Below are 205581 nucleotides of genomic sequence, written 5' to 3'. Positions count from 1 at the left end.
ACACTGGAACAGGGGCAGTTTGAATTGTGGAAAATTAAATTAAATTTAATAAAAAATTTGGAACAGCCAGACCACGAAAACGGCACATTTATTTTGTCCTACAGAACAGACTTAAACTCTCTGAACAGAGATTAAACTCTCATGCAAAAATCAGACTGCTATTTATCACCTGTCATAATTCCTGTCATTTGACATATTCTACATGTTCCACTCATTAAAACGCCCGTTTGGTGATAAATAGCAGTCTGATTTTTGCATGAGAGTTTAATCTCTGTTCGGAGAGTTTAAGTCTGTTCTGTCAGACAAAATACATGTGCCGTTTTCGTGGTCTGGCCGTTCCAAATTTTTAACCTGTTCCACAATTAAAACTTCCCCTGTTCCAGTGTTCCCATATATCAAAGTTTGTCCGACTAGACACCCTTAAGCTATTAACAAATTTTCAGCTTGCTATTAATCAACTTTTTTTTCATACGCGGGATCCACACCTAATAGTTACAAAACTCATACAGAAGTAAAAAACTTCGATTTGTATACTGGTATAAAATAACAAAATAATTAATCTTAAGAAGACTAATCCCTGTCAGTTATCTGTATATATGATACATTATCAAAGAACAAAATGATTACCCGTGTTGAGCTGGCCCCCCCCACTTGCAAAAATTAAAAAACAAATAGCCCTGATTTATGAGCTATTTATGAGCTCTCATATTCAGCAAACTAAAAATTTTGAGCTCGTTCTACTGAGCAGGAATTTAATACCCTAGTGGGGGGGGCTGAGTCAGCCCCCCCCACTACTTAAAAATAGGAATATTGAATCGGTTTTTGCGGCAGAATTACGAGCTATTTATGAGCTCTTGAAATTATATAGTTTCGATTTTTGAGCTCATCCCCTTCACCCCCAAACAACCCTTTAATTGATTTAACTTAAGAGAAAGATGCTGAGAAAACTTAAAATATATCGTATTGCGAATATAATTCCTATAGCTTATATACTCTAAGAATAAACTATTAAATCAAGAGCATTTCGATTATTGAGCTTCAACCCCTTCGCTAGAAAACCACCCTATCTTCCCGGCTTAAGAGAAAGTTGTACTTAAAATGCAGTAAACTAATTATTTGGCGACTACATATCATTTAATAATTTATAAGCTTCCAAATTACGCGCATTTAGATCAGTAAATTGCAATTTATTTTGTATAGTGCAGTCACTGAAGGTAAAAATCAACGATTACCTTCAATTTCGGTGAACCTTCATCGATTTTCACGAAAATTGGTCAGTGGTTAGAGGATACGTCAAGAAATAAAGGTGACATGGTACCACCTTGCGCCTTTACCCTGAGGGTGGATACCGCCCCTTCTCGGGGGTGAAAATTATTTTATAAAAAATAAATGCACAAATCAATAAAAGAACAAATTAAAAGCAAAATTTATTATATAAAGTTAATAAAATAAGTCAATACTTTTTAAGTTATTAAAGATCAAAGATTTTAATTATTTGTGAAAAAATGCATGTTTTGAAAAGGTTTTTTGTAAATCACTGAAAAACTTTAAGTTTTTACAAAAAAGTTAATAGTAGTTTAATTCGTATAGCTTATATTCTAAGAATAAACTCTTAAATCACGTGTCTTTCGATTATAGAGCTACAACCCCTTCGCAAGAAAACGACCCCATATTCCCGGCTTAAGAGAGAGTTGTTCTTAAAATAATTTAAATTATTTATTTGGCGACTACATATCGTTTAATAATTTATGAGCTTGCAAAATATACGCATCTCAATTATTGAATTGCCATTTTCTTTCTATAGTGCAGTCACTGAAGGTAAAAATCAACTAGTACCTTCGATTTCGGTAAATCTCCATTCATTTTCACGAAAATTGGTGAGCGGATTTTGATACAATCAACTTTTTCTGCATCTTATTTTTCATAGGTATTTCTAAGTACTTTGACAAGTATTTAGTACCTAAGTGTTATAAAATGCATCTCTTTCCCGTTATTTAAGCTTGAACCCTTAGATTTTAACAGTCGCGGAAAAAAATATACATTTAATTACCAATAACTTACTTTAAATTAACATTAAAGGGTTTTTCAAGTAAGCAATTTATTATATTTTTTATTAGCTTCAATTTTAGTGATGAAAACTTTTTTGTAAAAACTTACAGTTTTTGAGTCATTTATGAAAAATCGCTCTAAAGCATGCATTTTCTTTCCAAAAATTAAAATATTTGATCTTTAATAACTCAAAAAGTATTGATTTATTTTAATCACATTATATAACAAATTTTGCTTACAATTTGTCCCTCTCTCGATTTGTGGGGTTATTTTTAATAAAGTAATTTTCACTCCCGGGAAGGGGTGACATATACCCCAGGCTAAAACCCCAAGTTGTTATTGTCAATTCGTGAAAATAAATGGAGATTTACCGAAATCGAAGGTACTAGTTGATTTTTACCTTCAATGACTGCACTATAGAAAGAAAATGGCAATTCAATAATTGAGATGCGTATATTTTGCAAGCTCATAAATTATTAAACGATATGTAGTCGCCAAATAATTAATTTAAATTATTTTAAGAACAACTCTCTCTTAAGCCGGGAATATGGGGTCGTTTTCTTGCGAAGGGGTTGTAGCTCTATAATCGAAAGACGCGTGATTTAAGAGTTTATTCTTAGAATATAAGCTATACGAATTAAACTACTATTAACTTTTTTGTAAAAACTTAAAGTTTTTCAGTGATTTACAAAAAACCTTTTCAAAACATGCATTTTTTTCACAAATAATTAAAATCTTTGATCTTTAATAACTTAAAAAGTATTGACTTATTTTATTAACTTTATATAATAAATTTTGCTTTTAATTTGTTCTTTTATTGATTTGTGCATTTATTTATTATAAAATAATTTTCACCCCCGAGAAGGGGCGGTATCCACCCTAAGGGTAAAGGCGCAAGGTGGTACCATGTCACCTTTGTTTCTTGACGTATCCTCTAACTACTGACCAATTTTCGTGAAAATCGATGAAGGTTCACCGAAATTGAAGGTAATCGTTGATTTTTACCTTCAGTGACTGCACTATACAAAATAAATTGCAATCTACTGATCTAAATGCGCGTAATTTGGAAGCTTATAAATTATTAAATGATATGTAGTCGCCAAATAATTAGTTTAATGCATTTTAAGTACAACTTTCTCTTAAGCCGGGAAGATAGGGTGGTTTTCTTGCGAAGGGGTTGTAGCTCAATAATCGAAATGCTCTTGATTTAATAGTTTATTCTTAGAGTATATAAGCTATATGAATTATATCCGCAATACGATATATTTTAAGTTTTCTCAGCATCTTTCTCTTAAGTTAAATCAATTAAAGGGTTGTTTGGGGGTGAAGGGGATGAGCTCAAAAATCGAAACTATATAATTTCAAGAGCTCATAAATAGCTCGTAATTCTGTCGCAAAAACCGATTCAATATTCCTATTTTTAAGTAGTGGGGGGGGGCTGACTCAGCCCCCCCCACTAGGGTATTAAATTCCTGCTCAGTGGAACGAGCTCAAAATTTTTAGTTTGCGGAATATGAGAGCTCATAAATAGCTCATAAATCAGGGCTATTTGTTTTTTAATTTTGGCAAGTGGGGGGGGGGGGCCAGCTCAACACGGGTAAAATGATTAGGATTATGAAAACAAGAAATAATGTAAATTGTGACATATATAATAAATTAAGGTATTATTGACTTAATCCATTAACGGCCGAGGCTATAAACAAAGGGAAATTTGACAATTTATTTATTAGAATGGATTAGAAACACATAAATTAAGACTAATTTACAACCAAAAAAATTTTTTTTTCTCAAGAAAAGAAAAACAGATGGGTGTGTATACGCACCTTTGGCCGAATATGTGTGCAATTTTTAATAAAGGAACACATTGTATCTTAAATGTAAATTAAATTTTAAGATGAAGCATTCAGGGTGTAGATGCACTCTACACTTTTTACGTAAATAAATAGTATTACTTTTATACAGGGTGTCCCGAAAAGATTGGTCATAAATTATACCACACATTCTGGGGTCAAAAATAGTTCGATTGAACCTAACTTACCTTAGTACAAATGTGCTCATAAAAAAAGTTACAGTCCTTTGAAGTTACAAAATGAAAATCGATTTTTTTTTTCAATATATCGAAAACTATTAGAGATTTTTTATTGAAAATGGACATGTATCATTCTTATGGCAGGAACATCTTAAAACAAAATTACAGTGAAATTTGTCCAACCCATAACAATTCTATGGCGGTTTTGTTCCCTTAAACTCCTCAAAACTTTTGTGTACGTTCCAATTAATTCATTATTGTGGTACCATTAGTTAATCACAACGTTTTTAAAACTTTTTTGCCTCTTAGCATTTTTTCGATAAGCCAGTTTTTATCGAGATACGGCTTATTTTTTAATATATTTACATAAAAATTGTATGGGGGTTTTGTTCCTTTAAACCCCCAAATGTTTGTGTACGTTCCAATTAAACTATTATTTTGGTACCATTAGTTAAACACAGTGTTTTTAAAACTTTTTTGCCTCTTAGTCTTTTTTTGATAAGTTACCTCTTATCGAGATGTGGCTTCTTTTTCAAAATATACCTAAAAATGTAAATTATAAATAAATTTTCAGATTATTAACAGGTCTCTATAATCGTACTTACAGTTGAGTCCGCGAGTCTTTACCCGTGCGTCATTAATACCTGGCGAGATAAAACACATACTTTTTATCTAGCATCATTCTCTTCCACGCATGAAACTCATGACAAACCAGCTGCCGTTTGTTATTAAGTAAGAACACATGTTATTTTTATTAATCATCTAGACTCACTGCATTGAAAAGAGATAGGTACAAAAAAAGACGATTCGGTATGTTTTCATATTTTAAGCACAATTTGTTTGACGTTTCTGCTTTTTTACTTTTGTGGCTGTCAGTCAGTTGAATTTTTTGCGGTTTTTGTCGAATTTTTGCGTTTTGAAGTTTCTTTATATTACACAAACAGTCGTTTTTTAATTTTATATTGGGCTTTGAAATTTTAAGGTAAATAATTATATTTTGGCAATTAATATTTAAAACATACAAAGCTAACGTCATTCACACAGTAAAGAAATGATTTTGTTTAGATTTCCGTCAAAGTGAATAAAATAACAAAAATAAAATATGTTATTGAATTTTTTTATAAATTGTTTATTTATTTATTAATCAATAATAATAAAAGAATTTATTAAGCTACTTTAAATGTAGCTGTAATTCTGAACAAAAATTTTGAAGCAAAACTTACATTTGACATTCTATATATTTAATAACGTCAAATTTTATAATAAAACCCGTAATCGGAACAGAAGCCACTTTCTGTCAGTTGTTGTTGAAATAGATTTCTGACTTATTTCGTATGCTTTAAATGATGACGCACGGGTAAAGACTCGCGGACTCAACTGTAACCATATACAAGTGTGTGGTGGATTCGAAAAATATTCAAAATATCTCGATAAACAGTGGCTTATCGAGAAAGTACTAGGAGGCAAAAAAGTTTTAAAAACATTGTGTTTCACTAATGGTGCCACAATAATAATTTAATTGGAACGTACACAAAAGTTTGGGTGGGTTTAAGGGAACAAAACCCCCATAAAATTTTTATGGGGTGGACAAATTTCACTTTAATTTTTATTTAAGGTGTTGCTGCCATAAGAATACCACATGTCCATTTTCATTAAAAAATCTCTAAGAGTTTTTGATATATGAAAAAAAATCGATTTTCATTTTGTAAATTCAAAGGGCTGTAACTTTTTTTGTGTGCACTAGTGTATATAGGTAAGTGAGGTTCAATCAACCTATTTTTGACCCCAGAATCTGTGGTATAATTTATGACCAATCTTTTCGGGACACCCTGTATATCCTACATTTTTTTCTTGCGCTATTATCGTCTTTTTTTATAATATGGCCAATATTTTCGAATCTAGTTTAACTGGTAAAGCAAATTTAGATGGCCGTCCATTTACTGAGTTCAACACTGATGTAGCGGTTTCTTCACTATTCTCTGCATGTTCACTATATTTTAGTTATTTATATTTAAGTTAAGAACCAATCTCGAAAGAAACTCCAGTTGGGAAATTTTAGAATCATTCTCAACTTTAAAAATTTTCCATCTATGTCGGCTCATGCTTTCTCTTATAATGCTCATGTTTCTTTATCCTCATCCTTCGACCAATACATATCAACTTGAAGCAGAGTGTGATAACCAGATAATATACATATGCCAATAAATTTTTTTAAATATATGTTATTCATTTTAAAATCCTGACGGTTATTCTGCAATGCATAAATATTTTTTGTAAATATTGAATGCTCTCAACTACTTCTCTATAAAAAAAGAGTGAAAAAACTTCAATGGGTGACTTGCCTCCATGTTTAGCTTTTATATTTTCTAAATATCGATCAGACTGATGTTTAATTACTGCTGAGTATGAAGCAGTATCTGGTTTTACCCAACTTTGGACAAATTTGGATTTATTATTTTTGCCTGGTTCTTTCTTTGGACGTTTTGATCTGTGGTTCAGAGGAATATTATAATCAGAATCGTCAGAATTCCCATTTACTTGCATTTCATATGTACCTGCAATATTCGTTTTTATTCATTCTTCACCAACAATATTATCATCAATGTCTTCTACATTGGGAATTTCATCTGTTTTTGATGGCACATAAACCACATCAACTGAGTGAGCATTTTTACAATCTGAGTCATCTTCTAACAAAGCCATTAACCCTTTATAGTCGTTAGTGCCCTCTTCATTTCATATTTCGCGAATTTATTAAAAGAAACAAAACAATGCACTACTATACCTCATTTTAATTTATATGGAATGTAAAACAAATAAACACAAGAAAACTGTCAAACTGATTCAAGTTAAAAAGAAAACAAATATAACGTTTACAGCACACAGAAATTCTATAAATAGTGAATGAAGCGTAATGATTTCTAATGAAAAAAATATAGTATGGTTTCCGCCAAAGGTGCGTATACGCACCCATCGTATAAACATGCAATTATAGGCCTTATTTTTAAGAATAAGTGAATAAGTTTTAGAATAATAAAAATTTCAACATATATTTATAACTATAGCATACAAAATGAATTATGTTTATAATTATTTTCAGAAAAAAATTGTGTATGAAGACGTGCATAAATCATTAAATTATGTAAAATTATCATAATCATAAAATATTTAAAAAGTAATATTTTTGTTAAAAGAAAATGATACTATATACCTCAATAAATTGAGATGTTATTTAAACAAAAAGAAAACTTTAAAAAAATTATCGTCAGGCAAAAAAGAATAACAACAAAGGTAGCGTTTATGTTCCTTTGGCCATAAATTGGTTAAATAATAATCTAATAATTTTTCTTGCGATAAGTACATGTAAAGTACAGAGTAATGTAAAGATATGAATTTTGTTTGAATGAATTATACAAAGTTAAAAGATACCATCACTGTTCTTATTTTGATCCCCCAGAGGACAGGTGATGCCTCTCCCACATGAAAGTACAACATAAAGTTGGTAATTGTTTGTTTATAAAATTAAAACCCTATATACCTTTTCTATGAATAAAAATATAATTTCCCTGCAAATTTTGCACACAATCACCCGACTGAGCATGTAATTTTTTTTTAAATAACTTTATACTCTACCTGTTTACAGTTGATAAAAAATTAGCTCTTTGGTTCCCCTATATTTATTACAGTATGTTTACATTTAGCATTTAGTTTCACATACTCAGGCCCGGCCCCAGAGGTGTGCGAACTGGGCAGAAGATGACTCCCAATTTTTGTGTATCGAGATTCTACCAAGTAAGGAAGGGGCGGCGGTCACCGATCTTGCCCAGGGCGGCAAAATCCCAAGGGCCGAACCTGCACACACTAGTGTTTTTAAAAAAACCGATTTTTTTTTAATCAATGGAAAAAGCCAAGTTTTTTTGACCCAGTTTAAAAAAAACTGGGCTTACTGAGACACAACTGTCTACATTACAATCACAATAAAAATGCACTATATAGAAATAAACAAACCAAAAAATGTTGAGCACTCCCAAATCATGATTTGGGAGTGCTCCTTGTGCTTGTTTATTTCTAGTGCATCTTTATTATGATTGTAGTGTAGACAGTTGTGTCTCAGATTAGCGAATTGACTATAACTAGTTTTCCAAAAACCAAGAAAGATACCAGCATGATGAATTAAATAAGTAGTGGATAGGTTTTACAAGAGTAAAAATGCATTAAGAACATAAGCTGGCAAAAGTTATCAATTATGTCAAAGAGCTTAATATTATAATTGAACTCTGTTAGTTAAAAATTGGGATCTGATTAGTTTTGGAATTAGAATATTATGTATATAGTTGAGAAAAAATTACTACATGTCTTGTTAGGGTCAAATAAAAATAATAATTTTAATTTCAAAATTTGTTGGATTTTTACCTAGATGAATTAACAAGTTATAGAATGCATATTTTATAGAAAGGACAGCGTATATGAAGACTTAAAACAAAGTAATATTGTAAACTGGAAAGACTATAATGTTAAGTGTAGTATTAAGTGTTTTATACAAACAAATGTAATATTGTATATATTATAGTAGTATAGGATATAGCATTATATATAAATATGTAATAGTAATTGTAAGGAAAAATTAAATCTTTCAGCCCTAGGCCTTCACGGCCTGTTGAGCTTAATAAATAAATAAATAGAATGCATATTTTATAATCTTCATGTTTATCCATTTATCGTCTGTATGCCTTGTAAATTATAGAGGGTTCCTAGTAAAGTGAAACCAGAATTTTTTTTCCAGTGTAAGAAATCTTCAGTTCTTCGGTTCTTTAGATCCCCTTTGTTTTTAAAGACAATAAGTTTGTCAACAATGTTAGACTCTTCTCTCCGAAAACTCTCACTATTATTTTGGATTAGTATTAATTTTGAACAAGGTATTTCAAGCAACTAATATTGCTATGTCATTTTAAATATATTTCCTTCATTTCCTAGCATTGTAAGAGTATATCCACCTATAGATTTCTTTCATCTATATACAGTAGACTAGATTTATAACATAAATTTATTTTTTTTTTCAGTAATTGTCACAGAAAAGACTAGTATTTTATTGAAATATATGCAACAACATTGGGACAAAAAATATGTAAGTAGTTATGTTTTTTTTATCTAATAATGAGGCGCAGGGGAGGGGCATGTGAAATGATTTACAAGATATATATACAGGGTAGAGATCCATGATTTCAAGAGTTTATTCCGCTAATTTCTATCTGATCCAATCTTACTTTTCGAAATTTTGTCATCTTATACCGATTTTCAGTCACCTTGACTTTCAATATTTTACTAGACATTCTCCCTTCTAGCTAAGAGCATGTAGACATACTAGATACATACGCAAGCCATCTTAATCTTTGAACTTTTGTAAGGGTTGTTATTTTTGGTTGCCCATATAATTGCCTTATTTCATAATTTGTTTTCCTACAATCATTGCATTTCATCTCCTGGTGCTACAAGCCTTTGTCAGTGTTGTCCTCCGTTGTATATAGGTTACTTTCCTTCTCCACTATTTGATGTTCATGGCTTTCTTCCACTAGTCACTAGATCATCTACCATCTTTTATGGGACCTTCCTTTTTCTTTGAGTTTCCATCGCTGGATTACTTTTACAGCTCAATTATCCGGCATATATTCTAAATGACCGAGCCAGTTCATTATTTGTGATTTCCAGAATGGAAATCGAAATCCTAAACCAAATATAAAATGCAATGCTCATTAGAATCAACTAATAACAAAAACATTTATTTTTTTTTAATTCTTACTTTTGGTGTTATAGAACTCTAAGAAAAGGGATATCAGTCCGCCATCACACGAGCCCAGCAGGAAAAAAACAAGAACAGACACGACTAGGGATAATTCAAGGGAATATGCGATGACCCTTAATGACTTTTGAATCTGTATTTATTATAATGTGTACATATAAACGTATTTCAAATGTAATTCCACATATTATATCATTTCATATTTGAATTTGATCGTGAACATCTTTTTATATAGCAAACGCAGTGATGTGATCCAATTGGATCAATGGTTGCTAATTGAGGCTGTATCATAATACTAAAGTAATAAACAATAATGGAAAACTGTCAATCATTCAAGACCAACTCAAACTGTTATAAGTTTTAATACCTACTTACATACTTAATACTTCATCGGTATAGGGAATGCAGCTTGAAATGGAAGTATGTTAACAGTCTTTTAGATAGTGATACAGGGTGATCCATTTAAAATATCCAAGAAAATAATGTACTTGCATTTTGACTTACACTATTCGATTTAATGAATGTTATCAAAATTAAATATTCTTGTAATTTCTTACTATTAATATACCATTATGGCTACAATAGGTTATTGCTTTTGTAACCCTTTTCAATTATACAGGGTGTTGAGCTAGCTAAAATTTTCGTTGAAAGGTTATAACTTTTTAAATACTCTTTTTTAAAACAACTTTATAGTATTGTAACAAGAAAATGAAGCAGATGTTAAATTTAAAATAAAAAACAGTGCTGTATGACCCTGTATAAAAGAGATATAACGGACTTTGTCACGTTGATCACCCTGTATACTTGTATACAAGAGAATCCAATAAGAAAATTGTACTAACTACACTTCGCGCCAAAATTAACGCATAATTTTAAAATTATAATTTCAGTCGTATACATTTTTTTTGGTAGTTCTTTTATTCTTTAACGTGCCTTTTATAACATCTGAAATGACTTTTCTTTTTTACGCAAAATGTATTGCAATAAAACTACCTAACATCATAAATAAATGACGGAATTGAAAATTTTTTACAGTTCAAGAAAATTGAACTAATAACAAACTAACAGTAGCGAGTATTATCTGCCTGGCATTTATTACTGCTAGACAACGATCTCTCTTATTGAGAATTACCGTTCTTATATCTTGATCCCAAATTTCAACTAATCGCAAAATCAGTTGATCTAATGTGTTTGGTGTATTAGATAGTTGTCGTAGTCATCAGCCTACGATGTTCCAAACATGTTCTATTGGGTTGAGGTCGAGACTTCTCGCAGGCCAAACCATGGCAGGAATCCCAAACTCCTGACGATACTGCTGCACAATTCTTGCAATGTGTGGCCGGGCATTATCTTGCATAAGCATGCAATTATCCCATATATATTATGCAAATGGCACGACATGCTCTTTTAAAATGTCTGTAATGTACCTGTATGATGTAAGCCACCCGTGATTTATTCTAACTAACTTCGTACGAGCCTCCAAATCAATCTCATCCCACGCTATTACCGAGACGCCACCATACTGTGGAGCCCTACAGTGTTACGCTATGCATAGAGTTCCCTAGACCTTCTGTATACTCTGTTCAGCCTATCATCAGAAAAAAGACAGTACCTGGATTCATCGATGAACAGTATTCTTCCCTAACTGTCATTATTCCAAACATGTTCACCAGCAAAATGCAATATTTGCCTTCTATGACCTCTGGTCTATATTGGGCCAGTGGATGTCCTTCCAGGGCTTAGTCCTTTTGCAGCAAGTCTTCTCTTTATCGTATTTTGGCCGATTCTAAAGTTCTAACTATCCAAAATTTCATTTTAAGGAGAAGTATTGGTAACAAACCTTTATCTCAGTGTACGAAGTTTTAAAAATCGGTCTTGATTAAGAGTTGTAACCCCTCTACGGCATTGACTAGGTCTTCTCGAGTTACTTCCAGTAACAATTAATAAAACGTGTTAATAATCTTCAAATGGTTGATTGAGTGAGATTTAACCATTAAGCGAATTGAACTTGATGGTATCCTTTACAGTCACTTTCTGACAAATTTCGGTTTTCTGGCTCCTGGTGGTTCATTTCAAAGGAAAAAAACACTTAGAAAACTTGAAAAACACCTAATGATTCATCACAACGTATTACAACCCAACTAAATTCAAATTAAAATGAAGCACAACTAGCATATTTTAAAATTTGTTTGCAAAAAATGATAAAAACAGCGTTTTTTGCCGTTCTTTCGATAATTTTTACAATATCCCTTAGGTAACAGTATTATAGTATAACAAAAATTGAAACATTAAAATTATTTGATTTACCAGGATTTATAAAATTATGCGTTAATTTTGGCGTGCAGTGTATTATGTTGTACCACTTTTTCGCATTTACCCTTCCAGTAGTCTTGGTAGAGAGGTCCACGAGACTAACTAACATACAGTGTTCCTTTGAGATAGTTGGGAAGGTACTATGACGTCGCCAAAATCAGAAATTGAACTTTGACCCGCACTGCGAGACCATGTGCGACTACTGGAAGGTTAAAGTTGGATTTATAGTTTGACGTAACTGGAAAAGTTCAACACCGAATTTTGTGTACTCTTGTTTATAAATGGACGTAAGCGCATGACTGGACGTAAGAGAAACGTAACGGAACGGAAGAGATGCCCAACTTTCATCTTTTACAGTGCGTTTCTTCCGTCTGGCCAATCATAAGAAAGAATTTTGTTGTGTCACTCAAAGTGGACCAGCCCCCTCATTCCCTTTGTAAAGATGTTTGTCAACATATTCGAATTTTGTTAATTATTTGTAACAATGGATGTTGAGTTATTAATTTAATAAAAATATATCATAGTGTAGTTTCAATATTTCAGATAAATATGAGTTTTTTATTAGCCTGTTAATTCGGGGTTATCCACACATTCTTCTTCTTATGGTGCGTATCCGTTACGGATGTTGGACACTAACATGGCTATTCTGACTTTGTTGACTGCTGCCCTGAAAAGTCCGGTAGTGGTTAAGTTAAACCATTTTCGCAGGTTATGCAGCCAGGATATTCTTCTTCGTCCTGGAACTCTTTTCCCATGCACTTTACCTTAAAGTATGGTCCGAAGTAGGTCATATCGTTGTTCATTGCGCATTACATGGCCCAGGTATTCCAGTTTGCGACGTTTTATGGTTACGACTAGTTCGCGCTCTTTACCCATTCTATGTAGAACTTCTTCGTTGGTAACTCTGTCTATCCAGGAAATCCTCAAAATGCGTCTATAGCACCACATCTCAAATGCTTTGAGTCTCTTCAGTGATGCTTCAGTTAAGGTCCATGACTCCACGCCATATAAAAGAACGGAGAATACGTAGCACTTTAGTAAACGAATTTTTATTTCCAATTTTATATCGTGGCTGTTAAAGATTTTTTTCATTTTGACGAAGGCTGATCTTGCCTTCTCGATCCTTATCTTAATTTCCGTCGATTGGTCCCACTGTTCATTTAAGTTTGCATCGTTTAAGTCCACACATAATATACGATAATTAAATCCAATGAACATTTTAAAGACCAGGAAATGAAAAAACATAGTTGGAAATTCCACGGCACCAAGGAGCATACCTTCGTTTATTTCCTAATCCATTGTAACACACAAAACGGATAAATATTATAATAAATAAACACAAAATCTTGTTTACGGTTCGTATAATTTTTAGGCTATGTTGTTGAATTAAGTCACTGTTCACTGTTTCTACTCATGCGCAAAAATTCCGCTGCGTTAATTTACAAATTAACAAGATATTTTCTTACGTCTACGCTACGTCAAACTATAAATCCAGCTTAAGTCCCATCCTGATTATCCTGAACTTTCACTTCAAATTTTGTCTTTGAATGTTAGCACTTGCTCATAAACAATTATAATAAAGTTTGTGTAATTAAGAGATGGAGCATTACACTTAGTGTGGCAAAACTTTCTGCGTTTGCTATAATAATGTATTTAGACGTTTGAAACATCTAATATTTTCGCACTACCTGATATTTTCAGTGGCGGATAGACGGGGAGGGAAAATGGGGAAATTCCTCCTCCCCCACAAGATCCAAAATTAAAGAAAAAATTGTTGAAACATAAAAATATATTTCTGGACCTCGGAGATATACACTATGTCATTTCGAGCAACTGTGTTTACAACAAAGTTTAGAGCACTTACGATGTTAATAAAAATCTTATATATCCCATAATTGGTTGAAAAACAATAATATGACCATATTTTAATGATAATACATATAACCAATATATATAATGTATATAATATATATAATGTATATAACAATATATATAATGTATATAACCAATTTGTATAATCCACCTAATAAAATAAGTGGATTAAAGGAACTTGTTCAAAATAACACCATGTCGACATAGTGTAGTTTACCTCCGCGGTCCAGATTTGTTGACATGAAACTTAAACCACAGAAAGATAAATTAAACCAATAGACTTGCTAATTAGGAAAATTAAGGTAACTTAATGCGTATAAGTTATTTTTTAATGTTTTTTATGTAGTTTGGGTTTAACTTTTTTAAGTCTTTTTGTTGGTGTTTCATTGGAAGTCCCAAGGCAAATGTCTAGAACCGCCACTGGATATTTTATTTATAACCTGAGATCTGATAAATAGCACAAGTATCATTCATTTTTGTAAATATACCGTAACATTTTTTTACTTGTACATTTAAAATCGAACTGATTAATACCATTCCAAATGATTAACAAAAAAAGATGTTCTCTTTCAAGTTCATGTACAGGGTTTCTCATTATATTTTGACCCCCACTTATTTTCCTTAATTTCGGGAATACAAAAAAAAGTTTCAAATAAAAGTTGTATTATTTTATCTGTACCGACCAACAGTGTAGCAACAGACCAAATTTTGTATACAGGGAGTGCCCAATAAAATGCATCTTCAATATTTCAAATGTTTTGAGTAGCCCTGCATTTCCTGATTACAAATATATAACATAGTGTAGCATTAGTTTTGTTCTATAATGGCGTATGGTACTATATACTATACTAAGATAAGAAAAAAATATATTTAGAAAGTGAACAAAATTAATGACTTACAATACTACATTTAAGATATAATACAATACTACATTTAAGATTACAGTAGATGCTCAAATTGCCCTCTATTGTTATCAATGCACAAGTAATATCTTCGTCTCAAATTTTCTAATGCGTCAGATATTGTGTTATTATGACCATTTAAATTTTCAATTTCCGCGCGAACTTTTGCCGTGATAGTGTTAATATTTGTATTTGAATCAAAATACACTTTTTCTTTTAAAAACCCCCATAAAAAGCTATCACATGGTGTTAAGTCGGGACTATTTGCCATGCAATGGTACCCTTATTGCCGATCCACACATTAAATTATTTAAATGTTCTTGAACGGCTATGACATTATGTGACGGTGCTCCATCTTGTTGCCATATCATACTATTGAATTGATTTTGTGTATAATTTTGATTTAATAACTCATCCACTTCTGTAATGACTGTGTCCAAATATGATTCCCCAGTTAATTTATAATCATAAAACAATGGTCCAACTATTTTGTTTTGAAATATTCCGCACCACCCATTTATTGATTTTCTTCCTGACTTTTTTATTTGCTTAATTTTTCTTTTTCTATTATTTTTCTGTTCCCACGAATACCTATTTCTTCTGTTAAAAATGCCTAAAGTTGAAAAATTTGATTCATCTGTCCATAAAATGTTAAGAACTGTAAACGCTTTCTCTTATGAACATCGGTAAGTTCTTGTACCGGTAATATTTTGTACGGCTTATAGTTGTGCTTTTTTAAAACTCTATATATCGTCGCACGGCTTTTCTCTAATGCATTAGTAGCATTGTTTAGACTAGTTTCGGAATTTTCTAAAATAAAAATGTTATTATGGATTTAATCTATTATTTAAGTATTTAATTTTTATCTTCAAAGTAAAGCAAAGTATTAAGATCTTCATCATCATTTCCTACGAGAGTACGTTTCTTCCGTTCAAACATTTTTTCATTTATGACATGACGATAAATATATAAAAATGTATTTGCAGAAGGAGTCTGTCGATCTGGATAAATCAGCCTATATTCTCTTCTTGCCGCTTGCTTGTTTTTATTATTTTTTACATAAATTGAGAATATATCTACTTTTTCATCTGCAGTATACGCTCTGAGCTTCGCTGGTGGCGCTCCTAGCGGATTACTAATTCAACTTTCACCGGTAATTTTTAAATTTATTATTTAATTGTTATCGCTTAATATTTACAACGCAAAAAAGTAATTAAATTGTAATCGATTTTTTTTTAATTTTGCTAATCATTTTGACGTTCTATTGATAAAATATGAATTTCTTACTTCGGATACTTTCACAATTATCGTGTAGATGGCGCTAATATTATTATATTAATTTATAATTACATATTACGGAACATTAAAAAAACTTAAATTCAGTATTTAAAACGTAAGTATATTTAAGGTAAAAATATATACCACAGCTTTGACCAACTAATATTTTTTATAATTAATGTTTTTAATTATAATTTTAAATTAATCACTTTGACATTTATGTCAAATTTCCGGTAAACGTTTAGAGACTTGCCACTACTGGCGCTCACGAATTTGTAAATATCCCCTCTACGTACGAGCTCACAGCGTATAACCCAGGTATTTTTATATCAATGGTATAACCCATTTCGGTATGAGGACTGACAGTTTATAATAAATTAATAATTGTTTCATTTTGAAATGTCAGTTGCATAGCCTATGGTTACCCTTTTGTAGTACCATACGCCATTATAGAATAAAACTAATGCTACACTATGTTATATATTTGTAATCAGGAAATGCAGGGCTACTCAAAACTACAAAAAAAATACAGGGTGTCCCATTTGAAATATTTGGGATGCATTTTATTGGGCACTCCCTGTATACAAAATTTGGTCTGTTGCTACACTGTTGGTCGATACAGACAAAATAATACAACTTTTATTTGAAACTTTTTTTGTATTCCCGAAATTAAGGAAAATAAGTGGAGGTCAAAATATAATGAGAAACCCTGTACAGTTTCATAAGAGAAGGTAAGCAAACAGTTCATCAAAGATATCCGCAGTTATATAAGAGACACATTCATTATTTTAGTATTTGCTCGGGGCTACGTCCATTGATAATGGGCTTCCAAAAAACACGTGGGAGTGGTACACAAACAATATATTTGTCGCGTATTGTGCCCGAAATACTGCAGATTTTGATATTTGATGGTGGTCTGTACGTCTCGGTTCTTCTTCATTCTTCCGAGGATTTCCTCACTTGTGACTCAGTAAATCCATGTGATTGATGTGATCTTCAGTAATCTCCGATAGAGCCACGCACATCTTAAATACTTCTAAACTTCTACATATATCTTTGTTCAACGTTCACACCATAAAAATACCGAGAGAGAGAGAATTGTGGCTCTTGAAGAAACTCCTCATCCGGTTGAAGGTGGAAGCTGTTTCGATGCGTCTCTTATCTCCTGGTTGTTGTCATTTATTATGGTGCCAGGGTAGTTTTAGTGCTTCATTGTTTCTGCTGGGGTATGGTTGACCTCCTGTTATCGTTTTCTTGCTAATTATCAAGAGCTTTGTGTTCTTTACATCCATATTGAGTCCATATTGACTGTAGTACGTGATTTTGTTCATAAAAATGTTCCCGTGAATCTCTTTCCTCTGATTGTTTCAGTTCAGATGATCCTGATATGCTATACAGTCGAGCCCGCTTATTAGAATACCTGTTACAGGAATATCCCGCTTTAAGGAATAGAAATTTGAGGTCCCGAAACGTTTCTACTAGCCACCAATGATCGGTTATTAGAATATCCCGGTTATAGGAATACTCTTGCTTGGTAGGAAGGCTATTCCATTAAGCGGGTTTGACTGTATACTACTGTATCTCCTCTAATACTAACAAAATTTTTAAACTTGACCACTTTGGATGTATCCTTAAAATAAAGTATTTCCAGCCAATAACCATCTTTATTAATAATCGTTTGTCCTTTTTGTTACTGTTTAATTTGTTATATTTAATGAGTCATCTTTGGTGTACATGTTTTTGTGATAAGACATTTGTGTTTATTCTTATTAGTTTATAAATACTTTGTGACAACTAACGGTATGATAAGAATAAATCTATAAAATATTTTAATTTTGGTTTTATTCCTCCATTAGTGCTTGTGAGAGTCCATGACTCAACTCCGTACAGCAGTATTGGGAAGATATAACATCGTAGAACCTGATCTTTATCGGTATTGATAAATCATGACATTTGAATAGCTTAGCCATTTTTTTTAAATATAAATCTTGCTTCCTCTACATCTGATTTCTAGGGAATGGTAATAGTTCCAATTTTCATTAACTTTCAATTAAAGGTAGGTGTAGGTTCAAGTGTGCTCGATATTTGAACGAGCACTAAAGACGACAAGTACTATAATAAAGGAATAAATATTAAAGAAAATAAGGACAATGTTTTCAAAATAATATTTATTGACAAAACTATCATTATACATTTTAAAACAGCAGAAGTTTGTAAGTATGTGACTGCAGCAGAAATAAACATCATTCAATGACACTAAATACTTAAATCTTAACTAAGAGTCTCACAGGTTCAGACCGTATCATTTGAGCGTATGACTTAACATGTGATCTTGTTCAGTTTTTTAATAAATTATTAACGGTTTTAAATGAAAGACGAAAATTCTAAAAATCAGCCATTTACACTTAAATTGTTAATGATTAAAAGTATGCGAAAAAAATTTAGATGAATTTGCACAACTTTTGTTATTTTACCCAGATAGAACCTATAAGTGTTAAAACAAAGTATAGCGACTGTCAATAAAGTAGCAGGCAGTAAGACTTAATGGAGTATCTGTGTATTTTTGAAAGGGTCTAAAAGAGGAAAGGTTGATGTGTTATGGTAAATAATGAGTAGGATATATGGGGAAGAAAGGATGTGAAGTGAAAAGCTGACGAAAAAAAGACGAAAAAGAAGCGATTGCCAACAAACACCCGTTAAGTCAAACTATCAAACGTAAAATCCTACTTACAACAAATTATTTAATTTTCACGGATATTAACTAATGTTAGAAAGAATTTACGTATAATACACACACCCCTTACCGCTTCTCATTATTTTTACTAGCTAAGTATTTGACGGCGTATCTGGAGATCCGACAACGTCGATGATTTCGCTGGTGCTAATTTTAGCTTCGACTTCACTATTTGACGACAACTGCGGAGGAATGGCCAACGTCTACAAAAAAAAAACAGTTTAGTCTTGTTACCTTTACTGTAAGGTCATAGAGAGTACGAAATGTTAAAACAATGACACGTTATTCCTTTTTTATCTTCAAATAATTATCTTATACCTAATCCGTCAGCTAGGCAAAAACCGTTAAAAAGTGAGCCCAGCGTTCTTTATATAAAATTGGCGCCCAACGTGGGGCTTCAAGTTAACAAATATACGTTAAGGGTCATTTAGACGGGCCACTAAAATTGCATATTTTCGGCAATATTTAGTGGAAATATTGCTCAGCGATATTTGTAAAAACAGAAATATTTACGTATGCCCTGTCAACAATAATAAAAAATATTTACTGCAATATTTCCAGCCATGCTTGTTGCATTATATATCCGTTTTAGACGAAAAATACCCTTGAAGTATTCTCGAGACGAATGATTACACTATCAATACCCGTTTCTGGTATATCCCGAGATGAAATAAATTGAATTGCTTCATACGCAAACCAATTTACAATTTTGCCACATTGACTTCCACTTTTCTTTTGAATTACCTTTTTGTGTTCATTTTTCGCATATGTCCTTAAACTTCTGAATTTTTATAAGTTTCGTCCGGTGTTACATTGAATTCTTGCATAGGCGTAACCAGGGGGGTTTTGGGGGTTATAACCCCCCCCCCATTGGGATGTACTTTGAGCTCTATACGCTTAACACCATGGTCTTCCAGTAGTTGTAACCCCCCCCCCCTTTCAGGTAGTTGTAACCCCCCCCTTAGGATCATCCTGGTTACGCCTGGAATTCTTGTGAAATGGCCGTCCAACTATTTTTCTTTGCATTTCTGTCTTTGTATGATGTATTTTCTACATCCCACAACTCTAGACTTAAATGTACTGCATTAATAAAACTCATTCTGTTTTCATTTGACCACGTATTCATTTTTTCTTTGTATGTTTTGACAAAACCAAATTAAATTTCTACAGAATAGCCGAGCAACATGCAAGATTTTCCACAGTAGTCGGAACTTATCGGCAACGCATCAGCCACTAACTGCAATAGTGTTCAAATACCAGCAATATTTCGGCCACATGGCTCGGCCCTACGCCGATATTTTCATTAGATGCTGCAATGTTGCCAGCAACATACCGAATATATATTGCCGGCAACATATTGCTTTAAAAACTAGCCCGTTTAAACGCCCCTTAACTTAAAGAAATTACGAATTAAATAACTATTTGAAGACAATAAATAAAAAATTACTGTTTATAACGTTACAAAACATTCAAATGTACTTAAAACTGTTTTTTTGTTATTTAGATTGAAAAACTTAATCTTTACATGATTTGCCTGAAAATTTCACCCTAAGTACTATACTTTACCTTTCCTGGATTTAGGGCCTCGTATTGGTGTCTTAGAGACTGTAATTCGTATTCACACGTTGCTAAAGCTCCTTTGATTTCCATTAATAGAACCATGTCGCTCCGGAGTTCATTGAAATGCTGACATATCTCCTCTGATGGGGTAGGATTTAATTCTAAAACGTATAATACATCAAGCTAAAGTTTTACTTTAATAAAATTAAAATAAGATTAAAAATAAAACTTTTTGGGACCAAGTTTTCCGGTAACACCTTCGTGGTTTCTAAAATTTGCAAAGCAACGAATGCTGGAGCGAAAAAATATACTAATTATAATATTTTTGCTAACCCATATCTTGAAACGGTAGATAAGACTGTAGCTGAAAAGCTTCATGTTACATGGAATGTTGGGTATTGTGGAGCTTAAAATATGCTCAAAATTTCAAAGCGATGGGTAGTTTTTTTTTATTTGTTGATCCCAAATTAATTTTTTTGCAATAATATTAAGTCAAAAAATGATGAAGTTAGAGTAATTCTACGGATAGCTACGGATGAAAGAAGGATTAATCTCTCAATATTGTCAAAAATAAATAGTGATAACAGTAGAAGACTTCTACAGACAACTCTATGAAACAAGTGAATCTGATGAAAGACGCCCTTTACCAAAAATAGAGAATCAAGGCTCAGAATTAATGCCGAACGTAACTATTGGCGAAATTACAAATGTGCTTCAAATGATGAAGAACAATAAATCGCCAGAATAGGTGAAGATAAAATAATAATGACTGAAAGCCTAAAATTAGGAGGAAATAAACTTAATGGCGTTTGCTAAATTGTTCAGTAAATGTCTGTGCGAAGCGATAACACCGACGCAGTGGAACAACGCGGAAATCATCTTACTTCATAAGAAGGGAGATATCAGCGACCTTAGAAACTACCGCCCCATTAGCTTGTTGTCACAAGTATATAAGTTATTCACAAGAGTTATTACCAACAGGCGAGGAAGTAAGTTGGATTTCTATCAGCCAAGAGAGCAAGCAGGTTTTAGAGCAGGATATGACACGAATGATCATTTACAAGTAATTAAGAACTTAATAGAAAAGAGTGTTGAATATAACAAGCCATTAGTCCTGATATTTATTGACTACGAAAAGGCTTTAGATACAAGAAGTGGTCAAAAAATGTTAAAAGCTTTTAACAGTGCCGTATCGACCATCACTATATAAACATGATCAAATACATCTATCAAAATGCGACAGCAAGCGTCAAACTGGCAGATAAAAAGACCAACACATTTAAAATAAAACGGGGAGTGCGACAGGGAGGCACAATTTCGCCAAAATTGTTTACATTTATAGAGCATATGCTTAGAAACGAAAATCGAAGTGAAAGAGGAATTATTAATGTCAACGGAGAAATACTTAGGTCATTTGAGGTTCGCTGACGATATTGTTTTTTTTTTGCCGACAGCATCGATGATGCAGTATCGCAATTGGAGGAACTATACCTAGCCTCCCTACAAGTCGGATTAAAAATCAACCACACAAAAACACGAATCATGACAAATCTTGTTTTAAGCGAAAAGATTTCAGTAAATGGCACGCATATTGAAAAAACCACCTTTTATAAGTACTTAGGGCATGAACAGATAATCAAACGTGCGAACTAAGCCGCCGCATAATACTCATTCACGGTGGCATTCGGCAAGCTGAGCTATATCCTTAAGTCAGAACTGAATATGGGTCTCAAAACAAAGTCTTTGATCAGTGCGTGTTGCCAGTACTTACATACGGTGTAGAAACCTAACGGTAACCAAGAAAATAAGAAATAAAATTTGTGTTACCCAAAGAGCTATGGAACCCTCGATGTTAGGCATTTCTAGTAGGGATCGGATTACGAACGAGGAAATAAGACGGAGTACAGGAGTGACAGATGCCATAGAAAGAATTATGACCCTTACGTGGAACTGTACGTGGCACGTACCTAGAATGTCGGATAACAGATGGACACAGCGAATAATACATTGGAGACCAAGACAAGAAGCATATAGGAGTAGAGGTAGTCCGCCAACAAGATGGTCTGATGACATAAAACGAAAAAGACCAACGCATTTAAAATAAAACGGGGAATGCGACAGGGAGACACAATTTCGCCAAAATTGTTTACAACATTTATAGAGCATAATATGCTTAAAAACGCAAATCTGAGTGAAAGAGGAATTGAGACGCTCAGAGCAACAGTGGCCTAACCCCAAAAACTAAGTTTTGAGATAAATGCAATCTTTGCATTTGTGTTTACACCATGCTTATGGGATGGCGCTACAAATTATGCAGAGCCATTTATTAAAATATAGAGGTAGGTTGTGTAGACCCTTGTTAATCGGAAGATTTAATGTTGCTGCTTTTATTGATATATTAATCTAAAAATGATCAATCTGTGGGTTAGGCCACTGTTGCTCTGAGCGCTTCAATTAATGTCAACGGAGAAATACTTAGGTCATTTGAGGTTCGCTGACGATATTGGTTTTTCTTGCCGACAGCATCGATGATGCAGTATAGCAACTGGAGAAACTATACCTAGCCTCCCTACAAGTCGGATTAAAAATCAACCACACAAAAACACGAATCATGACAAATCTTGTTTTAAGCGAAAATATTTCAGTAAATGGCACGCATATTGAAAAAACCACCTTTTATAAGTACTTAGGGCATGAACAGATAATCAAACGTGCGAACTAAGCCGCCGCATAATACTCATTCACGGTGGCATTCGGCAAGCTGAGCTATATCCTTAAGTCAGAACTGCCTATGTGTCTCAAAAAAAAAAGTCTTTGATCAGTGCGTGTTGCCAGTACTTACATACGGTGTAGAAACCTAACAGTAACCAAGAAAATAAGAAATAAAATTTGTGTTACCCAAAGAGCTATGGAACCCTCGATGTTAGGCATTTCTAGTAGGGATCGGATTACGAACGAGGAAATAAGATGGAGAACAGGAGTGACAGATGCCATAGAAAGAATTATGATCCTTAAGTGGAAATGGGCTGGACACATAGCTAGAATGTCGGATAACCGATGGACACAGCTAATAATACACTGGAGACCAAGACAAGAAGCATATCGGAGTAGAGGTCGTCCGCCAACAAGATGGTCTGATGACATAAAACGGATCGACAAAAATACATGGAAAAGACTGAGGGAGACCTATACCCAGCAGTGGATAAATCCCGGTTGAATAGAATAGAAATATGCTTTATTGTCACTGAAAATTTTTACAATTTTATGGACAAAATATATACATATATACAGTCAACAGAAAAATAATATCAATAACAAATAACAACTACAATTTACTAAAATTAGATAAATCGTCAATATACAGTACGAGGTCTGGCTATTAAATATCGAGACTGCTTATGAAAAAGAGTTTTATTTTAAAAATTATTCTACAATCGAATGCTCTCCTTCAATATATTCCCCTTCCCTCGCCACACACCGTTCCGTTCGTTTTTTCCATTGGTCAAAGCAATGCTGGAAGTCTTCTTTTGTTAGAGCTTTTAGGAGCTCCGCCGTTTTTCGCTTCACCTCTTCCATCGACTCGAACCGGATTCCTTTTAAGGCAGACTTGATCTTCGGAAACAGGAAAAAGTCACAGGGTGCTACATCAGGCAAGTACGGCGGGTGTTCGAGCACTGGAATGCCTCTAGCGGCTAAATAACGCTTCACAAGACAGAGCGTTATGGGCAGGTGCGTTGTCCTGGTGCAAGATCCACGACTTGTTTTTCCACAACTCCGGCCGTTTCTTACGAATTCGCTCTCGCAGCGTTGCCAAAACTTTCAAATAGTAAGTTTGGTTTACAGTTTGACCCTCTGGAACCCATTCAGTCATTACGATGCCGTTAATGTCGAAAAAAAAAACGATTAGCATTGTTTTAAATTTTGATTTCGACATCCTTGCTTTTTTCATTCTTGGCGATGCAGAAGTTTTCCAGTGCATGGATTGTCGCTTAGTTTCAACATCGTATTTGAATATCCAGGGTTCATCGCAAGTGATGATGTTTTCCATTAATTCAGGCTCTTCATGTAACCAAGAAAATCTGAGCAGATCTGTTGACGGACGAGCTTTTGGTCAGGGGTCAAATTTTTTGGGACCAACTTCGCACAGACTTTCTTTATGTTCAATTCGTCATGTAAAATTTTTCCGACAGTTTCTTTATCGGCGTTTACAGTCTCAGCAATCATTCGAATGCTCATACGACGATCTCCGCGCACAATTTCATTTATTTTGGTCACTGTTTGCGGAGTTGAAACAGAGACAGGTCGACCTGAACGTTGGTCATCTTCGGCGCTCTCTCGGCCTTCAGAAAATCGTTAATACCATTCGAAAACACGCGCACGAGATAGAGAATTTTCACCATACGCCTCTTTCAACAAATTATAGCACTCAGTCGGAGTTTTTTTTAATTTAACGAGAAATTTCACATTAATCCGTTGCTCATGTTTTTCGTCACACATTGTTATCGGCACGAGAAAAAAACACGTTCTTTTCTAACCTCTACAGAAAAAATACTACTGCAGCGACAAAAACGTGTTTTCGTACTGGAAGAGTAGACACTTCCAGCTATCCAATGCTGCATTCGTTTCCCATTCTTCCCCTCTAGGACGCCCTCTGCGCGCGCAGTCTCGTTATTTAACAGCCAGACCTCGTATATAAGCTATGAAAGCAAAGACAAAAACAATTTATTGCAAAATTTATATAAATTGCAAATCTGTACAGTGGAGGTAAACAGTCGTATATCCGCAATGTATACATTTGCAAGAAAGCGCAAAACATACAGACTAGTCAATAAACTATAAAAAAAATTTATATCCATTACATCGAATTCAACATTATTGGTATATTATAATATGTAAATGCAAATCTATTACTGGGTATTAGTATTGTTAAGAAATTATTTACCTGATGTATAACAATGGGAGTTACGACTTTTTACCTCTATGTCTTTAAATAGATAATATGCAAAATAAAAATCGTAAGTGATTACAAAAATAGTATATTCCGTATTTAACAATGCAAAAACCAAATCACAATGTTTGGAACAAAAAAGAACTCCTGTTTTTCATTATCCCGTTTTAACACCCTCAAAATACCATTTAATATAAAAATGAAGCTACGATTGTTTACCACTACCGCATACGAAAGCATACTATCTAATATACGCACGTATTTATGGAGTTGCTATGGATATACTACTGTTTACCTCAACTGACTAATGGAGTTGCTATTGTTTCTAAACGCCTTATGTAGGCAACTAATAACGTGGATGTACGATTTTTTGCCACAATATGCTATGAAAATCTGACAACAAGAGCGTGGTATTAACTCCATTTCGGCAAAAAGTGGAGTTACGACTGTTTACCTCCACGGTACAGAAATGGAACATACTTACAACAAATAAAATACAACATTAGGAACTGACAAGTTTAAGCTACTGCGCATGAAACCCAATTTTCTTAGTTATTCATTAAGAAATTCTTCTATTGAATAATATGGTCTTTTAGATAGATAGGTTTTGTCCTTTTACGGAACTTTGGGAAAGATGTTGCAGATTTAAGTTGTAACGGGAGATGGTTGTAAAGTTTTTTTGCGTAATATAATATATGTAACAAACTAAGTTATCAATCGAAGTAGCGCAGAAAACGACAATAAATATCGCCTCCGTACCACAAGATTGACAACAAGTGGAATACTTTGGAATACAATCTGGTGGTACGGAGGCGATATTTATTGTCGTTTTTCTGCGCTACTTCGATTGATAACTTAGTTTGTTTTTCGGTAGATGGCCCTAGTTCATCCGTGACATTTCTTTCTTTGCAATTCGGGAAGGCCTAAGCTATGGTAAATGGTTAAAGCGGAGAGAAGAGGATATGGGTTTACTGATGAGGGGAAAAATACCTCCGAAACCGGTATAGACTCTTCCTGCACTCTCCGCTTTAACCAGAGTATTATGCAGCTGCTGCATTTTCGTTTTGCAAAGAAATTGAGAATGTTTATACATTTATAATATATGTAGATTTCTTTACTAACTCAGTGGATGGGATCCGTAAATAAATATCAAAGATTGAATTTCTGGTGGAGTAAAGAATAATGATGATGATATTATAGTTAGCGATTAGTGTAGATATTATACTTACCTAATCCCATATCTTGAAGAATTTGTTCAACCCCTTTGGATTTTTTCTGCCCGACGTTCGCGGGCAATTTCATCCGCTGAGATCTCAACGAGACGCCGCTGTTCTTATAATCTGGAAATTTGATGCCCGCGCTTTCTATAGCCTGCAAAATATGCTATTGAGGCAAGTTGATTACATTAGAAAGGTTTTCACATCGAGTCTATTAGATGTTAAAAAAAATTAAAATATTAAATTACAATGTCCAAACGTTAGGTGTATGTATCAAACAAAAAGCAATGTGTACAAGATAATATCGAAATCTTCTTCAAGCGCTATCTCCTCGACGGAAGTCGACAATCATCATAGCTATTCTGACTACAAAGACGGCTGCTCTGAAAAGTTCATTTGATGTACGTCAGTACCATTCTCTCAGGTTGCGCAGCCATGATATTCTACGTCTCCCTATAATTCTTTTCCCTTGGATATTTCCCTGCATAATCATTTGGAGTAAGTCGAGTCTTTTTCCATGTGCAATATGTCCGAGATGAGGAAAGCAGCAGGACCAGACGACATTATAAATGAGTTCTTCAAGAAAGGGGGAGAGGAACTAGCCCACAGAATCCACAAGCTGATAGAACGAATGTGGGAAGAAGAACGCATGCCGAACGACTGGAATTGCGGTCTGATAACACCAATCCCTAAAAAAGGCGACAAGACGAAATGCACTAACTACAGGGGAATCACGCTATTAAATACAATGTACAAAATATTAACTAATTTGATCAGACAAAGAATAGAAAAAGAAACGAGAACAAAAATAGGTGAATACCAACAAGGATTCAGAGAAGATAAGTCAACAATAGATGCAATACACATTGTAACGCAAATCGTCGAAAAAAGTTGAGCACAGAATAGATCTACATATACTGTTTATTGACTACAAGCAAGCCTTTGACAGTGTAATAAGGGAGGAGCTAATTAATGATATGAATCAACTAGGCATTCAAGAAAAACTAGTAAGTCTCACGAAAATGACGATGAAGGAATTCAAGGCACGAATCTTAACAAGGGAAGGCCCGTCAGATGCCTAACATTATTTAACATTGCCATAGAGGGGGCAGTAAGAGCAGCCAAAATTATGGGAACTATTATCAAATCTTCAGCCCAACTGATGGCGTATGCAGACGATATTGCACTGGTTACTAGAGATTTAAAAACATGCATGCAGAATATAATATTAATACTAGATAAAGAAGAGAGGGCTATTAATAAACCAAACGAAATACCTCAAGTGCTCAAGAGAGAATACGAACATCGAGAAAGAAATTAAGCTTGTTGCATATACATTTGAAAGAGTACACCTTTTCAAATACTTGGGAGTGATGGTGAATGGCAGAAATGATAGAACGGATGAAATAAATGAACGCATCCTACTGAGTAATAAAACCTACTGGAACTACCAAAAATTCTTGAAAGAAAAGCACATTAGTAAGACAACCAAATTAAAAATTTACAAGACTGCAATCAGGCCAGTGATCACCTATGGTGCAGAGACGATGTGCCTAACACAAAAAGATGAAATGAGGTTAGAAATCTTAGAGAGAAAGATAATTCGACGAATAATGGGAACGGTGAGGATAAGGGTACGCGAATTTAGAAGATTAACCAATGAAGAAATTAAAGAAGTCATCCAGGGTGAAGACATAATTAAGTTCGTGAAAGCGCAAAGGCTCAGGTGGCTGGAGACCAACAACAAAGAGACCAAAGGGAAGACCCAAAACAAGATGGAGAGATCAAGTCTTAGGAGACATAAAGAAGCTGAGAATCTACAATTGGAAGGAGCGTTGTAAGGACCGGAAAGAATGGAGGAAAGTTGTAGACAAAGCCAAGACACACACGCTGCTATAATAATAAAAGACAACAGCGGACTGATTCTCCGCAATAAATGAATCAGAGAGCCTAAAAGGGCGGCAAACACTCCGCCAGGAGTGAATAAGCCATGATGATGATGATGAATATATCTGAGATATTCCAATTTTCTTGTTTTAATTGTATTTAAGATTTCAATTCCTTAATTCATCCTTCTTAGAACCTCTTTGTTTGTGACATGTTCTGTCCACGATATTTTCAGAATTCTTCTATACAGTCACAATTCGAATGATTCCAGTTTTTTCATCGATGTCGCATTCAAGGTCCAAGCTTGCATTCCATAAAACAAAGTCGAGAAAACGTAGCACCTACCCAACGTAACTCTTAGCTCCAACTTCAAATCTCTTGTGCGGAGCACTTTTCACATTTTGTTAAAATTTGCTCTAGCCTCTTCTATTCTGATTTCCTGGAAGTAATCACCTGTGGAGTTGATCATTGTTCCAAGATATGCATATTGGTCTACTCGTTCAACAATTGGTTCTGTTTATGAAGAAATTCTCGTTATTTCTTTGAGTTTTCGGTATTCTCATAAATTGTGTCTCCTTGACGTTCACCATTAGACTGTATTCTTGTCTAAACTCCGCTATTCTGGTCACCAGCCTCTGAAGATCCCCAATATTTTCGGCTACGATGACAGAGTCATCCGCATATCTAATGTTGTTAATGGGAATTCCATTCACCATTATTCCAGCTGCTTCACCCTCGAGATCTTTTTTAGGATCTCTTCTGAGTAGGTATTAAAAAGGATTGGCGACAGAGGCACCCCTGTCTCACCCCACGTCTAATTTCTATTTTCTCTAACAACTCTTCGTTAAGACATACTTCTGTTCACTGCTTATAGTATCTAATATCTATGTCCAGTTTATTATATATTCGGTTGAGGATGACTTTTAACTTTAATACATGGGACATCAAGCTAAATGTATGGTACTCTCTGCATTCTCTTGCGTTTTTCTTTTTGAGGAGACAAATAAAGATCGAGAACAGTCTTTGGGTAATATGCCTGAGCTATTTTGGTTCAAGAGTGTAACTAAAATATCAATGTGCTGCTCAACCACAACTTTTATTATTTTGATTGGAAGCATGTCAGGTCCAGCGCTTTTCCCGCTCTTCATTGTTTTTAATGTGTGTAAAATTTCTTCTTTTGTAATATCTGGACCTATTTCTTCTGAAGTAAGTTATATGTGTTCCAGATCTCTTCTTTCATCGTCAAACAGTTTGTCGATGTATTCTGGCCTGAAATGGCAATACATACATGGATTTAACTGATACCGAAAGATGACCCCATTCTGTAAATAATTTTTAAAAGAAATTTACCAGTAGTATTATTTTAAGAAAAATAAAATGAGAAATCTCATTTCTTATTGGATGACTAATCTTATTGAACAACTTTATAGTAAGCATTATTTTATAAGTTCAATAAAAATATAAAAAAGTTCAATAAAAAGTTGAAGGATATACAACAATATCTTTGCCAAAAGTCAGAAGAGAAGTCAATAAAACCACTAAATACATCATTAAGGATCAAAATAGTGTTAAGTTTTAACACATGAAAAATTGATTATTTCTATAAAGCAAACATTGAAGAATGTTTAAGCCACAAGGTCATCATCTCAAGAAATTGATAAAGCTTGGAGAACATTTTAAAAGTTGGTTTGAAAGCAGTCTTTGTTCCTCTTGTGTGATAACTTCAATAGTTTTAGTGTATTAAAAATGTTAATAGAAAAATATAATGAATCAAAAAAATAGCGAAGAGGTACAAGTGATGCAAAAAACAAATAAGTAAGTATGTATAAAAAAACTTACATTTGTATCGACTCTGGAAGGTCTCGCCGGATTGGCAATTTTCTTCTTGGGCAGTTTCTTGTCATTCCTCCTGGGAGTATCATTCTGACTGTCAGCCTGGCTAATGAGTTTCTGTAAGTCCTGAGTCTTCCTTTCCCTCTCCTTCTTGCGCGCTTCTATCTTTTTCAGTTCTCCCAGTAGAAACTGTTCTTCTTCTATCTGCTCGGGTTTCCTTTCATACAATTTCTTCAATTGTTCTTTTCTTCTTCGTTCGTGGTCTGCATCGTATGTGTAAATTTTCTTTTCTCCATTCAGTTTGGATAAAATTCCACAAATTTTGTAGTATCTTTGTTTTAAATCTTCTACAGATCTTTTTGGGTATTTTTCAGTATCATATCTGTCAGCCATGACAATAAATCTTAGATCGAATCTCTTGGCAAGGTCTATTAAGTGATCAGTTTCTTCTTTTGTCCAGTTATCACATTTTAAATGAGTGTTGTATTCTTGTTCGGTATACTTAACTACCTCGATCACCTAGAAAATGGCACAAAGAATAAAAAAATAAGTGATACAGTTGCTAGAAAGCATTAAATGCTATTGGTCAAGTCAATGAAGAGTGCAAACATATTCACCTTATTAAACTTAGCAAATGGATATTCCTTTGGTTCATCCGATGGCCTTCTCCAGTGGTAAAAAGTTGCATTATCTGATCGACCTGGATTAGTAAAAGGCATCCATTTCCACTTTCTGGGCTTCCTCATTCCCAATTTGATTTTCGTCTGTTTATAACCATTGTTACCAACTAAAAATTAGCTACAAATTAACCTACATATATGAGCAGATGGAACATTTTACACAAGAAATTACTGCGATAAAAATTACAAAATTAGATTTAAAGTAAGAATGATTCTATTATGCTGATTATACCTGGTTTATAGCAGGTAGCATTAGAGTGGACATAGATAAATTGATTTATGGCAATACTCCACAGAATGTTCAATATATTTTAGGCACTCCACTGGCCCGTGATGCACAACAACAATATCAACAAAAGGAAGAGTAACAAAAGTTACTAATGGAGTGACTTATATTATCCATTCTGTGAATCTCCAAAACCAGGGGAATGTGCCTTTATATCTCCATATACTATCCATAAAACAAAGGTCAACATAAGGATTTTACATGCAAATGTGCAATCATTACGGAATAATAAGTAGATGAACTGGACGCTTTTTCAGCCAAATTGGATTCAGTTGGAGAAGGAACATGTATGTTTGTTAGGGATAATTTTAATTGTAATGTGTTAGAGTGTAACGTGAATTTTAACTTAGAAAAATGTATTGAATACTGTATGATTATTATAACACCTTGGCTGCATTTACAGATATTTATAAACTTACGTTGAGTGCATTACGAGACATATTATTATGTCCCGTATACCCCATTTGCCACCATGCTTTACACAGCCAACTGTTAATGTTAACGAGGTCTATTTGTCCTGTAATTCAGCCAAGGTGTTAAAGAAGTTAAATGTAGGTATCATATGTTTAACAGTGGCGACTCGTGGTAATTTAAGGAGGGTGTTCAATTAAAGAATGTAATTATACAAACGGTGAATAAGTGCCGCGGCGAAAAATTTTTGGGGCCTCGTCATAAGATGTTCTGTAAAATGAAACCTATCTTTGACCCGATTAGCCAGGATGTCACACACTTTTTTTGTTTTGTGCAGAATATGATACCTACTGAATGATGGCGCTTCTTCGGTAGTGAAGGTGGAGGCAGAAGTTACGAATATTGAAATGGCTTTGTCAAAACTGTTTAAAAATCCGTTTATTTTAACGGCATCCAAAGACCAAGATTGAAATTATAGTTTTATTCTTTGAAAATACTAAACATGGAAAACAAAATAAAGAATGTAGTTTATCACACCCACATAATCACGAAGTTTTTCTATATTGTTCAACTTTAAAACAATGTTTAAACTTTTTGTTTCTTATTGCACATTCTTGTACCAAGTTTATCTCCGGCCAAGTTAGTCCATTCTTTTTATAAGAAGTCGATTTTCAAAACTATTTGCATTTTCTTTTATAAACTTCACTGAATAAGGCTTCATCCTAAAAAAACTACCTACCAATATTGTATTTAATAAAATCCCACAACAGAAAATGCCAAACTGTGAATCGAAACGCTCCGCCCCTGTCTCTGGCGGACAGTGCAGTGCACAAATCGTCAATGTTTTAAGATAGGAGAATCACTGGTTCACGGATTTAAGAGCTCTCGTTCTTCTATAGGGTTACTGTATAGTCGCTGGGTTCAATTTGAATTCTGCACTTATCACGTGCATCTAGCATAGCGGTGTTGTGCAAATAAATTATGAGATTAATAAATACAGTTATATTTTAATGATACTATGATATTTATGAGATTTAAGAAAAAATATTTTAATGATATGTATGAGATTTTTAAAAATATGTATTTTAATGAAATTTTATTGGGTGTTCACTGCACAAGTGAACCAATGGAGAAACTGCCCCTGTGTTTATATTTTCCTTGAAATTATTATCGGAGTATAAGTTACAACATGTATTATCCAATCTATTCTAATCTTCAAAAAAGGGGACTCGAACCTACCAGAAAATTATCAGCCAGTTTCACTGCTGCCAATTATTAAGAAAATTGTGGAAAAGTACATGGAACTACAAATACTAGATTTTTTGAGGTCAATGGTATGTTTTCTGAATATCAATTGAGTTTTAGCAAAATTAAAGATACAGTTTTAGGTATTTTAAATCTCATATTGTATATTACAGGGTAATTTTAACTCAATCCTTTTGGGGGACTTAGTAAGGTTTTCAACTGGATCAGCCACGAAATCCTCCAGCAAAAATTACAAAAATACAACTTTTATTCCGAGAGTACTAATCTCAAAAAATCATGTCTGAAAGAAAAGGTGCAGGTTGTGAGTGTTGAAGGGGTATTGTCGGGAGAGAGTGAAGCCTAACAAATAGTTCTAAACCACACAAGGGCTAAAACCAAAATTGTGCACTGAGAGCAGCACCAAAAAAGCATTCCTTTTTATTACTGGATTGGCCCCAATGATTATACAAGAAAACCATTGTGGACATTCTGAAATCCTGTGACTTGGGTGATAATTGCAAGTGTGAGAGAATAAACACTAGAAGAGACATATTGCAGCTCATTCAAATTAGCAGACCCAATGGAAGACCAACCTAGGTATTTATGTTCTAAAATATCAACTGACTATTAACCATTTTATGAATCTGAAGAAGCAGGGGAAGGTGCTAGGTTCTGGCAGGAAAGCTCTAGGACCGGGTGCACTACACTAATCTACTACAAAGTCACCTACTTACTTGTATCAGAAGAAAATAACGGAGGGGCATCTTTATTATCATTATACAATAATGCAAACACTTCCCTGTGCATTCCTTCTGGTCGTTTTGACACCTTGGGGCCCGTAGAAGCCCTTTTCTTCAGTTTATCATTCCCCAAAAAGGTTTCTCTTGTCACTTCTGGAGTGGAGGGTCTCTCCAACTCCATGATATCTCTAACGTCTGCCATTCCTGCGTATTTATTCACTTATGTTTCTGTTAAATCCTCAAAATGCTTTTTAAGAAAATAGTTCTACACGTTTTTATTTTTTTATTTTACTGGCTAACAAAACAAACTTGTAAGCCATAATTTTTAGTTTGACATTGACAGAACTGACAGTGACAGAAGTCAATGCTTTCGCCATCTTTGGGGGACTTCATATGTTCAGTAACTAGATCACAGATGGCGGAACTAATTTGCAAATAATTTATTTGAATCTTTTAATTTTATGTAATATAAAAACATAAAACATTAATTCACTAATCAAATAAATAATTTTTAACGGCTTAAAACCTTTCGCTTTACCCCTTTTCCTATTAGATCAAAAGCTGAACAAAATTTTATCAAAGGGTATTACAGAAAACCTTGCATGATTTAGTCGCTTTGAAAATTATACCATAGATGGCGGAACAGATATTTTTAATTCTTAAACGATAGGCCAGGTCCGTATTATGCATTTTGATATAAAAAAATATATTTACTAATAAATTATCAGTAAATATCTCTGTCAGCGTCATATATATAATTGAATTAACAAAAACACCAATATATTTTTTACACTGTTTATTTGTACTGAAATGTAACTTGCAATATTTAGTAACTAACTTCATACTGTCTATGTGCGCGTAGTTCATATTTTCGTTTTTATATAAATTCTTATATTCTCTGTGATATCGCTTTTGTAGTAAAAATACTATATGGGCCATTCCACGAACATACGCCTGTTTTGGATTACTTCGACAACGAATATTTTACTGTGCAACATAAGAAGTACGAAAGTAAATGGCGCTAATAATTATTCCAATAAACAACAATGTAATTTGCAATTTACTTTCGTTCTTCTTATTTTGCACAGTAAAATATTCGTTGTCGAAGTAATCCAAAACAGGCGTATGTTCGTGGAATGTCCCATAGATACTTATTTAGGTATTCTACTCTGGGGTTAAGTAAAAAGAGAATTGAGCATCAATTGTCATTTATTGAAAATAAACCAGTAAATTGGCGTAATACACAGTAATATTTCACAAATTGAATTATAATATTATTCTAAATAAATATGGCATACATTCCATTGAACTGAAAAGAAAAATATTCTCACAAGTTTAACCATTACACTTATATATGTATATATTTCTTATAGGTAATATGAGATTAAAATCTACAAATAACTCACTCCAATTGCTTTTTGAATTGCTAAACGCTTGATACACAATCTCATCCATTGATGAGTCGTATCGTATCAAAAAAATTACACTTTTAAGACACAGCGTGAACGTGTAAAAAATCCTTACAATATAAAACGGTGCACCAGAAAATAAAATACTCGTGTAAATGTTTTAAGGCCTGGATCCAGCGTACCAAAAAAAGGTTTATTAATAGCAAGCTGAAAATTTGTTCATAGCCTAACGGTGTCTAGTCGGACAAACTTTGATGTATGGGAACACTGGAACAGGGGAAGTTTTAATTGTGGAACAGGTTACAGGTTTCGAACGTCAGACTACGAAAACGTCCCATGTATAATTCCTGCCATTTGACATGTTCTACACGTATCGGACTTATTAAAATGCATAACATATTTGTCGGACGACCATTTTTTCGTATATTAAGTATATAAAGTTTGCTATTGAATAAATTTAAAAACAACCTGCTAGTTTACACAATCATTAACTTGTCAGGATGACACGCTCCACAACAGTGGCGTACTGATAGATCAGTAACTGGTTCCAGTTGGGATGGAAACACTTCTCGGGGGTGAAAAACATACGTTCAAGATAAGTCCGGAATTGGATAAACTGACTAATTCTAAGCAACTTTAGTTTTATAGAGTTTTCTCACTAAGTCAATACTTTTCGAGTTATTTGTGAGTGAATATGTTCATTTTTCAACAAAAAAAGCACACGTTTCGAGACGGTTTTTCGCAAATAACTCAAAAGTTAGTACTTTATCGAAAAAAATATTCTTAGTAAAAATATAGCTTATAAAAAAGTGAAAAAAATATGGTGTATATACTAAGTCTGTAGACCCATGAGGAGCAGAGTTGTAGGTAATGAAAAATAGGTTCGTATTCTTCAAATTCCAAATCGAATATTTCAACGTGAAATAAAACTAATTGGATTCTAAGCGCCCAGGACAGAAGACAGTGGAGGGAAAGAGGGGAGGCCTATATCCAGCATCGGAATGCACAGGGCTGATTGATGATGATGATCAGTTTCCGAATTTTTGCAACTCTGTAGTTTACCTGCAACAACTTATTCATGGATCGTGCTAATATAAAAAAATACAAGTGTTTGAGTTAGCACGTGTAGGCAGGCACTGGCGCCGGATGTTAGTCTTTAAACAAGTGTTGAAACAAGGTCTTCGGTAAGCAGGTAAAACGAGTAAGGAACCTTACAACAGCGTTCCCTGTGTTTCTTAATAAATTTAAATTTTGTTTTCAAATTTTTTGATGAATAGGTATTCTTCGTTTTTATTTATTTTAAGTACCTACAAAAACATTAAAATTTATTAAGCAGTTACATTTTCTACTGTGTTCTTGTGTAGTTCAAAATTTCCCCATCAAATTAAAAACAAAAGAAGCAAAAAGTGCGTTAGAGCGGGCACCTGCGGGGCCCGAGCCCTGGTTCCACGGAACCCGCGGAACCATGCTCAGTACGCCACTGCTCCACAATTAAAATCACGTTCCACAATTAAAACTTCCCCTGTTCCAATGTTCCCATACATCAAAGTTTGTCCAACTAGACACCGTTAAGCTATTAACAAATTTTCAGCTTGCTAATTATTAATGAACTTTTTTTGGTACGCGGGATCGAGGCCTATTTCTCTTAAACTAACATTGATATAAATCTCACAGCAACAACGGGAGTGTAGCGTCGATTACAACAAGCTTTACTTTTATCCCAATTTTGATTTTTGGTTTCCTCACTATGACTAATATATCGAGAAAAGATCATTTCAGCAAGAACTGTTCTATTTTATATCATTTTACTTTTTTATCGCAATTTTTAAAACTTTCTTAGGTTAGTTACACAGTAAAAACTCATTTTGAGGTTATAAAACTCGACAAACTTATTTTATAGACATATAATGCCTAAACCGCGCGCTACAGAGTAAAAATGTGCAATCAGTGCGAAAGAGAAAAATGACTGTATTAGATATAGGCATCTCTTTCTATTCTATTTTATTAGATAGAGGCATTCAATCAAATAGAACGAGCTGCACAAAATAGTGGCCTGAAAATCAACCAGAACAAAACAAAATATATGCAGGTAAGTAAAAACACAGAAATAAGGCAGCCACAAAATATAACAATAGGAGAATACAACATTGAGAGGGTAAAAAACTTTACATACTTACTTGGGATCCCTAGTCACATCTGATAATAACGTAGCAGAGGAAGTGAAGAGGCGAATATTTATTGCCAATAAAAGTTATCATGGCTTAATTCGGCAACTAAGATCAGACAACGTCGCAAGGAAAACAAAATGCCAAATATACAAAACCCTAATAAGACCGGTACTCACATACGGCTCAGAAACCTGGACACTCACTAAAAGAGAGGAAACATTGCTAGCCACCTTTGAAAGAAAAATCTTGCGACACATATATAAGGGCACAAAAGAAAATTGAATTTGGCGAAGAAGGTACAACTTTGAACTATACGAAATATACCAGGATCCAGATATCATAACATTCATTAAAATAGGACGGCTGCGTTGGATGGGACATGTAGAAAGAATGGAAGAAGGCGAAATACCAAACAAAATATTCAAACAGATGCCAGTAGGAAAAAGAACAAGAGGAAGACCGGAGCTGAGATATTTAGAACAAATAGAAAATGATATAAAAACCTTAAAAATAAAAAAACTGGAGAAAAAAAGCACGAAACAGATCAGAGTGGAGAAGAATCCTGGAACAGGCCAAGACCCAGAAAGGGCTGTCGAGCCAATGATGATGATGATGATGATGATGATGTCTTTCTAATCGGCGTTGTTTAGCAAATCGGCGACAGTGAGAAAATCACGTGGTCGATAAACCCAACGTCATTGGATAAACTCCTTCGACTAGAAAGAGATGCCTATACCTAATACGGTTTTTTTTCTCTGTCGCACTGGTCGAATAATTTTAGATTGAAGCGCGCAGTCTATTAGGTATTATATTAGGTCTACGATTTTATATTATTTCATTATTTTCTCACAATTTTAATAACATTTCAATATTTTAGGTTAATTACATATATTTTGAGGTTATATAACTAGACAAACTTATTTATGCTATCAAGAGATGGCGTCAACTGTAGGTTAATCAATATACACCAGGCAATTAACACCAGAAATGAGCACAGAAGACCTTGTGACTGTGACAAAATCTAGCTATCTGAATGGTTTTTTAAGTTATACTTCTTTATGGGCGTAATGACGGTGAAATTTTATATGGGAAAACCTAGCGACCGGGCGCATGCGCATTATAACTTTGTTCTGATTGGATGTTCAAATGACATGACAAAAATTATCCAATATGGCAGCTGTGGCACAGCTGTGGGACTGTGTTTGGTTATAATGTATGCTTGTTGCGTTTTAAAATTTGTAGGAAGAGAAACAACAAACAAAAACTTAGTTAATGGTTATACTGCCTTTTTAAATAGTTTTCATATTATATTTTTGGACTTATTTACATAGAAGAGATGATTGTTGCATGCCAATGTGAAAGCTCATCAAACTGTGCCTAGTATGAGTGCCGCAGATCTCGCTTATTCAAAGCTAAAGAATCTTTCACTGGTAAGTGTTTTATAAATAGTTGATCAAATTTTGTTATGATATTTGAACATAGCCACTTTGCACGACGCAAGTGATTGCGAAATTTATTAGTCGTTATACGGGCTCCGATACCTACCTTGAACCTACCAAAATACATAAGTAGTATGTAATACTTTTTTTTACATAATTTGATTACCATCAAAATTTCTATCAATATTCACCTAATATATTGTCTTCTTACCCTATGTTTTGTTGTATTTTTTCAATTCTAAATCATTTCAATTCAAAATCAAAATAATTTGATTTACATAAGTTAAAAATGTCAAAAGGTTAATCTGTTTAGTTAGACGATCTTCGCACATAATGACAAGCTGTCTCTGTGGCGCAGTTTTAATGCGAGTGAATCCCAATACAACGCAAATACCAGCCACGTGGTAAGTTGGTTCGAATCCCAATAGAAACTTTTATTTTTTTATTTTTTTTATATATTTTATGATTGTAAGTATATTTATTATATAATTTTATTTTCAGAAAATACGTATTTAGTTAAAAATTTTTCCGACCATTAATGTTCAGAAATCATTTGTGGCATTTTTAATGTGTTTGTGTGTGTTTTATTTTTTTATTATTTTAATTTTTGGCACTGTTTTAATAAAAATGTTTGAGAAGTATTAAGTATAAATTAATTTAATATTTAAATAAAATATAAATAAAAAGTATATTAATTTCGTTTATAATCATATAATAGAAGTATAACTTCTTACGTGCGTACAAAGTACACACACATTCTTTTTTTATAAAAAATCAACCTAGATATTTATTATTTTTCCCAAAGTTGCGCACTCGCACTTTTACAGTTCTCAATAGTAAACAAACTGTCAAACTCATAAACTACTTAATTTGTTTGCGTTACAAAATTAATAAATCTGAATATATATTTTTTGTTGTAAATGATCATACTTAGAAAAAATCGTGTATACAACTTGCATTTAATTATCATTATGAAGCTCGTACTCTATACGAAACTCGCCGCATACGGCTCGTTTCTTATCTCATACTCGCTTCATAATGACCTTCATTAAATGCACGTTGCATAATATAATATTAAATCAAAAGTAGGTACCTAACCTTAATTTACAGAATGGTTTTGCGTTGTAATTTTTTTTTATTTTTTTTTGATTCTACTTGTTTAACTCTTATGCTGGGGCCACAGTAACGTCTAATGTAAATTAGACGTAATTTAATGTAATTAAGTAATGACAATTTAATGTAATGACAAAATTAATGTAATTAAGTCATTATTTGCCATCTCTGTGATGCAAATAATGCGTTAATTAACGGCATTAGACATTACTGTGGTCCCAGCATTAGACTTTCATTTGTTATGCGTAGAATTACCATATCTTCATTATTTTCTGAATAATGTTATTGCAAAAAAGGCCACTGAAATAAACAAATAGATTAACTTTTAAACTAATTGATAAATCTATTTGAAATTTTGAAAATTTGTTAAAAACCACAGTACACAACTTTGGACGCAATAAAAAATATGTAGGTTAATTATTACAATTTTTATAAACAATTAAATATTTTGCCTTATTTTTCAGTTTTTGAAGCAACAAATTAATTTTACAGCTTTTTTTACACTAAATTGTTAATTATTAAAAAAAGACGCCGAAATCGATGCTGAAAACGTATAGGTTTTCTTCATATAGTAAAAATCAGATAGCTGAATTTGTCACAGTCCTGAGAAAAATCTTTTTTCCCTGAGCTAATATTTATTGAAGACGATTCAAACTCTAATTGAACCACTGTTTTCGATTTTTTTTTTAATTTCTCACGTATTTTACAATGCGAAGCTCAAAGTTATAACACTAAAAACTAAAGCAGCTTTGTCTTACTGCTTATTTTTATATTCTTTTGAGCTCTTTAAAAATGAAACTGCTGAACAGTCATTAGATATTTCTGCCAGTTTTTTGCAAGTCCTTTAAGGCGAATACATAGAGGGTTTTCTGAAATTTCTGAATACATAATTTGTAGGTACTATGGTTTATTTTTAAACCAAGAGGAGTGATTCAAGTTTACCGCTCTGTAATGCTTGTTTGTAATTGGTCCAACCGCAGGCAAGTTTACTCCACTGTTATAAAATTTTGACACTAATGGCATTTATCAAATTTTGACACAATTGGTATTTCATAGGTTAATTAAGTTATATCAGCGATTTTTTGTATTTTCTGCGTTATTCCTTTAATCTTTAGATTTTTAGTCTGCTTTTATATAAAAAGCAGTTGTTTTTAGAACTTTTTAGCGACATATTAATATAATATATTATTTATGGATTAGCGCTGAGGGCCGACATGATCAACCAAAAAAGAAGATGTATTTGGTGATTATTCTAGTGACGTTCTTGGGTGTGAATCTGTCTTTTTAGTTTACTCCTCCTGGTTAAAAAATAAACCATAGGTACTTTGAATAGAAGAATCTGAAGCGAGTTAATGATAAAAGATTCGTGCAAAGAAGGAAAAGATAATTGTATAAAACATAGTCTATTTAATCAATGAGAAAAATGGCAAGAGTAGATGTACAATAATTTATTCCTTTGTAAACAATTTTGATTTGTTGAGATACACTTTGGTCGATCTGATAGTTTGGGACTCTGTTCCAATATTTGCTCCAATATAGCAACATTAATTTTGTAAAATAATGTTGCAAAATTGCAGAATATTATTTTTAAGTACAAATGAAAATTTACAAACTATTTACAATTTTAACAAACAAATCTATTTTGTGACTAGATAAAACACAAGCCTATGCTAATTTACACTTGTAAAAAAGCAAAAATTAGTATTCTATTCAATAATGTTTAACTTTTTCAGTATGTTCTACAGAGTCCCTAATTGTTTTTCTGTCTGTTGTTTTAAATTGGCAAACCTCAATGCTTCAACATTATCCTTGAACCAATTAACAAAAAGAAAAAATACATAAAATACAAGCGTACCTACTGTACAGATAGACAGATTGAGACGGCGACGCCTGGTGGCGAATTTGAAAAGCATCAACTCTAGGAAAACATTTGACTTTGTCATTAATTTGTGTAATTTCGACTTAAAAAAACTATTGCAGTGTTCCTCAGTATTCATTCCTATTGGACTCTAAATAATGATGTAAACTAACCAATGCCAAATTACACATTTTGTTAATTTAACATTTGTATTAAACGTAGTATTTTTTAATGTTTAAGCGACTGCAAATTTAAATAAATAAATAAAATGTAGTATATATTCTGTATATAGAATATACAATGTTATGCAAAATATTCCGACCACCTCATAATTTCCAGAACAGAATTATTATAAAATAAATTCACCTACTTAATTTGCAGTTTTTATTTAATTAAAAATTGTTATCTGTTGGTGTAAAATAAATTGTAGTGTAGCTATTAACTCAAATAAAAACAAAATTAGAAATTCTAAGATAGATTAATAATTTTTAAAACGCTGTGTGATTATCGGGGGGCCAGATTTTTTTATGAAAAAAAAGGTAAAAACAAATCAGTAGTTAGCATCAAATTTTAATGAATGCATACAGATGAAACATAATTTTGAGTCGTCTTTAACCTATAAGATGTCTTAGAGGCAAAACTTAGTGGTTACTTTGACAAAACACTCGTGTAAATGATTTTAATTTAACGTTTTAGAACTGTGAGGTCAAATGACAAAATGAATTGTTTTCCTAGAGTTATCGTCCATCTTTGAAATTTTGAGCGCCCTCTGTCGGAATTTAATTTTGCGGATGACAAATGATTCGCGATGTTAAGTCACAACGACGACCTCTCGTGGATTTCGGCTGAACTAGAATCGAGGGTGTTTTTACTGTAAAACGCGGAGCGCACATGCACTTGAAACAAGTAGGTAATATTCATTATTTATTTTTACATGTTTTTTTTTTACAAATTTTATATACAATATCGACACCGACTTTTATTGAAACGTGAAGATTCCATGTTAATCATTTTAAATAACCCAATAATCAATTTAAAATAATATATAAAAATAAATAATGAATATCTATTACCTACTTGTTTCAAATGAATGTGCGCTCAGCGTTTGCCATTGAAAAAACACTCGATTCTAGTTTCGCCGAAATCCACGAGAGGTCTTCGTTGTGACTTATCATCGCGAATTACTGAGCATTTATTGAGGATAATAAATGTGACACATGACAGATATATGCTAAGACATGGCTGAGACAGCATGATAAATGACATATGTCAAATGACATATGCCAATTAACCACTGTAATCAAAATAAACGATGATTATTAGCGTTTAGATATATCAAAAATATCAAAAATATTACAAAAAAATAAACTTTTAGCTGGTTACGCTGCACCTTGAAAATCATCAATAAATTAGGTATGGGAAATACTTTGTATCAGCAAGTCTAAAAATCATTTTAAATAATTATTTTTACCAATACTTTCTTGCAGTTCTTGCTAAAAATATCTCTTTGGGCATAAATATATCTAGAAAAGTGTACTAAATCTACAATTTCTATAAAATAATGTATTGCTTAGTTACATTTTTAGTCCTAAAGGCAAAAAGTAAGACACATTCGATATACAGTATTACAATCAAACGATGAGACATATTTTCAGTTTCCAATATGAAAAACTGTTTTAAAATCTTGAACGGTCTGCTAAAATGGACCAATAAGTTATGAATCTTGAATGGTCTAAAAAAATGACCAAGTTGTTAGACTATGAATGAAAATAGCAAATCGGATGAAATTTGACACTTGGCGGATCATCTTCATCACCTATAGGGCTTTTCATCGCCGCCATGTTTTTCGTACACTTGATCTATGACGTATAATATAATAGACGTCATACGTCGTTAGTTTTGGTCAACAATGGCTGAGAAAGTAGTATCTCCACAATTATTATGATTTTATTATTATTATAATTAAATATACATTATTATAATAATGAATTTAATTGTGGAGATACTACGCTCTAAGCCATTGTTGATGAAAATCAATGACGTAGGTATGAAGTATATTATACGTCATAAGTCAAGTGTACGAAAAATATGGCGGCAACGAAAAGCCCTTTATTTGTATGGTTGCATAAGCTTATCGTTCTGTGGTCTATGGCTACTATAAATTACACAATACATGTTTCATCGTTAGATTGACTACATGTGTATATGTTAAGGCAAAGTACGTAAGACACGGTGCTAGTTCGTCGAAAACGCTCGAGTCGTTCTTTCGACAAACAGAAAATAAATTATATTTGGTATACCTAGACCGTATTATCGTTTTATGTACAAAAATATATATTCAAAAGTAACTTAGGCTTAATCGTAAAGGAATGTTAAGTAAATCGAATTATAATACACATTTTTTAACAAGTACATATATATTTTTGCATTAGATGCTATTCGTTGGAATGAACCTGACTAGACAAAAATATCTTAGTATCTATATTTTTTCGAGAACAACCTACTCTTATATACACTTAAGATTACAGTAGAAATAAGGCTTTCAGTATAAAATCAAAGTAACAAATAAAATAATTTTCAAGAAGGAAACCTTTACGCTAGAGGCATAAAAGACCTTAGTCTAACTCAGTCAAAAATAAAATTGTACTATACTTTTTTACATATAAGTAACTAAAAATTTATATATTTTCAATAAAATGTAGGGGATACCTCACATTTTTCTGGTACATTTACAAAAAATTCATATCATTCATAGATATATAATACTCTAGATTGCGCCTTACGATCTTAAAATGGGTGACGGTTGCGACAGAGATAAATGAGCCTATTTGGTCGGTAGTCTCTTTCTAATTCAAGGGGAGTATCGACGACGTCACTATCCTACTCTGTCGTCGAGTATTTTAGATGGTTTGACAGTTCGAGCGGATGGCGACGAGAACTGGTCGTTTGTCTTCGGACGTGGATAATCCTGGTTCGAATCCCGTACCAATCTTTACTTTTTTTTTATTTTTTATTTAATCAATATTGCGTTTATTAAATATTATTACATCTCTAAAGTAAATCTATCCAAAGAAATATATAACAAATAAGAAAAACTGTGTAGGTACCTATAGATTTTTAAAAATATAAAAGCCAATGTTATTTTTTTAATAAGTTAATTGTAGAATAGTATAAAGTAATTGTTAAAAATATTCGTAAAAAATTACCAATAATTAATATCAACATAATGTACCATCGATTTATTAATTGAATCGGTCATTTCAAAAACAACATGAGTCACATATTCCTAATTTTACAGAAGAGCAAAGAAAACTAACTAATAGTCGAAAGATGGATGAAATGGATGACATCAAAATTCAGAGTTATATTGCAGTTTTGTTGCTAATGTTTTTACTGGACTGGTGTCGTTTTTGCACACAACGTTTATCTTAAAGGAGTCTATTCCTCTCAAAAAGTTAGTTTCTGAAAATTGTGGACTTTGCTGTTTTTGAAATGACCGATTCAATTATAAGTAGGTAATAAGACATTATTTTTATTTATGAAACTATTGTTACAATTTTTTAAAAAAGTAGAAGCAAAACAAACATTCACATCATTCGAATAAGGACGAATTTATATTAATAACGAATGACTTTTATTTTACTATGCAGTTCACAAATTATGTATTCCAATATTAACTTACTATACATACATTTATTATCTGCTAGATTTACTTAGGTCCATTTTTCAGATGTAAAAATATCTAATAAACGCAATATTGTATAAATAAAAATAAAAAAAGTAAAGTTGGTATGGGATTCGAACCACGATTACCCACGTCCGAAGACCAAAGACCATTTCCCGTCACCACCCGCTTGAACTGTCAACACATTTACTCGATAAAGTGGGATATTCACGTCTTCGATATTCCCCTTAAATTAAAAAGAGACTACCGACCAAATAGGCTCATTTATCTCTGTCGCAACCGTCACCCATTTTAAGATCGCAGGGCGCAATCTAGAGTATTATATATCTATGATATCATTTCCAAAATTATGTAAGAGTATTGCTTCAATTTTATATTGCATGTTATTTTAGCTGTTATTTGTGTTTTTTGTTGAAATATCTGCCAATAGAAGTACAGTTTTAACGTATTTAAGAAAATTAACAATATTTTTAGGTTAGGTGAGGTTAGATTCGTTTAAAAATAAATAAGGGGATTTTTTATATCCAAACAATATAAAAATTGTAACAATTTTCATTGAAACACTAATATTTTTTGCAAATACACCCTTAATATTAGTTCAGTATCTCAAAACTCAAACTGTTTGCAGTTACAGGCAAACAACGTTCACAACATTACAGATTTGAAATTAAAAACGCTTGAGCTACTGAACTACTTATTTAAGAAATAAAACTGGATATTCTAGGTATTAGGTATATCAGGAAAAATGTCCAGTAGGTACATCCATATTATATAGCAAGGAACATTTGTTTTACACTATAAAAAATAGTGAGATTAATATTTATAATAATTTATAAGAAAACCATGTTTTTAAATAAAATAATCGAAGCTGGCACAGTGCCCGTGTTAGTAGGTAATTTTCAGAGATCATGGAAAATTTTAGCTAATCAAGCAATACCCATACAAAAACCAACTGGTATGATAATTAAATGAGACAGTTGAAGAGGTTTTGTATAAAATCAAACCAGAATAAGGCAAAGGATAATTTGTACTTATCTAAATTAGAGGAATGTTCAAATAAAACTGGTACCGGTATCGACAAAATAAATCTGACAAAAAACAGTAAAATAGTAAGAGTAAAAATAAAAACTATGATCCGACAACTGACAGCTGACTCATAAGGCCACCTTCATGAACATTACCTTTTAGACTCCGTCCTTTTTGCCTATCTTTCCTTTTCTGTCCACTACCGAACGTGAGGCTGATGCAATAATCTTTAAATTATTTTCATTATGTCCTCGGACTTTGCAAGTGGGTTTAATACATCCAAAAATTATTCAGTGGTTGCATAACAGTTCCCTCTTATGTTAAGGATGTCAATGACAATTATGTCATCACAGTTCCACCAAGTCAAATTTCTTTATTGCAATTGAATGTCATTGCAAGTGCCATGGATAAAAACATGATAATGTGCAAAACAAGTTCTAGAAATCAAGTTTGGAACATCCCAGGCAACCAAGTGACGTTAATAACGTCGAGGAAACGTCAGTTTTTGGTTGAATATATACACGTGTTTGATCATTACGTCGTATAAACGTCTTTTGTAGGTGATTTTAAATACGTAAGATTAATGACGTTAAAATACCTTTAAAAACACGTTTTCATTTCAGACAGCTCAAGTCCCACGTCACAAAACTGGAGGAGTTTAAAGAGTTAATGCTTATAATGTTCAGGGTTACCAGGTCTACGGATTTTTCAGTAGACCTACTGATTTTAACTTCAATTACTGACCTACTGAAATCTATCAACATATATTGGACGTTATTAACAGGTAAATTTTTTTTCGAATCCTGACAAAACTAATAAATATTTTTGAAAAATTTAAAATCAGAATGAAAGATCACATTATTACCGAGGGCCGAAAGTCCCTTAGAATAAACAAAAAGTTTCTTTTGAATGAAATATTTGAAATTAAAAATCCAACTAAATTTTTTCTTATTTTCACCCCTGTAACTTATTAAAATAAACAAATTTTTCAAAAATACTTATTAGTTTTCTCAAGATTAAAAAAAATGAATGCATTTAAATAGCATTGACCAAAATTTTGCGCATATCCTCTTAAGAGAACCATGAGCATGGGGAATTTTTTAAAGGTGATATAGTAGTAATATTGTTTCTTTGTTTACTTGTGGCATTTGTATATTACCTACTTTATTTAGAAGGAAAAATCCATGGTATTAATCGAAAATACGTTTATTTATTGCAAATAAACGATTATAAATTAAAATTTTGGCCAATTCCTATTAAATATAGTAAATAACATTGAAAGTTTATTTTATGATCAAAATATTAATAATTTAATTAGGCAAGTACAAAAAACAGCTGAAAAAATCTTATAGGGATTTTTGAAAGACCTAAAAGGTATATGAGGAATAGCTGATGACAAATCCTGAGATATGCAGATGTCACAGTACTGCTAAATGGCCTATGACCGGTTTAGAAGGAAACATTTCTTCAAAAAGACACTAGAAACTTCAAGAGAAGCATAATAGAAGTAGTACCATTGGTACCATAGAATCTATGGAGTAGTACCATTGATTTATAATCATTTCTTAGCGGGCTATGTGCAAATTGCGAGGTAAAATGACCATTTTACTAAAACAAATCTTTCTTGTAATGAAAAAACAAGTAGGTATTTATCCACACTAAGTGTCAGATTAGTGAATTTTTAAAGAAAAACTAAAAGTAACAATCTAAATTTAAAGTAAACATAATTAAAAATCATTGTTTAAATAAGATTACTATATTAAATAAAATATTTGCTATACATTTTTACAAAAAATTAAGTAGTTTCACTGCCTTTTTACTTATTTACTAAAATACTAATATCCAATTTTATTTTTATACCTATATACGTATCGAATACGAATAGATTTTTATCAATAATCATCACAAATAATTTTCTAGTATCCCTTGACTACATCATCAACAATTTTTACATAAAAATATTAAGAAAATAACACACTTCTACTTACAACAACCACCTCTATATACATGAACATTTCCTTCCCAAACGCAAATAAAACCTAAAGTAGAATCACTATATCAAAGTAAAATTCAACTATTCTTTAGCGCCATTCTTGACGCCTAGTAGCTTGGCTGCATCGTCCGCTGAAGCGGCCAAAACCTTGTCGATTATCGAGCCCCTTAAACCGAGCAAATTACTGATCAGATCAGCACCTTCGGCTCCGTCCGACTCGTCTGTTTTCTGCGGGAAGTTAGCTTCGCTCTTGGTGTAAGACGGAGAAGAACCGTTGTTGCCTTCTTCGTCACTCACTGTAGCGTCGTGTTCGAAGTTGACGTTGTGCTTCTTTCTGTGTCGCAGCATGCTGTGCTTTAGTGTGAACCTGCGCTTGCAGATGTCGCAGCTGAATGGTCTTTCACCTGTGTGCGTGCGCATATGGCGCCGTAAGTCCTCAGCGGACCAAAACCGTCGCATACAGAACGCGCAGATCACTTTTCTGTTGGAGTAGTCGGGAAATTTCCCGCGGATTTCTACGTCGTCGTCGTCATTAGTAGTTTGCTCCTCCTGAGGAGGATTACCAGATTCGAGAGCATTTTTGGACATGAGTAGAGCATACTCCGAAATATGTTTTTCTCGGATATGATCAAGAGCATCTTGGCGCTCAGCGAAGGAGCCTTCACATAGATGACACTTGTAGGGGAGATCGGAATTTTGAACCATAGAATCGGGAAGTTTGTACACTGGTGGTTTATCCCAATCACCCTTAGGTAATTTCTCGTCTTCTGAGCTTCCAGCTTCATACCCTTGAGCTTTGATATCGTCTCCCTGAGCGTTAGTGGAATGTTTACAACTGATGTGCTTCTTTAAATTGGAATAAGTAGAAAACGTACTGCTGGGACAGTTCGAGCATTTGAACGGCCGCTCAGGAACATTTCTCATCAAATAGTTGGTGTTGTTCGATGTATCGTTTGGGATAGTTGTAGCAGCGTTGCCGTGCTTTCGTAACAAGTGGCGATCACAATTGGATTTGGTGGTAAATAGTAAAGGGCAATGGCTGCACTTGAATGGTTTTTGACCCGTGTGGGTGAGGATGTGACGACGTAGAGAGGAACTCCAGGGGAACTTTCTGCTACAGTAAGGACAGCTCACACGATTTGGTGCCAGTGAGTATGCTGATTTCTTCTTGACTGGCTGGACCACTTCAGATTCAGATCTGTAACAAAACATAAGAAAATTAATATAAAATACTTGAAAATATATGAAAAGGGTAGGAACAGGGATTCTAATGCCAGACTACCAACAGATCTTAGAAATGATCCTACAATATTTCAAACTAAACTACTAGCAACAAATTTTAATGCTCAAAAATCCCTGGAAATTTGCTAAGCAAGCCAAGCTATATTTGCAGCCAAGCTATAGGTACTGAAGACTCAGAAGCCTACAAATTATGAGTGCGTAACAGCTTGAAACTGCCAACAATGCTAGCAACAGTCCCTAAGTCACCGTTTAACTATATTTTCAAACTAGCTCATCTAGCATCAAGTTGTGTCATCTTCTGTATAAGTCATTGTCATTCTCCCCTCTTTTCCCTTCTCCAATGACGCTGCTAGTGTTTTACAAAAATGGAATAAAGGTATATTAATACAGCATAAACAAATAAAAAAAATAAAAGACTACATGAAATCAATAAAAATTAGCACAAATAACTTACTTGTTTTCATCTGTTCCTGATATGTTTCCCTCGCTGGTGCTACCGCTGGCAACAAGTCCTTCTTCATCTTCTTCGCTAGCTAATCCAACCTCTTGTTCATCTCCATCTCTCTTAAAATATTCCTTGAACTGCTGCTGAGAAGCATTGTCGAGAAGCCGGGACACAGGTACAAGGTCTGGACTCTCTTCAATTTTGATAGGCTTATGGAGGCTTTCGTCTTCCCCATGTCTGTTCTCTTCTATCTTCGGATCTGGCTTTTCGTCATTTTCGTCAATAACGAGAGCACAATCTTCGTCGTCTTCTTTTTTATACTCAGTTCTGTTTAGTTGTTGAGACAAAAGAGAGAATTTGAGTTTATCGCTAATCAATTCTTTGGTATCTTCGTATTTTTGGTATTTGTTGAAGTCGTAGTTCGGTATGGTTATGTCGCAGTAGTTAGGCTTAATACCCATATGTGGCTTTTTACCAGGATTGCCCACTGCGTTTCTTTGGCGTTGGGACCAGTACTGTGGGTGCTGCTGCTTGATGTGCCTCTCCATGTTTGATCTCAACGTGAATCTAGCTGAACAGTGTTCACACGTAAACGGTCTCTCAGTTCTGTACCTTCTTTGCTTTTGCTTTGGCATTAGGACACCATTTTTGATGACCATTTTAACAGCATTTGGAGAGTGCATTAGGTCTGGTTTATTCGAGGGAATCGGACTTTGTAATTTGGTTAAATTATCGTGAAAGTTTGGATCGATGTTAAGACTCAACGGTTCTTCTGGCTTCTTTGGAGTAGAGTAATTATTTTCCAGAGCTACTTCTGGCTTGGGTTCCATTCTAAAGCCATTAGGATAGGGTGGAGAGGGATGGAAAGGTCTTTGTAAAGGTAAATTTTTCATTTCCTCGGATATCATGGAACCTCCACAAAGTTGAAATCGTTGCATTCTTTCTTTAAACTCTTGAGTATTTTGGGAAAGAGTGGGATGGACTGCTGAGAAAAACAGAGGGTTTATTGGAAGCCCTGGCCAACTTGGAAGGGAGAAATTTCTGCCATACAGTTGTGCCAGTTGTGTTGCATATAAAGCCGCTGGATCGATTTTTGGAGGAGATTTCAGTAGTTGTTGGGCAAAGATTTGGTTCATATTCAAAGGTAACTGTTGTTGTATTGGAGGAGTCGCTTTTTTGGTTAGGTCTTGTGGTTCGTCGTCGTCGATCTTTGGAGTGACTTCTGGAGATTTTTTCTTGCTTAAATCTAAGACCAGATCTAATGGTTGTTCCTCTTCCTCTTCTTCGATGTAGTCGTCATCAGAATCGTTGTCGTAGTTATTGACCTTCAAAGCACTAATATCTTTAACTTGGATTTTGTTTTGGAAGGTTGGTGTGTACTGTGGCATGTAAGGAACATCATTTGGAACTTTAAGAGGTCTAGGAATGTCAGATCGCATAATATTGATGTCGTTAAGGCTTTGGAATGGTTTTGAAGGTTTTAGTGCTTGTAGATCAGGAAACATGGGAGGAATTTCTGGTTTTAACTTAGGACTATGATTCAGTACGTCTGAAAATTTCATCGAGTATGACATCTTCTCTTCGGTAGGAGTATTCGGTAGGAGTTTCTTATCATCTTTTGAGATCAGTTTATTCAATTCTTCATTTGTTGGATCCTCAGATGGATGGTAGATTATAGATTTCTTTACTTCTTCTCTGGTCGATTTCAGATGTCTGTTGCGCAAATGTCGTTCACAGTTTGCTTTAGTGGTAAAAGCATAGTTGCAAATAGAACATTCGTATGGTCTATCTCCGTTGTGCGTACGCATATGCCTAGTGAGAGCATTCTTATCAATGGAAGAGTATGGACACATGTTACAATAGTAAGTTCCGTTGGAACTTCCTACTAAATGCTTTCGATTATGACCTTTTAGAGCTCTTAGATTCGGAAAAACCTCAGGGCACAACCTACAAGGAAATTCTCCCCGCAATTTCATCTTTCTAAATTCTACGGCAAAGAGGTCTTGAGATTCTTCTTCTTCGATTTTCTGGTAATCATTAGAGTTTTCTAGAATGTCTTTAGGAGTTTGTGGATGTATGTCCGTCTGACTGGTCTGTAGCTTCTTTAAGTTAATATTAGATAATATAGACTGAATATCAGCCAGATCTTTGGTGTTGTCCACTCCTCTGTCTAAATGCTCTTTCAGTTTGTTAAACGCCAAAGCTGTAACGCTTGGTTTTTCCGGAGAATTATCAACGAGGTTCAGTCTGTTGAAGAACTCCATTCTTCGTATATCAGGTTGAGAAACATTCATGTTTGGAGTTTGGAGAGATACTGGAGAGTTGCAGCTGGTTTCGTGGATACTTAGCGAGTTCGAACACGGAAAAGCTCTGTTGCAGTGCTTGCATTGGAACTTTAGGCCACTGGAAGGTTTGTGTAAGTTTATCTCGCATTCTCTTCGAGCAATGTCTGGAAATTTATTGCTCGAGAAGTCTACGAACGTAAGATCTTTGAAACCAATGACAGGTTGTTTGGTTGTAGCGTGTTCGTGGACTGCTTCTTTATGTGCATTCAAAAGTTTGCTGTTAGGAAAAGGTTCTTCGCAAATATGACATTTAGTAGGATAATCAGGATGATTATCTTCCAAATGTGCTTCGAGATTGAGAGGTGAGTTAAAATCGCTTCTTTCGCATACTGGACACTGGAACGTATCTATATCTAATTGTAGCTTTGGTTTTTTGTCGCAGGTATCGATGCTTTCGTTCTTCCGTTTATTTTTCTCAACTTTGTTGTTGTTGAACTCGGTACTTTTGGAACTGCCACTGTCCACACTACCGTCAGACTCGTAGCTGCTCTCATTTCGTTGCGAGTGAGTCCTCATGTGCCTGTGCATGTTGCCATTCGTTGTGAAAGTGTCTCCGCAGTATTTGCAATGGAATGGTCGTTCTCCGCTGTGAACTAGAACGTGTCTGTCTAGACTGCTGTTGGAACTGAGTACTTTGGAACAGATTCTGCAAGTATACCCCTTCTCTATATCCTGTACTTCGTTTTCGTTGTTGTGAGATCTGATGTGGAGCGTGAATTGGTGTTGCGACGTCAGCATCTTTTCGCAGATGGGGCAAAAGTACTTGCGTTCTGGCGATGAGCAATCGCTGCGGTTGTCGCCGCTGTCGAAGGCTTTTGAGTTGTCCGTGGGTTCGATGGTGGTGTTCGTTGTAGAGGAGAATATTCCCGAGTCGCTTTTGTTGGCTGCTTCTTTGGTTATATCATTTGGTGACGCAGGTGTTTCCATATCTGAAACTAAAAAATTAACATGTAGAAAAACAGTTGTTTAGGAATAATAACGGTATAAGGCTAGACTGCTAGACGATAAAATAACAAGAAACCAACTGGAACTTAGAAAAGGCTTTGGCAGTAGAGGGCTTTATTTACAACAAAGACGCTTCTCTGTAAACTGTGACGTATTCATATGTCTAGTTGACTTTGAGAAAGCCTTCGACAAAATATAACAAAGAAGGCTTGCAACAATATTACGGAATACAGAAAGACATGATTAGAATGTGAGAGTCATTACAAATTTATACCGATATCAGAAAGACGTACCTAATACGAGTAGACTAACAAAAATCTAACGAGATACCTATAAAAAGAGGTATACGACAAGTATGTGCACTATCCCCTCTACTTTTTAATTATGCTCATAAGAGATGTTTAAAGCGGCATTAGAAGACATCAATGACGGCATATAAAATATTTACCGTCGTGTTGACACAGATTTTATTTAAAAACATTCACAAAACAAAAACAAAGACATTCTAAATCGCCGGTCGCTCCAAGCGTTGTTTCTAAGAGAACAGTTCATTCTTCCTACACAAAAAGTATTAATCAACATTTTTGTTCAAAATTATCTCAGCTACATCTGTTGTTTAAAACATTTTTTTCGACGACATACAGATTATTGGTAAATATATGTTTTCCGTTTCAACCCCTACGGTAGGGTGTTTTAGGAAGAAGCCCGGGGTAGGAGTGGCAAACCTTTTTGCGTTTTTTTTTGGAGTTCCGAAATCGACATTCACGCCAAAATTCAGCTTTTTAGGTGATAGAAGATAGAAAATAGAAGATTAGAATTCACCAGGAAATTATCTATGGTCTGTTTTTAAACCAGGAGGACTAATTCAAATTTACCGCGCTGTAATGCTAGTTTGTCATTGGTCCAACCCCAGGTAATTAATCCACTGTTATGAAATTTTGATCTAATGACATTTATTCAATTTTGACACTATTGGCATTTGATAGATTAATTAAGTTATATCAGCGATTTTTTGTGTTTTCTGCGTTATTGATTTAATTTTTAGATGTACAGTCTACTTTTATATAAAAAACGGTTGTTTTTAGAACTCTTTAGCGACGTATTGGTATAATATAATATGGATAACCATCAAAAGCCGATATGATCAACCAAAAAAGAAGATGTATTTAGTGATTTTCCTAGTGACTTTCTTGGGTGTGAATCTGTCGTTTTAGTTTACTCCTCCTGGTTTAAAAACAAAACATAGTAACAAAAAGGAATACACTGGATTTTAGATTTGAATACGATTTACGTCATATGAAAACATACAGACATATACCGCAACAAGCCAATTATAACTATTTTAAAAATATCATTTTTATAGCCAAAGAAAAACCTAATTATTGCATTTTTATCTAACTACTTTGAATACTACTACTTGAATATGCACTTTTCGCAGAACACATGACCTTATCTTCGCAAAATATACCTTCAAAACAACAACGACAATTTTTTTCCATTGAACAGATAATTCCGAAATTACAAGAAATTAAGGGGCGACGATAAGACAACTCTTAACAAAAAATATCGCTTAATGTTGTAGTTGTAGAAGCAAATGAGAAAGGTAATTTTTACATAAAGGTTTATAATTCAAGGTGAACCTGATAAACGGTTAATAAGGTGGAGTTAAGAACATTTTCATAAGATACATTAAATGGTGGAATTAACATAATAATTCCAAACATGTTTGCGTGGGAGTATAAGTAAAAATTTGAAAGTTACTATGATTTTTTCTAAAAAAATAAGTTCAACTACCTAATTATTTTTAGTCAGATCACTTGAGCCCGTCAGAATCAAAACCTGCTAAATCCTAATATTTTCGTTCTGCTAAATCCAAATTAAAAGTAGGTACAAATTTCTGAAGATGTAAGGGACATGCAGAAAAATGACAAATTAGTGTGTCATTTTATGATATTTATTGATGCCCTTTTGATTGAGAAATGCCAGATAATTTTTGGAACATTTACATTTTTAATGCTTTTTTTGCCTCCTGCCAAAATTTCAAGACAAGGATCTAGCAGGTTTTGATTCTATAGGCCTCACTTGTGTCAGATCATGTGTGGGAGCAAAATTTGCGGCAGAAAATTGCAACAGTGGCAAAAGGGACAAAATGGTCGAATTAAAAAATGGAATGTTGAAGGATTCAAAAGTCCAACAAAGAGACAAGGATATTAAAATGCTTTCCAAATAAAACTCAACGAAACAGAAAAGAAGATACGGCGGAGGAGGGATGGAGACAATTAAAAACAATAATAACACAATCTTCAGAGGACAGTTTGTAGGTACTGTTATATTCCTATTTGACATAAGAAATAAAAGTCTATAGTTATATTTAAAATTCAAATAAAAATAAAGGTTTTCGTTTTTCTCGACCGCGGGCATGTAAATTTGGAACACCCTGTAAAAAACAAATTTTGTATAGGTAGTTTTTAAGAAAGTGCTTCGGAGAAGTGTTTACGAACCCCAGGAACAATACGACTCAAGTAAACAATTAGAGTGATGTTTAAAAAGAAAGTGTTCGTGGAAAGGTTGTCAATAACCACCGATAACTCATATTCTAGTAAATAAGATAATAGGTTATTAAATTTGTAAAGAGGATTAATGTGGAAAGTAAAATTGAAATGGGGAATATTATTTTTTCTTGCAATCCATTAAGATATTTAGAAAAAGGAAAGTTTGTGTTGGTAAATACGGATAATTGAAAGTTGCTTGGGGTTGGTTGATTTTGAAATACTGGAAGGGGTATTTTGGAAGGAGGAGAATGAATGAGCAATTAGAGTCAGTGTGTTTTGAGCGATCGAGAGGCGAAGTCCAGTATTCGAGAAGAGTGTACAAAAAAGTGAAACGCCGGGTTAGTTAGTTTTGTTTTTGAAAATTAAAAAGTAAGATATCGTGGAACGATTGATAGGCCGAGAGGAGATAGTGTATAACTCCAGGAGTCTAGAGTATCCCGGTTTGTTGAAGTGTTTAAAAAAGGTGGAACACGGCATCAGGAGAAGGCAGGAACGAGTGCTGTACGAGGCGTAGTTTTCAAAGGAGCCGAGGCATTACTGGAAGACTTGGACGAGTCGTTGGATCGCAACCCAAGCCAATAGGAAACGTGTTTTGTGTGAAGACATTGTCAAATCATCAGTAAAGGTCAGCCTAATTTGTTATGACATGAATGTATGGTTTGTGTATTAAATACCACATTGAAAATTGAGCCACACAATCACTATTAAAAAAATTTCATCACACCTAAATCAATTTGTTACTGATAAATCATAATAGTTCATTATAAATAAAATAAATTTGGAGACAAAAAGAAATAAGATTCTTATTTTTGTAACTATTGTATTAAATAAAGATAGAAAGATAAGATATAAGAAATATTAAGCAGTTATTGCCATTTAGATAAAATAAACGATTTTTATAATTTCTAATTGAAATCCGTATGTGTGTATTATTTTACTCTCTTTTATCTATCCCGATTAGGAATCAACTGAGAAATACTTTGAAGCCACGAAAGTAAGTAATTGATATTATAATTTAGCCCTGAGATTGACACTATATTGGTATTTAATCTGTTTGATTGATGAGATAATTATTGATTAATTAATTAAGATAAATTACATCTGAGAACATCATTAGATTTCAGAAGTAAGATCACAACAGTACATGTATTGATGTCGTTTGTTATTATTCCGGTAACAAAATTTTTTTGCTTAGATGACATTATACGGGGATGAATGGAAACGTTGTATTTTCTCCTAATTTTAAAAAATTCTGTGGAAAAAGTGGAGGGCTGATTTTGTTTCATACTCCGTTGGTGTTATTCTGGAGGTATCACTAAGGATTTGTTTTTTGAATTATCAGAAAATCTCTTTTCTTGTAAGAGCTGTAACTCAAAACACTGCTTTGAAGGTTTTTTTAATTAAAAATATTAAACGCACTAAAATTAACAAAACAAAACAATTCAATAGCGGGTATGTCCACCTGTTGCAGCAACGACTGTTCGCAATTTGTTTGGTATCGAAAAAAGATGTGTTATCCTTGTCTGGGGAATAGCCCGATATTCCTCTATCAGGGCCATGCTATAACTGTACCAAATTTTCTACAGGCCTAGAATGACGGCGAATAGCCTTTTTTTAATTCATCCCATAAATCCTCAATACGAGTGAGATCTGGTCTGCATGCGAGCCATTCTAATCTTATCAATCCAACCTCTATTTTATGAGTCCATCAGTGTTTTTATTTACAAAAAATGGTACAGCTCTTACAAGAAAAGAGATATTCGGATAATTCAAACAACAAAATTTTAGTAATGCCTCCGGAATAATATGACAGGACTATGAAACAAAATCAGCTGATCCATTTTTCCACAGAATTTTTTAAAGTTAGGAGAAAATAGAACGCTTCCCTTCACCCCTGTATAATGCCATGCAAGCAAAATTTTTGTGTTACCGGAATAATACCAAACGATATTAATACATGTACCTACAGACTGGTGCAAGAATATGAAAAATCGGAGCACAAATAATAAAATTATAAATTGTCAAACATAATCAAAAATTTTGGGTGGCGGAATTTTGTGCCAGTGAGTGTATATAGTTTTGGAGAGAAAGTGTCTCCCTACCGCACCCTTCCGCCAATTTATATCTTCTCAGTCATGCAAAGAAGGTTTACATTTATCGCATTTTCGTAAATATTTGAAATAATATTCGGATACCTGAGGTCTTTTCTGCGTTCTGATAGTGGTTTTAAAATAGCAACTGTTTCCACTGACTGTGTCAAATGCTTTGTGGAAGTCAACAAAAATAAGAACAGGTAGTCTATTATATTCGATAGACTTTTCGACTAGGGTTTTAAGGCACTGCAGATGGTCGTTTGTACCCGTGGACTGATTGAAAACCTTCTTGTTCTTCTGACTGATAGAAATCGAGTTTTACTTCCAATCTCCTTGCCAGTATTGGAGTAAAGATGTATAGGTGATTGAGCAAGCTAATGAGCTTATAGTTTTCAATATCCAATTTATCTCCTTTTTATGAAGGAGGATTGTAACCGATATAATATTCAATAATACATATTAAAAGTGAATAATTAGAGTAAATAAAACACGCAACTCCAATCGCCTAAAGTCACACCGAGGTTCTTCCCATGGCCTCGTTTTATCTCCAATTTTTTTAATACAATGATAAATAAATCTGAATACCAATAATTTTAGTAAATGTTGTGGGTGTTTAGCATTCCAAATGAGCAAATATACAAATCAGAGATAACTCATGACTATGAGGTGCCGACCAGAAATTCCTCGGTGAAATTTAACATTTTTCGTGGTAAACAACACATATTTTTGGATTTAATTGTGTCTGTCATGAAGATAATCTAGTACGTCATTCTCTTTAAGACGTAAGTAGAAACTAGCTGGAAGACCACCGCATGGTGGTTAAACCGTAAGGTGATATAGTTAGAACACCGAGATAAAGTGTATTTTTAGAAAGATCAATAATTGCAAAAAATTACTGGCCGCTATTTTTCATCTTGAATATCTGGGGGAAGTCAATAGAAAAGGCTTAGCATCTCGAGGGTATCGAAATTTTTACTGCGTCATGGTATTTTAAAGGTGATACAGTAGCGATCAACAGGTAGCAAAAACGCGTTCCAAGATTGCGGCTGTAATTTTGAATATTTTTTCGAGATATTTGGCACACGTATTCGTAATATAATAAAGAATGGCGGTACAGAGCCCAATTTCAAAAATATATTAATATGTGGAAATTACTCTGTAATAAAATACAATATTAAAAAAACCAGCCTGTACCGCCATTAAGAACAAAAAAATACACTTTCTTCAAATAAACTTTTTTATCCGATGCCTAGATTTTGTGTCATTTTGGAACTACTAATGAAATAAAAAATTTTAGTAGTTCCAAAATGACACAAAATCTAGGCATTGGATATTGATCTCGAAATTGGATTGGATATCTCGAAAAAATATTCAAAATTAGAGCCGCAATCTTGGAACGCGTTTCCGCTACCTGTTGATCGCTACTGTTTCCTCTTAACATTTAAGCAATTAAGCGACTTTTATTTGAATATTGTGAAAAAACTACGCATTGTAGATGAAAACGTTGAACGAACAACTTTCTTGACAAAACTTGCTCTGTTCTATGAGATGTTCTAAATTAAAAAATGATTATAAACAAAAACGACATTGCAAATTAAACCCGAAAGTAAGCATTTTTTCAATTGTTTATGAGTAATAAAATAAAATAAAAATATTTAATAGTATATTGTACAACAAGTGAGAAATAAGACATATTTCTCATGGCCGCAGAAATTTGTTGGCACGAGCCGAGGCACGAAGCGAGGGCCGCAAATCAAGCGAGGGAGAAATACTTATGTCATTTTCTCATGTGTTGTACACGGTACTTTTTCTACGGATGCGGTTTTGTCAAGAGTTCAAACTTCAAAATTAAATAATTTAGGTGCTTTTAGGTATATTATATGCATAAATTGAAATACAATACATATACATGTAGGTATTTAACCTTTAACTACCCGCGCATCATAACGTGTAGTTATAACATAACTACACGCGTGGCGTACTTTATACGCCACAAGAAAATATACTTAAAAACAGCGGACTTGTTTATTTTTTTTTTTGAAAAAATACACGTAGTTGTTTGTTATAAACCTTATTCGGCGTCACTAAATACTTGGAGTTCCTTCCCAGTAAGCCAATTGGGATTTATAACTGGAATCATGGAATAACTGGATTCCATGATAAATAAAATTACTAATACAAATTTTTTTGAAATGTGATTTTTTACAGGAGAAAAAGTATTGTTTATAAAGAAAAATATATTTTGTGCCATATTAACTAAAAAACAATTGAAATATATACTTATATTACGACTTATATTAATATAATCGTGGCATATATTGTCCACCACCGGAAACAACAAATACTATACTGTAAATTACGATCTTCCCAGAACGCCGATTATAATGAAACTAAAACCAAATTGTAAAGCACAGTCCAGTGATAGGTTAGAGAGATAAACAAGGTCAAAAATTAAATTTTTAAATAAATTTGCAGTAGAATTCTTATATCTGGCGTACAAAATACGCCAGCGCGTGTAGTTAAAGGTTAATATTCTTAAAACTTATATACTTACGTTATTTATTTAAAATTCTAATTAACAGTTATTTTTGAACAGTTTTGAAAGGTTATTCCTGTAAAGTTTTTCTTCAACACATTTTTTTGACAAGATTAATTGTGTTGTATTGTGCATGCTACCATGGAACTGGCGATATATATGGAAAACCGTAGGAGAACCCGTGAGAAAAAATATTTCTCACTGCAATGGCCGACTTTTCTCACTGCATGAGGAATTGTTCGTTTTGAATAAGTAGTGAGAGAAGTAGCATATTGTATAGCATCCAATAAAAAAAAATTATTTTCTCACTTGGAAATCACCTTTTTTAATAATTTGGGTAAAATAAACCTAGAGGAGTGTTGGGCAGAAATGCTTCTGTTTCAAGTACATACCAGACAAATTCCTAAAGATTAACCTTTTCAGAGTATAGTGTAAGAATGGTTGTCGGCAATGATGATGATGTTGATTTTATGTAAAAGAGTACACAAAAGATGAGTTCAAAACACTTAAACATTCTTAAAAACAGTTGAGAAAATTAAGAATTTAGTATAAATTTTCAGGTAGGTGGTAGGTACGTTTTTTGTAATTGTTTCGTCATAAAACAATCGTTTTGCTTCATAAAACAATAAAACAATCATTTTCGTCATCAAAACAAGTCCTAAACTTAAGTAATCCTTGATATAAATCATAAATAAAGCTAACATAAGTGACGCTTTTCAAAATTTTCTTATATTCAGTCAGGTGTAATTTTAAAATTATTGCCCCCTTATTTTTTACTTTTTTTTCGCCAAAAAATTACGTCCTCTAACCGGCTTCAATTCTGTGTTAATAAGATTATAGTGAGTTCAATCTTATCGTAAACATGTCTATAATATTCTCATTTTTGGTGAGTTGGCCACGCCCCGCTCAGCGCTATCTCCGATCGAGTCCATCATTGTCCATACTTTTGCGTAAGACCTTTTTGAATAACAATAGTAATCGGGTCAAGTAAATGAATACGTCGTCGAATGCTCGGATGTGATTTGTTTATTAATCTGTTCTACAGAATGTTATTCGGTCCGTTATGGGATAACCAGAGACATACATGAGACTTCTTTTCGTTTTATCGATGAGCACTGAACGTAGGTCGAGCGGGGTAAAAAAATGCTTAAAAAGCTTTTGCAATATTTTCAATTTTTAAATTATTTTTTACAAGAAAGGTTTCTAATACAAGAAGATATATATTTCTGGTCGTTTCCCCATTACTAAGGATCGTGATTTCTTCCAATATTCCCTAACAATTTTTTTCCATTGGTCTCTATCTTCAGGTACTGTAAGAGCTTCGCAGAATGAGTTTCCAGCTAAATTATTAATTTGGTCGGACTCTCTAGTTGGTGATCGTCCCCTTGATCTTCTCCCCGGAACGTTTCCAGAAACAATTAATCTCTCCAAACTATCATCACCTCTGCGAAGCACGTGACCGACGAATGGCAGAATTCGTTGCAGACATATTGTGGACAGCCTTTTTTAATCTGTTTAGAATTGAAACGTTTCTCCTATGAGCTTTCCAAGGTATGAACAGCATTCTTCTCCAGCACCACATCTCAAAGGCATTAATTCGCTGCCCCGTATAGAAATATCGAGAATACAAAGGCATTAACCAGTCTCATCTTGATATTTTGAGAGATAGATCTGTCTTTCCAAACTTTAGTTAGACGACTCATCGCATTTTTTGCCATACCAATACGTCTCCGAACTTCTGCTTCACAGTTACCATCGTCAGTTATACTAGACTCGAGATAGACAAAGGTGTTTACTATCTGGTATTCCTGTAACATGTTAGTTAGTTGAATAGTGTGGAATCTGTCGACCACCATTATTTTTGTCTTAGCGTTATTGATTTTCAGACCAACTTTATTGCTCTCGTCTCAACTCTTAACAGGAGATCAAACATTTCTTGCTTATTTGCTGCTATAAGTGTAGTGTAGTATCAGCTACTGTGTCTCCACCGGCCCATCCTTCTAAAGCCATCCTCATGACATGTTCATCATAAAGGTTGAATAAGTCAGGTGACAACACGCATCCTTGTCTAACACCTCTCTCAGTAGGGCTTCCAATCCCGGAATACCAAGATATCGGTATTGCGGGATCCCGCGTTATTTTCTAATTCCGCATGATGCGGGATTACAGGCGCGGGATCCGCGGGATTTGCGTGACTGTAAAAAGCGTACATTCGACCTCTCGCCAGAGCTATCGGCCCGTGATTTTTTATGCTTTAGTAAATCTAAAAAATATCTTGAAGCCAGTAAAACTTGCTGTCGAACTTCTTTGCCGACAAGATGCCAATCTCATTACTGCTGAAGCTACGCTCCTTATTGTTAAGAAACTGGAAGATAATCATTCAACGTTAGCTTCAGAATTCTGCACTACTGATGTATCACGCGTCGTGTGACGAAGAGGATAAGAGCAATGATGACGAAGAGGCTGATCAAGTAAGAAACGTCAATGTAGAGGTTCCGTCACGGTCTGACCTTGATCTTACATTGCAAAAGGAGTTAGAGTTAACTTTATCATCAGCGTGTAAAATGTAACCATATCGAGCTAATACTTTTGAGTCCATTATAAAAAAAATTACTCTATGAATCTGGAGGGTCAATGGGAAATTTTTATATATAAAGCCGAAAGGGCATTTTGTGCTGCCGGCTATATTGCCTCTAAAATACGCAGTAGTTTGGCAGACCACAATTTAGATGTGTTTCCTTCGCAAAAATTTTCAACTGAAAGCTTTAGCTAAATAATAATTTCTAAAGCTAAGTAATATCAATATATTAACTAAATAAGTATCGTAAACTATGTCAATTGTCAAATATCAAACATTCATTATTCATATCCAAAATATTGTTTATAAATTGCTACAATTAAACAAATTAAATAACCCGCACATGTTTGAATATAATAACAAATTGGTTGATGTGATATACGGGGTGATAAATTTATACTGTTCAATATCGGATATTAATTCTGAATGTTTGGTATTGGACATCAATTTTCAGTTGAAAATGTATTTTTTGTTGATTTTTAATAATTGGTGTATTTTTTGAAGAAGATAGATTTTTTGTTTTTTCAGTATTTTCAGACTATTTTCAATATAAAATAAACAAAGTATTACCAGTATCTGCATCACAAACCTTGCTCTTTTTTCTCTCTTATATTCTTCTTAGGATTTATCGCTCAAATATGGTTAAATAATGATCTTAGAATGAAATTACATTATTTGCAATGACAATATTTCCGTAGTTCTGTTTGTTGATGAGTCACTAAATCCATTAGTTTTCTACAATAAATACCCTGTTTTACACAACATAAACAATGCTGCTACATCATTCTGCCAAGCCAGCCCCCATTGACCATTGAATGGTAATAGATGTATCTAGAAACAAATCTATCTGGTAGATAATGCTTTTTATGTGCATATAATACATTTTTAAATAAAAATAAGTAGGTATGCACGTCTGACACTGGTTCTAATTGGTGCAATGTATAATGGAAAAATCTGATCAAAATCAGTAGATTTTTTAATTATGTAAATATTACATATAATTTACATAAATAAAAAGGCAAATGGGTCAGTAAAGATATAAATAACAATAAGTTTAATGATAAGAAGGTATATAATATTAAAACGTTTCTACTAAGTATATATTGGTGTAAGGTTTAATTTACTTCTTAACAAATTTCTTTCATTCTTTGTGGTTTGTGATGCCTAGAATTTTAAACTTCATTTCTTGTTCTATTATCTGACTCTCAAACTCTAATCTAAGTACATCTTATTGGATTTATGGCAACTTAAAAGATATTATAAGAGTTTATTTATTGGAGTTAAAGGAAGGATATATAAGAGTTGTCAGAGACAGGGATGAACGGAAGATTTACCTCATAACGAGCCGTGATGTCAATAATGTTGATAATCATTTGATCATATTTTCATTTTCATATATCTTAAGTTGATGGACCTAGAAATGGATACTACTACCAAGAACATTGAAAAATTTGGCAAGGGAATCACGAATACAAACTTCTTCAACATGTCAATGTTGAATTGTTGAGGCCATCCAGCTCCTTGACAACACGGATATGACTTGAAGACCCAAGAGGAACCAACTCTTCGAGTTAGTTAAGTGAAAAACAAAAGCATAGTGCAAGTGACGGTACAGGTTAAAATTTGTGCAATAAATTGACAAAACCAAAGAGATGTTAGTGAGTCTGCCCCTAGTCTCTAAGCTTTTAGTAATAATTTAGGCCAGAAAAAAGTTGCTCATTGATCCACTGGTGCACCCAGAATTTTGCTCTGGGGGGGGTTAGCTTAGGCACAGAAATTTTTTGTATTGTTTGTGAAAGACAAGTAACATTTTCCTACTATTCTTTATATATTTTTTATATGCCCTGGGAGGGGTTTTAAGCTCCAAAACCCCCCTGGGTGCGCCACTGCATTGATCATATTGTCTGATCAGATTGTAATGTTCTTAAGCATCTTATTGGTGTTTATTTAAAAAAAAATCGATTTTTACAATAACTGCTCACTTTAAAATATACTGTGGATACGCCTCTGTAGGTGAATATTATAGCTTCATGTCATGTGTGTCGCCGTGTGCGTTGCCTCTTTATCTTGAACGAGAGGATATACCGAGAAAGCTGCATTTGTAGAAGAGCTGTATAATAAATACATACAACCATTCTATAGCATTAAATTGACCAAATACTTATGAATTCCGATGTATTTGTCACGTACGGTGTTAGATATATTTAGAATTCTTCTTTTTTAATGAGAAGCAACTCTAAATCGCAGTTCAATATACTAACGATTACTTAGAGATACTTATGTATTCTTTACTCTTGTCTTCCTAACTCACTAATATTCCTTATTCCTTACAAAACAATATTTCTTACTTCTGTATTATCTTGTATATTTATGCTTGTACTTCTTTATTAATAAATGTTTTTGCGGATCTCCTTTTCATGTTTTAATTTCCCTCTTCCATCTCCCAGTTTTTACTTCATTATCTATTTTTCATTCATCTAATTAGCATTATCCATTTCTATTTTTAAATTGGATGAATCTTACTTTTAGGGTCACTATACCTTGTTTTTAAAGTAGGAAGAGTAATTAAAATTTACAAATTTACTTGTTTGTAATTGGTCCAACCGCAGGTAAGTTTACTTCATTAAACTATGAAATTTTGACACTTGGCATTTAAGCTTCATAGGTTAATAATTAAGTTATATCCGGCCATTTTTATTCGTTGTTTTTAGAACTCTTTAGCGAGGTATTAGTGTAATAAAATATTTATGGATTACCGTCGAAGGCAGACATGATCAACTAAAAAAGATGTATTTGGTGATTTTTCTAGTGACATTATTGGGTGTAAATCTGTCTTTGCGTTTACTCCTCCTAGTTTAAAAACAGGGTATAGTAATGTCACAATTTCTAAGCGATTCACCGATGTCAGTCAGCTCTATTTACTTTTCATTCTGAAAAATGTTTAGACACCTACCCAGTTTTCTTTGTTGTTTTTGTCAATAGTCTTTCCATTGTTGACACAATGTATCAGTCAATTAACAAAAATCCGTGTATACAAAGATGAATCAGTAAACAGAACAAGTAGATGTTAAATGATCTAAACGGGTGAATTATAGGTTTGTTTTGAGATATCAAAAGTGGGCCAGTAGGCAATCAATGGTGTAACTTGATGTTTACTAAAATCCAGTAGATTATTACCCCAGTCTATCTGTGAAAAAATATCATCGAGATCACATAAAAATCTACAAAAGTGTCGAAAAGGATAAATTTTAGTATAATATTGTACTATAGCCTATAGCTATTTTTCTAGCCCTGTAGGCGACCTTTTAAAAAATAGCCTTTTTCGCTTTATTTGAAGAGATATATCCTCAATGGAACGACTTTGTCGCACAAGGTTTCATTCATTCATAGTACTGCTGACAATATAAAGCAAAAAACTATGCGCCGCTCCATAAGATCACCTCTGGAGGGTTAAATAACGAATGCACCTGATACATCAGATTAAAGCTAAAATTAAAACTGCCATAACTTTGGTTCTCGAGCACCTAAAGCTTTGCGTAGAAGCTTAAAATTTAGGTTTTTTATCTATTTTAATAATTAGCTGTTTAATTATTGCAGAATAATCAAACAGATAAGAGATATCATTAACGACAATCTTTGTTGGCTTATTTATGAAGCAAAAAGCTCAAACTTTAGGCGGTAAAAACATAGGTAAAAGCTCGGGCCAAGGAACCCAATAAGTAGAGATTGTTGTACATACATATATAATATATAGAACTACCTTCATCTAAATTTTAAGACAATTTAATATTGTCAGCTAAACATACTATCAGTTTACAATTGACAAAAGTGCGATTTTCGAAAAACTAGCTGTTGTAATTTTTTTTTAGCTGTTTTTGGATCTTTGAATAGGTATATTATGCCTTGTTTTTTAACCACGAGGAGTAAACTAAAAGTCAGATTCATGCCCAAGAAAGTCACTAGAATAATCACCAAATACATCTTTTTGGGTTGATCATGTCTGCCTTCGACGGTAATCCATAAATATTATATTACACTAATACGTCGCTAAAGAGTTCTAAAAACAACCGTTTTTATATAAAAGCAGACTAAAAATCTCTAGAGAGAAATGATAGAGGCATTCAATCAAATAGAACGAGCTGCACAAAATAGTGGCCTTAAAATCAACCAGAACAAAACAAAATATATGCAGTAAGTAAAAACGCAGCAATAAGGCAGCCACAAAATATAACAATAGGAGAATACAACATTGAGGGGGTAAAAAACTTTACATACTTGGGATCCCTAGTCATGTCTGATAATAACGTAGCGGAGGAAGTGAAGAGGCGAATATTTATTGCCAATAAAAGTTACCATGGGTTAATTCGGCAACTAAGATCAGATAACGTCGCAAGAAAAACAAAATGCAAAATATACAAAACCTTAATAAGCACGGTACTCACATACGGCTCAGAAACCTGGACACTCACTAAAAGAGAGGAAACATTGCTAGCCACCTTTGAAAGAAAAATCTTGCGACACATATATAAGGACACAAAAGAAAACGGAATTAGGCGAAGAAGGTACAACTTTGAACTATACAAAATATACCAGGATCCGGATATCATAACATCCATTAAAATAGGACGGCTGCGTTGGATGGGACATGTAGAAAGAATGGAAGAAGGCGAAATACCAAACAAAATATTCAAACAGATGCCAGTAGGAAAAAGAACAAGAGAATAACCTTAAAAATAAAAAACTGGAGAAAAAAACACGAAACAGATCAGAATGGAGAAGAATCCTGGAACAGGCCAAGACCCAGAAAGGGTTGTCGAGCCAGTGATGATGATGAGACTAAAAATCTACAAATTAAGGAAATAATGCAGAAAACACAAAAAATCGCCGATATAACTTAATTAACCTATGAAATGCTAATAGTGTCAAAATTTCATAAATGTCAATAGTGTCAAAATTTCATAACCGTGAAGTAAACTTGCCTGAGGTTGGACCAATTACAAACAAGCATTACGGCGCGGTAAATTTGAATTACACCTCCTAGTTTAAAAACATAGTATAGTGACCTAAAAAGTAAGATTCGTTAATTCAAAAATAGCCAGAAGAACGACAAGGTATATAGACAACACATCTGTAGATACGGGAGAAAAGGGTGGATTTTTGTATAATGAATTAAGAAAGCAAGAGTAAAGAAAAAAATAAGAGACGTTAAAAATAAAAGTTATAAAGTCTGTACAATATAAATAAAGGACGTTATTAGTATATTGAACTGCGACTTAAAGCTGCTTCTAATTAAAAAAGAAATTATTAAATAAATTATTTTATCAAAAATCTGACATTATAATAAGAAAAATGAGATCTTGTGCGATAAAAATGGTCCACTAGGCTCAGATATTCTTTAAATATAACGTAAAAAGAGTTATTTTTGACCTTTCGAGAGGCATATCTCAGGCCTAAGGTGCCTAGAGGGCTAAAAAAATAGCTATAGACTACTTTTTTAAGGTACAATAATTTACTAAAAAGTGGTCGAACAGTAAAAATATTGCAAAATACGCTTTTTCACATCGTCCTGACGTGAGATAGGAGTTATCTTAAAGTCGCTTTATTTACCTCAGAATGTGAGATAGGGTTATTTTTGTGGTCGCGGATTGTAACGCCAACTTCATCTTGAATATTTTTAGTCTTACCGCATATATTTTTAAGCACAGTACGAAAACATGACAAACCACATTTATTTCTATGTAAAAATATAAAAAAAAAATATCTGTAATCCCATCAGGAAAAAACGACCTGGATTAGTCACTAGAGGCCAGGTCATATGTATAAATAATAAATAAATAAAAATAAATAAATAAATTTATTTCGGTCTTATCAATCCAAAATTTTAGTGGAATAAGGAAAATAATACAGAATTTGAATAAGGTAAAAGAAGTGACCCCAATACAAAAAATGGGAGGAAATTTTTCTAAAATCTGTTTTAAAATAATTATTATTGATAGCACATCGCAGTTTTTATAACATAGCTCAATATAAATTCCTTTTTGAATTTCTGAAGCAATATTCTATTTATATGGGACAATCAATCGGTAAAACTGCAGTGAGACTAAATCCTGCCTCCAAGATCTCCAGATCTTACACCACTTGATTTTTTTGCTCAGTTGCCTTTTATGCTGTATCGTATTCGAAGTTTGTCGAAGTTGTTCAAGCGGATTTTGTTTGTCTCCTATATAATTAATGGATTTTTATATGTATTTCCTACTTCCTCCTTCCACAAAAGTGTCAATCTTGTTGGAACCGTTTCTCCCATCCGCAATACATGGTGTTCTTTCTCGTCGTGTCGAGTCTTCACAGATGGCGCAGATATATTGTTTAACATACTCGTATATCTATACATATTTATTTTTTGTTAGAAGTTTATATTTTTATTGTTACTCAATCTGTTGGGTATTCGTGAAACCAATTCACGTAATTCTAGATTCTTAGAAATTGCTTTGGATTGTATAGTATGTCAAACATTTTAATATTGATATATTGTTGACAATGTTTAATAAATAAATAAATATATTATACAGTACATGGAAATTTCATGGGTTCTTTACACGAATAAATAAACTGAAGTAAGTGTATTGGTGTAACTACAATAAGTACATAAATAGGGCTTTTGAACGATTCTCATTTGTTTCGAGCTTCTGTCATATTGTATAATCTGTGTATAATATTAATATACGACATATGACAGAAGCTCGAAACAAATGACAGATGAACAACAGAATACTGTAATTCAGTAAAAAAAAGGTTAAGAAATAGGGCTAAAATAAAACAAAAAAGTTTTCCAATTAAATTTCCTATAAGCTAGAATTAATTGTATATTGAAAAAGTAATTAGTATCTATTATTGCAGAATTAGCAAAAACCATTAAAAAGGGGTCAAAAATCAATGTTTTTTTAATAATCTTTATGATTATGACAAATCGCGTAATAAGTGGAAATATAACTATTGACAATACATACAACAAACAGGAATGTACTTACAAATATCTGGGACACGAGATCAAAATAAGCAGGGACAATCAAACACATGAAATACAGAGGTGAGTAAGCCTGACATGGGCAGCATTTGGCAAGCTAAGCCACATTAAGGGCGGATCCAGAGAGGGGCTATGGCCCCCTCCGAGGATTTAAAAAAATATAAATTTAAATATTTGCAGTTCAAATGTTTTTAGTTTCAAACACATATACATATACATATGTACAAAACAAGGGATAAATATGTCTTCTGGCATAGAATTGAACAAAAGCAGTAACGGAGGCTTCAAAAATGACATAGGATATTTTGTAAATCAAAATGTTGATAATTTTATAAAGTGCCAATTGTTAGAACGACCTTGGCAGCCATAAAAATGATATCAATTTCCATATTCTGTACACACAAAGAATAAAAAGAAGAATGATATGAAAAAAGAATGAAAAATGTGTTCCCAATAAAGGGATGACAGCCCAAAGCCTTGCCAAAACCTTAAACATCTTTCCCCAAAATCATTTGCACAGACGAAGCCATACAGACTCATGAAAAAACATCGTAGCACAAGGAGCGCGTTCAGGTTGGGCTGGATTTTCTACAAACTTATCGCAACCCGCAAAAGTCAGTCATTAAACCAGATATAGGTACTCTCAGAGGTCTAAACAGATACAAGAAAATAGAGAAAGACTACTAGAATATTAGATAGGTTCTTATCCTATAATCGGTCAAGTAGTTTTCGCAAAATAATTTTGCAATCTAAGTCTTTGAAAAAAGTTAGAGCCTACAGAATTCTGGGCTAAATGCAAGAATGCAAGAAAAAAACCTGTTGGAAGATCAAACAAGAGATGGGAAGACGAAGTAGATGAGGATGCCAAAAACCTAAAAACTAGCATCTGTTTCTAGTTAATTTTATATGATTGTTTATCATTTACTGACCACACAAAAACAATTTTTTATTAAATATACGAAAAGATAAATAGCTACAACTATATTATTATATTCAAAGCGTCGTATCAGATATAAAACATTATGAAAAAACTTACCAAGAAGCATGAAAACAGTTGCATATCTTACATCCTTACAATCCAAAAGGAAACTTAATGATCTTCAGAAACTACACAACAAACTGATGAATTTCAGAACCTGCTCGAATATTTATTTATTTATCTTGATCTGGGAACTTGGCGAATCATTAAGTCTAATTGGTAGTTAATGTGTTTTTTGACGAAGATAATGGAGATGGAACTCACTTCGGAGGAACTTGTCTTTATCAACAAACACAAGGTTATTGGAGGTGACCATATCGACTGATATGATTTTAAAAGATCGCAGTGGAATATCACTTTCCTATCTTATATGTCGTCTATTTAGGAAAATGTGAAAATGTGAAATCTAAGCGATTAGTGTATATGACAATTCTTAATTAACGGTTTTTTAAACTAATTATACAACTCATTTGGTAAAATTTTGGAGACGTAGTTATTGTAAGGAACACTGTTTATTATAATAAATATATTATTTTTTATTCTCACAGACTCATCTTCTTCTTGCTCGTATACTTTATCTTTTGATGACATTGGCGATCACGGCACATAATTTTACTCTATATGCAGCGGTTCTGAAAAGTTCTATTGCTGTTTTTCCACTCCACTATAAATTTTTTGAACCAGGACACGAGTTGTCTCCTTGGTCCTTTTTTTCCTCCCACTTTCCCTAGTAGGTATAATCAATCGCATTAACTCATAATTTTCGTTTCTTAGTATGTAACCAAAGTAGCTCAATTTTCTTTCCTTCATACTGTTGAATAGTTCTTTTTCTTTTGTCACCTTTCTGAATATATCCGTGTTTGTTACGTGTTGTGTCCATGATATTTTCCATATTCTTCGATAACCTGACATCCACAACAAAGCTGTGTTCGTAATTGTCCAGGCTCCAACTCCATATAAAAGGACAGAGAATACGTAGCATAGCAATGCTCTACTTCTAATTTCTATTCTCAGTTTTTCATTGGATAGTACTGATTTCATCTTATTGAAAACACTTTTGGCCATCTCAATACGTCGTTCCAGGCTGCGGTTCCATTGTCCATTTAGCTCAATCACAAGTTTATCTGGATATTTTCTCTAAAGCTCTTCCTTTAACGTAGATTGTTTCGTTCAAAAACTTGTTCAACTGACAATCATGATTTTTGTTTTGTTTTGTGATCAGAGTCATTCTATGTCTCTCGCAGTACTGCTTAGTGGGATCAACCAAAATTTTTTCTGAAGCGCGCAAGGAGTATGGTATCGTCTGCATATCTAAAATTATTCATTAGTGTTCACTTATTTGATATGCCTTCATTGATGACTTCTAGTGCATCTTTAAATCTCTTCTGAGCTCATATTAAAAAGTAGAGGGTGGTAGTACATCCTTGTCGTATTTCTCTTCTTATATAGACCATTCCACGAATATGTATACGACTGTTTTGGATTATCGCGACAACGAATATTTTAGTGTGTGACATAAGAAGTACGTAAGTACATAAATGGCTCTAATAATTATTCGAATAAGCAACAATGTAATTTGCAATTTACTTTAGTTCTTCATTTTTGGACAGTAAAATATTCGTTGTCGAGATAATCCACAACAGTCGTATATTCGTGGAATAGGGTATAGGTATCTCTTTAGATTTTTGTTGGTTTAGGTACTCGTATTCTGGCTCTCTGATATCGGTATTTTGCAATGATTTTCACATCCTGATCATCTGTTTCTGTTTTCTGTGTTCCGTAATGCGTTTTGTAAAACCGATTGCTTAATGCAAAAATTGGAAATTGGCAAAGATGGAATACCTACTAATAAAAGGCCATCAAACAGGTTCTAACTTTCTGTTACAGATATAAAAAAGCTTGGAAAAATAATTTGCCTATATTGATAAAATAACAGATACAAGAGAAGACGGGATAAGATAACAAATCTAACAGTACTAACTTCAAATATAATACTGAGATGATGAAAGAAAGATGAAGCCACTACAGTTCACGAACAAATGGTTGACATATTTGTCAAAAAACCAGAACAATCGCTTAAAATAAGAAGATCTGAAATTATGTTATTAGATAAATAAAAGAGAAAAACAATACAAAACTTGTCTTTATATTATTATCTCTTCAAAATTTTCGGTTTTTTCCTAAGTTGATAAATAAATCATATGATTTATTATACCTGTCGTAATATTTGTTCATAAGATCGATAATCGCTTACGGCAAAGTATTTATACGAGACGTAATCCCAAAATTGGGCCATTAACAAGCCATCAGCCATTACCAGTGTTAGTGTTTTCAATAATATCGTTTTCTGAGAATTTAGTCATACTGTTACCGTACTCTATTCAAAACCGCCGGAAGAAAGTGACTATAAGCGAAAGACTATTAAGACAGTCATGGAAAGAAAATTACGTTTCTTTTATTTCATTAATGAGTTACCAACTGTAGATCAGACTGAAGATCAGAAGCACTTCTAGTAAATCGTTTCTGGGAAACACGCCACAAAGATAGTAGATAATTGTTCGTTTGATTAAATTCTTAGACAATGGGGATGAAGTAATTTATTTTTCATTTTTTTCTAACGTATTCGTTAAAAATAATAATATAAGAAAATATTATAAAACGACATGCATTACAAAAAATATCAGCAGGAAAAACTTACAGTGTTAAATAATACAAATATTAAAAATAACTTGTGGCAATTTTTATTTAGGTCAGACCTCAAGACCACTAAATGATAGGATAAACGAGCATAAATCTTACATTAAAGGCAGAAATCTGATAGATCTCAGATAATACATACAACAACGTATGGAACAATGACACCGAGAACACAAAAAATTATTCCAAGTTTTGTCTATCATCATTTTCCTGGGTTTTCTCACAATGTTACAATGAAATTAATACGACTGTATTTTGCTGTAATGATTAGATAACATACAATTTGTGCTATTAACAAAAAACAATAATATGTTCAAAAAAGCCAACTCAATGAAATGTGAAGAATATAGAACGATCAGCTTGATGAACCATATTTTAAAAGTACATGCGAGTGATACATGAACGTGTCTAAAAAACTAGACAACAGAATAACAGAAAAGCAACAGGGATCTATAAAAAGGCTTTGGCCATGGGCGCCCATACCCATGGGCAGGGGATGGCTGTGGCCCCCCTAGCTTTTCGGGTGCTTTAAACTATATTCGCTGTGTGCAAGTACATGGAGGGGATACGAGAAACGATCGTGCGCGTATAGCGGACAAATTGTCAAATTGACGTATATTTCATACCTAGTGTCATTGAAGAAAATGGGATTTCGCAAATGATGTGTTATAAGTTGTAAAAATTATATGTTGTTCCACAATATTGATATGATATTATGCAATTATTAAGGGGATGGGTACGTATTTTCGGCTGCAATGCTATTCATATGGGGATTCATTTTTTTCGAATCCTGAGAAAACTAATAAGTATTTTTGAAAAATTTAAACGCAGAATGAAAGATTACGTTATTGCCGAGGGCCGAAAGTCCCTGAAAACTTCTATAATGTTTATTTTAATAAATTACAGGGGTGAAAAACTAAGACAAAATGTAGTGTGATTTTTAATTTCAAATATCTCATTCAAAAGAAACTTTTTATTAATTCTAAGGGACTTTCGGCCCTCGATAAAAATTTAGTCTTTCATTCTGCGTTTAAATTTTTTAAAAACATTTATTAGTTTCTTCAGGATTCGAAAAAAAATGTACACCATGTCCGTGGTGATATTTTCCAAATCGAACATTCGCTATCTTTGTCATAAAACGCACTGAGTCAAATATAATATGATGACAAGACAGTGAAGTTTTAAATATTTTAAATATTTGACATGGCACCGGGAATATTTTGAGTTGTTGGTTAAATAATACTTATTGATAATGTATTTTTCTACGGCCGTGCTAAAAGAGCCGCTTTCACGCACGCATTTCGTTTCCGAAAGTTGCACTTTCCCGCACGGCGAGCGTGAAAGTAAATTTTCCCACACGACGTGCGGGAAAGTAAAATACCTAGTAATATGGCATTATAATATATTATAATACACGCAATAAACTAATATTTAGATATTATTTACTAACTTATTTCAAATTTATCTTTTTGTGTTCATGTTTTAATGAAATTAGCGCGATAATTCGATAAAATAAAATTATTTTGACATCATATTTAAAAGTCAGATCAGTAGACAATTACAATGGTAAGTACAACCTAGTCAAAGAATTAATTTGTGTATTTTCACTTCTAAATAAAAATTGATATAACTCTATTTTTTGTGGCTTTTTTCCAAACGTACAGCCCTAGAAAAAATATTGTTCCTAACTCATGCGGAAAGTATCTTCCCCGCACTCGACTGCTTGCCCGATATCGCGTCGTTCGGGTCAACGGCAGTCTCTTGCGTGAAAGTATCACTTTCCGCACTAGTTAAGCTAAGGCTCCACGGGCGAGAAATTGACGCTAGCAGTAGCAGTAAAATGAACTTAAGGTTCCGCGGAACGGAATAGGAATAGCCGAACTGTACCGACTACAGGACTTGTGCGTAGTCGGTTCAGTTCGGCTATTCCCATTCCGTTCCGCGGAACCTTAAGAGTTCATTTTACTGCTACTGCTAGCGTCAATTTCTCGCCCGTGGAGCCGTAGCCTTAGGAGTTAGGAAAATAACTATTGATAAATAATTGATTTAAGACGTGAACTTAATAAAAAGTTATTTATTGTTTGTTATTTATGGAAGATCCAAGCAGAGAATACATCAGGATTATATTCTGTGATCCAAGTATTTTGTTTTCTAGATGTTCAAAATAATTGCAAGCGTTCCATAGTAACAATAACAATATATTATTAAAAAATCACTTTTCCTCTTTTCTCGATTGAGTATTAGTTTTTGTTGTACATATAAATTATTACAATCACTGGATACATAGATAGTTAGTGAAAAAATTATCACATTATTATTAACTGAATTAATAATTTGCAATTATACAAATAACAGTTATCCAAGACAAGAACATTCAAAAGCCATCTCTTTAAAGTTAATCATGACATTGTCAAGTAGGATGACATTCTAATAATGTTTACATATCCATACCAGTGTGAATTTTACTACACATAATTTGCCGTGTAAAGACAGAAAAAGTAGGGATAGCCGTAAAATATTTGCGAATTATGTACCCATGGCCTTAAAGTGAATTTAATTAATGGTATTTTGCTTGTAGTACAATGTTTACTTTTTAATAGCATAACCTCAATCTTACCTTTTCTTCTTATGCTTTTTTGTGCTATGGCCTTAACAATTACTTGTCTAGTAACAGAGTAAAAGGGACTTAAAGGATGAGGCACACGAAGAACACGCTTGCAAAAATAAGTTTTTAAAGATAAGAAAGGCAAAAATCGAAAAGGGAGCGTTCAAGTATTACGTAACGCGATTTTTGACCCCCCTCCCCCCTACGTAACGCACTGTAATGGGCGTTTAACTATTACGTAACGCAATTTTGGAAGATTTTTGACCCCCCCCCCTCCCCAACCCCTTGCGTTACGTAATACTTGAACAGTCCCAAAGCCATAATAATTTTGTCGAACAAGAAGAAGAAACATCCTATCTAATCCCTTGCTATCCCTGTCTAATTACATTATAAATATAATTGATAATGTATACAACAAAAACATCTTAAGCGGAATTTCCAAAAGCCTTCCTACACACTTTGTAAGAATCACTTTATAGAGAAAGCATTTGAATAATAAAGATTGTTAGCTACCAAAATTGTCCGGGTACAGTTCGATTGGAATTCCAAATGATGTTGGTATTACCCGACATGTCGCCAATACGGAAAGATTTTTCGGTCGGAAAATTCAAAACGTAATCTTCTTAATTAGGATATCTGAAACTCCTGGTTAGGCTAAATTGCCAAAGAACACAAGAAATTTAATGGTTTTACGACTAATGAACACTAAATATGATAAAAAAATGGAATGGAAAATGTTTACCAGGAAAATGATTACTGTAATAGATAAAAATGGATAAGTATAGATATAGTGGGAAATGGGTGAAATCCAAACTGATTGATTGTAGAATCGGTTTAAAAATATTCAAGGGAGCAATTGAGTTATTAATTAAGAACTGTTCATGCAATTTGATTAAAGTGAAATAAGAAGTACCTAATAGTCTAAGGTACGATATAAGGTCGATTTGCACCGATCTGTTTAATGGATAAAAAATATTGGATATGTAATTAAGCATGTTAACAGTTACAAAAAACAAGGGTTGTCCGATCTAATCTTGTTCTAACTATAATTAATTATTAATTAAAAAATGACATATTTTTTAGGTCATTCTAAACAAAGAAGGTTTTTTGTCATTTTTCTCTAAAGTTGATCGTTTTCTAATTACAAACAATTTAAAACTGAAAAAAAGAACTAAAGATTACGATTTCCAAGGATCAAAAACATAAGTATAAAATATCATTTTTGAAATTACGAAGTACCCAAATTGAAGTTCAAACCTTATTCTATAAGTTCTTGATAAGTCTTTTGGAATTATTTCATTCTGAAACATTGTTTTTGAAGTTATACTTCTTTACCGGCGATATGAGGGTGAATTTTTATTTTAAAACCTATGATCCCGGCGCATGCGCATTATAACTTTGTTCTGATTGGATGTTCAAATGACATGTCAAAAATTATTCAATGTGGCGGCTGTGGGACAGCTGTACGTAGTTTGATTATTTATGGTTGTTGCGTTTTGAAATTTGTGGGAAAAGAAACAAAGTTAGTTAATAGTTATACTGCCTTTTTAAATAGTTTTCATATACCTATATTTTTGGACTTTTGGACTATTTTGGACAAGGAAAACTCATTCTAATTTGGTAAGTAGTTTTTATTATAATCATATTGTAATTATACATTTGGATTAGGTTGGAATACATACATTTATTTTCTCAAGAATGGGGATTTTAGAGAGAAATCCCAAATTAGGTCCGATTTTTATTTTTAAATTATGATTTTTTGGCGTAGATTTATTTATCTAGTAGGTATGTAATGCTTTGATTTACATACTTAATTTGATAACCAACAAAAGTTCTACCAATCTTCATCTAATATATTGTTTTCTTACTGTTTTTTTATATTTTAATATTTTCTTCCACAAAATTTAAACTACATAATTTAATTATATTCAAAACAACTGTCAAACAGTAAAACGTCCAGTTACCCTATTTTTCCACATGACAAATAATGTGGAATTGGACGAGTGAGTCTAGGCTTCGATTACGAATCAAAGCGCCGCGAAGTTCACGGGTTCGATTCCCGATGCAAGTTTTTATTTTTTTTATTTTTTTATGCATTTTATGATTGTAAGTATATTTGTTATATAATTTTTTTTTCAGAAAATGCGTATTTAAAATTTTTGCCAACAATTAATATCGTTCAGAAATAATTTTTTCTTTGTGGCATTTTTCAATGTGTTGGTGTGCGTTTTATTCTTTTATTTTTTTAAATTTTTGGTATTGTCTTAAAAATCACATAATATGTAGTAGAAGTATAACTTCTTACGTGCGTACAAAGTACACACACATTCTTTTTAGTTGTTAATGCCCATCTCCGCATAAGAAACCTTCCTCATTAACAATTAAAAAAATATGTTTTAGAATAAAACATGGTTAAAATTCTTATCGAGACCTGATAGAAAAAGGTTTGAACTCGAATTTATATACTTGATGATTACAAAAATGATATTTTTTACTTTTGTTTGTGAGCCTTGAAAATTGTCATCTTTCATTCTTTTTTTCAGTTTTAAATTGTTTATAACTCGAAAACGATCAACTTTAGAGGAAAAAGACAAGTGACCTTTTTTGTTAAGAATAATCCAAAAAATCTAAAATAATATCTGCCCGGATCGATTTTTTTTAAATTCATAAAAAATGCCATTTTTTAATTTTTAATTAATAATAGTTAGAACAAGATTAGATCGGGCAACCCTTTTGTAATTGTTAACATGCTAAATTACATATCCAATAAATTTTAAAATCCTCTACTATAAAATATAAAATGAAAAGCTCTTATTGATGGTAACAGACCCTTTACAGTGAGGACTAGTTACCTGGAGTTTTCTGCGCAATCATCATCATTCAGCCAATCGCGTGCACTGCTAGAATTAGCCCTCAACGTCTTCCAATGTTCTCTACACTGGGCCACTTGTAGCCAGTCTTCCACTACTTTTTTCATGTCATCGGTCCATCTTTTCGCTGGTTTTCCTCGCCTTCTTTCATAGTTTCCGGTCCTCCATTCCATGATTCGTTTTGACCACGGTCCGTCTTGCGTTCTAGCTAAGTGTCCTGCCCAGTTCCACTCACTTTTAGTGATTCTTTCAATGACCTCTTGAATGCCTGATTTTTGCCTGATTTCATCTTCTTGATCTTTGTAAGCAATTCTACTTGTTCATTGGCAGATTGATACCCCTATGGAAGTTGTCATCATAGACATAATAAGAATAGAGTAGATAAGGTATAGGCAGCTTTGTGCATCGAGGTGTAACGCCAATATCAAGGACATCGGGATGTGAGAATCATTCCAAATTTATAACTATTTCAGCAAGCCCTAATACGAGTAGACCAACAAAAATCTAAAGAAATACCTATAAGAAGAGAAGTACGACAAATAGTCCAGGGTAATAAGGATTTTCTCGGGACACTCAAAGATCCAGGTAGATGACTACTTTTTTAGTTATTGTAGACCTATAGGAAGAAAACCTACCTGTTTCCTGCCTAGAGTTCGCTTCCGTTTTTTAATCATTAACAATTTAGTGCAAAAATCGCGATTTTTTCGATTTTTTGCACTCCATTCAAAAACTAAATAGTTGACATAAAATTACAAAATTCAGTTTTTCAAAACATTGAAAAATCTTCAAAATGCCGATTTTTTAAAGTTAAAAAGTTAATTTGTTGCTACGCAAACTGCAAAATAAGTGAAAATCGTTATTTGTTTATAACTTTTACTAAAACTACCTTAGAACTTTAGTGTTTCACCCAAAGTTGGATATTGGAGTACTTAACAAACCCTCAAAATTTGAGACTGATGCATTAATTAGTTTAAGAGTTATTCTATTTGTTTATCCCAGAGACCTTTATTTTGCAATAAGATAAGACAGAAAATAATAAAGATAGAGCAATTCTGAGTATGCCAAATTAAAGTAGAAGAGTGATAGTGTCAAAATGTATTAAAAAAGATAAATAAATAATTAACATAGTCAAAAATCCTAATGCCAAATTTTTAAAATTTTGTAGTTTATAAACATTTAGAATAACTTTAAAAATGTTGTCCGTATAAACAACATTTTTATGTATTCAAAAAGATAGTATTTTAACACGAATTTTTAAATAAAAAAATTTAGCCTGAGCTCATTTGGGACAAAATTAGCCATATGTTTTTTTTAATTCACAATTCACAGCTAATTTGTCTATAATAATTAAGGAATTTCATTAATGCCATTTTAAAGTATGGGAAAAAAATTTGCACAAACATTATACCTTCACAGCACCCTCTACGATTTTTCAAAAATGTAGTGCAAACGATTATTAGGGGGAACCTACAAATCCAGCGAGTTAAAATACCGAAAAAGCAATTTCAAACGAATATAATTTGCTGTATCTCCGGATCAACTCCATGGATTTTGATCTTTCTTTTTTTAATTGGTATGTAATGTTTACGTACATTACAAATGTGCAATTTGTTTATAAATTTATTAATTAATAAACAGTCTAATTTGTTTAAACAATTCTTGAAAAAATTTTTTTACAAAAATCTATTTTTTTAATCATAGTATCATTAATAATCACAGAAAAAGTTAAAGTACACTTTAATAAATAAATGATTTTTATTAGATAATTATTTATAGAAGATAATTTATTTATTAAAATACAACCTTAACTTTTTCTATGATTAATATCTAGGGATAGTATGATTAAAATCATGGATTTTTGGGAAAAAATTATTTTTTCAAAAATTGTTTAAACAAATTAGACTGTTTAATAATTAATAAATGTCTAGACAAATTGCATATTTGTAATGTACAGAAAAATTACATACAAATTAAAAAAAGAACGATCAAAATATATTCAGTAGATCCCGAGATATAGAAAATGATAATAGTTTTAAGTTGCTTTTTTAGTTTTTGAACTCGTGCATTTGTCGGCTCCCAGCTCCCCCTTCACTTACCACGACTAGTCACCAATTGAACTACATTTTTTAAAATTCGTGTAAAATACCAGCTTTTCTAATATGTAAAATGGGTTTTTCTGCGGACAATATTTTTAAAGTTATTCTAAATGTTTTTAAACTACAAAATTTTACAAATTTGGCATTAGGATTTTTGACTATATTAGATAATTTTTTTTTATCGTTTTTTAGTACATTTTGATAGTATCGATAGTATAATTTCTGTCTTATGTTATTGCAAAATAAAGGTCTCTGGGATAAACAATTAGAATAACTCTTAAACTAATTAATGGATCGGTCTCAAATTTTGAGAGTTTGTTTAGTACCCCAATATCCAACTTTGGGTGAAACGAAACACTAAAGTTCTAAGGTGGTTTTACTAAAAGTTATTAACAAATAACGATTTTCACTTATTTTAGTTTGCGTAGCAACAAATTAACTTTTTAACTTTCAAAAATAGGCATTTTGAAGGTTCTAAAATTAAATTTTGTAATTTTATGTCAACTATTTACACTCACCGGCACAAAAAACGAGCACCCCAAAAAATGGGTCATTTTTAATGACTTATATTTCCTAAACCTGATATCCGATTTAAGTAATTTTTTTAATATGTTATTACCTTATTCTTTATCAATATCGCTGCAATAATATTGTTGCTAGACAGGTACATTGTCATTGTATACAGGGTGTACGAATCAAACTGTGTTTTTTTCTCAAATTTTGGAACACCGTGCGGAATGTTCTAGCTTTTATAAAATACTGAAATTAAAACCCAACTATAGCCTCAGGTTTTTTAACATTATTTTTTTTTATTCATTCGCTTATGTTGGATAATAAAAAAGTTAGTCACTTTAACAACTACTCCTGTTTTTCGTCAATACAGGGTGTTTTTAAATAAGTACGTCAAACTTTAAGGTGTAATTCTGCATGATAAAATAATGACAGTTTCTGTGATAAAACTGACGATTTATTTATTGCTCTAAAACGGTTTGTGATATGCAAATGAAATTTGGTAGATTTTAAGAGGTAGTTATTGCGTACTTTTTAGCATACAATTAAGAATTTTATATTCACGTTATATTATATTCAAGTCATTAAAAATGGCCCATTTTTTAGGGTGCCCGTTTTTTGTGCCGGTGAGAGCTTTTGAATGAGGTGCAAAAAATCGAAAAAATCGCGATTTTTGCACTAAATTGTTAATAATTAAAAACGGACGTGAACTCTAGGCAGGAAACAGGTAGGTTTTCATCCTATAGGTATACAATAACTAAAAAAGTAGTCAGCTACCTGGATCTTTGAGTGTCCCGAACATGGTCTATGTCTAGCTGTTATTACCCTGGAGTAAAAGGTGTGTCTCAAGGATGTGTAGCTAATACTTTTTAATATGTGCTCAGAAGAGATTTTTAAAGAGGCACTAGAAGACATTAATGAAGGCATATCAGTTAAAAGACCACTAGTGAATAATCTCAGATATGCTGACGAGACAATACTTCTTGCGGACAGCAGAGGAGAGCTGCAAATTGTGGTTGATCGCACTATGCAGTACTGCGAGAGGTATGGAATATGGAATGACGCTAAATACACAAAAAAGAAACAAAAATCATGATTGTCAGTAAGAACAAGATTGAAGACGAAACAATCTAGAAAAAGCTTTAGATAAAGCACCCAGGTACAATAATTATTTGAGATGTGAGCTAACTGAACAATGGGACCGCAGCCTTGAAATAAAACGACATATTGAGATGACCAGAAGCGCTTTCAATAACATGAAAGCAGCAGTATTATGCAATGGAAACTGGGGATAAAAATTAGAACTAGAATATTGAGATGCTACGTATTCTCTGTTCTTTGAGAAAAAACTTACCAGCATTATCAGGATTACCAGATTTGAAATGTGGTGTTTCGAAGAATGTGAAAAAATCAATAACACAACACGGAACAAACACGAAAACTTTAAGAAAGGTGAAACAAGGAAAATATTTACACAGTAGGATAAAGGAAAGTAGATAAATGAGCTACTTTGGTCGCATACTAAGAAATGAAAACTATGAGTTGGTTTGATTCGCATAGATACGATTCGCAAACGATTCGCGAGTGTATTTGTTGAATTTATGAAATCAGCAAAAGGCGAGACGATATCGCAAAACAACTTATCCGTCTAGTCTACATATTTCCAAGAACAAATTAACCGTGCTCACCAAACCACATCATTTTCTCTCGTTACACAAACTTAAACTCAACATCCGAGATCCGATCCGTCGAAGCAGATAGAGACAGCGGTGACGGGATCCGACAACGGAAAACAAATATATGGACCACAATGGAGAGCTTTTTGACACAAAAACCGCATGTATACAGGTTTCATTTCCTTTGGCGTACTGGGCCGGACTTATAATCAAAGCAGTACCGAAATATATTATCAAATACAGAATTTTAAAACGAAAATATTTGGGTAACTTTTCAAGAACTTTAAAAGAAAGATATCGAGAACATCAACAATTTAAACAAGATAAAAATATGAATCTGTAACGTTTTTAAACGTCACATATTTGTTATTTTTCTTTAAAAATTAATTTTATTCCAATTTCTGTTGATTTTATTCATTTGTTAACTTTCTGTACTATTTTTCTTCTAAAAGTAGATGGCGCCCAACTCTTTTTATATATCCAGCTGTGGGAACACGCCAAATAGAATTCTATTTTAGTGACGTCACGTTGCCTAGCAACCGTCGATTCTCCCATTATGTAATTTTATTTTGTGACGACAGCAAAATAGAATTCTATTTGGCGTGCTCCCACAGCTGATTCTACATTCCATTCTATTCTATGCTATAGACATATATAAAATGTCTATGCTCTATTTCAATCGACAAAATATATTTGTAAATTGGCAACTTCGTTCTGTCCTGTCAGTTTTCACTTCAATGGAAGAATGACATTTTGTCATTACCTTTCATCTATTTAAATTGATGTTTCACACAATAAATTCATTTATATTCATAAACTCCTATTGGGGTAAGTTGATTTCTTTATATTTAATATTTCACCAGTCTATTCCCTCAATTTAATAATAATTATATTTATTTAATCCTTGCCAATCCGCTATTTTTTATTTTCTTAAATTTGTAAACATTCAAAACAGATGGTAAGAATATATTTCAATCTATGTTGTCGCTAACACAAGGTTTCACTTTTTAGTTTATTGCTCTTTTTTAAAATTTTCTTGTGCCCCTCGTTTGGGAAAGACCTTCCCTAAACCACATGGTCGACCATAGGGATTAATATACTGCAGCAGTATGGCCGCAGCTATGAATGAAAACTCAACAGCTTCCTGAAGGCACCTATACTCCGTTTCCGTTACACATTCAGCCACATACCAACCAGTATCTGAAGCCGGCAACCGCACTAGCTGCATTCTATAACCATTCAGTTAACTTCATTCAACAAGCTGTCCAAAAACATAAAGCCATGGGTATCAATTTCAAATATTTTATTGTGTCCGTTAAATCCTATCATTTGAGGTGTCGTACGTCACGACCAATAGGAGTGAAGATACGAACTAAGACTCTTTTGACATAATGCTGTATTATTTGATCTTTCTGTGGCAATGAATTCTATTCGTTGAATCCTTTAAAACACAAGACGAATTATTGAAAAAGAAGACAAGCTGACGCCATCACGTCATTGTATATAGCTTTGGTTATTACTAAAGGTTCTAAACCGTATTACGTTATGGGCGGTCGGTAATGTAGATCCAATGCTTACCGACATTGGTGTCGTGTCTGTCTGGCCCATACTCTACTGAGTATGAGTAGATTTTTGTATTAAGAAATACTGCAGCAATCTTGTATACACCGTCATCAAACATGTGAAAAAGCAAGTCATAAAACAAATGCATGGCCATGAAAGGACAAATAGAGAGCATAAGATAACAGTACTTTGTCAAGTTTATTTTTAGTGTATCAAAGATGATGTGCTGTATATGCTTCTCATGTTATAAAGGAGAGCATCATAAGAATCTCACATCTATATCACCAAGATGTGGTAGTGTAGGGCCGTACCACCATGATACTATAAATAACTTTATTATACTTTACTGTAATATACTATATTTATAGTATCATGCGTACCACTATACTTAAAAGTGAAATCAAATATGGCAGTGAAGTTAGGACAATTAAACAAAGAACAGAGAAAATGTTACTAGCAACAGAAATGGACTTCTGGAGAAGAGCAGCAGGCAAATCAAGGAAAGATCGGATACCAAATCAGAGAGAATACGAGAGATTATACATACAATAATTGATGACAGGATCCCTAAACAGATTTTGACATGGACACCATAAGGGAGAAGGAAAAGGGGAAGGCCGAGAAGAACCTGGAGGGAGGGAATTGAAAAAGAACTGGAGGAAAGAAATCCTTCCAGGTCTATGTTTAAATAGAGAAGAATAGCGGTTAGGAGTCGGAAGGCATCGGAGAACGCTGTAAACCGATAGTAGTAGTAGAAGCACTTTTCGGATGGGCGACCTCTTGAACCTGGTGCTGGGGAATCTCATGGAAGTGATTATACAAAAAAAGTCTGATGAGAATATTTTTGCGAACGAGCCAGAGTTTCTCGCTCTGTCTAAAATATATTTTCATCACTGATCCAGCCCTGTTCAGACTATTAACCTCTTATGGGAGATTACTCCTGATTTTGTTTTCACACGGACAAGAACAACGTTATCTCAAGGTGTGGTCGGTGCGTCTTCTTGTTTCAAGATAAAGTTATCATATAGTACGTCACAAAAAAACTTCATTTCCGCTCAAAATATCAATAACATCAACAATGTAAACATGTAACGAGATGATTGCTAGGTGTACTCATCTGTGTTCATCTTTAATCATTACTTGTCTCGAGATACGATCTTATTTGTTGAGGAGATTATAGGCGAATTTTACCATTAAATGAGATTTTTTTCTATTATGGTAGTAATTTGTTTACAGCACTATATTTATATCTGGGCTATTATACCGAACGTTTATTTCCATCGAGTTTATACACATAGTTTCAAAAGTTATGCTTCAGCCAAAATTTTCGCCATTATTAACTATTTTCAGAAGCTACTGTTACAGCTCATTTTATAAAAAAAATATAACGTTAACACATATTTTTTGTTTTAAAGGAGATACTGTTTTTTAATAAATAAAAAATTCCACGAAGAAAAAATTTCCTGTAGTTGGCTGTATACCATTTATTACAAAAAACCATAAAATCCTATTAGTCCATTAAAATGTTACATTTAGGTTGCATTTCTTAGAGGAGTCAATTTTATTTTTTTAATATGTAGGGGGTTCAGTAGAAGCTTAAGTTCAAGTTTTTGGGGTCGCCACCCTTGTCCCCCGGCCGCCATATTGGAAAAAGGGGTGCAAAGGGTTTTCGCGCTGTATCTTCTAAAGTAGCAATCCTACAGAAAATTTAATTACACATAAAATGTAGCAAATTAGATTTTCTACAATTTTATATCTATTACTTTTTATCGTCAAGTGACCAACAAAAAAGTTATAATGTTGTTCTGAAGCTATTTCCTTGTGGCATTTTTATGATTAATTATTTATATGGGAAATAAGCCACAATTAAAATGAAAAAAATAATTTTGACAACGGCACCCGATTTGGGCGTCGAAACGTTAATAAAATTATTTTTTTCATTTTAATTGTGGCTTATTTCCCATATAAATAATTAATCAAAAAAGTTATAAATAAAAATATGAGAAAATTTTGTAAGAAGTTTCCTTTTGGGGGTTATAACTTTTTCTCCGTTCATTTCACAATAAAATAACAACATAGCGATTTTGTAGAGGATTTTTCAATGAACAATTTTCGCCTTAAAGTTGTTTAATTTTATTTATTATCTAGGTTTTACAGCGCTCCAATCTTGACCAGATTCTCGAATTCTCATAGGAATACAATAAAAAAAATACTTTTCTATCTATATATTAGTCGAGCGGCAGCAATCTTTATGCCGACCACGAAAATTAAATTTAAGGTGAATGACCAATTTTGGTCTATTTTTATGTATTCGAGGTCGCTGAATCCGAATATGAAGTTTATTTTTATCTAGATTTGGTGAAACATGTTCAAAAATCATATTTTATACAAAAATTACGAAAATCAATTTTGATGATTTTTCAAATTTACCTCGCTGTATCGGACAACATAAAGTTTAGGGCAACGGCCATGCAACAGCATGAATTTTGTGAACAGTGTTGCCATATCTGTTTATAATTTAGACATATGAATTTAGACCTTGTTTAAAATGTTTTTTTTTTATAATTTAGATGTTTATTTCATAGGTTAGTTAATTCATTTAAGTTAGTTTCTTTTTATTACTATTTAGTATTTTAGATATTTTATTAGTTAGAGTTTACAGTCTACGGTTTAAGTTAGTTTCTTTTTATTACTATTTAGTATTTTAGATATTTTATTAGTTACAGTTTAGAAATCTTCACATTGTTTAGTGTTTCTAGTAACTATTGCCACTATTGATTTTTATATAATTTTAATGCTTTTAATATATTTTCTGATTTATATCTAATGTCCACTTTACATCAACAATAAATTGAACAAGAAATTGACAAAGTTATTCAAGGCCAAATTTAACGTGTACAAAATGTATGGTTTGTAAAAGAAAATAAAGGAATTTGATGAAACAGAACAATTGGATATGTTTTATTTTGTCAAATTTCTTTATTTTCTTTTTATTCACGGCAAAATTGGGTGTTTTGTATAAGTCAAATTTGACCTTGAATAACTTTGTCAATTTCTTGTTCAATTTATTGTTGATGTAAAGTGCACTTTACATTTGTTTTCGATTTTTAAATTATATATTGTGTTCTATTCAATTTTGAATTTTAGATGTTACAGTAAGAAATATTTTACAACATGGCAACACTGTCAGTGTTTTTAGATTACCTCAAATGTCAACTACAAATTGGTTATGTTTGGTTGCCCTAAACTTTATGTTGTCCGCTGTATCTTTGGTCGCTGTAAATATTTCCTTTTGAAAATTTTACTGTTTAATCTCTGAAGTATATATGTAGATAACAATGGGATTTGTCCTAAATATTTAAACACATTAAAAAAGGAGTTGTTAGTTTTTAAACATTTTGTCATCATATTTCGTTAGTTTCATGTTTACTTAAAAAAGTTGAGTGACAAACTTTTTAGTTTATAATTTTAACCAACACAACAATAAAATATAATTCATGAAGAAGTTTTTTGGACAATTTTAAGTCAAAATATACAATACAAAAAAGTTATGTTACTTCATAAACAAGCGGCACACCCCAAAAAACGCTTATATCTCGAGATCCTGACCACCGTGTGGTGAATGGCTAATTTTGATCATACTTTATGATTTTGATAACAAAAATTCGTTTTTTGCTCTTCTTAAGAATTTTGCAATATGCAGTTGCGTCATTCTTCTTCTGAACCGAATTTGTCCTCAAACAACTTCTTGGGCCGTTTCGTTATATGCTTCGGGTTATAAGTTTTATAGTGGGGAGAAAGGTCAAAAACAGATTAATAATAGCATAGGAATATTAAAATCATAATAAATTGTATGAATAAAAAATATGTATAGATAGAAAAGTAAGGCTAACTTTTGTTTTTATTATATCCCTATGAGCATTCGAGAATCTGGTCAAGTTTGGAGCGCTGTAACACCTATATAAATAAATAGAACTAAACAAATTTTCTAGTTGAAATTGTTCGCTGAAAAACCCTCTACAAAATTGCTATAATGTTATTTTATTTTAAAATGAACTGAAAAAAAGTTAAAACCTCCAAAAGGAATCTTGTTAAAATGTTTTACATATTTTTGTTTATATCTTTTTTGTTGGTCACTTGACGATAAAAAGTAATAGAAATAAAATTGTATAAAATTTAATTTTCTACATTTTATGTTTAATTAGATTTTCCGTAGGGTTGGTAGTTTACGAGATATAGCGCGAAACACACCATTTCCAAGATGGCGGCCGGGGGACAAGGGTGGCGACCATAAAAACTTAAGCTTAAGCTTCTACTGATCCCCCTTACACATTAAAGAAATAAAATTGACTCCTCTAACAAATGCAAGGTACGTCTTAAAAAATGTAACATTTTAATGGAGTATACCGGGTGTTTCATTAATAATTGTCCTTATAATAACTCGAGAAACCTTAGCACAAAATACGAAGATTTAACCTAAAACACAAATGTGGTTCCTTACTGAGTTACAGGGTGTTTTATCTAAAAATTTAAAAATTATTTTTGCTCAGAATTTTAAAACTATTCGACGTACCCTTTTCATATTTGGCAGAAAGTATAGTTACTGTACAAACTACTAAATTATGTTAAAAAAACGTTTCTGGCTTTTTCCAGAGGCGTACGACGGGGGAAAGTGAATGGTTGACCCTTTCCAAATTCTACGCCACTGGCGAAATTGCTATTTTAGTTTAATTTTTGGATTCTTCAATACATTCTATGAAAATAATATACTCTTCATTCGTAACGATAAAGTCATTAGTTTTCGAGTTCTTTGAAGTTAAAAATGAAAGGACACGGTTATTTTGATTAATGTAATAGTGTATCCCTTCATTTTTAATTTCAAATATCTCGAAAACTAATCATTTTATCGTTACGAATGAAGAGTATATTATTTACGTAAAAAGTACAGTGGAACCCCGATAAGTCGGCCCCCGATAACCCGGAAGTCCGGCTAACCCGGACCGATTTTCATCAGATAAACATTTTGATTTTCAATATTTTGTATTTTTCAATTTAATTGTGGCTTATTTCCAATCAAAATAGTTAATTATCAGACAATCCTTTCAACAATAAAAGTGTATGTAATATAATATTTGAGAGATAATGCGTCTAGACTCTCTGTGTCGTGTACTTATGTGTGTAATTTGAACACGAGATTAAAAATTACTCATAGTACACGCCGCAGAAACAACAGCCAGCTGTCTGTAGTATCTATTCCTTTTTATTTCAAACTGTCAGCATTGTTTAGGAAAGACTATTTAAAAAATTCTTTTATAAACAATGGTCTTTAGTATTGTGTGTCTTGTATTGTTTGGGTTTGGTGTTTTTTTTAGAATTGTAATGAGTAGGTAATATGTACTGTGCATATTTATAAAAATATTTCATGTTATTTCAATTCTAACGGAGTTTATCTGTAAGTATACCGTATTTTATTAATTTTTACCATATTCTCCGGCTATCTCGGATTTTCGATAACCCGGATCGGTCGTGGTCCCGATTAATCCGAGTTATCGAGGTTCCACTGTAATGGAAAATCAAAAAATTACACTAAAATAGCAATTTCGTCACTGGCGTAGAATTTGGGAAGGGTCAACCAGCCACTATCCCCTGTCGTACGCCTCTGGTAGTAGCTAGAAACGTTTATTTATCTTAATTTAGTAGGGTGTACAGTGTACAGTGCCTACACTTTCTGCCAAGTATGATAAGGATAGGCCAAATAGTTTTAAAGTACTGGCTACAAATAATTTTTAAATTTTAATCATAAGAATCATACCATAAATTAATCAAAATAACTGTGCCGTTTCATATTTAACTTCAAATATCTCGAAAACTAATGACTTAATCGTTACCAATGAAGAGTATATTATTTACGTAGAAAATATTGGTGGATCTAAAAATGGCACTAAAATAGTAATTCCTCCAGTGGCGTAGAATTTGAGAAGGGTCAACCATTCACTATCCCCTGTCGTACGCCTCTGGTAGTAGCTAGAAACGTTTGTGTATCATAATTTAGTAGGGTGTATAGTAGTCGCACTTTCTGCCAAGTATGAAAAGGATATGTCGAATAGTTTTAAAATGCTGAGCAAAATTAGTTTTTAAATTTTTAGATAAAACACCCTGTAACTCAGTAAGGAACCACATTTTATTTAAGTGTTTTAGGTTAAATCTTCGTATTTTGAGCTAAGGTTTCTCCAGTTACTATATGGAAAATTATTAATGAAACACCCTGTATATAAAAGGTATATTTGTTAAAATCCCTATACAGGGCTACATCACAGAACAGAACTAGTTTTCAATCGGTTGACCGATCATCATCAGTGTTTGCTTAAATCTAACAGGCTAACCACCAAAGTAAAAAATATTTGGGTAAAAACCACCCTTTATAATTAGGGAGCGTTCAAGTATTACGTAACGCAATTTTTAAAGATTTTTGACCCCCCCCCCCCCCCGACCTGCGTTACGTAATACTTGAACGGTCCCTTAATCGGTCATAGGAATATGGAAAAATGATTTGAATTTAAACATGGATGTTTAAAATATCCAATGTTTCATGCTCGAGGTACCATTGAGCTCAATTTGACTTGTTCACATCATGGCTGTATGGAAGCAAGACTTGCTTCAAATATTGATCAAATTTGTTCGGTATGTCTGATTTATCCACTGGAAGAACAAAGCAAGGAACAGACATGCCCGGCCCCAGGGGTGGGCGAACTGGGCGGCTGCCCAGAGCGGCAAATTTAGGGGCGGTAAATTTTAGAGGACAGCCAATTTTTGAAATTGAAGAAATATAAATTCGTTCTTAATATTATCAACGGAACAGAAAAAGAAAGAGCGGAAAAAATGCAACTGTAAAAACGAGAATTAAATACCTAAGCGAAACAATAACAATTACAAGCTTCAAATTGACAACACCGCCTTCTTCTTCCTCGCTTAAGAATAGTGGGATCAGAATAGTGAGGGGCGATTCTGATAAAAAATTTCGTAACAATGGTAATTTTTTAAAGCTTGTTGATCTCTTTGGAAAATTTGTTTCTGTCTTACAAGAGCACATTAGCAAAACAACTAATGGTAGTAACAAGCAGCATCACTACTTGGGAAAACGTATTCAAACGAAATTATTCAGCTCCTCCATGACCAAATCAAAAATAAAATTTTAAACTTTTTGCAATCAGCAAAGTATTATAGCATAATTGAGGGGGTCTGACGTAAATGAGTTTAAGTGCAGTTTTGAGAGTTCTTAGATAATCAGCTTAAAAGTTGTTGAGTTTTATAAATTCTAAAATACTAAGAAAATGTACTTGAATCGGTACATGGTATTGATAAATGTTACTGTTAAAACGGTTCAAGTGCTGATTTTAACTATTAGGTAAGTACTAATCATTTTCATTCCAGCTTGTATTACAGCAGTTATCCACAGTGTAGTTACAACTGGCACGTTGCATAATATTTTTGCATAATTAGTCTTCGAAATTCGGTACAAATATAATATTTATTTACTTGAAATTAATCCTGCATTTTTTTGTTTTTTTTGGCACAGGCTTTTGCCATTCAGCCAGTCACAACTTTTTAAATTCTTCCTAAAGCAAAAGTAATCCTGCATTAACATGAGGTTTTTACAGAATACTAAAAATAGTTTTGTGGTAAAATGATTCAACCGTGCTTAAACCCGTTTACTACTACTTGTTTTTACAGAATACTATAAAAATAGTCTTGTTGTAAAATGGTTCCAGCGCACTTAAACCCGTTTACTACCAATGCAAAATGCAATTGTTTTCATTAAAATAAATGTAATGGCGATAGCTGACGACTGTAGGGCGAAATATGCTTGAATCCTTTTACCACCAAGTTATAAATCCATTTTTAAATAAGCGAATCTGTACTTCGAGCATATTTTTAGAAAAGTGCACTTAAACCCTTTTACTTCTAACCACCTCAATTATTTTAGATTGTACACCTTATATTTCGGGGGTGGAACAGATGACTACTGTTGCACGTTTTGTCGATTTAGGTACCTGTTCACGAAGTGTTAAAAGTGCAGAACATTTCCTTGGATTTGTGCCTGTACTGGAATATCCACTGGCTTGGGACTTAACAGAAGTTATTTTGCAAAAACTGAATGAACTGGGAATACCTTTGGAAGATTTGAGAGGACAAGAGTATGATAATGGGGCAAACATGAACGGGAAGAACTTGGGAGTTCAAAACAGAATTTTGAAAATGAATCCTAGAGCATTTTTTGTCCCATGTTCTAGCCATTCACTTAACTTAGTCGTGAACGATGCTGCTAAAGCCTCACACTGTGCAGTTTCTTTCTTTTCCTTAGTGACAAAAATTTACAACTTTTTCTCAGCATCTATTCATCGTTGGGCTATACTAAAAAATCATATTTCTAGCCTAACATTGTAATTTGTAATCTTTGTCCGAAACTAGATGGGAAAGTAGAATTGATGCAATTACTCCCATGAGATACCAAATTGAAGAAATCTACGATGCTCTTATAGAAATCACTGTCAATAAAATCAACGATAAAATGATTGCTCATGAGGCAAGCTGTTTGGCAAATCAAATCCGTGATTTGACTTTTCTTTGCTCGGTGGTAATATGGCATGACATTTTACTTCACATCAACGTAGTTAGCAAATCACTGGTATGGGATATGCATTGATATGGGAGTACATCAAGCTTTCAGTATCAAGTCTCTCGGAAGTGATTTAAAATGCCAGGGCTATTTGACAGACGCAAGTTAGAAATTGAGAACCCGAAAATCGGAGGCACAGTGATATCAAAAAAGAGAAAAGTGAAAAGACAATTTGGCTATGAGGCTGAAGATGAAAGTATGGACCTAGATCTAGAGACACGATATAAAGTTGACTTTTATTTAAAAATTATAGACACAAACGTTAATGCATTATGTGATAGATTTCAGCAAATTAAGAGCCATGGTGAAATTTTTGAGTTTTTCGGTCTACCAAGGGGGCGGCGGTCGCCGACCTTGACCAGGGCGGCAAAATCCCTAGGGCCGGGCCTGGGAACAGAACAGAATGGCGGAAAATCCTAGAACAACTACTGATGATGATGTCTGATTTATCACGAGAATTTGCAGATTGTTTACAAATTTTCATAAATTCTAACTACAAAAAATGGGTTTAATGGTTTCGCTTACCTATTGTATCAGGTGGTGGTGGGAAACCTTGCTGGGGGTTGTGGGGCATCAGCGCTGTTCCTTGCATCTCGAAGCTACGACGTTCTGGAACAAAAATCATGAATTAGACTTAAGTAATAATAACAAAATTGTAATATTTTAAAAATAAATATGTAAAATGTCAAACAATCTAAATGACAGAGTGAAAATAATGAAACCATAACTAGTGTCAGGGTGGTGGAGTGTTTGATAGAATTACAAATTTTATGGGAAATTGGGAAATATACGACCAAACATACATTTCGGAGATGTACCTATAGAAAGAGTTGATAAATACAAATACCTGGGAACCTGGATTTCAAAAAATAATGATAAAACAGGGGCAAACATAAGAGCTAGGATATAAATAGCAAGAAATGAGTTTGTAAAAGTGAAAACAAGTCTCTACAATAAAGACCTTAGATTAGAATTGAGAGTAAGAGCACTGAGATGTTACGTGTTTTTGGTACTACAATATGGGTACTTGAAATCTGGACCCTGAAGCAAGAATAAATGAGTTACAGGTTTTTGGAATGTGGTGTTACAAAAAGTTGTTCCAAAAATGTTACAAAAATATCCGAGAATCAATTTGGCTTTATGCAGGGCAGATCAACAACAGATGCAATTTTAATTGTAAGGCAACTGATGGAAAAATACAGGAATAAAGAGACCAACGCTCATATGGTATTTATTGATCTTGAGAAAGCATATGATAGAGTTCCTCGAGAGATTCTGTGGTGGGCACTCAATAAGAAAGGAGTCCGTGGCGAATATGTAAAGATTGTGAGAGATATGTATGAGGGAGTAACGACTAGTGTTAGGACAGGTGTGGGAGAGACTGATAAATTTCAGGTGAAAGTAGGATTGCACCAAGGCTCGGTGCTTAGTCCTTATTTGTTCTCATTAGTTTTGGACCAGATAACAGCAAAACTACAGGGTAGCATTCCATGGTGCCTAATGTATGCTGATGATGTAGTGTTAATAGGAAATAGTGAAAGAGACTTAGAACAAAAACTGGAACAGTGGAGACAAGCTCTGAAGGAAAAAGGTTCAAACTTAGTAGGACAAAAACAGAGAATTTGGAATGTTCACTTAAAGATGAAGTTACTACAAATAAAATGGTATCTTTGGATGGTGAAATGATTGTGAAAATCAATAGTTTTAAGTACCTAGGATCGGTATTACAGAGTAATGGAGAAATAGATGGAGACACATGCAGTAGAATTAGGGCTGGTTGGATGAAGTGGAAAGAAGCGAGTGGTGTGTTGTGTGACAGAAAAATTCCAATGAAGCTGAAGGGAAAATTCTATAAAACAGCCATAAGACCGGCTATGATGGACGGCACTGAATGTTGGGGAGTGAAAAAGAAAGAGGAACAACGAATGCATGTGGCGGAAATGAGAGTGCTTAGATGGATGAGTGGGGTGACAAAGAAGGATAAAATTAGAAATGAGTATATTAGGGTCTAGGTGTGGCACCAATTGATGCCAAAATGAGGGAGCATAGGTTAAGATGGTTTGGTCATGTTCAACGTCGAGACGTTAACCACCCAATACGAAGAAAAGCTGAAGTTGAGATTCGGAAGGAGTAAGAGAGGAAGACTAAAGAAGCCCTGGGGGGAGACGATAAGGCAGGACATGTTGGTAAAGGCATGTAAAGGGGATTAATATTAATATTGATATGACCCAAGATAGAATTGTGTGGAGAAATGCAATTAGGGAAGCCGACCCCGCATAGGGATAAGGCAAAGAGAATGAATAATGATGATGGTGTTACAGAAAGATGCCTAGAATAGCATAACCACAGAAGAAAACGAACACGGAAGTATTGCGAGAAATGGGCAAAGAAATCGAAATAATGAACACAATCACAATAAGAAAGAAAAGTTACAATATCTGGTGCACGTAGAGAGGGAACAGCGATATGAAATGTTAAGATTGATAATACGGGGAAAGATAAGAAGTATAAGAAAAAGGAGAGTGTCATGGTTGAAAAATTTAAGGTACTGGTTTAAATGCAGTTCCATAGAACTCTTGAGAGCAAAGAAGAAATAAATATTTGACAGAAGACATGATACAGCGATTTAGCTGGTTTAATTCGCTGGTTAGCGATTAATTATGGAACAATCTTAAAAACAATAAATAAATAATACAAAACTAGACAAGGGAAAAATGATGACCACTATAATTAGGATAAAAACGTACTCGCTTCAAAAACTGCGTTTTAAAGTAAATAAAACCAGAAAATGGCCAGAAAAAAACGTCAATAAATTGTATCGATGGCTGTGATACCAAGTTAAACGAGAATATACAAGTTTCGTGGGTAGTTCCATCGATTACTAATGAGTAGCACTTTTCCCTCTTTCCCCTCTTCTAATTAAGTGCTGATGATTTTCACTTAACTGAACAAGATATTTAAATACCTGTTTATAATGCTTATGCAACTTTCATTTAGTGGAATTATGTAGATCGTTAGAAAAATAGCAATAATAGTTCTTTAGAGTTTTTAGTAGAGAATTGTGGAGAAATTAATGTAAAATCAATAAAAATATCAAATGCTTTCTGCGTAAATTCTGGACTGAGACAGGGAGATCCGATGGCCCAATGTTGTTTAGCCTGGCGTTAGAATATAATATTATGCTATGCGAACAATAATTTATCCAAAAATCAAACCAGACATAGCTGATCGGGGAACAAAAATCGTACTCGCCTTTGCCGATGACGTAGATGCAGTAGCACAATCAACATTAGAAGGATATTTTCTCGAGCTTTGAAGAAGCTGCATTACATACCGGCCTAAAAATAAATGGAGATAAAACAAAATACATGGTCATTTCAAAACATGAGAATTGCAAATTTGGATGTGGATTTCGTATTATTAACGATCAGATGCTATCCAAAATATAGAGTACGAAAAATTTTGTTTATTCAAAATTAAATGACGTATTTACACTATACATAAAATACAACATTGTAAGAAACAATTTTATTGCCATAACAAAGTCGTAACAAATACCATAAAACAAGTGCATAAAACAGGACGAATGATTTGAAGCTTAACTAAAAACATCTATCTGAATACTAGATCAGACGGTATCTGTTTTCGGTTGGGTAAAACGTATAGGTACACGTAGCAGCAAAGGAAGCGTTAGGGTATTTGGAAAAAGATGATAAACAAAATCCAGAATGGTGGTCAGAGAAACTAAAAGGTTTAGTAGACAACAAGAAGACAGCGTACCAAAAATGGCTACAGACACAGGACTTACAAGATCAAAGAGTATACGCACAATTGAACAGAGAAGTGAAAAGAGAAGTAATAAGGAGTAAAAATGACATATGGGAAAGAAAGTGCGAAGAGGTGGAAAGATACATAGGCGGATCCAAAGTAGCTGAAGCATGGAAAACGATAAAAAATATCAGAAAAGAAAATAAAGGGCAGAGTAATTTAAATTTAATAAGTACCAAATAATGGGAAGATTACTATAAGATACTACTGAAGGAAACTAGACCCGAATTTGTGGTAAATGAAATGGACATGCAGACGAATGTAAATGAACAAGTTAGAAGAATAACTACAAAAGAAATAAAAGAAGCCTTATTAGAATCAAAAAATGGGAAAGCATCAGGACCTGGAAATATCCCCATCGAACTGATAAAATATGGACCAGACATACTGCACGAAATAATGACGGAGCTCTTCAACAAATGCATGTTGCAGGGAGAAAAAATACCAGAAGACTGGAATTGTGCATACATTAGCTCGATTTACAAAAAAGGAGACAAAAAGTTGTGCAAAAACTACAGAGGTATAAGGATAACCAGTGCAATGGGGAGGTTGTATAGCCGAGTATTAAAGAAAAGAGTGGAATTAGAAATTCAGGACATGGAAGAACAAAGTGGTTTTCGCGCCGGTAGATCGTGCGCAGATAATATATTGGTGATGCAACAAATAATAGAGAAAAGAAGAGCAAGGAATCTGTCTACTCACCTAACATTTATTGATCTGGAAAAAGCCTACGACACGGTACCTTTAAAGAAACTCTTTGAAATTTTGACCACGATAGGCATAAGCGAAGCATATGTGCGAGCAATTCAAAATATGTATCAAAATCCGAAAAGTTGTATTAAACAGGGAAAATCTATGTCGAAACTATTCCCTGTTACAAAAGGTTTAAGGCAAGGGTGCTGCTTATCGCCAACACTATTTAAAATATACATCCAGAAAGCTCTGGAGCAATGGAGGAAAAAAGTTGCTGGGATGGGAATAATGATTGAAGAAAACTGCTTAGCAACTTTGTTTTTTGCTGATGTCCAAGTAATTCTTGCCAACGATGAACATGATATGGATTATATGCTAAGAAAGTTACAGATCGAATATGAAAAACGGGGCCTATGTATGAACATGGAGAAAACGGAATATTTGAGAATAGGAGAGGAAACCGAAGATCCGGAATTAGAGTTAAGAAATATAAGGAAATGTAAGGAATATAGATATTTAGGAAGCATAATATCAGAAGAAGGAACTACAAAAAGAGACATACAGCATAGGATACAGCAAGGAAGGAAAGCAACTCGTATTTTAAATGGTCTACTATGGTCTAACAAGGTGAAGCTGAACACAAAGTTAACAATCTACAGAACAATTGTGGAACCTATTATAATTATGGAGCAGTGTGTTGGCAACTCACAGGAAAGGAAAGAAAAAATATAGAAGTAGCGGAAATGGATTACTTACGTAGAGCATGCAGAGTATCTAGATTAGAACACGTACCAAATGAGGAAATAAGACGACGGACAAAGAGTTTATATTCCACGGTTGACCATATAGAAACAAAGAAATTGCTATGGTATGGTCATGTTATGAGGATGTCAGAGGAAAGATGGCCAAAAAGAGCATTAAATTACACACCCATAAATAGAAGAAGAAGAGGAAGGCCTACAGAAACATGGAAGAAAGGCATAGAACAGTCTATGGCAGATAGAGCTATTGACGAAAACGAATGGGTGGATAGAAAACGATGGCGAGCGAAATGTGGGATGCGGAGGAGACAGTAGGAACCCCACTACTTATATTATATAAAACGTATTTGATCCTATTTTTTGTTTTGATCACTTCAAATTTTCTTGACATGGATAATTTTACTAGGAGGAGAATTCAAAAGGTGGGCTAATTTTTTTATAAAAGAATTTGTGAAAAAAAATTATATAAAATCTATTTTTTTCTCCTTTATTATATTGTAGGTATTTACATTAATAATTGACAAAAAATACTACAGTTGTTAAGATTGATATTGTAACTTTAACAAATGAAAAAAAAGAGGATGATAAAGGAAGAGGAGGAAAAATGATGTGATTATTGAATGATTTAGTGACTATTCATTTAAATATGGAAATAAATTATTATTCATTTATATGCTTATAAAAGTATCATATTTGAAAGTTTTGTCAATAAAAAAATATTCAAATTGATCCACTAGAAGCTGAGATGATTTAAATTTTTAAGCGCGGCACTATTTTGAAGGCGTGATTTCATTTTTGAGAAGGTTGAAATTGCTATCCTCACCACTGCCCGACGTCGATTTTTCTGTATTTCTAATGTTTTTAATCAACATTTTAACCAACTGTTCTAAATGGGAAATAAGCCACAATTTAACTAAAAAAATGATTTAACTAAGGTTTCGACGTCCACATCGGATGTCGTTGTCAAAATACAAAATAAATGTTTTCGTATTTTGACAACGACATCCGACGTCGAAACGTCAATAAAATAATTTTTTTAGTTAAATTGTGGCTTATTTTCCATTTAGAATAAGTTGATTACAAAAATGCTACAAGGAAACAGCGTCAGAACAACATTTTAACCAGGGTTTACAAAAGAAAAAAAAAAGGCGAAAATCGATTATGCCGAAATTTTGTGTTTTGTGTAGTGTTTTTTACATTTTACTTTTTTATTATAGGTACATTTTTTGTAAATTATTAGTCCCTTTTCACTTTACATTTATTTTCCTCCAAATGTTTATTATTTGTGAATATTTTATTTCCAAGAGTATTCTTGCATTTGATTATTATATGCGCAAATCCTTCAAGATTGCGATAGGTACTACACTGCACACTCTAACAGGGCTATAGGTACAGGTAGACTGCATCCTCGGGGTAGCTCGCATAGGTACTGTACTATAGTAATAGTAGCACCAAATTTTCTATTGTATTTACGTCTTAAAATTATTGAATATGTAGTTTGTCATATCTATTAATAAAACACCAACTTTAAGAAAAAAATAATAAAACTGATTTGTTCTGGATTTACAGATAGCGGGAACTAGGACTCTTTGTCGCCGGAGAGGGTGTGGCCGTTCCCTGGAGTTTTGAGAGAAGGACACTCCCTGTTTCTCGAATGCTTTTATCATAAAAATATCCATTGCACCTCACGTAAATGTAGCTACGGGGTTTTCCTATGCGTCCGTCTTTGTATCATCGGTGTATTGGATGTTGAAATTGTATTGGATGTTGAAATTGTGGCCATCTTGTTTATCTTATTTAAAGTATCGGAAATGTTATGGCTGGGAAAAAATCCGATTTTGTATGTCGACCACAGATTCAAGAAAAGAAAAATAGGCACGGGAATGTATGTTTTATTTGATTTTAGAAAATGCATACAATAATAATTAGAGGGATAGACGGTATGAAATCTACATCTATTTTTTATACCTCGTTTTTGGTGTTCAAATTCACTAGTAGGAGTTCCTAAGTAGTTTTTAAGAGCGTGGGTGCAAAATTTCGTGCCAATGCTTTTTAAATGCATTATTTTTTTTTTCGAATCCTGAGAAAACTAAGTATTTTTGAAAAATTTAAACGGAAAATGAAATATTACATTATTACCGAGGGCCTAAAGTCCCTGAAAACTTCTATATTTTTTATTTTAATAAGTTACAGTGGTGAAAAAGAAGAAAAAATTCAGTGTGACTTTTAATTTTAAATATCTCATTCAAAACAAACTCTTTGTTTATTCTAAGGTTAGGCCATCGGTAATGTAATCTTTTACTCTGCGTTTAAATTTTTCAAAAATATTACATAGTTTTCTCAAGATTCGAAAAAAATGAATGCATTTAAAAAAAATTGACCGAAATTTTGCGCCTACGCTCTTAAATAGACAAACAAAAGGGTATTTTATAATTATTTATTGCTTTTAAAAATACTTTCCATGAATACTAATACCTTTTGCGTGTATTTGAATGAATTTTCGAAACATTTTTTTTAACTACAAATGAGATAACAAAAAAAAATGTGTTTCAATGTGCAAATCGCGTTGAAAAAAATTCATCCCTAGTTGAAAGCAGAATAAGAAGCCATTTGAAAGCAGATCAGAACTGAATAACATTTAGCAGTCAATTTGATATTGATTATTCAAAAAGTTGAAGAACATTTCTTACAACAAAAAAGGAAAGAACGCAGATAAGTAAGATACAAACATACCTAAATAAAGATAGACGTAACAGAAATAGTAGAGGTGTGGAGAGAAATATATGAGTCAAGAAGAAATTGAAGAAACAAAGACAGAGGGAACTATACAATAGATAACAGCAAACGACAACCAAATGGAAGAAATTGTAACTAAAAAACAGTGGCGGTTTCTCCATAAGTGCACATGTGCACGTGAACCCCCAAAATTATTTTCACACCAACATTCATATATGTAATATTTATCATTCTATAAATAACATTTTAATCTAACTATACAGTAATTGAAATTCGAAATAACAGATCCAAGGAGTTTATAAGTATCTAATAGGTAACATTTAATTATTTTTATTCTATTTCAAAGGAGAAAGTTCACGGATGCGAGGCCTTAGACAGAACCCCGCGTTCACCGCTCTCACAGTGGTTCCTATCCCAATGACTTTTCATACGACAAAATACAACTCACCAGTGTTAGAGCCTAAGGATTATTGGTGAATATGACCTTAGATCAAGTCTCCTGTGGTACTAAATTAAGATAGAACTAATGAACTAACTTGCTTATTGATCGTAGTAATGATAAGATAGCATTGATCGATCATAAGATTCCTCCTGAATTTTCCGGTGTTTTTTTTCGGCAATTGATGTGCAAGTGCAAATGTGGTCTAAAAGTTGGTAATTTTATTTTGGAAAATTTAATGACATCAGATGAACCTTGACGATCGGATTCGAGAAAAGTTCTAATACCTCGAAGTTCAGTGATTGCAAACGTGACCGGACTACAACATAGACAGAATAAGGTCGAGCGAAACAAAACAACACCGTCAAAAATCGAGTCAAGGCAACACTTACCGCGGCATCCCTGATACATCCAATTTGATGTTTATCATTCTCAGAAATCTAAAAATTACACTGCTACTACACTATTATTGGACACAAACATTGTCAGGCGTCAATGAGTTTTGTACCTACTTGGGAGATCCTATATAAAACTGTTTGTTATTTTATTCTCACCGAAGTCCATAATATGGACAACTGTAGTCCAGTCGTTAGAGACGTAAATGCAACTCTTCTTCTTCTTCTTATATTAGGCCTCTTGACCTGTTCTTAACCGATTTTGAGCTTGTATTTCGTAGTTGTTATCCAGCTATCTATTGGTCTCTTGCCTGTTGGCTTTGAATCCCTGGCTATACGGGCTATTCTTTCGCTGTCCATTCTCGTCACATGCTGATTCCATTCTCGTCTTCTGTCTTCCCCACCGTACTATGTCTTGTAACTATGTTACAGATATCTCTTATTCTGTCATCCCGTATGCTCTCTAAGTTTTCTCCCAGTTATTGACCTCAACGTTCTCATCTCTGATGTTCTCAGTATCCTCTTGCTTTCTGATGTGTCACATCTTGTTTCTATCGCGTACGTCATGATCGGTCTTACACATGATTTGTATATGAGTACTTTCCCTTCCAGCCTCATATCACTCATATCTTTATTTCTCCAAATGACATCCCTCAGACAGCCTGACACGTAATTGGCTTTATTTGCTTACTTTCGCACGCTCTCTTTAACATCCCCATAATTACATATATTTTGACTCTCAGATATTCGAATCTCGAGACTTGTTTTAATTAGTTCGTTGTTAATTACTATTTTGCATCTTATGGGTTCCCTTGACACTACCAGGGATTTGGTCTTAGCTGTTGATATTTTCATGTTGTAGTTCTTCGCCACTGTATTGAGAGTATGTGCCATTCGCTGTAGGTTATCCCCGTTATCGGAGATTAAGATTGCGTCGTCAGAATAACAGAGGATTTTTATTTGTTTTTTTTTTACCATCTTATATATCCTTCTCCTGTACTTTCAATGTCTTCTATGATTTTGTCCATTATTAAATTAAAAAGCAATGGGCTCAAGCTATCTCCTTGTCGGATTCCTGAGGTTGAGTAAATGCAACTGTACCTCTACAAATCATACAAACAAGCTGAATTTTGCTGATAATGTTAATTTTGAGAACCCAAAAAGATGCTAACAAAGTTTGCGACTTCTACCCCCGACCTTGCGATAATATAAATGTATATAGGTTATATTTTGTATGAAAGTTAAGAGGCAAATATTCATTGCGAATAAATGAATGGTTACCATGGGTTAATTAGCAACTAAGATCAGATAACGTCTCAAGAAAAACAATATGCCAAATATACAAAACTTTGCTGGTAGGCACATAATATGGTTCAGGAACCTGAAAACTCTCTAAAATTGAGGAAACATTATTAGCTACCTTTGAAAGAAAAATCTGTCGAAAGTATTTGACGAAGAAGATATAACTTTGAACTCTACAAAATATGCCACAGTCTGAATATCGTAACATTCATTAAAATACAATCGCTACATTGGACGAGATATGTAAAAATAATGGAAGAAGGCGAAATACCAAGGCAAGTGCCAGTAGGAAAAATAACAAGAGGAGGACCTAAACTGAAATACGAAAACAGGATTTTATTACCAAGCCCTGTCCAACAAGACATTGGCATTAAAAAAAATACAAAACAATGTTTGACTATTTTGTTATGTGCAAATATGGAAGATTCGAAAAAAGATCCATTATTAATGGGGAAAAGTAAAAATCCCCGCTGTTTTAAGGGTAGTCATATTGACAAATTACCCTTAGAATGGGTTTCTAATAAAAAGGCTTGGATGACAACAGAAATTATGACAAGATTGCTGTATAAATTGACAATAAAATGAAAAAACAAAATAGAAAAATGTTTCTTTTCCTGGATAATGCCGCGCCACATTCTAAAGAGACCTTTTCTATTAGAAAATGTTCGATTTTTTTTAATTATGGTAGAATTATTTTATTTTTAAATTAAATAAACGTATTCAGTATAATTCAAAGAATACTCAAAAACAATTTCAAAGCAAAATATCGAAAAATTAGCCAACGGTGGCAAATTTTTACAGACATCTCCAAAAAAAATGGATTTTTCGTTGGACATCAGAACTTGCTCTTGGACCATGTAAAACAAAAGTTCAAAATATTTTATTAGTTTATGAGTTTCTCGAGGTAACGCTGTTGAGTTTTTTAGTTTTAACAAAATTTTTGAGTTTTTGGGATCACTCAGAAGTCAAAATAACGAAATTTTTGGTAAAAAGGGTAAAAATCAACATATTTATTATTGTTAAACAAAAAATAAGTACCTACATATAAAACAAAAATTGATCCACAGTGTTACCTCACGAAATCTGTGCTTTTGTGAAAGTAGGATTGCACCAAGGCTCGGTGCTTAGTTAGTCCGTATTTATTCTCATTAGTTTTGGAGCAGATAACAGCGAAACTACAGGGTAACATTCCATGGTGCTTAATTATGCTGATGATGTCGTGTTAGTAGGAAATAGTGAAAGAGACTTAGAACAAAAACTGGAAAAGTGGAGACAAGTTCTGGAGGAAAAAGGTTTAAAACTTAGTAGGACAAAGACAGAGAATTTGCAATGTTTATTTAAAGATGGAGTTACTACAAATAAAATGGTATCTTTGGATGGTGAACTGATTGTAAAAAAGCAATAGGGGATCCTGGGATTGGTATTACAGAGTAATGGAGAAATAGATGGAGATGCATGCAGTAGAATTAGGGCTGGATGGATGAAGTGGAAGGAAGCGAGTGGTGTGCTGTGTGACAGGAAAATTCCAATGAAGTTGAATGGAAAATTCTATAAAACAGCCATAAGATCGGCTATGATGTACGGAACTGAATGTTGGGCAGTGAAAAAGAAAGAGGAACAACGAATGCATGTGGCGGAAATGAGAATGCTTAGATGGATGAGTGGAGTGACAAAAAAGGATAAAATTAAAAATGAGTATATTAAGGGAAGTCTAGGTGTGGCACCAATTGATGCCAAAATGAGAGAGCATAGGTTGAGATGGTTTGGTCATGTTCAACGTCGAGACGCTAACCACCCAATACGAAGAATTGCTGAAGTGCAGATTCCTAAAAGGAGTAGGAGAGGAAGACCAAAGAAGACCTGGGGGGAGACGATTAGGCAGGACATGTTGGTAAAGAGGATTAATATTGATATGACTCAAGATAGAATTGTATGGAGCAATGCAATTAGGGAAGCTGACCCCGTATGACCTCATGAATGATGATGACCTCACGAAACGAATATCTGTGCAAAATTTCAGGTGGATCGTTCAAGTAGATTTTGAGTTACAATGTCCCCCGCCTTTGAAAGCAGCAGTTTTGAGAAAAACGTCTTTAAAGTTTTTACAACTTTTATTTTCAATTTCTTTTTGTCTGTCAAATCGTAAAGTGATGCACACCGGAATATGTTTTTGAATCGCTGAGTAATTTAATAAAGAGAAGGGAAACAGCTGTTGAACTTTTCTCACCACGCTCAAGTGCGCTGGCGCGAAGTTGCTGCAAAAGCGTCGGTGGTAGGGATATTCAATATGCTGTATTTTCCGGTAATTTTGCTCCGATAAATCTGAAATTTTTGGAGAGTGTTTTTGAAGTTATTTACTTTTATTAAAAATAATAAAAAAATCGAAAATTTCGAAATTTTCAAACCATACCTCCCCCCCTTTAAGCGTTTGGGAAACACAGCCTAGCTAGAAATCCTTGGAGATTGAAACAATCAGTGGCGCCACCTCTTATCAGTCGTAGTAAGCACGTATGCTAAAATTTTCTGATCGTATTTTCTATGCAATGTAGAACTCGTGTTTTCGTCCCCTATAAACCATTGTTTATCAATGTAGTATTGTTTTAAGATTGATTTATGGATGGACACAATGCTAGTTTCATGGCCAACTACGTGCTTAAGTGTTATTTAATACGCAAGGTGTATTTATAGATAAATCTCCAACTTATCACAATCGAATACTGACAAATATAAATTAAAAGATGTAGCTTAAGTGACGATCTATGTTTGAAATGTTAAACATTAAAAACAATGGCGATATATGCGGTGACGCAACGCATTTTATTGAGTTTTTCCAGCGAAATGATTCACTGATGCAAGTTGGAACATCATGTGGTCGAAGTTGGAGTTGTCTCGTGCTGGAAATGTTAAAGAAATCAATAAAGCATCTTTATGTCGAAATTGTTTATGAATGAGGTTGCGGTTTTTATATAGTCAGTGGTATGCGTGAAAAATCACCTGGTCATGATTAAAATTTAAATGTTTTTGTCAATGTTAGCATTTGTTGCTCTTCTTCTTGCAACTGTTACTCTGAACAGTGCGATTCATGTTTTAACAATTCGTCAATTAGCAATTCAAGTTTTGAGCTATAGACCAGAGAAGGTAGCAGAATAAAAGCCTTTTCGTGACACTCTTTGATACAGGTATTTAACAACTGCTTTTGAGATTTGACTTTGGTATTTATTATTTGGTGATAACAATATGTAATAAACAAAATGCGCAAAAGGTTAAACGTCATTTTTTAATTATGTATATATAAATAATATATAAGACCGCTATTTGATTTTAAGTAGATACTAATGGTGGAAACCGGTAAGTTATAAGGAAAAGTAATATAATAATTTTAGTGCAGAAATATAGAAAATCCTTTAAAATGACTGGTTTTAAAGTTATTTTTGTTAATTTGTTGCTTAATTATTTCATCAAAATAACTTTCCAAAAATGCACAAAAAGTTTAATTTTACGTGACAATGGGGGCAAATATTCAGGTATAAAAATTTAAATAAATTTCAGTCAAAACTGTTAAAATATCTCAGATGGACCCTTTACGCATAATAATAGATATTGTAGATAAAAGATTTCTTGAAATTTTTATAGCTGAATATTTGTAATATTGTCTCATCTCCAACTCGAAATTAATTTTTTTGTGCATTTTTAGAAAAGTCATTAATAATTAAAAAAAAACCATTTATAAAGGTATTAATGCAATAATTAAGCAACGTATTAACAAAAGTAACTGTACAAACTCTCATTTTAAAGGATTTTTTTGTAGCTTTTCTAATTCCGCCCTTCCTGTTCTTTGGTATGCTTTCCTCGTTCTGTTCCTCTGTTATTCGTATATTCTTTTGAGACGTTGTTTTCCATAACTTGTTGGATCTCCCTCGTGATTTCTACATTATTTTATTTCCATTTCGTTTAGCTGTCTTCTGTAATTTCGCCAGTTTGATTATTTCCATCTATTGACTGGTTCATTTGCGAGAAGGTTTGCTCTTGATATCATTCTTGTCAAATTGAAAAGAAACGATCGATCTACCTGCCAATCTTTGTAACATAATACAACAATGTTAGCACGCTAGTAGTGACCTCTTCAAGAAGAAAGTGAAAGTGAATATAAAATGAAACGGGGTTGGAAAAACGTGAAATTGATTTATATGGAGTTTTAGAACAAACAGAACTTTTATCAAGAATGACTTTATTGCTAAAAATAAAAAAAGCTTTTCCTCTTGGGCTCCCTATTCCTGGACAGGGACACACTTTATAATATGAAATATATTATATTAATATACCTACTGAACTAGTGCTTATTCTCACAAAAAAGTTAAACAAGTTTGAAATTCAAGTACAAACAGTTTATTATCTATTATCTGGGGTTCTAAAACTGTTGATTCGTCGCATTAAGTTAAATGTTACCCATGTTTATATGGGATTAACCTTACCGTTCCAATGAAAAGTAATTAAAAGAAAACATGGTAACAAAGGTTTTATCAAGAAATGACTATATATATTCCACAAGATAGAATAAAGAAAACAACAAAACAACGCAAGCAATCCAGCTACACCAAAAAAGGGAGTCAAGGTTGAAAACAATTTCATACGAAAGGGCTTATCAGAAAAATTAATGGATAGGAAATAAGTACAACATAACAACAACATTTAAAATAACGAACACACTCAGATCTATTGTGTCCAAAACCAAACCGAACAACACACGTGAGAGGTCAATGCACTGCATCTACAGAATACCCTGTGAATGCAACAATTTGTAAGCGCCAGGATTAAACATAAAACATCAATAAAAATCAGGGATTTCGACAAATCACAGATATACAAACATACCTGAGAGACCATGAACACAGACCACAGTAAAAAGATGTGATAAAATGTATAGCAAATCCATCAACAGAATGCAGCAGACTTTGGGTGTCCATATTTAAAGACGAAGTGAAGTAGTGAAGAACAAAATCATATCAACATTATAGGATAGCAGGATAGGAAAATGTGAAGCACATAATATCTCTTATCTTATCATACACTACACATATGCAAAACCCAATACATAAAAGCATAATTTTTACAACTTTTTTATCCCAAAAACTCATTACAAACACTCCCAAACATAAAATCACATAACTCATAGATTTATTGCACAAATACACAGAATAATCAGAATTTGATGTATCATAGAGCATAAACAATATTTATCCTCATATTTTTCCAGCCAAAGCTGGTTGTTGTCTACAACCATCATAAGTACATTCAAACATCAATATTTGTTGACAGTGATAACGTAATACTCAATACCAACAATAGTCGGTTATACACACCTTTTCACAAATTTCTCTTAATTTTCTTTTGATAACGATTTCCGGAGTGGCCGTCAAGTATTTTTAGGTAACGTAACATAAAATATGTAGGTAATTTTCATTAAATCCTAACTGTGGCCAATCCCGTATAAACATAACGTATAGTTTATTTATCTATAGTATTCAAAATAAAACCACCCTGTAGTGATTGAAGTATCGAAAATGTCTTTGTTTTCTTCCTCATTAACACCACCTCCCCCTAGGTCTCGTTCAGATTCTCGATCATCACAAAGTCCGTTGATCGTTGGTCGGCGGGTGTTCCGCGCACTAGCACTAGGGGCATATACGTGTATCTTTATTATTATTATAACAAGGATATTGTTGTGTAAATGGTAATTGTAGCGTTGTATCTTTCGAGTTGGGGATAAAAAAGGGGTCCAGCAGGCAGCCGGTAGTGCCGGCGAGCACGAGTCACGGGGCAGGTGCTATTTTGTCTGCACTGCTGACGATGACTGAGAGAACGGGAGGCAGGTGAAAACAACATATGCTCCTTCTATCTAACATATTTCATTGAAATCGAAAAAACCACCGGTACCCGTGTGCACTTCAATTTTATCATTGTGTATACAGAAAGGCGACTTGATGAGACGCGACGTTTCTAAAAAAAAACAATTTGATTCCAATTTACTGCTCCGGACTATATATTTTACGCTATTTCCAATAAAACGTACATAAATAATTTTTAGATTTTTGAAAAATATTGTTTTGATTATTTTTTAATGAATTTAATTTCCAAGCATGTAGTATATTCTACTTACTCTACTTATTCTACTTCTACTAATTCAGGGAAAATCTACTTACATTATTATACTGAGAATAATTTTTTTTTAAGTATTTTGTTTCTGTTTAATTACAACCAGTTTTACAGTTTTGACACATTTAAGAAAATTAACCAAAATAAACTTTTAGTTCTACACATCTTAAGCGCTCGAGTGTAATTCGGTAAGATTATTTCATGACTAAAACAGTATTTATAAATAATAGCTATACAGGGTGATTGATTAGTGGGGTAAAGCTTAATAGCTCCGCTATAATAATAGATAGCAATAAAAGTAGTGAACATCGTAACAAGTTCAACTCCCTGTATAAATAAAAATAAGCACAACAGCAATGGTTTATTAATGCCATATTTTTTATTTATTGTCAAAATTTTCAAGAATTATTGACATTGCTAATTTTCTTTATATCAAATACAGGGTGAGTCAAAACGCAAGTACATTATTTTCTCAGTAATATTAAATGGAACACCCTGTATTTTATATCATTATTGAAAAGTAACATTACCGTACTTTAATTTTTATATAACATTCCCTATGCCCAAATTTATTAGTTTTCGAGATATTTTCATTTTTCAGAGCAAATTATTTTAGGTGTTTAAATTTATCTAAATTTTAAGTACCTAAGCCATGACTGAATTGACAATTGACGATTACCGATTATCAATCCGGTAATCAATGTAACACTGTAGCAAATAAAGAAATAAAAATAATTTATTAGTAATACATTTTTTTACAAACAAAAACACAACCACAACATGCAACATTTTTGAAACAATTAAAAACTATCTTTTTATGTAAATGCAACAAATAAACAAAGAAAATTAGTAATAAATTTTACAAAAAAACACACAAACACAAAATACAACATTTTGTGAAGACAATTAAACACTACTTTTGTATGTAAATGTAACAATGTAACAATGTAACAATGTAACAATGTAACAAATAAAGAACGAAACATAATTTATCAGTAATACATTTGGCAAAAAAACATGTTTGAAAAAATTAGAAGCTACTTTTACGTTCAGCAGAGCTTGCCATAGTCACGGTGTCATCTGCATATCCTATGTTGTTAATAGATCTTTCGTTAATTATTATTCCTTCACTTTGAGATATTTCTTCAAAAATGGATGGCTTCACTGTATACCTACATTAAATAGTAATGGAGATATAATACATCCCTGCGTAACTTATCTCCCGATTTCGATTTCTGGACTGGATTCGTTATCGGACTATAATATTTAAACATCGATATAGTCGCTAAATTCCCTCTTCGTTCTATATCTCATCCGCAAGCTCCACTAATCTTTAGATGTGCAAATTCGTCTTAATGACACCAACCAAGACAAAGTTTTAAGTTCGTGCTGTAAAAGGAAGTGAAAGCATATCAAGAGACGAAAGGTTTCCGTGAACCAGCAATTATTTTTTGTTTAATCCTAGCAAGATGAGACGTTTCTAGGTCGGCGTTTCGTCCTAACAACAAATTATGTCATCAAGCTAAAGCGAACAGGTAATTTAAAGCTTTCATAACTGCAATATATGTATAAAGTAAATGACGATTGTAGAGAAGGTTGTCACAGACGATGGTCTTAATGACCAATTGTTGAAAATGTCGTTATTAATTAATAGTAGTTAACCATCATTTGATTGTTGTTAACATTAGAATTTGGTAACTTAGTTTACGTTTTTTGTATCTGTAATGACATGAAACAAGAAAGCAAATTTGTTATTACATATATCACCAATTCAATGAGCGCTACTTGGAATCAAACAGCCTATATACAACTCACGCTATACTTCTCAAGATCAAACAAGAATTAACTACAGGCTCAACAAAAAAATATTTCCGTCATCTGGTATCTTCCCATAGGAATGACACAAAACAAGAATAGCAGAGCAATTTGATATTATGTACTTATATATAAAAACAGATCAATAAATATACAGTGTGGGCCAAAGAAAAGAGTCCAGCTCGATATTTGGCAGTAGTTATTAGATTTTAAGGAAATGCCAAAACAAGTCGATTTTTGATCTAAGAGGGACACATTTTTACGGTACATACATCTGTCATTTGTCAACCCCCTCCCTTCCACTTCCCCCACCCCTTATTTTTAAAAAGGGAATAGAGTTCGTGTGCTAACTCATTTGAAAGGTTATTCAATTCTCCATTCAGTAATAAACATTAATATAATTATTTATATAGGGTGTCCAAGAAAAAAATATTTTAATTAAATTAATTGACACAAAAAGAAGAATGTATGTAATTTATTTAATTCAAAATACATTCTACTGCTGTCACAAAATAGAAAAAAATGTTTTTTGATAAAAAAATATTGAATTTAAGCAACAAACAATGTTTATTTATCAAAAACATTATTTTCTGTTTTTTGTCAGCACTAGAATGTATTTTGAGTTAAATAAATTACATACATTCTTCGTTTTGTGTCAATTAATTCAATATAAATTTTCTTGCACACCCTGTATAGATAATTATGTCAATGTTAATATTACTGAATAGAGAATTGAATAATGTTTCAAATGAGCTAGCACACGACCCCTATTCCCTATTTAAAAATAAGGGGTGGGTAAGTGGAAGGGAGGGGGTTGACAAATGATAGATGTGTGTACCGTAAAAACGTGTTCCCCTTAGATCAAAAATCGGCCTGTTTCGGCATTTCCTTAAAATCTAATAACTACTGCTAAATATCGAGGTGGACTCTTTTCTTTGGCCCACAATGGAAAGTTAGAATTTTGCATCCAACCTGTTATGACCTATGGTATTGAATCAAGAGAAGACACCAATAAAACCAAAAGCATGCTACGAACAGCCGAAATGAAGACATAAGAGCAATAGCAGGGAAGACAAGAAGGGATAAATATGAAACAACATCATCAGGAAACAATGTGGCGTGCAAGATGTAGTGAGATGGGGTAGGCAAAGACGAAGAGAATGGTTCAGTCATGTAAAAAGAATGGAGGAGCACAGGCTACCAAGAATTGCGCTAGAAGGAAAACCAGCTGGCACGCGTCCACCGGGGAGACCACCAAAAAGATGGAGAGATAGCTGGCAGTCTATCTCTTAAGAATTACATCAGCGTCGGAATTAACAGATCGACAGATCTACAACAGGTATAAGAAGAAGAAGATATAAAAATAGGGAAAAGGAGATATCTCTTAACATGGTATTAGGAGATTTTATCGTGAAGGTTGGAAAAGGAGCCGCAGATCACGTAGTTGGAATATATAGTCTTGGTCAGAGAAACGACAAGAGGATAGATTGATAAACAGCAACAGTACGTCTTCAAAATTTAAAACTCAGCACAGAGTTTAATATACATTTTTGTGACAGTATTAATTTAATTAAATTAACCGCGGAAACCTTCACGATATAGTTTTTTTATTGCATGACCGTAGAAAACAATTTAAATATCAAGAGAACAGAACCGTCAAGTATCCACCTGTAAACTATTACCTGTCAATATCAAATGTCAGATGTCAAATGTCAGATGCCAAATGTCAGTTGTCAGATGTCAAATGTCAGATATCAGATGTCAAATGAAATATGTAGATACACCAATAATTATAAATAATTTTTAATACAGAATCTACATAAACGTGTGTGTTTTATTAGAAACTATATTACTATTTTGTTGAATTAAAAAGTCGTGATTATAACACTTACGCAATTGTTCTTAGATGCAATTATCGACCGTTCTGTGAAAAAGCGAGGAGGTTCAGCGATGTATTGAAAATAGCAGTGAATTAAATCGTTAAAATAAACAGATAATTAGTCGTGTATCGAGAAAATACTCGAGTATTACTAAAGCAATATATCGCAAAATTTATAGTTGGTAATTTCAATATTTTCTATTAAACAAAATTCTCGGTCTGCTAAACAAAATACCAGTGTTTCATCTCCGAATCAAGAAAGCGTGTATAACACGAAAACTCTCCTCTTTTTATTATAATAATCAGCAACACAAACAATTGCACTGTTTATATAATTATTTCATATGAAATCGGAAAACGATATGTAATTACAATGTTGCTGGTGCTTCTCGTCTTGTCTTGCCGTAAAATGATCAAATTTTACGAAAAAATGAGCAAATAATATTTTTAATAACGGTTATTACAAACTTAGATTTCACACTTAAGAAATCTCGGAAAGAATTTATTTGGAAGTATTTTCATAGATATTGCAGATGTATTGATAATTCTTTATTGATTTCTCTTTGATTGGGAAATTTGAACAACTTTGATTTGTGTTTTTAATCTAATCCAGAGAATCTACGATAATAATAATTGCGCCATAATATAACACCGTTTGATTTTTTTATTGTGTATAAACGGTAGTCGACTAAAAACAAAGAAGATAGGGGGCCAACCGGCAGAAGAATACTTAGAGGAAGACGAAGTAGTGAAAAGTTTACCGGGGATAACAAAAGAGGAAATGGACGAAGCCAAAAACAGGAAAAGCATATGAGGAGGACGAAATTGCGCCAGAAATGATAAAGAATCTAGGAGGAAAGGGTGAGGAATGGCTGTGTATAATTTGCAAAGAGTCTTTGCAGACCCAAAAGATGACTGAGAAATCAGAAAATGATTTATTCGTACAAATTCATAAAAAAGAATGGGCCTAATGTGAAAACTACAGAGGAATATTCTGAGATCCACCTGAAGTTGTTGAAATCTCTGAGATTAGGGAGCTAAGACGTTCGTCTTGCTCCAACACTATGTTTTCCTATAATCTTTCCCTGAACGATAAATAGCAAAAGATGGGATTTTTTTTGTCCCTCATATGGGAGTCTTCGCAAAACATCTTCATTAGTAACTCGATCTTCAAGTAAGATGTGTTTAGTCTTGTTTTCTAAGCCCGACCGCACATCAAAGAAACCTGAAACGTAAATTACGTTTCATGGAAATAAACCACTGCTAAATAAATATACGTCCGGCCATTTATGAAACTCTCCGAAAATAAAAATGTGTCATGAGCATGCATCACACTCGTTTCATTGGTAGGCGGACTTTGAGATTTGTTTAGCAGTGTTTTAGTTTCATGAAACATGTTTTTCGTTTCATGTTTCATGTTTTTCGTTTCATGTTTCTTTGGTGTGCGGCTTGGCTTAGGCTACATCTCAAAAATGTTCACTTTCTGGATCTAATGTCAATTGACCTATTTCGAGCTGCTATGAATAAAATTACTGGAGATACGCTGAGAGATCGAAAGAGAAGTGAAGACATTAGAAAAAAATGTAACGTGCTGTGTATAAACGAACAGATACTGAATCTAAAAAGAGAATGGAGTAACCACAGAATGGGAGAGCCCCGTATGGTCAAAATAGCAAGAGATAAATCACCAATCGCAGAAGGATCCGCCGACCATGCATACGATGGAGTGACAACCTTCCACAGAGGTATTAATTCGCCAATGAACAATCAGAATTGCTTCTAAAGTGAAAGAAGGGGAAGAAGAAGATAATGATAATAACATAAATCAACATGGTCGCAAAAGTCACAAGCACCTTTATAATGGTAGGGGAGCCCAAGCGGGGATTTTTGCAGTTACTCGAGCGCGTCAGATTAGCATATGGGAGAAACCTGGTACCCTGCAGATGTACCTCTACCATATATTGGCTCTTAACACAGGGGAGTTCGTTAAGGGGGGCCCGAAAAAAAATCTATCCTTAAAAAAACTCGAAATTGTCAGATTAAGATAAGGTAAGTTAAGTACATACAAAAGAGTGTATATTTCAAAAATCTGACGATTTGAGCCTGGCGTAAGGAAATGGGTGAGTCCCAAAATTTCACAAGAAAAAAGCGAATATTTCGCGAAATGAATGACAGATCGAAAAACTAAAAAATATGTGCCCAATATTTTTTAAAAATCTATCGAATGATACCAAACACGACTTCCCACGGAGAGGGGTGGGGGGTAAATTTAATATTTTAAATACGAATCCCGCGATATTTCGCGAAATGAACATCAGATCGAAAAACTGTAAAATACACTTATTCGATATTTTTGAAAAATCTATCGAATGGTACCAAACACGACCCCCATTGATGTGGGGTGGGGGGTTACTTTAAAATCTTAAAAAGGAACCATCATTTTTATTGCAGATTTGGATTCCTTACGTAAAAATAAGTAACTTTTATTCGAAACATTTTTTCGAATTATGGATAGATGGCGTTAGAATCGGAAAAAACGATTGTTGGAAATGGAAAATTAAATTAAAAAATGGCAAGCGCCCACTAAAATGGAAAACTTTACTTAACTTTTTTTAGTTTTAGGACCTACTCTTCACAACCCAATAGGTCCCCAAAGCGCTCGAGTGACTGCACATTTAGCATACTTTGCTCCCCTACCATAAGAGAAGACAAACATTATTTTCACGAGGCAACTTTGGTCGTTCGATAGGCAATCTCGATTGGCACGTTTTTTGTTGACTTGATGAAAGCTTTTGATAGTAGGTACTAAACACCAGCTTCTATTTGCCTATGGATTGGAAAAGTTTGAGTAAACTCAATTACAATTATTACGAACGATATTATTAAGTGTTTGGATGTCACTGTGACATTAACTAAACTATATTAAAGAGAAGACAATGATAATTAATAATTACTAAAGCTAAGCTACAAAGCTCTAAGCAAACTAAAGGACACTTAGCAGTCTAATACAATTCCTCGACAGACACTTATTTGCTAAGAGTCGACGTTAAACTGTCGTTCCCGTATAATTCTCATTATAACAGCCTGTAGCGTCCTCTGCTGAGCATAGGCTTCCCTCAGTTTTCTACAGCGCTTCAGTTTGTTGTAGCTCTATTTATATCATCAATGAGCTCTTAAATTATTTTTCTTCTGCTAGAATTAATACTTTCAATCATAACACCATCTTGTTCTGGAGCTATGGTGTTTTTTATTTCCCTAAATGCCATTTCAGTTTCAAATGTTAATTTTCGACATATCTTTTCAGCCCTGATTGTATATTTTATATCTGTGTTTATCATTTATCAACTTAATATATGCAGAGGAGTTGCCTGTGTACATAATTGGGTATGACAGGCTCTTTTTCATTCATACTCATACAAACAACAAGAATTTTTGCGACTAAAATCCCATGCAATCAAAACTACAAGTGTAGACCCAACCTAAATATAAAAAACCATTCCGTGCTTGGGATAAACATCGAGTTTTTATCTAATTAGAGAAAAAGTTGTTGACATAATTTGTTTAATAATCCTAACCAAGGTAAACAGGTAGTTTGTGAAAATTTACTTAGATAGTCGTTTCGTTATATTTAATAGGATAGAATTATTTTATTTAAAAATGAAGATAGTTTTCTTATCTAAAGTGCAGGTACTTCATTTGGAAGAGTATAATCATAATCGTTAATGATATTGGAAATATCTTAATTTGGGGATATTTAAAATTTTTAAATAGTTTCAAGACATTTCAACTTATTTTAAGTTTAATACATTTTTGAGGGGATATAACACATAAAAAAAGGGGAATTGGTAGAAAAAATATTCATGACTCCGAAACCTTCGTCAATCTTACCGGCTTATCAGTAGATGAATTGTTACATGCCGCGTAAGGTCAAGAACGATATCGGCAAATTGTCATGGAAACTAAGATTTCGGCTCAAAGTACTCAAAGAGGAAGATAACACATGAATCACGCACGGTTCTTAGCGAGTTGTTAAGTATGTAATCAATGTAGTGTACTGTTACAGTTGTGGAAGTAATTTATTTTGCACACATCAATATTTAATATAGGTACAAAGTTTCGATCTCAAGATCATCATCTTATTCAAAATGAGCAAGCCAGGTTAAAAAAGATTCGCAACAAGCTAAAATTCCACTTATCCACTTGGTGATCTCCAAGCCAAGATCTGAGATAAAGTGAAATCTACTTAGAACCTTATCACTTTAACTATACCAGCTTCTCATCTAGCTAGCAAGTAGTCAGAAAAAAGAAAATAGAAACATTAAAATAGAATGAAAATCTACTGACAGATGAGAAAACTTCTGTGTTTGAATCGGTATCAATAGAATGTTATAACGTTACTTCAGCATCTCTACTTCGTCAGACATTCGGGCTGATACACATTCACACATGGAACGGCCAATGCATGTATCCTGCTTATTTCCCATTTTAAGTGGTTAGCTACAAAGGCGCCATCTACTTTCATGGCCATAAACGAGAATGATTTGATAATATCGTTTTCTGTCCTTTGGAAAGCTAACCATTTGAAGTGGGAAATAAGCAGGAGACATCATTCGTTGGTTGCTCCGTGTGTGAATTTGTATCAGCCGAGTGTCTGATGAAGCATGGATTCTGATATAACGTTATAAGACTCTATTAATACCGATTCAAACAGCTGTCGCCTCCAATCGACAATAAGTATGACACCAAACGATTGCAAAAATGTTATGATTGGAGGTGTCTTTTTCTTTAATAAAACTGTTGTGTGATAAGCTTAGGTTCATTTAAATTTAAATTGAATTACAAGAATAACAACTTCGTCAATAAACCGTCAATAACGTCAATATTTACTTATTAATTTAATATTTGACTAAACTTAGGTAATGTGTGTAAACATAAAGTGTTGAAAAAAAAAGAGTCATACACCAGGATAAAGTTGTCGAAAACTTTTATAGGCCCCATAAATTACTCTGCTCTGCTCTCTTCTTAAGCAGAATAAAAATGTCTTTACTACTGACTACTGGTTATTATAGATTATTATCAATATAAGAAAACTTCGTAAAGTATATTCGATATAGATAAGTGAAATGAACAATCGAGACAAACTGAATATGTACCAGAATTCATTTATTTACCTAGTTGTCGTATAGGCCTGGATCCCGCGTACCAAAAAAGGTTGATTAATAGCAAGCTGAAAATTTGTTAATAGCTTAACGGTGTCTAGTCGGACAAACTTTGATGTACGGGAACACTGGAACAGGGGAAGTTCTAATTGTGGAACGTGATTTTAATTGTGGAACGTGTCATGCTGACAAGTTTATGATTGTGAAAACTATAGCAGATTTTTTTAAGTTTATTCAATAACAAACTATATAGTCTATGAAAAAATATTTGTCAGACAAATATGTTGGGCATTTTAATAAGTCCGACACGTAGAACATGTCATCATCATCATCATTCTCTTTGCCTTATCCCTATGCGGGGTCGGCTTCCCTAATTGCATTTCTCTACACAATTCTATCTTGGGTCATATCAATGTTAATCCCCTTTACCAACATGTCCTGCCTTATCGTCTCCCCCCAGGTATTCTTTGGTCTTCCTCTCCTACTCCTTCCAGGAATCTGCCCTTCAGCTATTCTTCGTATTGGGTGATTAACGTCTCGACGTTGAATATGACCAAACCATCTTAACCTATGCTCTCTCATTTTGGCATCAATTGGTACCACACCTAGACTTCCCCTAATATACTCATTTCACATTCAGTTCCGTATATCATGGCCGGTCTTATGGCTGTTTTATAGAATTTTCCTTTCAGCTTCATTGGAAAATTGGAATTTTTCTGTCACACAACACACCACTCGCTTCTTTCCACTTCATCCATCCAGCCCTAATTCTTACTGCATGCATCTCCATCTATGTCTCCATTACTCTGTAATACCGATCCTAGGTACTTAAAACTATTGCTTTTCACAATCATTTCACCATCCAAAGATACCATTTTATTTGTAGTAACTCCATCTTTAAATGAACATTCCAAATACTCTGTTTTTGTCCTACTAAGTTTTAAACCTTTTTCCTCCAGAGCTTATCTCCACTGTTCCAGTTTTTGTTCTAAGTCTCTTTCACTATTTCCTATTAACAATACATCATCAGCAAACGTTAGGCACCATTCAATGCTACCCTGTAGTTTAGCTGTTATCTCGTCCAAAACTAATGAGAATAAATAAGGACTAAGCACCGAGCCTTGGTGCAATCCTACTTTCACCTGAAATTTATCAGTCTCTCCCACACCTGTCCTAACACTAGTCGTTACTCCCTCATACATATCTCTCACAATCTTTACATATTCGCCAGGGAGTCCTTTCTTATTGAGTGCCCACCACAGAATCTCTCGAGGAACTCTATCACATGCTTTCTCAAGATCAATGAATACCATATAAGCGTTGGTCTCTTTATTCCTGTATTTTTCCATCAGTTGCCTTACAATGAAAATTGCATCTGTTGTTGATCTGCCCTGCATAAAGCCAAATTGATTATCGGATATTTCGGTTTCTTCACGTATCCGTCTATCAATTACTCTCTCCCATATTTTCATGGTGTGGCTAAGTAGTTTTATAGCCCTGTAGTTTGTACATTGTTGTATGTCTCCCTTGTTTTTGTAGACAGGTACTAATATACTGCTTCTCCATTCGTCTGGCATTTGTCCAACTTCCATAATTCTATTAAATAGACCTGCTAGCCAACTTATTCCTGTCTCTCCCAATGCTCTCCATACTTCCCCAGGAATATCATCTAGTCCGACTGCTTTTCCTTTCTTTATTTTTTGAAGCGCTTGAGCCACTTCCTCGTTTGTTATTCTGGTAACCATTGCTGTTACTGTCTCCTTTAACTCCACAGGCTGTCTGTCAAATTCTTCATTTAATAAACTGTCAAAATACTTTCTCCATCTCTTTTTGACATCCTTTTCGTGAATAAGTATTTTATTATTTTCATCTCGGATACATCTAATCTGATTAAGTAGAACTTGTCAAATGACAAGAATTATGTTGTTGGTAAATAGCAGTCTGATTTTTGCATGAGAGTTTAATGAAAGGACAACAAATCAATTGGAAGTTCTGTCCGACAAAATACACTGGATGTTTTCGTAGTCTGACGTTCGAAACCTGTTCCACAATTAAAACTTCCCCTGTTAAAGTGTTCCCGTACATCAAAGTTTGTCCGACTGGACACCGTTAAGCTATTAACAAGTTTTCAGCTTGCTATTAATAAACTTTTTTTTGGTACGCGGTATCCAGGTCTAGTATTGAGATATATAGTTTATTTGAGTTATTGGTATATCATTACGTGATCAATGTGTATCTTATCACTATTCACATACTTTTGCTGCAGTTTCCTGGGTGGAGTAGAAACATATTCAAGGTCAGATGTATTTTGATTCTCAATGCACTTTTTAAGGAGTCGATTTATTTTATCTATCTCTAAAAATATTTTAAATGGGAAATTAATTATTTTTTTTTTATTAATTTTAATAAACATAAAAGTGTAGACTCGAAATGAGTCTAGAAATTCTAAATTGAAAATAACAAAATTCAGTTTGGCAACATTGTGTGAAGACCAAATCTTCTCTGATATCAACAGGCCCGTAATTTAGTCCAGACAAATTAATATATTTTTTTTACCAACAAAAATATGATGTTTTAACCAAATAATGTTTTAAATATGATGCGCAGAAAAATTTTGAATTCGGTTCCGCTAATAAGCTACAAGAATAAAATGGCGTTGGACCGGTCAAATAGCCAGATAAAATGAGGAGGCCATGATTAGCCAAGGAGGACCATAAAAAGCATGGAACGATTTCAAAAGAGATGGGCACATGGGCAGATGTCATAAGAGAAATGGCAGGCAGACAGTGGATCATATCGGCCAAGACAGAAGGAGAGAGAAGAAAAAATGGTCAATTTATTATTTATATCTTTATTGCGATCAAATCAAAAATATTAAGAGAGATTACAGGAAATGGAACAATGAAATTTAAAAAGGCATAAAAAGTAAAGATGGATACTGAGAAAAGCTTAGAAGATAAAATGATTTGAGAATATACTGAGAAGAAAACATTATAAAAATGATAATTTGGACATAGAAAGATAACAAATCAAGAAATGAACCGTATATCCTTCCTGAACCGTTGTGATTTTAGTTTATTTTTTGAAAAATTATTCTTCCTGATTTTAAAATTATTTTGATAAAAGTTTAAAAGCTATGTAATGAGTTTAAATAACAAAACCAACAGCTGTACTTATATATTTTATAGCCGCTCTGGAAAGTAAAATACTGGATTAACTGTAAAAAGCCGAATATTTTGTAGCAGGAAAGGGCGTCCTCGCCCTCTTCCCCTCATCCATTTCTCTCTGGCAGGACGAAACTCCTGCAACCCTTCATCCGCGGCGGGAAGAGGGGTCTCGAAGTCCGTAGGCAGGTATCTGTGTGTGATATGTAGCTATGACGACCCAGGTACAGACTCTACAGATCGATACAGGTAGCGGCGGCACTGGCGGACGCCATCTTGGAATGGCCTCCTGCTCTCAGGAGATCCTGCTGCGGCTCTGCTGGGTCGTTGGCGGCGGTGGCGTCACACCCACCTCGCCGCCGCCGCCAAGAGAGATCGTTACAGTTTTGTTTGTTGCAGGATTTCTGCTGCAGTTTATTATGTCCTTGTATTCAACGGCAAAATACGAACTGTTTTAAATGAAATCACACATTTTGGAGAAAACACTGATTAAATCATGGAATTATTGAAATAATTATTAAAGAATCACAGCAAATATTCTTCTTTTTCTTTCAACTTCTACTTAGTTTTTCTTTCATCAATCCCTTCCATTTTTTCTTGTCTCTTGATGTACTAATTTTTCTACCGATTTTCATAAACTCTTTGACTAATCTACTTTCATTCATCCTGCATATATGGCCATGCCACCCTCATTGTTTCCTTTCCAGGTATGTTTTCTGCAGTATTTTTGCTGCAGATTATTATGTCCTTGTATTCAACGGCAAAATACGAACTGATTTAAATAAAATCACACAATTTGGAGAAAAAACTGATTAAATCATGCAATTATTTAAATAAGTATTAAGGAATCACAGCAAATATTCTTCTTTTTTTCTTTCAACTTCTCCTTAGGTCCTATAAAAGGCGTCAGTTTTTCTTTTATCAATTCCTTCCAATTCTTTTTGTCTCTTGATGTTTCATTTTTTACCGATTTCCATAAAATCTTTGACTAATCTGCTTTCCTTCATTCTGCATATATGGCCATATCATCCTAATTATTGTTTTCTTTCCATAAATTTTATTATGGGTTCTTTATTAAAACTCCACGAGGATGTAATACCTTTGTAGAAGGTATAGATATTTATAAAAAATACCTAAAAAGGGCTACATCACAGAACGTTTTCGAAATAATAATTCCATCATCAGTGCTTATTACCTAAAATAAGACAAACGTAAATTACAATTTTGACTAAGGCTGAAAATTGAAATATGGTTATACTTAGAGGTTAATGTACATGCCTGAGCATGTACCTGAGCAAACCATTTAAAAACTTTATCTTTATAACATTTAAAGGGTTTTTACCCAAATATTTTGGTGCCTCAGACATGTACCTTAACCTGTTAGTACCACCTTACAATTTTCAACCTTAGTCAAAATTTTAATTCAGGTTTGTCTTAATTAAATGGTTATAAGTAGTTATTTTAAGTAATAAGGACTGATGATGGAATTATTATTCCGAAAACCTTCTGTGATGTAGCCCTTTTTAGGGAATTTTTATAGATATCCCTTTTACAAAGGAATTTAACTATTGTTTTTATTAAAACATTACTTTTGTGCTCATAATTTCGTCAATTTTTGAAGCGAAGGTTTTATACTGGCGGGGTATTCATTTTTATCTATAGGAAAATTAAAAATCTGATCGTCGCGACACGAAATAGATGGAAGAGTTAATTTACTGAACAAGGGGAGTCCGTTATACAACATGTAAACATTTCATTTACAAAATAATTAATTTTAGTGATATGCTGGTGACCAGCAAACGTTTTGGCCGTATTTTTCGAACATTGATATGTGCTCATTGACGTTTTTTATTGTATCAATACTACTGTTGTACTATCATGCTTTTTAAAATCGAGTATAACCTACTAAAACACTCAAAATTTTCAGTTCGCAAAATAGAGGAATAACTATAAATGCACTAGATTTACAAATGATATAATATTGCTATCAGACAATACAAACTAAGTGAAGGAAATGGTTAGTGAGAGGTAGATAAATTTGTTTCATAGAAGCAACTACTTTTCTTTGATAATATTCATATTTGTACTGTTATGTTATCACGGTTACTTACTATGGATCTACCTCAATTTACCCAATCACTTCGTGACATTCACTTATTATGCGAATTGTAAATACCTAAAAAACAAAACAATCAATAACGCGTCTTAACTTAATACTTCATTTACATCTAGATGTTAATAAACTCGACTTGAAGTTATCGTCGGTTTTAATTAATATGGAAATGAAAATGAGACTACTTTGCAAGTATTATTCAAATTCCTAACTCAAAATCATCTTTTTAAAGCGTGTCAAGATTGTTTCTAAAGGTACAAGGTTTGAAGCTACAATAACCACAAACATTTAAGAACGATGTCACTCGAATAAAATAAAATTTACATGAATAGATTCATCTCGAAATTACAATAATTTCATATCATTGCGCCAACTCTGAACTTAAATAAATAACGGCGTAAATTGGAATTAAAGTTGATCGAAATCACATTTTTGAAGTCCATAAAACTGTCATTCATAAATAGTATTAGTCTAGTAGCTATTGAAAAGGGCTTACCCAACGTGAGCTAAGCGGATTAGAGGAACTATATAAAATTCCCATTTGATTTTATATTTAATTATATCAGTTTACGCCGTTATTATTCAAAATTCAGAGTTGGCGCAATGATATGAAATGATTGTAATTTCAAGACCAATGTATTCACGTAAATTTTCATTTAATTGACATTATATTTTCTATAATGTGCAATGTCCTTTAGGGTCTAGGAAAATGCAACTCTTCTTTATTTCATCTGCAAACGCACTTAAATGTAAATGCAATGCAAATCTCTCAGTATTCGCTTGTTATGACGGAACGGAAAAGAAATCAACCGAAGGATAATCCTAGCAAACAAAAGCTATTTTGGACTGAGTAGACATATGAGAAGCAGAAACTTAAGCCAAAAAACAAAAATAACCATATACAAAACCCTTATACAACCAGTGTTGACATATGGATCAGAGGCATGGACCATCTCCAAGGCAGATGAAAACCTTCTGCTTATATTTGAACGAAGGATCCTGAGAGGAATATTCGGTGGTATCTGTGAAAATGGTCTTTGAAGGAGGAGGTACAACTACGAGGTAAACCACAGATGTAAACAAAAATTTGGTGGTAAAGACGTAGTATCTCTTATAAGAATAGGAAGACTAAGATGGGCAGGACATCTAGCAAGATCACAGCAGAACAACCCTCCTAGAAGAATCCTTATGTCACAACCTGTGGGAAGTAGAAATAGGGGTAGGTCAAAACTCAGATGGAAGGATGGTGCAGATGAGGATGGGAGAAAAATAGGCGCAGCAAACTGGCAACGGTTGGCAATGGATAGGACTGACTGGCGTAATAAACTTGGGAAGGTCGAGGCTCCTTTATAGGGCTGCAGCACCATTGATGATGATGATTCCCTTGTTATATTACTCTCTTAATGTTTTCATCTTTGAGTGTGCTGAAAGATGAAATCAAGGAGAGTAAAATATGTGAAAGCTAGGATTCCTACGGAAAATTGAAATATCTTTTATAAAGAAAATCGCATGTGCTGCGACAATTTTCTCCTTTACCTATGTCATTTTACGCATCGATAAAGGAGTATTGGTTATATTTTAAAAATTTTGGCGTAAAAGTAACCTAATCAGGGTGTTAATTATGACCAAAACTTGTATTATTAATAGGTCAGTCTCCGTGATCTTCATGCTTCATGCCTCATGCAAAGTTTGTTAGTTTTCACGGTAAGGACCATGCTAAAAAGGCATAAAGGGAATGTCGTGATAACGAAAAATTTTTCTTTGGAAAAGTTGTGGAAAATAAGGAAAATTAGATTTTTAGAAAAACGAACCTGGTTAAACTATAAATTTCCTTTTCTTTTTGCTTATCTCATCCGAAATTTTCAGTGCACAAAAAGGCGTAAGGGGCAGAATCGTGGTTGAGCTTCGCTTTGGAATTCGACGGTCTATTATTTTTTAAAGCTTTACAGTTTTTTTGTTTCGCACACTTGACGTAAGTCAGTTGTTTTCTTACCGAGATCTTTGTTTTTACAAATTTAGTGTAAATTACAATAAATTAAAATGACGGTTCGTACCTGTCCAGAATTGATAAAGTACAAAAATAGTGTGTTTATCACGAAAATTATAAAAAAATTGTTGACAAAGTTGCTTTCGTGTTTGCTTATGTTGTTAAAAATAGTAGGTAATTATCATAATAAAAACGAAAAATATTCATACGAAAGCAAGCCACTATTTTTGCAGTAAACATTTTAGACGGCTTTTAGTTTGCTTCAGAGCGAACCACAAAGCCGTCCTGACGACTCCGAGAGGAAGAAACGTACGTAAACCAGTCGTAGTGATCTCAAACAAATTAAATCTTAAAATAATCTGCTATGGAGACGATGCAATACTAATCTCTCAAAGTGAAGATGATTTTTACAACGTAGGTATGCTACACCAATTCAAAATAACCGCCAGAATTTAACATGTTAATTTCCCAAAAAAAGACAAAATGCATGGTTATTACAACAAATTCAATAAGATGTAACTTAGAGCAGGACTGAGGGTCAGATAATAGTACAAGTGATGGAGTTTAAATATCTAAGCATCACACTATCAAGCTGCGAAAAGCTTGAAACAGAAATGGAGGTCAAGTGAATAGAGCAAACAGAGCCGCAGGTTGACTGAATGACACAATATGAAGAAATAAAATATCGAAAAAGAAATGAAAGGCAGAATTTACAAAACAGTTATCAGAACAATAATGACATACGCGGCAGAAACACCTGACCACAGCAGACAACCTGACACAACAACCAGACCTGACACAGAGAGGACAAAAAGATTACTCGAGACAGCAGAAATAAAAACACTTCGAAAAATCGATGACAGGTAAGACACTATTAGGCTATTGATTATGTATTGTAGAAAAGAAACTACAACGTTAACGGTGTTTTATTGTTTAATATAATCAATGTACCTTTAAATATGAAAAAACCGCGGAGTGCTACCATTTAGAGGGGTGCGTTTTTGAGAAAGGGGTAAATTAGTCCCTAGGCACAGGGCGAATTAGAGTAAGTTCTATGCACTTTTGGCACAAACACGTCTACAGGAAAATTGTTCCAGGTAAAATTTACTATCGAAATATCACATTTTAAAGTCAAAAATATTTTTTTTTGCAAAAATATATTCAAAAGAAAAGCAAAAGAACAATACGAAAGAAAGCAATTTTGTTTTTTGTCCCATAACTTTTTCCCATTGGAATATAGGTATAGGTATTGTTTTATAGAAAAAAACTTCCGTCCTTCCTCTTTGAAATGATGTTTCCTAGAATTCTCTATAATTTATAGTTTACAATATATGATTTTTCAAAGTTCGTTACTTACAGCGATTTTGACCCATTTTCCTTGTTACTTCGCAAACATTGTTCTGCAACTTTTTTCTACGCAGCTTTAGTTAGATGCAATGGTACATTCAGAAGGAAGAAAAGTAAATTACCTTTAAAATGGTCTATTGAAGAAGCACAGAATAGGGAACAATTGTTCCCTATTCTGTGGTAGAAGGCTGTATTACTATTTTTAAGCAAGATATGGTTTTTGAAAATTTTTTACTATTAATGAATTTTGATATATTTGTCGATTATTTTTAAATTTCTCATTGTAACTTTTTTTTATTGTATATTTAGTTATATACATTGTGCAATAAAAAAGAAAGCCTATTTTCTTTAATTTAAAATGGTGTATTGTAAAAAATTCTAGGACTATTTTTAAACAAGATATGATTTCTCAAAATGTGACATATACACATGATACAGGTCTCACTAAGTTAGAACCGTATGGAAAACTTTTTTATTATTAACTTTAAAAAAAAATTCTTTATAAAATGCTCTGCATAATCTAATACCTAAGATGCAATCGTCAGATTTAAAATTTTATCAATACCTTTATATTTCACAATATCGAAAAGGGTTATTAAGAAAAGTTATTCGGAATTAAAAATTATGTTATAATATGTAATTATACCTATTCTTCTAATTGAAAAAAATAAAAAATTTAAAATTTATCTCAAATTACAGATAACCTTGGACTTGGATATCCTACGGATATCTTGTTTAAAAATAATCCTAGAATTTCTTGCAATACATCATTTTAAAGTAAAGAAAATAAGCTTTTTTTTATTGCACAATGTATATATGTACCTAAATGTACAAGAAAAAAGTCATAATAAGTAATTTAAACAATAATCATAAAAAAGATCAAAAATCATTAAAAGTATAAAATCTTGAAAAATTATAACTTGCTTAAAAAATAGTCACACAACCATATACTATATATTATTTTAAAGGTAATGGACTTCTTTTTCTACTAAGCATACCGTTACATATACCTAGAAATGCGTAGAAAAAAGTTACAAAACAATGTTTGCAAAATAATGGAGAAAATGGCCCAAAAATGCTGTGAACGGCTAAATTGGAAAAATCCTATTTCGGAAAATATAAATCCTAGTGACTTTTACAAAACGTTATTTTAAAGAGAAAGGACTGAAGTTATTTCTCGCTGAAACAATATCTATACCTATATCCCCGAGGAAAAAAGTTATGGGACAAAAAACAAAATTGCTTTCTTTGGTGTTTTTTTCTTGCTTTTCTTTTGAATATATTTTTGTAAAAAAAAATATTTTTTACTTTAAAATATGATATTTCGATAGTAAATTTAACCTGGAACAATTTTCCTGTAGACGTGTTTGTGCCAAAAGTGCATAGAACTCACCCTAGTTCACTCTGAGCCTAGGGACTAATTCGCCCCTTTCTCAAAAACGCACCCATTTAAATGGTAGAAATTCGCGGTTTATTCAAATATAGAGCTCAATTGACCATATAAGATAATAAAATCTCATTAACGTTGTAGTTCCTTTTAGCGTAGCTCTTTTATTTTGAACATAATCAATAGCCTATATGGAACAGAGCTAGAAGTACAGATATACGACGGAGATTTAAGGTGGATAACATTAATAACTAGGTAAGAAACGGAAGAGTAGAATGGAATAACCATATAAGGCGAATGACAACAAATAGAGTAGTAAGGACAGTGAGAGACGGTTCCTCAATAGGAAGACGATCAGTGGGAAGACCACGAAAACGATGGAACGACAACTTTCTTGAGGCACATTGAAATAAACAGACAGAATTATGTCTATACAAAAAGAAGAAGAAGAAGAAATCAAGAATAGCCGTTTCCCGCTCTTAGTTCACCGCAAGCCGATCCAACTACACAACAACTTATTTTTAGTACCTGTTCTTAAAGTGCATTAAAAAAATGATATCAAAGATTCTGGATATCGACCAGATATGAAACCAGAACAATATCTTGGTTAACCCGTTCATATTTATCTACCGGATAGTACAATAAGAATCACTTCCTGTTTGTGTCCTGTGGGTAACTATTCCAAGAAGATATCTATTCTAGTGCAGAGTAAAACTTATTTTTGTTTTAATATCAAAAACCAAATGATAAGAGACCGTGTGATAAATGTTTAACGACACTATTCTTTCAAAGCTCATAAATAGGCACAGGATCTCAGATTGTAATATCTTCTGTGGTGTCCCTTCGTCGACAAACAAAGAGATTAGAGTAGGTATCGTATAGAAATTTTTTTTATCCATCTTGGAAGATAGTTATTTTTGTAGTAAACACAATGAGGAAGCTCCAATATCGTTCCAACACGCATCCCCTAAGTCTTTTATATAGAAAACTATCAGTAGTAATTACAAGAGAGCTCTAAAATTATCGATTATACCCCGAGTGACACTTTGACAGGTTTAAGTGACCCGAAGGAGAGTGAAATTCTGCCAAAGTGTCACGAGGGCAAATCAAATCGATAATTCGAGCTCGAGACTAATTCGGTAAGATTATTTCAAGAATAAAACTATCTTTTTAAATCATTTTAACTAATATTATAGTGATATCTATAGTGAATATTTACTTAACCTGTTTCTTGGTGTTCTCCGTGACAAATTGTAAAACATTAATTGTCATTAATGTCACAGAATGTGTTTTTGCGTAGCAACGAAGGGCATCTGACGTAAAATACTTGACGACAGGAAATTATCAAAAGTTATCAGTAGTAATTGCACAAGAGCTCTAAAATTCTATATTAATTTTAGAGATCGAGTGCAATTTGTAGCGATTATTTCATGAAAATAACACTGTTCAAAACCAAAATTTTATTGTAATTTATTTATGTAAGTACAAATTAGTACAATTAAACACAGTTGTTATAAATATTTTACGGTTAAAAGTCATCACTTTTTAATTTTTAAAACATTAATTGTCATTAATGTCACTGAATGTGTTTTTTCGTAGCAATGAAGGGCATCTGATGTAATATACTTGACGACGGGCAATTATCAAAAATTATCGATTTAATTTAGATTTCTGTAGCTTTCTATTGGTCAGAATCTCCTATGAATGAAATAATCGGGTATAATATCACAAGAGAGTGAGAATAAATTGAAAATAATGCGACAGTTTTTCGAAAATTTGTTGTCTGGCAATAGACTCGAGAGCCCGCAGGGCTCGAGTGGCTATTGCCCAATGACAACAAATTTGAGTAAAAATGAAGCATTATTTTCTTATTTATTCTTACTGTCGTGTGATATTCGTAAGATTATTTTTTAATACGTATATTATGGATATTTTCTTAAATCTGACAGTTGTCAAAACTAGGAAACTAGTTGCCATTAAACAGAAACAATCTACTTAAAAAAATTCTATCGGTAATTTTCTACAGTAGATAATTCTCAGTATAATTTTAATCGGATTGGACAGAATTAAACACGTGATCAAATAACTCACTATACGATTGGAAGTTAAAATCATTAAAAAATAATCGCTGTAATTTTTATTTATGTAGCTTTCTATTGGTCAGAATCTCTATGAATGAAATAATCAACATTAATATCACAAGAGAGTGAGAATAAATTGAAAATGCGACAATTTTTCGAAAACTTGTTGCCTGGCAATAGACTAGATTATTGTCGAATGGAAACAAGTTTGAGAAACAAATTGGAGCATTATTTTCTTATTTATTCTTATATTCATTATTCGTGCATTATTCGTGTGATATTCGACAGATTATTTTTTAATGATTCTAAATTCCAATCCTGTAGTGGGATTTTTCATCACGTGTTAATTCTGTCCAATCAGATTATTATTATACTGGGAATAATCTACTTATACATTATTAAACTAATTTTAAGTATTTTGTTCACAACGTAATACGCCTTTGGGTTCCCGTTCGCCAAGCCTGTCTATTCTGCCAGTCTTATTCAGATAGATTTCTTGCTGACATTGCTTTTGAGATTCCTTGGATCCATGTTGTTGGTGGTCGTCCTCGTTTTCTTTTCTCTGGTGGTACCCATTCTAATATCTTTTTGGGTAGTCTTTCTTCCCCCATACGTCTAACATCTCCGTACCATATTAGTTGTTGTTTTTCGATGTCTTCTATAATTGATCTTTGTACTTTCATTTGTCTCCTGATGTCCTCATTTTTCACATGTTCTAATCTAGACTTTCTCGCTGCTCTCCTCCAAAGATCCATTTCAACTGCCAATAGGTTACCTGCCTTTAAGTTTTTGTGATAACTGCCACACTTCTGAGCCATAGACGATTACTGGTTTCAATATAGTATTATATATTCTTTTTTTCGTTTCCGGTCTTATATTTTTTGCCATAATACTGAATTCAACGCACCTTAACTTGTTTTCCTTTGGTTATTCTGTCTTTTATGGCTTCATCACTTCTTCCTATCTTTGTCAGTTTTACCCCCAAATATGTACATTGGTCACATACGAGGAAAATACAAATCGGCAATTTTAAGCGCTCGAGTGTAATTCGCTAAGATTATATCATAAATAAAACTGTATTTATAAATAATTTTAACTAATATTTTATTGATATCTTCCTCTGAATATTTGCTAAAGTGTGCTGTTCACTTTGATAAGTTGAAAAACAATAATTGTGATAAATGTCACTGAATGTTTATTTACAAAAACTTGAATTTTGTATGTAAGTATTAAAAAATAATCTCTCGAATATCACACGATAGTAAGAATAAATAAGAAAATAATGCACCAATTTGTTTCTAAAATTTGTTTCCATTCGGCAATAGTCACTCGAGTCTTGCGGGCTCTGGTCAACGGCGGATCCAGCAACCTTGCAAGGAGGGGGCAATGAAATAAAATTTTTCTCGTCACTCGCGTACGCAGGATTATTTTTCGGTATGGGCTGTTACTTTATTTTTCTTCATGTATCATGTCCTTTCAGAACGTTGGTTACTATCATAGCTTTCTTAATTTTATTCACTGCCACCCTAAATCAACCACGAAGTGCTTTTTCGTCCTGATGCACAACTAAAAGTTTACTATGGTTCATTTTCTTAAATGTGACAGTTTTGTCAAAACTAGGAAATTCGTTGTAATTATACAGAAACAAAATACTTAAAATTATTCCCAGTATAATAATGTAAGTAGATTATTCCCGGTATAATAATAATCTGATTGGACAGAATTAAACACATGGTGAAAAATCTTACTACACCATTGGAAATTAAAATCTTTAAAAGAGTTTCTTTTTGGTTTAGAGTTCAATATTGTTTTGTATTAGTTTGTTTTTGTCAGCTCTTTTGTATGTTGTATATTTTGGAGTAGAGTGCAAAATTAGGTTGTTGTGTGGTTTATTTACAGCTGTGGTTATTTTTGGATTATTTAATCACGAGTCTTTTCCGTGAAACTTTAATTTAATCTTTTACTGGTTTTTTATGTGTACTATCACTCTTCACTCTACTCCAGTCTTCAGAGATGAAAATGTCACTGGACCTCTTAAATTATACGAACAAGCTAAAGTTTGCTGAGAACATCAAATTTGGTACGAAAAAAGGGAAAAAGTCTCTCCTACCCCTGGGCTCCCCCCCTAACGTCTCCTTTCGTAGAGAGGGGAAAATGGAAAACATCGATTTACTAAGAATGGGTACGATTTAGAAAAAAATGTGTCAACCAAGAAATGTAACCGAGATATTTTTCAATAATATTGTTTATTAGTATTTTTTGTGTAGAATGAACCGTTTTCTCAGGAACAACGCTTGAAGCGATCGGCGATTTTAAATGCCAGTTAAATGCGCGAAATCAATTTTTTTAATAAAATTTATTTCGCGCACCATTGAAGATGCCAATGATAAAGAATAACAAAAATAGACTACCAAAGATATACCAATGAGTTGTTTAAGAGGGAAAAGAAGAAGGGGAAGAAGACAACGACCTCGATGAATAATAAACATTCAAAAGTAAATCAATAATATAAATTTAATTTTTTTTGTAATTGAAGTATCTATCGGCGAATTGATTATACAGGGTGTTTCATTGGGAAACTGAAATACTTTAACGGTAAATAGAGGTCACCGAGCCGGTTCTAGATATACTACATTTTTTGCCCTGCCGACTTTTATAACCGAGTTACAGGGTGTTTTATTGATTTTGCCTATTTCTTGCCTAAGCCATAACTTTAGAACCACCCTGTATATTTTTTTGATATTTGGTACACATATGTCTCATTCAAAACCCAAACGACCGACATACTAACCATAAGAAAAATCCAGGTCCGGATTAACAAAAAATTATAGTGACCTTAAAACAACACCCTGAAAATCTGTTTGCATATTTGAAAAGAGCACAAAAAAGTAAGTTTAATGGTTCGCTTCAATTTTTCGGCCAGACAATTTTATGACTTTAATTTTGAAATTATATTGAATTTTTTAAGAACTCTGATATTAAAAAGCAGATATTATTAACTTTTAGTTATAAATTATTAAAGTTAATGAATAAATACTCTTTTTAAAAATAATCAATACTTATTTACCACATTGGAACGACCCAATTACTAATGACAAGAAAAATCCAGGTCCGGATTAACAAAAAAATATAAAGTAATTGTGACCTTGAAACAACACCCTGTATATTGAAATTTTGAAAATTTGTCGGCTCATTTTAAAAGAGCATAAAAACTGTGATTAAATGTTCATTTTAATTTGTTCGCCGTTGATTTAATTACATCAATTTTGAAATTATATTAAAATTTTAAAGAATTTTAAAGAGATTAAAAACCAGGTATGTATTATTAACTTTTAATAATTTAATGTTAATGAATCAATACTTATTTTAAAAATAATTAATAACTTAATACTTATTTACTACGCTGGCTTCATGGATTCTTTGGATTTGTAGCTGTATGCACATCATTAAAAATTATAATCGCGAGAATTGGGATATTAGGGGATATAGTAAAGAATTAAAAAAACAGCTATATCTAATAAAAAAAAAACGTTTAAACAATTCAACAATTTAACATAAATTAAAAATATTTGAACTACAACAGTTGCTCAAAATGTCCGCCATTTTGTTCGATGCATTTCCTTGCTCGTTTTAAAAGATTTCGAATCGATTTTCTAATTACATTGGGATTGTTCTTCATTTTTCTGGCAGCTTCTTGTGACCTTGACAGAATTAATCAATACGATTTCAAAATTGCCGTAATTAAATTATCTGCGCAAAAATTTGACATGCACCTTTTAACGCAGTTTTTGATGCTCTTTTAAAATACGCAAACAAATTTTCAATATACAGGGTGTTGTCTCAAGGTCACAATTACTTTATATTTTTTTTGTTAATCCGGACCTGGATTTTTCTTGTCATTAGTAATTGGGTCGTTCCAATGTGGTAAATAAGTATTGATTATTTTTAAAATAAGTATTTATTCATTAACTTTAATAATTTATAACTAAAAGTTAATAATATCTGCTTTTTAATGACAGTTCTTAAAAAATTCAATATAATTTCAAAATTAAAGTCATAAAATTGTCTGGCCGAAAAATTGAAGCGAACTATTAAACTTACTTTTTGTGCTCTTTTCAAATATGCAAACAGATTTTCAAAATTTGAATATACAGGGTGTTGTTTTAAGCTCACAATTACTTTATCATTTTTTGTTAATCCGGACCTGGATTTTTCTGATGGTTAGTATGTCGGTCGTTTGGGTTTTTAATGAGACACATGTGTACCAAATATCAAAAAAATATGCTGGGTGGTTCCAAAGTTATAGCTTAGGCAAGAAATGGGCAAAATCGATAAAACACTCTGTAACTCGGTTACAAAAGTCGGTAGGGCAAAAAATGTAGTATATCTAGAATCGGCTCGGTGATCTCTATTCACCATTAAAGTATTTCCGTTTCCCAATGAAACACCCTGTATAAATGAGCTAGTACAGCTCTTATTCTTATAGACCTGGATCCCGCGAACCAAAAAAGTTGATAGCTGAATAGTAAGCTGAAAATTTGTTAATAGTTTAACGGTGTCTAGTCGGACAAATTTTGATGTATGGGAACACTGGAACAGGGGAAGTTTTAATTGTGGAACGTGATTTTAATTGTGGAACCTGTCATCCTGGTAAGTTTATGATTTTAAAAACTAGCAGCTTGCTTTTAAATTTTTTCGATAGCAAACTTGATATAATATATGAAAAAATGTTTGTCCGACAAATATGTTGGGCATTTTAATAAGTCCGACACGTAGAACATGTCAAATGACAGGAATTATATTGGTGGTAAAGAATATCAGTCTGATTTTTGCATGAGGGTTTAATGAAAGGGTAACAAATCAATTGGAAGTTCTGTCCGAAAAAATACATGGGCCGTTTTCGTAGTCTGACGTTCGAAACCTGTAACGTGTTCCACAATTAAAACTTTCCCTGTTACAGTGTTCCCGTACATCAAAGTTTGTCCGACTAGACACCGTTAAGCTATTAACAAATTTTCAGCGTGCTATTAATAAACTTTTTTTGGTACGCGGGATCCAGGACTATTATTTTAAACTCATATATGCGTATTTGACGAAAGGGAAACTTAATGCGTTAGGTAACGTAACGTATAGTCGCTTATATGCTGATTTTTGATCGACTTTAACGATGATCGCTATCAGCCAGGTGATGAGGATTTATGTAACAGGCAATTAGTTAGAATTCGGTCGTTTCTTCATAAAATTATACTTTTAATAAAGCTGTAGTTGTGATATTTATGCATGTTTTGTTCGGCTTCGATTGATAACCGGAATAACAACGTGAATTCGTGTTAAAAAGAGAAGAGAGCTGGTTAATTGTGTTGCTTAAGAAGACTGGAAGATGCCTTCTCTTTCCTAGATGTCTTTTCTACTGTTGTGAAAATTACGTGTTAGAAGAATTATTCGAAAATGTAAAATATTTAAAATACTTTTAATTCTTAAGTCCATCTTTGAAATATCAGTGCCAAATATGTAAGGACAAATGTTTAGTTTTAATGTGATGTGCCTAAAAGACATGCGTTTTTCTGAAATGCGATTTTCTTTCCCGATACCAGCCGCTTCACCCTCCAGGACAACTCGCCCTTTTAGCCCAGTGTCAAGTGTGCTGTATCTCGAATTATAGATTTCTTTGTGATTATTTGTTCAATTTTTCCCAAGAGTTTATTAAAATGTACATTCATTCCTAGAAAATTAGAGTCATTTTCATAATCTACTTGGATAAATTCTTCTGTTAGAGATACATTATTACCCCTCTTCTTGTTCAACTAAGGTCTTACCCACCATCTCCGATCTCGGCGTTCTAAATTAGTAACTAAAAGGCTGGCTACAGCAATAATAATACTTAAAGTTGCTGCTACCGCCTTTTTCCTTTTATATTTGGCTATTTCTGATAGTCTTGGCATTTCGAAATTTACCAAGTTAAATAAAGAGCAATAATAAAGTAATTATAAAAAAAAAACAAAAGTTTATAAGTTAGATTAAGGGTAAAACTTTTAACATTAATTGCATGCAAGCCGGGTTGCTAGCTGTAAGAGACCATGCAAAGGACTTGCATGAAAGTCTTGCATGCAATAAATTGCAGCAAGTTTTCTTGCAAGCTGTAAAGCACCCTTAAGGACGGTCAACCTCCCTTTTGCGTCCTCGCTGTTTGCCGGCCTCACCTCTAAAAGGTTAAGAAAAAGAAGACTCAACAGAAGAACAATCAATCACAAGTATAGTGCTCTTTGTATACCAAAGTGTTCGCCAGTGTCACCCAGTGTTGTATACCAAAGTGAAGATCGCTTCGTTTTGCTGATACATACAACCCTTGTATCTGTAAAACCCACCGTTGCCACATCGCCTCCACAGCCTGGATCGTGGTGTGAATTTGGACAGACAATGACAATATTATATACCTAGTGCACATATATAGACATGATGAAAGACTCCGTTTATTAATTTGTAAGTACTTTGTTATAGTACTTACTTTTGTTTTCTCTCGATCAACACCAGTGCTGCATCCGATTTGTTTATGTATATTTTGTTCTCTGTCAACTAGGTTTGTTTGAGTTCATTTTGTATGTATCTACTGTCAATAAATAGTTAGTACCTACCTATACTAGTTGTAAAAGCTCCTTTGAACCATAGTGTTAAACCTCTCCCGCTTTTTGGTATTACAGGTAAATATCCTCAGATTTTGTCTACAACTTGCCTATAGCAATGGATACAGTCTCTCTCTTTTTTTTAGGACGTTCTTTATGAACGTCCTATTGTCATGTTGTGATAGTATTCTTATTTCAACATTACGTATAGTACATTTTACGAATGTACTGTTTGCTAAACGTTTGCCATTCCTTTACCCAGTTCCCCTAAAACTTAGACCATCGTAGGGGGTGGGAGTGGAAAACATCCATTACCAAGAATCTGTACGCTGTAGAAAAAATTTTCAAACCAGAAATGTAGGTGTGATAATTTTGAACAAAAATGTTTATTAGCACTTTTTGCGTAGAATAAACCGTTCATTCAGAAACAACGATTGAAGCTACCAGCGATTTTGAAAGTCAGTTACGCGCGCGAAATCAATTTTTTAAATAAAATTTGTATCACATCGACGGTAAATTTCGATATATTTTAATTCCAATTCCATGGGCACAAAAATTACCAATCTATGAGGTATTTTGGTGCATGAGTAAACAAGAAGAGTTACTAAGCATAATAAAAGACAGAAAATAAAATAATTGAGTTATGCGTTGAGAGGTGAAAGGTATGAATTACATACTCTAAATTATATTGGAACGTTAAGTACAGGGCAAAATGTCAGTAGGAAGACACCAGAACAAGTGCCTGAAAGACCTGAGAAGATGGTTTGACCGCTTATCCGCAAAAAACTTTCGTGTAGCAGCTTCCAAAGTTAAAATTGCCATTTGGATCGCCAACCTTCGAAAGTAGACGCGTGTCGTTAGATCGCCATCAGAAGAAGTGTGTCAAGTTGAAATTTTCAGATAAAATCTTTCAACAAAATTATGAGAGGTAAAACAAGGTGATCGTTAAAGATGAGGTTAATCAATTCCCAATACTGACCTACGGATGTGAATCTTGGACCCTGAGAAAATCGGAAAGAAGAAAGATAGACGCCACTGAAATGTTCTGTTGGAGACGAATGCTACGAATTCCTTGGACCGACCATAGGATAAATAATTCAATTTAAAGAGAGCTAAAAGTTAGCCAACGACTCTCCAGTAAAGTCCATCTCCAACAATTAAAATACTTTGGACATGTTATGAGAGCAAACACAGAAAACATGGAAAGACTCATTATTCAAGGAAAAGTGGAAGTCCGAAGATTACGAAGAAGATCCCCAACAAGATGGATCGATCAAATTACAGGAATATGAGAAAGAAAGAGAGAAAGAGACACACACACACACACACACACACACACACAGAGAGAGAGAGAGAGAGAGAGAGAGAGAGAAATCATGGTGATAATGTTGACCATTGAAAAATATCAGATGAGACGGACTGCTCTCAATAAATATGCTGGAGCAACAATGTTGATGACCATACTGACTGTTTGATTTGAACAGTAAACCTAAGAAAAGGTCTTCAAAGATATTATTACAATATTTCAAAACCTTGTGTATTCCTCCTACATCATATTATTATGTAGGGTAGTTACATCATAGTTGCTTTCTCTGACCACGGATATCCTGGTTATGGATGCGGTTTTGGTATCTTCCCACCTATCTCGAGTGGTTGATCTGCAATGACGACTCTATTGGGAACTGTGGTCGAAAAGAAGTATGACGCGATTTCGGCAAGAATACATCTGATAACAATCGAATAGACCACAGAAATAACGATTCGGCTTCGAGGTTAGCCCAAATAATCAGTTGGGTGGCCAATATTTTTTAAAAATATACAATGTTGGTAAATGTATTCTTTTTAGAAATTTTTAGCATTTCTATTTTTGAATGTGTTTGATTCTGGATGTACCTACCTATGGCTGGTAGGGCAGTCAATGAGGGTATGTAGCTCCAAATTCTATCCTACTATATCGATTTACGTGATATTTTCACAGTAAGTAGGGAATAGCCCAATAAACAAAGTCTACCCTATGCTGTTGTGTGCTTTTGTCTTGGGGCGGTTCCCACCCCTTCTCGGGGGTGGAAATTTTTTTTGCTTAAACTACGGAACTTGCTGGAATAGCTGGAATATACCTAATACTAAGCAAAAACTGTTCTATAATTTTTTTTCGAAAACTCAATACTTTTTGAGTTATTCCTGGTTGAAAATTGGCCATTTTCATTGAAACATAACACCTTTTCAAACGGTTTTTTGCGAAAAACTTAAAAACTATGCATCTAACTAAAAAAACTATATAAAACATTTTTGTAGCTTATAAAATAAAGAGATTCTTTCCTTTTAGTCCAGAAAGCCACTGCGCATCCGCTAGGAAAAATATTCTAATTCGGATTCTTTGCACAATCTTACTCAAAAAGGACTCCTTTTAACAAATTTGCATGTTGCCAGAACCAAAAAGTGGTCAAAAATTTTTTAAACGTTTTTTTTTGTTTTTTTTCCTAAAATTATTTTTTTTGCACGGAAAAAAGTTTTTTTAGGTTTTTTGGATCATTGCAAAGAGAAAAGGTCTTTAGTGACTTTTCTCTAAAAATGATAGTTTTTGACATATAAGCGATTAAAAATTGAAAAATTGCGGAATCGGCCATTTTTAACCCTCAAAAACTATGTGAAAAGCTGAAAATTTGAATGTTGCCAAGGTTGGTAGATATTCTTTAAACATCGATTGATGAAATCCCGAAGAGTTTTTTGCAATATAATATTTAAAACTCATTTGTTTTTTAATTGCTAATCAAGCGTGCACGACACTATTTTCCACCGACAGTATGGTGCAAATGAAAGGAATAAATTCGTTTTTTCGTAAACCGGCGACTTTAAGGAAAAATCCCGAAACAGCTCGATTTTTATTTTTAAGTTATGATATTGTGGCATATATGGTATACTAGTGACGTCATCCATCTGGACGTGATGACGTAATCGATGATTTTTTTAAATGAGAATAGGGGTCGTGTGCTAGCTCATTTGAAAGGTTCTTCAATTCTCTATTCAGTAATATAAACATTTACATAATTATTTATACAGGGTGTCCAAAAAAATTTTATTAAATTAAATTATTTGACAAAAAAAGAAGTAGAAGGACACCCTGTATAAAAAATTATGTAAATGTTTACATTACTTGATGGAGAATTGAAGAACCTTTCAAACGAGCTACCACACGACCCCTATTCTCATTTAAAAAAATCATCGATTACGTCATCACGCCCAGACGGATGACGTCACTAGTATACCATATATGCCACAATATCATAACTTAAAAATAAAAATCGACCTGTTTCGGGATTTTTCCTCAAAGTCGCCGATTTTCGAAATAACGAATTTATTCCTTTCATTTGCACCATACTGTCGGTGGAAAATAGTGTCGCGCACGCTTGATTCGCAATTAAAAAACAAAGGAGTTTTGAATATTGTATTGCAAAAAACTCTTCGGGATTTCATCAATCGATGTTTAAAGAATATCTACCTACCTTGGCAACATTCAAATTTTCAGTTTTTCACATAGTCTTGTCTTTGAGGGTTAAAAATGGCCAATTTCGCAATTTTTCAATTTTTAATCGCTTGTATGTCAAAAACTATCATTTTTAGAAAAAAGTCACTAAAGACCTTTTCTGTTTGGAATGATCCAAAAAACCTAAAAAAAAACTTTTTCCATGCAATAAAAATAATTTTAGGAAAAAAACAAAAAAAAAACGTTTAAAAAATTTTTGACCACCTTTTGGTCCTGGCAACATGGAAATTTGTTAAAAGGAGTCCTTTTTGAGTAAGATTGTGCAAAAAATCCGAATTAGAATATTTTTCCTAGCGGATGCGCAGTGGCTTTCTGGACTATTTACGAATCTTCTAGTTATAACACAAAAAGAGATATGGTAAGTGAAAAAAACTTGTTTTCTTGGTGCATGCTCAAATCAGTGTATGTATTTAACTTGAAATAACAGAGAACCGGTCGATTTTAGGTGTATAATGCTACCAATAACTTTTGTTGTGCTTGAAAAGACCTTTAAAATAAGCAATATTAAATGTCGATAACATTCAAACTAAGAGAGATATGCTGCAAAAAATGGATGACTAACGAATTTTAAGAAAAAAATTGAGAAGTATATTTTACCCCTCATTCACAAGAATTTAAATGCATCGTTTTTCTTCTACAATACATTTTACTATAGTGTTCTTTTTATGTTCAAAAAGTTGGGCGGGTAAGTGACTGGTTTTTGAAAAAAAAAAAGGATCAAATTATTGAACGCATTTTTAAATTTTCTTAAAAATCTTCCTTTTTCTACATGTAACTCGAAAATGATAAGAGATGCCAAAAAAAAAAGATGCAATACGAAAATGAAGGTTTCTTCTAGATAAACATTTTGATTTTATTTTTTTATAACAGAAGTATCATTTTTATAACATTTTCAAGTTACATGGAGAAAAAGAAGATTTTTAAGAAAATTTAAATATGCGCTCTATAATTTGATTTTTTTCAAAAACCATTCATTTTAAACCCGCTCAACTTTTTGAACATAAAAATGACACTGTAGTAAAATGTGTTGTAGAAGGAAAACGATGCATTTAAATTCTTGTGGGGGGGGGGGGGGTTAAATATACTTCTCAATTTTTTTCTTAAATTTCGTTAGTCATCAATTTTTTGCAGCATATCTCGCTTAGTTTGAATGTAATCGACATTATTTAATATTGCTTATTTGAAAGGACTTTTCAAGCACAATAAAAGGTATTGATAGCATTATATATATAAAATCGACCGTTTCTCTGTTATTTCAAGTTGAATACACTGCTTTGAGCATGCACCAAAAAAAAAAACTCTTTTTACCTACCATATCTCTTTTTGTGTTATAGATAGAAGATTGAAGAAGGAACGAATCTCTTTATTTTTTTATGAGCTACAAAAATGTTTTATATAATTTTTTTAGTTAGATGCATTGTTTTTAAGGTATTCGCAAAAAACCGTTTGAAAAGATGTTATATTCTAATGAAAATGGCCAATTTTCAACCACGAATAACTAAAAAAGTATTGAGTTTTTGAAAAGAGAATTATAGAACAGTTTTTGCTTAAAATTGGGTTTTCTAGCAAATTCCGTAGTTGTTTAACCAAAAAATTTTCCACCCACGAGAAGGGGTGGGAACCGCCCCCAAGACAAAAGCACACACCGGCATTGGGTAGACTTTGAATAAGGAGATATTTTCAGGCTATTCCTAAAATTTCATTAAAATCTATGCAGTAGGATATAATTCGGAGGTAATAACCTGTTCTTGCTCTCATTGACTGCCCTATGGATATACCTAGGCTGTAAATATCTCATGTTTTAATTATTTTGTATTTAATATGTTTTAAATCCTTCAATGTTTATATTGCTAGAGCGTCTTTTTAGTGTTCAACTCTTTTGTTCAACAAATGTCAACTCTTTTGTTGAAATTAATTGTTCAACTCTTTAGAAATCTAAAAAAATGAAGGTGTAAACTATTCAGTGACCGCAATTGTACATATTATTAGGACAATAAATGTTTTTTATTTTATTTTTTTTTTATTTTTTATTATTTTCTTAAAATAGTAGAAATTATTCATACGTTATATCCACTTACGTCGACGGTGCTGATGTAGTCGTATGATATCTTAATTTAGATTGCTTCAGAAGGCTGGTTATTATCAGTTATGTGGGATGTGTCGCCACGATTCTTTTCAACACGATTATTATGCTATCAGATTTCTTCGGTATGTTTTTGTAAGTCTTTATTATCAGTGTAAAATTTATCATATCAAATTTACGTAACTAAATATTGGACATTGACTCGTGCCGGTAAATTGTTTGTGTCTCCGAAAAGCTCATTACCATTCGATATTATTGCTGATGGAGAAAAATGTTCAGTGAGCCTTTGTCAATTATCGGTATTGTTGAAAATTAATACAGTTGATGCCGAAAATTTCTATAAGATAAGAGATCCATTGAATTTTTGGTGGGCAGTAGTTAAAAATGTGTCTGGTATTATGTCTGCATGATATCATTGAAACAACAAAAATATATGAGTTTGCAAGTTTATAAAAAAATCCTTTTGTTCATTGTGCAATGCTTCAGCCTATTTTTTCATTGTTAACCCAGTGCTGTTATTATGCAAAAACTTTGCTTTTACACTGAATTTTCGGTAAATTTAGAAAAAAACGTTAATTGATAATTGCAAAATTATTCTATTTATTTATTAGCTTAAAAATTGTAGAGTTGTTTAAAAATGCTCCAAGCTCTTTTATTCAACGGATTTCAACGATTCGAATTTTATTTGAAAGCTTGGATGCCCTTTTATATGTATGTAAAAAAAAATTAAAACTTTTTATTGGCTCTGCATAATTTTGAAAATTATGCAGATTTAACAAAAAAGTTAATAAGCATAATTTTGAAAATTATGCAGAGTTAATTTTTTTCAAAACCTTAGATTGCAAAATTATTTTGCGCAAATTACTTGATGGATGATACTGAAATGATATTTTATCTACTCTGTGTCATACCTATTATGTATAAGTTTTTAGTTTGTGAAAACTGTCATTATAGATAGCAGTGCGTGAAGGGTTTAAAGTGTGCGTGAAGTAACAATGTATTTTAAATGGGACTTACTTTTTCGCATTGTTTTTTTGGCACACTTTCATAAAATCAAATATCTTTAACTTTCGCGTTGTCATGGTGATGACACAATGAGCAATAAATTACAACAAAATTTTGACTGTTTTGTGGTTTGCAAGAAGTTAGAATTTTTAAATGTCAAAGTTCTAAAAATTGTAGAATTAAAATGAATTCCAGTGACGAAAAGTTAGTTTTTTTATTTGTTTATCGTAGATAAAATATTGTATGAAACTGTGCGTGAAGTATTTTTTGCGAACTTACGCGATGTATAGCACTCGCTACGCTGTCGCTCGTGCTCTAAACATCGCGTGCGTTCGCAAAAAGCATACTTCACGAACTGTTTCATAAATAACTATTTTGTGTATTAAAAAGATTTGCTAAGATTCTATGTGGCCCTAATGGTAGGGGAGCCCAAGCGGGTTCTCGAGCGTGTCAGAAAATCATATGCGGAGAAACCTTGTACCCTGTAAATGTACCCTTACGATATATGGACTCTGAATACAGGTGCGTACGTTGGGGGCAGTCCGTAAAAAAATCTATACATAGAAAAACGTCAGAACAAGGTAAGTTAAGTACATGAAAAATAGTGTATATACGTATATTTAAAAAATCTGACGATTTGAGCGGAGCGAACGGAAATGAGCGGGGCACAATGTCACAAAAAAAGCGAATATTTCGGGAAATTAACATCAGATCGAAAAACTGAAAAATACGTGTTCAATATTTTTCAAAAATCTCCCGAATGACAAAAACACGACACCCTAGGAGGTGTGGTGGGGGGTTACGTTAAAATCTTAAATGAGAGCTCTCATTTTTTTATTGCAGATTTGGATTCGTTACGTAAAAATAAGTAACTTTTATTCGAGACATTTTTTCAAATTATGGATAGATGGCGCTATAATCGGAAAAAACGATTGTTGAAAATGGAAAATTAAATTAAAAAATGGAAAATCCCCACTAAAATGGAACCCCACTCAACTTAGTTTTGCTTGGTTTTAGGACCTAATCTTCACAACCCAGCAGGTCCCCATGACGCTTTAGAAATTGCAAATTTAGCATGCAGGGCTCCCCTACTATAAATACCTGAAAAATATTATTGAAAAAACGTTGATCTTTGACCCTTTTTTAATTGTTTTTGCTAACTTTTTTAAGGGTTAATACACTAAGCACCAAAATTAACGCACCACCTTAAAAATGAGACATATTTGATGGCTTGTATTTCCTAAACCTGTTGTCCGATTTTAGTGATTTTTTTAATATGTTATAGCTTTATTCTTCAAAAATATCGATGTAATAATATTGTTGCTAAACAGATAAGTGTCATTGTATACCGGGTGTAACAATGATAGTGTGTTTTTTCCTCAAAGTTTGGAACACGTTGTGGAATATTCTGGCGTATATAAAATATTGAAATTAAAACTCAACTGTAGCCTTATGCTTTCTTAACATTATGCTTTTTGATTAATTAGCTTATGTTATATAATAAAAAAGTTAGGTACTTTAACAACTAGCAACGTTCTTCATCAATACAGGGTGTTTCTAAATAAGTGCGACAAACTTTAAGGAGTAATTCTGCATGAAAAAATAATGACCGTATGCTTTATAAACATATGTCCGCAAATGCTTCGTTTCCGAGATACGGGATGTTGATTTTTTTCTTACAAACTGACGATTTATTTATTGCTCTAAAACCGGTTGCGATATGCAAATAAAATTTGGTAGGCTTTAAAAGGTAGTTATTGAGCATTTTTTGGCATACAATTAAGAATTTTATAAAAAAGGGTTCAAGGCAGGTTTTGTTTACATTCATAAGAATTTTATATTCACCATTGGCGTGGATACGGGTAATATGACCCGTATGCACGCCAATGGTGAATATAAAATTCTTAATTGTATGCCAAAAAATGCTCAATAACTACCTTTTAAAGCCTACCAAATTTCATTTGCATATCTCATCCGGTTTTAGAGCAATAAATAAATCGTCAGTTTGTAAGAAAAATTTTAATATCCCTTATCTCGGAAACGAAGCATTTGCGGACTGTTTAGGGGAAGGTGGAGGAATACCGCGCCATTAAGCGGAAAAGGTGATTACGAGCAACTAAAACTGATTTTGAAAATAAAATTTGCATTGGCCTGTTGGCTATAGTATTGGCGAAAAATTGGCTATGCTCAATTTCGTTCTATTCAAACAGTTTAATAATAATAATATTTTTCTACTCTAGTGCATTTGCGCGAAATTACCCCACTGGGTAATTTCGCGCATTTGCATTGGCAATTTGCATTGGAAATTTGCATTGGCCTGTTGGCTATAGTATTGGCGAGAAATTGGCTATGCTCAATTTCGTTCTATTCAAACAGTTTAATAATAATAATATTTTTTCTACTCTAGTGCATTTGCGCGATATTCCCCACCCCGTGGGGTAATTTCGCGCACAGAGAGGGGTAATATCGCGCGTTAAAAATGTATGATAGATTCTATGATATTTATGTAAATACGTATTAAAAAGTCACAAAATGTTTGCAAACTGTTTAAACAAATTTTTTAAACAAACAAAAAAACTTAAATATTTAATTAAAACTGCGCAACAAACTTATTGTCTACTTTGATAAACAATTATTGGTAATATAAAAAAAAATAAATTAATATCATAAGCTAAAAAGGTCCAAATAAAATCCATTAATCAACAAAATCTATGTAAAGTAAAAAAATAAAAAAATAAAGTATAATAAATATTTTACCATATAACTCAACACGGGTAAAAACTGCGCGGTATTACCCCTCACTAGTGTTGCCAGGTCCGATTTGTTTTTAATCGGTACATAAGCAAAAACAAATCGGGATTTAGGGTTGTAGATCGGGACACATAAACAACAATAGCCCAGTAAATGACCGTTTTGGAGTGTAATTTTCAGTCAACGCGTAATTGCATGAAAATCTGGTTTTAGGTTCTACTTACTGTTTACTTCAAAGTTGAACTTGTACCGTTGGTTGCTTTTACTTGGGGGTGGCAGTTATAGTTACCCCTTTTCGGGGATAAAAAACGCGCGTTTAAAGTAAGTCCCAAAATGGATCAACTGACTAACTCTAAAAAACTTTTGTTCTATATAATTTTTAAACTAAGTCAATACTTTTCGAGTAATTTTATCGAAAAAAATATTCTTAGTAAAAATGTAGCTTTTAAAAAAGCAAAAAAAATTGTATGTTCAGAAAGTCTATAAAACCAGTAAAGGCAAAGTTGTAGCTCATCAAAAATACGTTTTTATTCCTCAAATTCCAAATCGAATTTTTCAACTTGAAATAACCAAAAAATTAAGCAATTTTTGGGCAAAACCCATTATAATTTATTAGTGTTTAAAAAAATCTTTAATTTTGTTTTATATAAAAGTCTCTAGCGTTAAATCTAAGCGAGTTACGCTGAAAATAAAGGTGGCCCCTTTTTTTGGTAAAAAAAATCGTGAAAATCTCCCCCTATTTAGCATCGTAAATAAAGTTAATCATTACCGCTTTACCATTTACTTTATATGTGTATTGTTTATACGATCTGTAAGGTTTACCGGTTGGGAGTGCTTAGTTTTGAAAAAAATTGGTTTTATAGTAAAAAAAAAATTTCCTAAAATATTGGAAAATAAAAGTATTAGGAATACTAAAAATTAGGGGGTAAAAAGTAAGTAGGTTTTGCTTTTATAAATATGATAGATCCATTTTGTTTTTCTGTAAGACAAAAATTGGTTAAAATATGGCTGTTCAAATTTTGCATACACTCGTGATTAGTGACTCCTTCAGGCCCTTTCAATCATGTAAAAAATACATAATTAAAGAAAATTAACGATTGTCTCTAACGATTTTTTACAAAAAAGGAGTCAATTTGATTTTGAGCATAACTCGCTAAGTTTTGACGCTAGAAACTTTTTTAAAACATAAAAATGAAGCTTTATTAAAAAAATTTTAATTAATTTTTCCCGAAAAGTGCTTCATTTCTTGGTTATTTTACGTTGAAATATTTTATTTGGAATTTGACGAATAAGAACGTATTTTTCATGAGGTACAACTTTGCTTTTGTTGGGTCTAGAATTTACGAGTTCACAATTTTTTTAATTTTTTTATATTATGCTACATTTTTGCTAAGAATATTTTTTTCGATCAAATACTTACTTTTTGAGTTATTTGTGAAAACCGCCTGAAAACGTGATTTTTTTTGTCGAAAAATAAACATTTTCAATCGTAAATAACTCGAAAAGTATTAACTAAGTTAAAATTCTATAGAACTAAAATTGCTTAAAATTAGTCAATTTATCCATCTCCGGACTTATTTTAAACGCGCTTTTTCACCCCCTGAGTAAAAGCAACCAACGGCACAAGTCGTCCAAATTTTCATGCAATTCTGAGTTAATCGTGAAAATTTCACGGTATCGCCGTATTTCCCGTTCATTTACTGGACTACAAGGTGTTTCTGTAATCTGTATTTAATCCTACATAATAATAATAATCGGACGAAATTACAAAAAAAATCGTAGAGTAAGTAAATTATTTATTTTTTATTAAAATCATATCTTCGATTCGAGCGGCATTTCGAGCGGCAAAATCATTCGATTTTGCCGCCTTTAGGAGTGCCTTGTTTTTATAACATAGTTATAAAATTCACTGCAAGTCATTGGTTTTCGTGGGTGAAAATCGGGACATTTAGTGTCCCGATCAGGTACAAATCGGTACGGGTCCCCAGACCCCTTAAAATCGGGACGTCCCGCGCAAATCGGGACACCTGGTAACGCTACCCCTCACGTATATTTTCCAAACAATAATAAATATTAAAAAAGTGGGACAATTAATGTAAGATAAATTATGGTTAAACAAAGGCTAAAACACCATAGATTTACACAAACTCAAAAACAACTAAATAAGTTAAACACTTTGCTTACTTTGCTTATTTTGTCTTATTTTGCAAAATATTATAACGGCCACGTTGCAAACAGATAAATGCATATTAGCGCCACGGGTGTGAACTTTACAGAATCTGCAATAACTGACAATATTTGGTTGGTTGATCGCTAGAGATCAGCACTAGCCGAAATTTTATAATAATTCTCAGAGAGCGAGAAACATGGTGCGCGGTATTCCCACGCGCGCGGTATTCCCCCACCTTCCCCTATAAAGCAAATGGTCATTATTTTTTATGCAGAATTACCCCTTAAAGTTTGTCGCACTTATTTAGAAACACCCTGTATTGATGAAGAACATGGCTAGTTGTTAAAGTACCTAACTTTTTTATTATCCAACGTAAGCTAATGAATCAAAAAGCATAATGTTAAGAAGGCATAAGGCTACAGGTGAGTTTTAATTTCAATATTTTATATACGCAAGAATATTCCACAGGGTGTTCCAAACTTTGAGGAAAAAACACACTATCATTGTTACACCCGGTATACAATGACACTTTAGCAACTCTCTTTAGCAACATTATTATTACATCGATATTCTTGAAGAATAAAGCTATAACATATTAAAAAAATCACTAAAATCGACCAACAGGTTTAGGAAATACAAGACACCAAAAATGTACCATTTTTAAGGTGGTGCGTTGATTTTGGTGCTTAGTTATTAAATATTATAAGATTTACCCAAATGAGGGCGTTTTACAACATATACCACCTGGTCTATAAGTCTTTCTGTTTCTGTCTGTACGAGTTCTTTTAACACAGTTTTTGTCACATATTCATTCATATTTCATGACAACAAAGATCTACTTACTACTCTAGTCAATGCGTGCTTCTGTCGATAAAACACGTACTTTATCATTAAAAATACTTTGTCTCCCGTTACCACGCTGTTATTATCATTCTCCAAGTTACCTTCGCTTTAAAAAGAAGCCTGCACTTACCTAAACCACGGCTTTCAAACAATCGAAAAGGTTTTTATGATCGTCCAGTCCGCACACATACACGTCCACATTATGCAGGGTGTCCATCGTACCATGACGAAAATGGTTATTTTAATGAAATCTTCTCCCCCAAGAACAGCGTTTTCATCTTCAGCGACCGGAACTCAAATATCAACTTCTGAACATGAAATGTGTCTCACTGTGTCTACCCGCTAGAACTACGAGCGGGGTTTTTAGATTATTATGCCGTATAAGGTGAGTCTGGTATATGATTAGCACTATCGTGTATATATGAGGCTTATTCCGTTAAATACATGCTTTAGAATCATTTGAGGCATCAACATTTGTTATATAAAATCAATCAAACGAATTTCTGTATTTATCTTTTTGATCAGTTTGCTTATTTGAACAATTTACTACTAAATAACATGATACAAGAGGCAGCTTGACAGACAACATCAACAATACCGTTGGAAACAAAACAACAACACATGCCTAATAGACAAGGCGAAAACGGCGGGTTCTTTGAAGAAAATATTCCCATGAGATTTTTTTGCATAATCACATTCGTGAGACATTCCAGAAGTCGCCCACGCGAAAAGTGGTCCAAATTTATTTTAACAATTTTTTTTAATCAAATTGCAAAAATCAATATTTTGACCGGAACAATTTTTTTAGGTATTTTTTCTGGATAAAAAAGGTCTCTTATAATTTTTCTCTTAAGTTATTCGTTTTCGAGGTAAAAGCATTTTAAAGTTTAAAAAAATCAAAAATGGCGATTTTCAAGGCTTAATAACTTGGTTTAAAGTTATTACTGTGAAAGTCAGAAAGTAACTAAATCAAAGTTTAAAGCCCCCCACAAGATCCTGAAGAAATTTTTGTCATTATTTGATTACTAAGCTGTTATTTTTAAGTAAAAATAATGAGCGCCATGCACGTATTAGGCGGCCGTCCATGATGAGTGCGAAAGAGATGCCATTCAGGCAGTCCAATGGCGCATCTCACTCGCACTCACATTTACAGCCGCGTCAATACGATCTTACCACTCATTATTAATAATTAAAAATAACAGCTTAGTAATAAATTAACGGCACAAATTTCTTCAGGATCATGAAGGGGGGGCTTTAAATTTGATTTAGTCACTTTCTGACTTTCATAATAATCATTTTTAACCGAGTTAATAAGAGGGGGGGAGTATTGTTTGAAATCAACATATCAAGCACATTTTTGTGAATTTTTTTCGAAGCTATGGTACAATTATTTTATTTTTAAATTAAAGAAACATATTAAGTACAATTCAAAGAATATTTAGAAAAAATTCAGTCCAAAATATTGAAAAATAAGCCATTGGTGACAAATTTTGACAGGCAGCTCACAAAAAAATGGATTTTGCGGTGGACATCAGAACTCGTCACTAGATCATACGAAACAAAAAATTCAAAAAGATTTAATTAGCTTATGAGTTTCACGAGGTCACAACATCGGTTTTTTTATTTTTAATGATTTTTGAATTTTTGGTATCACTCAGAAATCAAAAAAATGAAATTTTTGGTAAAAATTTTGTGAAAATCAACAGATTTATTATTAAAAAAATCTACACTAGGGAGTTTTACTTCATGCTAATTTTAGATTTATTATTGTTGAACAAAAAATAAGCAAAAAAAAAGAAATATATCTCGACATTGTTACCTCATTAAATGTCTAAGGAAAATCTGTGCAAAATATCAGGTAGATCGGCCGAGGAGTTTTTCAGTTACAATGTCCACCGCATTTGAAAAAGCAGTTTTGAGAAAAATGCGTTTAAAGTTTTGACAACTGCATCTTCATCTTCTTATTTGTCTGCCTAATCGTAAAGTGATGCACATTGGAATATGTTTTTTGAATCGAGGAGTAATCTACAAAAGAGAAGGCGAACAGTTGTTTAACGTTTCTCACTACGCTCAAGCGTGCTGGCGCGAAGTCGCGGCAAAGCGAGACGAACGTATAGGGATATTCAACACGCTGTATCTCTGGTAATTCTACTCCGATTATTTTGAAATTTTCAGTGAGTATTCTTGAAAGTATGCACTTTTATTTGAAATAATAAAAAAAATTAAATAGTTCAAACCATACCCCCCCCCCCTTCTTAAAAATTTCATTTTCGCGTTTTTCAAATTTTAAATTGCTTATAACTCGAACACGATCAACTATAGAGAAAAATTATAAGAGATCTTTTCTGTCCGGAATGGTCCGAAAAATCTGAAAAAAATTTCTCCGGGCCAAAAATATTGATTTTTGCAATTTGATAAAAAAAATTGTTAAAAAAAAATTGGACCACTTTTCGCGTGGGCGACTTCTTGAAACTTATTCTGGGGTGTCTCACGAATGTGATTATGCAAAAAATCTCATGGGAGTATTTTTTCCAACGAGCCCGCCGTTTTCGCCTTGTCTATAAGGAAATCAAATAAAAAATTGCAGAAAAGCAAGGATTAAGAGAAACATGACAGGGAACCCGCGCATCCCAGGATAAAACTGAATTGAACCAAGCTACCGCCCAATTAAAAATTCCTCTGAATAATCATAAGGATAATAATATCCAGTATTACCTGAAAAACTTATCGGCATCAGAAAATGGGCTGGGAGCAAGAAAGAAGAAGCCAAAGCGGTTGAAGATCACCAATCACCGTATCAACTTGAACTACGCCTGGAAAAATTCACCAAAAGTTCACCAGAAGATACAATCAAACTTCGACCCTTAAAAGTCTCCTGGATATGACCTGATTACATCCAAAATCTTTAAAGAATTCTCAAAAAAAAAGGAATTTTGTGCCTGACACAGATATTGAATGCAATCCTAAGAATTGGCTATTACCCCATACTCCATTTCATGAAAAGTGACACAAATTATTGCGATTCCTGAGTCAGGTAAACCAACAGAAACAGAAAACATTAAATCATATAGACCTATTAGCCTACTACAGATGATGTCAAAGGTTCTTGAAAAACTACTACCTAACCACCAGTTTGGATTCAGAGAACAAGATGCCACCACTAAGCAAATACATTGGGTCTGTAATTTTATTCATGAAGCTTAAGAGGAAAGGAAAAACTGTTCAGCAGCCTTTTTGGATATTTTTAAAGCCTTTGATAGAACTTAGCTGCACTGGTCTACTCCATAAACTTCCCTTGCTTCAAAGATAAATCCTTCCTTGTACACTTGTGAGTGCCATAAAGACATTCATTCGTTATTAAAGTATTTTAATTTGTTAAGCAACGAAAAATCAGCAATTTTTTTTAAATTCTTGGGGGGTGTGGCATGGCTCCTATCTGCATCCACCCTTGACTCTGGGAGACTGTGTTCCATACCACTATAATTGTCCGTCCATACTACTATAATTTACATTTTTTAATTTTATTTTTGTAAAGAATGTTGTAAATTATTTTTCAATATTATAATTATTCATTTTGGGGGACAATCCGTATATATGAGTAGGCTACTAATTCAGTGAGTTAAATTATTTGTTTGCTCTGTTTGAAAAGTGTATACAGGGTGTCCAGAAACTCTATCGACAAACGAAGACAGGAGATTCCTCAGATAATTTTAAGACAATTTAACCCAATTCACCTAGTCCGAAAATGCTTCCTAAGGGAGCTAGAGCTCTGTAAAAATGGCGTCATGTAATTAGTTTTTCTTAAATACCTCCAGAACGCTTCTATTTAGAAAAACGAAAAATTGGTATGCTTATTTACTTTCCAGAAATGAATCCATTCCATCCATTGCGACTTTCTAGTACCGGTCATAGGCGTCCGTTTTGGGTAGGGCAACGGTTATTTTATCGCCTAACTTTTTTGTCTTTAATTTTTAAGCATTTTTGACTCTGAATTATTAAATTGTGAGGTGTTAGTCGATAGGATACACCGTTTTCTAGAAAAATCGATTTGAAAATTTTTCGTTCTTTGAATTTAAAAAAAAAATTAAAAAAAAACTATTTAGAAAGATGAAAACTGGTACATTTATTTATATTCCAGAGATTAATCGATTTCATTAATGGCGAATTTCTAGTACCGGTCATAGGCGTCCGTTTTGGGTAGGTCAACAGTTATTTTATAGCATAGCTTTACTGTCTTTAATTTTTAAGTATTTTTGACACTAGATTATTCAATTATGAGATATTCGAGTACTAAAAGTTACTCTTGCTTTAAGTTTGTAAAATACATCGTTTTTTAAAAAATTTTTTCATTATTTTTTTTCAAATTCCCAAAATTAAAAACTTTCAAATCGATTTTTCTAGAAAACGGTGTGTCCTACCGACTTAAAGTAAGAGTACCTTTTAGTACTAGAATACCTCACAATTTAATAATCCAGTATCAAAAATGCTTAAAAGTTGAAGACAAAAAAGTTATGCGATAAAATAACCGTTGCCCTACCCAAAACGGACGCCTATGACCGGTACTAGAAATTTGCAATAGATGGAATCGATTCATTTCTGAAAAGTAAATATGTATACAAATTTTCGTTTTTCTAAATAGAAGCGTTCTGGAGGTATTTAAGAAAAACTAATTACATGGCGCCATCTTCAAAGAGCTCTAGCTCCCTTAGGAAGCATTTTCGGACTAGGTGAATTGGGTTAAATTGTCTTAAAATTATCTGAGGAATCTCCTGTCTTCGTTTGTCGGTAGAGTTTCTGGACACCCTGTATATACCTCCATACCTCCTCAATATATACCTCCTTGCGACTGACTTCTCCAACTCAGAAATAGCAGTACGAGGAAATAGCAGGCCTGTAGAAAATTTTGCACCGAGAACTGACGATGTAGGAAATATTTCATTACAAATTACTTCAAGGTCCGTTTTTTACTGCTATTTTTTTAAATTCACTCTATTGTAAATACAGTCCACTTTGAAGCTCGCTGAGTTAATAATTCCATATATTAAAGATTTAGTATTTGATATATAATTCTAAACCTTTTTCTTAATCTCACCTTGAAAATATTCAAGTGCACTTTTTCCACTTTCATGAATATCTACATACATTTACTTCTTGACATGTTTAACGGATCGCACAGATAATGTAACTACACAAAAACCTCTCAGAGATAACCGATGTTTTTTATTGTAAAGGATTCATTTCGCGGAAAATCATGATCAATACCTCAATACCTGACACTCCCTTTTCGGTAGAGAATCATCGACACATCTCATATAAACTATACAAATATTGATGCAGATTATTTATGCAGTTCTATGTTTAAGCAGCGATAAGATAGCAGCATCTTTTTTCTCCGCTAGACAAACATATCAACGCTAATTTGTATTACACTGTAGGGAATTCCCAGAAATCGGTGTATATAAAATTGACAAATATTGACTAGTTTTGCGGTTCGTCAAGTTCTTTTTAATGAAAGAAAACAGTTATTTTATATCATTTTTATTATCAATCTTACATGTCTTTAACGTGAATTGGGATTGGCATTCCAATGCTCTGTCTTTTACAATACTTATATTCTTTCTCGTACTTTTCCCATTTTATTTTTTCTTAATTTTTTGTTTTTTCTTAAAACATTTTTATGCAATCTTTATTTTAAGATAAATCAGAATCCTCTTAGAGTTTTTCTTTATTTCTTTATAAATGGTTAAAAACTCCACAGAAACTTCTTTTGTATCTACAGTCACTGAGGAAAAAATCACAGTTCATTATAACCGGACCTGTCACCCTGGGCAGGTGTATAGGCCGCCCACTACTATGAGCTCTTCTGATCTGTTTTTCACGGGGTCTCACTCCACCTTTTCTTTGTTTCCTTGTTTTCTGTCGTCTTCTTTTATATGCTGTTGTGTCATTTCCTCTATTGGTGATTATTCTTCATTTCTTTATATTTATATTTTTGTTCTACATTTAGGTATCTTCATTCTGTTGATAATCTTCTTTGACCTGATCTTCCCACCTGTACTTTGATCTCCATTTTTTATTAATTTCATCCGGTCCTGCTGCTTTTCCTGATTTCAATCTCTTCATTGTTTCAATAATATCCTTGGATCTGGGAACATTTTCTTCGTTTCTCTCAACCTTTATCTCTACTTCTTGCATTGTTTGATTTTGTGCAAGTTAGAGAAATGCTTTCCCTAGTTTTCTTTACTGATTTTAGGTCTTACTATTGTTGTAGTATTATGTATGTTTTTTTAAGATACACACTTCTAAAGTTTTTGGTTGTCTTTGTTTTTTGTTGCTATTGCTTCCATTTACTCTTTAATCCATTCTGATTTATTCTTTTTATATAGTTTTGCCGCTGCCTGTTTTTCCTTTTGTATTCATTTCGTTTTTCATTTGTTTCGATTTTAGTTTTTAACCATGTCATCCACGCTTGTCTCTTTTCTACGTTTTTGGCTTTAATTTCTTCATTAAATCACTCTTTTGCCTTTGTCGTATTGTTATCTTTGCTGCCTCTATTACGCTTGTTTTGATATTGTCCCAGTCAGTTTCTATATCTTCAGTTTCGACCGTTTGTAGCTTCTTTTCTATGTCTTCCACCCTTCCACGTATTTATTGTTTACCTCTTCTGTGTTTAGCTTGTCATGATTCTTGGTTTTTTTCTTATTTCGTTGAACTTGAGTTCTATTATTTTATTATTTTCATTTTTTTAACAGTGACTAACAGGACGAAAAAGGAGGCAAATAGAAAATAATGGAGAGCGACTCAACTGATGACGGCAGTAAAAGAAGAAGTATAAGCATTGTTTAAGAAAGGACCATCTTCTTTTAGCCAAGAAGATAAATCATTCGGAAAGAGCAGAAGAAAGCAAGAACTCAACAAAATGAATCCCTGTAGGAAAAATAGATAAAACAATAGAACTGATATGAAAAAAATTCTAATAGAATAAAAGGCAATCAAAGAAGAGGTTAATTCACTAAAACAAGAAAACCTAATACTACAGAAAAATTACTAGAGTTCAAAAAGAAAACCAAGAAATTCGTCAACAAATAATGGATAGATATCTATATTCAAAGCAATATGGAATGGCCGAAGAAACAAAAAAGAGGAAACAACAATATCGTCATGATAGATCTAATAGGAACTGACACAACAGATATAAACGAATTAAACATGGTAATGACCAATTTAATAGACCATCATCTAAGGATTATAATAGAAAATGTAGAACAAAAATATATAATAGATAAAATAAAAAGAACAGTTCAAAAAGTTGGAAAAAAATTATTAATATTAAATAAAGGATTTTTGTCAAAAAAGTAACAAAAATTGAAAGTAAAGATTTAGGCACCCTGTAGAGGTTAATCTAATATGATGATCAGGATGATCTACCCTGTAAAAACCAATCGACTTGAAGGCTTTTCGTCGACTACTTATCATTATAAATAGCATAATAACCTGCATTATTAGACCAACTCACAACGGGAGGGTGCAATCCCATGATTGCCCTGTCAGATGCTCTTTTTCGCACGAACACAAAGTTTCATCCCCATCCCCAGGAAGTAAGTCAGCCTCGATGAATGTGTCGGTGGTATAGTGTACGTATGTGTTTGTTATTGGGTGGTGTATTAGCTAACAAACTGTACCAACCTCTCTCATTGTACGAGTATCATCTCCGTGTAAAAGGTTCTGAAAAGCGCCCTATTCATCATCTAAATTGGGTTGGCCAACACTCAGGACCGTACTACTGTAAGAAAGACTATGGCCTTTGTAAATTATTTAACATTAGAAAATCCATAAATTAGTAAATAAATAGGAACTGCCAAAATAAATGTAAAGTAGAGACAAATAAACGAGGAATAAATGATATTTTTAAATAAAAACGGAGGAATTAATAAGCGTTGAAAAAATACTTTTTTATAAAAGCAATGTCTAAAAGTCATACGCAAATAAAAGAAAGAAGCCAAAAAGTGAGTAAAACGTATATAGAAACTAGCACTAGGAAGGTAGTAAAATCTAATTCTTCCCCACTCCAACAGTCCCATCACATAACTCAAAGAAGAAAGTAATTCTCAGTAGTTTTTTTTGTACACAAAAATTCGGTTTAGTTCTTTCTCTCTCTCCCTCTTACACACGTTTCGTATAACAGCAAAGTATTTAATTTACCAAGTATTTAGTTGTTGTGTAGGTTAATAAATCAGTGAAGAAAACTGTGTATAATTTAACCCCATAAGAGGCAAAATAAAGAATCATTAATCAACCATTATAATCTAATAATAGGTCAATTCGACAGGTGGTCACAATAGTTTGACGCTCAACAGGAAATTTGTGGATGAACACACGCTTTTCTTTCATGGTCCTTCGCGCCGGATCTCCAAGGTAGGTGAAAATTTAGAAAAGAAAATAAAATCAAGCTAAGTCGTAGAAGACGCCAGAAAGCCGGTATCCCGCCGTAACTAAAAGCCAAACTATTATGTCTTCTTCTTAAGGTGCCGTGTATTTCTACTTAGGCATTACCATACATTGTATTGTCGGGTTGGATCTTCGACAGTCAGTGAATCTGTGGATTTCCCTCCATTGTCTTATGTTCCTAGACCTCTATTACACTCTATATTTCCTTCTAGTACTAGTTGCTGAAAAGTGTATCGTTCTCCTCGTAATATGTGCGCTCAGTATACGGTGTTTTTACTTTTTACACCATCAAAAAGTTTCCTATCCTTGAAGTCCGCTCTTCTTCATACTGACTTTGTCTTTCCATGATATTCTAAGCATTCAGCGCAGGCACCACATTTCAAATACTTCAAGTTTGTCAATGAATTTGGCTTTTAATGTCTATGCTTCTACTCCATATAAGATAACAAACCACCGTTACACTTTAGCATCTTATCATCAGGTTGAAACCCAACTTGCGATCAGTTAGAAGTTTATGAAGTTTCAAAAAGCATTTCTGGTTTGTTTTACTCTGCTCTTTACTTCAGTCTCAGGATTCCAACTATCGTTTAGCAGACAATCCAAATATTTAAACTACTTGAGTTGTTCTAATTCTTCTCCAGTTACATATCTTTGCCTTTGGGTAATTATTGCTACCTATAATCATTGTTTTTGTTTTCATGATATTTATTTTCAAACCCAAATCTTCACTTAAGCTTGTTTTACAGCTTGCAATTATATCTGCAAGACGGAAGAAAGCTGCCAAAAGGCTTGCGCAGTCAAAGTCAGCTGATTATTTCATGCAACTTATTGCAATTGCGCGATAATCGGTTAGGTGCCATTTTCTGTTCAAGTTTTCATGCAAGTCTAGGGGAATTTGTAGGAAGTTTGATATTTACACAATATCAAATGTGTGAGAAATATACAGGGTGTCCCGAAAAGAATGGTCATAAATTATACCACACATTTTGGGGTCAAAAATAGTTCGATTGAACCTAACTTACCTTAGTACAAATGTGCCCATAAAAAAAGTTACAGCCCTTTGAAGTTACAAAATGAGAATCGATTTTTTTCAATCTATCGAAAACTCTCAAAGATTTTTTATTGAAAACGGGCATGTATAATTCTTATGACAGGCCCACCTTAAAACCAAATTATAGTGAAATTTGTCCACCCCATAAAAAATTTATGGGGATTTTGTTCCCTTGAACCCCCCCAAACTTTTGCGTACGTTTCAATTAATTCATTATTGTGGTACCATTAGTTGAACACAACGTTTTTAAAACTTTTTTGCCTCTTAGTATTTTTTCGATAAGCCAGTTTTTATCGAGATGCGGCTACTTTTTTACTATATTTACATAAAAAATTTATGGGGGTTTTGTTCCTTTAAACCCCCCAAATGTTTGTGTACGTTCCAATTAAACTATTATTGTGGTACCATTAGTTAAACACAGTGTTTTTAAAACTTTTTTGTCTCCTAGTCTTTTTTTGACAAGTCAACTGTTATCGAGATGTGGCTTCTTTTTCAAAATATACCAAAAACTTTAAGTTAAAAATAAATTTTCAGATTATTAATAGATGTCTATATAATAATCATACTTAACCATATACAAATAGGTGGTGGATTCGACAAATATTCAAAATATCTCGATAAACACTGGCTTATCAAAAAAGTACTAAGAGGCAAAAAAGTTTTAAAAATATTGTGTTTAACTAACGGTGCCACAATAATAATTTAATTGGAACGTACATAAAAGTTTGGGGGGCTTTAAGGGAACAAAACCCCCATAAAATTTTTATGGGGTACACAAATTTCACTATAATTTTTTTTTAAGATGTTGCTACGACAAAAATTCCTCATGTCCATTTTCAATAAAAAAAACCTCTAGGAGTTTTCGATATATTAAAAAAAATCGATTTTCATTTTGTAACTTCAAAGGGCTGTAACTTTTTTTGTGAGCACTATTGTATATAGGTAAGTGAGGTTTAATCAACCTATTTTTGACCCCAGAATCTGTGGTATAATTTATGACCAATCTTTTCGGGACACCATGTATAGCGATACGCTTTAATTACTATTTTTGCGAATTCTATTTTCTTATTTTTTAATTACTTTTCTCAAAACGAAACGGCATTGGTAATTTAAAATCCACATGTGATATACAAACCATATGCCGTTGATTTCGAGAACGAAATATTATCCCTTAAACAGATTGTGTAAGATTAATGTTTCTTTCAAAGAAACACTAATGGATTACTATGCCCCCAGAGGCCATACTCGTTATTATGTCAATTTCTTAAAATCCAAAAAGGTTTTTCATCCTTAAAAGGCAGATGCAGGATTTATGGCCCTTTCTGGTCATTATCTGAAAACCGCAAAATGAGTTGACATAATAAAGGTGCTACGGAGCACAGTCTCTTCACAGCATGCGAACCATGCAGACACGCCCGCACTCTCGCTAACAATCAACCCTCTTCCGAGATATAAGCAAACACCTTTTTTGTTACCAAAATAAATAAATATTTTACTGTTCGTTTGTTACACTTATATTATTTCAAATAATTGTTTCCGTCAACACACACCAACGGAACATTATAAATATATTACCCCTCTTCTTGTTCAACCAATGTCTTATCCACTAAACTAAAAGGCAGCAATAAGAATACTTAAGGTTGCTGCCACTGCCTTTTTCCTTTTATATTTGGCTTTTTTTTTAATAGTCTTGGCATTTAGAAATTTTCTAAATAGTGTTAGATAAACAGCAATAAGTAATTAAAAATAATCAAAAGTTTACAAGTTAGGTTAAGGGTAAAAATTTCAATATTAATTGCAAGCCGAGTTGCAAGCTGTAAAATCGCACTTAAAGACCTTGAAATAGACTTGCATGAAAGTTGTCAGGCAAGAAATTTCAGCAAGTTTTCTTACGAGCTGTAAAATGGGCATTACAAGATTCATTCTGTAATTATAACTGACCGTTTTTCATATACCTACATATTTATTTTCAGAATTTTGTTCTTTTTCGGGGAGAGTGCGGCCCTGGCAAAAGCTTATGTTCCGGATTATTGTGTGTATTAACGTAGGGGTTGAGAAGAGACGTCACTTTACAGATTTTTTTGTGGAAAAGATAGGTTTTAATTATATTAGGTGATGTTCCAGAAATAATCGACGTTATAGTCAAGGAAAAACGATCTAAACAATCTTAATTTTAGCATATTTAACTAAAACGATGAAAAATAGTCAAAACATTGTGGCAAAATAAATATGTTAAGATGTCATTTATTTAGTATGTAAATGTTGAGAAATGAACTCTAAAGTTTACTCTGCTTCTTTAATCTTAGCTGGACTGATAGCAACACCAAGGAATAAAAATTGTCCTAAGATCCTGATAGAAAGTTGAAGTTAAAACTAACCCAACATTGAGAAATAATAAGTACCAATACGCTCAACTAATAGTGAAAAAAAAAGAGAACTAACAAGGAAAGAAGAACATTGTTAAGCAGGCAAGACTCACAAAGGTTTGTAGCGCGATTAGAAGAAGAAGATAAGTTAAAATGGTCAGTTTACGGCTAGAAGATTATCTCCTATACCTACTTAAAACCACCCACAAAAAATTCCTTATAATTATTAGACGACAAGTGAAGTTTTAAGCAATGTTCACATTGTTGCCCCCTTATTTGTGTCCATCTAGCGGATAAAACGCGCACTAAAGTTTAAAAAATCGGCTTCACTTAGTGTCCCCCAGTTCTACAGTCCATGTGGTGAGACCGCTCCCGTCTGAAAAAATTTTCTGATTCGGTTTCTTTGTGGATTCCTATTCAAAAATGTCCCCTTAAACAAATCTGAAGGGTGGCTGGGCGGAATTTTTGGGCAGAAATTGTTTAACACATTCGCTGCCACTGACGCCAAAAGACGTTTTGTGCTACTTGAGTCAGGTGCCGCTGACGCCTTTTGGCGTTCATAACTTGTGGAATTAAATAGGGTTCTTTTCGTATTGGTTCCATACGAAAGTGACTGAATATTAGTGGCAACGAATGTGTTAAACAATTTTTTTAAACAAATACAAAAAATCATGTTTTTTTGCTCTGGAACATATATTTTTAGATTTTTTTGGGTCAATCTAAACAAGAAAGGTATCTTGTAATTTTTCTCAGAAATTGATAGTTTTGGAGTTATAGGCGATTTAAAATCTGAAAAATGCGAAAATACGCATTTTCGAGGCTTAAAAACTCATATTTAAATTAGTATTTTTGAGGTTGCCAGATACTTAGATTGAAGACTGAACATTCAGCTTCAAGATTCTGAAGAGTGATCGCGTCTAACTTTAATTTATACCATTGTTTTTTAATTGTTAAATATGCGTATTTATCCGATTTTTTTGCCGGTGCGGCGCGCTCCATTTCAAAAATCTCCTATTTTCACCCGAAAAATATTTTTTTAGATTCTTTGGGACATTCTAAATAAAATAAGTTTCTTGACATTTTTCTCAAAAGTTAATAATTTTTAAGTTATAAGCGATTGAAAATCCGAAAAATAACAAAAAACGCATTTTCGGATTTTAAATCGCTTATAAATTTAAAACTATTAACTTTTGAGAAAAATGTCAAGAAACTTATTTTATTTAGAATGTCCCAAAGAATCTAGAAAAAATATTTTTCGGAGGAAAATAGGAGATTTTTGAAACGGAGCGCGCCGCACCGGCAAATAAATCGGGATAAACACGCATAGTTAACAATTAAAAAACAACGGTATAAATTAAAGTTAGACGCGATCACTCTTCAGAATCTGGAAGCTGAATATTTAGTCTTCAATTTAAGTATTGGCAACCTCAAAAATACTAATTTAAATATGAGTTTTTAAGTCTCGAAAATGCGTATTTTCGCATTTTTCAGATTTTAAATCGCCTATAACTCGAAAACTATCAATTTTTGAGAAAATTTACAAGATACCTTTCTTGTTCAGAATCACCGACAAAACTCAAAAATATATGTTCCGGAGCAAAAAAACGTGATCTTTTGTATTTGTTTAAAAAAATTGTTTAAACAATTTCTGCCCAAAAATTCCGCCCAGTACCCTTCAGATTTGTTTAAAGGGGACATTTTTGAATACAAAGAAACCGAATCAGAAATTTTTCTAGACGGGAGCGGTCTCACCAGATGGACTAATATAGTTTATTGTTACTACATCTAGGGTTCTTCGTATTATTACCATTTCATCATATCACACAAAAAGTTAAAAACAAAGCCTTTTAAACGATCTATTCGCTCCGTGCGTGACCATAGTGGGTGGTGGGGATACATGAAACGATGCCAGCGTGAGTAGGCGAAATATGACAATTTTGGCGATTCTTTCTAATGTCAATGTAGTGTCATTGTTTGTAGAAAAATTTGATCAAAAATGGTAAATAAATATCAGTATCAGAAAACTTATAAGACAATTCTTCACTTATAATAACAATTCGCTAAAGAGTTTTAAAAACAATTTTTTTTATATGAATGCAGACTAAATATCTAAAAATTAAAGGAATAACTCAGAAAACACAAAAAATCGCCGATATAATTAACCTAAGACATTTAGAAGTCAATAGTGTCAAAATTTCATAAACGTTAATAGTGTCAAAATTTCATAACTTAGTGGAGTAAACTTGCCTGCGGTTGGACCAATTACAAACAAGCATTACAGCGCGGTAAATTTGAGTTAGGGAGCGTTCAAGTATTACGTAACGCAATTTTTGAAGATTTTTGACCACTCCCCCTCCCCTACGTAAAGCACTGTAATGGGCGTTTAACTATTGCTTATCGCAATTTTTGAAGATTTTGACCCCCCTCCCCCAACCTGCGTTACGTAATACTTGAACGGCCCCTTATGTACTCCTCCTAGTTTAAAAACCAGGATAGGTTCTTCCTTTTTTCCGTTTGGGGTTGAAAAAGATAAATTGTTATGAATTTTTAGAAACCCAGTTCTTAACACTACAGCCATTTTATACATAAATTGGAAAAGTATACATAACAAACTTCAAATTGTGGTGGCCAAAAATGTCAGGTGGCGACGCTAGGTGTCGCGTCAGTCATGCATGGAACGAACAGCTTTATACTGTGGATATTAAATTTAGCTATATAAAAATTATTTATATACTTTAATAAGTACTCTGTTCAGTATAAATAATACGCGCTTGAGACTCAGGAAAGTGAAAGTAATAGGTACGCAATTAAAAAGAAATAATTTGTGTAAAACGCGTGTTTGTATGTAGAAATTATGATTTTAAATGAATTCTTACAGTTCTACCTTATTTACAGCGTAATCTGAGCGCTGACGTAATTCTCCAGACAATATAAATTAGTAATATACATTTTTGCAAATTTAAAAATGCAGTAGATTAGAAATATTTATACATTTGCAAATTTAAAAATGCAATAGTTGAATTTACTTTTACATACTTCGCCTGTTCTTTGTCTATCTCTTTGTCACTTTGTCCGGGAAAAATCTTGTAATCGATTTTAAACATACTTCTCGACTAGCTAGAGATTTGAAATTTTCAGAATAGCTCAGAACTCGATGACAATGCAATATTCAACAATGTTTACATGGATGCATTGGATTCTATTTGTAATTTTAAGTTGGCGTTACTTTCTATGTAATGTTAAATGTTCTATTCATTTGTAACCGTTACTGAATATTTAAAACTGCCTCGCTAATTTGTTTACATAAAAATTTCTCAAAAATAAATATTTTATCAAAATTAAAAATTCTAAAGTTCTTGTGTCAGAAGGTGCAGTTTATATAAAAGTGATTAGTGAAAGTGTAGTGTTCAGGAGCAGAAAAAGAAGGTAAGAAATAGCTGACATCTATTGTTGAGCCCGTGAATTTATGAAATATTTCGTTCTCCATCCAAAAATAGTTATTTTCCTAACTAGTGAGGAAAGTCATACTTTTCCGCACGCGGTTGCAGTTTGCCGAACGACGCAAGCTGAGTTCGGCAAGCAGTCAAGTGCGGAAAAGAGACTTTCCGCAAGAGTTAAAAACAATATTTTTTCTACGAGCGTTTAAAAAATGACCAAATCTTAATCAATTCATTGAATTAATATGAAAATACACAAATTAATTCTTTGACAAGGTTGTCAAAACCAAACTTTCAATATAATTGGCTACCATGACGACGATTCAAAACCACTGTTATTGTCTACTGACTACTGATTTGACTTTCGAATATGTCAAAATAATTTTTTCTATTCTCATACTATAATATATCAATTATGATGATTTTCATTAAGATACAGATTTTTAACCAATAGAATCGCGATATGGCATTCGCTATAAAGGTGGTACACGCGCAGTGACCAGTGGCGAGTCAAATACATACGCTTTAACAGTTCTCAATATGTAAACAAACCGTCAAACTGACAAACTACTGAATTTATTTGTGTTACAAAATTAATAAATTTGAATATATTTTTTGTTGTGAATGATCATAGAAAAAATAGTGTATACAACTTGCATTTAATTATCATTATGAAGCTCGTACTCTATAAGAAACTCGCCGCGTACGGCTCGTTTCGTAACCCTCATACTCGCTTCATAATGACCATCATTAAATGCTCGTTGCATAATATACTATTATTTCATCGAATTGTCGCGTTAATTTTATTAAAACATGATTAAACAAAATTTAAGGAAATATTAAAATAATTCAGTGCGGAAAAGTAATGCGGAAAAGTAAAACTTTCCAAACAAAACGCGTGCGGAAAAGTAGACTTTTTTGCACGCTCGTAGAAAAACATTTTACCCTGATTTTTGCCTATTTTGAGATGTTAATTTTAGCGCATTTTTATTGTTCAGTTTTAAGGCCATCGGTACATAATTCGCAATTATTTTACGGCTATTCCTACTTTTTCTGTCTTTACACGGCAAATTACGTGTAGTAAAATTCACACCAGTATGGATATGTAAACATTACTAGAATGTCATTCTACTTGAAAATGTTATCATTAACTTATAGAGATGGCTTTTAAATGTTCATGGATAACTGTTATTTGTATAATTGCAAATTATTAATTCAGTTAACAAATGTGATAATTTTTTCACTAACTATGTATTAATAATTTATATGTACAACAAAAACTAATACTCAATCGAGAAAAGAGGAAAAGTGTTAAAGTGATTTTTTAATAATATATTGTTACAGTGGAACGCTTACAATTTTGAACAGCTTTAACAACAAAATACTTGGACCACAGAATATATTATCCTGATGTATTCTCTGCTTGGATCTTCCACAAATAATACACAATAAATAACTGTTTATTAAGTTCACATCTTAAATCAATTATTTATCAAATACACTATATATTAATATTATTTAATCAACAACTCAAAATATTCCCGATGCCACGTCAAATATATTTAAAATTGTCACTGATTGTTACTGTCTGACTGAGAATATGCTGGCAATATTCTATTCGACTGAGTGCGTTGTAAGACAAAGATAGATTTGGAAAATATTACTACGGAAATTGTGTTCATTTTTTTCGAATCCTGAAAAAACCAATAAATATTTTTGAAAAATTTAAACGCAGAATGAAAAACTAAATTACTACCGAGGGCCGAAAGTCCCTTGGAATAAATAAAAAGTTTATTTTGAATGAGATATTTGAAATTAAAAATCACACTAAGTTTTCTTTTAGTTTTTCACCCCTGTAACTTAATAAAATAAACATTATAGAAGTTCTCAGGGACTTTCAGCCCTCGCTAATAACGTAATCTTTCGTTCTGCGTTTAAATTTTTCAAAAATTCTTATTAGTTTTCTCAGGATTCGAAAAAAAATGAATCCCCATTTGAATAGCACTGCAGCCGAAAATACGTACCCATCCTCTTAAATAGAAGTCGGTCAAATCTCACCATTTTAAAATCCTATTAATTTCATTTTGATTTGAAGATAGTTCCATGATGATGCTTCCAAAATGCGGTCTTATTGATTGATCTATTGCGTTCAATGATGCATGAAACAAAGCGAGGTGTGAAACTGAATATGGCGTTAGACTATACGAAGATACGAGGGCACTCCCAAAATTTTAAATCCAGAATAAACATTATTTTCCTCATGACTTTCAGTTAGGTTTCCTACATGCTCTTGGCAGGAGAGAGGCTTTGTTCTCAGTACAAGTTATATTCCAGAGATGCAAAAACGTCAATTGTGACGTATACGCATGTCTGGCTGATTATGAGAAAGCGTTTGATCGAGTACAGCATGCCAATATGATGCAAATACTAAAAGAAGCAGGAATTAATAACCAAGATCTGAAAATAATTAGAAACCTTTACTGGAATCCGACCACAAAACTCAGAGTTCAAGGTGAACACACCGGATAGATGAAAATCATGCATGGAGAGACGCAAGGCCGTATTTTGTCATCTTCGAATCTTAAATCTCTACTCTGAAAGAATATTTATCGAAGACTGAAACATGAAACCGAAAAAGACATTCTACTAAACAGGTACCGGCTAAACAACATCAGGTATGCTGATGACACCATAGTATTCCAGGACAATCTAGAAGATCTACAAGTCCCTATGAACAAAATCACGTATTACAGTCAATAATCTGAATATGGACTCAATATAAACGTAAAGAAAACAGCTTATGATCATTAGCAAGAAAAAGATAACAGAAGATCAACTCTACATCAACCAAACAAAGAGTGACACACTACAACCACAGTATAAAGAGGGACAGTAGAACCACTCTCCGAAAAATTGGAAGTAAAGTCTGTAGTTGCGCATGGCAACCGCGCAATGTTGACAGTCGCTTTTGCCCCACTCTCGCATTGCAAGTCGCATAGAAATGTACGGATTTTAACAGGGAAAACCCGCATCCACCACTGGTGAATTACCAATTGCGTACTGCCGGTATTACTTCTTGAGATCAAAGCGCCGACAGCGGAGTGATTTTATTGTGGAACCTCTATATACTGTGCTACAACTACCTCGACACTATAATAAATGAAGAATAGACCAACAAGCAAGAGATAAGAGCGCGCATCAGAAAAGCTAGACCCACCTTCAACAGGATGAGCTCCTTCTTCAAGAGTCCACAAACTCTCTCTTGGTATACAATGAAGTAGAATGAATGCTGCGATTCTATGTCTTCTAAACCATTGTGTTTTTTAATTATTATGTTATTTTTCCTCTAAAATGGAATATTTACTTTTGGGTTACCTTTTATTTCGTTGTAAACCAAAAATAAAAGTGAAATGCGAAAAATGTTAAGAAACTTTATAATGCTTGTTTACTTCTAACAAATTTTGAATATTGTAATTATATTGAATCAAAAAACGCTACTATTATAGAAATACACAATAATAGATGATAGATAGTTTGACATTTTATTCTATTTTCATTCTTTTCAAAATTTTTCATTTTGGTTCTCACAGGCTTCACCTGTGTGTTCGTGTAATTTTATTTCGCCCACACTAACAATTTAAATTTCTTCCTTTTTCTCTAGCTATAATACTCTGGGCTAATTAGCAAAATACAAGGAAAAGTTATTTACCAGCAATTTTATTGCTGGAATCGAATCTTATTATTGTATGTATTAATAATATAGGTATGCAAAGTCCGCAGATAGTGTGCTACTTTTTTTATAAAGAAAATGGCGCCCGAAAATCGTGTTTTTTTCAATTTTTGCTCTATAACTCCAAAGATTTTAACTTTAGACCAAAAACACCCAAATAAAAATTCACCGCAATCAAATTCTGTATAGAGACGTGTTTTTTCCGATTTACTTCGACGAAAACTTTCCCCGGAAAAAGCGGGTTTTTCCAACAAAATCTTTAATTTTCAACTAAAATTTTAGATAATTAATTGTTTATCAATAATTAAATAACTTGGTAATATAAAAGCTCTTTTCGTATAGATTATAATTCCAGAAACCGATCGAAATTGAAGAAACAGTTTAGGAACAATTGAATTGTTAATTAAAAATTTACGGTCGCTATAATAACGACAATAATTATGATGCATAAGAATAACTATCGATTTTTTCATAAAAAGACACTATACCTATCTAATGTACTTTACAGAATTAAAATTAGACTATTTAAGCGGCCTCAGGAATATTTTAAAATTATAAACAATTTTTTGGCTTATAAACAAATAGAATATCTCAGGAAATATTAAACTAAATTAAATTGTGAAAACGATATTCGAAAAACAGCGGCAGGGCGCTTCTTTTAAAAGAAAAACGTTTAATTATGACGAGTGGTTCCTGAGATACAACCGGTCAAAGTTGACCGGAATTTACGGCAAAGATATAAACAATAGGATCATAATTTTCAAAGCATCACCTTTTTATTTTTGTCCTCTTTCTCCACACCAATTTTCATATCCTTAAAATACTCATAACATATATTATTATAATAAAAACTATCGATAATACGTGTGAAAATTGCCAAAAATAGCAAAATTCCAATCAAAAATTAGGTTGGAGAAAATGTAACCCGCAAAGATCAAAATCGGTATACGTTTAAAAAATGCATTTTCTCGGCTTCTCATGAAGCAATTTCCTTCATTCTTTTTTTGTTCCCTAATAACTCGAGTAGAGCCATCGAACTAACTCATTATTAAATGTCAAACTTGCTTTTGTTTTGTTATAATAGATTAATTTATTTAAAAGAACAGAAAACTACATATTTTTTCCAGTTGTAGGCTTTTTTTTAGATAAACTTACTACAAGTGTACCTTTTAAAGTTAAAAACATAAATATTCTCATTTGAAAGCTGTATAATTATTTAAACAATTTTTATTTAAACAAATTAAAATTTTGTGTTATAATAAATAAATTAATTTATTATAACAAAACAAAAGCAAGTTTGACATTTAATAATGCATTAGTTCGATGGCTCTACTCGAGTTACTTGGGAACAAAAAAAGAATGAAGGAAATTACTCCATGGGAAGCCGATAAAATGCATTTTTTCAACGTATACCGATTTTGAACTTTGAGGGTTACATTTTCTCCAACCTAATTTTTGATTGGAATTTTGCTATTTTTGGCAATTTTCACACGTATTATCGATAGTTTTTATTTTAATAATATATGTTACGAGTATTTTAAGGATATGAAAATTGGTATGGAGAAAGAGGACAAAAATAAAAAGGTGACGGTTTGAAAATTATGATCCTATTGTTTATATCTTCAGGTTTGTAAACTTTGACCGGTTGTATCTCAGGAACTACTCATCATAATTAAACGTTTTTTCTTTTAAAAGAAGCGTCCTGCCGCTGCTTTTCGAATACCGTTTTTACAATTTAATTTAGTTTAATATTTCCCGAGATATTCTATTTGTTTATAAGCCAAAAAATTCTTTATAATTTTAAAATATTCCTGAGGCCGCTTAAATAGTCCAATTTCAATTCTGTAAAGTACATTAGATTGGTATAGTGTTTTTTTATGAAAAAATCATAGTTATTCTTATGCATCATAATTATTGTCGTTATTATAGCGACCGTAAATTTTTAATTAACAATTCAATTGTTGCTAAACTCTTCATTCAATTTCCATCGAATTCTGGAATTATAATATATACGGAAAGGGCTTTTACGTTACCAAGTTATTTAGTTATTGATTAACAATTACTTATCTAAAAGTTTAGTTGAAAATTAAAGATTTTGTTGGAAAAACCCGCTTTTTCCGGGGAAAGTTTTTGTCGAAGTAAATCGGAAAAAACACGTCTCTATGCAGAATTTAATTGCGGTGAATTTTTATTTGAGTGTTTTTGGTGTAAAGTTAAAATCTTTGGAGTTATAGAGCCAAAATTGAAAAAAAAACACGATTTTCGGGCGCCATTTTGTTTATAAAAAAAGTAGCACACTATCTGCGGACTTTGCATACCTATATTATTAATACATACAATAATAAGATTCGATTCCAGCAATCAAATTGCTGGTAAATAACTTTTCCCAAAAATGGCCTATTCTCCGATAATCAGCCCAGACTATAACTAATAGTCATTTATAGTGTGTTTCGCACAATGTTGTCGAAAAAAAAATGAAAGCACGATGATAAATTGGCTTCTAAATGTTGGAAAATAACTGTTTAACATCTCAATATTATTTTTAATGAATAGATTAAACTGCCCAACAAAGGACACACTTTGTACACGTCTCTAGCGACATCTATAAATAATGAAAAATGTCTCCAGATTTGTTAAAATCTATTTTTATACCAAGTTATGAATGATAAAAATTTTGGCTGCTAAGCATCTGAGGAGCCGAAAAGAATTTTTAACCTTTAACGGTGATGAGTAAAAAATGCATAAATCACATAGAGACGCTGTTGAAGAAATCCAGAGATTACAAAGTTTAAATATTTTATAGTCTATAATACACTTCTCCAAGAAATTAACGCACCAGCTTAAAAATGGGTCATTTTTGATGTCTCGAATTTCTAAACCTGTTGTCCGATTGAAGTGATTTTTTAAATATATTATAGTCTTATTCTTTATCAATATCGCTGTAATAATATTGTTGCTGTTGCAGTATCGACAGGTATAGGCTGTTGTCATTGTATACCGGGTGTACCAACCAAACTGTAATTTTTCCTCAACGTTCGCGTGATCCTGTGGAATATTCTAGCATTTATAAAATACTGAAATTAAAACCCAACTACAGCCTCATGTTTTCTTAAAATTCTGTTTATTGATTCATTTGCTTATGTTGGATAACAAAAAAGTTAGGTACATTAACGACTACCCTTGTTTTACAGAGTGTTTTTAAATAAGTATGGCAAACGTTAAGGGGTAATTCAAATGCATTAAAAGATAATGACAGTTTATTTTTTAAACGTGTGTCCGCAAATGTTTCCTTTCCGAAATAGAAGGTGTTGATATTGTTCTTACAAACTGATGATTTATTTATTGCTCTATAACCAGTTAAGATATGCAAATGGAATTTGGCGAGTTAAGAGGTAGTTATTGTGCATTTTTTGATGTACAATTAGGAATTTAATATTCACCATTGGCGGGCATACGGGTAATATGACCCTTATGTGCGCCAATGGTGAACATAAAATTCTTAATTGTATGTCAAAAAATGCACAATAACTACCTCTTAAAACCCACAAAATTTCATTTGCATATCTAAACTGGGTTTAGAGCAATAAATAAATCGTCATTTTGTAAGAAAAATTTCAACATCCCCTATCTCGGAAACGAAGCATTTGCGGACGTGCGTTTATAAAGCAAACTGTCATCATTTTTTCATGCAGAATTATCCCTTAAAGTTTGCCATACTTATTTAAAAACATCCTGTATTGATGAAAAACAAGACTAGTTGTTAAAGTACCTAACTTTTTTATTAAACAGAATGTTCAAAAAACATAAGGCTATTGGGTTTTCATTTCAGTATTTTATAAATGCTAGAATATTCCACAGGGTGACGTGAACTTTGAGAAAAAGTCAGAGTTTGATTGGTACACCCAGCAACAATTATTACAGCGATATTGTTAAAGAATCAGGCTATAACATATTAAAAAAATCAAGAGTTGAAGAAAAATATCTTCTGTGTAAGAGGTATATTTATTTGAAAACCCCAATAAAGGAACAGATTAAAAAACAGAACGTTTTCGCTCTAAAGAGAGCATCATCAGTGTTCTAAGCCTAAAATAAGTATAACCATAATTAGTGAAGACAAGAGTAAAAAATTTAAAGGTTGACCAAGATAAAAAATTAAGTTATACTCACAAGCTCTACATGCTAAGCCACCAAAAATACATGGATTAAAACCCTTAAAATGCCGACTAAAAGCCTTACATTGGCGTGTTATATATTAAACCCTGGCGATGGGTGAATTTTAAGAAAGATATACCTCAAAGCATCGTATGACTAAACCATGAGCATGTGGGTTGTTGAGTTGATTTCTCTGTCTTCACAAAGAGAAAGGTGAAAGCCAAGGCTTGCTTTGAGGTATATCTTTCTTAAACTTCACCCATCGCCAGGGTTTAATATATAACACGCCAATGTAAGGCTTTTAGTCGGCATTTTAAGGGTTTTAACCCATGTATTTTTGGTGGCTTAGCATGTAGAGCTTATGAGTATCACCTAATTTTTTATCTTGGTCAACCTTTAAATTTTTTACTCTTGTCTTCACTAATTATGGTTATACTCATTTTAGGCTTAGGGACCTATCAAGTATTACGTAACGCAGGTTGGGGGGGGGGGGGGGGTCAAAAATCTTCAAAAATTGCGTTACGTAATAATTAAACGCCCATTACAGTCCGTTACATAGGGGGGAGGGGGGTCAAAAATCTTCAAAAACCGCGTTACGTAATACATACTTGAACGCTCCCTTAGAACACTGATGATGCTCTCTTTAGAGCGAAAACGTTCTGCTTTTTAATGTGGCCCTTTATTGGGGTTTTCAAATAAATATACCTCTTACACAGAAGATCTTTTTCTTCAATTTTTGTAATTAATGGTATACAGCCATCTACAGAAAATTTTTCCTTATGGAATTTAAAAAAATTACTTAAATTGGACAACAGGTTTAGGAGATTCGAGACATTAAAAATGACCAATTTTAAAGGTGATGAGTTAATTTCTTGGAGAAGTCTAAAAGTGTATTATGAAACAAGTTATGAAAACATTGTTAACTGAAAAAACACAGTAGAGAACAGATCAGAATGAAGGAAAATTAAAAAAATTATAAATATCCCAAAATTGATCAAAACTGTCTCCACCCCTCGTACACGTTGCGTGATTGTTTCATTAAAGAATAATTTCTCGAATTAGTAATGAAATTTCTCTTCGCAAACATGGTGAATGATTTTGTGTTTAATTTAACTCTTACTTGTTGTTTAAGTCGCTGGTATTGATTTAAGAGATAACCATAATTATTATTAAATGTAATGTAACAGATAGCGCGGATGCCTTCCAAGAAAATCGCCTATTAACGACGTAACTGATGCTTTCAGTCTATTTTATTTTTTATGGGTGTAGATAAATTCACTTGAGGACTTTTATTTACAAATTATGAAAAGAACTAATTCCAAATATCTAATTTTTTTAAAAATATACGCTTTTTACAAAACACCCTTCTCTGAAAAATAATCTGCAGGTGCATTTGTTTGGGTACTGGTGGAACCATAAACAACTGAAATATTTTTCTCAATTCAAAGAATAACAAAAATGATATTTTAAAATGCAAATACATTACACTGGGTATAAACCTTATCTCATGAAAACTCAACTGTGTCAAAGGCTTTGTGAAAATCGATAAATATTAGCACTAGACTAATGGTTTATTGGCACTGGTTTCTCTATTAGAGATTTTATCTTTCGTATATCTTTGCATTGCTTGGTAATATTAAAAATTAATATAAATTTGGGAAAAAAAAGAAAAAATCAAATAAAAAAGAACTGTTAGGCTTACGGTAGATAATGAAGAAAGAAATTAAAATGAATTTAAAATAGGGTTGCAAACGTCTAAAGACATCAATTCTAATAAAAATCGACTATTCCAATATCCCCGCAATACCCTCAATTTTACCCGTTTTAACCGATTTCTCTCCATACATTAGCCGTCTGTTCATTCTGCAGACACCCTTCAGGTAAATCTCGCCGCGGTAGTGTCATAGCGTCTGTGTACGTGGACGTTGCCCAGGTAACGCCTTGGGGTGCTTTCACATCAAATTCACTATCTCACGGGCAACCCTGATTGTTTTTTTAAATATTAAAAAGGCTGACGTGAATTATGGCTGCAGGCGTGCGTTTTTTTCATTGTTTTGACCGTTTGTTTGGTGGCGGTAAACGGAAGCGAATTACCCACTAAGCTTTAATCTTTATTGGAGTTTGTACCGATATACCGGAAAATGTAACGGGAAAATAATAAGCTTGTTTTCGATTTTGACACCCTTAACAAGACGTAGGTACATTAATAAAAGTATAAACGTGCTGATACACGATAACTATGAGATCCTTAATGACTTATCTTGCACTATAAATAATTCCTTAATAGGAGTTTTCATTTAATTGAATTGATTGTAATAAAAAGCATACCTACCTTTTTTATACCTTTAGATCTGTATAGTATATCTGCAGTGGCGGCCGGTCAGGGTCGGCAGTGCCGACCCACACCTTTATAGATATTATAGATTTTTTTAATATGCAATTTAATTTTTAGTCTTTTTAGAGTTTATGTCATTTTTTGTATCTGTGAAATAAAAAAAATCTGTCAAATAATACAGACTAAATTTTATTCATGGTTTTTAAAAGGATTCGAAAAATCCGAGCGTTAAGTGATCCCTGCGCATAAGAGACTTTTCAAAAAATGAATGATCCGAGCCATTCATCTGACTGTTCGGCTAGCCGACCCCAGCTCATCCGTAGCTTGACGATTTACACGTAAAACTCAACGAAAAATACAAGTCAATGAGCAACCAAACATACATTTCTCCGTAGACATTAAGCGGCAGGTACGGCACAATTAAATCTGCCTGTTTTATTTGGAAGCATCGGCAGAAATTGTAAAAAAAAATCACGCCGTTTTACGTCGTTTAATTGATATTGTAATTTTTTTAAGTTATCAGGAATTATCATTTATTTATAGATATATAATATCGTATAATCGTTATATCATATAATTATAGATAACTAATAAAATTGTTTAAGAAATACGATTTGGATTTTCTAGTTTACTTCCTGATTCTAAGATATTTAGCGGCATGTCTAAAACACTACAGAATGAACTAATATAACAGGGGTGGCCAAACTGCGGCTCGCGAGCCACATGCGGCTCTTTGAAGGATTACTTGTGGCTCTCGATTGTACCCGAGTTATTTTTCAATTTTGTGTTAGATATGATTTAAAAAATTATTATTGTTCCATAATATGTGTTTCAAAATGTCTTTTAATTTACTGACAACAAACATGAAAGACTTTGTAACAAATTCCATTTCCATCCAAGATAAGAATGATATGACACATCGAAAACTGTGCTAATGAACATTACATAAGAGTGGCGCAATGTAAAAGTCAGTAATCAACCGAATCCAGACCGATTTTTGTATAACTCTTGCTACAGATGTAATTTGTATTAGGTACACATTTTGCATTTAAGTCATTTTACTCGACTTAGAAAAAATTTTTTTCCCATATTATACTAGAAAAACTTAACGAGTAGGTATATAAATAAGCCGGAAGGAATATTGACTGAACTCTAAAATAGATTTGAAGACTTAAAATATGTTAAATCGTCTCTTCATTTTTTTCCGAATTCATTTGAAATGAACATAGTTCATAAGGTGAATTTTTTATTATTACCAATATATGACCCAAACAACATCTGGAGAATTAAAATTAATAGAGACGCAAGAAGATCAAGCTCGAAAATAAAACTATAAGTCGACGCTGAATACCGAATTTTGGAAATTTGTACCAGAATCCAAGAAGGTACCCTAAAAAAGAATGTTTGTCGAATTATTTCCATATTAGGAACAACGTACTTGTGTGGACCATTTTATTCCATTTTATAATTCGTGAAATCCTAACACCGATCAATATTACCTAACCAGCATCTAAAAGAATTACTGAGAAGTCACATATTAATCACCAAATTCTAAAGAATTATCAAAAGAAGGAAAATAAAAATGTAATTAAGTTTAAATATTTCGTAATTGTATTTCGGTTTTCAGTAAGTAAAAGTTCTGTTAAAAAAATTGTAAATACCTTCTATACATAGATACTTTTTGAATAAGTATTTTATTGCGGCTCGCGAAAAACTTCAACTTGTGAAAGTGGCTCGGACTATTAAGAAGCTTGGCCACCCCTGTAATATAAGTTACATTTTGAATAACGTTATTGGATCTGAGATTCAGAAAACCATTTGCTTTTCGCTAGAAGTAGATGGAACTTCGGATTATCATGTCATTTACAATAATTATCAATAATTGTTGTCCGATACGCGTTACGTGGTAATATTTATGAGAGGTTTTTGGGTTTTACAAACGTGAGTAAAAGCTATAAGGCAGAATATGTTTTTGGTGTTTTAAAGAACAGATTAAAATTTTTTTATATCAAAAATTAATTGGTAGGGCAAACTTATGACGGCGCTGCCATGATGTCTGGTAAATTGAACGGTCTCCAGGCAGAAGTTAAAACTATTGCACCACAAGCTTTATTTGCTCACTGTCATGGGAATAGAATGAATTTAGATTTGCAGGATACGTGTAAAAAAATTTAAAAATATCGTCTTTTCTTGCCACTTTAGCTCACCCAAACGGACTACTGTGTTAGCACAATCTGTTTCGAAAAAAAAAAAAATGCAAACAGTTTGTCAGGCGTGATGAAATTTTAAACCTCGGTTAGTTTCTACTGTAGCAGATTTTCGTGAACAGCCTTTGGAAGTTTTTTTAAATTTAGTATCGAAGGCGACGATTTTGAAAGTTGTGATGTGACATCTTGATCCGTGAAGCAATCGGTTTGAAAACTTTCTTAAATGATTACTATTTTAATATTCTTTTAAATATTTTTAAGAAAGTGTTTTCCCAAACCGATTTGATATTACTTGTTGTTCAAAATCAGTCAACTAACATTATTTATTTCAAAGATAGAATAAGAAAACTGGTCCAAGATCTCAAAGATTTTCGTAATGATAGTAGTTTTCAATATATACGCAGTGACGTTTTGGGTGCACTTGATATTTCCGAACCACCCCAAAAAAGACACAGGCATGATACATATCTCGAAAAACGAGTATATTTTGAAATTTTGGATACCTACTATGTATTATGCAAATAGATACTCGTTTTTCGAATTTTGAAGATTTGCAAATTTTTGACCTCTTTGACGAGTCAAAATTTAAAAGTTACCTTCGCCAAAGAATTTTCAAGATATTTATTATTTCAAATTAGTTAAAAATTACGCTGATCCAAATATTTTCAGAAAGTTAGATAAGTTACAAAATATGTGTAATTTCATATAGTAAGTTCATTACAACAAACTGATCATCAATTCTCTTATACCACCAACTTCTGCTTTAAATGAACGGGATTTCTCTTGTCTCAAAATAGTCCAGGGCGCATCTGTTTTGAGATGGACGTTGAGAGGTGACTCAAATTTTTTTGCAGAAATTGCTTGAAAATAAATCAAATAGAAATATTTTAGTTATCCTCCCTCTCAAAAAGGTCCGGATTTGTTTAAATAATCAAAATGTCAAAAATTGAAGGAACAATTCGATTTTTTTCTTAGTTTTTTGATTATAACTTTAAAAGTATTTATTTCCGAGAAAAGTTGTACTGACATAAAAGTTGCGTAATTAAATTTCCTGCAATATAGAATTAGTTAAAAGTTTAAAAAATAGTCAACCTAGTTGCAAAATAGCAATAATTGCGAAAAAACCATACAAAAACAAGTATTCGCATTTTACGTTTTTCAGCCATTTATGCTACACTTAGAACCTTCAGATTTCACCCAGAAAAACTTTATGATACAGTAAAAGAATACTGTAAATTTCATTAAGATCGGTTCAACAGATTTTGCAAAATAAATTTTGAAATCCAGCTTTCGCAAAAAAAATTCATTTTTTCAAAATGTTACAGGACTGAAAATAAAGCAGATAGCAAGTTAAATTTTTTTTTGATTATAGAAGTGTACTGTACCTTTCATTTGTAATTTTCATAATTAAAATCGATTAATTACCACGGCGTCTGAAAATTTTTGAAATAAACAATAATTTTTGGTGCTACGCGCAGTACAGCGATGTTCGATTCACACAAGTTGATTTCCACCAAAATTTCTTCCAATCTTTATCTATATTTTGTTGTATTTTAATATTTTAATTCCACAAAAATCAAACTAATTTTATTATTGTTTGTGAAATATTGTTTACACAATTGCATATGTTTAAAAATAATAAACATTTATTATTTAAGTTAAAATATATTAACAAAGAAAGTTTTTGCTAACAGAAGTGTTATTTCAAAGGATAGAGTATGTGTTTTTATTTTGCAATAAACAATTTATTTATTTATATCGAAATGTAATAAAAATTAAAATGTATTAATCATTATCAAAGGTCATTGGAATGCCCAATCAAAACAAACTATCCGCTGTCTTGCGCGTAGCACCAATAATTAATGTTTATTTAAAAAAATTCCTGACGCCGTGGTGTTAATCGATTTTAATTTTGCAAAATTGCAAATGAAATGTACAGTACACTTCTATAAGCAAAAAAATTTTTAACTTGCTATATGCTTTATTTTCAGTCCTGTAACATTTTGAAAAAATGATTTTTTTTTTACGAAAGCTGGATTGCAAAGTTTATTTTGCAAAATCTATTAAACCAATCTTAATGAAATATACGGTAGTGTTTTACTGTATCATATAGTTTTTCAGGGTGAAATATGAAGGTCCTAAGTGTAGCATAAATGGTTGAAAAAGGTATAATGCGAATACTTGTTTTTGTATGTTTTTTTCACAATTATTGCTATTTTGCAACAAGGGTGACTATTTTTAAAATTTTTAACCAATTCTGTATTGTAGTAAATTTAATTACGCAACTTTTATGTCAGTACAACTTTTCTCGAAAATGAATACTTTTAAAGTTATAATCAAAAAACCAAGAAAAAAATCGAATTTTTCCTTAATTTTTTGACATTTTGTTTATTTAAACAATGTTCCGGACCTTTTTGAGAGGGAGGATAACTCAAATGTTACTATTTGATTTATTTTCAAGCAATTTCTGCAAAAAAATTTAAGTCACCTCTCATTGTCCAAATGTACTAATATTTTTACAGATGCGCCCTGGTCTAAAAGAATCAAAACATAATTGTCGAAACACCATGAAAAAGTAAACCAAACAAAAAAATCTCCTATGATGATTTAAGCCTTTTAATTAGATGGTATGCGTATATGAGAAGACAAAAAGACCTTGCCGACCCTGTCTCTAAGGCCACGAGCCGCCACTAGCATATCTATATATTGTCCTGCTGCTCCATCAAGCACAGGACCCTAAAGATTTTCGTTAGGATTTTTCTTTCCCAAACACGTGGTCGCTCTAAGTATCGCAAACTTGAACAAGTTGATAAAATTGTTTCCTTGGTTATCACTTAAATTGTAACGCAGAGAGTCATGGTGAAATAAGATGTAAAATAGAGCAGGCGAGAGCCGTTTTTATAAGGATGGCCAAGGTATTATGTAACAGAGACCTAAAATTGGCAATGAATATCGACCTACTTCGCTGCTACGTAGGTACGTGTTCTTGGTCTTACTTTATGGTGTCGAGTCTTGAACTGTGAATAATATTGATCTAAATCGCCTTAAGGCTCTCGAAATGTGGTGCAATTAAAGAATTCTTAAAGTTTCTTTGGAGGAGAAGAAACTCCACAATACTAGAACATCTCAGCAAAACTACTGAGATTATAAGAAGCATCAAGCAGAGAAAGTTGGAGTACTTCGGAGATGTAATGAGAGGTCCCAAATTATAAGTTGCTACAAAATATTACGCAAGGAAAAATAGCAGGTAAACGCAGTCCAGGGCGAAGAAAGACGAGAAGTTCATGGTTAAAGAGCTTGCGAGATTGGTATGGTGTTGATACAGCCATTCTATTTAGGGTGGCAGTGAATAAAATTAAGATAGCTAAGATGGCAACCAACGCTCTGAAAAGACATGGTACATGAAGGAAAAAAAAGCATTTATTAAAAAATTTGAAAGCTTATGGAATGAAGACAGAGAGATATAAACGCAGTAGAGGAAGGTCGCCTACACGATGGACAGAGGATATTAGGAGGACTAGTAAACACTGGCAACAATCAGTACAAGACCGTCAAGTGTGGAAACAATTGGGGAGACCTATGTCCAGCATAGACGTAAATTGGTTCGATGATAATTAAAAAAATTTAATTAATTTATCTACTAATGTGACGAATTTTGTTTTTTATTTAGCTTGATTTAGTCTTAAAATTAAAATTACATTACGAATATATGAAACATGCAAGTCCATCGAACAATGCAGACATCGACTGCATTCTTTACTCTACGTCTACGTGATAATAATCATCACTAATTCGTATTTAACAAATGAGGAACATTTACCTTGGCATTGTTTAACACATTTTCACACACAAATTCACACTGAATAATCACCATAGTAAACAATTCTTAAGAGCTACTCACAATCTGGTCAAACGATAGTTTCGACTCAGATATTACTAATTCCTTTAGATCAGCTACAGGTTTAGATTTTTGGCGTACTTCTTATTGACTAACTTTATCAATGGCTCCGTGATTTGATGGGAAATCCGCAAAAATCATACGACAAGACGTTTGAGATAAATATGAATGAACCTGCGGTGGAGACAGTAACTTTGTCTCTGATTGCGTTGGATGACGAATCCGTATCTCATTTGAATAATTAAATAGTTGTACTCATTATTAATTACTTGGATAATGGTCAATGCAAATTGACGCAAAAATCCGCGAATAAACTCTGAGTTACACAACGAGCCATGGAACGTGCAATTCTGGACATAAGCTTTCGAGACTACATAGTCCAGGGCGCATCTGTTTTGAGATGGACGTTGAGAGGTGACTCAAATTATTTTGCAGAAATTGTTTGAAAATAACTCAAATAATAATATTTGAGTTATCCTCCCACTCAAAATGGCCCGGAACATTGTTTAAATAATCAAAATGTCAAACTATGAAGGAAAAATTCGATTTTCTTTATTGGTCTTTGAAATTATTCATTTCTGAGAAAAGTTTTACTGACATAAAAGTTCCATAATTAAATTTCCCCTACAATAAAGAATTGGTTAAAAATTTAAAAAATAGTCACCCTTGTTGCAAAATAGCAATAATTGCAAAAAAGCCATACAAAAACAAGTATTGGCATTTTACGTTTTACAACCATTTATGCTACACTTAGGACCTTCATATTTTACCCAGAAAAACTTTATGATATAGTAAAACAACACTGTAAATTTCATTAAGATCGGTTTAACAGATTTTGCAAAATAAATTTTGCAATCCAGCTTTCGCAAAAAAAATTCATTTATTTTAATTGTTGCAGGACTGAAAATATAGCAGATAGCAAGTTGAATGTTTTTTTTGCTTATAGAAGTGTACCGTACCTTTCATTTGCAACGGCATTTGCATTACCAAGGCGTCAGGAAATTTTTTAAATAAACATTAATTTTTGGTGCTACGCGCAGGACAGCGGTGTTCGATTCACACAAGTTGATTTCCACCAAAATTTCTTCCAATCTTTACCTAATATATTATTTTCTTACTCTATATTTTCTTGTATTTTAATATTTTAATTGCACAAAAATCAAACTAATTTTATTATTGTTTGTGAAATATTGTTTAAACAATTGCATATGTTTAAAAATAATAAACTTTTATTCTCTAAGTTAAAATATATGAACAAAAAAGTTTTTGCCAAAAAAAGTGTTATTGTTCTACTTTGGTATTATTATATTATAAAACGGTGCACTATATGAAAAAAATACAAGAAAGGTTCTTTTTCATAAATTAAACGTGGAATACAAAAATAATTTTTAATTTGAAATATTTCAGTGGCATACCATTTTTTTCTTTAAAAAATTCAGACCATTACCCGTAGGCGCGCCAAAGATGAATACAAAATTGTTATTTGTTTGTCAAAAAATGCGCAATAACTACCTACCTCTTAAAACCCAACACAGGTAATTTTCATATATCAACCGGTCTTAGAGCAATAAAAAAATTGGCAGTTTGAAATAAAAATTTCAACACCCTGTATCTCGGAAACCAAGCATTTGAGGACATACGTTTATCAAGGGAAACTGCCATTATTTTTTTATGTAGCATTACCCCTTTAAGTTTTTCATACTTATTTACTAACACCCTGTATAGGATCATATTAGCTTTTTTGTTGCTTAGTTCTTTCTACTATTGTTAAAGTCGTAATGTATATAAAGATCTAAGAAGATGTTTTATTTTGTTTTGCCAAACATAGGTACATACCTAAAGCTTTTTCTTTACTTAGAATTCAAGGCAGCTATAAAACTGTTCTAAATAAAACACTCTAATGTCGATTCCGTGTAGGACAGAAAAACGCATAATTTTTACTGTGTATCTATTCACCGAAGTACATACTTCTTTACAACAGTCGTACGGGTTTTCTTAGAAATTAATATCAATATTGATAGTTGTATGTTGTATGATAAAATAATCAATGTTTTGAGTTAGCAATAAATTCCAATCATATTGAATATAAATAAATAGCATTCAAAGGTGAGAAAATGTACTGAGTCGATTTGTTTGCACGAAGAAGTTTTTTTCGACAATAGAAATTTTGTCTGTAGTCTCCTAAGTCTAAGTATTGGCTTAATTATATTTTTTGAAAAAATTCTTCAAATTCGCAATGGTACAGAGACAATGGAGAATAGGATGAATTATGTATTACATCGAAACTTTTTTAATTTTGTTCACTGCAATCGGAAATTGGTAGGAATACGTATTTTTGTGACAAAGAACTATTTTTCTTTATGATGATATCAAACAAGACAAAGATCTTTGAATCTTAAAACTGTTAAAACACAACTTTCCTACTGTTAAAAACGTTTTTGTTTTATTTGTTGTCGTAAACCTTTTGTGAAAAACAATTTAACAGCGATAAAACAACAGTAATACCTAAATCAGCAAAGAAAACTGAAAAAAACATTTTTGTAACTTGAACATAATCAAATTCCTTAATGAAGGAATATTGGGAAAGACAAGGGATGAAAGAGACGAAGAAAGAAAATGCTCCACAGACAATGAAACATGGGAAAGATTGAAATCAGGAAAAACAGCAGGACCGGATGAAATTAACAATTAAAATAAAAAATGGAGGACAAGAACTGGTGCACCGGATCACCCGGATGTAGAAGTTCAGTAGAACACCATATACAAAATATTGACAAGCCTCTTAAGAAATATATGAGATAAATACGACATTAATTTAGACCTACTATTTATAGACTTCCAGCAAGCCTTTGACTTTGGTAAACAGATCCTTTAAATAGATCGGTAAATAGATAATTAGTTAACAATAATTGTGATTTCTAGAACCAACGAGGAATCTGTGTAACGATGAAGATGTTGTTCTACTAAAAACAATCTAAATCATGACACATTCAATACCTTATATAGACGAAAATAATTTTTGGTGATACACAATTTGGTTCTGGAGAACTTTGCTATTTTTTCTAACTTGCGTTATTTGTAAAGCACCCTGCATATTTATGAGTTTAAATCTAAACACAAATAGTGTAATATTAATATTGTTCTTTACAGTTTATTTAGAAATGAACTAATTTAACTACTTAACTATTTTCTATTGCATATTTTTGCATAGAAATAGAAAATGTCAGGATTATAAAATTATTTTTAGTTTAAATAACTAATTTTTTTTATAGAATTGTAGCCATGAAATAATTTCTGCAATAAGTTGGAAAAACAAATATTTTGTTGACTTAACCGAAAGCGTACATATCATTCTATAAAGCAGTTTTTAATACGAAACGAAAAAATAGCCAAATAAATTATTAAAAAATCTAAAATTACAAAAGAGTTTATTTTATGAAATAAAGCCCTCTCATACAGGGCGAAAAAAGCAAATAAGATCTACTATGCACTAAAATAAATAAAACAATATTTAGAAAGGAAGAAATAGATAAAGAAATAAAACTGAAGGTATACAATGCATCTTCTTCTTTACGTGCCATCTCCGCGACGAAGGTTGGCAATCATCATTGCTATTCTCACTTTCGACACTACAGCCCGAAAGAGTTCAGTTGAGCTGCATCCAAACCATTCTCTGAGATTTCTCAGCCAGGACATTTTTCTCCTACCTATGCTGCGCCTTTCTTGAGTCTTTCCCTGCATAATTAATTTTAGGAGTTCATATCTGTCACCACGTGTTATATGACCCAAGTATTGAAATTTTCTTATTTTGATGGAATCCAGTATCTCCCTGCTGTTCTGTATTCTCCTTAGTACTTCCTCATTGGTTATTCTGTCTGTCCAGGAGATTCTCAGCATTCTTCGATACGTCCACATCTCAAATGCTTCCAATCTATTCAGGCATTGTTTATTGAGAGTCCATGTCTCCACACCATACAAAAGAACAGAAAATACATAACATTTTATAACTCGCTTTCTAAGATCTAGGCTGAGGTCTCTACTACACAATATTTGTTTTATATTAGTGAATGCACTTCTAGCCTTTTCTATTCTAATTCGGATTTCCTTGGTATATGAAATACATAATCTGCAATAATACAATGCATAATCTGTACCAACTTTAATATATGCAAGTGAGACATGGGTAAACAATGCAAAAATAGACAGTACAATCAACGCAGCAGAAATGAAGCAGTTGTGAAAAATAGTAGGAAAAACGAAATTAGACAGAATAAAACATGAGGATATTAGACAAAGACTGAAACAGGAATCGATAAAAACAAAGATCCAAAAAAGAAAATTAAAACGGTATGGACACATTAACATAATGGACCAGGGAAGACTACTAAAGCAGGCGATGGAATCAAAAAGATATTATAAAAGAAGGAAAGGGAGGCCATGGAAAAGATGGAGCCATCATATTATAGAAATTGGACAAGAAAAATGAAAACACATCAACAAATGAAAGAGTTAGCAAAGGACCGCAAGAAATGGAAGAGATGGATAGAGGATGAATAAAACCTCCTACGCCACTGAGGGCCATATTGAGTTTCGAGAAAGAAGAAGAAGAAATAAAGTCCAATTTTCTGAAAAAGACTTGACACTATTTTTCACACTTCACATTTTTTAGTTACCATCGGTAATGTGAAATTTCATTTTTCAACCGAAAACCTAACATTAAAATTTTTCTACGAATGTACATATTCCCAAAATGAAATTTAAATACGATGCAGAATACTAAAAAGGTGTGTCTTTAGTAAAAAATATTACTGGAATTGTAAAAACCGAATTTTCAGTAGTTGAAAAAGTCTTGTATTTTAAGACTTCTTGTAAATAAGTCGTTGAAATGTTTTTGGAAAACTGTTTCAAAGAAGTCTTGTCGAACATAAAGGCAACCAAATTATGTAAATGTAAGTTTTATTTGAAAATACGTTAAAGGTAAAGTTTTGTTGTATTGCTAAGAGTTTATTTAAATGACTGTATTTTTTCTAATAGTATGTGGGTAATTAATTGATGCATAACGAGCAGTATCTGACTTTAATAAAACAATAGAAACACGAGAAAACCTCGTATCAAAAACTCTTTGGAAATAAACCATAAATTATGAAACAAACATATTACTTGATAAAACTCCATATTGGGGAAAACTATCAGAACTCTTCTTCTTTAGGAGCTTCCTCCATGTTTTGTGCTACTCTATTGCACAAAACAGTGAAACTATCCACATCTTTCAGTTACTTATCACATTAATTTTTCTTCTCCTTAAGTAGAGTAACAGTTTACACGAAGCAGCAATTGAATCAATGGGATACTACATAACAACCAAGGAACCAAGGTAAGCAAACCATACTGGTGGGGTAGCGAAATAAAGGAAGAAATAAAATGTAAGAGACAACGATACCAACAATATTTAAGTGATAAATTATTAAATACAAGACAAAATAAAATATAAAGGAAAACAAGCCGATGTACGAAGAAAAATTTCTAAGAAGAACGAGTCTTGGAAAAAAAGTGCCAGCGAATAAATACTTATCTAGGAGGAACCAGAAGCACAGAAAGCTGGAAATTGATAAAAAATGTGAGAAAAGACAGGAATAAAGAGATAATACAGAGCTGGATTCCGCTCAAAATTCGGAACAAACGATCACCTACAAACAGTAAAAACCTTAATAGAAAAGTCGATAGAATATAACAGACCACTGGTACTTATCTTCGTAGACTTTTACAAAGCCTTCAACACTGTGGAATTAGACAGCATTACTGCTGTGAACAATAGTAGAATAGATTACCGGTTTACAAAGTTAGTGCAAACATTATACCAAAACGCCACAATGCGTGTAAAACTACATGATATTACCAGAGAAATTCATATCAAGCGAGGTGTGAGACAGGGCGACACTCTCTCACCTAAATTATTTATAGCGGTCCTCGAATACGCCTTTAAAATGCTAAAGTGGGAAAATATGTAAAGGAATAAAAATATATGGAGAAATGCTCAATCATCTGCGTTTTGCCGACGATATAGTACTTATTACCGAAGATCTGGGTGAAGCACAACAAATGCTACTAGAATTAGAAAACCTATCTTCAACAATAGGTCTAAAAATGAACATCAGTAAGACCAAATTTATGACAAACTTAGTTCCCAGCGAACACCTAACCATCCAAAATCAAGTGGTAGAATTGACAGAAAAGTACATATATCTCGGTCATGAAATCAGAATAGGCAAGGGCAAATCAGACTTGCGAATTTCAACGACGAATAATACTTGCTTGGGCGGCACTAAGAGACATCTTTAAGAGCAACATCCCGACAGCTATGAAACGGAAGACATTTGACCAATGCGTTCTTCCTATTATGACATACTGAGCAGAAACTCTCACGCTCACAAAAACAACAGCACTAAAAATGCGAGTGGCACAAAGGCGCATGGAAAGATCGATTCTCGGCGTGACAAAAAAAGACAAAATAAGGAACCAAGACTTAAGGAAAAGAACAGGTATCACTGATGTCATATGTCGTTGAACGTATAGCAAGCTGAAATGGAATTGGGCAGGTCACATAGCGTGACTGAAAGACTCAAGATGAACCAGAAAACTAATTGACTGGCGCCCAAGAGAAGTCAAACGCAGCAGAGGACGACCACCAACACGCTGGATGGACGACATTAACCGAATATCCAAGAAATGGCAACAAGAAGTACAGAACCGTGAAGAGTGGCGAAGAATGGGAGAGACCTATGTCCAGCAGTGGACAGATGAGGTTGCATGATGATGATGACAGAGCATAACGCCTGACGATTGGGAATAGTATTTCACAGAACTTTTAGAACAGAATACAGCCAAATTTCAAGAATATGGAAACCAAAACCAGGATAGAATTGCAATAGTAGGCTCGCAACAACATAAAAAATAAACAGAATACTTATATCTGGAGAATTGTAAGGATCGAACAAATTATATTAACATCTTCGGCAACTATTTCAAGAGTGCTTAAAAATAAGCGAAATCTAAAACATCAAGTTCAAAACGCAAATGTATCTACTGGCAGGATGCGTTAATAATACTATATGGCGTAACCGACATATTATAAAACCAGTGTAAGGCCAATAATGGCACATGCATCAGAAACAAGACGCAACAGAGCCACAACACAAAGAGTACTGGAAACGGCAGTGATGATAGTACCTACTGCGAAAAATTACAGGAAATACGCTAAGAGACCGAAAGAGTGGTGAAGAGAGTCGAAGAAAATGTAACGTACAGTATATAAAGAATGGGCAGTAAATAAAAAAAAACAATGGAATAACTACATAAACAGAATGATGGAGACACGGGTGGTCAAAATAGCAAGAGATAATCACCAATCGGTAGAAGTATCGGCCGACCGCGCAAAAGATAGTGATATCCTTCCATAGAGCTTTCAATCCGCCAACGAACAAGCAGAATTGCTTATAAAGAGGAAGAAGAAGAAGATGATGATATAGTAGGTACCTACAGAGCCGGATTTAAGGCAGTAGGGGCCCCTGGGCAGAATGGTGTGGGGGTCCCTGGGCAGAATTGGTGTGGGGCTCTACCTCCTACCATTAAACAAATTGTTGTTATGACTATGGTATGGTTAAAGTCGGGGTAATTTTCGAGATTTTTTAACTGAAAATTCCTTGATTATGTCGGGCATGTCTAGTTGCTTTAAGGCATTGTGTTCAATGCTCATTATAAAGAGATGGTTCAAACGCTCTTGGCCTATCATAGACCAAAGTCGATTTTTAATTAACTTAAATTTTTAGAATGATCTCTCTCCACTGCAGTTAGTTACCATCAGAACTATTATTCACATTTTTCTCTTTTAACCGTCGCGTCGGTACATTTGAAGTTTTGATGAGCCGATTTCCTCTTTAAATGAATTGAAAAATTCTACAAATTGTACTAGTTCGACACCTAGTTGTTTATCTAAATCATTGCTATAATTGTCGGTAAGCTTCAGTGAGTGAGCTTCAATTTCATTGGGAGTTAAATTTTCCAAATAATGCAAAAATCCGAAATTGGAATGAATGGATTCATATGCCGAAAGTCTATGACTTGAAGAGGAAATGAAGTGATCTAGAATAGCTATAACATTTTGAGTCCTAAATTTCTCTGATGTTGTCATTTCAGTCTCTGAAATATTCCTTAAAAGAATATAAATTTTTTAATTGATTTAAGTGCCGCCAATCCTGAATTAAGGTCAATGTTTGGATCTTGGAGAATACGACTTGTGCTGTTTGTCCCCTCTAAGATTTCATTCCAAAATACTGCAAATATCCCTGTTTTCAGTAAATACACTCGATTATACAAACCATTTGTATCGCTACGAGTTTAAATTTGTTGCCCATCGTCTTTTGAAATATTGGATAATACTCCTTTAATCTGATTATAACCTTTAACTAGTTCTTTTGCAGCATCACTTCTAGACGACCATCTAGTAGTATTTACTCTTTTTTAGGAACAATAATATGTCTGCCATGGTCGGTGTTGCTCTCGCTTAAAGACGTTTTTAAACATTCGATTAACAAGTTGTATCTACATGTAGAGGAAGTGAAAAATACATAGGGTTCATACAGTCCTTCAGAAATCAAAGAATTCTATGGCAGCAGGACAACACTTAGCTGCAGCTTTAGCAACTAAATTTAGAGAGTGGGCGACACATGGAATCTACAACGCCAAGATATTGTGTTATCTAAATTTTAGCTGAACACCATTATATTTTTCACTCATAACTGACGCATTGTCGTAGGACTGTCCCCTGCAGCTTTTCAAATCGATATCATCTTCTTGCAAGAATGTCTTAAATATATCTTCTGTTTTATGACCCTAATTTAATAGGAGAGAAACCTTCCATATAACGAAATTTTACAGTTAATTGATTGACAAAAGTTATTCTATGTGAATAATGTGCTGATTTTTTAAGTTTGGGGCTTTGTGGGGGCCCCCAAAATGTGGGGCAGCCTGCCCCCCTTAAATCCGGCCCTGGGTACCTACTATTAAAGAAGAACAAAAAAGGACGTCATATATGAGTTCTATATTATTGTCTTATTGTTATTTTGATTTATTTACATCAAGTAAAATCCTCAAAACATTCTAAGAATCACAAAATACGGTCGTACGGTACGATTCCAACGTATGTACCTCGTCCTTGTAGGTACGTAAAAAACGTACATACGTGACAATGTTAAAAATACCGACAAATCCAAGTCTAGGTCGATTACCTGTCGAGAATAACCCATCGTGCACTATTAAAAAAATCAATCTAAGGTTATTTTTTATTGATACACACCGCCAGCGATTTGTTAATCCGCGATTTTTAGCTGACTTATCTTTTTATGCAACACCAGCACTAGATAGCGAATAGTTCGAATTTCTGTTACAAAACGTTTTGCCGCGGAAATGAGTATAGAGTTACAATGAACTGTCGGTCTCGTCTTCTGCTGTGATTAAGTTATGGTCCATGGCCTTAAAAGGCTGTTGGTCTTGTTTTACAATTCTTGATATACGACCCGGTTGCGTCATGATCATATAAAATAATAAAATGTTGAACATAGACAACAAAAAATGCCCACTAAATTTTAAAATATTAAAGTAGATTAAACAAAAGAAGAAAGAATCGACAAGAAACTAGCAAATATATAGGTACATCTCAATACTGATAACTATTCTCTTCAGGACATTTTCGTTGGTGGTGTGGGGAGATTAACATGGTAAATTTTCTGGTGGTTATATTATATTATTAAGTTGGTGTAGCATACGTTGTAAAGCATCTTCAATTTGAGAGATTATTATTGCATCGCCTGCATAGCAGATTATTTTAAGTTTTTTTCTCCCATTTAATATCCAATTTTACTTCTTACTTATAAAGAAAAGATTGGTCATAAATTATACCACAGATTCTGGGGTCAAAACTAGGTTGATTGAACCTCACTTACCTATATACAATAGTGCACACAAAAAAAGTTATAGCCCTTTGAAGTTACAAAATGAAAATCGATTTTTATTCATATATCGAAAACTCTTAGAGATTTTTCATTAAAAATGGACATGTGTACCCTATAAAAAATGTATGGGGGTTTTGTTCCCTTAAACTTACCCAAACTTTTGTGTACGTTGCAATTTAATTATAGACCAGTAAGGATCTGCAAAAAAACGTCTATTTTTGGATGTGAGAGGTGGCATTCGGATTTTTGCAGATAAAGTTAGGTGACACCTTCGGTAATAATAATCGACTTATGCTCCTTCTCAAATATGCCCGGAACATTAATAAAAAAATTAAAATATTTAAAAATTTCGAAAAACATCGATTTTTTTCTGCTTTCTTTGCTTATAACTTTAAAACGATTCGTTTTGGAACAAAGTCGTAGAGAAATAAAATAAATATAATTGAATTTTGTATGATATACGACTGGTAAAAAATGTCTTAAAGTATTACCATTTCTGCAATATAGCAATAAATACAAAATAAGGGGGCAAAATAAGTCTGTTGTTATTCAATATTTTCTAACCACTTTGGTGGCACTTAGAACCTTAGTAATACGCTTAGTAAATTCTTTGTAACATACTTAAATCGTGTACCAAATTTCATTAAAATCGACCCAATAAATTTTGCATAATAAATTTGCAATCTAAATGTTTTTAAAAAAGTTCAAATTTTTTAAAATCTTTCTGAACAAAAAGTAGACCATTTAGAAGTTGGCTAATTTTTTTACATATAAAGAGGTGCTCTACCTATCTAATACACTTAACAGAATTAAAATCGGATTATTTAAGGGGTCCCAGCAATGTTTTAAATTTATAAACAATTTTTTGGCTTATAAACAAATAGTTTGTTTAATAATAAAAAAATTAATTTTTAGCAATGCAAATAATTAAAACCGGTATAACTTGACTTAAACTTTCAAATGCTGTCAGCAGAATTGCTATTTTATTTTTTAATCAAACGTTATTCGCGTTCAAAAATTGCAACTTCTCGATTTTTTGAAAGTTCCACCGCGTTTATCTCGAAAACTATGCATCCTACAATACAAAAAAATGTTTTATTTTGCGAAAAATCGATTTTATGTAATTCCTCAAGTTCTTTGTTTATAACAATCTTATCGACATCCGGATCAACTGTTACCCAAAAAAATTCGTGTTCTACGGGTCAAAATACATAAAAAAACTTGGGTAAGTCCATCTAAATAAAGCGCCCCCTCCTGGCCACAGCACTAATTTGTTTATAAGCCAAAAAATTGTTTATAACTTTAAAACATTGCTGAGGCTGCTTAAATAATCCGATTTCAATTCTGTAAAGTGCATTAGATAGGTGGAGTACTTCTTTATATGTAAAAAAATTGACAAATCTTTGTATGTTCTAGCTTTTGTTGTGCAAGATTTTAAAAAATTTTAATTTTTTAAAAAAGTTTAGATTGCAAAATTATTATAAGGGCCATTCCACGAACATACGCCTGTTTTGGATTACTTCGACAACGAATATTTTACTGTGCAACATAAGAAGTACGAAAGTAAATGGCGCTAATAATTATTCCAATAAACAACAATGTAATTTGCAATTTACTTTCGTTCTTCTTATTTTGCACAGTAAAATATTCGTTGTCGAAGTAATCCAAAACAGGCGTATGTTCGTGGAATAGGGTATACAAAATCTAGTAAGTCAATTTTAATGAAATCTGGGCCCGGATTACGTACACTCGATACGCATCGTATCCGCCATGTTTTACTGTAGCGCCTTATGGGAAAACATGGCGGATACGATGCGTATCGAGTGTACGTAATCCGGGCCCTGGTGTACGGTTTTAGCACATTACAAAAATTTTCTAGACCAATTAGGAAGGTTCCAAGTGTAACCTAAGTGATGGAAAATCATTGAATAAGGTCAGGCTTGTGTTGCCCCTTATTTTATATTTATTGCTATTTTGAATTTGCTTACGATTATAGAGACCCGTTAATAATCTGAAAATGTATTATAATTTACATTTTTAGGTATATTTTGAAAAAAAAGCCACATCTCGATAAAAGGTGACTTATCAAAAAAAAGACTAAGAGGCAAAAAAGTTTTAAAAACACTGTGTTTAACTAATGGTACCCCAATAATAGTTTAATTGGAACGTACACAAACATTTGGGGGGTTTAAAGGAACAAAGCACCCATAAAATTTTTATGTAAATATATTAAAAAAGAAGCCGCATCTCGATAAAAACTCGCTTATCGAAAAAATACTGAGAGGCAAAAAAGTTTTAAAAACGATGTGTTTAACTAATGGTATCACAATAATGAATTAATTGGAACGCACACAAAAGTTTGGGGGGGTTTAAGGGATCAAGATCCCCATAAAATTATTATGGGGTGGACAAATCTCACTATAATTTTGTTTTAAGATGATCCTGCCATAAGAATGATACATATCCATTTTCAATAAAAAATCTTTAATAGTTTTTGATATAGATATTGAAAAAAATCGATTTCCATTTTGTAACTTCAAAGGGCTGTAACTTTTTTTGTGAGCACATTTGACTCCAAAATGTGTGGTGTAATTTATGACCAATCTTTTCGGGACACCCTGTATATTTATATGATACGCATATTATACAAAAATATGGAAAATTTTCAAAAAAAGTGAACATTACTAAAGGAACATTGAGAAAAGATCCTGAGTCCTGAGAAACATCATACAACAACTGGAGGGCGATACATCCCTTAAAAGCAAGTCATGGATAAGACAAGAAATAAAGTCACTGATATCGGAAAGAAGTAAATACAAGAATAAAAGCGAACGACAATACAAAATCGCAAATAAAGCAATCAAATAAAAAATCAAAGAAGCAAAGGAATTGTGGCTATCGGAAAAATGTGCAGATGTAGAATTATGAGAAAAACAACATGGCAGTATACAGGAAAATTAAAGGAATAGCTGGCATATACAAACAAAAAAAGTATTAGAAACATGGATAAAAAACAAAGTAATAATTGAAAGTGCAGAGGAAATAGATGGGAAGAATATATAAAAAGAGATATTGAAGGCGACGAAAGAATGCAGACAATAGAACCAAGAGGTTGAAATGGACCTACAATTACCAAAAGGAAAATTGAAAAAGCACTAAAACGTATAAAAAATGATAAAGCTATGGGACCGGATGAATTATCTACAGACATCTTAGGACTATAGTCTATTAATATACCTACTAACAGAGGACCACAATGATATACTAGTAGAATTATTCAATGAAATTTACTATACCGGGGAATTTCCGAAAAAACAGCTACTATTTGAATTGATCCCAATACCCAAATACCCATCGCAATGAAATGTGAAGAATATATTACGATCAGCTTGATAAACCATGTTAAAAATCTTCTTGCAGTGATACATAAACGTGTCTACAAAAAACTGGACCATAGACTATCAGAAAACCAACTTGGATTTATAAAAGACTTTGGCACTAGAGAGTGGAGAGTCATTATTTACTATACAAAGACTTATTTATAGACCCGTGTCGAGATGTCAACTGTCAACTGTGACGTATTTATTTGTCCAGTTGCCTTTGAGAAATCCTTCGACAAAATACAACACAAACGGCTTGCAAACATATTACAGAACACAGGAATAAATGATCAGGATGTGAGAATAATTAGAAATTGATATTGGTATCAAAAAAAGCCATAATAGGAGTAGACCAACAAATATCTTAAGAGATACTTATGAAAAGAGAAGTACGACAAGGAAGGGTACTATCCCCTCTACTTTTTACTATGTGCTCAGAAGTGATGTTTAGAGGCACTAGAAGATATCAACGAAGGCATATTAGAACTAGAGCAGTGGTTCTCAACCTTTTTGAGTCATGTACCTACCACAAAATACTTTAATGTTTTTTTGTATCACCTAACTGAGGTAATGAACTCCAGACAATATATGGAGATGAAAACATAGTACGCTACATTAAAGCAAACAGAATACGATGGGCGGGTCACGTGCTAAGATCAAGTGACGAAAGACTTCTAAATTCTGGGAAAGGCCCGATGGAAAAAGGTCAGTTGGTCGCCCAAGAAAGAGATGGAAGGACACAGTAGCCAGTGATCTACGCAAAATGGGAGTACAGCAATGAGAAATAGCTGCTCAGGACCGACAACAATGGAGGGAAATAGTAAACGCGGCCAAGACTCACATAGACTTGAAGAGCCAAATGATGATGATGATGACCAGTGGTACATGTACCACAGATTGATAACCGCTGAACTAGAGGTTGTGATTCTACGTATTTTCTGTCCGTTTATATGGAGTCTAAGCCTGGACAATTACGGACGCAACTGAAGATGCCAGCCAGAAGTCTTACCAACTTTGTGATGTTGTGTTTTAGACCAATCTACTTTGGCCACATACTAAGAAATGAAAAATATGAGTTGATGCGATTGGTTATACAAGAAAAAGTAGAAAAAAAGATGACCGGGTACCTAGACGACGCAAGTTTTGGTTGAAAAATATTAAGCCATGGAGTGGAAAAACAACAACTGCACTCTTCAGAACTGCTGCATAGAGAAAAAATGGGCATGATGATCGTCAATGGTCTTAAAGGATGAGGCACATGAAGAAAAAAATCATTGTCTTACAAAATTTGGAATGTAAATACAGTAAAGAAGTGGATTACAAGAAGAAATTTAACAAATTAATATTAAGAATAAAAGTGAATGTTGAAAAACTAAGTAAATTTCCAAAAAAGATCTACAGAAAAGGAACTGCACTAAATATTGTTGGGCATTGTACACATTGTACCAAATAATACAATTTAGGTTTTGTCAAATAAAAATTACAATTTTTGCAATAGTTATAATAATAATTGTATCTATACACTAAAGTTTATTTCCATTGAAAAGCAAATCGGTAAATATTTTTGCTTTAATAAAGTATTTTTCATCAACAGAAGAAATAAATATTCGCCGTCATTAGGTACTTACTCTAATTTTAAGAAAAAATGTTAAAAAACAAGATCAGTATTTGTATATCAAATCAAAAGATAAGCGAAAGATGATCTTAAGAAGTTTTAGATCATTTTTTGTTAGTAGTTGTCAAATGTCTTTTTGGTTAAGTACAATGTAAAATGTTTTCTGTACTAAATTGAACAACAAAAATTTGTTTACTATTAAAATTATCAGAGTCTGACGTGATACCATCTCCCAAATAGAGCGTTCAAATCAATATTTAAGTATGTTTCTAAGAAGACATCTCAATTAAATGAAAAATAAATCGATAAATCAAAACTACCTTAACCAATCCGGGAAAAAATCCATATCATCACTCTTCCATCGGCAACTAGGGCACTACAGTTGGAAGAAACCATAAAATAAAATAAATCTCCGAATAAGATCACAACAAAGTCAGTTCAACTCATGTAAACATCACCAAAAACTGTTCAAAAAAAGAAACAAATAAGAGCGAATGCAGGTAAACGATATCTCCGACTTTCAAGACGGCGAACGCATGAATGTGAATGAGTTAAAAAGATCAAGTCTCCTCCGACTTCTCTCGCTCACCTCTCATTGGTCGCTCTCGTGGAGAGGGGGTACAGGTGAGAGACAGGTGACAGACGGAGACGGAGAGCGGTTGGGAGCGCGTGCGGCGAGGATGGAGCTATCGCAGCATTTGATAAGAGTTTGTTTGTGGATTTTCAGATGAGGCGAGGTGACTTCTCAGTCTGGGCGACGGATAATTTGTCTGAAATAGGTATTGGAATTGGAAAGTTGATTTTGAATTATTAATTACAGGTAATGGCAGTGGTTTGCTAATAGATTGTGAAATTAACTCGCTAAGTGATTGTCGCTCTGGCTCCCTGAATGTATCAGTACGGCATGAATACCTACACTGCTCAAAAAATTAGGTAGATGGTTAATCATTAAACGTCGGTATTCGGTATTCTGCTTGTTAGAGTGTCGTCTCACAATAAGCGGTTGAATATCATCATCATTACCGCTGTTGAAGAGTTGCATTAGAGTGCTGAACTGCATTAAAACCTCTTCTTCTTCTTCTTCTTCTTTTTGTGTAGACATAGCTCTGTGTGTTTTTTCAATGTGCCTCCAGTAAGTTGTCATTCCATCGTCGTCGTGCTCTTTCCACTGATCGTCTTCCTATTGGGCATTGGGGAATCGTCACTGGCCGTCCTTACTACTCTATTTGTTGTCATTAGGCTTATGTGGTTGTTCCTTTCTCCTCTTCTGTTTCTTACCCAGTTATTAATGATCTCCTCCTTGCATATCCGTTGTATATCTGTACTTCTAGCTCTGCCTCATAGTGTCTTGCCATCGATTTTTCGAAGGGTTTTCATCTCTGCTCAGTGGAGGATCTAGAAATTTGCCTTGGGTGTGGAAAATTGTCTTATGAGGGGGGAATTTCCAATGAAACATCAACCAAAAGACATAAAAAATAAACCCAAACTACATAAAATAATAACTTATATGCGTGTTCCCTTAATTTTCCTAACTAGGGTGTTTATTGGGTTGAATTTGTCTGTCTGTGGTTTTAATTTCATGTCAGGTAATATGTTTTTATGTTTCAACAATTTTTATCTTTAATTTTGGATCTTGTTAGGGAGTAAATTTCCCCATTTTCCCTCCCCGCCTCCCCACTAGCATCCGCTACTGCCTCTGCTGTTTCTAACATTGTTTTTGTCCTCTCTGTGTCAGGTCGTGTTTCTGCCGCTTATGTGGTTATTGGTCTGATGATTGTTTTGTAATTTCTGCCTTTCATTACTTCTTTTACGATATTTTTATTTCTCCATATTGTGTCATTCAGGCAACCTGCGGCTCTGTTTGCTTTATTCACTTGATCTTTTACTTCGTTTTCGAGCTTTCGGTAGGTAGCTAGATAGGGTGCTGACTAAATATTTAAGCTCCATCGTTTATCCTTATCCTATGATCTGACTCTCCAGCTCGAATTTTCATCTTGGTAGATTTGCAGTTGTAACCATACATTTGGTCTTTTTTGGTGAAATTAATATATTAAATTTCTAGCGGTTATATCAAATTGGTGCAGCATACGTTGTAAATCATCGTCACTTTGAGAGATTAATATTGCATCGTCTGCATAGCAGATTATTTAAAGTTGTTTTTCTCCCATTTGGTATCTATCCTTTTTTAGTTCTTACTTTTTTATTATTTCATCCACGATTAAGTTAAACAACAAAGGACTCGGAATCTCTCTGTCTATCCCATTGCCAGCTTCAATTAAGTCAGTTAGTTTTTCTTCTACCTTTATTTTTATTGTGTTATATAGGTATTTTCGATCGTTCTAATTATTCCTAGAGCTACCTCTCTCGCGTATAATAAATGGATAACGCCTTTTAATTTGACCCTCTCAAATGCCTTCTTAAGATCCATGAAACAAATATGCCGCATTAAAATCAGTCCCTTCAATTTTTCAACCATGACACTCTCCTTCTCTTCCTATAGATACTCCTTCCTCTTCTTATGTTTCCCTGTATCATCATTTAACAACGCTGTCCCCTCATTACGTGTTCCAGCTATTGTAACTTTCTTATTTTTATTGTGTTTATTTCGTATGCTTTGGTCATTTCTAGCAATAGGTACTTTCGTGTTCATTTTCTTCTGTGTCCATGCCATTTTAAGTATCCTTAGCCCCTTAGGTCCTACAATGTCCAGCTTTCAAGCTCGTATTGTAGTATTGAAAACACGTAACATCTCAGAGCTCTTAAAGTTCTAATCGCAGATCTTTATTGCAGATAATTGTATAAACGCCAGAGGCGTGCGGTCCATGGAAGCGGGGGAAGCGCCGCTTCCCTATTTATTCGTCGATATAAGAAAATATATTATTAATTAATATTTAATAATAAAATTTTTTTCCCTAATCCAAATAATCTACATATTACCTAGCCAATAGGCATTGAAAAATATTAAAAATTAATCGCGTACGAACGAACTCAATATGCACACAATTCAACTATTTGGTCCACTCCTGACAGAAGCGCATCTCAAAATCGCCGCTTGTCATGCAGTTGTCCCTTTTAAAATTGGTCAGGGTTCAATGACCGCACCCACTAGTCGCGCGAATTTTGGTATGCCATGGAAGCGCTCGTCGTATCGCCTTCCCGAAAGTGAGATGCCACGACTGTTACTGCTGCTAAGGGGTCCTTAGGTATTACATACATTCGCCTAAAGAATATTTCGATTTAAATTTTTTGCAGAGATTTTTCCTTTTACTGATCTTTTATTTGACATTTTACAGAAATCAAATGGTATTGCATTTTGTATAAGACAAATTGATGACTTTATTAATACGATAATTAAAAAAACGAGAGCAGTTTAAAAATATTTGGGATACAACTGAACATATGGGGTTTGAACATGAAAGAAAAATAATGAAGATTGATAATTTCGGAGACAGAGAGACAGAGGAAACAAAAAGACCTTTTGATAATATTCTACAACAAATGAATTCTAGCTTTCAAAATTTTAACGATTTAAAATTTGTAGAATTATATATAATCTTAATATTTCTAATTATAATTCATCAAAATTTCCCACAGAGGAATTTATGTCATTACGATTAAATAATGAAAATTTTTTGATATCCCAGCTTTGCATTCTCAGTTAAGTATCATTTATGAAACAACTGACATGAATGATAAAGAAATACCCAGAAATCTGGGATTTCTTTATAACTACTGGTTTAAACAAGTCGCTGTGTGAAGTGGTCAAGTTGTGTGAATTAGTACTACTACTAACTATCCCAGCCACAAGTGCATCAGTTGAACGAAGTTTTGCAGTATTAAGATGCATTAAAAGTTTCAAATTAAGAGTTTAAAAGAAATTCAACAAGCGAAGACAGACTTTGAAAGTTAGCCCTATTATCCATTGAAAAAGACTGCATTCAAAAATTATCAGAAGTTGATAGGAGAATAGACCTCGAGTATAAATAAGTGTCATTTTAGTGAAAGTTGTGTGTTGTGGAAAATGCCTCGGAGTATATTTTTTTTTAAATAGGATTCTTCTTTAGAAAACCAAGCCCGGCGCGAGGACTCAAGGCCCGAGCTAGCAATACAGATCAATGATAGGTCACTAGTCACTAGAAATAGCGGGAATAGAGTGCCTCACGCGTCACGGATTTAGTGTGTAAGTCCTTGTACGCAGGACGTCTCACATAATTAAGTACTTTGCTGATAGAGAGCCCCTGCGCATCAGAGTGTTATCAGGTGGAAAGTTGCTCGACCCTCGACCCTTAAGAAAATATTTTTATATCCTTATTGAATCGCTTCCCCTTTCGAAAAAGTCACCGCACGCCACTGATAAACGCATTTCTTGCTATTTCTATCCTGGCTCTTAATTATGTTGTTTGAGCATTATTTTCTAAAATACAGGTTCCCAAGTATAATACGTTTCAAAATATTTTAGAAAACGGTATCTATTACAAAGTCATTTGTATTTGAGTAATATGGTTAAATTTTCAGAGATGAACATACTGAACAGCAGGTATAATAATTAAAAATACAGTACAGCAATAGATTAAAATTTATTAATTTCTACCTGGGCCGAAAACGTAACCACATCATTCAAATACAAATGACTTTGTAATAAGCTTAAGATTAAGGTTTTCTAAAATTATTTGTTATGTACTATACCTATTTGTATTTATTTATCCTTTCTATCGGTACATTTCCCAAATATATGTTTCTTTGCATATTTGTTTTCTTTGTTATTAACATCTATTTAGTCTTTTTTATGTTAATTTTTGTAGATATAGAAATATCTACAAAAATATTTTTCATATTTCATATATCAAACATATTATTATTTTTCATAGAAACTGCTGATCTTGTTTAGTAGTAGCTGTAGTTGTAGTGGCAAGCAGAGCTTGCCATAATCACGGTGTTTTCTACATATTTTATGTTGTTAATAGTTCTTTCATTAATTATTATTCCTTCACTTTCAGATAGTAATTAATGCTTCTTCAAAAATTAATTCACTATATTCATTGAATAGTACTGGAGACATAGTACATATCTGTCTAACTCTATCCATGCATATTTAAGCTATCACACTAAAAGCAAATAACACCTCTTTGGTTCCTCTAGACTCTAGACAAAAGTTTCTGTAGCCAAACTGCCGATCATCTTTTCATTCTCCCAGTTTTTTTATTTATACGACCAATACGACCATGTTCATACCTGTATTATTTTCAAGAATAATTTGAGAACCAGACATGCTGTTCAATGCATCATATCAATAGATATTCATCAAGCAGAAATCAAAGAATTGTTTTAAAGTAATAACTGTTTTTGTAGGATGTACCGGGTGTCCCAATAAGAATGGCTCTCGGCTATATCTCAGGAACCGTTTATAGTAGAGCTTTGAAATAAAAAATTTTATAACAAAAGTTGCCTCAGGAAAAGCCTGGAAATTATTTTCATAATTGTGGGTCCACCGCTAGAGGGCGTAATTGAATATCAAAAATAAAAAAATCTAAATTTTACAAAATGTTCCTAATGAAGGGGCACTGGAAATCCGATTATTGTATTTTTCATCAAATTCTGCGTACATTTGATTTAACAAGTTTAACTCTACCTTTGCAAATAAGAGGTGGGGGTGAGTGGGAACCTTGTTATGAAAAAATGGCTGTAACTCCGGTTCTGCTAAATCAAATTTTGAAAACTGGGTCTTGTTGAACACAGATCTTTTTCTTCAATGTAAGCGTGATAATTTTGAACCATCCTAATAAGTAATAAGCCAGCTGGGAGGCGTTATTTAATTTTTCTCAGAAATCTAGTTTTCTTTGGAAAATATTAAATACAAGTATGCATTTTTAATCATACTTTATAAAATTAAATTAAATTAGCAATAGAATAGCGAAAACCGCATGTCGATACCTTTTTTCTATCTCAAGATATCTCGAGAAACGTGTAAATTTTATACGTAACTGTAACTATCACCGGTAAACTAAGTTTATGAAAAGTAGTGTGCTGTGGAAAAAACAAAATAACATTTTCCAGATGTCAACGTATAAAAATATAATTAATTAAAACAACAATATAAAGAGAAACAATACTATTAAAATTAAATATAACACAGAACAAAAAGAACTACTTAGTGACGACCTAAATATTCAAATTGTTGCCCATCATACACTACTCTAGAATACATTATCCAGAGAATACTAAACGCCATTCAAAGCATATCGAGAGCAGAAATTGAGACTGCTGTTCAATCTACTCTTGAAAGAGTAAATGTTTGCAACGAAAATGATGGGCAAAAATTTGAACGTTTATGTCATCACTAAATAGTTGTTTTTATTTCTTTGTAATAGGACTTTTCAATGCTTCTTATTTGTTTCGAGCCTCTGTCATATGCCGTATAATCCGTGTATAATATTAATATACGAGATATGAACGAGGCTCGAAACAAATGAGAAGCGTTGAAAAGACCTAATATACGTTGACAGCTGGAAAATGTTTCTTTGTTGTTTCCATAGCACACTACTTTTAATGAATTTCGTTTACCGGTGACAGTAACAGTTATATTTTTAAATTTACACGTTTTGTAAGATATCTCGAGATAGAAAAAATGTATTAACATGCGGTTTTCGCTATTTTGTTGCTAATTTTGTCTAATTTCGTAATATGGTATTAAAAATGCATGTTTGTATTTAATATTTTCCAAGGAACACTAGATTTCTGAAAAAAATTAAATAACGCCTTCTAGCTGGCATATTACTCAGTAAGTTGGTTCGAAATCATAACTTTTACATTGACGAAAAAGATCTGTCTTCAACAAGATCAAGTTTACAAAATTTGATTAAGCAGAACCGGACTCACAGCCAGTTTTTCATAACAAGGTTCCCACTCACCCCCACCTCTTATTTCCAAAGGTAGACCTAAACTTATCAAATCAAATATGCGTAGAATTTTATGAAGAATATGACGATCGGATTTCCAGTGCCCCTACATTAGGAAAATTTTGTAAAATTTAGATTTTTTAATTTTTGATATTCAATTACGCCCTCTAGCGGTGGTCCACAATTATGAAAATAATTTCCAGGCTTTTCCTGAGGCAACTTTTGTTATAAAATTTTTTATTTCAAAGCTCGACTATAAACGGTTCCTGAGATATGGCCGAGAGCCATTCTTATTGTGACACCCGGTACATAATATATCAAAAACACTAGACAAAAAATAACTAGAACTATCTATTTCACAAAGCTCACCTACACCATTTTTGTATTATCTAGACCCCCTACCGTTTATAATAAATATATGCACCCCCAAAACATGAAACTATTGAATTCAATGAGTATTAAACGCTCTATTAACCTCTATACAGCCAACAATGGTTGACTCCTAACCTGCCTATACAAAGGACATTAAGCGGATAATCCTCCTTTTTTTATATTAAGGTACCTAAACCGGCTTAGGCGTTAAGTGTACAAGCGTTACAAGTGTACTTCAATTTTTTTATTACAATGTAGTATTCGAAATAAAATATTTGTAATGATTGTTTTTAATTCACTCGGTTAAATAATAGGATCATTGGTATTATTAAAGCTTGAAAGCTAATTAAAATTCTGCATCATCATCATCATATTCATCAACCTCTTGCATCCACTGTTGGATATAGGTCTCCGCCATATTCTTCCATTGTTCTTTATCTTGTGCCTTCTGTATCCAAATTCCGACTGTTTTTATCAAGAAGTGATCCATCCATTTTTTTTGGTGCATATATTGGTGGAAAATTCTGCATAAACATCTTAAATATCATATTATATCATACTTAGTAAAAAACCCTTCTCTCTTTCTACATCCGCGTCATTTGGTGTTAAATGCAGTTTCGCAATATAAACTATATCCATGCAAGGTATCAGTATTTGCTTCCTTTCAACACCAAAAATGACGCAGATATAGAAAGTCAGAAGGGTTTGTTACAATAACTCGAAAAGTATATAATTGCGCTTAGCCCCTTTCAAAAATAAACGATTCTAATATTCGTCTTTTTTCAAATGTCAACTCCGCTACGCAAATTGACTATCATCATTGTAATACTGTATTGCTAGGAGATTTCTTGTTGTAGTTGTGGATGCTGTAAACTCATACAAGTAAGGGACCGTTCAAGTATTACGTAACGCAGGTTGAGGGGGGGGGGGGGGTCAAAAATCTTCAAAAATTGCGTTACGTAATAGTTAAACGCCCATTACAGTGCGTTACGTGGGAGGGTCAAAAATCTTCAAAAATCGCGTTACGTAATACTTAAACGCTTCCTAAGTACTTATAACTGAGATCATTGATAAAAAAACCTCAGGGATATTACACGGGGAAATAAAACGTAGATGTAATCTAGCAAAGATATATACCTAATATAGAATCAAATTATACAAGCTAGAGAACAAAAAGTCCTAAATATTAATTAGGGGAGGGGGGACTTAATACGGTTCACTGATAGATCTAAACCACGGATGGATGGAACCACGAAATACAATTATGGAGACCATGGTTAAGAAGGAGAAGCAGAGGAAGGCCACAAATGAGATGGGCTGATAACATTAAGAAGATTTAAATACACAACTGAAAGCAAGTGGCGCAAAATAGAAACCACTGGATTTAATTGGGGGAGGCCTATGTCCAAAGTTGGATTACTTATAGTACATTCTTTCACGGTTTTTGCTGTAAATATTAAAGAACCGCTTGGATTAACATGAAATTTGGCATACGCATAGTTAACATGTTAACGAAAAAAAGTGATA

General features: G+C 33.1%; 2 protein-coding genes across 3 annotated transcripts; both read right to left on the bottom strand.

The window, feature by feature from the left end:
• Window positions 1-18390: 18390 nt before the first annotated feature.
• LOC126886712 (DNA methyltransferase 1-associated protein 1) lies at window positions 18391-34128 on the bottom strand. 2 transcript variants are annotated; one of them, XM_050653714.1, is made up of 6 exons: window positions 33776-34128; window positions 31037-31206; window positions 30426-30938; window positions 26712-26865; window positions 20541-20695; window positions 18391-19177 (listed from the first exon to the last, which is right to left on the bottom strand). In XM_050653714.1, exons 1-6 carry the CDS (start codon window positions 33981-33983, stop codon window positions 19067-19069), a joined length of 1311 nt encoding a protein of 436 aa, XP_050509671.1. In that variant the 5' UTR covers window positions 33984-34128; the 3' UTR covers window positions 18391-19066. The 2 variants fall into 2 exon arrangements, with proteins under 2 accessions (XP_050509671.1, XP_050509672.1); XM_050653715.1 differs by having other exon boundaries at window positions 26712-26853.
• An 11479-nt stretch (window positions 34129-45607) lies between these two features.
• On the bottom strand, window positions 45608-197309 carry LOC126886711 (zinc finger E-box-binding homeobox 1). The gene is made up of 4 exons (XM_050653713.1): window positions 197107-197309; window positions 94431-94514; window positions 50169-53439; window positions 45608-49670 (listed from the first exon to the last, which is right to left on the bottom strand). The coding sequence occupies exons 2-4, from the start codon at window positions 94495-94497 to the stop codon at window positions 48554-48556; spliced, it is 4455 nt and encodes a 1484-aa protein (XP_050509670.1). The 5' UTR covers window positions 94498-94514; window positions 197107-197309; the 3' UTR covers window positions 45608-48553.
• Window positions 197310-205581: the final 8272 nt, after the last annotated feature.

The sequence above is a fragment of the Diabrotica virgifera genome, chromosome 6 (genome assembly GCF_917563875.1).
Source record: "Diabrotica virgifera virgifera chromosome 6, PGI_DIABVI_V3a".
Lineage (NCBI taxonomy): Eukaryota > Metazoa > Arthropoda > Insecta > Coleoptera > Chrysomelidae > Diabrotica > Diabrotica virgifera.
The sequence above is the reverse complement of the archived record's forward strand: the minus strand, read 5'-3'. Positions and strand labels throughout refer to the sequence as shown.

Bases quoted from the DNA above. Each gene is read 5' to 3' on its own strand.
- LOC126886712 (XM_050653714.1), bottom strand. From the start codon at position 33,983: ATGGCAGACGTTAGAGATATCATGGAGTTGGAGAGACCCTCCACTCCA. The intron at 31,207-33,775 runs GTAAGTAGGTGA...GCTAATTTTTAG, and splicing joins GTTATTTTCTTCTGATACAA to TTGGTAACAATGGTTATAAA. The intron at 26,866-30,425 runs GTAAGTTTTTTT...TTGCCTCAATAG, and splicing joins CTTCCAGAGTCGATACAAAT to CATATTTTGCAGGCTATAGA.
- LOC126886711 (XM_050653713.1), bottom strand. From the start codon at position 94,497: ATGCAAGGAACAGCGCTGATGCCCCACAACCCCCAGCAAGGTTTCCCA. The intron at 53,440-94,430 runs GTAAGCGAAACC...TTAATTTTTTAG, and splicing joins ACCACCACCTGATACAATAG to TTTCAGATATGGAAACACCT. The intron at 49,671-50,168 runs GTAAGTTATTTG...GTTTTGTTACAG, and splicing joins TCAGGAACAGATGAAAACAA to ATCTGAATCTGAAGTGGTCC.